The sequence below is a fragment of the Passer domesticus genome, chromosome 6 (assembly GCF_036417665.1).
Source record: "Passer domesticus isolate bPasDom1 chromosome 6, bPasDom1.hap1, whole genome shotgun sequence".
In the NCBI taxonomy this organism is placed as follows: domain Eukaryota; kingdom Metazoa; phylum Chordata; class Aves; order Passeriformes; family Passeridae; genus Passer; species Passer domesticus.
The window spans coordinates 39,565,545-39,808,511 of NC_087479.1; the positions used below are offsets into that span (position 1 = coordinate 39,565,545).

General features: G+C 41.6%; 9 protein-coding genes and 3 long non-coding RNA genes across 55 annotated transcripts; 7 read left to right on the forward strand and 5 right to left on the reverse strand.

Moving 5' to 3' along the window:
• Nucleotides 1-1,499: 1,499 nt before the first annotated feature.
• On the forward strand, nt 1,500-21,800 carry SLC39A13 (solute carrier family 39 member 13). Of its 8 annotated transcripts, XM_064424889.1 has the most exons (12): nt 1,584-1,651; nt 6,135-6,233; nt 6,586-6,694; nt 7,430-7,729; nt 8,171-8,284; nt 9,924-10,042; nt 11,300-11,443; nt 16,561-16,650; nt 17,193-17,243; nt 17,479-17,611; nt 17,746-17,845; nt 19,297-21,800. In XM_064424889.1, the coding sequence occupies exons 4-12, from the start codon at nt 7,462-7,464 to the stop codon at nt 19,370-19,372; spliced, it is 1,095 nt and encodes a 364-aa protein (XP_064280959.1). In that variant the 5' UTR covers nt 1,584-1,651; nt 6,135-6,233; nt 6,586-6,694; nt 7,430-7,461; the 3' UTR covers nt 19,373-21,800. The 8 variants fall into 8 exon arrangements, with proteins under 8 accessions (XP_064280962.1, XP_064280959.1, XP_064280958.1 ...); XM_064424888.1 differs by having other exon boundaries at nt 6,135-6,694; XM_064424893.1 differs by lacking the exon at nt 6,586-6,694.
• Nucleotides 21,801-23,616: 1,816 nt separating this feature from the next.
• On the forward strand, nt 23,617-35,573 carry LOC135303266 (transmembrane protein 178B-like). The gene is made up of 4 exons (XM_064424886.1): nt 23,617-24,524; nt 31,312-31,425; nt 32,653-32,790; nt 33,930-35,573. Exons 1-4 carry the CDS (start codon nt 23,648-23,650, stop codon nt 34,172-34,174), a joined length of 1,374 nt encoding a protein of 457 aa, XP_064280956.1. The 5' UTR covers nt 23,617-23,647; the 3' UTR covers nt 34,175-35,573.
• A 451-nt stretch (nt 35,574-36,024) lies between these two features.
• LOC135303260 (26S proteasome regulatory subunit 6A-B-like) lies at nt 36,025-44,236 on the reverse strand. Its single transcript, XM_064424845.1, is given in 16 exon segments — nt 36,025-36,244; nt 36,366-36,447; nt 36,615-36,760; nt 36,909-37,005; nt 37,488-37,636; nt 37,861-38,004; nt 38,125-38,262; nt 38,718-38,780; nt 38,875-38,979; nt 39,760-39,885; nt 42,590-42,670; nt 42,754-42,904; nt 42,906-43,074; nt 43,077-43,220; nt 43,223-43,343; nt 44,132-44,236. Coding segments are annotated over 16 exon segments (1,932 nt in total). The 3' UTR covers nt 36,025-36,133.
• Nucleotides 44,237-48,246: 4,010 nt separating this feature from the next.
• Nucleotides 48,247-58,361, forward strand: LOC135303272 (uncharacterized). Its single transcript, XR_010364721.1, has 2 exons — nt 48,247-54,500; nt 54,645-58,361. It is a non-coding gene; the product is annotated as an uncharacterized LOC135303272 (long non-coding RNA).
• Nucleotides 49,785-115,471, reverse strand: CELF1 (CUGBP Elav-like family member 1). 23 transcript variants are annotated; one of them, XR_010364720.1, is made up of 16 exons: nt 113,295-114,597; nt 98,929-98,969; nt 85,073-85,260; nt 84,375-84,457; nt 83,928-83,976; nt 80,803-80,937; nt 80,528-80,607; nt 79,970-80,131; nt 78,573-78,654; nt 75,442-75,570; nt 69,040-69,153; nt 68,674-68,859; nt 67,669-67,812; nt 65,852-66,019; nt 55,431-55,536; nt 49,786-49,924 (listed from the first exon to the last, which is right to left on the reverse strand). XR_010364720.1 is itself a non-coding variant. In XM_064424865.1 (15 exons), exons 1-14 carry the CDS (start codon nt 113,322-113,324, stop codon nt 65,892-65,894), a joined length of 1,551 nt encoding a protein of 516 aa, XP_064280935.1. In that variant the 5' UTR covers nt 113,325-114,597; the 3' UTR covers nt 49,785-49,924; nt 65,852-65,891. The 23 variants fall into 23 exon arrangements, 22 of the variants coding, with proteins under 22 accessions (XP_064280935.1, XP_064280949.1, XP_064280951.1 ...); XM_064424865.1 differs by lacking the exon at nt 55,431-55,536 and having other exon boundaries at nt 49,785-49,924; XM_064424879.1 differs by lacking the exons at nt 49,786-49,924; nt 55,431-55,536; nt 113,295-114,597 and adding exons at nt 103,755-103,839; nt 115,037-115,054 and having other exon boundaries at nt 57,166-66,019.
• Nucleotides 115,472-115,543: 72 nt separating this feature from the next.
• PTPMT1 (protein tyrosine phosphatase mitochondrial 1) lies at nt 115,544-117,808 on the forward strand. 2 transcript variants are annotated; one of them, XM_064424900.1, is made up of 4 exons: nt 115,544-115,847; nt 115,918-115,998; nt 116,488-116,679; nt 117,554-117,808. In XM_064424900.1, the coding sequence occupies exons 1-4, from the start codon at nt 115,677-115,679 to the stop codon at nt 117,683-117,685; spliced, it is 576 nt and encodes a 191-aa protein (XP_064280970.1). In that variant the 5' UTR covers nt 115,544-115,676; the 3' UTR covers nt 117,686-117,808. The 2 variants fall into 2 exon arrangements, with proteins under 2 accessions (XP_064280970.1, XP_064280971.1); XM_064424901.1 differs by lacking the exon at nt 115,918-115,998 and having other exon boundaries at nt 115,578-115,847.
• A 162-nt stretch (nt 117,809-117,970) lies between these two features.
• Nucleotides 117,971-137,372, reverse strand: KBTBD4 (kelch repeat and BTB domain containing 4). 10 transcript variants are annotated; one of them, XM_064424850.1, is made up of 5 exons: nt 137,233-137,372; nt 136,300-136,378; nt 122,715-123,335; nt 120,097-120,203; nt 117,971-119,604 (listed from the first exon to the last, which is right to left on the reverse strand). In XM_064424850.1, the coding sequence occupies exons 3-5, from the start codon at nt 123,304-123,306 to the stop codon at nt 118,744-118,746; spliced, it is 1,560 nt and encodes a 519-aa protein (XP_064280920.1). In that variant the 5' UTR covers nt 123,307-123,335; nt 136,300-136,378; nt 137,233-137,372; the 3' UTR covers nt 117,971-118,743. The 10 variants fall into 10 exon arrangements, with proteins under 10 accessions (XP_064280920.1, XP_064280919.1, XP_064280918.1 ...); XM_064424849.1 differs by having other exon boundaries at nt 136,219-136,378; XM_064424848.1 differs by lacking the exons at nt 136,300-136,378; nt 137,233-137,372 and adding an exon at nt 132,119-133,746 and having other exon boundaries at nt 122,715-122,775; nt 122,875-123,335.
• On the forward strand, nt 125,879-130,196 carry NDUFS3 (NADH:ubiquinone oxidoreductase core subunit S3). Its single transcript, XM_064424897.1, has 7 exons — nt 125,879-125,974; nt 126,069-126,131; nt 126,898-126,995; nt 127,261-127,410; nt 128,202-128,327; nt 128,616-128,735; nt 129,949-130,196. The coding sequence occupies exons 1-7, from the start codon at nt 125,929-125,931 to the stop codon at nt 130,114-130,116; spliced, it is 771 nt and encodes a 256-aa protein (XP_064280967.1). The 5' UTR covers nt 125,879-125,928; the 3' UTR covers nt 130,117-130,196.
• On the forward strand, nt 134,607-139,022 carry FAM180B (family with sequence similarity 180 member B). The gene is made up of 3 exons (XM_064424898.1): nt 134,607-135,219; nt 137,087-137,154; nt 137,684-139,022. Exons 1-3 carry the CDS (start codon nt 134,961-134,963, stop codon nt 138,125-138,127), a joined length of 771 nt encoding a protein of 256 aa, XP_064280968.1. The 5' UTR covers nt 134,607-134,960; the 3' UTR covers nt 138,128-139,022.
• Nucleotides 139,023-140,767: 1,745 nt separating this feature from the next.
• On the reverse strand, nt 140,768-161,592 carry C1QTNF4 (C1q and TNF related 4). 5 transcript variants are annotated; one of them, XM_064424858.1, is made up of 3 exons: nt 161,133-161,272; nt 150,324-150,516; nt 140,768-142,266 (listed from the first exon to the last, which is right to left on the reverse strand). In XM_064424858.1, the coding sequence occupies exon 3, from the start codon at nt 142,259-142,261 to the stop codon at nt 141,158-141,160; it is 1,104 nt and encodes a 367-aa protein (XP_064280928.1). In that variant the 5' UTR covers nt 142,262-142,266; nt 150,324-150,516; nt 161,133-161,272; the 3' UTR covers nt 140,768-141,157. The 5 variants fall into 5 exon arrangements, with proteins under 5 accessions (XP_064280928.1, XP_064280929.1, XP_064280927.1 ...); XM_064424859.1 differs by having other exon boundaries at nt 161,070-161,201; XM_064424857.1 differs by lacking the exon at nt 150,324-150,516 and having other exon boundaries at nt 161,133-161,592.
• Nucleotides 161,593-170,461: 8,869 nt separating this feature from the next.
• LOC135302133 (uncharacterized) lies at nt 170,462-178,905 on the reverse strand. The gene is made up of 4 exons (XR_010363832.1): nt 178,728-178,905; nt 178,020-178,125; nt 171,502-171,670; nt 170,462-171,109 (listed from the first exon to the last, which is right to left on the reverse strand). It is a non-coding gene; the product is annotated as an uncharacterized LOC135302133 (long non-coding RNA).
• Nucleotides 178,906-179,678: 773 nt separating this feature from the next.
• On the forward strand, nt 179,679-181,948 carry LOC135302134 (uncharacterized). Its single transcript, XR_010363833.1, has 2 exons — nt 179,679-180,620; nt 181,500-181,948. It is a non-coding gene; the product is annotated as an uncharacterized LOC135302134 (long non-coding RNA).
• Nucleotides 181,949-242,967: the final 61,019 nt, after the last annotated feature.

Sequence of the window (242,967 nt, forward strand, 5' to 3'; positions counted from 1 at the left end):
TTGAAGTGATTCTGTGGCTTGGGGGAGTCAGGAGAAGGTCCCAGATCCCTGATTTTTTCATATGGATGTCTAGACTATCACCGAAAATTTCACTGCACAGCCACCAAAGCTGTAAAAGCTCCATTTGATGCACAGCAGCTGGTACCTGATGACATGAGGTACAGAGTGAACATTAAATCCAGAATACTTCCTGTGTAGACTTACAGCAGCATTTCATAAAGACAGAGAGCCTTGGAGTGAATTCCTGCATCACTGGAGTCAAAAGCAAACTCCCACTCATTTCACTAAGACCATGGTACCCCTACTGCTTGCAATAGTTGAAATTCTTGGTTTTCCTGAGGGGTTGCCTGTTGTAACTGTGATAATCACAGCTATGATCCATCAGCACAGGGAACTGTGTCACTGGAGCAAGGCTCAGGAAGGCTGAGGATAGCAGTAGGAAGGCAGCTGTGGAACACAAACACTATAAATCGTACAATTTGAGAGCAAAATGCAAAATTCTTTATCTTAAAAGTTTGCTTTCAGAATTCAGCTTCCTGTATAAACGTTCTGCTTCTAAATAAGAAAGATACAGCTTATCTCTAACTGCATTTGCAGCGCAGTAGCCTCTAGGACTGTGCTGCTGTTACACGAATGCAGAAAGAGCAGCTAAACCATTGCAGGCGACTGCGGCTGACTTAATTCCTAACTCCTGCTCCAGGGCATGACAGTGGTATGATGTAATGAGATCGGGTGAAGCGAGAAGCACCAACATCAGCACTGCCTTCTTGGGAAATAGGATTCATTCTGAAATCTGGAACGAGAATCAAGTTCTGTGTCTCAGGGAAAATAGTAAGAGACGGAAGTTAAAGGTACATCAGTACATTTTGGAAAGTGTCTGTATTGGAAACAATACAGGTCCAGCCTAGCTTGGCTTGCATAAAGGTAAATCTTTATTCTCTTCTGACCTAGTTTCCTAAGCACATTGCAGTTTCTGCAGATCTCTGCAAGAACCGTGGGTAACCTTCACCACTAACAGGACACCAGTGCTTAAGGAGCTCTGGTGGTTCACAAGTTATCGTGAAGGTTGCAATGAACCCGTGAGGAGGAAACAAATTTGTTTGAAAGTCATCGTATCTTTCAAAAGCATTTCGAGGCTCAGTCCTCAGCCACACTTTCTTCTGCTCTAACAACTTCCAGAAATTCTGCTCAAACCCCGGTTTCACACTGTGCTTGTCTCTAGACATCTGTAGCCCAAAGAATTTATAATCCATTTAGGGAGATTAAAAAAATAAGATTAAAAAAAAAAATCTCAGCAAGCATGTTCCAGAAGTGCGGGTCTCGCCCGGCACGCGTGTCCCCGCAGCCCGCGTCGGGGATGTGCACAAACAGCGCGCCGCGAGGGGCCGTTTCCCGGGCTCTGTCCGGCTGTGCCCGCGGTCCCGGCCCCGCTCCCGCCCCGCCGGCCCGGCCGGACACAGCGGCGGCGGCCGGAAGCGCAGCGCGGCGGCGGCGGGTGCCCGGCGGGGCGGCGGCGCTGGAGCCGAGGAGGCCGGGACCGACGTGGCCGGCCGGGGGAGGCGGAGCCGAGGGGCCGCCGGGCGGGGCAGGCCCGCGCCGAGCCGCGGCTGGATGGCAGCGGCGGCCGGGGGCACGGCGGCGGTGGCGCACGGTAACTGCGGCCGGGGCCGGGGGCGGCCGGGGCACGGCCGGCCGCTGCTGCGGTGCGAGGGGGGACGGCGGGGCCGGCTGCGGCAGCGCAGCGCAGCCACGGGCGGCGGGACGGGGTGAGCGGGGGCGGGCAGCGCCACACGCAGGGCAGCCGAGTCCGGCTCTGGAGCGGTCCGGCCCGGCCGAGCGAGGCACAACTTTGGGAAAGATGTGGCGGGGAGCGCCTGGCGGGGCCGCTGCTGCCGGCAGCCGTGCCCCGGCCCGGCGGGACCGTGGGCTGCGCGCCGCCCGCCCCGGGGCCGGGCTGCCCCCGGGCTCCCGGGCCGCGTCCCCTCGCAGCCCGCCTGTGCCGCAGCCGCCGCGGGAGCGGCGCCGGGCGGCTGCCGCTGCGGACGTGCCCGGGGCTGCGAGCGCAGTCCCCGCGGGACGCAGCCGAGAAAGTTTTGGAAGTCCCTCCTCCGGCAGACGATGCCGCGAGGAGGTCTCGGCGCTGGGGCTGCCCGCGGGGGGGCCGGGGCTGCGCGGCCACAGCGGCACAGGGACCCGGGCGGCAGCTCATGTGCTGCTCCAGAAAGGTGCCGGAGCAGCGCTCGTTACTAATTCGCCCCGCGGCAAACGTGTCTCGCTTTGCATGGCTCAGCGTTCCTCCAATGGAAAACCCGCGCTGTCTGTCCCGTCCGCCGCGATGTGACAGACAGGGACACGAGCGGGCCCGCCGCGTTAATCGCCTGCGGTGACAGCGGGGCTGGGGCCCGGCCCGGGAGCGGGGCGGTCTGCCCGGCCTGGGCTTCGGGCTGCCGCGGAGAGAGGGCTGGGAGGAGAGACGTCCCAGCTAGCCCAGGGGAATGAAGGCCATTGCCTGGTCCTCAAACTTCCCTCTCATCCTAGGGATGAAAGGATGCAGAATGGGGAAGGAGTCGCAGTCTCCCAAACCCTGTTAGTGTTCAGTCGGTTTCAAATGCCTTCCTTGCCAGCTCGTAGGTTTCCCCTGAGCCTGTTCTAATCTGTTCTGATCTGCGACCCATTGTTTGTGATCCTGTGCATCCCCAGCTTTTAGCTGCGCACGCACGCTGTCATTTGCAGAAATGTGAGTCAGTGCAGAGTGGTTTTTATGAGAGTGATGGGGCAAAAGGGAAGGGTCCCACCAGAGCAGTGCATTCCTTAGAGATGGGCAGTGATTCAGAGAGAAGGGAGTGCTCAGGGAGTACTGGAGACCTTTTGTGCTTCTGCCGAGGTCAGGGTTTCCAGGAGGAATTCAAAACTCTCCACAGAGCTGATGGAGGGAGGTGGCTCATGCAGAGTTTTTTTGGCTGAAAATTATGCGTCCTCCCTGGAAAATAACTTTTTTCCATTCCATGCAGTACTCTTTTGCAACTGTAAGACCAGGCAACTGGCTTCCAGGGAAAACACTGGTAAAAAAAGCCTTTTATTTTTTTTTCCTTTCAACAACATCTAAAATGGTGTTATGTGGCAATGAGCAATTACATTGAGAGAAAAAACTGTATGGTTGGAGAAGGCAGAATATCTAGGAAGAGAGTAATAGAAGCACGGCCATCATGTCAATGTTTCATTTTCTCTTTTCTGGTAGATTTTGCCTTGGCATTTTAATTTTGTCCATGTTTTCTCAGTCACTGCCTGCTACAGAGGTGCTCAGTGAGCGCTGTGAGGTAGGGGAGGCGCTGGGAGCCTCACCGATCTCCTGGCTTGGTGTGCAGCTTCCTCTGCCCCTGCTCAGGAGCATGTAAATGGCAAATTCCCATTTATTTGTTCTTTCTGAGCTGGCAAAACCTAATGGTTATTCTGGTCCTGAGGCTGTTGCAGGAGGAGCTGAGCAGACCTGAGTCGTGCATGCTCAGACACGTGGTGCTCTGGAGAGCACTGCCATGGTGGTCATGGTCACCAGGCACAGCTGGGAGCTGTGATCCCACACAGAGAATTGTCAAAACTGATATGTAAATGACCCACTGGCTATTTTTCTCTCAGAGTTGCATGCTCTTAAGTATGTGATAAACCCTACTTGAGAAAACACATCTCTAAACCTGTTTGTGTCTCTGCCTTGTGACCACAGATGTCTCTGAGAGCCTGCAGTGCTTTCTGTAGAAATTTCTCAAGACATTCTCTGACTGGGTTCCTAAAACAGATGCTGTTGTCTAAAATTAAGGGTAGATGGAGACTTCCTCCATCCTTTGCAACTGTTTTAACAGGGTATTATTTTCCTCTTGAGCAGTTTTTTTCCTATGACTGCATCTTCACTGCTTATTTTCTTCCTCTTAAATATTTGCCATAGGGGTAACCAGTTTGAATGTTTGACTTCAGAGACTTTGCTAATGTTCTAATGAAATGGAGAAGCAAAGGGGCTGTAGAGATAAAAAGTGCTGCTTTTTTTTTTTTTTTTTTTTTTAGCAAGTGGTTATGATGCATTAGGAATAAGGAAATGCTGGGAATATGCTCTAAGCAATTAACTGGACACAAAGAGCAGTTCAGGTGTGTCCTGGACAATACACTGATTTTCTCATAGATGTTTTATAAACATGAGGAGTTTATTGCCTGAGATATGGGATTGTTCCTGAGGCATGATGTAATGATGGTCTGGCTGCACAGGAGTAAAGAAATGTGCTGCTTTTTCCTCATGTGAGTAACAGCAGAATAAAGACCTGTGTGCCACAGAAAGATGACCAACACTAATGTGAGTTAGGGAATCAGTTTTATGCTCTTTATACCCATTTGTTTTCCACCACCATCCTCTTTCTGAGGAACTTGATCCCATTTGTGGCTGAAAGAGAGACATGTAGCCAAGTATGCAAACCTTTTTCAGAGTCCTGGACATGACCTTTGTCCTGTGTGCTACTTCATCTCAGTCTCTAAGACCCTTTCAGGTGTCCCTTGGAGCTTTTGTGGGTTGTGAGTGTGGAGAATGAAATGCAAGAAATCGACCTGTTGAATCAATTGCAGTGTTTACTTTTCCAGATTGATTCTCAAAAGCTGTGACAATGTTACAGAAGAGATTTGTGCTGCTTCCCACTGCTGAGCTGTGGTGTGTGTGTTGCTTCTTCATAGGCATGTATAGTTGTATAAATTCTGATTTATACAACTTATTTTTGGTGTGTTCCTCACAAAGTTCTCAGTCATTTTATAGGTCTAATCCAGTCATAAAGGATGAGGACATCCATCAGGCCCACTGCAGGGTTGGAAGGGGTGTAGGCCTGAAGGACTTCAAAGAAGGGATCTAATCTTTACAATGAGATGGTTTCTGTTTCTCAAAGTTAAAAAAAAAAAAAGGAAAAAAAAAACAACAACAACAAAAAAACAACAACAACAAAACAAAAAAAACCAAAACCACCAAAAAGTAGTGCTGGAGATTCTGCATCCTGTATAATCTGTTTCAGTATGTCCCCAGTTTTGCACTATATATGTTAATTTTTTCATAGTCAGGCTAAATCTTGTTTACCATTTCAGCTGATGTGGAAGAAGAGTATTTTTCCCCTTTCTTGTGACTCTCAATGTATGCAGGCTGTTCTGTTCCTTTGGTGTTATCTTTTTAAGACTAAACACACCCAGGTCCTTTGGTTGTTTTGCCTGGTCCTGCTCTCTACACTCTAGTTTTCCTTTCTTTCCACTGCAGTGTCTCAGATTTTTGTGTGTGTTTCATGAGATGAATATGTGGGGCTGGATGTGGTCTGTTGGCTAAAGACTCAGCTGTGTGAGACCCACAGTGTGACTACTCCTACGTCCCAGGATGACTTTTACCCTTTTTGTAGCAACATAAGCCTGCTGGCTTGGAATTAATTTCTCAATCAATGTGTGCTTTTTCTTTGTGGCATGTTAGAATTACTGTTGTGTCATTTCCATTTGATTTCACACCTGCCTCCCCTGCCCTTAGTGTACTGTTTTGTACTGATCCTTACTGAGATTTGATAGTAGGTTGCCAGTAGGTGTGGGGTTCCTGCAGCCAGACCAAAACACTGCAATAAGATGCCCCAAAATCCTGAGCTGGTTTGAACTTGCTGTGTTGAGGGATTTTAGTTTATTTGTTGTAAGAGAAAAGTGATAGCTTTAGTGGTCCTTGCTCAACTACCCAAGCCAGTGTCTTCACTGATTCCTTCTTGCATCCCTGCTCCTGATGGTCACTGTGATTGGAGATTGGTGTTCCCCTTCAGAGAAGCCGTGGGACCCTGTCCCTTAATTTCTTTTTGATTGCAGCTTGGCCTTCCTCCTGCAGTGTTTTTGTTCAGGGACTGAAATTGGCAAAGGGCCATGAATTTAAAAAAGCAGTTTTTCCTGCTCGTTTGTTCTGATGCCGCTCACTGTGGAGTCTGGTGTGAGCATGGAGAGGCAATGCTTCATGGAGGAGGGGGGGATGCCCTTTTCATCCACAGCCTTAGATTGGCTCCAACATCCTGAATTTTGTCTTGAGAGTTTCTGGTCCCTTTCTGTCTGGCTGTCACTTAATGCTTTGATATCTTTATCAATTTCTTATCTTATAGGTAACTACCAACTGATCATTTAATTTGATCAAGAGTCCTTCAGAGGATTGAAGTTACTGGTGTGTAACTTCTCCCACCTTTTTTTTTCCTTTTATAAAGGTAGGTGAGGCATGATGCTTCTCCAGCCTTCTTGTGGCCTGCCCATACTCCTGTAAATTTTCAAAGATGGTCACTGATGCTTCAGAGATTAGACTGGTTTCTTACATGCTTTCTGGTGAATGCTGTTATTACCTGTCAAGAGCTGTTTTGTGAACATTTGTTAGGTCTATCTTTTTCTAACCCACCCTTTCCTTCCATTTCTAAATTAGTTTTGCTTGTCACATTTCACTTTTTCTTCTGGAGATTGAAGGAACATTGGTACTTCAGCCTTTACATAATTTGCTTTCTTTCCCTCTTTGTTAATGACTGTAATTATCTTTATTTTTCTCTTCTAACATGCCCTCTTCTCCAGTTTTCTTGTGATTGCAGAGCTCTTACTAACAGCTGTGCTGATTTTGACTAAGAGACCATCTAATCCAGTATCCTTCTACAAAAGGATGAAAACAGGACAAGTAGATATGGTATTTTTCAAGTACACTTCCATTCTCCATCTCCTCTCATATCAGGGAATTTCCTCTGTCTAATGTGAGCTGTTTAACCATTAACAATCAATAGATTTGTCTTTCTAGTACTTGTCCTGTCTTTAGATGAGTGCATGTAAAATTTTTCATCATTTTTGGAGAATCGCTATCACCCAAGTTACCTGCTGATGAAGGGCCATATTTGTTTGTTTTGAAGCTGACCCTTGCTGGCTCCATGTGGATGGGTGTCAGCACTTGTGTCTGATGAGATGGTGAATAATCTACCCTGTTCCTCATCTTTTCACCACTCATGAGTTTACAGACCTCTGGTATGTTGCCTGTCTTGCATCCTAATTTGTTACAGGGGTGCTGTTCCATGCCAAAGAGAAGACTTGCCTGGTAGCATCTCTGATCAATATCTTTTTCTGAAGCCTTGGGACAATGAAGGGCAAGAACAAGGATACTTGGAGTCCTTGTCCAGCCCATCTGAAGGGAAATAGTGAAAGCCTGATGCTTTCCCAAGATGTCTCAGTTTCATGCACGCATTGGTAAACAACCTCTCTGCCCTTCAGGGCTGTGTTGAAATCAAGAAGAGTTTCAGGTGTTCCTCATGGGTATTCATATCTGTGCTAAGACACTGATGGGGGGGCTTGGTGTGGTCAAGGCTTTTCCTCTGGGATGGTGGAACAGAGGGTTGAACATGTTTTCAGGACTTCTTTCCCCTTATCTTTTCAGAGATTGGCCAGCCCGGCTGAGACCACTTAGCAATGACAAAACAAAAACTCCTGCTTGATGGGACGCTCTCCTTGTTGCTGATCACGGCCTGTGAAGCTCAGCAGCTCCCGAAGAGTCATGCTGCTGCCAGTTCTGGTTCTCTGTGTGACAAGGAGGCAGCCTCCTGGGGACACCTGTTCAGCAGCGAGCGGCTGGATGCTTGGATCTGTTCCCTCATCGGTTCCTTCATGGTGGGGCTGAGCGGGGTCTTCCCCTTGCTGGTGATCCCCCTTGAGACGGGAGCTGCGCTGCGCTCTGAAGGTGAATCTGCCAGCTGCATTGGCCTTTCTGAAACCAAATGTCCTGGGATGTGACCAGCAGCACAGTGGTGAACATGACCTTGTCACAGAAATGTTGTTCTCCAAAATAGAAAGTCTGTTTTTGATCCTTTAATGGATTTAATGAACGTGTGAGTTTGAAAGGGAGTCCTTAGACAAATGTAAGCCCTGGATGGAGCTTGTACAAAGAGTACTGTTTTTCACCCTGCTTGGTTCAGGCACTTCACACACTACTGTCTCAGCCAAGTGCTGTCAGGGCTTTTTCTTGCACTCCATTTGGTTGTGCTCTCTCCTTTGAAAGCTTGCAGATGCTTCCAGTTTGGGGTTCTTTGTGTAATATCTCAGCTGGAGATGCCTTGGTTCCTGGCTGAGTAGTGATCAGGTTTTTTTTTTTCTTCTTGTTTCTTCTTTTTCTTTTTTTTAGCTGGGTCACAGCGTTTGAAGCAGTTGTTGAGTTTTGCAATTGGTGGACTACTGGGAAATGTGTTTCTCCACCTGCTTCCTGAAGCCTGGGCTTACACATGCAGTGCAACAACAGGTATGAGAGCCTTATGTGCCTGGAAGCAGCTTGTGCTGTGCCTGCTTTGAGTCTGTTCCACCTTGAAAGCCCGAGACCAGCCAGTCTGGGTCAGCCCAAAAACTGGTCTAGGCTACTATCCTTTTCCAAGTAATATGTAAAAGCAAATGCCTAGGGAGGGATGTGAGAATAAAAAACCACACATGTAGTACTTCATCTCTGCACTCCGTAGTCCTCCAAAGACTTTGAAATTAGTGGCTTTCTCAATTTGCCATGGTTTCTTTATGTTTAGTAACTTGGAGCAGTTTTCTTGTTTATTGACATTTCCTATTGTGCCTTGGACTCTGGTAAATCTCTGTTGATTTTCTTTTGTTCCTTCTGTAAGGAAAGGGAATGCTTCCTTAAGCTGATGGGAGGTTATGGTTGTGTATGTGGTCTGGTACATGGACATGTTCACCATCTTAGTTGGGGATCAGGTGCACCTTTTTTACAAATCTGTCCCTATAATAGTGTTACTCCTAAAACCTCTTTCCTGGCACTAACTTGGGCCCCTCTGTTGGATGCTTTGATTTTTGGGAGCTCATGTGTTGCAGTCTTTGGTTCATGAGAAATCATGGAACATTGTCTATAGAGCCACAAGATTGGAGGGTGGGGCAGGGGAAGAAAAAGGAAATGGAGGTGACGGAAACTTGTGTTTGCCAGCAAACTAAACACTGAATTGGTATAGACCTTTTGGTATCAGTGTAGCTCCTTCATCCCTCAAATAGCCAGGGTTACTGAAACCTGTAATGTTTGATCTATCTGCTTCAGCAAACTGATATCACAGAAGGCAGGTGCTGCTGCATCCCACCTGTTGAGAAACCAAGAAGTCATTTTCCTGCTGAAAATGCAAGAGAGGGAAGATGATGCCCTGGGTTTCCCAGACTTTTTTGCACTTATGTCCTGGGATTTCAAATCTGCCAGGCCTTTAGTCCTCTTCTTTATCACACCTCTAGCACTGTCAGCAAAACCTCCTGTACTTTTTTTCACCCTTTCTGCAATGGTTCCCAAATTACTCTGTCTTCATGCTCAAGCTTGTTTGCTTCTGCCAGACTGTCCTGAAGTGTAAAGGTTTCCTTGACCCATGTAAGTCCTGATACAGAGTCGTTCTGTTCTTCCATTGCAGTGCAGTTTCCATTTCTGGCAGTGAGGCTGAATGGATTATTATCTCAAAAGCTTGGCTGTAATTGAAAAGAAAGTTTATAGCTTTGGGCTTAATAACTTGCTGAGGTGTGGCAGAAAGGGGAAGGTGAGTTTGTAACTCCAGTAATGGCAGATTTCATGACAGGGCTTGCTGCTCAGTAGGTACAGCTGCTGTATTTTTGTTGATGTAATATTCACTTGCCTCTGGAGCTCAGGGAAATTCCCAATGTTGTCAGGAAATATTCTGGATTGAGCTGATGTGGAAAAAAGGATCATTTCGAGACACTCTCACTCTGAGTGTCTCGAGATGATGATATCTGTTAAATCAAGAATGGGCAAGTTAAACTAAACTGTTTTGATATGTGTTTGCTCCTCCTACCTTGCAGGGAGATATTCCACCTTTTTTTTTTTTTCCTTGGAACTGCGTGAAAAACTATGTATTTAATAGAGACATGAAGATTTCTCTTTTGTTCTTCAGGAGAAGGGCAGAGTTTTCAGCAGCAGAAGCTTCTGGGTCTCTGGGTGATCATTGGTTTCCTGACCTTCCTGGTGCTAGAGAAGATCTTCCTAGAGAAAGAGGAGGAGTATCCTGGTGTGGTAAGTTGGCAGCCTGAGGTGGGGGGGAAATACTCTTATATTTGAAGCTCTGTACTAAATACCTCATCTGCCCTATCTGACAGTGTCAGAGAATTATCCTGTAGCTGTGAGTACCTTGTCATCGCCCTTTGGGAGTTTTTTGCCACTTCTCTGCCACTGTTTTGTAGGAGTAGGTTTCATCTTCAGGCTTTTGTTTTGTGGTTTTAACTGAGATTTCTCACTTCTGGTTTGGTTTTGTTCTTTATGTGGTAAGTGTAAAAGAGAGCTCCTGTTCTGTGGGGGCTGGGAGTTGGAGCACTCTGCAAATCAGATTTCTGCTCAAGTAAGCTTTGAGGGGTGACAGCTAGCTGATGCATGTTCCATGGACCCATTGTGACTCATTCCCTTTCTGGGTCCTCAGCCAGGACAAAGGCCAACCTTCTTGAAGATGTTTCTTCTTGGTTATGTCCCAGATGTTTGTTTGGGTGACTTTGTGTGGTAGAAGGGATTTATGACTGGCCAGGTAATCCTAAATGCAAAGGAGTCACCCAGCTGCAAAGGGGAGAAGTAGATGAGGTAGCAGAAGGTACTTCCAAGACAGAGGAGAGCACCTAGTCTTCAGAGATCTGCATAATTCCCGAGTTGCAGCTCCTTTAGACTGTTCAGTCCTTGCTGTGACATGACTTTTGAGAGGGAAAACTGCAGGTCAGGCACTACATAAGAGCAATTAGGTGTTAACTTTGACTCAATGTGAGACTTTAATGCCCAGAAGGAACTTTATCTTCTCAAGTAGAGAGAGGCTGAAATTCTGGATAATATCTTGTTGTTTGGAAGGTGATGATCCCAGCTGTAGAATAAATAGACTTAGCTGTTCTAAGGGCGAGAGCACTGGGGAGAGCAAGACTCTTTTCCCCATCTCCTGCCCAGATGGAGTTGTATTTCTCTGGGCAGTAGCTGCTATCAGGAGGTGCAGGCTCAGTCCCTTATCTTTCTAGTGGAACTTTACTCATGCCAAGGGGCTGTGACTCCAGTTCCTCCCCTTTCTATTTCTCTTGAGGATTGGGAGGTCTTAGCTCTCGTTATCTTTCAGGGCAGATGTCACAATGCTCTCTGAATCTGTCTCATTTCTGGCAGTTGTTATTAAACTGGGGTGTCAAAGCTGCTGAGTCACATTGTAAGGACAAAAGGATTAAGGGTGAAGGTTGGATTTCTGATCCTGATTCCTGCTCATTCATCACTGAAAAAAAATCAGTGACAAGTTTGTTTCACCTAATTTAGGACTGTGATTCCAAAGCATCATCTGGAAAGATTCCCAATGGAAGTGGCTGCCCCCTGCCCAAGGGGTCCTCTCAGTCCCAAAGAGCACGAGCTCAGTGTAATGGCTCCTCTCTCCAGTCTGGTCCAAAAAACAACAGAATCAAGGTAAGAGGCCCACAAACTCACCTTCACTTTTTAGTCAGGAATTGTCTGAATTGTGGAAAGACTGTGCTTGAGTGGGGAACTCAGTGTTTGAGTTGTGCTTAATTTTGCTCTGTCAAAGTATGTCCTGGTCACAGCAGGGAAGAAATAGCAGACTTGGAGAAAATCTACACTGCAGCTTATGTGGAAGAGGAGGAGTCAATATTATAAAGACACAAGTGTGATGATGTGTGTTTTGGCTGAATTCTGGTACCAAAATACAGAATTTCATATTTTGTTACTTTGTATTTTATAGTAAATATGTCTTTATTTACTTTATTTTTTGCACCGTGATTTCTCTGTCTCTACTGCCTGCATTGTACCGATTCTGAGCTGCACTTTTCCTTTTAAGGCACCTTTTGGAAGTGTTTTGACACCTTTAGGAAGTGTGTTGAAGCTACTAGTGTAGAATTTAAAAGTTCTGTTTCTCAGATTATCAGTTTACCTGCTGCCAGAAAGGGCTTCTTGTCCAGTTCTGTCTCCAAACCTGTATTTCCCATTGCTTCCTTTGCACTGGATCTCATCTGACCTCACAGTGAGCCTATTCAGGGAGCTAAACAGGCAAAGAACTTGCTTGTCTACACCCACACACCCACCTCCCACCCCCTGGTCTATTTCTCTCCTAACTTAACTTCTTGAATCAGCTTGGCGTGCAGACAGGCAGCCTGTAGTGCTGGGATAAGGGAGATCAGCAGGCTCATAGGGCTGGAGGGGGAGGAAGAGTCCTGCACCATGGGGAAGTGGATAACCTCCACATTGGCTTTGCTTCCCGTTCCATGTTACTATCTTTGTACTGTGGAAAACCCTTTTCTGGATGAACATTACAAGAGAGAGAGTAAACAACCGCTTTGGTGAAGGAGGACCTGCAGTTTGAGTTTGAAATCCCATAAAAATGTGCAAGATTGTATGAGAGTAACTATGGGCAGAAAGTGTGCTTGCATGAACTATGTGGTCAGGCAGAGGCTCTTCAGTCTTTCTATTTTAAATCTGTTTTGCTGTAACTTTATAGCTCTTCCTACAGAACATGAAAGTTATGCTGAGGTCACTGAGTATTTTTGACATCTGTCACATTCATGTAATTTGTACATAACACTGCACAAACTGCAAGGTGCCATGTGGATGTTTCTAGAGGTGGTAGTAGTGGAGATACCAATATTACTGGGTTATGAAACGTTGTGCCCTAATTTTGGAAGGGTTTATATAAGGAACTATAGACTACTGATTTCAAGTAGAAATGAAACACAGGTTATACAATTGCTCAGGGCATGGTCCTAATTTAAAAAAATAATAATGTAATTAATGCTAATTGATATTATTTTATGTAAGATAAATTCTTATCAACCAGACATTTTTCCTGCCTCTTATTCAGGCATAAAATTGTTTAATAAAGGTCATGACAAATATATATAAAACATAACTTTCTCCCCCATTCTAATCAACTTTCCTAATATTAGCTGTATTAAAAACCTGTTATTCTGTGTTATCAAAAGGGACTGGTTTAATGCAGGCCCCCCCAAATCTGTTTGGGTTATTATTTTTCTAAGTTATTATTTATAAAAACAGTATATCTTCACATTTGCAGGTACTGTGTTACATAAATGGCACATTGTGACTGCATGAAGTCAGCGATAGCAGCTAAACTGAGTAACTTCATCAGAAAAATGTGCTGAATCTTTAATAGGTTTTGATACATCCAATTACCAGGAATAGATTAAGAGGGACCTCAGATCATATTTACAAGGTAGGGATAGTTTCTATTTAGTCAGTGCCTTGGAAAAACATATGATGGTTACAGTAGGAAATTGTCTGAACACATTCTTCCCTCATGGTGCTACAGCCAGGAGGATGGGTGAGTAGGAAATAATATGTAAGAGGAGAGGTGAGAGTTCCTCTTTCTGTATAGCAGTAGTGAAACAGCTATCTGGCTTTTTCCAGTAGTGCTATTCCAAATCTCCAAAATACTACTAATAATTTGTAAAGGAGCCCAGAAAGAGATGAAATAATATTTTAAGTTTGAAGTACATGACAAGTGGCTTTCTTTAGTTTAGCTCTGTAGTTATGGCAGATCAAGGGTGACTTAGAGTATACAAATACCCACAGAGGAATGGCTAAACTTGGATAGTTACAGCTATAGCAAACAGTAGTAGTCTAGAACTTAGAGACAACTCTGACTGAGGGTAACTTGCCAATGCGCCAACTTGCCTTAGAGATAGCAGATTTTTTGTCATTTGTGAGCTGTAAGCTGTGGTTTAAGCTGCTCTCTACAGAGTACATGATAGCTTAAGAAACAATGAAATATGTGCACAAATTAAATTAAGTTCTTTCAGTTGTTTTACTTGGAAGGTTTAGGCAACCTTCTAGCTTTAAAACCCTAACACATCTGTTCAATTTTTCAGACAATTGTTGATATGCATGAATTAGAAACATAAGACTTAATGGGTGTAGTTTTTCTACCTTCTGGTCTTCTAATCTGAATATTTTAATAGTCTTCCTGGTAGGGTGGAAATTATCAAACTTACCGAGATACTCCTGCGTTGTTAGCCTGTTTCCTTAGGCAACAACATAAGCAGTCATTCCATCTGTCTGTCCATCTGTTCTGCCCTTCATTTTCAATAACTTTTGAACCCATAATTAATTTTCCTTGAGTTCAAGAGAGGATAGGAGTCTTGAGGGTGATCAGATTTCTGCAAGTTCCATAAAAATCAGTGTGACAGTAGAGGGGGAAGGCAGAGGGATGCCCTGTTGAAAGCCCAGCTGGAGCTGGGGTGCCGCGTGCTGCCCAGCTGATGCCCCTGGCTGCAGCTGGGGACAGGGCTGCCACAGGGAAGTGCTGTTGCTGGGAGTGAACAGAGCAGGTACCCGTGAAGGAGGGAGTGAAATCCATGGTGTGGCAGATTTTTTTGGTTCTTCTATTCACTCAGAAACCCCCATTTCTTCAGCAAACAAAAAGGGAAAGATACTATTTAAATGAACAAAGTCACCCTTCAGGACTTGATTATTAGTAAGTTGTAGTGAGTTGACTGTTGTCCACATATATATATTAGAACTTCTGCTTTTTAGCTGCTGCTAGAATTTGTCCCAGCTTGAAAATGGCAGATGGGAGGTTTCCTTTGCATGCAGCCATAGATCTGTTCTGTCCCTCATTGCAGCCTTTATTCCCTCAACAGGTAAAAACATTGTGTACGCTACTTTTGCCTTGCTTATTCTTTCTTTCTTTCTCCCTGTGGCACATGGGGTCCTGGATGATTTGTGGAAGTATTTTTTATTACACAGTGACATTAATTCTGAAGCATGAAAGTAAACACTTCATCAGGCTGTGCTCTTTATCAGCAACGAGAACATCCTATTAGGGATTCGCAGAATGTAAATGTCAGAGGCTCATAACTGTCAATTCAACCCAATTTATTTCTGAGCACTCCAAAGCTTTGCTTCTTTCAGTGACAGCTTTTGCCCAAGCCACTGACAACAAAAAGTCATAATGTTTTAATCATGAAGCCTATTTTTTCTCTATACTGTGGTATGGGAAAGCATTTTTGTGTAAAACTTCTGTGAATAATTATTATTATCCTGTGGGGGAAACGCCATCACGTAAAAAAACAACATGAAAAGGAGAATTTTAGTCATATTTGACTGTCTAGGAATGAGAGTATGGAGAATGAGAAATAAAACTGTTCCATTTTTGTTTCTGCCTGCATGCATTTGTTTGGGTTTCCTGTCTTATGCAGGGATCTTCTTTTGCATTCATTGTGGAGATGTTACTTAGCTTATTACTTAAAAGTGGGGTAGGCTTTGCTTAGTTCTTAATTTTCCTATTTAATTGTCAGTGCACTTCAAAAAAATTAGAGGCTACAAAGGTGCCCCAAGATAGTGCAGTAAAAGTGCCCTGCAGAAAGGTGGTGCTTTGGAGAGAGAGATTTGACAGAACATTGCTGAGCTGTGGCATACAAATGACAGCAAGATGCCCCAAGAAGAGTTGACAGAAACAGGGAAGAGCACAAAACCAAAACGAGCTAATGAAGTCCATCAGCACTTGTGGCTGTCCAGATGAACATTGGCATCTGGTGCTGTGGTGAAGTAAGAGTTTCACAGTGTCCAGGCAGTGTCTCCACTCACTAGATACTGCCCTGTATCTGGAGTTCTTGCAGTCCAGAGACAGGCTGATGTATGGGCTAACTCCTGGTTTGATAATAATTTAAACTGAAGTCCCATATATTGAACTGCAGTATCTCAGGACCAACATGAAGTTGTTTTTGTTAAATATGATGGAAAAAAAACCCCCAAAAACCTGTGAGCTAAAGAGCTGGGGTGGTACCCTTGTAAAGTACTTTAGGTCAAATACTCAAATTTTGTCAGGAGATTACCCTAGTTAGAATGATAGGGAATTTTACCTTGGAGATGGACTCGTGAGGAAGACAGCTGCTTTATGCTTATAATTTTAAGAAATGTGTTTATATGCAAATGCTGATACATGCTATCCAGCCTTCTAGTAGGTGGTTTTTGGTGACTGTCATCACTATCTTCTCTTTTGATTCTTTGTTAAGGGAAAGCAAACCCACAAGCACGAACTTTTTTGGTACAATGTTTGAAGATTTATTTAGTTATAGAAAGCAATTCCAGCAGCATTTGTTCTGTTGCATTGTTCTTGCCAGCTCTTGAAGAGGAGATATTTAACAGTTGGATATTAAAGTACATGACTTGAAAACAAGATCAAGTCATATTTGAAGCCAGTTACCTCTGTAAATTAGTCAGTGTTACCTAAAATTGGTTTGACTTAGAATTAAATAGATTCTTGATTTTTGGCTTTCTTTTTTCTTTCTTTTTCTAGAGCTCTTCATAATTTGCATACAGTAATTATTCTAATCTCAGACAATACTTGCCTACCCTAAAACTTTGTTTACTCTAAAACCAAAAATTACATTTAATTTGTACTCAAGCACTGACATAGTTTAGGATTTTCAGCAGAAGCATTGTGCTTGGTCCTTTCCCATCTGATTGTGACTGCATAACCCATGTCTAAACCATGTGCTTTTTTATCTTGTTACATCTCTTCCCTTATCAAGGGCTCTTCCTTCTCTTTGCAGATTAGTGGATACCTCAATCTGCTGGCCAACACCATTGATAACTTCACACATGGCCTGGCAGTAGCAGCCAGTTTCCTGGTTAGCAGAAAGGTAAGGTTTCTGTCCCCACCTGTGTACTGAAGTGAAGAGGCCTTGTCTCAAGTATGATACAATATGCAAAACAGCCAAAAAATGCAATGAATTTCTTCCTATTTGCTGGAATTTTCTGAGAAAATGCAGGCTACAGTAAAACTCAGCCCTATCCTGATCCTCTGATGCAGAGCTTCTTTGAATTTGGGACACATTAGTCATTTGTACTGGCATTAGGGGATGGATTAGCTCATCTACCCTCATCTACTCAAAAGGCAGTCCAGAAATAACATGATGAGGATGGTCACCTCAGAAACTGGGACATAGACAAGGCAGAGATGCTTATTGCATTTTTGCTTTTGTCTTCCACACTGATGATGGGCTAAGGGGTCCCCATTGCCCTGAGCTGGAGCACCATGACTGTGAGAATTATAAACTCCCAGTCAACCCTGCACTGATGTGGTATCTGCTGCTCCGTCTGGATCCCTGTGGGTGTATGGGACCTGATGAGATTCATCCAAGAATACTGGAATTGTTTCCTAATCGCTTTCTCTCTGCTGCAGGTTGGGTTCCTAACCACAATGGCCATTCTCCTGCATGAAATCCCACACGAGGTGAGAGGCTTTGTATCCTGCCATTGAGAGGGGGAATACAATGTGCTTCATCTGCTAAGAGGAGGTCTGGGTCTGGTTAACATCTTCTTGTCTTCTTAAAGGCTGCTCCCTCTGGGGAGACTGACAGCATTGAAAACCAGGAACAGTCTTGAAGCACTGACCTTGTTGTGAATGACCTTTGTAACTCAGAATTTGGTATTCAAGTTCATTAACTGTCAGCTCTTGGTTTTCTTAGGTTGGAGACTTCGCAATCCTACTTCGGGCTGGCTTTGACCGCTGGAGTGCAGCCAAGATGCAGCTTTCCACAGCTCTGGGGGGAATTCTAGGAGCCTGCTTTGCAATATGTGCTCAGTCACCAAAAGGAGCAGGTAAAGTTCCCTGGGACCTCTGTAGAAATGGGGGAGGAGGCAGTGCTTGTCATTCTTCTGTATCTTCTTTCCCTTCTGTGTTGTGTCCCATGGCTGTGTCTCAGTAATAACTGAAGCTTTCTGTATTTGTGCAGGAGAAACAGTAGCTTGGATCCTCCCTTTCACTTCTGGAGGATTTCTGTACATTGCCTTGGTAAACGTTGTGCCTGATCTCCTGGAGGAAAAGAATCCTTGGTAAGTGCTCTCTCCTGTTCCTCCACAGCATTTTGTGTTGCCAGGGGGCAGGAATACAACCCTTCCCTGTGCCTCTTCTGGAAGTGTGTGAATGCCAGCTTTCTAAATCCTATGGACAAGGCTGCAATCAAAATAGACAGCTTGCTGTCTATTGCATTTGTGGGACTACAAAGACCCTCTGTAACATGAGAGCTTTCACCTGGGTGAGTCCCAGAGACTGCTGGCACAGTATGCAGCAGGGCCAGCTAGAGCAAGTTCCTGGGAAACATGTCCAATAAGGACACCACTGCCCAGTCTGAGTTTTCAGCTTCCAGTGCATACTGGTGTAGGGACTGTCTGAACCAGGGCCCCACAGAGGTGTGTATGTCTGATAACCACATGTGAATCTATCCTTCCATGCTTCTCCCATCCCTTTCTGACCCTGTCCATTAATTCATGCCTCTGCAACCTCCTTTTAGCAGCAGTTTGCAGAGTTTGACTCTACTATGTTAAGTGATGCTTCTTATTATTTGGTTTTTACACTCTTGCATATTGATTTTTTTATTAGGTATCACTGTGTTGCTGCGTGAGTTGAAAAATAATAGTTTTCTTCTCTTTACCACTCAGCATTTCATAATCTGTCATTGTATTCCACCTCAGACATCTCTCTTCTGCACTGGTGTATATATATGCCAATGTATTTGGGTTTCCCTTGTGTATTATTTTAGTTTCTTGCAGGCTGATTAAGGCTGTAGCAGGTCCCAATCCAGCTGTTCCGCAGTAAAGGCCCTCTCAGATCTGCTGCCAGAGATGCTCCTCTTTCAGTTGTAATAAGACAAGTAACTTTAGTAGCTTAATAAGATGCCTTGGTTCACCTAGTTAATTGTGACTGAAACAGTGCTCAAAAAACCAGCTCCACAGTTCTTTCTGAGGAGGTAGGAACTTTGTGGAGAAATGTTAATTTGGGTTGGTAACCTCTTGTGTTGGCAGAGGTTGTTGGCAGAATATGCAGAAGTGGGAGGCACACAGTCACTTCAATCCAACATAAACCTGAGACAGTGCTAAAAGAATGGCCAAATTTGTTGGGTTTTTTTTTTCTGTAACTGTAGTTGTTAGCTGGATGAGGTCCCTGAAGTGTCTGTGCACATGCCGCGTAAGTGCTGGTTTCCTCGTGAGTGAAAGGACATGAATATGTACCTGAATAGCTGCATGACTCAATCAGCTTGCATTGATTTGGAAGCCTGGAGTTGGGCCTTGCAGCTGGGTGGAACAAGTCCATGCCAGTTTATAGACAACTCCTTTGCTTGGGGTGCTGGGAATGTCTTCCTGTCTGTGTTCGTGACTTCATACAGCTGTTGTGTTCACCACATGGTAAATTTGGAAAGGCAAAGAACAAATCATTGGGGAGCTCAGTGCAGCTGCCCATGGGGATTGGTTTGTGGCTCCTCCTAATTTTGCTGTTTCTTTCCCAGGAATTCCCTGCAGCAAATTCTGCTCCTGTGTACGGGCATTACAGTCATGGTGCTACTCGCGCTCACAACTGAGTGACCTCTGCGCAGACCTCATGATGCCTCCCAGAGCCACCAGAGTGACTCTGAGCTTTACAAAGCAATAAGGAACACTAATGTTACTTCCCACGTGTGTGCGCGCAGATCTGGCTGCTAGTATGAGAAGCGGGTGACAGAGAGGTCTGGCTGTGCAAGACTTCGTTCCCTGGCTCTCCTATCCCTGTTCTGCTAAGCTCCACACATGAGGGCTTCTGTTCTTTTTTCATTTGGTTGGTTTTTATGGAGCAAAAGATACACTGGGCAGAAAGGAACTGAATAGCTGCTCCACTATGAGTGAACGATGTTTCATTCGGTTCATTCTGATGGAACTGCACCTCCCAAGCTCTTGTGTGAAAACAGCAGAGGTGATTCCTGTAGCTGATAAAGGATTTTTCCTACCACTTCAAGGGCTGGAGGCAGAACAGGCATGACAAAGCTTTAGCCAGAATCCCCTAGCCTTGAGAAGTTGATGGTGCTATGAGATAGAAGGGAAGAGACCCTTTCCAACTTGATTTCCAGCTGTTCATTGACACCACTTTTTCCTAAAGGTAGTATTGGCCTCAGCAGTCCAGCTCTTTTGGTCTGTTTTGTTTACATTGAAATTGAGCCAAAAGCTTGAGGCACTTTAGGGTAGGTCACTACAATTAAATGACACAGCTTGGAGATTACTTGCCTCAGCCCTAACCACTCCAGTAGCCAGCACAGCCCAACTGTTTTTCTGATAAATGATCAGTAAATGTTTCTTCAATTGCCAACTACCATGGAGGGAAAGCCATGTAACTGTTGTGACTGAGCTCCCTCTCCTCATACCCATTAGTTGAATACAATTCTGAGCCTGCTCATGAGACCTGATTCATTCATCTGAAGCAGGGTGTTTCAGAGCTTTCTTGAGGTGTAGCATGTTAGACCTGCACAGCATGCTACAGCACCCCATGGAAGAGGTGCTTGAACACTACAGCCTGGTCAGCAACTGATAACTCCTGGTTAGCTTTTCATCTGTTCAGTGTAGACTATTTAAGAGCATGCTGTAGATGGCAGCCTATTTCTGGGGTTCTTACCTCACAATGGAGTTCATCTGTTGAGGACGAATGAATAAGAAGTAATACTGACAGCTTTTAGATGGGAAGGTTGAAACTGCTGGTGAAAATATTTTTAAGTAAGGTGAGAAAGGGATATGAAAGGGTGACAATGAGTATGCTTTAAGAGGAGTTTTCTGTTATGTGATGCTTGGGATAAAATCTTTGGCAATTTGAAAATTTAAAACCACGTCTAATTGAACTAACAGAGTCACTGAGCACAAAACAGGTGCCACAGTGTGATTTACACCAACTTGGCTCAGTCTTAACAGCTTTTGTGAAACAGTACAGCTCTCCAGTCTGCCCAGGGCCTTACCAAGAGGACTCGTGCCTTGAGAGGGCGATTTAGGTCAGAGCAGCAAGGCAGGTATACTGCCCACAGGAGAGGCACTACTTCCCTAAGAGATTCCTGAACTGTTGACACAGTTCTTTTTTATGACAGCTCCTGTCCTACTTTTCAGTGAATGCTGGAGAGCTCATGCTTGCAGGTCTGTCTGCCCAGGAACTGCTGTCTGAAATTTTTTCAGCTTTCCTTTCCCTGGACTGACATTGGTAACTAGTTTCACTGCAACAAGGAGGGAGGCTTAGTGCAATTGTTTATTCCTCTTTACAAAGTTGCCTTCCTGTGCCAGCTACTCTCTCCATCATTCACTTGTCATGTGCTCTGAAGGTAGCATCCATTTCCTGCTTTCCTGGAAGGATGATTAATCCAGTTAGCCTGCAGGGACTGGGGGAGTATGCCAACCCTCTGGTTCTAGCTTTGGGGGTTCCTTCTGCCCAGGGACTGCAGCTAAGCAGACCCTGTAACAGAGCTCTGGAGGAAGCAAGCTTGCACAGAAAGTTGTGCCTGCTGTTTCTCAAGATGTCTTTCCCAAAATAAGGCTGGCATTTAAGTTGAGGCATTGCCAGGTGAGTGCCCATGAGTTGGCGTTGTTGCATCAGCACTGAGCCTTGCCAAGACTGAAAACCACAGTCAGGATTTTATACTCAGCGTTCAGGAATGTGAAGTGGATGACACTGAACAAAGAATTTCTGAGCTGTTTTTCTTGGCTGCTATCACAGGCATGGATAGTCTGTGTTTCTTGGGAAGATACCCTGGTAGGAGGTAGCATGGGGCTTGTGGGAGGGAGGGGTTCAATAGATTTCTACTGCGTCAGCCCTGGGGCTGTGGATTGAGAGCTTTGGGAGGAAATGGAGCTTCACTCCACCACATTTGTCACTTTTGGAAATGCAGAGAGAATTGTATTTTCTAGCTCTATTTTTTCAGCTGCTCTTATGCATTTTCTCCCTTCATCTGTATTGGTCTGCTCTGCATGGAGACAATAGAGATGAAATAAATAGTTTTCCATGTCAGTTTGTGTTGTTGGATTATTTTATTTGATTGGTCTAGGCTTTTTTGAAGTTCCTACTTTCCTTTGATTTAAAAATTCAATTTAAATTTAATTTGAATTACACAGACATATCTCTGGGTTAGTCTAGAGCAGTTTGGACTCTGGGTTGCTGTCAGACTTTCCCCAGACTTACACAGCTGAAAGAAAAATTTCTATTTCAGTTTCTTCTCTCTCATGCCATGGAACCGTTGTCCAGGAGCAGTGTAGTAGGATCATAATTCTTGAGTGCTTCTCTGGGTTCCCTGAAAAGCATCACCAAATTAGTTTCTCCTCTTTCAGGGGAAAGCTTGCATGGTAACTTTACTGTTCAGAGAGTTTTGTAATCATATTTGACTATAATCAGTAATTTTTTAAAGTAAAAAAACCTCAAGGCCTGTGGTTTCAGTTAACACTAAGCTGGATACCTGCCATGTTGGACAAAGGTGCCATCAAGAAAGGTTGTGTGTTCCAATTGCCCTGAAAGGACTAAGAAGAAATTCTCTACCCTGCAAAAACATGGCTTCAGAAAATGTCTTATCCCACCCTTCATTTGGAAGATTTTCAGCTATAAATGGTGCATTTGTATCTTTTCTTACCCAAAGTCTTCTGTAAAAAGAAGGAAAACCATAACCCAAGAGCTGGAAGAAGATAGAAGTAGGTAGGTGATCAAGGGCATGATGTCACAGTCTGGATTTTGCCAGTAATCTACATTTTCGAATCTCTGTCCTTGGATTTACCACACTGCACTCTTGGCCTGTGCTAGTACTCCTGCCCTATGAGCCTTTCTCCATCATCCCTTTTTCCTTCTCAAAAGTAATCAAAATTATCATGAATTAATCAGCTATCTGTTTCACAGGCTCTGGGAAGAATGGCTCTGACACAATTGCAGTAGCACAGAAAGGAGAACATTTTGAGTTTTATTCATGGGAACTTTCAAAGATGATGGTGTTGCTGAAGCCCCAGTCTTTTGAAAGTGTATCCTGAGGAGCTCGTATGGAGAGTAAGGTGACATAATAGGATTGCAGACTTAGGAAATGTGACTCTTTGGATCTTTTCGGGAAAGAGCTATTACAATTGAAGGATTTTTCCATGTTAGCTAGAGCAGTGATTGTATTTGAAAATTATTTTTCATTCTTGCTGTGGGAGACTTAATTTAGCTGGTATGTGTAAGAAAATTGTTTTGACAGCAGCCCTTTCAATTTGTGTGCCTTGAAGGCACCAGTGTGCAGCTGCATGGATGGTAATCCCATCTGTCCAGTGCAAACTGCGGAAGAGGATCATGCAGCAATGTGGTTAGAGCAAGCTTTAGCTGTGGCTGCTGCATGTTTCCAGCAGGCAGAGTGCTCAGGTGAGATAAGCAGTACTCTGTTCTGGGCAGTGTTGCTGGGAGAAGTGCTGGGGAGCGTATTTAGGTTGTGCTCAGTGTGGCCGAGAGCGAGAAGTGACAAGGGAGAGGTGGGGGCGACAGAAAGGATCAGAATCTCCTACAGTTGAGCATTTGCTCCTGGGAACCAATTAACTACTTCTAACAAAAAACCCCCAAAGCTAAGGATTTCAAAATTGGACATTAAATTAGTAGTTTAGGCATAGCAAATCACTAGATCATTTTATCTGGAGGCCAGAATTGATGAGATGATGCCCTAACAACTGGCTTCGGGGACTGACTGGTAGTGCTGCAGCTGGAGGAACAAGCCCTGTACAACAAGCAGGATCAGAAGGGATTTTGTGCCCCTATAACTGCTGCATTTAACTGATGGCTTGGATTTAATCTGCTCCTCATTGCACAAAATAGATGGACATTTTTCAGGCCTTATTTTCCATTAACTGATAATGAAGGATGGAGGGGAAGTCATAATCCAAAAGCCAACAAATCATGTTGCGGATGGTGTTTGCATTTCGTGTACATTTGAAAAACTGCTGGCTCCCGCGGCGTGGGCAGGGCTGCTCCCTGCCCTTCTGCCCTGGGCAGGCCAGCGGGACTGGCCAGAGCACTGCCAGGCCGGAGGAAGCCGCGGAAAGGCTCTGGGCGTCCGTTCACCCCTTCCTCCGCTCACCCATCCCCCGGCAGCCGCCCGCGGCCACCCCCGCACTGCCGGACACGGGCTCCGCCGAGGGAGGGGCCCTCGTTCCGCGGAGCAGGAGCCGGGCGCCGCGGCGGGGCGGCTCCGGGACCCCCGCGAGGCCGCGCCCGGGGCATGCCGCGGTACGGGACCGAGCCGGCGGGGCGGGGGCGCGGGCCCGGCCCTTCCGGGGGCGGTGCCGCGGGCGGCGGCCCCAGCCGGGCTGCAGGGAAGCGCCCGCCCCTGCCGCCCCCGGCGCGGTAAGATGGCGGCCGCGGCTCAGGCGCTGAGCGGCACCGGGCTGCTCCTGGCCGCCGCCGCCCTCGCCCTCCTGGCCGTGGCCATCGGCACCGACTCCTGGTACGAGACAGACGCGCGGCGGCACCGCGAGCGCTGCCGCGGCTTCGGCCACAAGCGCAGCGACCCGCCCGGCTCCATGTCGGCGCCCAGCTCGCACCTGCCGCTCCGCGCCCGACCCCCGCGAGCGCTCCTGCCCGGCCGCCCCCCGGCCCCCGCCCCGGCCGCCGCCGCTTCCGCCGCGCTGGACTCGCACTGCGGCCGCCGCTTCAACTCCACCGTCTCGGGGCTCTGGAGGCGCTGCCACCGCGCGGGCTACGAGCCGGACAGCGAGGAGCTCATCCGGAAAGGTGCGGGGGCGGGGGGCGGCGGCCCCGCCGCTGTCCGTGGTGCTGAGCGCGGTGCCGCCGCGGCCGCGCCGGGGCTTCGGGCGGGGCGGCGGCTGCCGCTGCCGCGGCGGGACCGGGCCGGCGGGCGGGCGCGGATGGAGCCCGGCGGAGCCGTGGCCCCGGTGTCCCTGGCGTGCGGGAAGCGGGAGCGCGGCCCTGACCCCGTCCCGGCGTCCTGCGCGCCTCCCTCTCCGCTAGAAATGCTGCAGTGCTGGGTGGGACCACGGCCTCAGGGAGCCCCCTCGGGGGCCCAGTGCAGGGCCTGACTCTCGGTGGGCGTCCTCCCAACCCCGACACTTTCTTCTAATTGAGTGCTGGGAAACACGCAGTGTTGGTGATAGCGCTGGGATTTTTGCGGCAAGGTGAAAGGGACCTGTTGTTCCCATTCTAGCATGAGAGAGTTCTCATTGCTGCAGTAGATTGCCAGGCTTTCATGGTGGCAGATGTCACTCAGGGCCCCCAGGGTGAAAGGGGAGAAAGCTATGGATCTTCTGCTGCTGTGGCACATGGTACAAAGCCAAGCAGGCCATGAAGTGTAAATAAAAGTCCTGCATTTGATGGTACAAATAACGTAGTGGGCTGACCCATGAAGTCAATGGGTTATGTATGGTTAATGATAAATAACAGGACTTAGTGTTCCAGCAGGTACATATTAGCACAGAGAGAGTAGGAGTTGGGAAAAGTGCTTCCATTGAGGCACAAAATGGAAATTCTATCTTAAGAAAGCGAGAGCAGTTCTTCAGCTTGGCTTCCAACTGTGACGCCAGTCCTGCACAGCAGAGGCTGGATAGACTGGCACTGTGAATCTCAGCTCGTCTTTGTCCCTGCTTTCCAATGCACAGCAGTGGCTCTTACTTCTCAAAACTCTAGTGCTGTGTGCTTAGCTTCTTTCTCTATTTATTCTCCTAGGATCCGTTTTATGTAATTTCATTTTTATTTCTGTGCTGAACTAATTTCACTAAAAGGGAACTCATTAATTTCTTTCTATTAATTGTGGCTCTCATGTAAAATATTTATCTATTTTTTTACTTCACATCAAGCAAAATGCTTTCAGCTCCCACTGAGATTAGCTAAGATGGGGGAACAGGTGGGAAGAATACTGGTTTGGTCCTCAATACTTCTGTTTCTGAGGCATTTTCTCAACACCACAGCAAGAGGCATAGGGAGGCTAGGGACCGCATTCCACATGCAGGCCATTACAGGGTGGTGGATGGTCTTTCTCAGCGTTTGATCAGTAAAACTGGAAGGACCCTAAATCCAAAATGTTTTCTGTTTACTTTATTTCCTTTCCCCCCCCCAGCTGTTCTAATAAAAGACCTTGCCTTTCTCTACAAAAAGCGTTGTCCCCCTTATATTCTTTGCCTATTAGATCTGCAGTTGCTACTGTAAAGATTTATGTGTCATCTTATAGAGGGAAATTATTAATAATAGTTCTTGTAGAATCAGATCTTTAAATAGATATGACTCTCTTATCCCTTCTCCTGACCTGCTTTACTAGCAGCCTTTCCTCATTCCCGCTGTGTCTGTCTTTTCTCTGACAGCTGTGATTAAGCAGCCTTTTCCGACTGATGGTCAGGTGTGGCTGCATCTGAGCTGTTCTCTGAAGCATGATACCAGATCTGGTACTTCTGAAAAAGAAAAGGTATTTTTTCCCCTTGCGTGACCTGAAGATTGCTCCTGTGCACTGCTGAAAGTCCTATTCCTCCTCAATTTGCATGAAGTTTTCAACTAGCTCTTTGGTGATGTGTGATGCCTTTCTTTATTCCTAGTATTCCTTAATCTAGATATTTTTATGGTCTTTTAGTGAAAGAGGAGTAAATTTGACTTTTTTTCTCACAGTTCTATGGTAATTTTGGTTTGGATTTATAGTCTCCATTTTTTTGTAGTCTCTCTAGAATAAGATTCCTTTCTGCATCTCTCCTGAATTCCGAATAAATTACTTAAGTCCATAAATACACTTACCCATATAGATAATTCCATGGATTTCTAGTCCTGTATTTATCTACTGCTATTAATACAGAGCAGTTTCATGGGAACTTGCATACTTGAGCATTGTAACTAATGATGCATATACATTTATATATCGGGGATATTAAAAAAAGCAAAATATATTCACTTCATATTTAAAAGGAAAAAACTAGTCAGAAAATGTAGTGCAAAACTGAGAGGTGGGAAATGTTTAAATGTAAGATGGGAATGATAAGTGAGATTTTTCTTAAAATGCAAAATGACTATTTTGGAACTGTGAAAAAATACAGTTTCATTTGAAAAATACAATTAAAAGGCAAAAGAAGGAATGACGTAAAAACCACAGGGGGAAAATGGAGATTAGCAATCTCTCAAGTAAGAGATAGAAGGCAAAGAACTGAACCATTTGGTGGGGAAACTGAGAGGATCTCTGTGCACATATGGGAGGTTCTCTGAGTGTAGGAACATGAGCACTACACGTCATCTTGTAGAGCCTGTGCTGTGTGGATTCCACATTCAACTGCTGCTACAACAAAAACCATCTGCAAGGACTTAAGCAGTAAAGTCCTGCAGGGGTTCATTGTATCTTGTTTAGGGGTCTTCTCTACCTATTAGTAGAGTAAAGAAGTGTTGCTTACAAAATGGTGACAGTAGAAGATGATGAATTGGGAAAAATCCATTCTAACAGGTTGCTTTGGATGACTTGGTGAGCTCATTGAACAATGTGGGCTTTAACATCCCTAAATTGAAGGAAATAAAAAATAAAAAGTTCATCACTGTTGATAAACCAGGGATTTTATTGCTTCTCAGGCTTGCTCTGAAAAGTCTCTGAGGTGGGACTGGTACATCTCTTATATACTGAAAAGATTTGGTACCATAATGTAGCTGAGAAAGTGAGGAGAACCACTGGATGCTTAAGCAGAGGAACACAACAGTTTGGGGCCACAGTGAGGCCCTTGAGAGAAACTGCTCAGTCCTGGTGTCTGTACTTCCCATTCTTTCTGACTGATGATAAGTGTAAAGAGTTACAGGATTGCCTGTGAGGTCTGTAGAGGATCTATTATAGTGGCATGTTTAATAAACTTGTTCTATTTGGTCATGGACCTTGGTAAGTGTGTTCTGCCAGTGGGATCTGTAAGAGTTCTTGTGGTATTTTAAAGGAAGGTTGATTCATTTGATCTGGTGGCCCTTGGGTGATGATGTGGACAGAGTGAATGCATGGTGCTCCTTACAGTCCTGGGCAGAAATGGTAGGAAAATGCCAGGAAGCTTCAATGGCCAGTTGGTTCTGGGGCATGAAGGAGGGCAGGGCCAAGCCTCATGTGGTATATAGTTGCTAACTGGCTGTGGCTGCTCATGTGCAGTAGGGGGTCTCTCCCAGCTGTGTGAGAGTCCAACTGCTCTGATATTGGGCCACGTAGCAGAATTGAAAATGAATCCCTCCATTTCTTCATAAACCTCTGGCATGTTGTGTAAAGACAGCCTGCATGTCTCAAAGTTGGAAACAAAAACTAAAGTGAAAATCAGGGTGTGCTAAGCCCAGGATTACAGACTGAATGTATCACAGCAGGGTTGATGTTTCCATGTTTCTGGCAGTTTAGGAACAAGGGGCCTGTGCTCTGCCTGGGTATCTGGCTAGTCTAGCAAGCATCCTTTGACCTTTCCCATCCTTTGTCTTCAATCAGGAGAAGAGACTCGTCCAGAGACAGTCACATGTGCTCTTCCAAGGGCTGTGTGAGTTCCAAGGGGAACCTGTCTGCAGCTGATATCCTGAGGGGTAAAAAAACCATGTTGAGGACAAGGTGTTAGAAACAGTGTTGGCTGTGAGAAGGCACAGGAATGTAGCTGGGCCATGAAAGTGTCAGAGTGACACTGCTGGATGCCGTTCATGTTTATTTTTTAATCAAGAAAATTGTACATGCAGTGTGACTCTCACAATGTTCTGTTAAAGCCCTTAGAAATGCTGGCATCAGGCTGTCCATCTGACCTTTTTGTTGGATATGTGCTTTATGGTTAACTATGTGCTTTATGGTTAACTAATGATCTGGAGGAGAAGGAGGCACCTGCCTCCTTCTGTCCTGTATTCCCAATGTACTTATGTGCCAAAACAGACAATACACACTTGTTGTTCACCACATGACTCTGTTCTATTCAAGCCTTTGCCTGAAGGCGAAAGTTTTAATTTGGCAGGCTTTCTTATGGTACTTGTCTGAGTGTGTTGTAAACAAAAAGGAAATCATTTTGCTAGCAGGTTTCTGAAATGGAGGGCAGGATGGTGTCCTTATTTTATAGACTGTGATTTCAAGTATGTAAGGCTCAGGTCCAAGGACTTACTGGAGTACCTTTGAAACACCCTTTACTTAACAATAACTTTGGGACTGCAAACCTGATTTTGATTTTTGCTTTTTTTTCTTGAGTACTAAGAGAACAAGGTGTTATATGACTTTAAACACAGTCCTGTGGAGGACCTGGCCATATCTGAGTGCATGGCATCTCTGCAAGTAAGACCTAGAGATTCACTTAAAAAATGGGAAACACAGACTAGTGATGGCAAATGCAAAATCGAGGTTCTGAAGGTTGCCTGGATGCGTGTTAAAATTTCCTGGGAGAAAGTAGCTTGGGTATTCAGCTGAGATCACAGTCACTGCTTCTCCAAGTCCCTGACTCTCTTGCCTGCCTATTTCAACTTTTCTTAGAAGATCTGCAGAGAGAGGCTTCCCTTCTTTTGCCTATAGTGGCTCACATTAGAGTGGGTCCAGCCTGTGCTCTCAGGAAAATGGAATCTTGTTGGAAAAACGGCTTGTGCTGGTGTAATCAAAGGCTGTTACCAAGCCTAGGGATTAGAGGTCAGCACTGAGCAAAAGCCCTGAAATCTGTGCACTCCTGAGCTTTTTTTTTTTTTTTTTTTTTTGCAAATGTGCTGTTTTAATATAATTGTTATGTGCCAACTATATAAAATTAGCACTTTGAATTCTGGGGAAAAAAAGGATTAGGAGTACAGTTTTTAAACCAGAGGCAGAATGAGTTGATATCAAAAAATTTCTAAATAACCACTTTTGTATGGTAAGGTGGAGAGGTTTTAGTTTTAGTTTACATGTTAAACTCTTGGAATTATAAAGAGCAAATATTTTTCTTAGTGACATCTTAGCTGAGAAGTCCATAGCTTTGATCATAAGGGATGTACATTTCTAGTTTTTGCTTTTTCTGTAATGAGCTATAAAAATAGTAATCCTTGCTCTTATTTAAAATGCTGCTTCATATGTGTTACTTGTATGATCAGGAAATGTAAGTGCATAAATAATACTTTTAATGAATGCAGTGCTTTGTAATCTGAAATCTGATGTAATTAGTTTGTTCTATATACATATTTCTCAAATATCATGTCCATATTGAAATTGAGTTCAGTCAGCAGTCACAGGTGAAATTTGACTAGATACTGTGGTGTGTTGTATATGGCCTAAGTTCTTAACTCGGATGTCTGCAGCCTTTGCAAATGAACCCTCTGACACTGGGTTGTCTTGCTGATCATTGGCTCAGGTGGCTGCACAGCCTTGTCCTGAGGTAGTGCAAGGAGGGAGCCCTGCTCAGCAGGAGAGGGCCACTGGCTGCAGGTGAAGGGCAGCACCTCTGTGGATTGTGTGCAGCTGGAAGTGCTCTGTGGTGCTGGGGAAGCAGCAGGGAGTCACAGCAAGGGAAGGGGTGGGGGGAAGCACAGCTGAGAATTGGAGCTCAGTTGAAAAGGGAGGAAATTCAGATCACCTTTCCCTCCCTTGCCTGATGGTTGGAATTGCCTGGGCCTCTCATAGGCAGCTTCTGATCTTGTGAAATGGGGGCTTCTTCTTTGCAGGTCCTTGCAGAAACCAGGTCAGTACAGTCCCAGCGAACATTGTTAGAGAACAAAATCAAGCTTCTCCTTGCTGTGGGAGCCACAGAAAGCTCAATTCTTCTGGGTTTTCTAGTGTCTTTTGCAAAGGTGATCACTGAATCTGCATCTCCCTGCTAGTGATTGTTCACCAGCTTAATTAGGTCACTGGCCAGTAGATTGTTTTTGAATGGTTCTTCTGCTCCAAAATTCAAGTGGTGGTTATGGCCCTGCAGCCATTGTTTAAGAGGAACTTTTTCTGCTATTTAACTCTTTTATCTTTCTGGTTGCTCTCTTCTACTCCACCATCCATGTTTATTCTCCCCCAATTTCTAAATTAAAAATCCCTTTTAAGAAAAGCATGCTTCTAAGTTCACATTTACATCTGGGGTACACTTTAAGCTATAATGGAAACATAGTATTCTACCTGGATACTACTGTTCATTGAAAGTAAAGCAAAGAGCCAATGACTATTGGAGTGTATTCAAAAGATTCTCCTATGCAGTTCACTTTCCAGTAATCATTCAAAATTTTCAAAGTGTTACAATTCTGTCTTCTTAGAGATGAAGCGGTCCTGTTGGTGCTTGGCCACATTCTTGTCTCCTTAGACATCCCAAAAAAGATCATAGCAGTTCCTCTAGAAAGCTTTTAGACATGTTTTTCCTGACTGTCATTACTGTTTAACTTCAGCTGTTGCTTCTTGGAGAGACACCTGGCTCCTGCTTTGCTGGTGTTTCTTAGTAGGTTCTCTTCCCTCCTAATCCCAAAGCCTTTGAATTAAACAGCTCTTTTTTGGCTACATTTACCCTGTTACTGAATGAAGGCGTCCCCTGTGCGAGCTCTGCTGGGCTAGCCAACCCAGCAGCAAGTGCAAGGCCTGGGGGATTTCATGCTATTTCACACTGATGTGTCTTTACAGGAGTCATTCAGCGCTGCACTGCTGTGAAGTACCACTACACCTCCAGCTCCCTGCCTCGCAACTTGCCCATCAACATCACCAACACCATCCGGCAGGATGAGTGGCACGCGCTCCGTAAGTAGCCCAGAGCAGGGCTCAGGAATGTTTGCAGCACTAAATGCCAGCTGAGGGCTCAGGATCACCTCATCTAAGCACGGCACTGGGCTCTAAGCATAGATGCAGATTGATTAGTGAGGAAGTGCAAGCAGCCAACTGTATGGTTGGAGGGGGACATGGGATTTGGAGGGGCTTAAAGCTGGGAATTCAGGAATACGTGTGTGTAGTGAATTGCAAGGTGTCATCATATTCTGGATCTGGGCACAGACAGTTCCTAGCTGGCTTACAGCAAAGGTGCTGCATCACTGTATAGATCCTGTTGCAATTTTCTGTGTGCACACCAGTGACCTGATGCAACCCCCTGGTGACCAGTTCTTTTAGGGAATATCTCAATTTGTCTTTGCACCAGCACCTGGCCCACAAGCTGCCTCATGCTCAAGTCCTTCCCACACAGGTAACTGACCTGTAGCCTGTGGCTGAGAATGATTTAATCAGGTTTTTTTTTTTTTTGCTCCTGCTTCTCTCTGTTTTTTTTTGTTCTGTTGCTCACATAATTCAACATTGCCCCTGTCATGTGAGAGTCAGTGCCAAGGAAATCCTAGATCAGCTGGAGACTGAACTAGGACAGCAATTTTACTATGAGTAGCAAAGTGCTGTTCATGACACTGGTACCCCAAGCTTTTTTTTTTTTAGAGCTTGTTACTGGAGTTGTTCCCATAATACTGTATTGATCTGCTGTCTGCTTCTGTCCTCCCACTATTCCTCTTTTCAGTTCACACTGTGTGCTTCCCATGCACTAATCCTTTTGTACTCTCAAGTGTCCTTTCTTGCTTCTTTTGTTTCTATTTTTAGCAGAAATTTTTCTCTCCCAAAAAGTTCTATCCCAAAGAAAGATGCCACAGAAAAAAAAAAAAAAAAGCCCTTGCAGTACTGACATGAGTTTGTGATCAGCTCCCCTTTCTGTCTCATTCCCTTGCTGGGGAGTATTTGGCTGGTACTTTGGATCAGGACAGAAATGCTCTCCAGTTGCACAGTGTGCAGCACAATGGAACCATTTTAGATGGATTCCTTTAATTTCAGTGTAATGGGCAAACTATCTGCCTCAAAGAAGCTACAGGAGAAGTCCATGCTTGCTTGAAGTATAAATTTTAGAACCAGTAAATCCACATCTGGCCCCTGCACTGGCTGTTTTCTCTAGGTACTGCCATCTTCATGTCTTGTCTTGCTTTTCTCCTTTTCCTCCAGATCTGCGGAGGATGACGGCTGGCTTCATTGGCATGGCAGTCTCCATCATCCTGTTTGGGTGGATCATTGGTGTGCTGGGCTGCTGCAAACAGCAGGAGCTCATGCAGTACGTGGCTGGGCTGCTCTTCCTAATGGGAGGTGAGAGCCTTTTGCTTCTGCTCCTCCAGTCACCACATTTCAGTATTGCTGCCTTGCAAAAATAAAAGTAGTCAGGACACAGCAATTACATGAAGCAATTACTGAGTGCAGCAAACTGTCAGGACAGTGCAGTTACTGCTTCCAGCACTGGGCAGGATCTGTGCTTGTGTGGGTAGTGCATGTTTCTCAGTAGACCCTGATGTGTGTGTATGAGCCTTCTGCTCTAGAGAGCTGGTGTGTACCCACGGAGACCATGTGCACAATGAGCACAGTCCTCTGGCTTGCTCCAAGTGTGCAGCCTGTGGCTGCTGTTAGACAGCTCAGCCCAGCTGAGAAATCATAACAAACAAACCTAAGTTATGTAGAGCATCTTTCTGGTACTCAGAGATACTTAGATCTTCATGTAATGATGAAGTCCAAACCAGCCAAGTCTAGGAGGGCATTGGCCCAGTGATAAGGATGTGAGCTCAGTGCTTGCCTGGGGTGTTACATCTGTTTGTCCTGGGTGGGAGCAGACTTTCTGAATGGTCAAAGGTTTTTCTGAACTTTGATTTTTGGGCAGAAAATGGGCAGTATAGACCTGGAGTCTAGTGCACTAGTGTATATTAAATATACTTCTTAGGCTTTTTTCTCCTCTATATAGGTGTTCAGTGAATGTGTAGCAGATGACAAAAATCTGGGCACGCTTTGTGGGCCTAGGGTACAGCTGGCAGAAGTGTGGGTGTTCCTAGTGGAAACCAAAAAGTGCTGCACTTTGCAGCCCTGGTATTCAGTGAGCTAATTACCTTTCATAGGAGAAACTGGCCAAGTGCTGTCTGGAACCTGATGACATTAGATACTGGAAATAGTCTCAGGAAAATCAAAGCATGATGAACTCTGACTGAGTTCAAAATTGCAATGAAAGGTGCTAAGGTAGTACTGGTTATTTGTGAAGCAAAGTATCCTGTAGTCCTACATATTTTCCCTTTTTTTTTTCTTCTCTGCCTTATAAGGAGAATGGTTAGTAGGACTGCAGAAAAAACCCTAAGGGTAATTCTTGATTTTGAAAATTAACGACTTTGAAAATACTGAGAGAAAAAAACAGAGCATAATTAACCTGTCTGAGGGCAGTGTAGAACCCTCTTGCTTTTGTCCTGCAGGTACTTGCTGTATCATCTCACTCTGCACTTGCGTAGCTGGGATCAATTTTGAGTTATCCCGCTATCCTCGCTACGTCTATGGGCTGCCAGAGGACATCAGTCATGGCTATGGCTGGTCCATGTTCTGTGCCTGGGGGGGCTTGGGCCTCACCCTGCTGGCTGGGTTCCTCTGCACTTTGGCCCCATCACTCAACACCTCCCGGGCATCCGTACAAAAACCCAGACAAGAAAACGGGGCCGTGTGACCCCAGAGAGAGCGAGGAGAGACTCTGGAAAGCGCAGCCTGGGCAGAGCTGTGGGTTAACACCAGGAAGAGGTGGCATGTCGGCGTGTGGAGAGCAGTGCCAGAGCTGTCGAAATGCCAGCCCATGGGACGCTGCTACAGCCTCCAGTCGCAGACACGGACATTGCAAGTAACTCCAGGTTTGAATTATTGGCAACTTGATCATTGATGGTTTAAGGGGGACAGTTCTTTCAATTTGTTTTTCTTCTGTTTACAAGGGATTAAGTCCAAGATTGTGTCTTTTTTTGTGCTGTTTTTTGAACTGTACCTCCATGGTCCTGTTATTGTCCAGTTGTAAGGGATGTTTACGCACCAACTCTATTGCTGCAGGTCTGTGTAGTTCAGACCCAATTTAGGGCAAGGAGCTAAGTGAAGTTGGCTTGAACACTTTTGCAACAGGCATGTCTCGTGTTGGCTCAGGCCATCCTTTCCCAAAAGAACCTTGATCTAAGCCGAGGTTTAGGCCAAAGAATTAGCCCATTCTTAGTATTAATTTATTTAAATCAGAAACCTGTGCTATTCCATGCTGTGGATTCAGCTACTTACTCACTACTCCAACTGTTTCCGAAAGGAGCTAGCTGTAACTGAGCAGCAAGACTCCAAGAAAACTCTTATGGACTCTGGGAAAACAGAGGAAAGTTTTTCTCAGCTTCTTACACAGCGAAGGTTACTCATCTGGCTAACTAACATACCCTTGTTTTAATGGGGAGCTGTATGCAACATGCAGCTTTTAACTATTCCACCAGAAGTACATTTTTCAAAATGTGTCATAGTTTGAGCTGCCAGGATCAACTTTCACTTCTGAACTAACTTATGGGTACAACTCCTGTTCTGTGAAAGGAGATGAGTAATTCTCCCTGAGCTCAAGTAACAGTACTGCTAAAATAGCAGATGTACAGCCCCCTCTAATATTTTAGTCCAAAGGAACCACAGTGTATTTTCCTCAGGAACATGTGGCTTCTGCCCCTTCCAATGTCAAATGCCCTGAGCGCAGCGTGTCAAGAGCATGCGTGTTCTGCTGGAACAAGATCCCTCTCCAAAATGAGCACTAAGGACCTTGGTACCAGCACAAGTACTAGGGCTAACTCAGGAACATCAGCCAAAGTACTTTGGAGTGCATTTTTCTTTCATCCATCTATTCTTTTTTTTCCTTCTCACATCCCCGCCCCTCTCCCAAGTGTCCAAAAACTGCACAGGTAAAGATGAGATGGCCAGCATTTGGAGATGTTTACATTGTATTTAAAATACAATACAGTGGCATGTAAGATAATTAATGCTAAAGTCAGTGTATTTATGAAAAGTGTAATTTTTAAATGGAAGTTGTAATTCTCAACTGGCATTAAAAGTACTGAAAGACTTGCTCAGTGAATGAAACTTTGAATTCTTTATGACTAATGACCTGACTGGTTCCCCAGAGAGCTCACATACACATACCAGCAACAGTGTTAGAGCTTCCAAGAGTTAAGTTCAAGTGACAAAGTTAAAACATCATTCATGTGTGAATTATGTTCACCCTTGCAAAGTGAGTGTTTCAAAATTTCAAACTCTAGCCAGGCTGTAGGCTGTTCACTGGCTGGGCAAGCAAGAACCAGGGATGCTGTCTGAGCTGCAGGTCATCAATGTCACAGTGCACTTACTGCAGTATAGCCTCTTGGTCCTCATGAGGAAGTATCAGAGCAGGGTTTAATCCAATGCTAGTTGGAGGAGGGTCCAAAGGCAGCATGGTGAGCACAGTGCACAGGAGGCTTTTAGCCTGCCTTTACATGGATGCAGACCCACCGAGCAAGGGCGACAGCCCCAACACATCATGGATTTGTTTTTAAAGGGAAAAAATGCTTTATTTTTTCCAGACAAAAAGTAAGTGATATAGTCCAGTCTATTCCTGTGCTCTGCCAAGGCCACAACCTTGACTGGGCAAGGATCAGGCATAGTACTGCAGGTTGGCTTTTTTCTTTGCTTGAACCTCCAGGATTCCTTCCATGTAGTCCTCGTGGGTGAGCTCTGTAGCTCCACGGCGGAGGGCAATCATCCCCTGCCCAACGAGACAGCATTTAGAGAGGGAATGTGAGCACCACACCAGTTCCAAAGAACTGCTCCATTCTAGCTTTCACATTTCCCTCCCATCAGTGCTATTCCTATGGAGGAATACTTACCGCTTCGACACACACAGCCTTGCACTGGGCTCCATTGAAATCATCTGTGCAGCGAGCCAGTTCCTCATAGTTCACGTCAGGGCTGATGTAAGCAAATGGGAAAAAAAGTCTGAGAACATGTACCAAATAGGAAAAGCAATATAGGAAGTTTCCTCAGCCCCACAGTGAGCTCCCAACAAGTGATTACCAATCACTTCTCAGCACTGAGGTACCATTGTGAGTGACAAAAAGAACCCCAGAAGACCATACCTGACATTCATTTTGCGTGAATGAATCTGCATAATTCTGGCTCTGGCTTCTTCATTAGGCATTGGGAACTCAATCTTCCGATCTAATCGTCCAGAGCGGAGCAAAGCTGGGTCCAAGATATCAACACGGTTGGTTGCAGCAATCACCTAAGCAGAAGTAGGATCATCAATGTGAGGCACCTGGAAGACAGGCTTCTTCTCCCCAAAGATTCACCAAGCTTCTTCCCTGGACATTGTTTTCCATCCCCTGCTAGAGCACCCTGGACCTCAGCAGCACTCCCTGCTAGCTCCCAACCTTGACTTGTGTGTTGGGCTGGAAACCATCAAGTTGGTTAAGTAGCTCCAGCATGGTCCTCTGCACCTCCCGGTCACCGGCCTTCTCACTGTCAAACCTGAGGGGAAACAAGGATAAAACTGTCAGTATGAACCTGACCACCCTGTTCCTCTGTTTTTAATCACATCAAAATACTGAATGACTGCAGTTCATGCTCCTTGGCTGAGGTGTTCCAGATTTTTCCTTGAAACTACAGTCCTACCATGATGAGGACTGCAGCTAGACTAACTGTCAGCAGCACCTAAGACTATTTTAGTCCTTACAGCTGAATGGGGCTTATGTTGTCCAGGCCCATGTAGTAAATGAGGGTGAACTTCTCCAGATGCCTGCTGCTGTAAGAAAACAGTTACATAAAGCAGGAGGCTATCTCAAGATCTGACAAACTTTGCTCCTGAGCCCAAGGATTTTAACTGTTATCTATCTGTGACTGTGTTCACACTCTCTGAGCAAGCCATGCTTTAAAAGGCTCTGCTTACATACACAGGCAAAGGAGGCTGCGAGGCAGCTCCCAAGAACTTTACAACTTGGACTAGAGCTCACCTTTTAGTGCCAATGGCATCCAGTTCATCAATAAAGATGATGGAAGGAGCTTTTTCCTTTGCAAGAGCAAAAGCATCGCGTACCAGCTTCGCTCCATCGCCAATGAACATCTGCACAAGTTGTGGACCTGCCAGCTTCAGGAACGTGGCCTGGGAAGTGAAAGAGAATCAATCCTAGGCCTCATTTCACAATAGGGTCACTTCTGAGTACTATAAGAAACCCTTAATTAAAACAAGCAAGCAAGCAAATAGACAGGAAAATCCCAGCCTTTGTAACACCAATTTGTGTGTATGACCTTTTTCCCCTGGAGGTGTTCTTACTCTTTGTCAGGTACTATTCTATAGCTGCACACACTTTCACGGGTTCCTTTTACCTTGGTCTGGGCAGCACATGCTCGAGCTAGAAGGGTCTTCCCTGTTCCTGGAGGCCCATACATAAGGACTCCTTTGGGTGGCTGTATACCCAAATTTTCAAATTTCTCCTTATGATTCATCGGCAGGACAATCGCCTCCACGAGCTACAACAAAAGAAAAATATTAATACATAAACCCATGTTGGTTGTAGGTTGTCTGCTTTAGAGTTGAAGTTCAAAGACTGTTGTCTACAGTCACACCAGAAACTATACATAAAGTATCACCTCTTGGATTTGTTTATCCAGCCCGCCAATGTCACTGTACTGCTCGGTGGGCCTCTCATCCACCTCCATGGCCTTCACCCGTGAATCATACTCCGTAGGCAGAGTCTCCAGGATCAAGTAAGAGTCTTTGTTCACCCCCTGTAAACACAAGTCCTTTGCTTTTAACAGGTTCTCTCAGATAGCACTTAATAAACATGCAATCAAAGCTGATTTACTAGACCTCAAGGATGCAAGAATAACCAGCTTTGACACTGGCATTCATCAAATCACCCCAGCTTGGCAGACTGGACAATGCCACAGTCACATTTTAAACAAGTGGTCCAGTTTATTCACAATAAAAAGACAGGTTTAAAAAACTTACTAAATGGTCTCTAAACTTTCAGCACCTAATTGTATGTATTAAAGGCACACACCCCAAACTGCTTTTCTTTACTACAAACACTAGTAACTGAACCCATAATATCTATCTATGAAAATTTTAGTAGAGAAATGGTCTTGGGGAAACTGGATAGATTTGTCTTCTTTCTTAAAGGCAAGACATATGCAATTTTCTGGCCACCATCATATCCAACTCTCACAATAGAATCACTCACCACCAGATCTCCAGGCTTCAACTTCTCAGCATCCACCAACCCAATAACAGGCAGGAAATATGTCTGTAAAAAAGAAACCAAAGTGAGCAAAACCAGATGTACCAGGAGAAGATCCTTCGCATCATTCCTCACACCTGGTTGGGCACATGGGTCTTACCTGACGTGTAGAGGTCTTGATCACAGCACACTTGCCCTTTCTCTGGGAATCCAGGTCAATGTTTGCTCCATCCTCCTCCTGGTCATTTGGGTCAACATCCAGCAGCTGAAAACCAGGGTGAAAGAGTTCCTAACAATGTAACCAGGCTAGCAGGATGATCCCAGGATTAATGCTTAGAAGCACTAATCATATGCTTCATATACATGCATCATATACAGGCATTAGAAGAAATAAAACTTTCCATCATCCATCAGCAGTAGAATCCTGAAGGCATTAAAGCCATCCTGTAAAAATTGATTTCTTCCTTTCCTTATAAAGCAGCAGGCAGTAGTGCATAGAAAGACAAAAAAATCCAGAACAAAGTAGTAGCTGATGGCACTGATTCCTTCTCCCATAGAGCAGCTCACATTAAGGCTTAAGCTTATTAATTTTTTAACAGTAGTACAAAGCAATCCCATTTTTAATAGCAAACTATCAGCATTCTTCTTCCTGTCATCAGAATTACTGAATTACAAAAAGAATGTGATGGAGTAACAGAGCCATGGCCTTTCATTTGCTGTTTCACAAGTTACAGAGAGCATGTGTCCTATTTCAGATGCTCAAGTTTACACTCAGAAGGGCTGTGCCACCCTCTGATGGTTTTTAAGTACAGATGAACAGTACCCAAAGCTTAAGGAATGACCCAGAGAACAAGTGGGCAAGAGATGTGCACTTCCAGGTCACAAATAAAAACAACAGAAAAACCTGAAAGTTCTGGCTCCGGCAGCATTGGAAGTCTGAGAATACTCCAGGTCTTGAATCCCTGGTGAGTTCCCTGCCTTTCTCCCTGCCACTGTAAATTGCACACACTTCTCATGTCACTGTGCAAAAACCCACCACCCTCACCTCAATAACATTGGAGACAAGGTATGGCAGGGTTTTGTTCACTTTGATCTTTTCACTGTTTTCTTTGATCTTGTCTTTCATGGCCTGGAGCTCGTGGGTCACTCTCAGTACCTCACTCTTCATGATCTGCAATTGGTACACAGAAGAAAGAAAAAGTAATCATGTCAGAAAACTGAGGCAAGATAAAATTAATAGATTTTTCCAAGAGCAAACAGTTACAGAAATGTAAGTCTGAGGAATAAAGAGAAATGTAATACATAAAAAAGCAAAGCCAGCAAATTAGCCAGAATTTGTTAGGAATCAAGGCTGCACAGTCCATTTGGTCTCTAACTAATCAATAACCCCAAATAATTGCTTCCCAGTGTCACTTGGTAGCCTCAGCCTAATCAGTGCAACAGCTTACAGGGCTGCAATGTAACCTACATAACAATACGGCCCAGATATGGCAACTGTGCCTTGGTTTGGATGTGATCTTTTAATATGTACAGATACTCAAGTAACTACAGATACACACCTATTTTAGTTATGTTTTGCAAGGTGGTTGGAACTAGATCATCTTTAAAGCCCTTTGCAACACAGAGCATTCTATGATTCAGCCTGGAGAAGAGAGGGCTCCTGGAAGACCTCATGGTGGCCTTTCTGTATTTAAAGCTGCCTTGTAAGAAAGATGGGGACAGACTTTTTAGTAAGACCTGTTACAACAGGACAAGGGGTATGGGCTTTAAATTTCAAGAGGGTAAATTTACACTAGATATAAGAAATTTTACAGTAAGGACAGCAAAACACTGCAACAGGTTGCCCAGAAACAGGGTGGATGCCCCATTCCTGGAAACATTCAAGACCAGGTTGGACAGGCTCTGAGCAACCTGGTCTAGTTAAAGATGTCCCTGCTTATGGCAGGAATCCATCAAAGGTCCCTTCCAACCCAAACTATTCTATGATTCTATGACCACACTAACTGTAAGGGAAAAAAACCTCTAAGAAAAACAGTTCAGTACTCCCCATCCAACAGTGAGTACATTTACACCCAACACAGATGTCTGCAGTGCTGTCTGGCTGGCACTGACAGGCCTTTTCCTCCCTTTCCTGGTTAATCACACAGTGTGCAAATGCACACTTTGTGATCCCCACTGAAGTGACTGCAGCACCAAGAGATCTCAGGAGAACTGGTCACACCTGAATTGGGTGTGTGTGATTCTGTTCAATGGGGAAATCCACTCTTCACCAAGAAACTATCTTTTTAGAAGTCTTTATGCCTAAGCATAATACTGTGCTGTAACACATTCACAGGACAGAACTGTTACAGGAGCCAATACAGAATCTGTTAAATAAAAATGCAAAAAACTTAACAAATTTGATTAGATTTGATTAAATAAAACAGCCCAGAAAACATTCAAGGAAAACTGCCTGAAGGGAGGTTCTTACAAACATTTTGCAATTATAATGCTCTTACTATAAAATGAAGGCTACTTCTACTCCTTACTGTATTCTGCAGTTTAAAAATAAGACACATATTTACCTTTACTGCCTTTAAAGAATAGTGAGGTACATTAGTTAAGTCAGAATTACTTGTGGAGCCTGAAGCAGTATAGGATGAAGTTACTCTGCAGAATTTATGAAATATTTTATCCCAATACTGGTAACACTGGGCAGAAAACATTCTAAATTTGTAAGTGCTCTTTTATGCAAAACCTATCTGCTTTACATCTTCATGAATGAACAAGCAAGAGGATGGAATGTTTTCTCCTCGTGTTGGCAGATGACACCAATTTGGGGGGCATAGTCTCGGCGTTCAAAGGCAGAGCTGCCACACAGAAACCTTACAAAAAACAAGGACACATGTAAAGCCCCGCAGCAGGGAGGGAAGTGCACACATGCTGGTGACTGTCTGGCTAAGGAATGCACCGGGGGGTCTCCATAAGACAATGAACTGAACAGGAGCCAGCAATGTGCCCTGACAGCAAGGGTGAAAAATGGCATCCTGGGCTGTACTATCAGGACTGCAGGCAGTAGATGGAGAGAAGTGTTCAGTCCCCTTTATTCAATACTTTAGATCCTACCTAGAGCACTCAGTCCAGCTTTGGTGTACCCCCTACAGCAAAGACATTGATAAAATGGACTGAGTTGAGCTGGGGCCACCAAGACGGCTGGGGGCTGGAACATGAGCCCTCCTGAGGGAGGTGGGTTTGTTCAGCTGGAGAACAGAACTGGGGAAGGAGGTATCAAAGACACTGAACCAGACACTTCGCAGCAGTCCACGACGGGCAGATGAAATAAAAAAGACTGAAACAGGTGCAGCTCAGACTGTAGCAAAGCAAATCTTTATCCTCCTGAGGTCAAGCAGCAGCACTGAACACCCTGCGAAGTGGTGCAGTATGTGTCTTTAAAGGCTTTCAAGATCCAACCGGATAAAGCTCTGAGCAGCCTGGGTTATGGCTGACCCTGCTTTGAGAAGGAGTTTGGCCTGGAGATCTGCTCAAGTCCCTTCCAACCTAAATTACCCAAAGATCCTACCTGACTCAGGCCACAGAACAGACTTCTCCCTCCCCTCTGCCTACGAGGCAGGGAGGGCCTGTGTACCTTTAGCCAAAGCATCCATGGCTGCGTCGAACAGCCGCCCCCTCGGGTCGACGCTCTTCCAGTAATTCTCCCCTACCTTCGCAGTTCAGTATTCCTCAATCTGCCGTTCTCGAGTCAATTAACCGGGTTTAATTTTTGCTGGCCCGGGGCTGTGCTAACCCGCCCGCCCCGAACAACAGCAGCACAGAGCCCCCGGGAGGGCGGCCCGGCCCGGCTCCGCTCCCCGGCCCGGCGCGGCCCCGGCCGCTACCTTGATCTCGCTGTCGAGGAGGCGGGTGCGCTGCACGATCTCCTCCGTGGACATCTTCAGCACCTCCTCGCCGACGCCGTCCTGCGGGGGCACAACGGCAGCGTTACCTTCAGCCCGGCCCGCGGCTGGCCCCGGCCCCACCGCCCCCGGCCCCGGCCGCTCACCTCCGACTCATCCCACACCGACGCCATCTTTCCGCCGGCCCGCGGACACGCGCACGGCGCGGCGGGTTCGGCGCGGCAGATTCCGCACTGCGGCTCCCGGCGGCGCAGGGCGGGCGCGGCGCCACGGGCGGGACGGGGGTTCCACGCACCCTCCCCTTCCCTCCCCTCCCCCGGCGCTGCCGCCGCCGCCCCGATCGCGGGCCCCGGCACCCGCGGCCGTGCCGAATCTGCCGGCGGGGCGGGGAGCGGCCGGCGGGTCACGTGCCGCCCCCAAACCTGCTGAGTGATGGCGGCGGCGCCATGGCGGGGCGGGGCGGGGCGCGGCGCTGGAGGCAGACGGGGCGGACTCCCGGAGAAACCCTTTATTACAGCCAGTGCCCGTACACAGCGGAGCGGGGGAAGGGAACGGGGCCGAGCCGCGGGCCGGTCCCGCGCAGGGCGGGCCGAGGCGGCCCCGCCAGGCACAGCCTTGGGGCCCGGGAGCGGCTCCGTCAGTCCCGGCCGAGCCCGCGGGCGGTCAGACGTAGCCGGGCTTCACCGACAAGCGGCGGCAGTTGGGGCAGCCGCGGGTCCCGTTGGTCTGGAGGCACCTGCAACGGGAGGAGGTCGGGTCGGGGGCGTCTCCGCGGCCGGAGGCTCCCCCAGGGCGGCTCCACGGCTGCTGCACGCCACAGAGCTGCTCCCCCCGACCCTCCCGCCGCGGGCAGAGACCGCATCTCTTTCCCATCCCTTCCAGGGAGGCACTTGGGCAAATGCCTGCACAAGGTTTGTTCCTGTACTGCTGGAGACAAGTCCACAGAGGTCATCGGGCGTCTCTCACTGCACTGTAGTTTGATGCTAATTCTGGTGTCAGTGTGAAACTTTGTTATTAAATTCTGAGTTTCCAGATTAGTTTTTAGAGTGTTTTGTAACACTCGTGTTTTTTCTAAAATAAAATGTGGTTCAGCTAACTTCTTTCATGGCAGTGGCATGATAACAGTCTGAACAACTTCACCTCTGTGTGCTACTAGCCAAGGGGGAAAGTGAGGGGACTCGGGAAAAACCCACGTTGCCCCTGGGAGCGAAGAACTGATTCCCCACAAGGAGTCAAGTAAGAATCTGTGAACCGGGCTGACCACCTACGAAGTGAGGACATCAGTGAATAATTATTTAGAGGACAAGTGGGAGTGTGATGAATATGATGGCTAAATCTCACCCTCCAAGGCTGTGAGACTCATAGCACTGCAATGGGATCCTGCAAGGCAGGATCAAGACCAAGGTAAGCAGGTGATCAAGACAAAGACTTGGGGAACAGCACGCATAGGACTGCTGTGGGCATAAGCAGCTCTTTCCTATGACTAATGCCATGACAATAATTTTAGTGCTTCCAGCTAATTACTTCAAGTGGAAGAAGTGGGAGCAAGGTAGTGCCTGGAGCTGGTTGTTCTTCTCCCCAATGGACTCTCCACACATGCCACAGTACAGCTCCATCTCCTCCACACATTCATGGAACTTCACCACGTGGTCACGCAATTCTTGCTGCTGCTCCTTCGTGCGATAGATCCTTTCACACAGGCAGTGGAGCTTCAGCAGCCCGAGCTGCACGTGAAGGACAGAAACATAAGATGAGTGAACAACAGGGTGAACACAGACCAGAAACAGGAGTGGGAATCCACAGCCCCATCACCAGCTGGAGAAACATCAGCAGGCCTCAACAATTCCTGTCATTAACCCTTCTTCTTTGTGTCACAAAAGGTAGCACCAGGTTTGAGACACTCAGCAGCTCTTCCACTCATGGTTTCCCTCAGCTACCCATGACATGACCCATACATCACTTTCCTTTGCTTCCAGCCAGCACACAGTTCAGCAGCTGCTCAGGGCAAAAATGTTTTTCAGGAAGGACCTCTAATCCTGCAGTTCTCTGTCTGTTTCATACCCCATTTTCACTGCTTCCCATTCTGCTTTGCCTATCCCATTCTGACTCCTCACCCACTTTTCAGACTTGCATACTGATGATTATCTGTGCAACTGCTCACAACCAAACACTTCATGACAAAGCAAATCCCAAACACTCAGTACTTAATGGGAATGCTAATGAGCAACAACAAGCCTGAATACTTCAATGTTTGACATCTTATATTGCCTGACAGAAGACTATGAAGAGCACTGAAAAGAAGCTGTAGGATCCTACCTTGTTCCCTAGTCCCTCTGCCAGCTCCTGTGCCTTTTCAATGCTTTCCAGAGCCTGTGAATTGAGAGCACTGGTTGTTAGTTCTCAGCCAAATATATGAAAAACAGGCTTTTATTAATGTCCTATGAAAATTATTTTAAAAAAGAGGTGAAGAAGTACAGAGTAAAATTTGGATTAACAAGTATCCCTGCAACACTGGAGAATAAAAAAAAACTTTTTTTGGGAGGCTAGATTTCCCTCCCCTCCCAAAAGTTAATCCATGAGAAAAGGTTGGTTTCTGAAGCACCACAAGTAATGCAAGAGCTACATTTCTGTTGCAGACACTCAGAGTCAGTGTTGGCAGAGGCTGGTCCCCAAGCAGAGAGAATACAGACTTTTTTAAACTCAGTCCCACATGCTCATTTGGGGCTGGGACGGAGCACTAGCAAAGCAAGCCTTGTCCCCATCCTACCTTGCAGGCTCAATAATTGTTGGGCAACTTCAATTTCGCTTGTACCAGAGGTGAGGAAAGGGATCACCAGCACCAATACACCACACTCATCCATTTTTCCTTACTTTTCATGTATCCACCTTGCCTTACTTACACATGGTGTGATGTAGGAGTGTTCTGCTATCCATTTTTAAAATCTGAAGGAAATATTTAGCATAGCAGCTGTCATACCAAATGACTCCCTACTTTCACCTAGATGTCACAGTGTTCCTTGCTGTTTTGGTAATAATTAGTATCTCTTTTCCAGAGCTATTGAGATCTGCTTCCTATTTGTCCAAGGGGAAGAAGAGGTCTCCCTTGTGATGCAGTAGTTTTCAGGAGGAACATTATAACATTTCTACCCTATAATTTGGCATTACTGCTATTGTAGGAGGAGAGGACCAGATGAGATGCAAAAATGTGCTGTGAATGCAGAGGAGATGGCATTAGACTTGTGGTGGCAGCAACAGCCTAGGATAAGGAAATGTAGGAGAGGGAAGCAGGAACTAGAGGCCAGCAGGGAGAACATAACTGAGAACTGTGCTTAGGAAAACTGAGTGTGTACTGGAAACTCCTGAACTTAATGACTGTGACCAAGAATCAAAGTGAAATGTGTGGGGTAGGGGAAAAGATGTTGAAGAGTCTAGGGGACAGTTTGTCTTGGACAGGATTATGAGGCTGCACAAGAATGAGGTCAAGCAAGCTGTGAGCAGCCTGGAGCATTGATTACATTACATGCAAATGAAATGGACTAACTGGCCAAAGATACTGGAAAGATGGAGGAAGCTTGAACAAAACCAGGGAATCTGCAAGTGGAAAGTTAGCAAATTGCTTTATTAAGTAACTGATGCAGGGATGAATAGCATGAGAAATGGAAACTGGGCCTGGCAAGTTGAAGAACAGGCTTGCGTGAATATTCAGGGATGTGACATCTAAGGAGGTCACATTTGGCCAACAGACGTAAGGTCCCTGACCCAGCAGGGCAGACTTCCCTCTAATGCCTGGAACAGAATACAAGATTCCTCCACTTTCTTCTTCTGTGGGATTTGGTGAGATTAGAATTCTGTGCAAAGCCCTCATCATGTTCTCACAAGTGAGAGCTGCTTGAAATCAGACGGTGGCTTGAGATAGAATCAGTGAATGGAAGAGTTTGATGAGTGCTCTGAATATTCTCTCCTGCAGAGGCCTACCTGCTGTGTCCTGTCCCATTCTTTTGATACTGAGCTACCTTTTCAAGTCCATAGTTTCTTCTCCCATTGCTGACAAACACTGTGTTCACTTACTGAGATTGCACAGTGTGTCTCACCCAACTGATTGATTCCCTGATGGAGGCACTCAGATGTTGACAGCACCCTGAACTGGTCTATTCTGACATATACTGGACATACTGATGTCTGGGATGCTTCATTTGAGCTAAAATTCTTGGTGTCTCAACAGGAGTGATAGGAGCAAATTTTCATCATTTTTAGACCCACCCAGCATCTCGATGTGTCACTTTGCACAGTTGTTCAGAGCTAGTTCAGGGCTAACCTTTGAGCATTTCATTCTGCGGCTGAGTAATGTTCCTGCCGTGCAATGTGCTGCATCTAGTGCAGTCTGGATTTTAACACACATACACACTGTCTATGCATTTTCAAAATAACTAACTTCATCCCCTTGTTCTATATTGACTGGTTGTTTATCCCCAAATAAAATAAAAATAAATATCTCATTCCTCTGTTTCACATCAGAGTTTACAGACTGCCAGTTTCTCCAGGAATTTTATGCCATATTTGCCTGCAAAGCACATGGTGGAGCTGTAGAGCTGTCTAAACTTCATTAGCACATCAATGAGCTTAGTCATAGAACTAAAAAGTAGGCAGGGGAATCTATTTCAGAGCATAAGGCTTCCTTCCTCCAGCGCTGGTTTCTCAGCGTAGAGCTTAAAAGTCATCAGGATTGACTAATGAGGCAATTCTGTAATTTAGCAGTCTGACTCAGAATGGATGCTCCTACCATTAGTTACAAATTCCTGGCTCAGAGAGACCATTCAGAGAAATATAACTCTACAAGCAACAGACCCTGTTGGTAGAACCAAGGGGGTACAGGTCTCTTCTGAACTGTACCCTCACCACACTGCAGTACAAGACTGTGCTCTGATCTTGTCCTACAAACCTCTGTAGGAACAAGTTTGTAACTAACCTTGTCCAGCTCCTTTTGAATCATCCAGCACTTAGTCACTCCTAGCAGCACCTGGATCAGGCCCAGGCGGTTCCCAATCTCTGTCATGATGCTCATGGAAGAATCGTACCGAGGGAAGGCTGTCTGCAGAAGCAGGGAGGAAAACACATGTTTTGCTATGAGCTGGTTTTCATGCCCTCTTGCTATTCCCCCTATCCTTCCTGGAGGGAGGAGCTGTACCTGCACGTCCCTGCGGCTGCGATGGATATCTGCAAAGCAGAGCAGACACAGTGCTTGCAGCGGCCGGTCACCATGCTGCAGGGCAATCTTCATGGACTCCTGAAAGAAATTGCCTCTGGTCAGTAGAACAGCTTGTTCCTGGTTCAAAACAGCAAGGCTGGGACTTTGGAATCCAGCCACTAAAAGCTCAGCTCCAAAGAAGTGGCACCATCTTTTAAAGCAAGGAAAATATTTTTCACATGTTCCTAACCAAAGGCCGTTCAGAGACCTACATTTTGAAGCCCTCTTGGCTACAGAAACCACAGCTTTAGGACTGGAAGATCTACAGTCAAGTGTGCATGGCAGGGTATCTCTCTTTCTCCAGTGGCGTGGCAGGATGCCCTGGCAGAGCCCCCCGAGCTCTGCCCTGCCCGTACCTCACAGCAATCCATGGCATCTGCCAGGCGCCCCAGCTTCCGATAGGCCACGGCCATGTGGTACTGGCTCATGGCACGGTACTTCAGGCTCCAGCCCTTCCCGTAGTCATTCACCAGCTCAGCAGCTTTACACGGGAAAAACAAGGCTTTCTCGTAGTCCTGTAAGGCATACAAGCACACAGACAGCAGTCACAGCAAAAATAAAGCAAAAAGGAGAGAAGGAAAAAGAGCAGCTATTTTTTATTTACTAATACTGCAACAGTTACCAGATTTCTGTACATCTTTAAACTTGTGCTGCTCGTCTTCCACGTGCAGTATTTTGGTGGATATCAAATTGTGAAAGATGGAATAGCCACATACTGAATTCTTATTTTTCTCTGGGTTCAGGACACTGGAGCAATGACCCAGCAAACGAATTTGATGTAGTATGCCATTAACTTTATTCTGCAGGAACCATTTGCCCTCCTCTATAAGCAGAGGCTGAAAACTTTCTCTGCTCTTACATCATCTCTACTTGTAACATCTACATGGAGCCTTCATTTTCTCTAAATGGTGAGTTTGGATCTCCAAGAGGCTCATTATCCATCACTGCAGGAAATGGGAACTAAGACTCATGGCCTCCTCAAATTCACAAAAAGTAATAATACATTTTAAACTTTTTTTTTTTGCATTAAAAGCATGTTAGAAATAAATCTTATTTTACAATAATTATGTAAAACTTATCTTAATATCTAAAACCATTCTCAAGTAAGTTATATGAGATCTCAGAAGTGAAAAAGTCCTCATATTTCTTTTCATTCTCCACAATGCAGAGAGGAAACCACAGCTTTTCAAATTTCCTTTCTCCCTTCTTTTTTCACACCTGAAAAGTATTCAGCACAATGTTATTTTCTTTATATTTGGTCACCACACTTCATGTGATTATCTTCTATGAGTGAAGAAATCACTCCTTGTGAGAAGAACCTATTATTTGCTGTTTGTACCTGAAGTTAGAGCTGGCAAATCACCTCTGTGCTCAATCCCTGCCTGGTTTTACCTACAGCTTGCTGGCAGCTATTTGCCTACAATGGTGGTAGAAATAGAGAATCCCTGAGTTTTGGCTGCCAGCCGTGTGTCTCTGATGTGATCTTCTTTGAAGCTAAGTTTGATCTCTTCCACACGCATATTCACAGCTGCTTCTGCTGTGCTGTGTAAACATGACACTAATCCTCCCATCCTTACTGTGGAGGAGAGTACTCCATTTGGATTTTACAAAGGGATTTTAGCTTACAATGCTCTTCACTTCCTATAGGGAAGACAAAGGCTGAAATCCACGTGATTTCAATGCTTCCCTGAATCTGTGGGACAATCACCCTCCTGTCCCTTAGGTTAGTGTACCTTTATCTGGGTGTAGAAGTTCCCCAGGCTGCAGCAGACTCGACACTCCAGCATCTTGTCATCGTTGTTGTGTGCGTAGCGTAAAGCTTTCTCAAAGCACTCCAAAGCCTTCTGGAAAATGCTGAGGCCCAAGAAGGCGTTGCCCATGCTGAGGCTCACCTGGCCATTCAGCTGCATGCTCACAGTGGTACCCTGCATGTTCAGGCATGTCTTACAGTAAGAGATGGTTTTCTGGAATTCACAAAGTTTCTCATTGCTGCGAGCCAGGTTTAGGTAGCTCTCTGTAAGGAAATCTGGGTTTTCCAGCTCCCGTGCTGTGTCAATCTGGACCACTGCAAACTTAGAGTAGAGAAGATAGTGTTTACAAAAGTGTGTAGTTTATTTAAATACAGCTCAAGCACCCACAGAGTAGCAGCCTGTGCTGGAGAAAGAGGCTCATCTCTGAGCAGGGCAGACAAGGCCATCAGCACATGGAGAAGCATTGTAAGCACTGAGCAGTTATCTGGGGGTTTAAAAGGCCTGTGAAGACTCAGAAGAAACGTCTCCCTCTCTTCACACAGTCTCTGGGCAGGGAAGATGAACTAGACTGGCTGTAAGGGGAAAACAGCTGTTAAATGGCCCGAAAGGGAAGCTGGTGAAGCAGGAAACATCTGACACAATGCAGTTCTGTTTTCTTCCACTCATTGTAATGTATCCCACTTTCTCTGGAATTCCTAAGCTATTAAAATAATCTATTAATAGAAAAAAGTAAGCTACTTCTTTAAGGAATTTTCTACTAATAAATTGCAGTCTTGATTTTGACAGTCTTGGTTCTATAACCTCCAGAATTTGTTGCATACTGTTCTCTTAAATGAAGTCTCTTTCAAGCTGCAAACTCTTCTAAGCAGTAACTCTTATGCTCTGTGATGAAGCAAGCACAAGCATTCAAGCTGGCTTGAATTAGTATCAGTAGCAAAGGTGAATAGTTAACAATTTTCATTAGACATTATCAGTTAGGATTATGGATTGCAAATTCCAAAGGAATCAATTACTTCCTTTTTATATTGTGGCTACACATAATAATTTAGGCTACTAGAACATTTTACATTATTTGGAAATAAAAACAAAACCAAACAAAAAACCCACACCCCCCCCCAAAAAAAAAACCCCAACAAAACAAAACAAAACAAAAACTCACAAAAAACCCCAAACAAAATCTCGAAACATCACCAACCATAAATTGTATATGTTGGGTTTGTAATTATCTTCTCAGTTTCCATTCCAGTTTAGGAAAGCTTCTATGTGGACTCAGTGATGTACACTAGCTCACGCTTCCTCACATTCCCTTAACTTTGCACAAGTTCTTCAGTATTTCCTGATTGCCACAGCCTCTTTGTGCAAAGTACGTTTTCCTCTCCAGAACAGGTTGAGCATCACAACCCTTCTTAAATCACTTTTCATTTCATGGCTTTAATTCTGACCATTTTTCTCCTGATATTTCCTCTCTCAATGGCTTATTGCTAAAGTTCTCCTTTCGCTATCCTTTCACCAGTTGCTCTGTAAAATCTTTAGTCTGACTGAAGTAATTTTTCCTTCCTAATACTGTGGAGAACTAAAATTTACGTACTCTGATCCCACTTTCTTTTCTCTTCTCAGGTAAGGAATTATGTTTGGGTATACTAAGCTCACTCTTTTGCCTTTTTTTTCCCATGAAATCTTCAGTATTTCCTTCTTGCCCTTTTTTCTTCTTTCCTCCCCAGTCAGTTTGTTGTTTTTGCCAGCAACTAATTTCACACCACTTAACAGAATTGTCTTCAAATGTTTTCCAAGTGTATTAATACCTCTCCCTTCTTCTTCATCCTAAGTACTTGGTTTCAATATAGGGCTTTGACACGTGCATGGCTTTACCAGTAAGGTGTGCTCCTCTCCCCGCTCCAATTCCAAACAGAGCTACCAAAAACTTTTCAATGAGATGTAGACACTTCTTTCACCTTTTGTTCTAAATGCTGAATGATAGGCAGTCTAGTAAGAGGCAACCCAAAACATCAGGACAAGAATATCAAAGCCCTTTAGTAAGACCCTATTTCAGGCTGGGATAGTTTCTTAAGACTATTACAACACTCTCTTGCCTTGTCCTACAGATCCTTGAGTTGCCCTCCCAAATGCTGCCTGCTGCTCTCTGTATACATCCTCTTACTTCTCAGATCCATACCCCAGCTTCTTTTTTTTTCATTTAATTAAACTCTTTATCCTTGTGTGCTGGCAATGTAACTTCAGCTGTTTTTTACCACTCTTCCATCAAGCCTCACATCCTTCCTTCTTTCTTCTATACTGTCCTGACAACTGGAAGCTGCTCTCTGAGCTCAACTGTGAGACATCTGGGATGTCTCAATTACCTCACCAAAACAGCATCTTCTTTTCCTCTCTAAATCAGCCCCCTGGCAAACAAATAATTGTAATTAGAAACCCCCAATATAAGATATATACTAGATATCAGCCAGAAGCTGAACAAGATAACAGACATGTCTCTACAAGAGAGATACTTATTCTACAGAATCCACTTGGAATTCTCCTTTTATGCTGACATACAGACTGTAAACAGCTTGTAGTTGACAAAGGCCCTGCTCTCATACCTTTTCTTGAAGCCTGATAACGTGGTGTGCCTGTATGTGGGAAATAATCAAGACAGCTTCCCATGAATAACTGAAGAACTTCAATAACCCAGGAATCCTGATGAACCAGATCCAGTGAAAAATCAGATTCTGTCTATCTTGTGAGCTGGAGCTCTTGGTGAGCACCGTGATCACAGCAGTCCAGAACATGCACTCAATAGCTGGTATTTTCTGTTACACACAAAACACCCCCCACTTCAGGTTCTGATCTCCAGCCACGTTCCATCGTGGGTGCGACACAATGGCATGCATTCATCTCCAGTTCACCTTACCTTCAGCATGTCTTTGTATCTGCCCATCTCTGCGTGAGCAGTGATGAGGCAACCCAAAACCCGAAACCTGCCAGCAGGATCCGCAGACTTCTCCAAAACCCTCATCCAGACTCGCAGGGCCTTTTCGGTCTGATTAGATTGGTAAAGATGGAGTCCTTTCTCTATCTGCTGCTTTGTCTGGTCCTGACCCATCTCCCATGGATTAAAAAGCCTCATACACTAACCTCTAAGGATAGCAAAAAGGACGTGCTTACAAGAGAACACAACGTAAAATGCCCCACTAGAAGAGGGCAGGTTGTGTGCTCAGAGGGCCCAGAGCCGTAAGAGCCCAGCCATGTCAGGGGGCTGGAGCTGTGGTAGGCAATGGCAAGAAGTGGTTGCTCAGCACTGAAGGCAGAATCCCAAATCCACTAGGCAAACATCTTGCTTGCTAGGGCTCCATCAGTGCATTCGTCTGTCCAATCCCGTAAACAAAGAGCAAAAGCACGACAGAGAGAGAAAGAGAAAAATCTCAAGCCTCAGGAGTGAAACTCAATCTGGACAGCCAGTGCTGGTCTCCTCCCTATTGGCTGCAGCTGCTCCTGCCAGTCCAGCTCACGTGGCTCCCAGGAATTCTAGTCAGGCTCCCCAGCTCCCAAGGTCACGGTGCCAACTGCCCACCCCTGCCCGCCAGTATGCAGCTTATAAATACCCCAGGGAGAGACAATTGGCTGCAGTCACAGCCGCAGGATGCCGCGGCTGTCTCTTTCCTCTCTGGCCATCCCCTTAGACAAGCACTGCTGGTGGTGGGCTAGCTTGGGAGGAAGCAGACTCAGCTGGAATACTAGCTTTAGAAAAAATATATGCCTTAGAAGTCAGGTGTGAACAAGGCAACTTCAGTGTGTGCACACGTGCAGTGTTACACTTGAAAAAATGTACTTGATATTTTGCTAGGCACAAATCAGCCTCCCTTTTGAGGACCTCATTTGGCATCATGGACTTTTTTTATGGACATAGGTCAGCTCTGTCACAGATTTGCTGCAAACACACCTCTGACTTCCTAATTTTAGGGACAAGGAGCTAACCATCCTGGAAACCTTTATTCTTGACTGAATGTCGCTCCCTGTCATCAGATGAAAGTGGCAGTCCTCCAAAAGTTTCCAACAGAAGTCAACAGCACTGTTTAAATTCTGCAGCCAGAATTTGACAATCTTTTATGATGAATAACAATAAAGACACAGAACAAGAGGTATCTGCACTTTTTGGTTGCAGGAGAGAAGTATTAGCCCCATTAAAAGATACGTTTATGTCTCCCACACTGCAGACTGGCTCCTCCATGAGTCACATTTAATACTCTCACCAGTGTGCTGCAGCCTTGTTGGTCCAGAGATTTATTCAGTCCTTCTTAAGAAGACAGAGCAAACCCAGGGGGAGGGGAGCAGGTGGAGAATACTACAGGGATATTGAATGTTTTTCAGATGTAGAAGTTCCAAGAACCAGTTTTGTGATCCTTTTACTGGGCAAAGAGAAGCAATTTGAAGTTTTAACAGACCTGCCTGCAATACCAGTCATGTTTCCAGCTGCCTCCCTGATTCTTGGTGAATTTGGTAGCCGTTCTTCCCCAAGCAAAGGTCAATACCTACAGAATCACCTCAAAGGGTACCAATAGAACTATCTTGGTCTGTCAACAAAAACCCAAGGGAGCCTTCCTCAGGTAATATCCTTAAGAAAAGCAGGATGCAAAATAAGGAATGATTGTCTACCGAGAGACTTTACATCATAGCAGTTACAATCTTAAAGGATTACATCTGCCTTTATCCAAAATTCCCTCAAAAAAGTATTTCAAAATACTTTTGGGAGCTCATATACACTATGATATTTGCATTATTTAACTTAGCTTTGTCTTTCAGAGATGTAATGTGCTAGATGGTAGTTCAGCAGAGACTGTATGTAGTCTCAAACTCTGGAAGTAGAAACTATGGAAAAATCTACAGAAGCTGAAGAAAACTAATGGTGAGGCACTGCTGGTTAATGTGTGAAAATCACTTCAGCAGCAGTTAAAATTATTAGCTAGGTACTTTATAGATTTTAGGACTTGCATAAAAGTCTGATTCAGAATATTAAAAAATCTCTCCTCCTTCTTTTATGTCTCTCTAGATGTAGGTGATGGGATGGAAACAAGATGCAGAAGATCAGACCCCATGGAAAGCATTGACAATAGTGAGGCCATTCAGATTTCTAGACTTGGAGAAGTTAAGAGGCCACAAAAGCAGCCACTTGGAGCCTGCTCCGTAACAGAATCAAGCCAGGACTCAGGTATGGGGAAAACAAAAATTATATCATTCTTGGTAGGTCAGACTATTTTGCAACATTAACCTTCCACAAGTGAGCTGTCTGTAACTCAAACTCATCCCAAGATTGTTTTGGACCATGTCAGTAAAGCACTGCTCCCTTCCTCACACAGCACAGCCAAAATGAAGAGGGTGCCTTGCAGCCTGACAAAACCCATCTAACAGGACATGATCTACACTGCATTTTGTTAACCTCACTTTGCCTCCTTGCTTTTGAGCACTATGACAGTGCTCAGTTTCTCAGGAATCAATTCGCAACTCACCTGTTGAGATAAAAACACCCTAGTAAAATAAGGGCTAAATCCATCAAGTTCAAATGGGTCATTTTCAAAAAACCACAACATGCTCTAATATGGAACACACCACTCTGAGCCCAGCTGCAGCTGCCTAAATAAGGAGGGATAACAGATCAACACTGCCTGCCTGTGCTACTTCAAAAAAAGCAATGGCATCTGTTTGTGGCTCAAGATAGCTGTAATTCATTCAAGATTCAGGTACAGCTTCTACAGTTAATAATCCACAGTTTCTCCTCAGGAAGTGCAAATAAATGAGCCTGAATGGTGCTTGGCAACATCAAATAAGGGAACCTTACCTGTCATATATGCAGTGTGGCTCATCAGGCACTCACTTCTTCAGAGAGACCTCACTGACCTGCTTCTCCTCCTCCCCCCTGCTCTCCATAATGCCCCCGGTGACTCCTGGATGTATGAAGAGAGCAGAACGTGGCAGGTGAAGTGAGCAAGACTGGAGTAAAAACACATAGTGAAAGGTGGAGGTGGATATGAGAGGAAAAAGGTTTCTCCTAGAACATTCAGCATCAGGATTTCATCTGCAACTTTGTGCATTTCCTACAAATGCTGTTAAATGTAACCACTCGTGTGAAAATGCTGATTATTTTCAGAGATTAATGTACTGGCTCTTAGGTGCAGTTTGATTGTGTACAGATTGGTGGTGGCCTTTTAAGTTGAAGAAAAAGCCTTAAAAAATAAAAAAAACTCCTGCGACCCAAGAGTGATCTGGTGTCAGTTCTGTAAGATGTAGCTGGCAGAGCTTTGATTGTGTAAGACAAGGTGAGTGAAATTTGTGCACAAGCTGGAATCTTCCATTCAGCCTAAACAAACTCTTTTTCTCATTCAATTGTTTCTCTCCATCCTTGGCCTCAAGTTGTATATAAACTGAAATCCCTCCAGCCTCTCTCCTCAACAGCTGCAAATTAACTGCGGGGATCCCAGCACAGTCTGTAACAGGTGGCTCTGTGCCTCGTGCCGCAATTGGTGCGCTCAGGGCAAGGAATGCAGCACTGAATCCTGATGCTTTGCAAGGGCTCTCGGATTTACAATCATGTAGGAAGTGATGGGGTGAAACAGAGTATCCCAGATAACACAGGAAAATTACATGGAGGAGAAACATAGTGGTGCTAAAAACACTTGCAAGTCTCCAAGATGCAAGACAGCAGAAGGAAGGAATAACATCAGGGAATTTTAGGAGCTTTCAGAAATGCAGCAAAATCAAGGCCATTGTGATACTTTCCTTCTGAGAGAGGCAATATTCGTGTCAAGCTTGTGGCAGGCTTCTAAATGCTTTGGCTATGCCGAATACTTTTTATTAATTTGAAGTGAGTCATCATAAAAGATCTCAGTTCTAAGAGCAAAGCAGGTAGCCTTTGCTTATCACTAGCAAGTAATCCAAATCCATTTGCAGTTTCCCTGTGCAGCACTTCCAGGATGAGGAGCACTGAGGGCTGCCTTGATGGTACCTTGATGCTGCAGAACCAGGACAGATTCAGGCAGCTTGACTGTGGGGGAAGCTGGAAGGGGAAGGAGGCGATGGCAAGTGTGCAGCTTGTGAGTGGCATAAGCTGGTGCCTCTCTAATCCCACACAGCACCACCACTGGTGCTGCTCCTGCAGAGCTGAGGGCTGCTGCTCTGCCCAAGCTACTGAGCCCCTGAAACAGCCTGAAGCACAAGTGCATGGACAGGCAAGAGGCCGCATGGCACCAGTTCTGTGAGGCTGCATATGCCTACTCCTCACCCCCAAGTGTTGCACATATTTGCATTATCCAAGATCCTCAGCTCTTCCGTATCTAAAGGGGACTTGACTGTCAAATGATCAAAATGGATGTATATCAACCAGAAAACCTCTTCAATTTCTACTCAGAGTAGCCATTTACACAGAAGTAAAAGTCAAGTGGTATTGGGCCATGAATATCTTTGTGTCTCACAACTAAGAAACTGTAAAATAGTTCTCTCATCTTTCTCTTCATGTTCTCACACTTGGACCCCAAAAAGAACCTCAAGTTTAAGACACAAATACAACACACAAGGACTCTTCTCAAACAGTTTAATAGCAAATAAACAAAGGAAGGTACCACACTTGGCATATACAAAATGACTTGTTGTCGGTGTGTCTGTGCAATTAAAACAGCTTTAAGTTGCCCTTTGGGACAAAAAGAAAAAAAACACACACACAAAAGGAAGAAAATTCCTTTAACACATACTCGCTTGTTCCAAACTTGTAACAAATCTTTTCATTTTTAAATCCACTACACAAACTCTGTGATCAGATCAGAAAAGCAACATGCGCTCCTCTGCTTTTTAAACCATTAAAGTAAAATCTGTAATTCTCTACAGAGTACAACACAATTTCACACAAAAAGACATTTTGTTTTGCAAATCAAAACAAGAAAAAAAAAGAACAGCTCAAACAAGGTAAAGAAAAGCATTTCTACGACTGAACCACGACTTCGAGTTGATTAAATCCCGTTAACTGCAGAACAGACTCTACATTTGGTCATAGTGGCAATTTGTTTTCTCGTCACATTGTGAATCACTTTACATTGTTTTCTAGTAGAAAAGGCAAAAAACTGTACAAAACCCCTAGTGTTAAATACAATGTTTGTACCAATAAAAAAGCCCACAGGTTTGTCTCCAAAATGTAAATTTTCTTTTTAAATTATTCACAAAAAGCAGCCAAAAATCAGAAAGGCAGCTGCTGCTCCACTGTCTCAAATCCATTAAAACCACCACAGAACAATTAAAACAACCAAAGGAAGAAAAGGAAGGAAGAAAGGAAAGAAACACCCAACATTTGGCATTTTGGTTTTCTTCAGATATTTTTCCACAGGTTTCCCCAAGGTTCCTTACGGAACCAAACGCACACGTACAGAAACGTACTGGCAGCTCCTCCACACACTGCAGGCCATCAGTGCCCCCTGGCACACAGCCCTGTGCATTCAGACTGTGGGACTAACAGCAGCCAGCCCCCAACCCTACTTCCCAAATAAATGAGTCTCTACCCTTTTTCATTCAGCCTCACGATTCACTCCCAAGGTACATGTATCATATTCAAATTGTTCTCTTTTGTAAGCAGATTAAGGACTGTCTACACAAGTCTGGTCAACACCTAGTGAGAATACAGTATCCTCAACCAACTCAGGAGTAGGACAGAAAACAATCTTTGCATCTTTACATTATCCCAAACACTGGACAAAATGAAGATTTCTATCCAGTCAAACTCTACTTGTTTTCTCAGCAAAAACTCTTCTCCTGGAATTCCATTTCACATTATTTCAACTGTTAAGATACTTACACTAGCTTGCTGCTGCTTCTGACTGAAACTTCATCACAGCACACACTCTTCAGGTGCCTTCATTTAGAAGCTACCTCCCAGTTTCTACCTGTGCAGATGGTACGTAGGGCAGGGGAAGCCTGCTGCCCAGAGAGCAGTAACCTGTTCATCCTGCAAGCCATCAGAACTGCTCAGCTCATTACCCAATTAAAAATGAAACAAAAACTAAAAAAAGAATCTCCGCAGAGATTCCCCAGCTAAGGCCCTTGAAAAGAGAGCTGGGGATGGTACCCTGTTCAGGTAACAGCTTCAGAGGCTGTTGTATTGTGCTTGTCATTTGGGAAAAGAGCCAGCAGTTGTAGGACCAGTGTTACAAATGCTTTCTCTGGGAAATTTAAAACACTTTATTTCATGAGCTAACCTAGATCCTTCCAGAATCCTGCCACCAAACTCTGACTGATGGTATTAGACTGGGGCTGGACTTCACAGAAATGTGCCCTGAGTTGTGCAAAATTCTCAGTGTTTGAAATGAGCCCTAGCTTCAGACAGCTTTGGAAACAGAAATGTTGTGAGTTCCCCCACCTTCCTGCTCCCAGCTATCCCCTTCCACCAAAACTTCCACTAGGGGAACAGCGTAACCAAGCACCCTCAGAGCTTCTGACAGCGCTGGAGATGGAGCAAGGTCCAGGTGCTCTGTCAGGCAGACAGTCTAAGTGCACAGGTAGATGCCCTCAGGTGGCTTCCGATCAGATATTTGTCATACCAAAACCACCAATTTAAAGGATACCTTTGAAACCCATTAAATTGCTCAGTTTTTGCACAAACTATAGAAAACAGAGAGGTGAAGGTGATATATAGGAGGGTGTGAAGAAAACAGCAGGAAACATGCACAACATTTCTGGGCACTATCTTAGTTTGAAAGATTAAAACAAAAACATCACATTTTGCTGAGGAGATTGTAGTTACAAAAAAAACCCAAGCATGCCAGAGCTTAACAAAATACAACATCAATTTTGATCAAATTTTCACTGCAGACTGATAATCACACAGGGAAGCAGGGGAAAAAATAAAAATAATAATTAAAAAAAACCCCAGTAAATGTCAGGGCAAAACTGTAGCTACAATCAGAGGAAAACGTAGTTCAAGTGTTTTCTGTTGATGCCACTTCAAGTCACAAGTTTGAACTCATAAAAACACATGCTGTCTCCTCAAGCACAGAAACCAGATCAGCAAAATGTGACTAGGAAGTCTCCTGAAAGATTGAGTCACACCATATAATTGACTTTTTCTTTGAACTGTTTTTAAAACTAAGCACACAGAAAAAACTAAGCCTAGAAAGTGATTGGCTGTATGTTCACAGAAATACAAATACTCCACAAGGTATGCTAGCAAGGCTGCTCTGAAGACAAATTACAAAGAATCAGATTCACAAAATCAAGTGGTTATCTTACGAAGGTCTAGAAAAATAGAAATTCTTTTATATTCAAATGCAAGTTTAAATATTCCCCTTCAGCAGTCTTTCTAGCAAAACCAATTTGGCAGCACAAAAAAAAAAAAGAAAAAAAAAAGAAAAGAAACAAACATAATAAAAATACACATCAGCATCAAAGGTCAACACAAGGTCAAAGGTGAGAGTTCAAGCATCAGAGAAGCTGAAGAGACAAGGATTTGGACGATGTACTTGAACGCCACATCGACATGCTTTAGGCACAACGATGAACAAACGGCAGGAATCTAGAAAAAAAAACAAACCAGAAAGAGGGAGACCCACTGAGTTACACAGAGCAGTACATCCAAACACGGAGAGAGAGAACAAGAATGGGCACTGTACAATGAGATCTCCTGGGGAAGGGAGTTGACAGGGAAGGGCAGCACATGCCAACGATGGACAAGTAAAAGTCAAAGTACATGAAAGACACCAAGTAAACATCAAACTGCCAGAAACCAAATGGAAGCAGAGGCCTGGATTTCCCTCTCAGCACCCAGTCTGGGGAGCATTCCACAGCCTAGTGACACACTGGTTAGAATGCCCCGTGCCCAGTGTGTCTTCTACCTCTGTTTAGAACAGAGTACACTCCCTCCCCAGGAGACCGATTCCAAAAAATATGGCTCCAGGGCAAACATTTGCCCACAGAGACTGAGACCATGAGACACAAGATAGAGGACACAAGGGATTCACAGGTGGTTTGATGTTTGAGACTTTTCTTGCACTCTAACATGGCAAGTTCTTAGGCAGTAGTAGCCCAGCAAATCCACGTTTTTTCCTTTAGCTACAGTCTCTTCTCATTCCCTAGGAGCCCATGTAACTGGGGGTGAGTGATTTGGAAAAGGGAAAAAAAAAAGATTATACAAGACAAAAAGCTCACACATCAGAGAAGAATTCCTTAAGACTTGACTGCAAGTTAAGACTTGTCCTAGCTGAGCACTTGTCATACCATTAGACCTGCACAGGGATTTTCCATTCCCAACCTTTTATGTAACAGCCCTCAGCTCCCTGGTTCATGAGGAGGAGATTGTGGGCTCTGAGAAGCTCTACAGTCACTGTTGCCAGTTTGATGAGCAGAAAAAATGTGTTTCCTGAAATTTTCTTGAAGAGTTTATTAAAAAATAATCCTTATATTAAGTGACCTCTTATATAAATACCTCTGTTCCCTCTCCTCAGCTTGTGAACTGCAAGAGACAAGGAACAGTTTGGGATGAGAGTGGGAGGCAGAAGAGAGAGGAAATGGTTTGTTTTCTTATTCTGCCTCCCCACTCTGCCTCCCCCAACTCCCCTTTAGCTCCTGTTTGTGGCCTTAATCTTCAGCACATCTCAAAGCTTCTGGTTACAGACTAGAACAAGGTGAGATTTGCATATTATCTAACATAATTTGAGAATAGCAAGTGTTGCATTCTCATTCCAAAGCAACAAGAAACACATTGTCTACTAAATCAGCAACACTCCTCTTATTAGAACTGCTTAGATTAATTTGCTTTTCATGCTTTCCAATAAAGGGAAAGGACTTTAGTACAGATTTTAAACCAACACCAGCAAACAGAGTACAATGCAACTTTTGCACTTGTTTCTATATTTCAAGAAATACTCTAGGTAATTTGCAGATAGGTGCAAGATTTCACTTTTAAACCAGAAAAGCAAATTCATCATGAACTGAGGCATGAGAAACAACAAGAAGCATGAAATCAAGTGACATCTTAGCATGCACCACTGATACCCTCTGTGTGATTTATCTGGGGATTTTCTTGATATGGATTTTTCAAATACTTCTCCCAGCTATGTTGAGTTTTATCAAAGCCCTATGGAAAGACTGGCCTATAAAAACAGAACCATGAGATGCTGGATGAGGTCTTAATGACTTGAAGAAAGTTTTTCCAGTTTGTCCTTGTTTTATTCTCACAATCATGATAATTCTGCCTTCTGTGTTTTATATTTTGTGGCAGGTATGCTGGGGATATCAATCATCTTTATGTTTAAATGTCTGCACCAAGAAGCTTTCAAAGCATTGTACCTATTCATAGTTGCACCCTTCATTTGCAATTTCATTTATCCAAGTTGGTTTTATGCATTTCCAAATAAAACAGGAACAAATTCATTCTGCTTTGTTGTTCTTCCCTAATCCACAGCCATTACCACAGTTCAGTTAGATTCAGCTTGCATGATAGAATTATCATAATATGTGACTTTCAGTATTCAGGTGAAATGTCCTGGTAGATGCATTTGCCAGTGAGATTCTTCTGGGCTGGAATTTTTTAAAAATGCCAGCTTTGTATTATAAAAAAGCTAAACTACAAGGAGCTATCCTATTTGGAACTGTTGATTATCTAGGGGACTGAAGAAATTATGATTTCACTTACTATACTACTGACACTAAGCAGTATCAGGCTAAGTTCATAATTCTTTCACCTTGCTATGTCAGTAAAATCAAGTATCTCCTGAGAAAAAGAACAAATCTATGAAGTAGACAATTTCCACCCTGTAAACTAAAAATATTTTAAGTATTTCCTGGTGGCACACGTAATAAGGAATTCTATTTCATCAGAATTTCTTTTAGCTTTTCCTGTAGAAAATAAGGTTCTTTGGTTTTAAGCGATAGCATACTTTGTCCATGTGGCTGCTTCAGCCAACTTTCTGCAGTTTATTTGAACTCCCCCAACTCTTATCTTACTATCCAGGAAATAAGAGTATTTGACACTGATTTCATTTGCACTTGAATGAGAGCATGATATGAACTAAAAATTTAAAAGCCCCAAGTCCCCAGAATCCCAGACTTTCCTGCTAATAAGTGAGGAAGAAAACTGGCTTAAGACTGAAAGGCAAGAGCAGCCTAAATCCCCACAATCAGCAGCAGCCACCAAACAGACACAGAGAAATGTTGACTTTATCTGATCAGCTTTGTTATCAGAAAAAAAAATCTGCCCAAGTCACAAACTTGATACATTTATTAACTTTGGCAACATACACATTGATACACCAAGAAAGGGAAATCTGAAACAAATACACAAAAAGGGCAACATCTTCAGCTGGTGAAAACTGATGCAGCTCTACTGCATTCAGAGAGCTGAACTGCATTGATTCAAACCATCTGAGGATCACATCTTTTAAAATTTAACCTGCATAGATTTATTTTCTTTTTCTTTTTGGCAATACTTATAGTTACGCCAGTAAGGCACAAGAGCTAGCCCAAGTTAGGTGTCTTAAGGTGATTATGTCTGGGAGGAGTCACTGATCAAACTAAGCCACAGTGTAAACTGGTGAATCTCCTCAAATTAACAGGAGTTGCACCTATTTGCAACAATGCCAAGCTTGATCTGTAAGTTACAGTATTAAGGACACAGTATAGATTGAAGAAGCTAAAATATCTAATTTTGGGCAACTGAAATGACTAGTAAACAGGCTAGAGCATCAGGTTAAAAGAAAAACAGGACAAAGGTCTTGGACAGAACAGTGGGGTAGGATGCAAAGAAGGTAAGAGTGACTGTAGAGACCCCAGAGCACAGTGCTCTCCTCCACTGGTTCACAGCATTCATCTTCCTCGTTTAGCAGTTGTTGGGCTGCAAACAGGCCACTGAAAATCAGTAGTTTCAATCATGCACATCATTATGTGTGTAAAACAATCACATTCAGGATTCTACAAAACCCTGGCCTTTTTTTCCAGTGAAATAATTTAGGTAATAAATATTCTCCACCCTGGAGCGGTATAAAACTTCTATAAAAATAGAAACAACATTCTTGGTTACAGCAGGTTGCACTTGGAGCAGTTGCTCCCACCTATGGTTTTTTATGTTTTTTTTTTTTTTCCTTTTTTTGAAAAGTATATAATTTATATATATATATATATATATAAAAATCCCATTATCACCCTGGAGGCCTTCACACTTCAACACTCTTTTCTCAGAAAACCAGGACACATCTTTCCTATGGTGCAGAATTCAAGTGTACATGGTTCACTTCAGTGTATGTTTACGTTTCTAGAGAGATTCAAATAATTAACACAGAAAGGTACCACATGCCAGCATAACTGGGAAATTTGGCAATCTGGCCTTTGAAATTTTGCCACCACAAAATTATTTAAATAATACTGACAGATTTATCTGTCTGCCATCAATATGGACAGACTGACATTAACTGCTTGATTTTCAATCTAAGAACTGGAAAGGGCTCCCCTCAGATGTTACCTATCAGGCCTTGTGATTCTGAGGTTTGAGATCCTAGGGGGCCCAGTCCCTAGAAATGCCCAAGATTCCCAACAGATCATGGCACACAAGTGGGGATTCGCACCCGAGATCTCAGGTTTGATGGGTTTAGTGCTCCTCCTGCTGGAGCAGAACACGAAGTCCTGACCCCATGTCTGACCCACACACATCATTTAGCAGCTGGATCCCAGAAGTGTTAGCTGGAGCCCTGGGAAACAGCCTTACTACTCAGGGATACAAAGAAAACAAGGAAAAAGAGATATTATGAGGTAAATTGAATTTCTGTTATAGATACAGAAATTGTAAACTTCCTCTTGTGACAGAGGTGGATTTTGGTGGTTATAAAATGGAACTCTACACAGATGTCTTGAAACAGCTCAGGCCAGAGTGTCAAAAGTCCTTTGAGCCCCCTAAACCAGTGAATATCAAAGGCCCATAGCAATGCACTAGCAATTTCACTGGTGTGCAGAAAAAGTGTGTGTTCAGTTAAGGGGTGCGTTCCATTTTCCTTCAATATAAAAGATAACAGCTTGTACCAAAAGGCAGAAAAAGACTGAATGGCTCAGTACTCTGGTTCCACAGCTCCTGGTTTAGCCTGTTTTGCACTGGTACACACCACCTTAAAGGAAAACTGCAGCAGAGAGATACACCTAATTACTAGACCAAGTCACTGCATGAATTTTGTTCATTTAAAAAAAAAAAAAAAAAACCAACAAAAAACCCCAACAAAACAGGAAGTTATCATTTCAATAAACAATCAGCACTTACATTATGCTTATGAAAAGGAATTCATAGCAATCTCTGCAAAAAAAGGACATTATTCCACAGAAATGGGCAATGTGATCAACTGTTAAGAAGAAAAATTGTCAAAAATTTCTGCAGGTCACCAGGGATCTAAAGTTTATTGTGTCCAGACCCAGATGTATTCATCCACACTAAGCTGCCTCTACCTTTCCACAAAACCTAGATGAAGTACATAGGTTAAGTTTTCTTATACAAGGAGAAATTCACTGCATCTCATTAATATTCCACTGTAGATAGAGTGTGAAATTTTCTGGGCAGAGACATTATTTAATAGTTTTATAAAGTGCTGTGTACATTCACACTGCTATACAGACCCTAGTTTATATACAGCAAAGAAAAAAAAAATCACTGCAGTTTTCCTTTGGCTTGTTAATGTGTTCACCCTTTTAGCCCGTCTCCTGCTTTAGAGATGATTTATTAAATCCCCACTGTGGCATACAGTTAAGGAAATTTCAAAGAGCAGATGGGGCATGACAAAGGCTACATGGAGTCAGTTCTTTCTCACCCAGGACTCTGTTCTCCTTGCCCATCTTTGTTTTCATCAGCTGTTCTGCGTTATTTCTGCTTTCCCTTCTCCTCTCTACCCCAAGGCAGTGTGGTGTCAGTTTCTGCTGCTCCCTTTAACCTTCTCTCCCCACCCCCAAGGAGCTGGCATTGGTCCTTCTCAACACACACTGGTTACAAACACAGCAAACTTCAAATAAGGGAGGAAAAAAAAAAAAACAAAACTAAACAAAAAAACCTCAGCGATATGGCACCTAAACTCCAAAGTAAAACACTGGAAACAAAAGCACAAACTTGTCCTCCATCCGAAGCAGGATTCTCAGCAGAGGCTGCAGCAGAGTCTTCGAGGGAAGATGTGCCAGATAGAAGGCATGGATCAGCTTCCAGGACTGTAAAAACACAGCCTTAGGGCTTCGAATCACTAAGTGCGCTCCTCTCCAACTTACCAGAAGATCCTTCTCACTCCAGTCCCGGAGGGGAGGGTGCTCAGTATGGCTTGCTGTCGTTCTTGGAGCGCTTGAGCTGTACTTTCAGCCGCTTCATGCCGATCTGGAAGCCGTTCATTGACTGAATGGCAGCCTGCGCAGAGACAGGATTGTCGTAACTTACAAAACCTGAGGAGAGGAAAACACACAATTACCCCGGGCCAGAGCTGCCTGTAATGGCTACTCACAAATGGAAACGCAGGCACTCACAAGGTCGGAGAGGACTGCATGAAGTGCCACTTTCAGAAGCTCACAACTGTTTCAGACTCCTCATAATAACTTCTAAAGCTCTCAAACAATGCATTGCTTTCTGACATATGGAACTTGGGCACTTTGGCCAGAAGATATACACAGCTTGGGAAATCAACATGTTTCAGTGTATCAACAAAATAAGTACTGCTGTTTACAAGAACTCATACCTGTGAGAAAACCAAACCTGGAAAATGTTCATCCAGATGCAAAAGCTCATTAAAGATACAAAAAGCTCATTAAAGATACAAGACAGGAACCACCCTCATGACATTATGGGAGAAGATTTGTTTGGAGTGAAATAGCTGCCAAGGAAGGGTAGCACTGGCACCACTATTGTTTAGGTTGCTCTCAGATGGAAGGTTGCACATCATTCCTGGAAAGATTATCCTGAAAATAAACTTCTCCAGTGTTTTGAAGGAGCCTATTTTAAATAACTCCATTCAATGTCTGAAGTGAAAATAACTCCCACTTCAGGCAATGGCAATGTGTCCATATATAAGTGTTATAGCTGAATGATCAGCATATTTCTGTGCTCTCACAAAGCATCAGATTGTCCAAACTTTTGGCTGAAATAAGAAAAAATTCAGGATTTTATGTAGACACAAAGCTATCAAAACCATAGAGAAAGGTGTGCCTCTCCCATTCCATCACAAGAAATCTCCATATAACAGTCATGAGAGGTTACAGCACCACAAAAATGCAATATGGTAACCACAATAGTTATATCTATAAAGAGAAATAATTCATAATCATAATGTGCTAAGTAATATGTACAAATTATTATTGAAACTATTGAAAAGATAGGAAGAGGCAAGAGGAAGAACTCTCTCAAGATTCCAGTCTGCAAACACAAATAACAATCACATATCATTCTGAGTTAGAAGGGATCCACAAGGATCAAGGAATCCAACTCTTAAGTGAATGGCCCAAAAGGGGATTGAAGCCACAGCCTTGGCATTATTAGCACAGTGGTCCAACCAACTGAACTAATCTCAGTGAGAAATATCTAGGGTCAGAACACTATAATAGGGCACAATAGTATGAAACTGTGAAAAGCAAAAAGTCACATTGAAAATCAGGAAAATACAGTTTATTGGTGGAAGCATTTGGTTTATTTATTTATTAGGAATATATAGATTCCCTACTTAGCTAGACTAGACAATATACTGAAAAAGAGATTACTATGAAAGTCACCTTTTTACAGGTAATGATTTATTAGAATAACAAAATATCCTGAGTTGGAATGGATCCACTAAGATCACTAAAGTCCCTGAGAATCACACTGTTCACCTGAGAGCACTTTCCAAACACTCCTTAAACTCTGTCAGGCTGGTGCTGTGACCAGTTCCCTGGGGAGCCTGTTCCAGTGCCCATGCACCCTCTGGGTGAAAAACCTTTTTCTAATATCCAACCTAAACCTCCCCATACCCAGCTTTTATCCTGGGTCCTGTCACTGGTCACCAGAAGGAAGAGATCAATGTCTGCCCCACTGCTTCCCCTCAAAGGAAGCTGTAGATCCAACATACCAAAACACTTGCTTAGATTGGTCTGCTTGTCAATGAAAACCTTGGCAGAGACGACATTTCCAAATGGCATGAACATCTGCAGCAGATCCTGATCCCCAAACTCCTGGGGAAGATGGTAGATAAACAGATTGGCTCCCTCTGGACCTTCAAACAAGTAAGAAAATAAATTCAGAAAGAGCATGGATATCACATACCCACTGCACAAAAAAGGTGGAAGAGACAGTCAAGACAAATTTTCTAGATAAAACAATGAAATTACTGTTTACAGTCCTGCAGACTTGATTCCAGAATAACCTTTGCTGGGATTGATCACTCAAATAATTCTAGCTCTTTCTGACCACTTTTGTTTGTACTTTACACATTGTGTCAAAACTGGTTCACAGATATTTGCTGTAATGACAGCTGAACAGTAAAGTTTGAGTGCTTTGTTCAGATGTTGACTGAACAAAAAAAAATGGATATGCAAAACCTGTGGTCCCAAAGCAATTAAGTAAATTTCCAAACAAAATACAAATAATCACATTGCTTGCAATCTGACAGATTCTCTTCTAAACACGCTACATTTTGCTGAAAACTTACTCCTACATTGTACATTACATTACATATTAAATTTAACCTGAATCTGAAGAGTGAAAAAACTGGCATTAAGTAGCTGTTGGAAGAGGTGAAGGACCCAGAAAACAACATTAACAAAACCACATCTGATTCTCTGACAGTGGGATCTGTCAGGCTGTGAACTCATATTCTGCTTCCCTCTGAGAACATTCAGGAGTATAATTAAGGAAGCACTTAAGACCAGACAAATCCCATGAGAAACATCCTGTATAAAAACTACTTTGAGCAGCCCTTAGTAGAAAGATCCCATAGACCTTTTTAATCTTCAGTAACTCCTGGATTCTAAGAAATGACACCAAATAAAAAAAATCTGCAGGCAAGGAAGGTGCAAGGGCTAAGCTTGCCCTTTTGAAAACCCGTCTCAAGTAGCTTCTATAACTTTCTGCCTACCTTCTTTTTGACTTCCTGCTGCACCAATACTCTGCTGTGTTAAGAGACTCTGGTTATAGAGTGTGGGCAGTGCAGCAGCAGCATATTGCTGGATTCCAGAATAAGCCTGTGTGAGGGCTTCCATTGTGCTACCTGTCCCATTTGAGAGACCACCACTGCCAAGTCCTCCATTTAAGGCTGCCATTCCTGTATAAGAAAAAGGAAATAAAAGATGACTGCGTGCTTCCACTGAGCCAGATCAATAACCTTTCAAATGCTCTGCACAATTACAAAAAGCAGGGAGCAAAAAAATCACCCCAGAGACCTATCACAGGCTGAGGAATGAGAATCAGCTATTCCCCCAAGCCAGCACTACACATAACTTACCTGCTAAAGAGCTAACGTTGAGGCCTGCTGTAGCACCTGCCAGTGTCTGCAAAGCTCCAAGAGAAGCCATTGGATTAACAGAGGAGCTGCTACTGGAACTAGGTGAGGAACCTGCTATTAAAATAAAACAATTAAACTTCAACCAATATTTTTTAGTCCTGATAATTCAACTTCTTCATTAAGTTATTCCAGTAGGAAAAACTAGTAAGGAAAAGATTCAGGCAACACAGGATATTTTATGTAAAAAAAAAACCACCCCAAACCCACACAACTTACTTGGTCATACTGCTTATATGTTCTAAGCCCTTCCTACATTTAAAAAAAATTCTACTTCATCATAACATCTACTCTTTGTAGCAATAACAATGTCAGTAAGACAACTAAGATTGAGACATTAAACAAATACTGGCTAAACTGTATCTCAACATAAGGTAACCAGCAGTGATGCCCTGTTTCCTGCTGTCTAAAGTAAGAGTCACTTGCTATGTATTAACACATATCCTTGAAACATCACTCAAGGTGAAAAAGACCTGCAACACAGGTAGTAGGGACATTAAAAAAGGCTGAACATACGGTTTTCCCATACTGCCAGAACAGGAACACCACATGCCCAGATTATTTTGACACATTAAATAATTTTCTATTAAAAATCCTGCTGCCGCAGCTGGGGCTAGGACTGAGAGACATCTTGAAATGTACATCCAAAAATAAACAGCTCGTCCTCTATTCCAGCAACATCTTCAACTACATTGATTCAGCTAGAGAAGTCTATCAATATAGTACCTAGGACAGTAACAGCTTACATGGCTCACCAAATTCTACACCAGGTAGGGTTAGTTCTACGGAAGCCAACATCAAAATCATGAGAAAAAAAAAGCTGGTATGTCAAAAGAAAAAGAAGTTCACACTGAGATCATCTACAAAGATTTTGGAGATGATAAAATAAGAAATGCATAGTATTTTCTGCAGAAGAAAAGCTATATGTATTGCTATTAACCAAGATATTTATATTTACTGCATAAAATGCACTAGAAAATATTTATGGATGCTAAAAATTAAAAGATATTGAAGACTGATGCTGTAGAGGCATCTTGTAATCTGTTTGCAAGAGGAATTTAACAGTTTGACCAAGGAGATAAGAGAATTGAATTGGAGGAGTTTCCAATTTTCCTCATGTTTTTGTGATTCTCAATTATGCTGCATACATCCATTAAAACTTTTAAAAGAATTGTCAGCATCTTTCAAGTAGTTTCACACACACTTAATATTTACCATTTCATCTTTGTGGCATAAAGTGTCTACTGGGGTGGGATATTGCAACTATTTAAATGGAATACAGCCTAACAACCCCCCCAACTAAAGTAGCTGTACCTAACCAAAGCTGCATGAGAACCAGAGCTGCACTTCATACCACTTTCTGTAATAACAGATGGAATGACAAACCTCCTCTAGTACATGTTAAGACAAACTGTTCTAATAAATAAAAAACTGAAAGTCCATGTCCCAAACTATTTTAAGATGCTTACTCTAATGAAAAGGAGACACTTCCTGTCTTACTGTCAGTAGCATGTTAAATGTTGGGAAAACACAGGGAACAAGTTACAGTATAACCCTCAAGCTGGAAGAAAAATTAGCACAGCTGGCTGAATAAAAACCAGAGTTCAGAAATCATACAGTTACCTGGATTTTAGAATACCACTTGTTTCTGCAACATTTCACTGCTGATCTTTATAATTCAAATAGACACTATATTTGACAGATGAGAACACCATTTAAAAACCCTTCCAAACCTATCCCAAATAAAATAGCAGCAGCTAAGGAAAATAATGGCTAGAGAACAAAGTGAGAGGGAAAATGGATACTTTCCCTACTTTAAAAGACTGATTTTAAATAAGTTAAGTTAAACCACTATAAAAAGCTGATCACAGTTATTTTAGTTTAGCTGCCTTTATGAGAAATTTCTTTAGGCAAAACAAGAAATGTTTTAGTACCGAAAATGCCGAGAAAACTAAAGACTTGTCTGTATTTTGTTTATCCTGTGTGCACAGGAATTGAAGATAGCATCCGATTTCTGATGATGACAAAAGGTAGATAAGTAACAGTAGAGCAGAAATACAGGGCAATTACAAAGGAATGCTTCCTGTGTATAGCCTATATGCCAACAGAGCCATCTGTGAATGTAGGATTTTTTCAGCCAAAGGCAATGCCTTTATTACAGTTATAATTTTCATTCATTAATTTTAGTGCAATGTGAAAACCAAATTGTTGGACTCTACTCTGTTCAAAGGCACAACTTCTGCAATTTAATCATGCACTATGCTAAGAAAAATATGGCTTTTATTTTTAAATGATCAGGTGGCAACTTGACCTGATATCCTGCAATTCTGTTGTTAAAATATCTAATGTCTGTTTTTTCCCTATTCATCTTCATCACAACAATAATGTATTTGTACGCTGCAATCATATCCTTCTCACATGTCAGTCTTCTATTTTTCAGACTATTCCTAAAAGCAAAGGAGTTTCATGGTTTTAGTCATAATTTCTGTTCTTCTGTTTCTCCTGTGTTATATTTTAGATCAGGATATAGAACAAAGCAACGGGAATGGGAAATCCATATTGTTTTATACATTTTCTTTACTCTATCCCTAATTCTTAATGTTGTTTCTGTGCAGTTTTTGGTGCACTGTTGGGATTTTTTCTTGCTGCTAAGGTTATGTTTTCTTAGATCTACATACTGAGGTATATCTAGTAAAAAAGGCGAACTCTAACAGAAGTAGCTGAAAATGCTTAAGAAGATTTTAAGAAAATTTGAAAATGTAATAAAGAACAGCTTTGTAGAAAGATACTGAAAGACATTATTAGAAAGAAGATGAAACTCAGATAAGGACATCAAGTAGCAACTTGTGGAGGTAGGTAAACTGAGAGAACAGTAAGTCTGTCCTAATTTAGTCATGTAGCATCTGAGCAATGACCTAAAGAAAAGTTAAATTCAGGTGATGAATCTGACTGAACTGTACGTGAATTAGTTCCAGTAAAACCAGAAATATTCTGCTATCTCTGAAAACAATCTTCTTGTTGTCACATCAAGGCTAGGAAAATCATGTAAGCTTTGACGTTGCCTTTGGAAGGAAGAGAAACTGAAACATACCTCAGTGTTTGCAACCATTCTATTTTCCTCTGAAGTAGATAATTATTATTGGTGCTCACGTCAAAAAGATGGCAGACAGGACACTCTTAACCTGAGATACTTCTATAGTACTTCCTTGGATGTTCCTTTCACAAGCTAGCAGTTTGAGTTTATTTACAGCCATGGTCTCTGCAACGACGACTACATAACAGCAGCAGACTGTTCAGTTCCAAGAGCTGACCTTCAGCAAGGCTGAAGGTTTTACTTCACTCCATTCAAAATACACAACTTGGACAGTGCTTAGAACTATCTAAAGAAAATTGTCTGAAATGGGTAGGAAGGCAGCACAACAACAGTACTTAAACCCCTCTGAGTTCCACCATTCCAACATGTAACCCATCCATAAGTCCATGGAGTGCACTGTGTAGACTTCCAAGCTCCCCAGATACAAATTATATCAGTGCAGATGAAAGAAAATCAAGAAGGCAACTGTGCAGAAGACTGTCTGGATTTTTCCACCAATTATGCAATTTGAGTAGAGATGTCCAAATAAGCATCAGGTGAACATTTGGATGACAGATGGAGAGAAGTCAAGGAGTTAGTCATCTCATCTGCAGTTAGGTTTAAGAGGTTATCACAGAAGATGTTGCCATATGTCCCTCAGACAAGGCAGGCACTTACTAACACATGGTACTGAACTGCTATATACTGAATTTCTTCAAGGTCTGTGTGTGGTTCAGGAGGGATAGATGTTTTCTGTGTGGAGCCCAACAGCCTTCTATGTGAACATATACAGAGTGAATGCACATATGAGTATTAATCAAAACAGAATCTCAAGTTTACTTGAAGACTAAAGAGTCAAAAAGCTGTATAATTACAGGAAGTATCATAGGATTGAATGTGTCTGTACACATTGAGGCTTCCAGTCATCCCAGTTTGAGTGTAGTCCTAAAAGGTGAAGTGCATTTATACCTCTAACAAAAAGCACTAGAACTGTTTCAGAATTTGATGTTAGTGACTACTTATAGACAACACACCCTTCAAAACTTTTTATTTCTTTTGAACAAAGCTAATTTTTACTACTTAAAATGATATTTGAAATTAGGTTTAAAGAGCAATACAATAGTGCCTGCTTCATGTTACAGGCCTGTGAAGAGTTAACTGATAAATTTGTAAAGGATATTAATACAAATGATCCACCATGATAACTGAATTGTTGACAAACAACCATTTAGTGATATGACTGATGATCAGAAGGTTATTTGAATTGAGCACAGAAAGCACTGGCTACTTCCTACCCCTAAGCCCCTCCAAGAGCATGATAAAAAATGGAACAGAATCCTGAAATATGTCCCTCATCAAGGAAAAAGGAACCTGCATAGTTCTGTGGAACAGCCAAAATTCACAGAGGGGAAGCAAACTCCAAAGAATCACTGAATAGTAGCATAACTTCATTTGAAAGAGACCTCTGTAGATTATCCTAACAGTCTGCTCAGAGCTGATCTAACCTCTGAACTTGAAAATGTCCTTTCCAACTGAATTCTCAGTCTCTGAAATGATGGAGATTTCACAGCCCCTCTGGCACCTTGTTCCTGAGCTTGAACACTCTTGCCAATAATTTTATTTTTCTATCTAATCAGAATTTTCTTGGCTACAACTTGTGTCCATTGCCCTTGTCTTTTCACTGCACACTTCTGAGAAGGGGCTGTGTCTGCTTTTTCTAGCACATCTGACGTTTGAACTTCACAACCTGCCAGCCCTTCTCCATCTCAACAAAACAGAGAATAAACTTGCTGCAGTCATCAGACTAGACAGCCAATAAGGAAATCTTAGTTTTAAATGCCAATCTCAACAAATTGTAACCTGACAAAGCATGAGGAAATATAGGAGAAACTGTCAGATATATTCACCTTCATGCTTGCTTTATGATGAAGAAGCATTAGTTGGCTATGAATGCAGCTTTTCTGTAGTCTGAATTCTTCATAGTTTTTTGTTTGTTTTCTTTTGGTTTTTAATTATAGAATACGATACATAGCTATGAGTCAAGACAAATTTTAAAATTTCAATCTTTTAAGGATTGCAGACCATGAAATTTTTATGCAAAAAATGTCCTGCACTCTTTGAGTGAACACTCTTTGAGTGTTGAGAGAACACTCTGGACTAATTATTTCTTGGGAATTTCTTTAAGTAGAAAACTGTGCAAAGCACCCATGGTTTAACTCCCAGTCATGTGACAGAAGGTTTTCTAAACAGCTTTTCCTTGTAATCTCTTTATAATCTCTTAGCCGGGCTCCTTGGTCCTCCTACGCAACTCAAAATCTACCTGTGGAAATTTAAAACCCCCTCCTTCCAACCCTCTTTGGTCTCTCACAATCACAGGTGAGGATGTCAACTCTCTAGGACAGAAGCCAGAGATGCTGGAAAACTGTCACTCTGAAAATACAGGGTCTCCCTTCCCATGCTAGGATTTAGTAATAACTCAAAATAGGATAGAAATAACTGAGCAGAATACTGACCCTCATTTGTGATAAAAGCTTAGTATGTCTGCCATAAGCACAATTGAATTTATTTTTAGTTTTTTGCTTGTTGCATTTAATGATGAAATTTAACAACAAGGCAGCAAAAGAACACTATTTGGACATTCTAGTATCTCTTGTTAATGTACATAACCTAAAGTTTAAAAAACCCAACTCAAAAAAAACCAAAACACAAAAAAGCCACACAAAAAGAAGATACTGATTTTTATGTGCAACTCATACACTAAATTCTAGACAACTACTTTCCAGTGAAGTGCTAGGTGTCTGTTTATTCTACTTTTATGAGGAAGTTATAATATTCTTCTCTTCATTAATGGAATATAAATTATACTGTTGTAGTGCACAGAACGCATTACCTCATACTAAAGGCATTTTCTCTTTCCATATTGAAAGTAACAGGGTGCATTTACCAGTACCTGCCTAAAATCACACATAAAGCAAGTATATGATGAGATTGTAATAATACGACTTGAAGGAGATCACCTACCTTTCTGCTTCATGATGACCTCAAAAATTCTTTTTACTCTAAATTAATCTGACCATTTGGAGGAAGAGACACAGCAGGTAAAAAAGCTTTTGCTAGTGGCAAAGATATCTATCCTAAACAGAGGCCAGTGAATCCACTAGTAAACTGTTTCTCTATTAAAAATCAACATGAAAGTGACAAAAAGGGATAGACAAAACAGGTGACATCTATCCTGAAAGGACTTCCAGGGCAATGCAGGGGCAGTCTCTTACCTGAGCTGGTGAGCACGCTCAGGGGGCTGCTGGAGGAGGTGAGCGCAGCCGTGCCGCTCGGTGTGTTCTGAGCCGCGCTGGCCGCGGCTGCCAAGGCGGCCAGGTTCTGTAACTGCATCGCGTTCAGTCCTGCAACACAGGGAGGAATGCCCAGTGTCTCCTGTCACAGCCACGTCACCCACGTGTAACACAAACAGCAAGCTCATCACGAGGCACCAGTGGGAAGGAGCTTAAAAGCAACAGGCTTAATACTAGTTTTACTGATCTTTCCTACATCGCAGTTCCTTGCTATATTTTTCTTCGCCCAGACAGATGTGATTCTGAGAAAGGCCAGGTAGTCATTATGCCAGATGGAGACTACAAAGGACAGAAATTTTTGAGCAGTGATCTCTCCAGTCAACAAAACATAGGAGTGAAGCCAGGGTCTGAGTGAGAGCTCATGTGCAAGCTACTGAACTTGCCCAGACACCAGGCCAACAACTTCTCCCACTCTTATGTCCCTCCATACTCTTTGTATGTGGACAGCAGTAACTGAAAAATTCTTTCATGAAGGCCTCACACCTCACACACAGAGGCCACAAAGTCGTGGCTTCAACCCATCATCAGATGAGAATCAGCATGTTTTGTTTGGTCCCCCTGGCAGCCAAGAAGCAACAGTCAATTGTGAGACAGTTGTTAAGTGGCAGCTTGTGGCCGCAGGATCAACCAATATATGTGTAAGCTGGTCAAACCCACTGGAAAGGAAAACAGGAAACCTCAGGCATGCTGTGTGCTGGTAGCAAGGAATACTGCAGGGGGAGGAAGGGACCCCTGTGTTTATGAGTTTTGCTAGCCAATTTATTCATCTGACACACCTTCATTTTGAGCCACCATTTTTGAATGAAACCATTTGCTCAGTACTGACTGTATTTTGCTCTCTTTTTCTGCCAGAGGATCCATTAGAACGGATCTCCTCCTGAATTGTAACCATCCTTTGGTAGACTAGCTCCATTCTTCCAATTCTGCCTCCCTTCACCTTTCTCTTATTTTCAATTTTTTGTCTCTAACTTTGATTATTTAAACAATTCCTCCTCTCTATCTGACTTCAGACAATCCCTAATACTTATTCCCAACATAATTAGAAACAAAACTAAATTAATCACCCTTCATTTAAAAACATCAGAACATCCTAAGCAGAGGTGGTATCTCATCCTTTGGATACTCAGTAAGACCTTGGGAGAAAAGCACACATCTCAAATAATTAAAACATCAGTTTTGTAATTTAAGCAGCCAACAGACAACATAATGCATTACAAATGAATTATTTTCTAAAGTACTTCTAATACCTTTAGTATAGTTTCTTTGTTTTTTTTAAACTCTTTTTCAGTGGTTTTCTGTTTGTGGCAGGATGTGTTTCCTTTGGCAAATGTAATTCCCAAAACAAGTGAATTCTGCCTTCATTTAGATTCTCAAGATTCCATTGTAACATAAAAGCATGAATTAAAATCAAGAAGTTTTCTACTTTGCTTTTATTGTGCTACAGAGGGTTAAAAGTGCAAGTGTTGGAGCTAATGAAGAACAGAGCAGCTTGTTCCTCACTGAAGCAGTTTGTCATGTGCACGCTGCACCTGTCCTCTTGTCATCATACTGTTTTCCCGTCTGCTTTCAAGCAGTGTCGAGATTAAATTCTGTCTGCAAAGTCTGATCAAGTGTGGGATCTAATAACCTACTTAATTTTTCTTTCTATGAATTTCAAGAAAGGACATCAGCTGAGATATTATCAAGATCTTAAAACTACAACTTTTTTGGTAGGGAATCACAGACAGAGATGCAATATACTATTTATATGTCTGGATTTTCAGTTTTTAAGGTGTGGCGGTTTTTTTGTTTGTTTGGTTTTTTTTGTTGTTTTGTTTTTGTTTTTTTTTTTTAATAGTGAAGAAAGAATTACCCTGGAAACTTCTCAATCTCAGACAGTTATCCCCTTCCCTCTGCCCCAGTCCTTACTGCTGTACTTTCTTCTTTATTACATCTTGTTTTTAAGCAGACACAAGAAGCGGGAAAGGCAGGATCATGTGCACAACAAAATCATTTATAGATCACCCCCCCCCATGATATTAGTGAAATGGTTTTTTTAAAAAAGTTAGTTTTTGCACGAGTCTTAGATCTAAGAGCTCTGAAGAGGTCTAACATGAAAGAAATCCATGTAGCAAGCTGAATTTGGAATCAACTTCCAGTATAAATCAAAATTCTTACAAATTAAAATCTAACACTTTGCAAACACTTGTAATTGTTACTGATGGGTGCACCAGCCAACAGAAGTCAGATCTACAAAGACACTTTTGGATGAACTTCTGCACAGAAAGGGCACGTGATATTGGCAACTACCATTAAACTCCAGGAGGCAATTTGAAAAGTTATAAGTCTTCAGTATTAAAATCAAAACTATAGATTTCTCTGCCAGCAGAAGAATTTAGAGAATGTGGTGAATGGAGTTGCTAACATGTGTTTTATTATTCCCAACTGTGTGAAGACAAAAGTGACAACCTATTTACAGCTCCAAGACTGCTATACTCAATGAATGTTCTGACTAGCAGTCCACAGCAAGGAATTTGGCTCTTATCTCTGAAGCTGATTTTCCATAACAGTAATGGCATAATGAACTGTAATTCAAATAAATGAATAAAAGAATCTGAATGAAGCATTAGCTTACATTCCTAAAAACAATGTACTTCCAACTTAAATGCTTTGTTCTTAAATGTATTGAAAATGGGAAAACTAAGAATCCAGAATCACTGAAAACACGTGCATTAGTGAGTGCCTATTTAAAAAACACAGTTCTTCACATATGCACCTTTTGGATGAAAGCAAATATAGAGAGCATTCTTTTTGCTACCCATAAGGTAAGACAATTTTAAATGCCAGAGGTTGGAGAGATACCACCACTTACCTTGGGGACAATAGTTAAGTAAGATTAAGAAGGAACATCCACACTTGTAGCAGAGAATTCTTGTCATTTCAAAGGAGTAGGCAAACAGGACTACTCATTTCAAATGAGATTAAAATGCCTACAACAGCCTTTTGGCTACTTCGTCTACCCTTGTTCGCTTTTGTTTGGCCCTGAATTTGTCTTCTGGTGGAAGAAAACTCACCTCCCATTGGGTGGAGGCTGCTCAGTGTGTTCAGGTTCCCAGATGAAGCAGCTGCTGTCTGCTGAAGGAGCTGCAAATAAAGCTAGACATTACACCAAAAAACAAAACAAGAGTGAGAGTGAGGGCTGGCTCTGCTTCTGGGAGAAACTGCATCACACCACAGCCAGAGCGCCGTCACAAATTAATTCCTGCAGCCCATGCACCACACCACAGCAAAGTGTAAACACAGCCAGAGCACCACCACAGTGAAGCTCCACGTAGCCCATGCAGCACTTTGCAGCCAAAGCAACAGCACAATGCTTTTCTCACTCAACATCAGCAATGCTGAGAGAAAATGATAGCCAACACACCAAGACAAAACCAGCAGAATCACAAGTGAGAGACAATTCCTATTCAAAGCACCTAAGGCAGGACTGTCACACCTAAGGATATGCTACCTCAAAACAGACTGCACAGCTGACACTGCCAGCATGGGACAAATGGCAATGCCATACCAAAACCAAGGAGCCACAAGAAGAGGGAACCTCCTCTACTCTCCTTATGCACAGCAGACATAAAAGACACTTCAACCTTCAGCTCAGAAGGTTTTTAGAGATTTCCAAATCCTTCTTCTATTAACTAGCTGTTATTAAAAAAATTCCAATCTACCAAAACTAAAAAAGTAGTAAGAGAATTGTCCCATTTCAACTATACACCATACCAAGAATGAGATGAAATTTTCTTTTTCTGTTCCTCAAACTTAATATTACATGAATACAGTTGTCAGAGCTACACTGGCAACTCTCATGAGTCACAGCACATCAGTTTTTAAAAAGTTCATCCTTTAGGAACCCAGTAAAATCAACTGAAATGACACTGCAGTCTACCCTCTGTTATATCATTTTTGCTAAACAGAATAGCTTCTCTCTGTTTTCTGTAGGGTTTGCTTTTATTTGGTTGGTTGTTGCTTGGGTTTATTTACTTTGCTTCCAATCTGATCATCCTTTCTATATGGACAGTACCACGTACTGTTCCAGGTTTCACTGGAAAAGGATGACAGAAATAAAGGAAAATGATAAAGGAATACAAGAACTATCAGACATGAAAAGGGCATTTATAAGGTAAACGTTGAGGCAGTACTATATAAAGAAAAAGCACATTCTACAGAATGCAGGAGAAAAACCCAAGGTTTCAGTAAATTAGGGCTACTGTGACTGGGGTTGAAATGTTCCCATAAAAGTACCCCAACTAGATGAGAGCACATAACACGATTTCAGCCTTCCCATCCACGAAATGGGGATTTAGAACCCAGCTCCTATATTGCAGGAGCCTTCTAAAAATTAATATATCAAACACTGCAAGACAGTCAGACACTCCAATGCTTGAAGAGATGAAAAGAACCCAAATCAGAAACTCACTGCTAAGTACTGGGGTCCAAGTGTGTTGAGACCAGCCAGGTTTCCCCATATTGAGGCAGCACTGATCTGTTGCATTTGTTGCTGAAGTTGCTGAGCAATTCGTTTCTGCTCTTTGTCCTTCTGCGTGTCTGCAAATTTTACAACAATGGGAGAAGAGCAACCCTGCAAACAGCAATTCAAACAATTACATACTTGCTATCCCCAGCAGTCACAAAAATACTGAATTAAGTCCCAGTCATTGGAATCATTCCTCTCCTCCTCTATGCATACATACAGACATATATATATATTTTTTTTCCCAAACAGAACATTTCATCGAAGGCTCAAAATCTTGTTTGCTTTTAATTCTATTTTGTATTTTGGTATTTTCTCTGCCGATAAAGTTTCCATCTCCAACTCGTTTAAAAATAGAGCAAAACAAACACAAGGATCCAGGAGCAGTTTTTGTGAAGGAACACACAACTGCACTTGTCCTTCTCTCTGCTCTCTAGTCCCTGAAACTCCACAGTGACTGCCTGACAATTACATCTGCTCCTGACACCCACTAACGTGTTTTACCTCCATGGTTTGTGCTTGGTGCATTGCTTTGATTGCTGTTTGTGCCATGGCTCTTGTTGTAAAAGTCACAAATGCACAACCTGGGGAAAGAACAAAAAAGAATCAAGTTGTTCACTACCTCCACAATTATTGAGATGAATACAGGAAGGAAAATGCTTATTGGGCAGGAGGCAGTGTAGGTGGGAATCACAGAACAAGCTCAAATGCCAGGTTGAGTTGCAAAAGGCAGCGTCCAGCATCCTCAAACTGCCAAAAAAGCTTATTGCTTTGCTTACCTCGGCTCAGGCCATCCGGGCCCCGTAGTATCCTGCATTCTTCAATCTGCCCAAAGGGGGAGAACATCACTCGAATGTCATTTTCATTGCACTTCTTGGATATCATTCCAATAAACAACTTCCTATCTTCTACTGCTAAGGAATCAAAAGATAAAGAGTATTAACAGCAAATATGTGCTTACTAGATCTTAGGTCTTCTTTGTTAACTGCAGTTATTTCCCTTGTATTTAGGATATGGGCTTATCAAAACCAGATTCCCAGTAATAGACTGTGTCTTCAATTTAAGAGTATGCATATGAGGTATTTCAATGAACGTGACATATGTCTGTTTTATGATTTTATGTTTATGTTTTGCTGACTATTTTTAACCTGTGAAGTCTGTGAACAACAGGAATGTAAAAAAAAAAAAAGGAAAAAAGTATGTCAAATTCAGCACTTCCCTGTATCTCTTCAGTTCTAGGTGAGAGAAGGCTTGAATGTGGTTTATTGGACTACTTCCATTGTCTTCCCTCTGCTTATTCTGTCTTTAGACTACCAATATATACCTAAATGCATATAAACAAGCAAATAAACTGCAGAAAGTGTCTTTTTAGCCTCATGTCAATCACCTAAATTTAGATATGCCCATATCCTCATGCTCCTCTCTCAACAGTGAAAGCAACAGCAGTTGCTAAAACCGAACACTTCTGTTAGTGATCCGCCCATTCTGATCTGCACCAAAAGCACAAAAATAACACCTCAAATCAAACCACGGACTGTGGGCTGCCTCTAAATACCGATGCTATTAGACATATTAGAGTTGAAGAATACCTTTCAGAGTGTAGACTCTTTTAAAATAAACAGTTCAGAAAGGCATTTCCCTTAACTTTTCAGTTAGTTGTTACTAATGTCAGCTAAAGGTCACCTGAGCGGGCTAAATCTAAATTCAGATTTTTATACTCTCGATTTACTTATTTAAGGATGCTGATCACCTCTGAAACACTTTCTTTTACAGGATGAAGTGATTTATTCACAATATCACTTGAAAATATAAAACAGTTATACAACATTCATCACAATATAAAATGATGAAAACTCTACCACATTTTGAAGCTTCAAAAAAGTCTTCTTCTATTTAATGCTATAGTGAGGGGAAATCAACTTATCTGTTGAGTCTTCTATGATGCTGGAAAGGAAGACACCAAACTTTTCCAGCAGACACGACTTTAACTGGACATTAAATCTTAATGCTGTACATAATTCAATTTCTGGTCTTAGAGCAGAAAGCTGCTTTCAAATCCTTTTAGCAGTACATTTTAGTTCAAGAGATCCAGAATCCCTTGTTTTGGTGGCAAAAGTAATGTTTCCTTATTTATTGTTGTCACCTTCACTTTTTATTAACACTCAGAGTTAAATAATAGCCTCAAAAATAACATCCTAAAATTCCATTGGATACTTTTTCAACTTTCCATTATTTTCCAGGATATTTCTATGTGTGTTTCTATGTAATGCAGGGTCAGTTTTAGTTTAGAGAACCTATTCTGTTCTCCTCCCAAAAAGACTTCAAAAGAATGACTCCTTTCTAGATATATTTACACAGGTACATGTCCTATATACCCATGGAGGAATCTGCAGATGGAATTACTCCTACTACATGTTACCCATACATCCCATCTTCTATTTTCTATTATATTAAGGGGTAAGCTTTCTCAAACCAGGACTATCTTCTCCATGATGCAACACAAACTACTGCAAATGAAGAAAATAAAATTCGGCTGAGCCTAGAAAGGCTGAAACTACAGGATGCTAAATGCTTTTTTGCTTAGGTTGCAGCAATACAGATACATACATATTTGAACATGCATATGTACTATGTACATAAAGGAAAGGCATTTCTCATAAGGAAATGAATGGTAGATGATAAATTCTTAATCCATCTGAAATGGCCAACATGCAGAAATATTCAGTTTTTCTTCTCTACTGAACCGCTGTTAATTCTCAACCTCTCTTGTCTGCTACACAAGTATTTTTGACTCCTATCCTAGCTGCAACAGGGACATTGGACAAACACTTGAAAAAACATTTCTATATTTCATAAAATCATAGAATAGATTGGTGCAGAAAGGACCTTAAAGATCACCTAGTTCCTTTGACTGCTTAAAGCCCCACCCAGACAGGTCTTGAACAGTTCCAAGGATGGGGCACCCACAGTTCCTCTGGGTAATGTGTTCCAGTCTCTCACCATCCTCACAGTAAAGAATTTCTTCATAAAATCCAATGTAAATCTCTTTCAGTTTAATACTGTTATCCCCTGTGCTATCGCTATACTCCTAGATAAGCAATCCCTCCACATCCTCCTTATAGGCTCCCTTCAGGTACTTGGAAAGCTGCTAGAAGGTCTCCCTGGAGCCTCCTCTTTTTCAGGCAGAACAACCCCAACTCTCTCAGCCTGTCGTCACAGAGGAGGTGTCCATCCCTATGATTATCTCGATGGCCCTTCCCTGAACATGCTTCCCAGGTCCATGTCTTATGCTGGGGGCCTCAGAGCTGGACGCAGTACAAAACAGCAGAGGGAGACTCACCCCCTCAACTAGCTAAGCCTCCTTTAGATATAGCCCAGCATATGACTGGCTTTCTGGGCTGCTTTCAATCCACTCATCACTCAGTCTGTATCCATGTTTGCAGCACCTTGGCCTTGCTGAACTTCATGAGGTTGGCACAGGCCCACCTCTCCAGCCTGTCAAGGCTCCTCTGGACTTCTTTCCCTCTAGGGTACCAACCACAGTACTCAGCTTGACATCACCCATAAGCTTGCTGAGGATGCATTCAATCTCACTGTCCATGTCCCCAACAAAGATTTAAACCACCTTAGTACAAAGAAGAACTCACTGGATGTTTCCCTAACTGACAACATGGTTCTACCACAAGCAGCAGTGGGAGAGATACTCTGAGTCATGGAATTTGAGAGACAACACTCACACTACCTATTATTGAAAACACACCTTTCTGCTTTCACTTTTTTTTCTTTTAAAAAACCAGGCCTCCAATTAAAGACTTCATCAAAAGCTGTTAAGCAAAAGGGAAATCCTCAAGCTGCCTGACTAGCACAAATGATGACACCAAACTGGGACTTTACTAAAGCTTACCATTACTCTTTTCACTGTCAGCTGGTTTCATCTGGATAGGATGGTGCATCTGAAATGTAAAAAGATTATTTCATCCCAGATACATCCACTTCATATGATATGAAATACATCTCATAAGCATTGTGAAAGAAATTATAGCCTAAATTGCCTCAAGAGAGGTGTATATGTAACGCTACAAAAATTCCAAGAAAAGGCTTTCCTAATTATATGCCATCACTCCTCCTCAGAGTATTATAAAAACCATTCCCACCCACTTCACTGCCATATCATTCTTTGAAATACTTCAAAATTCCCATAAAATTTGTTATTATATACATCTCATAACACTGATCTTTTGAATAGTTTTTTACAGCATTACTTTAGGGCAACATAATGTGTTTGTGCTTCAGTGGTGCTGGAGCTCAGAGAAACAAGACAGTTGTGAAGAAAGCAGGGCTCTGCTCTTACCCCTGGGAGGATCTTCATGTTGTGAAGAGCATTCTGTGCTTCTAGTGCAGCTTTACGGGTATAAAATGTAACAAAACAGCACCCTGCAATTGAAACAAAATGTTAGCCAGAAAAGATCCCAACATCTCCACTACACCATTAAAATAAACACTTAGATACATCTGTCAGATACTTCATTTTCAAACTCAATTATTTCCTTGTACCAAAACCCTACCTACCTTCACAGGAAATACTGCATGTAACTGAACTGCAATCCAGGCACAAAATTTAGCAAGAATTTCATGTTTACAAGTATTAGATTAACACAAACTACTAAAACCCCAATTTCATATTTATCTGAAACTGTGTCCCCATACAGCCACATGTTGATCATATCACAGCATCACAGTGATGCTCTGGAGCAACACAGTGTTATTGGACATTCTGTTTTGCAATTATAATTCATACTCTGCAAGCACCTCTCTCACTGCTGAGCTCTAAAAACATTACGATTTTTCTAAGCTCAGCTAATGACTGAATCACAGTTCAAGTATAGTTAGATGAACACACTTAAAGACTTTATAAAGTCTGGGCTTGCATGCACACCTGGTCACACAGAGCTCCTACAGGGCTGTTTGAATAAGCATACAGCTAAGACTGCAACTATGTGAAAGTGGCTGAAACCTCAAGTCTCACAAGAGAAGTACAGAAGTTCTCACCTTTGCTTTGAGGAGGGTTTTGGCTCCTGTCCCGCAAGACATTGATTTCATAGACAGCACCATACTGTTCAAAAAGTTCTCTTAGATCCTTCTCACACCAGCTCCGTGGGACTTGACCCACAAACATTTTGATAGCATCTAGATCAGGTTGGTCTGGGTGATCCAGTGTGCCATTCATTTTCTTTGCACTAAGAAAAACAAAAAGGAATGTCTGGTTTACATCTTCCTACAAATTCTAAACAAAAGCATGCCTATGGCAAAATTGGAGAAAAATGAATTTTCCACACATATATAAATGTGTATGACGAAAATATACATATAAAAAGGAACTCTTGCCCATTCTCAGTATGCATATCAGAGTACATTCACATTTACTGGCAAGCTATGCACTTGGAAATGAAACACACTCTACACAGCTGTTTAAAACTCTTCCATAATGTAGTCAACATCTGGGATTCAGGTTATAAATCTGCTGAGATAACTGAAAAATAACACTAGTTCAGCCATATAAAATTTTACAGAAAAAGAAACCAGAACTGAAAGGAACCTATGCTCGGTCTACCTATAATGTACCAAAGTTATCAGTAACCAATGAAAATGAGAGAATGTAATTACTACATTTTTAAATGAGACTAATTGTAACTGTTTCCCAGGGTGAGGATCCATCTTAAAACAGAGAAACAGAATAAACTGATTCAATGGTAACTTTATTTAAAGGTTTACAAGGCTTTCTTTGTGAAACTAGGGGGATTTCAACAATAATTGGCAAAAAACAGGCTTAAATTGTACATGAAAAGGCTGGGATTAGACAATCCAGTCACAGACTGAATCAGGTTCAATAATGTCAGGATTCTAACACAGAAAAAAAAGTCAGATTACAACAACACCGAAGTTTTGAGTATGAGAATCCTCAATATGTTCCAAGGCATTCTGTCTAGCCATATAGCAGTTTACACCCTATTAATAAAAGTTGTGTTATGCTCCACCCAGCCAGTTGACAAGTCCTACACTGCTCCCTCTATTGACTCATTATTTGTTAGGTGCAGTGTGATGTCTGTTATCAGTACTCCCAGCCTGGTACACCAGAGCACCTAGTCTGACTGTAATGCCACCCTATTGTAGCTATAGTGATTAGCTCGTTAAAATTGCTGACCAATCCCTGCATAATCTAGAAAGGACATGGGGAGTGGAACAGCAACTATACAATTATTCTGCCCCCACCCCCCCAACTCTTTGCTGAAGGTGGTCTTCTTCCAGAGCAGTCCTCTTCATCTCTGCTTTGTTCCTTTGAAGATAGTTTGAATGGCTTATTAACTGCACATACGTAAACAGTATTCCTCACTGTCCATCTGAAATCGCATTTCCCCCTGAAAAGAAGTTTTAAAAAATCCAAGCCCAGTACTGTTTAGTACTTTTCCCTATCAATACACTGCTGTTCACAGCCTAAGGAAAAAGTGATGTTAGGGAAAGTTCATAATTTTATAGCTGTATGAACAGACCTTAAAAACAACAAAGTTTCTTACTAGAAGGGAAGAGAATCATCATAAATCCTTTCACTCCTCTCCACCTTTCCACCCAGAAAGGGTCAGCACCTCTCCAAATAACCAAGGGAAACAACACCCTTTGCAAACATATAAACTGCCTCTTTTCATTTCAGTTAAGAACAATTGGAAATTGTTTACCCTCTCCAATAATAATTTTCAGCCCTGACTTCCATGGGTAGCTTGAAGAGCACAACATGGCTCCTGTTAACTGGGCAACTCTTAATATGACCTCAACATTATTCAAGGAATATTTTACTCCTAATTAAAAGGTTTAGTCTGGAGTCATTAATAGGGAAGAACAAAAACAGTTCTTCCCACAAGGGATTTCAACAATCCATTTTATAATATCAGCACCTGTAGCATATTATAAACAATATAATGAAACAGCTTTATTCCTCCTTAGTCATCACCACTATTATCAGACCATTTTCCCCCATCTCAAAACCATCATCAATCTTCCATGACCACTAGGATTTCTCCTAGAAAACAAACTGCAGGCTGTCCTATCTCTCCTTCCTGTCCCAAGAGACAGCAGGGGCTTGAGACAGCAATTCCAGCTATCATTTTAGTTTTAACTTAGACATGAAGAGAAAATACTTACACAGGGCTTGCATTCAAGGAGCAATGGTCCACCATCATCTCTGGGAGGAAATCCAACTTGAACGCAGCCATCACCTCAGTCTCTGACAAACCACTAACACTAAATCAATGTACTGCCTAACCCCCAACAACACCACTTCCAAAAGTCCTGCAGGTCTTAACACTCAGCCACACAAAAAACACTCAAACCACAGAAACAGAAGCTCAGGGAGACCAGCAATAGACACCACAGAAACAGGCTGGACTGGGAAAGGGACATGGAATCCCAGATTAAAAAGGGGATGTGACCATGTGAAGGGAGGCTCAGCTTAATACACAATGAAAATGCTGATGCACTAGGCTTGTTTTGTGCAGTTTTCCCTGGCGAAGCAGTACTGAGTGCACTGTCAGATAAACAGAGTGTCAGATCCATGAAGATAGCAATGGGTAACAGAGCAGAAAGAATACAAACTCCAGTCTTTCCATCCCCAACTAACTCCTTGTCTCCCAAAATGGCAGACCAAGGCCTTGAAGTTCAGACAAGCACTTTCCAAATCAGCAATACTAAGGTGTGAAATCAAAAGGTTCCTTCACCATAAACATTTTTAATAGCTGATTTAACTTTCTTCACCTTGTGCTCTACTATTGACACTCTCAACTTCTATGGCACAAAATGCCAACTACAATTTTTCTCCAAACCTGCCAAAAAAAATCAAAGCTTTGACTATTCAAAAATTCCTTAACAACCACAGAACACCAAAACCGATTCCTTTTATAGAAGCAAAACATACATTGTTCTGGAAACAATACTTTGTCTAAAAATCCAGATATACAGAGTCTATAAAAGGCCAAGAAAGGGAAAAAAGCCAGTGATTCATAGAAAACCATTTTATAATCTTTGAAAACACTGATCACAACACCTCAGCTGCTTCATCATTAAAACAGACATAGCATGTTGATCAAGGAACTGTGAGATGCATTTATATACCTAATGCAGGCTTCTTAAATTGCCAATACCCAAACTAATGGGGAGATAATGTGGATAAAACTGGATACACTGTGACATGCAGAAATATTTGACTGAGTGGAGTGAGTGCTGCAGAGGCAGCTGGAGGCATTGGAGCACTCCAGGAGGAATGGTTAATTGGAGTCTAACATGAGACCAGAAACCCTTATATACAGCCATTATAACCACAAAATAACCTCTCAGAGCATCAAGGACTGTATGCTGGAGCAGCTGTGATCACATCTTTCTCCTCTCTCAATGACTGCAATATGTACTTGCAGTTATTTTGACTGGCCAGTATACACAGCTTTATTTAAGCTTGCACAATTACAGTTTGTCAATTGTTTTTTCATAAATAATGTTTCCAACCACTGAAAAAAATTTAAAGAGAACATTTTATTTTTATTTTTTGCCAGCAGTGAGGTTAATTAAATGGAGCTAGGCCTTGTAATACAAAGAGATATGCATACACTGCAAAATAAGAGAGGACATGAATTTCTCACACATCAGATATTCAACAGAAACTACTCCATGCATGCTCCTACTATTGTGATAAATACAAGAAAGCTTCCCCTTTAAAGGAAAAGGTGTAAGCTATCTGCTAAGCAGCATTGCTAAGAACAGTCAAATAGGCATTAGGAAGCACAGGTCAATTTTTCACTTTCAGCAAATGAAATTGTCCCATCTACCTTTAGACACATATTATAGGCTTCCCACTTGATAAATGCTATGTTGAGTAAAGCCCATCATATTCATCATATTCAAATGTTAAATTGATCCTAGAACCCATTTCATACATTTGTATAAAACGAGACTGCAGAGAAAAACTTTTCAGATTTATATGATTAGAATAACAGATTACAAGCTGTGATTCCTAGATGAGATGCATCTATAGATCAACACTGTAAATTTTGGCCCTATCCAGGAAGACCAGAACTCATTCCTTCTGGTCTTTCACTCATCTTTAGCTTTTTTTCCAGCAGCCAGTAAAATGCCCCAGCAGCCATGCTCACTGTAGGTTCGATGAAAGACAATGCTGGCAACACATTGTCTAGAAAATGGGTTTTAAAAATGTTACTGAGATTGATTACTTTTCTGAAGAAAATCACTACACCATTACAATTTGATCCTATGCCCACACTTTCCCCCACCTCTCTGCTCCTCAAAATCAAAGTCCTATCTTCTTGTTCCATTAAGACAAAACTGCAACACTATAGGCACAATTTGTTGGAAAGGAAGAATCAATACTATAATGGTGAATAAATACCTGAAGATATGTTAGCCAAGACTCAGTGCCTGTGGTAGCCATACTTCTGAAATAATGATGGCAACTTCAGTGACAAAACAGTGTAAAAATGGGTTTGGTTTAGTGTTATTTAGCTGAAGGCTTCAAGCTAGTGAAATTAAGTCTTAGAGACTTCACTTGTGAAAATATCAGGAAAAAATTGTTATTTCACTACTGCACAGAAATAAGAATTAAATGAAGAAAAACTGTAAAATTAGAAAAAAACCAAAAGTAATCCTAACCATTTGTCACAAAGAAAGAAAAATAAGGCGGCTAAACACACTTATTTTTTGCTCAGATGTCAAATTCCTACTGGCTTCCAGATCCGTTCTTTGACTGTTTCTATTCAAAGGATAACAGAAGCAATGTCTGAAATTCCAAGCTACATGGACTGTAGCTACACATTTAAATGCAGTGCTCATCTGACAAAACGAACATGAAAAAACTTCTACCTACTAAACATAAGATCTCAATTTTTACACTTCTGAAGCCCTAGATGATGCTGCAGAATGTGTGATTATACATGCTCCTCAGAGACTGCAGAGTACAAATGTTGAAAGTTTTTTGCTTTTAAAGTTTACAGAATTACATCACATCCTAAATCAAAAAAATCCCGAAAATTCACCACAAAACCAAAAGTCCTGTATCATATTTTCTTTCCTAAGAAAGCCTAGTTTTAATGAGCAATTAACTCTGAAAGCTGAAGATAATACCATATTTTATTTTGTCCATTCTGTACTCAGACAGCATACACAAATCTGAAGCTGAGGGACTACTGGAATGGTGAGAGCAAGCTATGGGAAAGGATGTAGGGTATGGGGAAATCAGACACTGTGAAGCTCTGAAGGAGACAGGTCCTAGAATAAACTTCCCCTTGTATTATCTGTGCATATCCAGATTCTTACAGTGCTGCTGAATTGCAGTTTTGTTTTTAAACTGATAGCCTCTAGGTTACATGTATCAAAATACAGTAGTTGCTTGTCAATATTTTGTTGTTTCATTGTTGGTCATGTAAGCATGTGGTCAGAATGTTTTCTGCTTGTGTTGAAATCCAAACTGTCGCCCCATGCCTCAATGGGTACAAAAAGCCCGAGTTACCTAGTTGCCAAAACTGCAGTTTCTTCCTCTGCCAATCTCTTTGACTGTTATGCACTGTGGGTACACAAATCTGACACATTGAGAATATTGAATTTATCATCAAAATACGTGATGTTTTTGGGCTGCCTACAATTCAGATTAAATCAACTGAAAAACATTAATTTATTTGAACTTTGGTAGAAGTTCCCAGAAGGTGGAGAAAAGGGATAGGAGGGGAAGACAACCGCCTTTACCTTGGAAATACCAAGGTTTTGCAGTGCTCCCTCTTACGCATTTATCTGAGAGCAGATAAATGAAATGTAGATGTAGATGAATTGTTACAAATCAGGTAAATAAATTTAATCCTAAAAATAGATCCTACTATAAGCTTTTTTTCCCTTGTCTCTTCCTCAAAATATTTCTGGGGAAAAATTTTTGAGGTACAATTGATACATTCCTGATCTACTTCTCTGCCTTGTGAATGAAGTCTTGTAGCTTCTGCTTCAATTAATTCTGTGAAAGCTCAAAAGGAATGAATTATGAACTTTCATCTGACTGAAGAATCCTCAGGACTCCCAACTCTCTGCCAGCAGATGAAACAGCAAGTCACCAGCCTTCTGGCTTACGACGAGGCTTTCTCTGCCTAAGTACTCTTAGAAAGAGAAAAATGAAACAGCAGCTAAACATACCTTTTTTTGATAGCAAAGACAAATTGTAGCAGTAAATTATATAAAATTTATTTTTAAAAGTTAGGGATTTTTTTTTTAAAGGAGATGAAAGTTTGCACTGAAGTGAGGAAATTTGTTATTCTAATTAATTCTAAACAGTGAAGCTTATGAAAAGACAGACAAGAAACACATACAGATACATTTTTGTCTCAAATTGTTTATGGGTCTCCTCAAATACATATGATTATCTGTTCTTCCTGCTATACAACATACACTTCATACAGAATCTCTGTGAATGGCAATGATAGGCCTAGAACATGCCAAAGAGCAGGAATTTGCCTATGCATTTATGTTAGGACGAAACAAACCACACTATGTACAAACAAACAAACAAAAAAAAAAGGAAGAGTTGTTCTGTTAAAGCTACTCAAGAACTGAACTGTACATATATGATGTAAATGCTCATTAAAAACATCTGTACTATATTCAATTGCTTTAGTAAGTAACGCTAAATCTTCCCCAAGAGCTACCCCAACACCAAACTACACAACCAAAAAACCCAATCCCCACACCTCTGGACTTCAGGAAATGTGACAGCACAGACAGCAACCAGTATATACACTTTCCCTTCTTTTTATAATGCCTTGCAATTGCTTTCACTATGCCACCACCCAGCTGATGAACAAATTCAATCTGTGATATACTCAATATCTGGCTCACTCCTGAGGACAACTTACACCAAATGGCAGACAGCAGCTCTGCAATATGAGAGCTTATCTACCAGGAAACAGGTTACAATATCTGTTCAAATCTGAGAAGTCAAAAAAAACCCCACCCCAAACTGCAACTAAGTCCTATTCTGCCAGTAACTGCAACTGACAGCACGTCTAATGAGAGCTTGGAAGAAGGTGAATTACCAGTCTTATAACACATGTATGAAATCCATAAAGTTTAAGGCAGTGGCCTACAGACTTTTCCTCTCATCTTCTGATACATTGCCTTTTCATCTGCTTGCCTGCAAGAGGACACAGGATTGTGCTGTGAATATCCTGATGGGGCTGTGGCTATTAGAATTCTGTGATGTGAGCAGCCCACAGCTCTGCAGACAATGATCTGCTTCTCTAGGACAGAACAGCTGCACGATGCTGCCCGGAGTGCTACTTTCTTAGTGCACAGTTGTCAGCTAACACAGCAGCATGAGGCTGCTAACCCAGTGCTTGACCCACTGCAGCTGTGTCTGCTGCTTCAGTGATGATGCTACAAAGGCCTGCACAGGCATTACCAAAGAGAGAAAAGTGGAATGGCCTGGCCATGAGACCACCTCCTGACAGGGACCTAAAACATCCATCTCTGACCATAAAATTTCTCATTAGCCTATTGTCAATATGGAGTATGAAAGCTGATAGCCTTCATAGCATTACCTTGGGGTATATTCCTTCCAGAACCTGTATTTATTTTTTTTAATATAAAAAAACCTCTGAAGAATTTCAAATATCTCGGTCTGCTATAGTGCTACGTACAGAGTGACAAAAAAAACTTCAGTTAGTATATGTGGATTTTTCCAAAGGCATACAGTATGCACTCACCTTGTTTTCAAGGAGAGAACTTGTGCAGCACTAGGACAGTGGACTACTACATTAGCACAGTGATATAAGGAAAAAAATATGACTATATGTAAGTAAAATCTTCAAATTCAGACAGTTTCCTAGAAACTTCATATTCTCTTTGATATTTAATTATCTCCATATACCCGTTCCCCAATGATATATTTCATACTTACATTCATCTTCATAGAAATATAAGAAGAGGTACCTGAATTGTTTTCTTTATCTTATATTGTAATATATTTTCTTTTGCTAGATTAAATTTTGTAATTAAAGTTCTCAATTGTTACCTTCAGAACAGTGATCTGGAATTTATGTTACATTTCTGTCTTTCTCTGATACTTTTTTTTATTTTGCAGATTTGCATGTCTTTTTCAGACTACACGAATGCAGAGGGAGTTGTGAATGCAAATCGTAGTTGTGAACTTAAAACTAAGGCACAGGACACAGAAAAACTTACTGTGATGCAAAGAAGACAACAAAAGTCTGGCTGAGAAGACACTGTACTAAAGGTACCAGACACAAAGCATATAAGCAAACAAAGTGCTAAAAGACCAAATAATAAATCTGAAGCAATTAATGCAGGACAGCTCCTTAGAGCACCAATACCTGTAGAAGAGTTAACAACAAGCCTTAACGCAGGTTCCTAGAAAAATTAATTTTGTCAAATCACAGACAAGAAGTAAACATCACATGCTTAACCCACTTTGCAAGACATTTTATAATTAACAATTGATATTATGAAAAAGCATTGATGTATCCCAGGGCAATTGCTTTGAAAGCAGACATGTACACGTTTCTTCCCCTCAATCTAGTATACTAAAGACAACAATAACAGAAAGAATTAAAAAAATTAAAGCTCTTTGTCCTTACCTCTAGGTTCTGGTTTGTTTTGTTTTGAGGTTTTTTTGGTAAATAGATAAGAAATGTCTATTTCAGATACTGCTTAAGCCCTAAAATAAGGTATGTAAAGAAAATATCACTTTAAATTTGTATTTTTTTAACATACACTAACATTTCAGTAGTTTGATTTTGAGAAGCATTTTGAATTCTTATAATCTCATTGCTAGAACATAAAAATGCTTGCACTTTGCAGGAGACAAAAACTATGGAAACCTTAAATACCTAAGAGAGATCGGAAAGACCTGTAGACACTTGGGCACTGCAGACAGAAAAAACTTCTTGAGAAAGTAGGAAAAGTGGCTTGGTCACAACAATAGTAAGAGGAAATGAAGGCAGCTGTATGACACAGGAGACAAAGCAGGAAATGAGTATAAGAAGAGAGGACACACATTTCTACCCTGTGGAAGGACAGGGGACAGGATGAAACATTTCAGGCAGCAGCAAGGTTTGAGTTTTCACCTGGCACAATTTCTTTCTGTTTACTGACTGAATTCAGACCCCGAGACACAGAAATACAGACAGCAAATCACACTTGCACTTCAATGCTGAAATCTTTACTGCAAGAGAACAAAAATATAATGCTTGCAAGCAATCTTGTGCTGAAGGCAAGGTACAGCTTCCACTTAAGTGTGTCTTTGCCCTCTTTCTCTCTCCTAAATGTTGCCTCTGAGTTTGGTTTGTTTTGTTTTTTTTCTCTTTAAGATGGATATAGTTGAAGACAAACTTCTGGCCAACTTTCTGTGCAAGAAACAATCCTGCAAGCAATTCTATGGAACAGAAAACTTTATTTCAACTTTTTTTACCTTGTCAATACAAACGCAGTACCTATAAATCTGGTTTCAGATATTCCTGTATTTTTCTGTCCTTTCCTATATGACATGAATCTGAATTTCTGTACTTAGTCAAAAAGATACATTGGAAAAAACCATTTTGCAATCTCTACAATATTCGCCAGATTTTTAAGGACTCATCTACACGTTTTAGGACAGTCTTCTGACACTGAAACAGAGCCAGAAGTTATTCCTCTAGTAAGGACCTGGAAATCCAGTCATTCTTGGAAAGCTCTCAACAGTCTGCTTGTCCTCAAGCCAAACATACCATAAAGCATTACAGCAGGCAAAGCAACTACATTTACACAGAGAAGGCTGTGTGGTTGCATATTGGACCAAGCGGAACAACAGAATCAGCTATACAATTCCAAGACAATACCATATACAAAGATAGTTATATTTTTATATTATTTATATTAACCTGTAGGAGGAGAACCTATGAATCAAAAAATGCTTTTAAGTTTATGGCAATCAACACATATTGTGCAAATGTAAACTAAAAGATTAAAGTAAGAACAGGCCAGAGTAACTTTTTTTTTACTTAAGAAATGTAATATGCTATCTTAACTCAAAGGAACAAACTACAAATTATTATTTGCCTTACTGAAATGTCTTAGAATAGCACTTAGACACATATAAATTTTTTCTGATAGCCTTTTTTTTTTTTCTGAGTTTCAAGAGACATTTTGGACTAGATGCAACAAGTCTCAAGTTTCACTGTCCTTTGTGGCCATCAGAACAGCTGGACAAGCCATTTTGAGAAGTCCTTTCATCTCAAACTTTTTATGAATAGTAGCAGATACTGATAAACAAGAATCTGTTAATATTATATTGCAAAAAGTGTCACTATTTCTCTCTCATTTCATTTTATCCAAAGGAAAGCTTTTTGTTGCACATTACCCAAAGAAAGTTGAAATGTAGCTTGGACAGGGGCTCTCAGTTGACTGGGAGGGTCCCAGTTGACTGGAAGTTAGCAAATGTTACACTCCATTTACATGAAGGGTTGAAAGGAGGAACTGGGGAACCACAGGCCTGTGAGCCTGACCTCTGGGTTGGGAAGGTCATGGAGCTGATCATCCTGAGTGCCATTACACAACACACACAGAGCAAGAAGGGGATCAGGCCCAGCCAGCAGGGGTTTCTGAAAGGCAGGTCCTGCTTGACCAACGTGATCTCCTATGTCAAGGTGACCTGCTGAATGGATGAGGGAAAGACTTTGATGTTTTCTACTTAAACTCCAATAAACCCTTTGATTCTGTTTCCCACAGCACCCTCCTGGACAGGGTGATTTTCCATGATGTGAATGGGTGTACTCCTTGCTGGGTAAAAGCTGGCTGGAGTGCTGGGCCCAGAGAGTGGTGCAGAATGCTGCTACATCCAGCTGATGGCTGGTCACGAATGGTGATCCCCAGAGCTCCACACTGGGGCCAGTCCTGTTTAATCTCGTTACCAACGATCTGAATGAAGGGATCAAGTGCATCCTCAGCAAGTGTGCAGGCATCACCAAGCTGTGTGGGAGTGTTGATCGAGGGAGGACAGGAAAGCCCCGCAGAGAGATCAGGGTAGGCTGGATCCACAGACTGAGGCCAACTGTGCAGCTCAACAAGGTGAAGTGTCAGGTCCTGCACTTGGGTCACAACAACCCCACGTGGCACTACAGGCTGGGGGAAGCAGGCTGGAAAGCTGCCCAGCAGAGTAGGACTTAGGAAGGTTGGTCAACAGCAGCTGAACATGAGCCAGCATGTTGGTGGCCAAGAAGGCCAATGGCATCCTGGCCTGGATCAGCAGCAGTGTGGCCAGCAGGACCAGGATTGTCCCCCTGTACTTGGCACTGGTGAGGCCACACCTCAAGAGTTGTGCCCAGTTTTAGGCTCCTCACTACAAAAAGGACACAGAAGTGCTGGAGCACATCCAGAGAAGAGCAATGGAGCTGGGGAAGGCTCTAGAGCACAAGTCTTACAGGGGGAAGTTGAATGAGCTGGGGATGTTCAGCCTGGAGAAAAGGAGGATGAAGGGAGACTTTATTCTCTTTACAACTACTAAAAGGATGTTGTGCTGAGGTGTGGGTCAGACTTTTCTCCCAAGTAACAAGACCAGACAAAATGGCCTCAAGTCACACCAGAAGAAGTTTAGGTTGGATATTAGGAACAATTTTTTTACTGAAAGGCTTGTCAAGCATTGGAACAGGCTGCCCAGAGAAGTGTTAAAATCTCCATCCCTGGAGGTACTTGAAAAACGTGTAGGGACAGGTTTAGAGACAGACTTGGCAGTGTTAGGTAAATGGTTGAACTCTGTCATGACATCATGTCAAGAGCCTAGTCTCTCTCTAGACTCTAGTCATGGAACCTTTAAGGATGGAGAGGGCTCTTAAGATCACAATCTACAATCTTTTAATGCCCATTTTTATCTCCATGCCAAAGACTTCCATTTTGGAAGGGGTTCATATATGCAGAAATTTTATTTGAACGCAGACATGTTTCAGCATGGTAAATGTGTATATGACAAAAGTCAACACAGAGGTAGGATTGACTCCTTATCGCAAAGCTGACTACTCCTCATTTTTATTCTCTGTATCAGACCAGAAGTAGAATGCCATCAGTTTTATTCTGATGTATATCTCTGTACATCCTGATATATTTCTCTGTAGTGTTAACCATGATGAGACATTTCATACTGGAATATATACAAACAATTTTATATACCATTATTGGATGTTCAAGAAAAGACTCCATCCTCTTCCATTTGGTCACCTTTCTTACTCACATTTACGCAGATGAATTCAACTTTACATTGCTCTTAAGATGAGAAACCACGAATCTTGGACCAAAACAAAGCAACTTCTTTTCATCAACCAGAAACTTGGTGATTATCTTGCTATTTAAATATCTGATTGGTTTTTTATTTAAGTAATCCAAATATATTGGTTCTGGACCTGGGTTTTGCAATTGGAGAACCCCATGAGTTTGAAAAACTAGGCCAAATCAGTTTAGTCTGTCTCAAAAGATGCAAATTCTTCAGAAAAAAGCCACAAACCTAATAATTAGTATTCTCTCTTTCAGTCTTCTGTATCGTCCTAATGGACAGCAAAGGAGCAGGAAGAGCAGAGCACCACTCATTAGAAAAGAAATTGAGTGTTTTGAAACCCACACAATGCTTGAAGACAAATGTCCTCAAAGTGGTACTTCCAAACACAGGGGTCAATCACCAATTCTCTAAAAAATCACTTGAAAATGAAGGTATTCCTGGATTTCTTAAACCAGCTTTAGATCTTTCTACCCTGATGAGTAACATATGGAGAGACAGGATATCCTGCACTTTAAAGACAAATTTGTTTTTCTTTCTGATATAGACATAACCAAATCCTTCCCAACATTTATGAAAACTGTAGCAAATGTCTGTCCATAGCAGAAAACAACTCTTTCCTCAAGATAATATAAAAACTCAATTCTCTGTGGTTGTCTACAGACCAAAACACACCTTAAGTATTTCTGCCACAGCAGAGGTAATTCACTGGAAGAAAAAAAATCACCAAACTTTGGTTGTGGTGATACTGATAGTGTTACTTAACACAGTAGTTACAGGTCAATTGTCTCAGAAATTAACTGAAATTCTTGAGGTGCACAGTACAAACAGTCTGATACGTTCTTTTGTACTCCTCTGACCACACAGTAAATCATTCCAACTTCCTAAACCAGAGAAACAACTTGATCACAGAAGAGCTTTTTACTGGGTTGTCAAGCTGACTCCATCTATAATGCAAGCTACCATGAGAACCAAACATAACCAAAGGACACAGCACTAAACTCTGAGCTGGAAACTGAGAAGGGGCAATTGTCTCAGCTGTCACATGAAACTACACCCTTACTGGACTTCTAGCATGAAGAAAATTGCACCAAAAGATCCTCACATTAGACTCATGCATTTTCATAATGGACTATGTTCCTGTTCTACTGCACATAATCCTAGAAGAAGTTGTTCTACTAATAGTCACCTTTCGGGTTTCATGTATTACAGAATACTGCAGATTTGTTCTGGTCAAGAAATTACTATTTCTTAACCAGAACAAATGCATGCAAGACATGCATTTCTACTTTGCAGTTATGTTTCTAAAATTATTAAATTACAGATGGAGTTAAAGACATCTATTGACTCAGTACTCACGGCCCTGAACTGTTAACACTCCCAACCCCCTTTGGCAGTACAAAGGCAGGAAACTGCAGAGTTTAAGGTTCAGGGAGCACTGCTCATTGCAGTGGAAAATGACTGCTTTCATCACTGAATGTAAAACAACATCTCTCTAAACCTTAACAAGGAAGCTCCACTATGCAACTGAGGGATACAAACTTTAGCTGGTTCATACCTGCAGCTACGCACCTCCGTCCAGCCGTTCCAGTCTTCACTCTAAAAGATTAAAAAAAACACACATTGAGGGCTCCAGAGTTAACATCAGATAATAATGAGTATTATGTGAACTCCTCCTGGTAAAGCACTGAGGACTGAGAAAGTGAGCATATTTCTAATAACAGAAGCCATTGTGAGCTGGCAACAACCCTCAATAGCATCAAAACTGAAGCTGTGTATTTCAAATATACATGGTAAATGAAAGGGTGCACAAAAATGGACTGCAAACACAACATGGCTGAAAACAGAAGTCTTAGAGTTTCCTAGCAATGCTCAGGGGACTTATGCCACCTATTTGGTCTTTTGGCTGTCACTACACTAGCAGCTACCAATAGCAGTAGCCACAATCCTAAACTGCTGTATGATGTTATTTTGACAGCTGCAGCACTAACAGATGACCATGAACCTGCAGAGGGGAACTCTAGTGTATGACTGCATAAATGGAAATGTCTCCAAAAGTGCTGAATTAGGAAACACAGAATTGAACAACACAAGGGAAAAAATGTTATTTCTACATCTTGAGCAAATCATCAGCCAGGAACCATACAACATAAGCTGGTCTGTATTTAAAAACAAACTTGGGATTTTTTTATTTGTGAGGTTTCTTGACTTTTTTCTCCCCCCCACCAATAATTTCTTCTCTGCATCCTCCTGGGTTATTTTGCAGAACTACACTCATGTCAGTCTAGCAGTATTTTACAGAAAATCTGAATCTATTTACTTATTTATAGTTACCAAGCTAATAACTGCATCTACCAGCAAGCAGAATTATACAAGGCTATCTGAGCTCCCACATTTTGACTGCTTTGTAGTCCCCTACTTAACCTTTGCTCTACATTTTTTTTTAGTAAGTGAGAATAAGCGAGCCACATCCTCTTCTAACTTGCCATGCAATATACTTGGTTATTTATCACACGTACTCATGCCCTCTTTTTCAAAGGGAGATCTCTTGAGAAGTTTCAATTCTTCTAAATTCTAGTTGTTCAATTTATTTAATAAAGTACTAAAGCCTCTAAAGGAATAAAGAATCCTAAACACAAGAACAAAACACATTTTCTTCTAATATTTGTTGAAAACAAAACCCAAACTATGAATCCTGACAAACATAATACAGTTATCTGAAATGTGTATTTTCAAAATTATGAATTTTTCTTTCCTAGAATATTACTCAGAACTGACTACTGTTCAGAGAACACATCACATATTTATTTTTGTTCTGTTTCACAATAACATTCTGGACTACGAAGCTCCAATTCGTGACTGAGGCAAACATTACTTTAAGACAGTTCTTTCACCTCAACCACATTCCTCTGCTTTTCTGAAGTCTAATTACAAAACATCTGTTTATGGCCAAAAAAAGGGTCTTAGATTCCTGCTAACAGACCTTCTTCATACCTAACTTCTAATGTCTTCAAAACAACATGTAACATAAATTTTTTTGCTCATATGCTAAGTTATATTCCTTAGATAATCAGCTTTCAGATAAAATGAAATATACAGTTACTTGATCTTGTGAATGGTTAAGAATATCTATAAAAACAACTTTTTTATGTTAAAAAGAAAATCTCCACTTTGCACATGTAACTGCAACACTCTAGCAAATTAATTTAAAAACTTCAAAGAAACCAAAAGTGCAGCTAACTTACCCAGAGGAACCCATAACTCTTGGATACCTTTGGAAAAATATACACTTCACTGAATCAAAGGCAAAATCCAAGACAATAAAAACTTCAAAAAACAAGCAGCAAATCTGACAACCACCTGTAGAAAGCCTGGGAGAGTGCTATGAAATCACAAATTATTTTAGTATGGTTTATTTAATTGCAAGCAGAACATAAATACACTGAATAATTTATCCAAGTTTATACATCAGAAAAACCTGGCCCAAAGGCCAAAGAAACTGACAACTGTGTTTGTTCTCAGGAAAAACTGGATCTTGGATCCCTCAGACTAAGGTATATAGACACACATACATACAGCTGGGTGCTGCTAGCCATGTGTGCAGCGTGGTCACTTCTGTAATTAACTGATGGGGCAGTAAACTCTTGTACCAAAGTAGGTTTCCCCCAGCCAGCATTTGATGCTGAGAGCCAACTGCTTTCATAGGTGCCTGAGTGTGCTTAGTGCGGTCAGCAAAACAATTAATGGGGTAAATTCAGATCTCTCACCACAGCTTTTATAAAAATTTTCCTGAAGTTGTCCCCTGACTAAGGTGCTGCAGCTGAGTAAAAAGTTGAAAGTTGTCACTTTCAACTACTGCACAAAGCTGGGAGGAACTACCGACACTACCTGAGTACTCCATGTAGAAAAACAAAGCTTTCATGCTTAGATTTAACAGCCCTGCCAGATCTAAAGGTGACAAAATATACTCTTGCTGATGAATAGCTGCAACTTTTGATATGCAATAAAATATAAATAGAACTACAGCCGGTAATGAAAACAAGTGGCTCTATCCACTAAGTACTAGACAATGGATATGAGCCCAATAAATCTAGTAATATTGTTTTTCTACTAAGTGGTAAAACTTTTGTCTCACCAGCACCTGGGACCATCTAAGAGAATACCAGATCATTTAATGGATTCTGATCAATGAAATTACTGTCATAGTCAGCACTTTGTCTAGACCAGTTAGTTCTGATTTCTCATTATGCTTTCCAGGAACTAATGTTTATGGGATTGTCAAGGTTACCATTGGCAATTAAAGAGGCCAACAGATCAAACAGGCCACATAGGTCAGCCTCAGATACATCCTGGCGTCAACAGTCTCTCACATAAATCAGTGCTCAGTCTGGGCTCACTGCAGATTTACATACTTTTAGGAACCCATGTGACCAATAATGAAAATTTGAGAATACAGAAAGAACTATTTCTTTGGAAGAAGTACAGGAGGGAGATAAGGATGCATCAAAGAGCGATGGAACAAGTACACTACACGGATTACAAACTGAGAGTCCTACAGAAACCAGAGGAAGTTTCAATCACTGAAGTTGCAATCACAGCCCAAGCCACAACCCACAAAAATATCACTTTGTAGCAGCCCTTACCAATGAGGCAACACACAACAAAGACACCAAGGGGAACTCCTAAGGTACAAAAACCTCACCAGCGAAGGAACTTTTTTATCTGAGAAGTGCCCTTCTACTTGCAATCTTTACACCACCCAAACCTCTCAGCACCAGAAGCTACTTGTTCAATGGGAGGCCACAGATCAGTCTCTGCGCCTGCTCAGTTTATTTTGGCAGACAGAGCTGTCAAATACTGTTTTTCTCAGCGCTGCCAGCACAAACACTTAAGGGTAACAGGGTAGCAGACAAACTATACAGTTAGAAGTTGAATTACTCATAACAGTATGTTCTACTATAAGAAAGTAAGTTTTTTCAATTTCAGATGTAACAGGAAGAACAGAATGAAGAATAGAAGAGGTGCACATTTTGGGACCACTGCAGATAAAGATGAAAAGACAGGAAAACTTTTAAAATGCTATGTTTCAAGTTACTCTAACAAGGACATCATAAGATACTCAAGATTTGGGATTTGATCATATTTGCAATGTCTGTTCCATGTCTAGTCAGCATTTACAACACAAACAGCTCCAAGATTGGTCATTAAATCTTACAACCCAAAATGAAAGCATCAAACACACACTTTAACAATACAAACCAATCCTATGATCTACTGTTGAAAACATGGGATTGAGGCTTAGAAGACACAACTTGTATTATTAACTATGTGGCGGAATAGCAACTTTTTGGTCCTAAGAGTTTCCATTTGTACAATATGGACAAACATGTACGAAGAAATAATAATCTTATTCCTTTGTGAAAAGGTATTTTGAAAACTAGAGACAGAATGTATTTAATCAGAGTCAGGGGTATGATCACATTGTTACAGTTGCATCTCAGCTGAAAACCTTCTGAACAACTTCACAAAAAAAAAATTTCAAAAAACATCTGTCTGTTAATAAAATCCAAAGAATCTCACCAACAAAAGACTTTAGTTTGTTATCTCTCTCCAGATTATGGTGTTAAGGGCCTCTCATAATATACCAGGAGTTGCAAATAGAGAAGGTACAAACTAAAGCAACATTTCATTTACTTTTTGAATGAAGGTCAGAAAGCTTGCATTCATGTTTTGCTTTATGGAGACTCTACATGCCACAGGAAGACCTATCACATACAGCAGAGTTTGGTCTTCTTTTGGGTAAAGATTGAGTTTTAGTGAACACAATATTTTCAGCTTAACCACTAAATCTACCCCTAGAAGCAACTGAACTTTAGCTGAACTTTAACAACATCATCCATCTCAGCCACAAGATTCGAACACTAATACTTTGAACTTACCTATCTTTAAAGGCAAGATAAAAAAATAATCTCAATGGGGAAACCACCCCTGTGCAATGTTTAGACAGACACAACTTGCATAGCTCTGCGTTAAAAATTCAAGATACTAACACACCTTTTTTCTGATTGTACAAAAGGGAATAGATTCAAAAGCAAATAGAGAATAAAGATGTACTGCAGGTCTCCCACCAAGATCCTCACATGCAATCACTATTCTGTATTACCACACCTAAAATGCCAAAGGAGGACACAGTGTACATGGCTGTTTCCAGCATCTACTGTAGCTTCAGGAGGAAAATAATTTTGAGGTGTCCCAGTTTTGAAAGATCAGAACTGAACATATACAAAATTCTGAGTAGATCTGAATTTCTGTATTTGAAAAATGTTGAAGAATAAATATTTATATTTTATTTCAAAGAAGCACAACTAAGAAAGACTGATTTACCTGAAGCTTGTATGTGTCTTGCTTGGCTTATATTAGACAAATAATTGCCATGAACTCTACTGTGCAGAATCTGCCATTGCCACGCCTGCAAACCAAAGAGTAAAAATATGCTCAATCATTTTTATCTTTATTTTGTAACAGGCACATGGTAAATCCTTTGCAGAAGTAAATGGATACAAATTACACTCATTTACATCTGCAAAGAATTGGAGTTACTGCTCTATTATAACCAATGAACCCTGATTCAAATCACTTTTAACAGCAAATTATTTTTTTTTTACACTTGAAGAAATTTAATACTGGGTGTATAGAGCTGAAGCTCTAAAAAATATTTCATACTATTTATTTTTCTCCATCAGAGTCAAATGCTGGCATTGCTGTGGGAACATCAACTTAGGAATGTTCCACTTTTGCTCTAAAATACAAATTTAATAAAATGTAGCCATTTCACTGCAAAGCAGTTCTTACTAAGCTTCTAGTCCAGATCTCTGAAGGTTTCTCATTTGTCATCATTTGAAACATCATTTGTATATATTTAATTTCTTTTTGCAACATTTACTCCCCTCTTCAGTATCTTTATCTAGTATCTGAAACATACAAGTGTAAATAATACAGAAAAACTTATTTTAAAAAAATGCTTTCATTTACAATCTGCTGAAAACACGTGAATACACTAACACATGCCATGAAGCACCATTTTTGTGTGACTACCAATCACAGATGTAATGCCACACCTCAGATGAATTTTCCTCTGTCCGAAGAAGTTTTCCTTCCTCATTACAAACGAGTGAATACAACTAATAGAATGCCTTTCCTGCTGATATCAGCAGCTTTTTACTCCACAAACTATCCTCCTGGTCCATCTGTGACCCTGACACACCCTCTCCAGGCCGCTCATCTCCAGTGGTTGATGCTCACTGACTCTTGTGTCAGCACAGCAAACTCTGCTTGCTCCTCTCTCTTCCCAAAGCTTCAGAAACTCTCCCTGCTGTACAAGGCTGAATCCATAATTTGATCTTAGATTTTAGCTGGATGGGTGAAGAAGGCTCAAGAGTGTCAATGTACTTTGCCAAGAGCTAGAGGTTCAGTCCTTGCTTGAAGTCTTATTCATGTATTTTCAGATGTTCTTCACTTACACACTCATCCATCAATTCATTTCCATCACTTTTACTGGAAGGCACACTATGACACCTGCTAGCAGTTTTCCAGTACTAGCAGGAAGAGACTCCATAAACTTTATGGCAAAAACAACTGCTCTAATACAGCTTTGGCTGCATAAGCATGCAGAATGGACATAAAATAAATATCTTTCTGAATTCTCCATACCTTCTGCCTAGATTCTGGAGGCACCTTATACTTCCAAAACCTTACATGCAGCACTCTATGTGGCACATAATTTTCTCTCTGCCCTCACATCAGAAAAGCTCACCAATTTCTTCCCAAATGAACAGCAGGCTTTCTTAGAGCAGCATCAAACACTGTGTACCAAATACTGCAGTCATTAAGAAGTATGTTAAAACAACATTTAGGACTTCCCTGTCTAGAACCAAATTATAAGTGCCCCAGCAGGCAACACAGGCAAACAATTCTCACTTAGTATTTTCAGGTTTTACAACTGAGAAGACTAGATATGAGCTCTTCATAACATTCAATAGAAACGGGGAAGAAATACAGAGGAATAGATTGAGATACTCCTGCTGTAGATCCAGTTTAAGCTGGTGCTGTTGCCAAAAGAACAGTTTTGGCACAACTCTTTCCTCACCAGCTGTCCATCCCGCCTCTGTGTAACAAGCCTGAGAGAGGAAATGGTCAAGGTGTGATCTTGTCCACGACCAACAACAGGAAATTAACAGTTTTAACCCAGACATGCTCCTAGATTCAATTCACTACACAACCACACAGATGTTCTTGGCAGCACCAAGGAAAGGAAAAATGCATGAGAAATGGCACAAACCTCTTTCAGAGCAATACTGGCAGATGCTCATTTAAATTACTCATGGAACTAGATCATCAGATTTAGGTACTGAATTTCACACAATTAAATTTCTACTGATTGATGCTTTTTAAAGGCCTCAAGTGATAAACAAGGTGTCCACTGCTTCTGTTAAGAAAACACTATGTTTGTAAGAACTATATACATGTCCTTCCATGTAATCATCTTCTCTGCTCCAATTCTTTTGTCAGTGGACTGCCTCAGATATTAGAGACATGTCACTCCATATTCTTGATTAAACAATATGATTTAACTTCTTAAAATCACAAGTAAATGTCTTTCAATTTTCATTCACTCTTCCTGGAGTTGTAAATACTTCACAATAGCAGTTTTAAGTTCCATCAATTTGAAATGCACACTGGACTTAAGTTAAAATTCCTGTAATCTTCCCATATGCCCACCCTTAACCTAACTTTATTATGCACCTGTGTAATTATAATATTTATAAAGGGCTTATTTTTGTAAAAAAAAAAAAAAGAAAAGAAAAAAGCAAGCAATAGGGCAAGAAGAAAATAAAAAATTATGCCTTCTTGTGGAATTTCAGTATCTTCAAAGGACATAAGACAAAAGTTAATTTTTCATTTGTCTCATACCCTGATTAAATCTTTTCTGCAGACTGGGTAACAGTCAAGAGACAATGGATTATTGGGTATTCTCCCTTAAAAACAAAAGTATATACAGCACACAAGATTTCCTGTCTTGACAGTTTGGCTTAGCTCTGACCAATGTAATTTTCTCATAGATTGCCTTTGGGAAGATTAAAACAAAACGGTATGACTGAAATTCCCCAGTGCCATTCTATTACTCAAATCCCTTTGGTGCACATATATTTGTTATTTATTCCGAGTTCTATCCATTATCATGGCACCTTTCACAGAACACACACACAGTAGTTTTAAACATGCAATAGTGCACCTCCAAGGGGCCTTTGAAACTGCCTAGTTATAGTCCTGCTCCAAGACTACTTGGAGGAAATGGTGAGTATGCTACAAGAAAACACCTGAAAGCTGAGGAAACACAAAACTCCAATCACTGGCCTCAAACAGTACCAAGAATTTATTTTAACTGGTAACTCATTTATATGAAAGCTTGTCAGCTAGAGAGTCAGCAAGTGGAAAAGTGGGAAGACAGGTGGGCAGAGGACCTAATTCTAGCAGAGGATGCCAGAATTAGGCAAAATACCAAGATACTTCAGGCAACAAGCTTAACATGCCACAGGCTGCATATTTACAACAAATTCTGCAGGATTTCCACAAGAAGAAGGCAAAAAACTACTGCAGCGTAGTAAACAAACAGTGATCAGAAAACAGCCACACAACTAATTTGCTTGAGTTCAATCAGTTCTAGAAGATGACCCTCTGTCACACATCAATGACAGGTCCCTGCCTGCAGCCATCAGTACAATCCTGACACTGCCAGGCAGCTGAGACCCACCAATTTGCCTACAAAATGTCCTTCTTCCAAATCCAAGAGACACACAGCTCTCTCAGGAGGAAATACATTGAAGACACTGCAGTGGTAGGAAAGAAAAATAATTCAAACTGAGTTCATAGAAGATGGTCCTCAACAGAAAAGGCAGACTCTTGCTAAAATCAATTTCACAACTGAAACAATATTTTCTTCTCTCAAATTCCAAAAACAAAAGGCTGATGCCTATTTGCAAAGATATTCAAAAGACAGCAGAATTTTTAAGGGGACAGTATTTCTTAAAATTTAGAAAAAGTACCCTATAAACAATTGCCTTCTTTCTCCCTCTCAAAAACTTATTGCCACAGTTAATGGTGTATTCAATTGCTGCCACTATTTTGAGCACCTTTCTGCTACTCAAAGATTGTATCAACAGTTTACTACAGTGTAGCAGCTAACAGACATTCTGCACTATTTGTTCAACTGATTTACTATTTTAAAAAGCAATTGTGAATAGTAATCCCAATGTGTGCAGTGTCTTAACACAAAGTTTACGCAAGCACACAGGGAAGTCTTAGCTGCAAGTTTCCAGCCCTTCCTAACAAGGTATTTCCTACAGGCCCCAGCCCTGAACACCAAGTCCTGATTCCAAACTAGGCAGGCCAGGGTCTAGCTCCTCATTAATCCCCATTGCCCATAACAAGCAAACACAGCACTCAGATCTTCCAGGACAGGATCTAGCTTTCATTAATCTTCAAGGCAGACAGTGACAACAGACCTTTTATGGAAGGATATGGGCCTTGGCTAATCACTCCCCAAAGCAGGAAGGGAGATTAAAATCCCCCACCCCAGAAGACAGCAGGTCTTTTGGAGGTTAAATCTGGGTCTTTCTGATGCCACTGGCACCCACTACAAATTGCCCCTGCAAGACAACTCCTCCATTTCCAGTCCCTAGACTCCCAAGTTTGGATGAACTGCAGTTTAAAAAAAACAACAACCACAAACAGATTGCCTTTCACTTGGAACACCAGTCATATCCAGAGAGGTGGAGACAGACAGACAGATGGACATAACAGAGACTGTAAGCCCTGGCTCTCAATTCTGCTTAGCAAATGCCCACCAGGCCAGCCACACTGCCTGGTGAGCCAGTGTGCTCTGCTGGACAAATATAGAAAGCAGAAAGTGGAACAACCCTTTCAGCAGAAGAGATTCTGCTCAGCTCCCAGAGAGGGAGGAGCAGGAGCTGAACCAGCCGAACTGCTTTACCCATACATGGTCTCTGAAACAGACCAGTGCTAAGACAAGTTCCTTTACACACACACACCCTCATTCACTGTCACATCGTGCAAGGAGAGAAAAGAATTAAAGCGTACAAACCTAAAGGAGTTCCTGTTTTGAAATGAGTTCCAACTCCACTTTGCTTGCACTCACCTTAATAATGCACAAACGTCTAATGCTATTCACCAACAAAATCTGGGCAGCAACTCAGAAACATGACAAAAATCTTCCTCCCAGGGAATCCACACATCCACCAGCATTTCAATAACAACTGAACTAGTGAAGTCTTCCTTGTTGCTTTTGGACACACACAACCACATATTAAGTTCTTGGTTTGACCTTCTCCCCCGTCCAGCCCAAATTGAATTACAGAAATCTTTTTAAACCCTTCTCCCTTTTCAAGTATTGTCCTAAACCAGGAAGCATGACCTTTCTCATTGGTTGATACTAATTACTATGGTGACCTGCCATATCTTGTCTGCTATCCCTGTAGTCCTTTTTGCCAGTGTTTAAACACTAACTAAACCTTTTCCTATGCATTCTTCTTAAAACCAGAAGAAATGCACTTCTGTGCAGCATCCTCTTCTCTGTCCACCCACCCCACCCCTTTCACATTCTGGCACAGAAAAAGCAGAGTAAGTGTAACTGAAGACCCAAATCCATAGATCTTCACAGAAAAAAACTACAGATCTATAGAAGTGGCACAGTCTATTTTTGTTTTTAGTACACAAGTAAGACAGTTTGCAAACTCAAAAGCAGCTTCATCCATATAAAAAAGCATCATTATTTATAAGCAATTTATTACTGCATGCTGTTGTCTATTGCTTCTCCTTGGTGTATCCCACATTTATGTAGTGATACCAAACTGCCTTACAGGAGCTACCAGAAAGGTTCTTTCATACAAGTAAGTGGAAGCTGCAACTTCCAGCCGTATCAGGAATGCAGCAGCCAATTCAGAACTCAGAGAAGCACACTAGTCAGGGAGTTCTGTTAACGTCACGTCCAAGTAGCCACAAAAGTGCTGGCATTAAAACAAACGATCCCAATATTTTTTCAAATTTCTCATTACTGAGATAATGGTTTATGTTCCCTGCAAATTCAGGAAGATAACAGCATATGCAGAATTAGCTCTACACCTAAGCACAGCCTAAATTATTTTTCCTTACAAATAAGGATCAAGAATATGTGTCCTAATCTTGCTCCCCAAGAATTGCCTATTAAACTTAATCTTGAATTAAATGACAAAATAATTTAAAACCCAAAGAAATTCCAAAGCAAATTCTGCAGCAGACAATTAGTGTCATAGCAGTTTCCACACTGTGAAATACAGACAGTACCACCTACAGCCAGTCTCTGATAGTGATCAGATTCTGGCACTGAATGCATAATCCAGAGTGTAACATGGGTGGCTTTAGTCCATAAATATCAGAAAATACTCACTCAACTTTTCCTAAGTCTCCAATGCCTATAATCATGGCTTTCTGAGCAGTGAAAACTGCTCTAGAGAAGTAAATATACAATCCTTTTTCTTCCCCAAAAAGATTTTGCATATTGATATTTTCAAGGGTATCACTTCTAATGTCACTTAGGACCGTGCAAGGAATTTTTACTGCTTCAACTTGTGCTCAATTTTGCTCCACATTGTAGTCATCAAACAATCATGTGCAAAAAAAAAAAACAACGAACAAAAACCCAAGAAGAAATACAACTCATCACTAAGTTGACCTGTCATCCAAGTATTTTTTAAATCAGAATTTTAAAAGGAGAACAGAAATTTTTTGAAGACAAATAACAAGGAAATACAGGTAAGTAGGCAAAAAATATTTTCAGATGGTGCTTTGCTTTGGAATACAAAACTATAAATTAGGGAATTACTTTTACACTGTATTGTGCCAACACAAAATGCAAAAGCTAGATGTGACGTTCAAAATACATTCGTTTTTCCTGAAAGATCAATATTTCATTGCCTTCTGAAGAAACATTTATCAAAACTCTATCTTGTAAGATTTTACAGAGATAAGAAGATGCCTGGTGTCCATCCTGCAAATCTCTACATATATTAAGAAAGATGCTACTGTTTTTGTATGTAGACTTGGACATTGTCTGCTAAGTGCTTGATTTGAATTACAAACTCCTCTGCTTTGGAAAAAGCAGACATGAATATTCCCTTTCCAACAGAGTCTAAAAAATTTGTGGATTGCATGCCTACATTGGAATATCTTTTGAACTGCATAGTTTGGGACAAAAATAGCAGAGAATATGCATGGGTTCAGTGAAAGCCTGAATTTTAAGTGATGTTTGAAGGACAACAGTTTTACTTTGACATGCGAAATACTGAAGTCTAGTGGATAACAACTACATTATTTTTGTGAAAGATGCAGTACAAAACAGCCAGCAGACAGAATTGAAAGCTACCCAAAAGAACAGTTTTGATAGTGGTGAAAAAAAGAAGCCATGGTCCTGAAAAACTCAAATTATTTTAAAGTAAAAACAATGTAAGACAGTCACCTGCGTTCTTATATGAATTGGGAGAGCATCCAGTGCTGAGAGAACACAGAGCATGCAAGCATTAAAAAAATGCTCTGCGAAGGAAAGCCTGCCAGTTACCACACCAGCATGACACCAGATATTCAACAAACACTGTCCTCTCATCCACATGCTCATTCAAGATCTCCTTGAGGTGTGCTGCTGAAAAGGACAAAGAACCCAAACTGCCTGCTCATTTGCATGGATTTCAGCAATACTCAAGCTGGTTGTTCCATGCTGTATTACAAGCAATTTAGTCAAACCAATGTAAAAATCCCAGAGCAATATGGTTTTAAGTCCAGTTTACATAATCTTAAATCTACTTGGGACTTTACCACTGCAAGCCAAGCCATTAAATCAGTTACAAATCTATTCTAAATTGGTAAAAACTCATTATCAAAACCTGCAGTTTGTCAGTTTGCCACTAATACTCTGCTTCTAACAGAGCAGCCAGAAAGCCAGCACACCTTTTCTACAAACAAAACAAAAAGACAGCCCATGCTATACTAAGTATGCTGAAGATACAAAGCTAGCATGCATACATGGGATAGACAAGACAGCTTGTGGACAAGGATTCCTCTTCTGGCATAAGGCTTACATATACCTGTGACACAAACCACATCATCTAAACTGAAATCCTCCACTAAAAGTTGGAAACTACTGAAGATTTCTGTTCAGCTATCTAGCTGCTCATTGTTCATCCTGAACTCAGCTAGCAATGATGCATTTTCTTTAGCACAGAGCTGAGACAGCTGGAAGTTTGAAGCTACTCGAGATGTCTTCCTTTCCTTGGGATGATGACTGTGCTCCACTCTATTGCTGTCACACAAATAAGCCTGCTCTGTCCATCACTGTTCAGACTCCTGAGTTATTCCTCCCTACAGCAAAGCTCTTGTAGACTAAGTGGCACTGCAGCTTTGACCCAATGTATATTTTAGTTCTACTTGCTTGAGTCTCACATCTGGTGCAAACAAGATGATGTTCAGTTGATATTTGGGAAACGTCTTGAAACATGAATGCTAAAGCTCTCTCTTTTCATTCTTACATCCCAAACATAAAGTGTCTTGGCATCTTCATAAAATATGTTGTAGAGAACAATAGTAGAAAATGTGGTATCTTGTATTTATTTATATAACACGTATCTCTGGTGACTGGATGAAGGGCAGTAAAACTACTGGTTACTTTTTCCAATCAAGATGATCTCTCTTGCCTCAAGAAATCTTGTAACAGGATCCCCACTCAAGATCCTGCTCTGTGATACTTTCAGAAATACCCATTAGAGGCCCTCGATAACTTTCCTCCATTTACAACCCCCATTCTAATAAATACTGAAATATATTAGTCTCCTTTTCTTCTATACTATTTTTCCTCCTGCCAAATACCTGATCATTGGATAAAAATCATACCTTCTTGCCTGAAGGCATTGAATAACTCTGCACATAGTCTTGAAGGACAACCAATACTAAACATGCCCAGATTGAAATAAAACATTTCAGACATTCATAGCAAGACTGAAAAATAAGAAAGCAGGCATATAGATTAAGTGCATTTAACTACTTCAGCTGTCACAGTAACCAGCTCACATTATGACATGGAAAACTGGACATACTAACTTAAGAACAGTCTCCAGTTCAACAGCGAGAACAGTGGGTTCTTGGATCTCCGTGCTAAAGACTAAAAACCAGGAAATCTCAGAAACTATGACAATTTGTCTCACTTCCCACCTATTCTAAAACAGGCACTAAAGGAAAAATCAGAGTGGGCACTCTGAAGAGACTGTGGCAGATGACTCAGTAACTGATAATCAATAGCCACATTCCAGAAAAGTATAAAAGAAATAGTTAAGGAGCAACCTGCTCAGAGCAAAGTTTCCCAATAAGTTAAATTAGATACTGGATTTCAGGTAGAATTTTACTTAACTCAAAGTGAATCTAAATATTTAGGAATCACATAAGCATCCACTTTTAAGAAATTCAACCAACACAGGATACTGTTAGTGATTTTAGAAGAAAATTTACACAACATTATAAATATTTCCGTTATTTCAAAGCATCATATTTTGTTTCAAGCAATGATTCTTCAACTGATGTACAGGTTATTTGGCAAGGCATGGATTTATTATTAATGAGACAGACAACTATTGTCTATTGACACATTTCCTGCTTTCCCCTTTAGAGAAGCGGTGCCTGTTTTCAGAACCCCTGCTTGTAGCAGAAGAACTAAAAGAACCTTCCCCCTGCCATGCAAAGATAATCCTACAAGTGCATCAAGTTTTGGAGGCCTAGCAGAAACATGGATACACAAGTACACAATAATATGACCATGGATTTCTTTACCTTGTCTCCCATAGTGAAAGATGGGTACATTCTTCTCACTTCATAGGCAATTCACTTTCAAAACAAAACTACCAAACACATAAATCTTCATGTTTTAGTGTTCATGACTTCAGAACAGTCACTTTTCAAACGTCATCTTTTCTACAGATGCTGTGTTCCAGCTTTCTATTGCATTTAAACAGAATGTCCTAGGCTTGCATCAATTATTTTGCTCCCTATTAAAAAAAACCCCAAACAGATACAAAAAGGGAAAACATGTAACAGATCAGTTAGGATCGGGCATTGATTTTCCCCCATGTAACAACAGAAACTTAGGGAAAGGAAAACCAGAATAAAAACAGCCATGCAAGAATGGTCATTCAGAAATGGGGAATACACTCCTCAGAACAGCATACACCTTCCCAACGTAAGTATCAGCAATAATTTTCAATGTGAGCAGAGGCTGAAAGAGAACAGTAACCACCTAAAGAAAAAATAATTCTTTACATCACCGTATTTAAAAATTCCTATTTAGGAATTTTAGAAGTGTATACATTTGCACCCACGACTCTGAGCAGCTATAAGATTTGTGCTCCTGTCTTGGGGGCTCTTCAACAGCAGGAATGCAAATGAACATATTAAGCTGCTAGATACAAGCTGTACCCACCCTAATATTTCCTGGCTCACTCTAAAGACGTATGGATTAATTTTAAACATCTGCCACAGCAGCAGTATTTCCAACAATGCTGCTTCTTCAAGACTTAGGTCCAGACACAACTCTAGGAAGATACAGTATCTCATGTTATGCAGAGATCCCAAGAACACAGCCGAGCGGAATGGAAAAAAGAATAAAAATGTGATGGGTTTATTATGGCTGTGCAATGCCAAGTCAGTGCAGTAAAACCCATCTGATGAACTAACCTAGTGAAAAACAATAGAGGAAACAACGAAAGACACTAGGAGAGGGTTCAGCAATTTTTGTGATCACTGGTACAAAGACTGAAAGGACAGACATACACAAAAAATAAAAACACAAATTCGAGATAGTCAGAAAACACAAGCTCTTGCAAGCCAGAAGTCAAGTGTGCTTCATTATATAAATCCCCACCAAATACTTTTCTAAATCCAGCGAACTGGTGAAACACACCCAACGACCACACTCAAGCAAGACGTACAAGAAAGCTGCAATGTTTGAAAAATGTTCCCCGACAACTTCTGGCAGAAGAGAATGCCTGTGCCTTAAAGGTAAAAATGTCTGGGCCACAATTCCTCAGGAATTTAAAGGAGTGTATTCTAAGGTTGCCTCTCAACTTCCTTCTCCTAACAGTCCTATTACAAAAGCATGCTGTTATCAACCTTTACTGCTTCTTCACGTATTTATCACCCATTTTACGCTCCATCTCTCCTGGTTTTTATACTCCTCTTCCTGCTTCATTCCAGCAGTGCCTGTCACGCCTTCTCATACTTGAGGACTGCAAATCCTCACACTGCGCCGAACTCCAGTTTCCCTGACCGTGCTTCTCGTACGCCTGGCTCGCCTCCACCCCTGGTGCACCAGCACACATTTCACCGGCGGACGGACCCGCACCATACCGACCACAACGGCAACCGCACCCCGGTTCCTCTAAGCGCCCGGGGCGCCCAGGCCGGCAGGCGGACGGCGGCCGAGCCCGGGCCGGCCGCTCCCGCGCCCCGGGGTCCGCCCGGCCTCGCCGCAGCCCCCCCGCCCCCAATGGCGCCGCCGCCGCGGGCCGAGCTCGCACCCGCAGCGCCACCGCCCGCGGCGCTGTCAGCTCGGATCAGATACGGCACCCGGCAGCCTCCGGCTCCGGGCCCCGGAGGGGCTCCCGCCGGGGCGGCACCGCCCCGGGATGGCGCGCACGGGGCGGCGGCGGCGGCTCCCCGGCGGGCGGGAGCGGGGCGGCCCCTGGGCCCGGCCCCGGCGGCCTCGCGGCGGGAGCGCCGGGGAACGGGGGAGAAGGGGCAAGCAGCCGTTACCTGCGCGAGACGGATCGCGCTTCCCGCCGGCTCGGCCCGGCTCGGCCCCGCGCCGCGCCGTTCCTGCCGTGCCGTCCCTGCCGTGCCGTGCCGTGCCGTGCGCGGCCCGAGCTCCTCCCGGCGGCGCCGCCCTCACCTGCCCCGGGATCCGCCCGCGCCCCGCTCCGCTCCCTGCGCCGCCTCGGGCCGGCTCCGCAAGATGGCGGCGCTTCCGGGAGAAACCACGGCGGGCGCGGCGTGGGGGGGCCCGGCGGTGAGCCCGCCCCCCCCCGCTCCGCCGGTGCCGCCGCGCCCCGCCCGGCCCCGCCCCGCCCCCCGCCGCGAGTGTCCCCTGTGGTGGCGCTCGGTGCGCGCGCCCGCGGCGCTGCCCCGCCCGTCGGCCCGGCCCGGCCCGGCGCGGCGCTCATGGGGGTGCTGGAGGCGCTGGGCGCCGGCGCGGCGCGGCTTCTCTTCTACCCGTCGCTGCTCTACACCGTGGCGCGGGCGCGGCTGCCCGGGTCCCGCCGGCCCTGGTTCCACCGCATCGACCAGGTCGTGCTGCTCGGGGCGCTGCCGCTGCGGGGGCGCATCCGCAGGGTAAGGCGGGCGCGGCGGGGCGGGCCGGGCCGGGAGGAACGGAGGTCCCTTACGGTGCCTGTGCCCGCAGCTGGTGGCGGAGGAGAACGTGCGCGGCGTGGTCACCCTCACCGAGGACTACGAGACCCGGTTCCTCTGTTTTTCTCCCCAGGTGAGCCCCGGGACTGCTGGTGTGTGCCCCCGCCCAGGTCTCTCGCCGGTCTGTCCCGGCACAGGTGAGGCTTTGGCCGCCTCCTGCCGGCATCCCGGCAGCCAGCGCAAGTCCTGGGGCAGCAACGCCGGGACTACTCGTACCTAAACCGATTGCAAAAACGATGGGACAAACCAGTAAAGCGTGAGCATGCGAGTGAACTGCAGCTGCAGTGGCAGGGAAAGACAGGGAGCGCTATACAGGAATGCCTTTGGGTTGGGAAGAGATCCCAACCTCCCTCTTTTCCTTTAGCTGAAACACATTTTTCAGTCCCCTTTAACTACCACCTTCTGATGACCAGGACTGATGTTTTCATACATCTGATTTGAAGGATTGATGTTCAAAGTCTGTTTACAGCCTCTCTGAATTTCCCAGCTGTCTCAACAGGTTCTGAGTTTCAGTAAGAGAAACAACCCAAAAGTTCACTGACCAAATCTATGTCTGTTACAGGAATGGGAGGCAATGGGAGTGGAGCAACTGCGTCTTAGCACTGTGGATCTAACTGGAGTCCCCACCTTGGAAAACCTGCACAAGGGCGTGGAGTTCATCCTGAGACACCGAGCCCGTGGTAACAGTGTCTATGTGCATTGCAAGGCAGGACGCTCCCGCAGTGCCACCATGGTGGCAGCATACTTAATTCAGGTCAGGAGTCTCTGCTAAATGGGGTCAAATTTCATTAAAAAATGGAAATAAAATGCAGACAGCCTTTATAGTTTACACTTGCTCAGGACACCTGAGCATGTACAGGTTAATATTCCATGATTTTACAGAACTTGGTCACCCATTTTAAGAGAGGCCTCAAACTTACCTTGTTTTGAATGCAAATGCAAATTTTGAATTATTCTGCTTTTCTTAATTCTTTCTGTGGAGAAACAGATTGCGGTGGGAATAACAAGTCACTCATGACCACAGGTTCACTTAGCAGATAAACATACATTTTTGTTGTTCTTATTTTCTCCTTGGTTCACTGGAGTGGTGAGCCTTCCTTAGCTTTTCCATAAATACAATTCAGGATCAAGAGAACTGACTTGTTTTCTCAGTTCCTCTACCAACCCAACTGGGGAAGCCAACAGTAAGAACAAAATCCCACCTGTGGATTCTTCCATTGGTGTTACTAAGCGCTCCCTGGAAAATTTGCCATTACTGTTGAAAAGAAAACTTTCTCACTAAGTACTGAAATGCAATGAGAGTACCAGTAGAATTAAAAAAAAAAAATTAAAAGCAAGCTGCTCTTTTGCTTTGGTCTAGGACAGGAAACTGTTCACAACATGAAGGAGCAGGGAGCGAGATGGAAAGTGGAGGGCCCAGGCAGCAACCAGTCCTCTGTAACTGAGGGACACATTTCATGAATGTGTGACTTGCAGGCCTCTCTGAGAGCAACAGCAAGTAAACCTGAGGGGCAAAGCTGCACCAAGCTTTCTAACACCTCTAATACTGCCCGTGGCCTCCAGGAGGGTTCCATTAAATGGTGCAAAGATGGAATGGATTTTCACTTGCTGGGTTTCTGCCTTTTCAGCTGCATCACTGGAGCCCTCAGGAAGCAATAGGAGCCATTGCCAAGATTCGTCCCCACATCCTCATTCGACACAAGCAAGTCCAGGTCCTGGAGAAATTTCACAAGAACATGATCAATGGGAGAACTGCATAACTTAGTAAAAACTAATCACAGTCAAAATCCTCATTTCAGCTGCTATAAAAAAAGTTTTTATGATCTAACAAAAGCTTAAGGGTTTTCATTCTTGACAATCAATAAAGAACATTTTACAGTAAAGGGGAAATAGGGCTGTTTCATTAAAGCTTTCTTTCCTTATGGCTAATATCCTGCATCTCTTGGAGTCCCACAGTTCTTTTCCATGCATCAGTGCTGAGCAGAAATGCAATCCACAGAAAGTTCAAAAATATTTGTATTTGAAGCAAAGAGAAAAAACCAAAATACTTTGTCTCAGTAGAGACTTTATTCAGATTCTTACCCAAAGGGTTACAGTGCCAACAGAGAGGGGTAGGAGGAAGTTCTGTCTTTTCACCAACACTATGTTATAATTACAGGTGGGGATTTCCTGTACAGTAAAGGAAGCTAATGCTCTAAAAATTATCTCCCTCTTCTCTTTATGCTAGGTGATGACAGAGCATTAAGCAAGCACTCATTTGGTTACCACTCCTCTAGGAGAAGTGCTGAATGTAACCTAAGGGTCCTGGGATCAGTTCTGGAATCTGTCTGCCAGGCCCTCCTTCTGCAATAGGACACAGGAATGTTTAAATGGGGGCATCCCTGGGGGACACAGTGCACGTCTAACTCTGTGACAGACACAGCAGCAACACGCAGTCTCCTAGGCAGTTAAAACTAGCAGTCTGGGCCAAGGAGAATGTTCTCCATATGCCACAGCATTTTTTAGTGGTGGATTGGTTCCAGGCTAAAAGAGCCACTTGCTGCTGTTTGGGCCTCAAATGCAAGCAGCTTACCATCAAGGAATCAAAGTAATAGTATTTAGTCCATCTGAAATCTAAGATACAACAGTTCAATACAGTTTTGATAGTGCTATGTAAAAGAATAGGCTCACAGTCAGAAAGCCTGTACTTCCTCTGCACAGGTACAGAGGATGGGGTCTTTACTGGATGTTGTGAGCTTGTAGTAATTGGGACTGGTGCTGAGAGTCGAGGATGTAGCACAGCAAGACACTGTTGCTGTCTTACTATCACTGAGCCTGTTTAGGCCAGGACAAACTGCAGGTTAGTGAGCAGCACTTTGATGCCACTTGTGACTGTTACAACAGAGGTGGCTGGGTTAAGTTTAAAAGTATTTGCATCACCCTTTTTATAGCGGTCGCGAAAGACATAGATGCTGCCATTGCAGCTGGCAATTTTCCAGAGGGATGGTACTGAGCTCCAGGCATCTGGGAGGCACAGCCGGGTGAAGCTATCCAACAGGGGATTGTAGCAGAGCAGTGAATCCCCCTCGGCCACAATGAACACCACATCCTTGTGCACAGCAGCGTGCATGCAGCCTGCGAAAGGCAGTACGTACGGCTTCACGTGGCATTTCTCTGTGTTGGTATCATAGCACTGAATGAGCCGAGAGGGCTTGGTGAAGAAGTCTAAGTCATTTTCCTCCCCACCCAGCAGGTAAATGACACCATTAAGGTTCACCCCTGCAGCTCCAGAGACTGCCACTTCCAACTGGCTGGTCTCTGTCCAGACGTTGTCTCGTACTCTGTAATATATGACAGCATTAGAGAGAGTGTCCTGTAGAGTTTTCCCCCCCAGTGAATATATTGCATCTTTGCTTGGCACAGAGACGAGGGTGTGCTGGAGCCGGTCACGGGGCAGAGGAGCACACCATTCCCAGTCTATAGTTGCATTGTTGCATTTCCACATGCGCCGTGGAATGGAGCCACCAACGACATACAGGTCACTGCCATGCTTGCAGGCCGCGGTGATCTGGTGACACAGGCTGTTCTGGCCACTCACACTGATGGAGTCATCGTCAGCACAGTGCAGAGAGACAGCAAGGGAATGTGTACGTGATGACTCCTTTCCAATCAGGTAGATGTGAACATTTTCTCCAATCACCTGAGCGAAAGTAGAAGTGTGTCAGCAGAATCTGATCTAGGTCCTGCCACCCTAGAACATTCAGGATTCAGAGCCTCAAGGCCTTTTCAAGATACCTTTCATATCTGACACAGTAAAATAGCCAGATGTCACTGGAACACAAGTGTTCACGGTTCAGGTAAGGGCCAGTTACATCACTGACAGAGTACAGTTCTTACAAGGGGAATGCCAAATATAGATTTCTGAACAGTTGATTTGGTAAATGAGGTGAAATAAGTTATATGTGGCACTGCACCTATCACGAGTGAAAGCAGCCTCAGGTTAAATGAAAAAAAGTTGTCAGTGGGGTTGCTATTTATGACACTGAAAGTATCCTCTCACAAGCACCATGAATTTCAATGACATTTGTGTTTTGTGATTTTCATGTCACACCTGTAAGCAGAATACCCTGCCCTGAGAAGTGTGAAGCCAGAAAGTGCCACATCAGCCCCAGAACATAAGGTCTTTTTATACCTTCAGACTCGATCGCAGAGTCTCCGAAAAGCCTGCTCGCTCCTCCTTGTTGAAGTTTATCCAGGTTTCTATGGCAACTGTTGGATTCTGAGAACATGGAACGCCATCTGCAGTTTGGGGACAGAAAGGCATTTATGATATCTAGACGAAGGTGTATCTACTCAGGAACACCCTTTTCCTGTGGCTGCCTCCCCCCACTCCCATCACAAAACCTACTGTCGAGAGACGAAAAATAGACAGAGGTGTTTATAGATTTTGTCAGGCAAGATCAGCACTGCCAGCCAGCCAAATACTTGAAATTAATTTGGGTAACTATAAGAAGACCGCTGCAGATCTTAAGCACTTTGGATGAGTTTCAGCAATCTATTCAGGAATCTATGTCCAAGAGAAATAGGACAGGAAAGAGAACTTACATGCTGTGTGATGATGACAAATACTTTCTTATTTAATCATTTAGGCAAAAAGATTCTGTTATTGAGAATCTCAGCACCTGCCTTTCTTTCTGGCTGGTCCTAGAAACCTGTCTAGCAAAAGTCATCTACAAAATACGTCTGAGCACCGTCAGGCAGCTGACCCTCATGACTGAACATCTGGTGTTGCTGCTATCCTCTTAACATTTGGAAATCCCCAATGAGCTACTAGAGCTTTTCTTAGCTGTGTGACAGTAGCAAACACTCCAGAGACTGCATCAGATTTAAATCTCTTTTCAGACATAACTGGAAGTTTTGGTTAAACCACAAATTATCATCCTCATCAGTACATTACCTAAAAGATTTTAGGTATTTCCTTCCAGTTTGAAAGCCAGCAATTATGCCTGTGTTCACTGAGAAGCTTCCCTATGAAGACTCTCTTTTTGTAGTCTTTTCTCATAACAAACTCTGAATTCAATGATGCTGAAGGCACCAGACAAATTCCAATGCTTTTCTCTATAGTGGAAGGGAGCAGAAAAAGTGTGGCACAAAAGCAGGTGTTTCAACTCTGTTTAAAAGGATTCCCACAAGCTGTCACATGAAGTGCCTAAATGGAAACATTTTTTTAAAATTGGTTCTAGAGTGCAACAGAAGGTAAAATTAATAAATTACTATTTCATTAAATTAATTTCAATTCTTGCCACTAAAAGTTTGCTCTATTTAATTACCCATTAACTACATGAAGATTCAGGAAAGGCAAAATAAAAGAAATTTTCCTACCAACAGTAGAGAAGTATTTCAGATTTTAATCCATTTTATGAGCTAAGTTGTGGCAAAAATGCTGGGTACGTGATTCTACATATGAAAATAGATGATGCATGGAAAAAAGATACTGAGCAGTTGTTTTAATTTAGGACCACAAGTGCTAAAGTCCATAGTCCTAAAACTGTTTTTTAAGTAGAATCCCTAGAAAAAAAATTAAAGGTGACTGACCTCTACCGTTTTGTTTCATGATTTTAGAGGTTTTTTAAATGAACTTGTAACTTACTTTAAAAACTTTGGCTAGATAGTTATCAAAATTACTTTAAGTTTACTACAGTTTTTGAGCTATCAGTACATATACTCAATAGGTTTTTGACTGTAAATTTCTTTAGATACAATAGAGATAACTTAATGCAATATCTATAAATACTCTCATATGCATAACATCAACTCTAAAGGCTAGTTTAGTTCTTATGGATAGATTTGCCAGTGTTCCAATGAAGCTTGTCATGATAGGTTTATTTTTGCAACTGCATATAAAACACATGACACACAAAGTCTAGCTAGTTACTCAGTTACAAAGAGTAATTAAAAGCAAGAAAAGAGGCACATTTGGATGTATGAGCTGCTTCTACGTTCTTGCTTCCTCTAGCAATGATGCATAACTGCAGAAGAATGGACTTGTGACTGCAGCTTCCTGGAGAGTTAACAAGTACTGACCGTACCTACTAGAGCAGCAGATCTTTAAGGATTGGTGGAAACTGGACTAAGCTGTTTATGCGTTGACATGTCCTTCACAACTCTGAGTCATGGCATCCATTACTGGGGAAGGCTATTACCTTTAGAAGAAGGGCAATTACTGTACTACTCAAGATGTTAGAATGCCTCTATTTCAGTCAGTTGAGTGCCTAAGTAATCCTAACAATTATATGCAATGTAAATAACACTAAAATAGTCTAAAACATGTGCTCAAGCCTTCTTACAGATGTTGAGTTATTGCACTACCATGTTAAATGGTTATGAGCTAAAATACTTTCATCAGATGTGTATTTTTGGAGTGGTGAGCCTTCATCACTCCAATGGTGAAGCCAATGCTTCTTTGTTTTACTTTCAATGCAAACAAAACTACAACAAATTGTTGGAAACTGGGTTTAAAAAACGTGTGACACTTCTAACCTGTTGATTCAGGAACTGCTGTGAATTTCTGGCATCCTGTATGTTCCTTTTCTATAGTTTAGATGTTTCATGTCCAGCAACAATTAACAGTTTGGGGCTTTTTCTGGTAAAGGTATCCAGAATGTTTTGCTCTGCCTTGCTTAGCTAAGTCTCTCAATAGACAGTGATTACGAGAATTTGTATCTTTCCATCTGTTTCATTCACTACCTGACGAGACTCTGAAAGTCTCTTTCTACATCTACATCCTAGGTAGTTTCAAGAACTCCTTACCTGTAAGGATGTCTGTCAGCAGGCGGAGAGGCAGGTGTAGGAACTCCTCTGTCTCCTGCAGCTGAGACAAATGTGACTTTGCACAGTGTTTGGCAGCTGTGTAGAGCTCCATGTCACTGTGTTGATCTGCCAACCACATGACCTGCAGACAGTTTCTCACCTGCACCGTACGGGCCAGAAAACGGGAGCACTCTTCAAAAAGGGCAGTCAGCTGGTACATGTCTGCCACTTCATAGGTTTCCTGCAACTCCTCTGCCCTCAGCTTTACAGTTCCATGGTAAATATAGTCCACAAGGAGCTGAAAGACACTCTCACTAACATCCTGCAGCTCTATCACCCGGTTGTGGGCCTCCTTTAGGTTGGAAGTGAACATAGAACGAAAAAAGCAGCTCTGAGCTGAGAGGACCAAACGGTGCAGCTGGAATTCTTTGCCTTCCACTGATATTGTAACATCAGCAAAGAGCTCATCCTCCAAGCATAATTTCATAATACCCTGGGCCACGCGGCCCGAGTGGGAGCGGTCAGTGAAGGTGTAGTTCACAAAGTAGTTTTCTTCTGCAGAGGAGCCTCCAGTCTCTTCTGACGAGTCCATGGTGCTGCACAAATCAGACCTCCAGCAATCTGTAAAATCACAATAATTATACGGCATTCTCTCACCACTAACAAGATTATGCAGTACTTCAGGGTACAGGGAAAAATCAAACATATTGGTAAGAGTCCAGCATATTTAGACTTAACATAAATAGCACAGCTTGAGCTTCAGAATCTCAACCAGCAAATGAGAAGTTGGCAGAATTAAAATTATAATATATACCAAACTTCCAGTACAGTGAACATCACACCCCAGCAGGGCTGGGAGACGTGCATATCTTTTCACCACTCATTTCACTGACACAAAGAAGTGCAGCAAGTTATTCAAGTGGAAAGTCCAGCAACTGCCCTAGGAAACTTGCAAAGCCAAAAAAAGCAGCAGCAGCATAGCTGGACTAGATGTGAAAAGGATTACAGCATCATACTAAAAAAGAGCACTGGCAGTTCATATCATCAAGAGGTGTTAATTAATGTCAAAACCCAATGATGAATCTGTATCAAGATGAACTTGTTTTTACCAAAAAGATGCACAAGATGTTGGCCTGACATAACCACTAGTCCTTCAAACTAACCAAATGAGATAGCTGATAGTTATGCTGTTTGTTAATATGCCAGTCAACTTCAGCATGCAAAACAACATTTTAGATGTTATTAGAGACTGCTTCCCACATGGAAAGGGGATCAAAATTTAAAAGAAAACACCTCTTAGCAGGTACCATGGATGTCTGCAGTGCCCCAGGTAGTTTGTGGGTCAGAAAAGCTTCTGAAACACAGAAGGACCACTACAGCAAGGAGCTCTTTTTCACCATGGTTCTTGTCAGCATTAGGAACAGTTGCCTACCTGCATTCATTTTAGACTTATTTTTACAAGTGAACTACCAGCTATGAACTGTGTGTAATATCAGAAATTTCTTCAATTAATAATGCACATTATTTCAAGAACAATGTTTCACAAAGATGTGATTTTTTTTTCTCTAGCACATTCATAAATACTTTTCCATGGTTTATCTTGTCAAACATGCATTTTCTTACAATTAGTCTGCTTGATCAGGCAGGCTCCTAAGTTCTTTGCTCAAATTCTTTTCATGGGAAGTAGTGTCTACATCCCTAATTGGCTGGACAAGTCCATCTCATCTCTGGTGATAGCCTGCCTTAATTATATTCTAATCTCTATTTTACAGTAGTTCTGGTCTGTCTGAAAAGTACCTATATATTAGTCTATAAGAGACAGAGGAACTGCAGTCAGCATATCAGTACTATTTTTCCAGCTTTACGAAGTATGAGCCTATCCTGCAAATTGGCTTCCACTTTGGTCGAAGCTCTCTATCCATACAGACAAGGTGTTTAGGAGCTTCAGCCCAGAATGCAGAAGAGAGCACACAGAGCACCAGGATATGGACAGATGAACTACTCTGCCCCCTTGGCATGGAAGAACCAGCTGCCCACACTGGCCTGCACAACTCCCAGATGACTGATGCCAAGTCACAAAAGAAATGCCAAGAAGCAGCAAAAACTATACAAATCTCACGCCCTCCTTGCAGACACCCAGACAGAGGTCCCCTCTGCACCCATGGTGTCTCTGCTATAAAGAAAGAGGCATGCAGGAGAGTTAACTGCTTCATAAAGCCAAATCGTATGCTCCATGCATTCCACAGGACTAGCTACCAGTGACAGTGGTTTAACCCACAGCTAGTACACCTCCTTCACAGAATCACAGAATCACTTAAGTTGGAAAAACCCTCTGAGAGCATCGATGCCAACCTATGGCCAAACACCACCATGTCAACTAGATCATGGCGCTGAGTGCCACATCCAGTGTGAAACACCTCCAGGGACAGCAACACCACCATCTCCCTGGGCCGTCCATTCCAGTCTCTAATCATCCTCCCTGTGAAGAAATTCTTCCTAATGTCTAAACCTCGGCTGCAGCTTAAGCCTGCGTTCTCTCACCCTGTCGCTGGCTGCCTGGGAGAAGAGACCAAGCCCCAGCTGGATACACCCTCCTTTCAGGCAGCTGGAGAGGGTGATAAGGTCATCTTTGAGCCTTCTCTTCTCCGGGCTAAACTAACACAGCTCCTCATCCGCTTCTCATAAGACCTGTGCTCCAGCTTCCTTCTTTCCTGGCTCCTGACAGGGTCGCAGATGCCACGGCGGCGCCCGGGATGGGGGAACCCCTAAGCACAATTGACAGCGACCCCGCGGTCCGGGGCGGGGAGAAGGCAGGAAGGGAGGCTGACCCTCGGAGAAACGCAGACTCCCACCAGGGCTGCGCTGACGCTCTGCAAGGCTCAGCCCGGGGCTGCCGGGGTCCGCCGCCCGCCGCGCCCGCACCTCCCGGCGCTGGCTGCTCCGTCCCCGGGCCGGCGGCCGCGCCGCTCCCCCGGCCGCGCCGCGCGGCACCCACCTGCGGCGCCTCCCTTCATGCCGCCGCCCCGGGCTGCCCCAGCGGCTGCTCCCGGCCCTCACCCTGCGCCAGGCGCCGCCGGGCACTCGCCGATTCCGCCCACCGACCCGGAGCCGTCCCCGGGAAGCTCTTCGCGCGCTTCCGCCCCCGGGGGAAGCGCGGCGGCGGCGGCGCTTTCCGCTTCCGCCCCGTGCCCTTGCCCGTCCGTGTCCCGGCGGGATGTGGGCGGCGGCGGCGCGGGGCCTGGCGCGGGCCGCGCTGCGAGGTGAGGCTCGGGCGCTGTGCCGGGGGCTGGGGCCGGGCCGGGCCGGGCGGTTGGCGGTGGTCGATGAGACAGACGTGTCCGTTTCTCTCCGCAGCTGGCGCGGCACCGGCGGCGGCACGGGCCCGGCTGGCGGGGAGCTCCGCCGCGGACACTCGCCGTAAGTGCGGGCCCGGTTTGGGGGCGCGGGGGGGCGGAGGGGGCCCGAGGCGTGCAGTTGTGCCGCTGCCGGCCGGCGGGAGGGCCCCGCACCGGCCCACGGCCGTTCCTGGGCGGTGGAACCGCGTTAGTGAGCCTTCGGGAAGGAGTTGGTCCGGTCACCCGAAAACCCCAATTGCGCAGAAAAGCGGCTGTGTTGGTAACCGTGCTTGCTCTGGGTTCCTGTCTGCATCCTCTCTGCAGGGCCAAGCTTGCTTTTTCTGCGTAAAGCTGTGCCTGGGCAGCAGCTTCATATCCCCTCGTCTCCCTGACCCCTAAGGGATTTTGTTGTATCAGTGAAGAAACCCATCCCAACAACGTGAGCTGCAAGAGTGTTTTGATTACGGAGGGGCTTGCTTAGATGTTGACACATCCAGCAAAGCCAGAAAACAAGGCCTTTTCTAGACCCAGGTTGAATGACATGAGCGGTTCCTAAGTTCAGATTGTTCTGTCATCCCTGCTGCTCTGTTTTTCATCTGGCTATTCACTTCCTCATCATCTTGTTCAACAATTCATGTTGCACTTTAGAGCTGACACAATTTTAGCACTGACACAAATTTCCTTCATTGTTAAAGTGTGTAGTTCCACCTTCTGTGTAACACAAGTATGTTGCTATAGCATAGATTCTGACAGACAGCTAGACTGGTTAAAGGGAGGTACTACTCTCTTATTTCTGTAGCTTTCTGTATTCCCTGTCATAATCTTAGAAGCTTTATTTTTCTCCTTAGCTACTGTCAGACCAAAAAATGAAGCAGAACAGAAGCAGCTATGTGCTTTTGGGGAGTACGTGGCTGAGATTCTGCCCAAGTATATACAACAAGTACAGGTAGGTGCTGTTCAAGAAATTGTTCTTGTGGCGGGACGGGATCCAGCGAACACATCACTTTTTTGTTACCTGTTCAGTGAAGTTGTTCTGGGGAAGCAAAATGGTCAGAATTCCATGAAAAGTACTGCTGGTTTTAAGCCCCTTGATCTGATGCCTTTTTGTGTGTGCTGTGTATCTTTGTTTGAGTGTTCTGCTGAAATCAGCATCGCGTTTGGTCCTGTTGGTGTTTGTACTCATGCCCTTCCCCCTGTTCTGCTTTCATCAGGTGACCTGTTTCAATGAGCTGGAACTTCTGATCCATCCAGATGGGATCATTCCTGTCCTGACCTTCCTTCGTGATCACACCAATGCCCAGTTCAAATCCTTGGCAGACCTGACTGCTGTTGATGTCCCGTCTCGGCAGTACCGCTTTGAGGTAGGAACTGCTCACAGGTGCAGCACTTGGAGGGCTTCACAGGTGCTGATAGCTGTTGCAGCTCTAACCACTTTCTTTGGTTTCTGGCTGTCAGAAGAAACTTTTGAGAGTGGATAGAATTCTTTAAGTCAAAGGCCTCCAGTTGCTGAAGAAGAGGAATATTTTTTTATTTCAGTATTTTTCTTTAAAAAGTCAAGGTAGTAGATTCATAGAAATAATAGAAATATAGACCCTAATTTATTAATCTTTTCCGGTCACCAAGGCAGTATCAAACAGGGCTTTAAAACTCCTTACACATTTTTGGGATCTTCTTTTCAGTCTGCTTGTAGTATGTCATAAACAGCCTTTGTACTAGAGTTCATCACCATAGATGTTGGAAATGTTCCCTGGTATCCAACTCACTTATTGAAAATTAAATGTATTTTTTTTTAGTTTGCTCCCACAGATAGTAATTGCAAGAGTGATTGATGGCCATTTTCTTTGAGACAGACCATTCATTGTCAAGTGTTTCCATCCCTCCAGTAGTCTCTCTCTTTAAGATTTAGTATCTCTCTTTACTTCTTTGTCATCAGTCATGATGTCTAAGTCTCTCATAGCTTTCGTCACACTTCTAAGGACAAAAGTGATAAGCTTTGGAACCTCAGTTGTAGGAGTGTCTTTTAGTGGCCAGCTCTGAAGTGCTGAATGCGATCCGGCTCATAAAGAATATATGAAATAATCCTTGTGTGGCTTTGCTTAGGCAGTGGTGTACTGCAGGGAGGTCCATAACTGCTGCCTGTTCTCTGCCTCAGATTGTGTACAACCTCTTGTCGCTGCGCTTCAACAGCCGGATCCGTGTGAAGACGTACACCGATGAGCTGACACCTGTCGACTCAGCAGTGCCTGTGCACAAGGCAGCAAACTGGTATGAAAGAGAGGTGAGTGCTGGTGTGCTTGGGAACAGAGTCTTTGTGGGGAGAGGCTGTATTTTCCCAATTTAAGTGATTCCCCAGCACCCTCAGGAAGAAAGAGAAATGTTTCCCTGGCTGCCTTTTCAGAGTAGGTGATAAAATGGTGTTTGATTTGCTTTTGAATGAATTCCTGCATCAGTTTTGCTGGCACTGTACAAAGCCAGGCATGTAACTGAAATTTTATGGACATAACACATGCAGGTTTTTGGGTTTTTTTCAAATACAATTCAACTAACTTGGCTCCTTTTCATTTAGGTTTGGGACATGTATGGTGTTTTCTTTGCCAACCACCCTGATCTAAGGCGAATCCTCACAGATTATGGGTTTGAGGGCCATCCTTTCCGGAAGGACTTCCCACTCTCTGGTTATGTGGAGGTAGGAGATACAGTCATGTCTAAAGTCACCAGGTCTCTCCAATGCTCTTTTCTGAGTTCCAGTACAAGTATGGGATTGCTTTACAATCACGTGTCTGTATTCCAGAGGAGTTGTGTAAATCTGCATAGAAATTTGAATTATCACACAAAATATCCACAATAAGGCAGCCTAAGGCTGGAGAAGTTGAGCAAATATTATGTGCTGTATACCAAAGATACTTTGTCAGGCAGAGAAAGTGCTTCAGCTTTCAGCATGTTTTCTGGAAGATTAAAATTTCCACTGCAAAACTGAGATTTCTAGAAGGATAAAAAGGACTGAACCCTTCTTGATTCAGTTGGAACTTCATTTTTTTGAATGTTTGTAGGCCCAGATTATAAAACTGATTAAACTGACTCTTGCTGTTTGCCATTTACCTCTGTATGCCAACCACAGGTGAAATGAGAGTGTTTGGTATCCGTATAGTTTCGAATGACTGCCCTGTAGAAGCAGGTGTATTTGGTGCAGTGTTAAGACTGAACTGAGTCTCAGAAGGAAACAGTGCAAAGTTCTGCAAAAAAGAGGCTGTTTTAAGAAATGTAGAAAAAACAGAATCCTGCACACGAGGATAAGGCAGCATCTCCTCAGCTGGTGTTTAGAGATCTGGACTGGCACAGTGAGGGTAAAGCAAGCCATGAGAAGTGTCTGGTACTCACCTGCATTCCATCCTGATGGTCTTCTTTTTCTCCCATTTTTTTGAGTGTTATGCAAAAAATTAGAACAACTAAAACCACACAAATGCCATTTATAAAGATTCATGAGTATAGTCCTCAATCGTGCAGACCCAGGATGGGCCATCATATTTCAGTGACTCGGGAGGAATTCCTTTGTCAAATGACATATTAAATATGCTACTTCATGTGCACTTCATGTGGACTGTGAGGGTGGGTGCTCCTAATTCTGGGTGCTTTGTCATGACACCTGAGGGGCATGGCAGCAAAGCAAAGAGGAGGGTTTTCTTGGACACTCCAGAGATCTCAGTAGCATCTGGAGAGCTCTTGTGAAGTAATGAGGAGAGCTGAAGCTGTGGCAGAGGCCTGTGTGCCTGTGTTTTCCCCGTGGGTAAGTAGAGTTGTCTGCACAGAGGGTGGTCTGGGTCATTACTGGCTCACTGCACAGCAGCCATGCTGCAGGAGCAGGGTGCAGATGATGGCCTGTGTCCTTTGTGCTGTCCCAGGTGCGGTATGATGATGAAGTCAAACGAGTGGTGGCAGAGCCTGTGGAGCTAGCTCAGGAATTTCGCAAGTTCGATCTGAATAGCCCGTGGGAGGCATTTCCTGCCTATCGTCCAGCTCCTGAACCCCTGAAAATAGAAGCAGGAGCCAAGAAAGAAGATGCCAAATAGCAGCAGAAGGAAGCAGATGTGCAGCACCATCCTTTCTGTTCCAATATAGTATTTATAATAATAAAAATTGATATGAGATACTTGCCTATTGTGATCTTGTGAATAATATTTTCAAACTAGATGAAAAGCACAAGGCCCTGGAATGCTGATTTACAGTCCTTATGATCTAACTGGTAGATGTTTAGCTGGTGCTTTGAATTGTAAATCAGGGGATTTGTCTTTTTGGTTTGCAAATGGAACAGAGTGCAGGCATTGCCTGTGGCCCAGTGTTTCCTGAACACTACTACTGCCAGCAGTCCCTAAGCAGGTAAAAATCAGAAGCTGAGCCCTCCCTAGAGACTGCATGGAAGCAGCTGTGGAGTTTGGGCAATGGGACAGCAGTTTCTTAGCTCCAGAATGAGTGTTAGGAAGATGGTAATAATATGGCAAAAAGGCAAAGCCTGTAAATGCTACTAATACAGTTCCTGTCAGGACAACACAAATGTATGTGGGTCCAGACCAAAACAATTATGGAAATCTCTATTGTTTCCATGGGAATTAGGTCAGTGCCTTTTTTCCCAACAGAAGGAGCTGCAGGTGACTTCTATACTCTCTCAGTCTTTTTCTTCACAATCAAGCAGTCTTTATTTTCTCCAGCATCTTCAGTGTGTTTGCTTTTTCCTGCAGCCAAAAATATACCCCTCCCTTGTTTCATGGACAAGACTCTGTTTCTTTTTGTCAGTATTGCAATTATTTTGAGCTCTATGATACAATAGCATTACCACTTTCTTTGCGCTTATGGAAAATCTTTTTTTTACAAAAAAGCTGGAAGAATGCTGTAGTTCCAGTTCACCCACCACCTGTTTGAATAGGATTACATTACAGCAGTCATCAATTAATAATGTCCCTTGTCCTTGGTCCAGAAAATGCATAATGCTGTTCTGCACCAGAAAGCTGACAGACTTCCTTAAGATCTGAAAACTGTTGTATAAGAGACTTCATACAATAATTCACAAATGGTTTGTAGAGATTTCCTGAATTGATACTTAAGATTTTAAATTCTAAAAGCACTAATTAAAATAGGGGTTTGGGGGAGGTTAGGAAGGAATACAACAAGAGTAAATTCAATTAAGAAAAAACCCTACTTGCTGTGACTAGAATGTGATCTCTTTCCAAGAATAAAGACTGAACTGTATTCTAAGAATTGGGTTTCATATTTGTTTCTGCCCCAGCCTTGTAAGCATGGGCTAGTTAATTTTTTTTAAAATTTTATTTATTTTTAAAGTTTTGTTTCAGCTGCTGTAGCCAGCAGTGTTTGGGATGTGACTCAACGGTGTTCTCTGGTTAAAATAAATAGCATTTGCCACTCACCTTAAAAGTTACAGCTCTACATGGGAAGGAGAAGTGAACACAGATCAGCAGAAGTTTGGGGTTTTATGGAATTCTTAGCTCTGTTTTGGATCTGTCTTCAGATCCTATTGAGCAGATTAAATAGGAAACAAGCTTTAAGTTCTTCCTATGAGATCTTCCACAGTTTGTTGTTTTCTTTGTAGTGGCTCTCACAGCAGGCTGATGCCTATTGGGCAAGAGAAAAGTTCCTGGTGCCACTTCTATCACCATGAAAATTCATTATAAATCACATTTCCTCTCCGTGTGCTCCTTTATCTCAGGTTGCTTGAGATACCACACCAAGACTTATGGTCTATATATTATAAAAATTCACATTTCCCAGTATGATAAGTCAGACTGATGGTAACAGGAACACTAGGAAATTCGCCTTTTAAAATTAATGTTTGTGCAGAGGGAGAATTTGGTCGAGATCAAGAAATGTCAGGCATGATGCCTGTCAAGTTAGACAATATGCAAGGTTTGTCCAAGAATGTGTGTACTGGAAAAATAGCCAGCCCTGTGAGATCAGGCATTGGCTCCAGCACACCTTCAATATGTGGAATAGTTGCAAGTAGACCTGAATCTCTTCTCATTAGTGAAGCCTGGGAGATCAGGAAGGCTGCAATTTACTCACCTAGGCTCATTATCCCAGGGCACAAGGGTTGCACAGCCTCACAGAATACTTGTGCACTCTGCTTCCTCCACTGCTCCTGAGCTCCAGAGGCCATTTTCCTCATGGAGCCTGCTCACTCTGGGATCCTTGTGGCTGGTGGACACTTGCTTTGTGCTGGACAGGGCAGTGGTCAACTTGGCCAAGGACAAAGCTGTCTTCCAAATCCTCTGTCCCTGCCTGTTGCATACTGCCAGCTTCTGTGGGGTTTGTTTGCCTGGGTTGGATTTCTCAACTGCAGGAGGATGTGGGATGAGATGTAAGTCAGATGTAGCTGACTTATAGACACACTATAGAGAAGAGAGATTTTCTGGTACTGAAGGGATAGATAGACTTAAGGCAATGACTCACAGTCACTGTGTTGAGCTTCTCCAGCTGAGTAGGTTTTACTGGTGTTTTCCAGAACTCTGGCATTTCTCCCTACAGCCAGGCAAGCAGACTGTCCTCCCTGAGGATATGGCAGTGTCTGGGTGTCCACCTACCACATGTGCAGTAGGTGCAGTGGGAAGGGGCCCTCCCTGTCACTTTTATGCAGCTCATTACTCTTTCAAGCAGTAGATGCTGCTCACAAACTGAAACAAAAAGACAAAGAAAGGATCCTTGTAAGGACTGGCAGCACCATACCTGGAAAATACCAGTGTTACAGAGGTCCTGTCTGGTAACAGTCAGTGCTTCACTCCTGCTTCCCTCAAGCTTTTCTTACTTCTTCCACTTCAGCAACTCAAACATCACCTTTTCTGGGAGCGACATATGTCCTTCTTCCTTACCCTCTTTCTGCAATCTTCTTCCTTCCCTGAGCCAGACAAGCCCAGGCTGAGGAGCAATCTTCCCAAGTTCGGGGTGAGATGATGGGAGCAAGCAGTTTCTTCAATTCCATAAGCAGAATTTCTCTTTTGTGAACATGCTATTTCCCTGAAGTCCTACTTCCCTCCTAAAGAGGCTCTTCTGGTACCACACCTTGTGCCTCAATCAGCATCCAACCAGTTCCTGCAGTTTTTGACCCCTCTTCTCTTATTCTTATTTGCCATGTTCCTGCTTCAGGAGGCCATGGTGAGAAAGTTGTCCCTGCATAAACCTGGCTTGTGATGTTTTGAAACTGCTCCAACAACAGACGGTATGGCCAGGGGAATGCAGAGTGGCAGGGCTGAGATCGGCTGTGAGTACCTGGCAAGGACAAAATCCTTCAGGAGGAGCAGGTGCACTGCCTAACATTGCAGTCGTACATGCAGGGACTTTGTGCATCTCAGAAATTCAGCCTTGTTTTTGTGCAAGTATTGCTGTTGTACAGACAGCTAAGGAATATGTTTATCACACTGAAATTGCCTTTCTTTGTGGGATAGTGAGGTAATTATACAAAATTCCCCTAGCTCAAGGCAGCATCCACACTGATGCTTGTCCCTCATCTGCCACTGTGTCAGTCACCTGAGCACAGCCCCAAGCCTCCTTTCTCTCCCTCCCACCGACGTGGCTGTCCTCCTCTAGGCACTTCAGCTGCAAGCTGATCCTAGGAAATTCTCCAGTTGACAAAATCATGTGCAGCTCTCACAGATGTTGGCCAAAATCCTGTTGGGCAATCCTCTTCATGTCATGTGCTGCAAGTTAAAAGGAGGCTGTTTCATGGCCCATGAAACACAGGGGTTTTTCCATAGTGGCTTCTAGACAACATGCATACACTGTGGCCTAAAAGGGACTCTGGCACAAAGCAGAAGGCACATCAGTCCCACTGCACAGGTGGGCTATAAGTGTCTGCCTCTTGGGAAGCTTGTGATTCAGCTTAATAAAAGAAGAAAGGAATGCAACTGAAGAGTAAGCAGCAGAAAATAATGAAAAACAAAAGCAGCATAGCATGACATGATATCTAAGATACCTAAGCCTATGACAGAAAACACAGGTCTTGCTTTGAATCCGAACTGAGGGGAAGAGTGGCTCTGGATATTGTGGGCCCTTCTGTGGCTCTTCCATTATGTGTAGGAGAGGTAGTACCAACTAGGACATCATCCCAGCCAGTACACTATCTGGTGACAGTATGCAACGACTGATGTCCTGTGACTTGCTGAGCAAGAGATGCACTTCAGCTTTACCTTCTCTCTTTTCTAGGCAGACTTCTTTCTCTCTTTAACCTGAGAGAGATGGTATTAGTACTCATTTATACATATTACTGCATATTTGTATAACCCTGGCATTACATTCTGTGCCATACAGAGTAGAAATACAGAACAGTTTGACTGGGGACTTGGCACTAATAAATATGTAAAGATGTGTAGACAACAGATACCTGCTGTAAAGTGAATCAAATTAAGTTTTGTCTATATAATTTAGAACATCTAAGGCAGACTGTGCTCACTGTAACCCAGATGTCCACTCACAGGAGAGGACAATAAGGTGCTAAAGCCTGAGCCACTTTGATACTTGGTGTTTGTTAGGTCACTGTACTGAGTTCTCCCTCTGGGGGGTTTGAAACAGAACTGATAAAGTGACATTTCTTCTGCCTGTTTGTATGTTTTGGCTGCTACTGCCCTTCCATGAATCTGCAGACTGCTAGCTTTATCTGTTTGTGACATTCCAGGATTGTTTTCAGATTTTTGAACCCCGGAAAAAGGAAAACTGAAATGTGACAGAGGCACTGTGCAGAGATGGAAGGGACTAGGGGGTCCTCACTTCTTAAGAGGCAAACAAACATGTGTAGTGGAATTTCTTGCAACTAACAGCTTCCTATAATCATTGCAGTGGAAAGTCAATCTTTGAAAAGGAAGCTTAAACAATTCTGCCAAAAACATCACAACAAAGTTTTCCAAGTTTCCAAAATATGACGGAAAATATCCTTCGGGGTCAACAAGTTGAACTACAAGCCCTTCCCAGGGCTGTGACCAGAAACACAGAAAGATGGATCCTTTCCAAGAGAGGCTGCTGGGATCCGAAGCAGCACGGGAAGACGCCCCAGGCGAGCTGCTGTGGCTTGGGGCGCGGAGCGGGTGGCAGCTGCTGGGACAGTGCTGCCATGGCCCAGGCACAGCTCAGCTCCTGGCTGCTCCTGTGTGTGTTTGCTGCATCCCAGAGGCTGACAGGTAGGCAGCACATCTGTTAGCGACACGGCTGCATGGCTTGGCAAACCTTTGTGCAATGCCGGTTGTGTGATGCTTTGCCGCTCCTTCAAATGTGGCCCGAGGCCTCAGGCAGCTGCACTGGCACGGGATAGAGCTGGAGTCAGCTGGGGGGGCTTGCCGGTGGGGGCACTGCTACCTCCTTGCAGGTTGAAGACCTGCTGCTGTGTTTGGTGGCAAGGGGAGGATTTTCTTGGGTCTCCACTGAAAAAATAATCTGCAATACTGTTTGTGGGTTTTTTATATGCTTTTTGGGATAAAAAACCCCACCCAACCCTGCTGAGTGATAAAATAAGTAAGGATTTTCCCTTCCCCAGAGGATAGTTATGTTAATATTTCAATACATTATTTGTTATGCTTTGTTAAATTTTTCTCTACTCAAAAATCCACCACTGTATATTTATGAGGCAGTTACTAATAACGGCAGTTTGGCATCTCTTCAACAAAAGCACTGACTTTGCAGCCAGTCAGACATCTCTCAGGAGAGGGATCTGTGAGCCGAGAGCATCGGTACTAGAGACAGTACCACCAAAGAAATTTTCACAAGATATAATGCTTTCACCTGAGCTAAAAGCCTTGCTGGTACATCTGTGGAGGAGTAGGAAAAAGAAGCTACATCCCTGCTCACATTCCAAAGCCACAGCTGGCTTGGATCACAGAGCCTGCAGCTGTGCAGAGAAACAAACCTCTGCAGCCTGCTGGCTGGCAATGCACTTTTCCAGGCAGCCTGTGCATCTCTCTGAAAAGGTCTAATCAAAAATGGAGATTTGGAAGTATCTTTTGGTAGCAGTCATCACACATCTATAGTACTAAATAATTTTTCTACTTTTTATATGCACTTGCTGACTTTAACTCTGGAGTATTCAATGTAAATACTCACTTTTTAAAAATATATATATGAAAAAGCCTTCATCCATTTAAAATTTAAAAAAACCAACCCCATAAATATATCAGAGAGCTTACTATTTTATATGAGATTTTTCCATTTCATGTTTCTTAACCTGAAGGATGAGTCTGTAAGAAGTAGAAGAGAGTCTTGGCTACCTCATGACACTGATAACAGAGAGGAGGGAAGGGATGCAGCCTCTTCCTCAGAGTCCTGGACCAAGACTGCTTGTGTCTCCTTTTTCATACATGCAAAAAAAGAAATAAAATAAATGCAGACAGTTAAAGCACTGTAAGCATCAGGAAATGAAAATCAAACAATTCTTAGGATTAACGTGACCTTCATATTAAAAAACTGCCATTCCTCTGGCCTCATATCCATTTTTCCCAGATTACATGATGTCATGCGTCCCAGCAAGTAATTAGCTGGACATCAAATCAGCCATAATGGATCTGACAAGGTTTCTTTTACCCTCACACTCTTCCAGCCGCAGAAGCTTCGGGAAGAAGTAGAAAACCAGGATAAGATCAGTTTATATTTCTAGCAGCAGCGTGAGGAGCCTGCCAGCATGCTCCTTTCATTGGGCAGCATTATTTTCTCCAGCAAAAACTGCTAACCAGCCAAACCCATCGGCTCAAACCCCATCCATTCTCGGTGTGAGAGGCTTCCTTGCTGCCTGTCAAAGCAGTGCCTTTGCTCCTTTGCTGCTGTATGCTTTAGCTCTGCTGGCAGCACTAAAGGCTGTGATATCCAAAACCTCGCCCCAACCACTGCTGCTTCTCTTAAAAAGCTTGTTTTGCTTATCAAAATCCCGTGGTCAGCATCTGTCATATTTGGCAAGCTGAGTGGTGGCTCAGGAATGCTGAAGACGTTATTGACAATCAAACGGCAAAAACAGTAAACAGGAAGGTCTTGTGCTACCAAGCTCTGTCTGCTGTCTTCCAGATGAACATCCTCACAGCGGCACCAACAGAGCCCGTCGTGGCCCAGAGGACGCTGCCATCATGTTAGAGGTCTCCTGAGCACTGGGGGCCCTGGGCCGAGGCACTGTCAGGGCCCATGCTCCCACCTGCCCGCACGTAAAAACTCACCCGTTCTGTTTGTTCTCATCCCTGACGGATTTCAGGGGCCCCCGGAGAACGCCTCGGCGATGCCTAATGGCATTTGTGCTCCCTCCCAAGGCGGCCGTGCCGCCCGCCGTGGCACCTCACGGGCTGTCCGCGGGGGGACAAGGGGCCATGCCCGCTGGGCTTGGTGACGGCCGAGGCGGCCGCACCGGGGAGCTGCTGCAGGCGGGACTGCGGGGGGACAGCAGGGAGGGAGGCGAGAGCTGCACGGGTCCCACGGGGAAACGAGGTGTGGAGCGGTCAGACCCGGGGCGTGGGGCTGGCAAAGGGACATGGAGCGGGGCCAGGCCGGCCGTGAGGGAGCGGCCGCCTCGGGGCCCGCCCGAGGGCCGTTGGGCAGCGCCGGGAGGGCTTTGCTCGCGAGGGACGGGGGCTGTGCTGGGCTTTCCGTGACAGCGCTGCTCCTCTCTTCCAGATGCTCTGGGGAAGGCTGGATATTCAGGCCAACGGGACAATCCATCTGCGGGATGAAGAGCTGGCCTCCCTACGCCCGGCACGGCGCTTCCTGCAGATTTTAGAGGAGGAAGTTCCTAAAACACCGGCGGAGATTGAGCAGCATCTGAGATATTATTCACTGACTGACACTCCCTTGCCTCCGACGGAGTTTGACCGTCTCCTTTTCACCAGTGTTTACAGTGCCTATCAGGTTCGCTCCACACAGGGTCTGGATAAAAACCCCTGGATTGGCTTTTTCTCTCAGCTGGTTGATGAAATCTTTCGTGACCTGTGCAAGGGGCTCTGCCCTGCAAATACCACCCTCCTCCAGGCTTCCTGGCCTTGGAAGGAGAAGCATTCACATTTAGCATCCCTGAAACATTTCTATCGCTCTAACCTGGCCAGGACCAAGAGAGACACCTAATGAGGGCACCCGCCGTAGGAAAGGGCACGCGTGGCTGCAGCTGCCTTCTTGGTTATTTTCAATGTTTTCCACGGTATGCAGGACTTCAAATAAACATGCCACACCTTTTTGTCCTGCTTTCTGCACTGTGCTGTTAACCCTCTCAGGATTTATGCACCAGCTTTTATTTTTAAATGAAAAAAGACAAAACTGTAAAGTGCATTTCTTCCTTTTCTTATTTTTTCCTAAGTGAACTGTGCTGAAGGGGGCAGTGCTATTTAGATGTCTTATGTATCTTGATCACTGATGCTCTGGAGACATGGCTTGGAAGTATTTTTCCAGGTTATTATGCTGGTGTCACGGCTGACTTAATTTCAGATAATTCAGTTCACTTTCCTTATATTCTCCCTGTGGTTTCAGACAAATACAAGATCTTTTCTCCAGTAGCAGCTAAGCAGGTTTTGTTGTGTTCCATGATATAGTTCACATATTTAATTTAATTTTTCTCCTCATGTGGCATCATATTTTATGTGTAAACAGCAATTTGTCATCCCATGTATTCATTTTTCTTTAAAAAGCAACCTGAAAATGTATGTATTCCACGAAGCTTTCTAGTATTTGCATATCATATTTACACATATACACAGCTTTGTTTCAGTTATCATTTTGGAATATACTTCCTGAAATCTCATTTAAATTCTGAAAGATCCTGACCTAGTTATTTCTTCAGCAGATTTTGCCTCTCTTCTATAAAGTTGTTTTTTGTACAGCCATGGCATTTTACAAGCCAAACATAATAAATACATAGTCTCTATCCTCAAATCAGAAATATAATTATTTTACAGAAAGACATCAATAACATTTGTCTGTCTTAAACACTGTGGTGTGGAATGAAATAAATATAATTATCTCCTCAGGAGGGTTTTGATTTTAGTTCTTGTTTGATTTCCTGCTACCACTATAGGAACATCAATTTTGAACATTCATTGCATGTGCTTAATGGGATGGGATCCATAATTCCCTTTCTATCAATATAATGTTTCCATGTTTGACAAAAGAGGCATGTGTGACCTTCAAAGTGGGAACTGCAGCTTCTGACCTAGTTAATCTTATTCCAAGCCATTGTAGCCCAACAGATGGAGAGGAGAAATAGTAAGGCAGGAACACAAAGCCTGGAAGCAAGATGCTACAGATAATGGTTTTAGAAGTCAGCTTAGGGTTATGACAGAAGGAGATACATTTAAAGCAGGTTGTTTGTTGCTGGATTTTTGTTTTGTGTGTTTGTTTTATTTTGGTTTTTGCTTTGGGGTTCTTTTTTGTTTGTTTCTTTGTTTGTTTTTCACCCCAAAGGATATAGGAATTAAAATTAGAATTTTATTTGAAGTAAAACTTCCTGTCTCACCTAATGTTCTATTATTCTTATGCTGTTTTTTTTACATACTTCCAATCTTTACCCTTCACCCTTTTGCCAAATATGCCCCCAGTCTTTAATGTCTAGGATATGTATGGAGTGACAGAGGCAGTGAGTGGCTGCATTCAAGTCTAGTGTATCATCAAAAAGCTGAGCTGGGATGGCACTAGTGCATTAAAGTACTGTCTTGCTGGAGAATGTACAGCCCGAGCCATGCAAATATATGGAAAAAGGCTGAGTGGGTTGGCTTGTGACTCGGATGCCAACACACTGCTTTGAACTCAGGATTTTGTTAGGAGCAGTTTCAGAGCATTGCTGCCTGTTGAACGGATTGTAAAGCACACCGAAGTGATGTCATGAAGCTTTGTACATGCTTAAGATTATGCACTTTTGCAGTTTATGTATTTTGGGATACAAACCAGGGTTTAGCTCAAGTGAAACAGCACCAGTGGTGCTACGATGCAGCCTCCTGTGCTCCCACTACCTCCTCAGCGGATCCCGGATCCCGCCGGGCGCCCGTCTGTTTGTCGGACTGTAGGAACACAGCAGCGTCCTCTACAGCCACAGCAGCCTCTCCACAGGGAAAACTCTCGGTGGAACTCGGCACGTACGAAGCCACTGGAACATGGATGCTGAAAACATCACCCACGGCTCCTCTGAGCCCGCCTGCAGGAGGCTGTCGGTGCAGCACGTGGTGGGCTGGCAGCACCCTTGGTTCAAGGGACCCGTTTTTGGGGAAGGCAACGCCCCTGCGATCAGCAGTGCCACTGCTGGCCTGGTACTACTCACACTTGGTGCTATGAGCCTGCTCCTGATCCAAATCTTTGGAGATTTAAAAACGCATTTCTTATTCTTCTTACTTACCTTGCTTCTGAGCTTTCAGAGCATGGTCCATTCACAGATTTGAGCCCTTATCTCTCACTACAAGAAGCCTGCAGGTTGTTTGTTTGTTTCTAAATGTATTCTTTACATTAAATGGAAGCTGAGATTCTCAACCACAGCTTTTTGACTTCATCTACATCAGATAAAGAAAAGCACAAACCGCTGTGAAACGTGCAGTAAAATCATAAGAGGTACCAACCCTTCACACACACAAATGATTAAAGAGTGTACACAGACAGACTGGCTCAGTAACACAGCTCACACAATTACCATGCATCTCTCTCACCTGAGCTCAGAACCGGCTGGTACCTCAGCCCATGACAAGCACACAAATCTCACAAAGTAGCAAAAATTCCAAACTGAGACCATTCTCATATTTTGTATTTTTATTACATTCATTTTCATTACATTTATTCCCTCCCTGGATAAACAAGGAAAGTCACCATACCCTTTTCTCTCTGGATGCTGGAGATTTGCAGTAACATGACTGCAGTAGTTCTCTGATCCTCAGCATCTCACTACAGTGCCCCACCCCTGCCCCAAAACTACCTCATGCTTTATGTTAAATCAAACACCAACACGGGACACACGGCTACAACCTGAAAGGCCTCTCTACGGATGAATGGCACACACGAGCGTGCAGCTAAGGAAAGCACTGGACACATGACAGCATGCTCAAAGTAGAGGATGATATTCAGAGAAGCTGTACCCAAGTTCATGGCACCTTGGCTCTTCTTATGCTCCTTTCACAGCTGCATTTAATTGTTTGACCCTTGAGGTGAGCTGGCACCTGGCAGCCACTTTGGCTGAGCCTCTGAATAGATGAGGAAGCCTGTGAAGGTGATGTACTTGCCATGGTTGCTGTAGGCACCATAGCCATCATGCTGATGGCTGTAGAGCCAAACGGTGTCCCCGTATTGCAGAGGCAGCATGATGCTCTGGCTCTGCATCTCCCGCCGCTTGGAGTGGTTGTCGTCATAGATCATGGCCTGCACCTCATTGTGGTTCTTCATCAGTTTCACTGACATAGTCTTAAAGGGCATTTTGCCAATGGTGAAGGAGAAATAGTATGCACCAGGTATACGGCACGTGAAGACGCCAGTGGAGGAATTGAAATCTTTTCCGATATTCACGAACTCTGTATCAAATGTGATTGGCTCGTGCTGGGTTTGCTTCTCATCTGTCCCCAGGAGACTTTGTGAGCGGGCAACAGAAAACGCAGAGCGAGGGTCTTGTACCCTTTTTGGCTGGTCAGACAACACGCGTCGCTGTGAAGCTTCATTCTGCTCTCTGGGAAGTTGCTGAATTGTGTGAGGGTGTGGCCCGAGCTCTCGAGAGTCAAGAGCATTCTGGAAGAAGGCAGAAGTGTCTGGATAGATCAGATAGCCATTGAAAGTTGTATAGGGCCCCACATTGCTGTAAAGAGCGTACTTAGGATCTCCATGTAAACGCAGCCACACTGTGTCCCCGTAGTCAAGCTGCAGCATGGCACTCTGGCTGGCCACCTTGCGTTCCTTGCGGTGATGTTCGTCATACACGATTACCTGCACCTCATTCTTGTTTCTCATCAGCATGACAGACAAGTTTTTCTTGGGGTATTTCCCAACGGTGAAGGAGAAGTAGTAGGCTCCTGGGATCCGGCAGCGGAACAATCCAGTCTTGGGGTCAAAATCATTGCCAATATTCACATACACTTTGTCAAAGGTAATCACCATCTCAGAGCTCCCTTCCATGCTGCTGGTTCTGGCCACAGAGAAAGCAGAGCGAAATTCAGTACTGGTGTCTGCTGGGAAGCCATCTGTAGGAAGAAAAGTCATGCAGCAAAGGAGGCCAAAGATGATCTGAATGTTCAGTGTCATCATTGTATCTGGAAGGAAAAAAACCCATATTTTAGCAGGAATAGCATTAATTTACAGCTCACACATGAGTTGAAGTCCAAACCTGAATCCTGTTAAATAAACATGAAAATCTATGTCCAAATATTGAGAAATTTCCAGTGTGTTCTCTGAGCAGTGTATGGGAACACACTGTAGTTCAGATCCCAGCACCACTTTTATATTTTCCTAGTGAGAGCTGGACCTTTTTAAACCTGTACTCATGGAAAGAAGCAGCATCTTCTCCTTTGAAAGCCTGACTATCCTACAACTTGTCTGCAAAACACCATGTTGCTCATACTGCAGAGGGATCTCAGAGCTCGCTGGGGATTTGCCAGACCTCCCTTTTGTTGTGCCTTTTTATATTCATAAGACCATGGATGAAACAAAGCCCTACACAAACCCTGTATTATACAACTGAGACACAGCTGAAGGGCAGGGAGAAGAGGACATATGCTCTAGAGATTCCCATGCAGATGCCATTGCCTTGCAGTGCAGTAGTTGTTTCACAGGATATGGAAGCTGGAAGCCAAGTAAGCTGGTAGATTCCAATATTCCAACATGAATCTGTGAAAAGTATAAAGAAATATGAAGAAGAAGGAATGTTTAAGGAAGGAAGACAATGGATAAAATTGCTGAAATAATAAAATAAAAGAAGGAAAAGAAAATGGTAAGTAAAAAGAAAGTCTCCTAAAGTGTACAGTTTCTGAGAGAGAACTGAAATACCAAAAATGGAAAATCAACTCTCTAAATGGATAATGGACTAGACATAAAAACTCTGACCCCCTAAAAAAGTTAGGAGCTAATAGGATTTTCTGCTAATTTTTTTTTTTGAACTGAGGCCAAAAATTATCTATTAGTGCTTTCAGGCTGCAAACAAAACTGCCAGTCATTCCAGTGAGAAGCGTCTCTTTCTGTCACCTCTCTGTGCTTATTAAAATATCATTCAGGCTAGGAGGCAACTGCCTGGTTTGCAGTCTGCTCCATCTGTCACCCCAAAACTGGTGCCTTGCCAGCCTGCAAACAATGAATTCACAGACCAGCAGAACAGAAGCAAAACATGCAACTCATCGAGGGGGGGAGGGTTGAAGACAAATCCTGCATTAAAAAGGATAAAGGGGTAAATATTTGAATCATCTGAGATGGCCTAGTAATAGAAGTAAAAGAGACAGAATGCACATAGACTGTGAGGTGGCAATGGGATCCTGCTTTGGCAAGATGTGATACCTAGAATCACTCAACAGCAGGAATTCAGCTTGAACCCTGCTCTTTCACACTTGAGAATAAAACTGAAATCTGAGGTGCAGCTTTAATACATAAGAACCCAGGAATAAATTAGATTCTCAATTACATGAAAGTGGCACACTAGCAAAGACTAAAAGAAATATCCATCCATGTCCCAATTTTACCTTAGATCACTTCTCTCACAGACATCTGTAGCAGGGCTCTCAGCCTAATCAGGCTGGTAAGTTTGTCAGTGAAGGGCTGAGCAAGGAGAGTTTGCTGTTCAGTGGAGCAAGGATGGGCTGCTGATCAGTGAAAACACTGAGCAAGGATAACACTGCTGTTCCTAATGCTCAAGAATGCTGAGACCAGCTTGACTGAACTCTCCCCCACACCACAAGGACACGCAAGACTGAGGCTCCCTGACCAAGGCTGGGAGCAGCAAGGATGTGCAGGTCCTGATTTGGAAGTTGAAGAGAAGAAACTAAAAAGCTGCCAACACATTTTTCAGCAGAAAGCATATTTTGCTGAGTGAGCCTGAGAACACATAATCTAAAAAATGCCTGTTTTGAACACATATAAAAGTCAATCACTTTATACTATAAAAGGCCAGTGTCACTTTTGCACAGCAAAGATTTCTAGCCTACCTCCCTAAGGTGTGTGAAGATCTTTCCCTTCAGTGGGGATGCTTCTCAAGGTTATTCCTTGAGGCTGAATGACAGAGATTTTCCCAGTTGTTGGTGTGGGTAAGTAACATCAATCTCTGCTTAACAATTATTCTGCTATCTTGAATATAATTGCTTTAATATAATTGCTTCAAAAACAGTGCACTAAATCAGTAGTAACAGCGATCCATACTGTGTTGTAAATGATTCTGATTTTTCCCCCAATCATTACTGCAATAAATTAAAATAAATAATTACTTTTATTTATATAAATATATCTGGTTTGCCATCCTTAATTCTGCAGGACGAAGTTGTATAAAAGCTCAATTAAACCTGTGTAACTCTTTAGATATAAACCACAGACTAAGTCTGGGGCTAAGATTGTGTCCAACTGTACCTCAGCTCCTCTCAGAAAGAATTTAGAAAGGGAGTCCTTTCTGTACCTTGTGGCTTCTGTTTGTGAAGGGAGGGCTTCTCTAATAAACTTTGTCTGAAGTTCCCATTCTGCCTGTGACATCTCAGAATTTTCCTCCATGTCCCTGAATTCAGAATGTTTTCCCTGACCCAGCCTGCTCCTCCAGGCCTCCATGGGCTGCACTAAAGGTTGTTGAGAGAGCCGAGTGATGTCAATTTGAGGCCACTCTCTGTCATCTTTGAAATGTGATGGGAGATCAGAGGAGGTCCCTGGTGACTGGAGATAGGCAAATATGGCACCCGTCTTCAGAAAGGACAAATGACACTACCTGCAAAATTACAGGGTGGTTGACCAGTTAGCCCGTCACTTTGGTCCCTGGGAAAATCATGGAATGTTCTTCTTAGAACACATTTCTAGTCAAAGGACATGCAATTTAGCACACGTTATTTAATTGAGCATAGATTAATCAAACTGCTTCCTGTCTTGTGGGAAGAGATCAGTGGATGTCACCTGCATTTCAGCAAGGCTTTTGTTTCAGTCTCCCAGAGCATTCCTCTATCCAAATTGTGATGTTAGATAAGTGGACTACTAGAAAAGTGAAAAACCGACTGGATTATCAGGCTTGAGAACTAGTGTTTAATGTTTAATTTCAGATGTCCTCTTCAATATTATTTATCAATGTCCTGAGAAGGAGAAAGAATGCCCACTGATCAGTCTGCAGATGACACCAAAACAGATGGTTGACCAATATACTTGGAGGCACAGCTGCTATTCAGAGGGACCCACACAGACTGGTGGGATGCACTGAAAAGAAATTCAGTGACAATAAATGTGAAGTACTGTACCTGGATGGACTAATCTGTGTGTTGGTACATACTGGTGACTGACTGGTTGGAGGTTTGTCTGAAAAGGATCTGAAAAGGATCTAGGGCTCCAGGAGAGCAGTAATTTGTAGTTGAGATAGTGCTGTGCTCTGCAGGTACTGAAGTTTTACAGCACTCTGGGGTGAATAACAGAACCCAGCCAGGAACCAGACTGTGATTATCTCGCTTCAGTTGGCACTTGAGTGACTCCAGAAGAGGGCAGCCAAGATTGCTGAGGTCTGAAGCATCTGCCTGACAAGGAGAGGCTGATTGAACTGGGTTTGTTTAGCATGGAAAAGAGAAGACTTTGGGGGGTTTAGTAGCAGCCTTCCAGTGCCTTTAGTGGCTCCAGACAGTGTGAGGTACTGCACTGATGAGCATGGTGGAAGAATAACAAACAATGGTTATAAAATCCAAAAGGGAAGACTCAGACCAGATATAAGCAAAATAATTCCATAACTAAGAATGTAACAATTTGCCCAAGGAGGTTGTGAGATCTCCATCCTTGGAAGTTTACAAACAAGACTGGATTAAACTGTGAGCAACCCAGTCTGCACTCAGAGCTGGCCCTGCTTTCAGCAGGAACTTGGACTAGAGACTTCCTAAGTCATGATTCCTGATTTTGTAACTGAATCCCATAGCTACTACTTCTTGCATTTAAAATTCACTCCCTAATAACCATAGCCATGGCACTTACATGGAATTAATCAGCTAACAGCAGGTCTAACAGACCGATTATTTTCAATCCAGCAAATTGAAGCATATTCAATGAAACAATAAATCCATACCTAAGTGTCATGCATCTGTTTCCATGGTGTCTTTATTTTTCCTTACTTTGTAGTTTGTGTATTCCTCAGGGCAATGACTGTCTCTCTTCCCATGTCTGTACAGTATTTGGCTACTGCTGCCATTTAAACAATACTGGTAGACCCTAATATTCCACCAAGAACTAAATCTCAAACTGTCACACTCGTGAGCCCAGCTGCTGGTTCAGCAGTATTATTTTTGCAGAGTGCTACATCTAGCATGGCAGGCTCATTCCAGCTTCCAGCTTAGAAAACCAAGCCCTAAAGGCAACCTTATAAGGGCTATTAGATGTTCCAGATTCATACTCATTCATTATTCCAGTGATCACCATGGTGTGGCTGCATGGAGAACCAGGATGAATGTGACATGGCTGCGTGCTCTTGAGACAACAAATGACAGGAAAGGATTTGGCATTTGCATTTTTAGTGACAAGCCTGCTTCTCTGAAATGCTGTCTGTGCTCCAGACCTTGTTCAGCATATCCAAGAGTCAGGGGGGATGCTGAAAGCACATCAGTGCTGTCCAAAAAGACAAAACAGACCAAGTTTAATAAAGTGTGTAGTCAATCTGACCTTATGAGCCTTCAAATGACCATTATCCTTGTTTCTGTTTGAAAACTAATTTCTCTGTAATAAAGTAATTTATTAAATGTTGGATCACTCTGTACAGTTGCAAAGACCCTCTGCTGCTGCTGTCCCTTATTTATCAGCTCCTTCCAAAAGCGAGTAATTTAAATAAAGCAGTTAATTATGCTGCGCTTCTATTAGCAAGTTGTTTCCTTGACAGCTCCTACTCACCACTTTCAGCACTATTTAGGTTCTTTTAAAAATAATGTGGAAAGTATCTAATAACTGACTCTCTAAACCAGTCTAAGAATAAATTGCCAATCATTAGGAAGACACATCCAGCTAAAGGACTTCTATAAACAGAGGCAACCCATGACAGCTTTTGGACTTGAGTATTGTCATAGTAATTCTGAAAGATAAAGCTGCCAAAATGCCCTGTTCGTCCCACAAAAATTGTTTATGGTGCCCAAGTCTCTTTTACTGGTATAGTTTTCTTCTGGCAGGGAAGAGATAGCACCAGGGATGTGAAGCTGGCCATGGACACTGTGGCATCAGCCCTGAGTTCATGCTATGATCGAAGTTTTAAAACTGAAGAGTAAGGTAAAAGACCCAGGGTAGAGATTGAAAATGGGTCTTCAGCATGTGGCAGCTGTGTTAGTCTCATTACATTTATACACAAATCAGGGCCCTTTGTCCCCTACCCTGCTATTCCTTATTGTCCCACCACCACAGAAGCATGGAATGAAGCTAAGCAGACCCAAGGGACAAACTAGGTAAGCTACTGCTTTTACTTTAGGCAGTACCAGCAGGGAGAGCAGCCCACAGAGAAGAAGGCAAGAAACTAATTTTGGAATAGGAGGCACAAAACACATGATGCAGCTAAACAATCCTCAAAGACATTGGCATTAAATTAGTGACCTGAAAAGAAGGGGCCAAAGCGGTACTGACTCACACAGTAGAACAAGAGCTTCAAAAATTTCTTGAAAAGAAAGTCAGAATTCACCATTTGCATGACCCAGGAAATTTTAATAGGTTTGAGTTTGCTGGAGGTGATTTTTCTGTCCTGGAACAGAATCAATCCACCAGTGAAAAGACAATTAGTTTTACTCTTCTACTGAGACACATGGATTTACAAAAGGACATTCAACAATAGAAAGGTCACCCCATTTTTACACTTGCAGGACAGACCTACTTGTGAAACCCACAAGGGTTTTCTTTTTATTCCAAAATATTAATTATCCAGATTCCCTAGTCCTACCTTATGCAAGAGTCCTTTAATTTCAGTGGGAGTTTTGCCAGGAATATCACTGAAGAATGTGATATGAAACAAAATTGAAGCAGCACAATTGGATCCGCTGTTACTAAAAGGTTTTTTAAATCCTGTAAGCTGCAAGAGCAAAGCCCTGTTCTGCCTAGCTCTCACCCTAATATTTAAGGACAGCTGCAAATGTTTCAATTATTTGGATCAGTGAAAGCCTGTGTAATGAACATCCTTCTTGGACTATAGTTAGCAAGATTTCTTTTCCCAAGATACCACATACTGTCTGTTCCACTCATCCAACACAGATTAAGAGCATCAGATAATGATGCAAATGCATCAGTTCTTCCAACATCAAAGAGAAATTAATTGTAGCACATCCTCAAAAGCAAAATCTGTATACGAGTACATGAGTAACAAAATCAGTGATTCACTTACGGCTCTGACCTTTCTCAGCTTTTGATGAATCTGGGTTTTTTTTTTAATTCTGGCACAATCCTGGGAGGTAAAACACTGTCTGAAGCATTCAGGATGACTTTTGGAAACTATATGTCATGCCTTGAATGATAGACATGTATGGCATTAGTATAGAAAGTGCTTAATTTTGAATGTTTCCCTGAGTCAAGGGAGAGTCCTTTAACATAATAAACCAACTTCTGTGTACTCAAAAATCTGTGGAGAGGCAAAAATTATTTTCAAGTGCCTCAACTCCAGCCATACTCAGGAAAAGGAAATGGAGAGACGTTTTTCGTAGAAGCCACCACTGTCACCCTGCATTTCAGAATACGATGAAACCTGCTATTTCAACTGAAGTCCTAACAATTCTGGTTAAGCTAAAATGATGTCATATGAAATGATGTAAATTCACTGACCAAAATGAAAACATGATAGTTCTGACATTAAGATTTTTCTTTTTTAACATAATTTAAGAAAATTTGTCATACACATTTGAAGAGCCAGGGTGATACACTGCATCTGCCTTTTTGGCTACCATTAAATTTCAAAATATATTAATTTAAACAAAATGGTGTTTTAGTAGAGAAGATGGCTGAATAAATTCCAGGGGGGAGCATGGAGTTATTCCAGCAAACTAATGCTTTAAGATGTAATAATTTTTTCCATCCTTTTCTAAATGAACACATTACACAAGTACAACTCTCCACCACATACACACTAATCAAGAAAACAGGACTAAAACTTCAAAGCAAAGAAATGTACTCTAACACTGGCCAGAAGTGGAAGAACAGAAAACACTGCTAGAACATTTAAGTTTAAACTGTAGTTCATAAAACGTGTTGAATACTGTAAAGTTGTTTGGCACATGCAGTTAAACCAACAGTTGAAAAGCAATCATTGAAATTACACCAGCAATAAACAGTGAAAAAAACTGAAAAAGCCATTGATGGGAAGCAGTTCAGTGACAAACTGCTCCTGTGAAAGCAGAGGCCAGAGGAGACTGGAAACCACATCTTGAGAAAACCAAAGGTCTGTTGCTGTGCAGTGTTTATTTAACACTGCTACCTTTAGACATAAAACACTGAGACCATTTCAACAGTTGGAATTTTCACATGGATCCCACTACAGTTATAGTATTGCCAAAGTTAAACCATCTCTTTTCTCAGCCCCAAACATAATTTCCATTTTTAACCTGGTTTATGTGTGCATTTCTTTTTCTTGGTGTGCCCAAGAGATGCTGAGACTGTGGAATAAGGTGCTATTGGAGCATTTCATCTCCTCAAGCAGGAATCCTACTGCTGCACCAGAAGGCAGATCACACTGGAATAAAGGATTAACAAAGAGCCTGGCCTGGAATACCAGAAGGTATTTTGAGAGGCAAAAGAAAGTATCTGACATTTTGACAGTGAATACCATAAAGATCTAAGATAAGAGAGTGATAGAGGAAGGCCCCAAAGGCAGACTGCACACTGCAATCAAGTTCTAGAGAGAGAACTCAGGGAACACAGAGGATGGAGTAGAGGGCAATTTCCTTGTTCCAGGTGGCTGGGCTAGAAGCCATGTAGCAAGAGGACTTTCTCACAAAAGTCCTGGGTGTTTTTGCCTGTGAAGGTAAAACCATATGAAGCAAAAAGACACTGCCAGAGACTGTGCCAGCAACAGACCTACTGGGATGACAGATACTTTATGAGAAAGAATGCTGAGTACAAGCAGTGCAATTCAGGCTATTCCAATGCAAAATTAGTCTTTAAAAATGGACAAAACTTATTTACAGGGTTTTTATTTTAAACTTCTCACCTGGCTTAAAATACTTAATGTGATGGATGTAGATATTAATGATGCTTGTGTGAGTCCAGAAGAAGGCTTCAAAGATAACCAGAGGGCTGGAGCACCTCTTCTATGAAGATTGGCTGAGAGAGTTGGATTTGTTCAGTTTAGAGAAGAGAAGGCCTCAGGGTGACCTTACTGCAGCCTTCCGGTACCTAAAGGGCTAAGAAAAAGCAGAAGACAGACTTGTCACAAGGGCATGTAGTGATAGAACAAGGGGGAATGGCTTTAAACTGAAAGAGGGTAGGTTTAGATTAGATATTTAGAAAAAGATCTTTCCTGTGAGGGTTAAGCACTGGAACAGGTTGCCCAGAGAGTTGTGGATGTCTCATCCCTGGAAGTGTTCAAGGCCAGACTGGAGGGGGCTTGGAGCAGCCTGGTCTAGTGGAATGTGTCCTTGCCTATGAGGGGGGGTTGGAACTAAATGGTCTTTAAGGTCCCTTCCAACATAAACCATTACATGATTTTATGAAATAAAATGGTTTTATTTAATCATCTGACAGAACTGGAATGAACAAGCAAGACCCAGTTAGTAGCACAGCAGTGCTAAAGAAGAAGGTGAAGAAGAAGGCAATGACTATACAAATGAGACACTCTTAAGAGGTAATGAGGTAGAAAACTTAGAAGTGTTTACCAAATACTCTTCTAGGTTGGAGAAAAAACTGGGAACCTAACTAAAATGCAAATGGGCTCAGCATCCCAGACTACTGCTGTATTTTTTCTCTTTTAGTAAGAGTTTGTACAGGAAAAAGAGAAATAATTTTCCCCAATAATGTAAGAAGCATAGGGACTTTAAAGGGTTCATACAGAAAGAAAATCTGTTTGGACAGCCCCACTGATCACAAGCTTATTAAGACTTTCCTGAAGTGGCAGGATAGCTCAAATCCTTAGGGACATTTGAAAAAAAAACCAAACTCTGCTTTAAACTCAACTGTGGAAACTGAGCTGTGAGTGACAAAGTGAAAACACTGAGTAGGCAGAATGACACTGGAATCAGTACTCTGGAATCAACTTGAATTCTAGTCCCTTTATTATTTCTGTTTTATTGTTACACATCATAGCTTTTTCTAGCAGTTTTTCTACACTACTTCCTTCCAGTGAAGTAAGGTTTAGATCTCAGGAAAATCTCCACTCCCTCTGCTAACAAATGAAAGTCCAGCAACAGTTCAGAGAATATCAGTAGGTGTTTAGTATAGGTAAATACACCTACAGTACAGGCAGACTTTTTTTGAACCACACTTTCCTCTGTGGACCTAAGCAACAGTTTGTTTCAGTGCAGCTGAATGAATATTTTCATCCTCCACTCATGCTCACAAGAAGAGGAGGTTCCTGGGCTGTTCTCAGAGTTAATACTGTATTTGTCAATTTTCTTTAAATCCTTAGTTGCAACAAATACTTAGAGACATTAATGGTCATCAAGATGAGAGTAAATATTCCAGTTAAACACAGGCTGTACAGGCTTTCCTTCCTTTTCCCTCTTGCCTTCCACTTTCATTCACATTCCCATTCATCCAGCAGCACACTATGGCACCATCCGTTGGGCAAAATCTTGCAGTGATTCCTTCATGTTCTTTCATTTTCTCACTAAGAATGAAAACAACTGTTAATAGTAGGTTTATTTGTCCAGGAAGTAACAGGAACCTGTGGGACCTGAGCCCTACAAAGATGTAGCAAAAGGAAAGCAAGTGACATTACAGGAATTGCAACTTTTGTGTTACACCTTCCTGTTGAAGACGTTGTCCTAGAAATTGTAATGATATTACAAGAGATACTGGAACCTGTGGCGTGCTCTCAAGGCTTGTTCATTGTCTTCTCTATAATGGTCTTATGTCCTCATTTTTCCTTCTGTGAGTTTGTGCTCCTGCGCTTCGTATCAGCCCATATATATTTTAATTTAATTGCAATGCAAGATCCTAATGAAACAAAACCAAGTTTTAGAATTTTCTTTTCTGTTTTCTTTTATAGCTGCATAGCCGCACCTCTCTCTCTTTCTCACTTCACTGGGCAAATAATAATAATTTTTTCCTGGAATTCTGCACCTGCAGAAGCTGTTTTCAAACCCTTCCTCCACTCACTGGAATGCTGTCCTCCAGTCATTTCTCTAAGACCTGCCACATCACCCACCTGAGTGAAAGCTAGAGGGAATATGCTGGTTCTTGCTGGTTAATCATCAAACCTCAAATTAGGATAAACCTGTGGAGTCCAGCAGTGGTGCCCTATGGGGATTAATGGACAGCTGAGTGTCAGCTGGGATTACATGCCATGACTACAAAAAACATTTTTGTTTCATCGTTATGTCTGAACTCACTCTCTGCTATGAGCTGATTTAGCAGTCCAAAAATTTTCATAAGGTGGGTAAATCTGGTCTCCATCCTGACAACTTGCAGTTAACAGAAAACTGTCAGAAAGAATGAGATTAGTTTTACTTTCTTGAAAAGTAAAGCTATTTAACTAAACTAAAATTAACTTCTAATGCTATGTTTTATACTGACTACTGTTTTCTGACACTAGGCTTTGCAAATCTATCTGAAAAAACTCCCAATGTACTGGGGCAATTTCCTACAGGAATGCTGCTTTCTTTGTGAGTTTTTTAGCGTGTCTTGACAGGTAAGTCAGGAAAACATGCTGTCTTTTAATATCTGCCATCACACTCAGCCAAAAACCCACATTCATTTCTTTTCACGTCCTGCTGTTTCATTACTGTAAAGAAACTCAGAGAACACTGAATTGCACTGCAGTGCTGCTCTACACTGTCAACATGCAGCAACATCTCAATTTGGAAATTCAGTGAGCTCTAGTTTAGTGAAGAAGGTGATAAAAGGCATTAAGTTCCATTTATCTTTAATCTCTGCTCTGGCACTTTGATTTCTGCCCCTCCTCCTCCTGGGTCAGGACACAGATCTGAATGAAAACTCTAGTGTGGGGTAAAAGGGGTGTCAGTCAAAGTCTGCACATAAGCCTTATTTCTGGTCCCATTCTCCAACCGTCTAACTGGATCATAGGACTGCAGGATGATTTGGATTACAAGAGAACTTAAAGAAACTTAAAGATCACCCAGTTCCAACCCTCTTCCATGGGCAGGGACAACTTCCACGAGACCAGGATGCTCAGAGTCCCATCCAACCTGGCCCTGAGCGCTTCCAAAGATGGACATTCACAACTACTCTGGGCAAAGTGTTCCACTGCTTCATCACCCTCATAAGAAAGAATTTCTTCCTATTATCCATGACAATCCTGTTGCTTTTGTACCCAGTGAATTGGTAGACAGATCAAGAAACAATCATTAAAAGAATAATCACTGCCTGGGACTACCCCCATTTTTGTCACCAGACAGTTGAGACCCCTTGAGACAGAGACTTCCCCTGGTATGGAACAGAAGTTCTTGATGAACACTGAAATTCTTCAATACATATGGTGACCTATAGTGACAATTAAAAGCATCAAAGTAAATCAGCAGGGTTAGTAATTGTCATGCTTATTAATACTGACACTTCACAACCAGCAATGTGTAGTTCCCCATTTTCAGTCTTACCTGCCAAGTCCCTTGTGACCAGACCTCTCTGAGGAAGATCTATAGAAAACTGGAACCTGAGCTCTTTCAATTTTTTAGCCATTTTATTAGCAATTATTTCTCAGAAGGCTATAGCTGTTGCAAATGAGACAACCCAAGGCTGTGAATTGATATTTGATATCTTCAGGAAAACCACAGTTTTTGATTCCACTTTTAAAACATTTAGTGTATTTTGGTCCATTGATTTAATCAGCTTGTCATCTTTTTCAACAGGGAACTGTGAAGTTCCTCCCCAACACCCTGCATAAGTCAAGCTTTCACTTCACAAGTTTTTGAACCTGGATTTTTCTGTGACAATCTGACACAGAGGTGCTGCCGCCCACAAGACAGAATCTACGGCCCTGGATGGAGGGACAGAGAGAAGCAATGCCCTCAATACACACATCCCTTTACAAGGTTTTTCCAGTATCTGCTTTCTGGCTTTATATTGCTTCCAGTATTTAAAAAACATCAGTCCCTCATCATGGCAGCAGAAATGTTTGTGTGACTATTTCAGTGAAACTCCATCTGCACTGGGGAGCTGCTGGCAAAAGGCTGTGGCATTGCCCTCAGAAAGCGCTGCTGGACACTGCTGCTCACTCATCAGCTCCTCATTCACAGGGAGGAAGCTCTCAGTGCCTGTCAAGTGCTCACAGATTCCAGGCTCATCTCTGTGACCAGCCAGGTTCCTCCCAGGCAAAATTGCCTTTGACAGCTTGAAGCTGATGGCTCTGATTTTGCTCATAGGAAAAGAATTTTGTTAAAATACTGAAATAACAACTGCAGCAATGCATTGGCAGGTTTTACCTGACTTTAGACTCTAGTTGGACATAATATACAGAACATGAAGGATATGGCTGCTCTGAACCTGGCTATGCAGATGCTTCATTCAAAGCAGGCTTGGATATCATTACTTTGCATTAAATACACAGCTCATTCTGAAAGAAGGGCCATTTGCAACAGCCTACACAATTTCCTTAGAGCCACACTGAGAAATTCCAGTCATGCACCCTAAACCCAAACATTCATATTCAGTTCATATTTCAAGACAGTGCTTCCTCTATTCAAATTCTTTCAGTCCCCTACCTTCCTTTTAGCTACATCTGTCTAACACGTCTCCTTTTCAAGATAATTATCAACATTTTCCACCAGGAGAAACATTTACCATCTGCAGAACCCCCTCCAGCATGTTCAGTATTTTTCTGCACAGCCTGTCTCAGATTTTCTCACAAGTTTCCTGGAGAATAACCCCTTCACCTTGTTGTCTCCTCCTAATAGTAAAAATAGGATTTTTTTTTTTTTTTTTACATTAGCTATATTTGCTTTATCTCCTTCCACAACCACTTTGTTCCAAAGCTAAATTTCCTTTAGCTTTGGATCACAGTAAGACTTCTTCTGGATACCCCTTCTGTCTATAAAATAAGGACTGGTTCATACACTCATCTGAGAAGTAAAGACAGTAAAAGCAAGGACAGGAAGAGGAATGATGAAATAAACCCAGGCAAAGCAGTATAAGCTGATGTCAAGCACTGCTCAGTCCTTGGGTGGAAGGGATGTGAATTCACTTTGAAATATCTGGGGCATCAAGTGACTGGCTTTCTAAGCATATAATTATTTTTCCCAAGGTGTTCCAGCAGTAATGGAAGATGCGGGGAGGGGGAAAATCCATCACAGCTTATATAGTGTCACAGTTTGTGCTCATGTGTCTCAGACTAAATAAAAAATCAGGATTTCCATCAATTTATGGATAATTCCAGTGTAACAGTGTTTAAATTCCAAGAGGTTATTATGCTAATATGTTCACTCAGAAACAGTTCTAGGAAAACAGGCTACTAAAAAGCACAGCCTAACTCTTAATTTCCTCCTTGTCTTGTTCATTCAACACAGATTCTTTCCAGCAGTTGCTTTGCAGCCTTTCAGTCCTAGAGAGTACCTGTTTTCACAGAAAAAATTCCCTATTGCCTGATTGCTATAAAAATACTTCTACTGCTCCCAGTACGTCTTCAACTTCTCTAAGTGTTTTTCTTTTTGTCTGAGTGAAAAGGTCCAAAGCCTGAGGAGAGAGAAAAATCCCTCTCCCTTTAGAGGATTAAAATATTATTTGGTTGGACTCAGAATGTGTTTTATTCAGGATCTCATGTGCAGCCCACCACTTCAGCATCCCAAAGTGTTGATCATTGCTCTCTTTTTTCTTTCTACCTGTCTCCTCACAGAGTTCCAGGATTTTTCACCGTGCACAGGGGACTGTCTGTTCCATTTATATTAAACAATATATGTTAAACCATGAGTACTACAGGACCTAGATTTTCCCTCCCTGGATAAATGCCTAAAAATATAAATCATAAGACTACAATTTATTTTATTCTTATTCTGAATTCCATTATTTTATTTCTTTTTACCTCTAAAAACAGTTTTGGACTACAGCCTTTCATTCAAGGAATAAAATACTAGAAGAGTTTGTATTTTCAGTTCAGATAATATTACTAACTGCTAATCTTGATTAATTTTTCTTCTTCCATAGCATTGTTTTCAGCATTCATAAACTCAATCAATCATCTGCTCATGGGAAATCAGAATGTTCCATTCCTTCCCCTTTCTTCTAAAAAGAAAGACCTCTTCTAACTCTCTTCCAGAAAGCTCTTACTCTTCTTTCAGGCTCTTTTCAGAAAGAGCTGGTCTGTGGTCTTAGTGCTGTGCTACCCCTGGATATCAGACAAACATCAGAACAGGGCCAGAAGACTTCTTTTATTTCATTGACATGAAATGATCATGAAATGATCTACAAATGCTAGAAGAATGGTCTAGAGGAAAACTTAAGACACTGAACAGTCCGAGGTGCTTCCCCATTATAGAATCACTAGCCTTATTTGACAGATGATTGTCAGGTTAACCTGTTCTTAAAATGTCTCCAGAACCTCCCTATATCAAATATCCAACCGTTTTTATTATCCTAGGTCCTAGAAAATTATTATTGTAGTTTAAAATCATTTTACTTTCTGCTGCTTCTTGCTTTCTGCTCCATCCAACATGTGCCTGAAGAAAAGATCATTCCCCCCCTCTATTTTTTATCTGAAGACTGTTATATTCTCCTGTGAAATTTCTGGTCCAAAAATTACAGTTATTTCAAATCATCTTGCAGGTCCCATTTTTCTGACCTGTGATGAATCCTACCGCCCTCCTCTGGACTCCCTCTGATTGAATTATACCTGTCTCAAAGTGCAAAAAACAAAACTTTGCACAGCCCCCAAGCTGAAGCTTTGGCCTCAGAGCAAAAGGATTGCTTCACGTCTTCCAGACTTCCATGTCTTTTACATATCCTAGCAAGATATTTGCCTTTATTTGCAACAGCATGACATTGACTCATATTCAGCTTGTGATCTATCATAACATATTCTTTTCTGCAGAGTTGCAACCTAGTCATTTACTTCTGCCTTGTGCTTATTTAATCAATAATTTCTGCCTTATTGTAGTACCTTGTATTTATCCCTACTGAATTTAATTCAGGTCTTTTCCTAGAAGATCTTCCAAATTATTGGAAAATTTTTGAATTCTAGTATTTTCCTCCTGCATAGGTCAAGTGTCACAGTTTTATATCCCTGGAAAATGTGATATACCCACTCCTTATATTACCATCTAGGTCCTCTAAGCAAACACTGAATAAAAGCAGATCCAGGTCACCCCAATGCAGCTTGTGGCCTCTCTGAAGGACTGGCACATACTAAAAGCATACATATTTTGAGCTCTGAATCTTCTGATATTTAAAGAAGATCTGTCTGTTCAGATAATCATGTTTACCCAGTTTATAGCCTCCTTTACCTGCTATGCTCCATGCCTCACCAAAACAAATATTTGCATTAATGTGCTAACCATAGTCAAGAATCTCAACTTTTACATTAAAAATACCCAAAACCCAAATGAAATCTCTCACTCTTGTTCCACAAATAGCCTTTAATACGTAAACTGAACAGAAGCCAGTTCTGTGAGAACCGGCTGGAATACTGACAAAATAATTGGGAAAGATGTGACTGTTTCTCTTAATAGATTTAGGACTATGACAGAAATGCCCTAATTTATTACATTCACTGTAGTTACAACAGCAGCATACACTTCAAGGGCAGAACCAAGGCAGCTGCTTGATTTCAATGGACTGAACATTTCCTTAGCATCTGCTCTTGACCAATGATTGCAGGATCTTTTCCTCGGAGCTTAAACACCAGCCATGACAGTCACAAGCAGGCACAATCGCAGACAGTGAGCCTTTGTGTACATTGGAATAAAGATGATCTGGTATTCCTCCTGACAACAGAGGCTTAACTCTCTCGTCTGACTCTTATTCCAGCAGTCATTACCCCAGTGCCCCCAAATTCCTTAATCCAACATGGACAGTTTTCCTTCCACCGTGGCTGAGGCCCTGGCACAGCAGAAAACATGCATGGTGTAAATTAACCAGCTGGAGGGTAAAGAGGGAGAAATAGGGCTTTATAAATTTTCCCTGTTTCTCAGTGGGGTTCTAGTAATCAATTATTAGCCCCTGGAGTAGTCCCTTACTGCTTGCTCTGTGATCATCTGATTCTGGCAGTGTTACCTCTGCTGGAAACCTCAGACCTTTCATTAGATGCAGCAGGAATTCCTCCTTTGTTCTCTAACCTGTCTGGAGGAAACGTGCAACTAGAGAGAAGCTTTACAGGGACAAGAACCCAGGGGTACACTTGGTATTCACAGAACACCAGCAGCACAGCACTTGTGTAGTACTGGCTTGTCTAATTTGAACACCACACAAATTTCCTTATCTAGGAAAGCAAAAGGTACAGAAAAGCTGAAAGGAAAAACAAAGTCCTGACTTTACTTGGACTGGATGGCCAATGGGATTTACACTAAATTTCTGAGTGCCAAATGAGAAGTAAGAGGCTTTTAATTCCTACTGGGTGAAAATCTGAGCCAGCATTTAAAACATTGTAAGATGAACTATCAAATTGCCAAGCCTTAATGTGTCTCCCAAGACAGTACAAAGAACCTCACCCCTATAGATTAGTCAGTAAACTGTAATTCAGTGAAACATTATTTTCCTTAACTGTGTACCTTGGAGTAAAATGCATGCTTCATACTTTGGTGATTTAAAAAAGATAGCTGCATGGAAGAGTTCAGGAGTAAAACCCACCAAATCCTAACATCTGACCTCAGATGCTGATAACAAAGCCCTACACTTCAGCATCTATAAAACCATAGCAATTTTAAACCCTATTTTTTTTCTCTATTCTTTTGCTTAAAAGTCAATGCAGAATTGAGTATCTCTTGGAGGGAGATATTTCTCAGCTGAAAATATTATATTCTCAGAGGTACTCAACTCCTTAGAAATCTTCTGTCACTACCAGTATCAGTTCATTTCAATGCTTTCTGCCTATAACTAACCATAAGAATGGGTGAAATTCTGGCACAATGACAGTAATCACTCAGAGGCTCACTGCCTGTCCATTTTCTGCTAGCACTGGCCTCTTTTTCTTTTGGTCTTTGTATTACAGGGTGCTCTGCACAGAAGGTTCAAACTATCTTGTCTCTTTACACCTTTGACATATAATTTTTCTCTGTGTGCCTGTGTTCATCTAGGTTACTTTACACAAAAGGTTATAGGTTATTTTATACTAGTCTTCAAAGAGCTGGTGATGAACAGGCAGCCTTGCTGCTCTTCCGAAATACAGCTTTTATTAAAATGGGGACTATAAAAGCTATCATGCACTACATGACTACAGGTCACAGGATAGTTATCCTGTTTTTTCACAAATATAGCTGCTGCCATTGTGGGCCCACCCAGCCTTCTGTACTTGGAGAACATGAATAGTTCACAGTTTATGAATGGAGAGCGCAGCACAATGGATAGATGATTACACAAGTACAATATAAATAACATCAACAATACAACTAAAACAAAAATAACAACAGGGTTCTGAGTTTTGGCGCCAAATCTTAGGTTCCAATGTATTTTATTTCTGCATCTGTTTATTCACCTACAAAAGAGCAAATGTCTATAACACCAACAAATTGTCAGATTTAAACCAATTCTATATCGAACCCATAGGTTCTCCGTTATGGTAACCAAATGGCCTCTAAAGGCATTGCTTCTTCATATGAAAAATACAAAAACCCATAGAGCCTTGTCCATGAACCATTCAGCACTTTGAATTATAGCTTTTTAGAGGGAAACAGAAGGAATGCACAGGGTAATGCTGCTCTATTGGGAATCCTCATTTTTCCTTGACATACTACAAATTAACCCTTAAAAATGGCCCTTAAAAACAGCTGCCATATGCCAAGATAGGATTGCAGCCTCACTGGTGTGTTTCAAACTCTTGTTACACATCGTGTCCCTGGAGAAGAGAAACTGCAGAAGGTTGCAATAGCATCAGAATGAATAATTGAAGCTCGGCTCATTCAGAATGTGCATAAACGGAAGGGTCACAATGCTGCCTTCTAGTCAGCCAGCAGCGCAGAAACTCACCAGTGTCTAATAGAAACATCATCTGGAGATACTGACCTACTTCTCTGGGAGCTTTTACAGAGTGGGTTGAGGAGACCGACAGCGGGATGGCCAAGCACACAGAGGATTAAATGGTATTATCTAATAGAAAATCATAAATTACAGACTCAGTTGTATATGCTGCTCTTGGAAAAACCCTTGTGACTTTGTTCAAAAGAGAAAACAGAGATCCATGCAAGATTAATGCTATTTCCCACCTGAGAAACTGTCCCTGTGGGAATTTGCCAGGATGCTCTTCCCCATGGCGAGTCCCTGGAAGGTTTTCTTACCGCATCTCCATGAAAAGTGGGGCCAAAATTTTATACCTTTTCCCATAAAAACTCTACAGCCATTTAATATTGTGAGGGAGGGTAACTCGGGCATTTCCCGCTATTGTCCAGCCGCTCGGTGGGAACGGAGGGAGCGCAGCCCGCCCGGGCGGCCGCCCGCGCCCTGCCCCTCGCCCCGAGGGCCAGGGGCTGGGACTCCGCAGGGTGCCCCGAGCGCAGCCCCCCTTCTCCAGCACCGCGGCGGCCGCAGCCAGAGCCCCGACGGTCCCTCCGCTCCGCACCGGCGGCCGCCCCTCAGCAGCCGCCGGGGCCAGGCCCGCCCGCGGCCCCGCTCCCATGGCCCCTGTCCGAGCGGGGGATCCCACCTCAGCGCCCGGCCCCGCAGGTGCAGCCCGGCCCCGGCGGCGGCGGCTCCCCCGGCACGGTACCTGCTGCGCCCCGCGGCGGCGGCTCCGGGCGGCGGGCTCTGAGCGCGGTGCGGAGCGCGGTGCGGAGCGGGGCCGCGGCGCTGCCTGCGCACTGACAGCTCGGGAGCCGCGGCGGCGGCGGGGGCCGGGGCTGGGAGGGGGGCTCGGGCACCCGGGGCTCCGGCGCCGAATCAGTGACGGGAGGAGGGCCCGGGGGCGGGCGGGAGCGGGGAAGGGGAGGGGGCGGCGGGGCGAGGGGCTCGGAGCCCCCGTCAGCGCCGCAGCCCGGGCGGCCTCCGGGAGGCGCCGGCGCCCGCGGGCGCTGCGGGCCGGGGAGGCGTGTGAGCGCCACACGGACAGGGGGCACCGAGCGGTGCGGCGCTGTGACACAGCCGGGCCGGGCTCCCGCCGCCTTCCCGGGAGGAGCGGGCGCTGGGGACGGGCGCCGCGGGATGATGCCCTTCATTCTGCACAGCGGCGGGAGCGCGGCGGGCGGGCTCCCCGCGCCGCTCCCCGCCCGGGCGCAGGGCAGCGGTGTGGCACCGGTGTGGCACCGGCCGGGCCGCCGTGGGGCGGCAGCGCAGCGCCCTCCAGTCCCGGGCTGAGCCACCCGGGACGGGGCTCCCACCCCGGCCGTGCTCGGTCAGGCCGATGAGGGAGAGGAAAGAGCCTTAGCTAGACCAAAGGATGTGACTGGGGGAAGCGACAGGCTTTTGGCTATCCAAGATCATGTCCATGTCTGACCTTCTGCTCTGGAGATCTCTGTGAGTCCCAAAGCATGTCTATGGACTGTGTTATTTGGTTTATCAAAAGCTTGTATCTCTCTCTAGAAAGCTTGGCTTGCCTTAGATCATCACCTAACAACAAGGCTACTGCTTGTTCCTTTGAAGGCTGGCATTGATTTTTGCTGACAGCAAAATAGGCTTTTCACATTCCTGATCTCAGTTGAAGAGCAAATTTAGGGTTTTGTAAAGCATGTTTATTATTAACCCTGTAAAATCTATGTTGGCTTCCAAAAAGAAGATTTAAAGATGTGGATGTTTAAAAAATGTTCTGGTTCTCCAACACTAAAGGTCTTTTACCCTTCAACACCCACTTGCTATGGGAGGAATTTAAATGCCAGTGTACTCACCCACAGTACAGATGGGGCACCTAGTAATGTTTCCCCTTGTGCATTGTCCAGCCGTTGTTGCCCTGTGCTGCCATGCTCTGCTATCCAATCTCCATCTCCGCTTACCCTCTTGTGGCAGACAGCAGGACTTTCTCCTGTTTCAGCAACAGACACGTTGGAATCAATTTTCACATAAGACATGTACCAGTCACAAGACTGATTCTTACAATAGACAAAGAATGGGAAAAAAAAAGAAAACAAAAAGTTTTCTTCTGAGAGGAAGAGGACTGACAGATGGAATGACCAGAAAGTAATTTACTCTTTGGGGAGAGGATGCAATTTATGGCATAACAAGAACTTCCTACTGCTTGTCTAATGTGGTGTGCATATCATATTAAATACCTGCCACCCTGCAAATCCCCCCTATCTCTGTACCCACCAAGTGCTGCATTGTCCCCGTGTTTTGTCTTTTTCCTTCCCTCCTGCAGAGTGAAACAAAGGGGTTGATGACAGGCAGAATGAGGCATGAGAGAGTTAGAGACTAACCCTCATGTGGGTCTGGTAACAAATGTCAGCTGAGCAGAGTATATCCTGGATGGGCTCACATCCAGTTGGTATTGCTGGCTAAACATATTTGGTGCTCTCTTAACAGCTTCTTTGCATGTTTCAAAGGACAGATTACTCAACACTCAATTCACTGCTTCTGGAGGAATGAATGGACCACTGACTCCCAGGATGTGAGAATGCTCGTCTTGGGCATAAACTAGACAAATGTATTCCTTTTAATCATCTAGCAATGATGGCAGTGATGAGTAATTATCAACAGTATGATAAACTATCCCTCTAAATACCATGTTGCCACTGGGGTCAAAGTGATTGAGTACTAAGATACTACAGTATTATAAAATAGATGTATATTTTGCATTATCCTATGTAGTCCAAATGAGCTGTGCTCTGTTCTGCCTCTGCCAGCCAGTGTTTCTTTCTCCGTGGGGCAAGGCTAGTACACGCCTCCCATGCCCCAGCTGAGGAAAGGCAGAGGGCTGAGAAGACAACTGTGCTTCCACCCAGTAGCAGCTAGTGGATTTACTACATCTCCCTGGAAAAGTGCTAAAACAGAGCAGAGCTGCCATATCTGTGGGTTCCCAGGAAAGAGGCAGGAGAAAGTAGAGGTTTTGTGGGGTGAAAGGAATACGCTTCCCAAAAACAGAGAGCAGAAAAAGACCTTCTAGTCCCACCTTGTACTGTTGCCTTCACTGCAGTTGATAGTCCTCCCCACAAGGACATGAAACCCCATGGAATGCTTTTTCTGTGTTAGTATTCTGAAAATTCTCATGGCATAACTCATTAATAAATGGCAGCCTTGGAAGTATAAGAATCAGTGTTATAAAGTTCAAGACTGTGGAAGAGGATGCTTATATTTATTTTAAATGAAACTGATTTCAGTCACTTGCACTTATTCGCTCCTATTTCACATGTTCACTCATGGTCACAAGCACCAAGATATGTGTGTGTGTGTGGTCTGCTCATGGCTCTGTGTGTATGGATGTGTGTGACACAGAGCACAGAGGACAGAAGCTCCTGAGTTCATGGGATGCCTTTTAGGTTTGTCTTGATCAGGCATAACAAACCATAATTTTGACAAGCTATTTTATGACCCCTGGGAGTCAAGATGTCATGGCATGACTATGACCTCAGTTTTGCAGTTTTCATCCTCCCTAATTCTTAGGCAAGGCTGCTGCCCATTATCTTTGTTTTCTCATTCTGGGTATCTTTATTGCTGCCTTCCTGTTGAGAGAAAACGGATGGGCCATCTTTGATGTGACTGTATGGGAACACAGACCTTCTGGTCTTGATGTATGCATATTCCTTATTACCTGCTTTATTGTTTGCTTGTACTCTTGTTAAAAAATATGTGCCACATTTTTAAGCCTTGATTTTTATTGTATTGCTATAAAGATACAAAATGTCAGAGTAAGCAGTGATTCTAACAAGCCTAAGGATTAAAAAGAATACCTCAAGAATATATAAAGATACTAATACATAAACCAACTTAGAGTGGGACAGTATAAGGCTAAAAGAAATAAACCTCTGTGGCCCATGTGTCAAAAATCCTGCATTAGGCTGCTGCTGTTTACTTATTTATTACAAACCTGGAAATGGCATGATCAGGTCTTAGCAGATGTTATTACTTGACTTACAGTGAAGTCTCTCAACAGCAAAGGACATAATTAATGACTATGATGGGTGAATAGCTAAAATGATTTTTTGAGACCCTACCTGCAATTACTGTTCTTGGAAATTAAGGGATTTGGAGAGTTTCGTTTTGGTTTGTTTCTTTTCATGTTCTGGGTTTCTATGACTCTGAATAGCCTACTTAAGAGAGATGTGTACCATTTCCCTTAGAAGAATTTAAAGCATGAGCCTTGAGGGCCATTGATCATATCAGTTGTCTGAAGTGTGTTGTAATGGCAGAAAAACAAGTGTAGAGAAATTTTATGTTGAAATTTGGAGTATTTCTATCTAGAAAGGTAGATCAGAGGGCAGCTACGATCACGTCTCTAGAGCAGAAGTTGTGTGCCACGTGTGTGAATGAGGAGGGAACACACTGGTCAGTGCTGGGTGTGCTGTGTTTTCCTTTTCTTGTCAGTTGAAAGAGATGCTGGGTGCATGTGGTGCATTCCAGCAGAAATGCAGCATATTCACATTATATTCATGTGATTGAAATGCAATTCTGTGTACAGTGAGACCAGATTAATATTTATTGAAAGACTACTTTGGGAGGCACTGGTAGGAACCACAGAGAAAATAGCACCAGGAAAAAATAGAAAACCTTTGTGACTGACTGGAAAAAAATCTGGTAAACACTCAACTTACTGAATAGGTATTAGACTCCCAGCAAGACACCTACTGAGGAATTTGTCTGGCAATATGTAACAGAAAAATTCAGGAGATATCTGATAGAAGTTCTTGCAAGAAGGTGAGCAGTAGCTGCTGGTGACTACATAAAAAAAGGACAGATGAAGCCAACAGCACAGTGATAACAAGGCAGAGTGCTGCAATTTTGATGCACATGACAGACACAAATGCTGATCTTTCCACCAGAGAAGCAGCCAGAAACACAAAAAATTGACAATAAAAGAATGTAGAAAAATATATTTTGAATTCAGTGTATGGAACACAATAAGGTGTCAGAGAATTTAGAGAAATATTTCACTTGTTTGTTTTCTAGATCCTGAGAAGAGAAATAATCAAATACAATTCTTGATGATAAAGAGAATCTTGATATAACTGACAAGACAGGAATTCCAGAATGTTGATGGTTCACATAACCTCTGTGGGATGGAAGGTGTGGTATATTTCCATGAAACTTAAAACCCTGACAAGCATTTCACAATGACCAAACATGAAAAGAATGTCAAAATTCTCCTTGAAGAAAGAAAATATTTTCCTTTGTATTTGAAGAAGCTGACATATGTCAGAGAGATGTACAACTCTGAATTCCAGTGGGACACCTGCAGACACAGATACAGGTCTTGTATAAACTCAGCAAGGGATTGCCTGACACCACAATCAAATCTATCTCACCCAGTTAGGAGAAACAAGCAAGCAAGCAAGCAGCCAAAAAGAAACCCAAAGAAAAATCACTTTAAAACAGTTTTTCTAACAACAAGTTAGTTCCTATCCAACTACCAAAGAAGAAAACCATCATTACAGGTATAGGCTTTCTCCTTTCCTCATGCAGTCTTTGCCCTTTTTCCTTACAAATATTCTGGAAAATTTATTCCTTTCACATATCACTAGGATACAAGTTAAATATCATAACCAATACAGTAATGTCTATATTCAATAATATTTACCCAGTATCAGCTTCTAAAGATGACAGTCAGTTAGCATATGCAAGCAGGAACCTTAACAATACCAATGTATTTGGATCAATTCAGAATCCCAAATAAGTCCCTAAAATTTGTAAGTGGTAGCTGCATAAGCACAGAAGGAACTATTTCCTCAATGCATAAATACTTTCACTAAAATGGTATCCACTGACAGCTAAGTTCAAAGTTTTTTAGTGATAATAAAATTTGCCTATTAAAACTGGCTGATTTTTTTACAAAACTATCTTTCATATCCAAATGAGGACAATATAATTCTCTATTTTAGGTTAATAATAAAACCATTTTGAAATCTTCCTTTCCACAGTGTGCACCTATATCTATGTATACCTGGTTTTCCTCCATGTCCCTTGAATTAAATTCTGAATTATTTGGGCATTTACCCACAACAGCTAAAATTACTTTTAATCTCTGAGCTGTGTTCCTAAAAATCTGATTATTAAACCCTCATCCTCACTCTAAGAGACTAATCAGAACATGTGTCAAAGAAGCTGAGAAAAATCTTTACAGGGTTGATCAATCTTTTAAGTAACTAAGTTCTTCAATATTTCAGTTTGAAAATGTGCATTTTTTCAGAAATCCAACATATTCCTCATTTCTATGTGCATCTGAGTTTTCACATTTTTTAAAATTCTGTAAATGGACACATTTTTATTACTATCAGCTCTCCTTCAGGCATCCTTGGGATTTAAGAACTCTCCTTATTAGTTGAAATTATGGAACAAACACGTTGCCAAGCTTTTACCCATAACAACATGCTTGGACATTCTGAACCTCTGTGAATATAACGGAACAAATATAAACAGCAGTAGTCTGAGTAGTAGCCTCTAACCTTCTGCATTTTTTTCTTGCCCCTCAACTGTGTTCTTAAATCTTTCTGAATGAGTACATAGAATGCCATGTGGTAAATCCACATTAGGAAATGGATATAACTGAAAAAATAGTCAAAGAAGAAAAGAAAATGCAATTCATCACCTGGATGAGGTTCCTGGTCCTGTTCATTGTGCATTTCCACAAATGATTGCCCTGGCACCTGTGAGAAATTGGACATGGGCAAGGATAGCCTAAGGCAGTAGAAGAAATGTTTGTCAACCAGCATCCTCAAGCACATCCGCAGCCTGCTGCAAACACTGTGTTAGGTTTCTTCACAGGGCTTATATAAACCTGGCTGTGCTTAGGTAGTTCCTTCAACTGTCTTAAATGTCAGGAAAATCCCCCTTTCTCGAAATCTGAGCACAGCCAATAATCATATATAAACACCCCAGCTCTCTGAGATAGCCTTTTTCACTTCCATGGCTCTCAATTTAGCACTTAACTCTGTCTGTTGAAATAAGCTACCAGTCTGCATGTGTGATAAGTCACATTATTTTGAGTGAATTATGACACAACAGAAGTGTCTGCAATAAATCACCCATCTACACTACCCTGCCCACTCAACAGAACACAGCTATAAAGTCTCATTTCTTGAGTGATGATTTCTTCAGTATTTTTTATTTCAAACAGTGTTGGAAAATAGCAGCCTCCTATTTTCATTCCCTGTTAAAGCCAACTTTGATTGAAGCCCAGATCTTCATAACAAAGTTCAAGCCATTTACTTTATGTATGTTTCTGAAAGGAATCAGTGATCAGAGAGCAGCAGTGTCCTCAACTCATTTTAAAAAAAGATATGAACAGCATATATTTTGAAGACAACTTCTACATTTGGAAACCACCTTCTCTGTCACTCTTGAGACAGGTGCTATGGAAGATGGCTCCAAGTTGGTTTTATCACTCAAAAAGTAATTTTCCATCAAAAAAATTCCTTCCCAACTGCCATCTGTGTTAAATTATACATATATAACTCAATAGACAGAAGAAGGTACTTTTGTTTTCCATCTGTGCCATGTCCTTTGTTTGCAAACACTGAGCTTTGCTGTTTGAATAAAAATATTTTCCTGATATTCACGTATCTAATTGAAATTACAGTTTGAACCCAACGCACATTCAATTCATTATAATATATGAGTAATTTTCTTTTCTTGTTACTCCTTGGAGCAGAAATATTCCATTCCTGTATTCCATTTTCTTCTAAATACCATACATAACCTGACAGAAACTCTCATCATGCCCTACATTCTTTGCAACTCTGCACCCATTCCCTACTTCTCTATAGGAAAAGTAAATTTGATCAGATTTCTACTATTTGGTAGTTTCTAACTCTGTAAATTCTCTTTCCTTACATTAAGCTGTTTAGAAAATTTACAGTTATTCTTGAGATCCCAAATGTTCACATTGTAACATGTAACTTCTTACCCAGTATGTTCCAGTCCCCCTGAAGTCTCACAAGTGAATCATGCAGTCTTGGATTACCAGCTGTACAATTTGCTAAGTAATTTAGGCATGCAGAGATTGCATACAAAAGGAAGTGATAGAAATTAAAGTTTTTGTACTTTTATTGTGCACTGTTCAAAGTGACAAGGAACCTGGTATTCCTTCAGAATGCTAAATACTTAATATTGAATGCAAGCCTTGTAAACATTTTTCTCAGTAAAAATTCAGTTTCTCCTAAAGCAATAACTACTACCTTGAAAGAAAATCCTTTCACATTATGGCCATTCTAGATAACACCTCTTGGATGTCTTCACTACTGATAATTGTTTGGAAATTAATTTCATTTCCCACTATCTGCCTTTTTTGGATGCATCTTTGTTATACCTAAAGGTTTCTCCAGATGCAGGAATTCAGCCCAAAAATTCATGTTTGTATACCCTAAAGCTAAATAATTTAAAGGCAAAATTGTTCTACTAAACTCAAAAATACCCAGCTTAATGCATACAATGCAGTGCACATGCAAAGCTATGCCTACTACTCCAACCACAACTTTATGGAGGCTGACTACAACACTTCTTCCTGATTATCAACACACTCTAAACCTAGCTTCCCCTGTAATACTTCAGGTTATTGTTGCAAATTACCTTAATATGATGGCCCATAAAGCTCATCCTTTTAACCCAAATGTATCCAGTGAATTAAAAACAGTCCCCACAGTAGCAATCAAATGTCTCCTGTGCCTACTCATCACAGGAAGCAAAGTCATCCTTGATGAATTCTATCAAGCTAAGCTACAGCAACCAGCAGCTTCTTTCCCATCATCCAGCTGTACTTCTATGTTAAAATCCCTGTCAGTTATACAAAAAGTCTGCCCCTCTCCAGGGTGTAGGTGTATCAAAATTCAAATTAAAAGAAAACACATCTAGCTCTTTAATATTTGTCTCCCCAGTTCTATGGCTGAAGGCAAGCTCCCTCTGTGTTTTCTCATTCCCCTTTCTTTCAGATTTCAATAAAATGGTTTTTACGTCTCTTGCTTCAGAGAGGCAGTTGCTGAACAGCAGAACCCAAATACTTCTATTAAGCCCTCTAGCTCTCTACCTAACAGGATATTGTGGTAGGACCTTAGCTTGTTAGAGATAAGTGTTCAACACTTATTCTGTACTTCAGTGATTTACCTCTAACATTAATATAGTGTCTTTGCTACACTTGCATGAGGCTCAGGACTCACACATCACAAAACCAGATCTCAGGTAGGTTTCTGGCCATGTAAGTGGTTCTTATTGTTATTGTAGTGTTATCGGCTGAAGTGTTATTCTTTCTCTTTTCGTCTCTCACTTCCTCCTCTTCTCCTTGCACATGGTGCTGAAAGTGTGTTTATTGGTGACTGATGCCAGGGAAACAGAAAAAGCTCGTGTGACTCCTGTGTGGTCTTTGTTCTGTTTGCCTGCCCACTGATTTCATGTTTTCCTTTGCTTTAATGACTGTACAAGAATAAACCACATAATTATGCCTCTATGATTTACAGGAATAAATAGGCTTCTGATGAAGGGTTTTGTCCTGATTTACTTGTAACAACTTTCCCCCAGTTGTTACCCTAAGACACACAAGCCCTAAGGCCTACACCTTGAATGTCCTGTCTGCTTCATGCCCCAGATGACTGTTGGGCAGCCTATTCTTAGATCTCCTCTATGCTGCCAAACTCTTGCAATACAGTTATCAGCAATGGGTTTTGCCTGACCTTGAGCCTGCTGCAGAGTGACATGAGAAGCTTCAGTTTTCTCATATAACCCAGCCCTCCTGGGGGGAAAAAAGTATAAGAAAAGCCAAATGGTCTAATTAGTCTCAGACTCACAGTCTGGAAAGGACAGACATCAGCCCTCTGCACTGCAGGAAGCAAGATGGTTCTTTTTCCTTCTCCTCAGGGGCCCATACTTTTCCCAAAGGAGCAGAGTTAAAAAAATAAAGAGACAGAAAAAGAAATAAAGGCTAAAGAAAGACAGCTCAATTTCCTCTTTTCTAGTTTTTATTTTCTCCTCAGAAGTTGAGATGTGGTCCTCTTGGCCCATCTCTGAGTAGTGCAGCAATTCAGCAGGAAGGTAACAGGATACCATGGCTGGAAGGACCACAAGTGCTGGTCTGCTGGTCACTGGTGCCTAGCTTCTGGAGAGGGCTGGCTGTGATCCCACCACTTCAGAGAATGAGGACAAGACTGAGCAAACAAAAAAATTCCATTTTTTCCCCCTGCAACCTCTTTAGAAAACCTATTCTTTCTACCCTATGTTCCTTTTAGCAGCAAAACAGAAACAATATCTATAAATGCTATGCAGGCACTGTCACTCTGAAAAATCTTGGGCTCTGATATATATGATTAATAGCATTTCCATGCCTCTGTGGAGGCTTCATGTGAAATTAGGAGCAAGTTTCATTGAGTAAGAAAATCAGAATGCATCACAAGATAGAAATTATTATAAAGCTTCCTTTTATAGTCTATAATTAAAGTTTTAGATTAGAAAGCTGAGTACCTGGAAGATTCCTGGAAACTCAGTTCTGCCTTTCTCATTCATATACATGAATGGTGTATTTCCCCTTCTAGTTTTTGTCTCTTTAGTGCAAGGATTTGACTTCACTTATTTACTGCAGTCTGAAACCAGGACTAAATGCTTGACACAGCAGAAAACCTTGTGCTGTATGTCACAAAAAATGAGTAAAGAGATAGTAAATATAGCCAGAGGACTTCTGAAAATGGTCAAACATATATCAAACACACTGGAATGTCAGAGGGCTCTGAAAGATTGGTAGGCTGCTACTTGAAAAGGTCAACCTTTAGTAATAAAAAGTTTTCAAAAAGCAACCCATCTTGACACACAGGCTCACACATTTTAGGAAAGAGAAGAATTAAAGGGGACAATTGAAAATTTTTAAGAATGCCTGGTGTGTGACAGGACTACCTCTTGTAGCTGGTCATGTTTCCTCTGACTAAAATTGAACAAAGAACAGTTTGTAATACATTAGCATCATCTGCTGGATAGTGCAAGGAATACAGTTTGGAAACTGCCATACTAAGTACGATACATACCATTATTGTATTTGGCAAGCCAAGCAGAACAGGAAGAACAGTTCAGACTCCTTCTTTTTTAGAACATTTCACATTTTCTTTTATTTCTGGAATGTTTTCCTCTGGTAAAACCTGGGGATTTCTGCCTAAAATGTCCTAGCTTCATGTAGAAGAAAGTGCTGTGTGATAACTGTAGGAACAGGATATTAGTATACAATATTCGGATTTAATTACAAATGTAACATTTAAAAAAAGGGGCTTAATTATTTTAGCCATATAAATATTTGAACATCTTTACAATGAAACCCATAAAAGACCTTACAGTCCACAGGCAGCAGTCCAAGTCACCTTAAGGAGGAAATACGAATCAGGGTGGTGCCAGAAAAACATACAGCACTGTGGGAAATCAAAGTCTTGAATGTCTTGGCTGTAAGAGATGCCAGACATTAATTTGGCAGAATGGGATACACCTCATATGCATGGAAAAGGCTGTGCAAAAATTACATCAGCAGTACTCTACAGTAATTGTTCTAAATCTCTCCAAAACCGAACAGACGCTTAGAATCGTGAACAGCCATGATGACACAGATGAGTTACTGTTTAATTTACTCCTGGCTCTGTTTTTTTGCAAGGGTGGTGCTGTGCTCTCAGCAGAAGGCCGGGTGCCTGCAGCAGGGCAGCTGGACAAGAGCTCCCACCCCGGGTGCCACCTGCCCCTCTGGAGCACAGCAGACACTGCACGGGCTGAGCCTGCTGCACCATGAGCGTCTGCTGATACTGCAGAGGAGCCCCAGCACTGCTGATTCTTTGCATTAAACACCTGTCTAAAATCAGGAAATTCCGAAGGATGCAGCATTTCCCAAGAGCTGCTTAGGACTGAGAAACTTTTCCTTTGACTTCTCCTCATACACATATTGTGAGGGCTTGTGGATGTTCAGAGAAAGACATACATCATGTCAGGAACACAAGGTTGTTGCCACGGAACAGATATTTTTAGTCTACTATCCTCTGTGACAGAAGACAATCAGAATTGCTGTATTTTGTACTGGAATTGCATCTAATATGTTCTACATGATGTAAAAAAAACCCTACAAAGCAAGTACTTCTTTGAAATACTCTGCTTTCTAAACAGAGAAAAAAGGAAACCCATAAATTCTGGAAAGGCAAATGATGTCTTACAAAGTCAAAAAGTTGCATTACATAACACTGCACCACAGCCTCAGCTACTGATCAGCTGTGTCTTGAAAAAAAGCACTGTGGTCCTTTTAAATGCTCATGAATATACATGAACAAACCCACTGCCTTTTTCTCAATCTTGCATCAGGAAGTTTGAATATACAAATATATTATGCTGTAATAAATGATTTTTGATATTATTTTAACTTTTATTTTGAGTAATGTTTTCTTATTGTTGATGTGTTTATTTGTATTTATGTATGCAGCTATTTTCAGCTAAAACTATAATATATAGGAGCTGAGAATGGTAGTTATCCAGGTTCTGGCCCTTTAAGTCCAACACAGATCCTTGTAAGCCTCCCCAGTCTTGACTGGTCAAAAGAATTGCTCTTTTTCAGCATTTTTGCTGCTCCTTCCATTTATCCCTTCCTTGCAAAATTCATAGACGCTTCACAGAGCTTCTTATATTCAGCAATATAGCAGGCACACAGTCCCAGTCTTGAAACACTTAGAGGCTGCAATGTTCCACCCTTAAGGGTAAGGGAGCACCCAAGATTGGTAGCTGCTCATGGTCAAAACGAACAACAAAAGTTAGGGCGTCTAACCTAACCCTAATGCTAAACCAAACCCTAATGTTAGTCCCTGACATAAGCACATGGCAGTGGGGTTTTGGGTAAGGGGTGAGGTGAAAGGGAGGAGGAAAGGTTGTTGATTTCTCTTCAAATTAGTTGTCTTGCACAGTCTGTTCTTTCAGACCTTTCTGGAAATGAGTCACAGGGCTTCAGAAATCTTTGGTGGTCTTGACCTCTGCCCCCCCCCCCCCCCCCCCCAGTCCATTCCAGCTTCTCAGCCTCAATCCTGTGCTTGTGCTGTACTGTGCTGTGCTTATCTCCAGTAACAAGAACAAGGACTTTTGTCACAGAAATTGCTACTCTGCTTCTGCATGGCCACCTTTTCCAACCACAGCATGTTATTACCAACAATCCCCAGTTATTGCCAACAATCTTTGTCTGTTATTGCCAGTCACCCAGCGATTAGTGTTTGAGACATACATATTTTCTTCTGGGATTCTGCGGAGTACTTTTGATAATGCAAATTGACAATCCAAAAGTGACCTCTACTAAAAATTGGTCAGAGGTGAAGAGCAAGGAAAGTCAAGTAACAGTAGCATGAGCACATTCTGGTAATTGACTGGGATTGTGTGTAGATTTCTATTTGCCTAAATGTATTTGGATTCTGACACGTAGGGTGTGTCCTGATTTCATCTGGGATAGAGATAATTTTCTTCCTGGTAGCTGGTGCAGTGCTATGTTTTGGTTTTCATATGAGAACAATGTTGATGTTTTAGTTGTTGTTGAGTAGTGCTTACCCTAAGGCAAGGACCTTTCAGTTTCCCAGGCTCTGTTGTTAAGGAGCTGCACAAGAAACTGGGAGAGAGCAGCTGACCTGCACTAAGGAAAATTCCACACCATGGAACATCATAGTCAGTATATAAACTGAGGGGAGTTTTCTGGGGTCCTGCAGACTGATACTCAGGGATGGGCTGGGCATCAGTCAGTAGGTGATGTGCAATTGGATTGTGAGGACATGGGAGATTTTTGAGACCCTGTGATAAAAAACATGTGACAATGAAAAGAGGTGTTATTCAAGAAAAGAATAGATTTGGATAATAGCTGAAAAAAAAAATGGAAGGAGAAAAATTATTCATGTGATTCAGACTGTGAACTAGAAGGAAGAATCATTAGAGAAGTAAATTAAGGTGAACAAGGGATGGCAAGATTTCAAAAAAGCAGGGAACAGAAGTCTTAAAGGTTCAAGATAAGATGAATGGGGTAGGAGTTGAGACCCCAAGATTTCCTTAGGACAGCTGATCATTTGAGGCTAGAACACAAGAGGTTCACTTAAGCATCAACTGACACCTTTCTATCTTTTCTGAGGGCATGACCTAACCATTCAGTCCTTCCTTTTCTTCTGAGTGGAAATCAGCCTGAGAGAACAAAAAGAAAAATTGCTAAAAATATACAGTGAATCATGGAAAATTATATCTACTAAATTTCACAGTGTACTGCTATTGCCATAGTAACCCTGGTTGGTAGATTACTGCAAGCTGTTTCTTTGCTAAATTTTCCTGGAAGCTTTGCCAATTCTCAGTTTGGTTTCAACATGGAGTTTAATAAAAAGTAACTCTGAGACCTCACATTTTCTCCTCCTATCTCTCTTTTGCCATCTTCCCCTTTTATTCCTCTTTGTAAGAGACAAGTCCTTTAGGGAAGAGTTTTCAAAGGCATCTTTTACCAAAGTTGTAAATGGATTTATAGTAGGATTTGTGTATGTCATGTTTTTGGTTCTTGATTTCCAATTCAGTGAAATGCAATTCTTTGTTGGAAACTTATTGCTGCTTTCTTTGGTTGTTTTTCTCATTCCACCTAACAGAAAAGTCCAGCTGATCAGTGATACTATGCCATATATCACAAAACAAGAAAGTAAAAAACAGCATGAGAAGGAAAACATGAAAGGGGACTTTATCTCTTTGTTCTACTTTCTGAAAGTAACAGCTTCCAACTGTGATAACAATCCCTAACCCGACAGAAGGGTAGGAACTATAAAGAAGGCATCTCAACCAATGGATTTATTTGGTGAGAGCTTCTTTCTCAGATATTGCAGAGGTGCATTTCATGTGTGCTTTGAGAAGCAGAGTTTTGCATTCTGCCTCCAGGTATGTATAGTTAGTCCCCTTTTTCTCTCTTGTGTAATTTCAGAAAACTAGGATAGGTAATGTACAATGCCACAATAGAAGATGAGCTGACTAAAATTGTTGGGAAAAAAGCTGTGAGTTAAGTTCATCATTGCTTTTGATGACCACTTGGTAATGCAGAATGAAACACACACAATGTCATTCTTGCAGAGCAATGCTGTTGGCCTTTTCCATACAGAAGTGGAAACATGTCCAAAAGAGTGGTATCCTCCTGGCAGATGTATAGGATCGTTAGCATGTGGTGTCCTATAACTGCCATTCTTTGGCCAATGAGTCATGAAACCATGATGAGCAGAACAGATAACATTTTAGATTTTGGAAGCACACAGATGATCACTTTCTCCAATTGATATAGCTCAATAAAATGTAAAAAAATCCTTCTTTTAATAAGAAAAATAGTATAATTGTGGACATCTAGAAGGCTGAATTGTATACTGGAAGAATAAAACCAATTAGGGGAAAAGTCTTGTGACAATTGAAATACCAACTTGTTAGAGACAAGGGGAAAAAAACTTTGGTGTGTAAACAGGAAGTTCCTGTTTGGCTTGATTCTTGAGCATTTCAAGCCAAAGGCTGAGTAGTCAAAGAAACAACTTTATGAGTCATCAGATGCAGAAAGAAACTTTCATGTTTGCCATCAGCAAACACAGAAATGTGAGAAGGATGCACAAGGGATATGCAACCTCCTTTGCTTTGAGAGAAAAAAAAATACTAAGTTAAAAATAAAGCTTAAGGCAATAGTTCTGGTACAAAAAGCTTTTAGAGTCAAAGCCCTTAACCTCTTAAAATATGACTCAGTCATCTACATAAACTTATCTTGGGCAATACAAATTTAATTCTTGCTGCTAGATCAGTCCTTAGAAGACCCTGTGGTTAAGTTATAAATTACTGTGTTTCATCAACAAAACAGGTCAGTAATTTCCTTTTGTTGGTGCTCCCTCCTTCTGGATGGCTAAGAGGACCTTAGTAAGTTCTCTGAAAATGGAGATGTATTTCCTTTTTAATAAAACACAAAGACCTATACCAGAAATTAATATCAGGGAAGACTGGCAGAATCAAAGAGTATAAAATAAAACAGGAAGGGAGAGCAGCTGTACAAAACAAATGTATAGTGTCCCTTGAAATATTCTCTATATAGTGCTTCTTTTGGTGAAAGAATTGTTATCACCATGCAGGTGTACAATTGTAGACTGAGAGAAACAATAGAGGGTAGGAGTGTGATTGGAGACTGACAGAGTTCTGGGACATTAATAAAACACTGAAAAGATTTTTAAAAAGTCAAAAGAAGTCAAAAGTTGTAACCAAAAAGCATATTCAAGTGAACTCTTTTGAAGGGAAAGCACGGTACACAGACCCAAGTAGGTCAGCTCTGATTCACTAAATTAATAGTCAGTACTGGTAAGGAAAAATGTTTCACATCTTTTATTTTTACAAATCTCTGGCTTAATATACACAAGTCAGTTTGGGATGAGCTATCTCAAATTTATCAAAGAAAGTTCAATTACCCTTGAGCAGTTGATACATAATGGTTAATTGTTCCAGTGCCCACACACTGATTCTCTCCTAGGAATAAAGCCTAAGAAACAACATAAAAATCTGAAATGAACCATCTTTACTTCATATAAGGAAATTGGAGAAACCTGTCAGATGCTAGTATTTCAAACGCTATTAGAAGTGAAAGACCAAGATTCTCTCACACTTTGATAATCGGTGCCTTCTTCCTGCCCTGTGCAGACACATAAAATTGTTGCAATCCATCACACATATTGATAAATATTTCTCATCAAACTATGTGGCCAGATGACACACAGTGTGCTGTAAAAGAAAAGGGAGGTTTTCAAGAGAATTATCAGGGTGATAGATTGACACTCCTCCTTTGTATTTTAGAATTGTGGTGATCCTGAAAGGGAAATTCTGTTTATGCAAAAGATAGCATAATAACATTTCTCAAATCACACATTGTGAGTGTTATGAAGGACAGAAATGAGGGCTGACCTTATTGGAATTATCCCCAACAAATTTAAAAGAGTGTGGTGACTTTCCCCACAAGTTACAGGAAAGGGACAAAATAGAGGACCAGTAGTGTTTCTCCATTTGACACAACAAGGCCAAACTTCAAAGAGCAGTAATTAAAACAGAAGCCCCCAGCTTAGTGACTGCTTCGGGTTTTTTAATCTGGTTTTCTTATGCAACAAAGATCATGTGGTTGTGAAGAGAGACACATTTAAGAGATGTTAGCTGGTCAGGAAGAGAGCCTGGAGGTCCTGAGCAGAGAATCGGCACAAATGTAATTGCAAACAGCAAACCATGCTGCCCTTTGTTCAGCCAAGCAAGTAAAACTGGGGGAGCAATTGATCTGGAGCTACTGACACAGAGGAAGAAAGGAGCAACATCTAGGGACACAGTTCTGTAGGTCACTAAGGCTCATTATTTCTGCTACTGATTAAACAACCAATTTGCTAAAAAGGGATTTTCTTGGCTCTTCACCCACATTTTAGAGTTTTTTGTTGCAGAGGAGAGAGTAGAATTGCAAAGCATGTCCTGTGCTTAATTGATGGCTCTTACTGAGATCCAAAACCATGTAGAAATCCCAAAGCAGCCAGATTACCTCTTGAACTGCAGGACAAATACCATGATCTACCTCTGACTTGCAACTTGTGTTTTTTTCTTCTCAGTCCTCCTGCTCCTTGGGTTGCAAATATATAAGACTTGACCTGTTTCAAAATGCTTCCATCATTAGAGGACAAAATTACTTTCATGCAGACAGATCTGCACAGACTTACACTCACTATTGCAGGATTAAAAAATATTTACTGTTTTAATAGTGATTAACAAACATTGTTCATGTTTGAATTTCATCCACCAAAACAAACCAGCTGATGACTTCTGAGTTGTATTACATTTTTTATCATGCTGGTGGGTTTTAAATTGATTTTCCTAGTAGTGACCACTTCCCAATTAAATAAAATTAGTGAGTAGGTCTTAAGATGTTTCAACAATGTTTCTTGAATTGCTATTAGTTTCAAGCAGTTACAGAATTTACAGTCTGATTAAATGCTTGAAATGCTGACATTTTAAGAACAATATGGAAAAGGGAGCCTATAATTACTAAAATTTCATCTAAGATACTTTAACCTGGAAAGGTACGTGCAAGCTTAGATGTTAGAAATTATTCAGAATTCAATTTCTCACTTAGTAACTCATTTAATTAGCAAAAGTCTGCTGTTAACCTACTATCTAAATTTTTTTTGAAATGCCATTTCATGGTGAAGAGAATTCAAAATAGAGAGGAAACTGGGGCATAAGAAATTCTAACCTTTCTGTCTTTCCTACTCTTGAAAGAACTGTAGTTTGTTCTTTGGATTTCCTGATGAGGCCATGAGCAAAGACTTGATGAACCTTAGTCCTTTTGTGTCCTATGCACATAAAAATCCCATTTTGCTAGAGCCAGGGAAAAACATGGAGCCTTTAACAGAGTCTAGCCTCAACCCAGGGAGAACCACATGTGTAGCTGTAGCCACCTTTTCACTGAGTTGGTTCTTTAGGAATGTAGTCAGTCAAAATATAACAAAATTTCACCCACAAAACTTAGGGCAAGTTTTTAGAGGAGGCTCTTGCAGCAGAACAACTGATGCCAATAGGTATCACTGAATATTTTGGTCACATTTAGTGCAATGCAATTTAACAAAAGGCTAGGGGAGAATTTCCTGTTCTCTGAGTTGAAGACTGTCAAGTTGAAGGAAGAATCATAGAATGGTTTGGATTGGAAGGCACCTCAATCTTTATTTCTTTCTTTAAACTTCGAAAGGGAGATGCTGATTCCCCTCACTCCCTGTCTGGAAGGGGCAGCGGGGATTTGACACAGCAGTTTCAGGGGACTTGTGCACCTTGTGCATGACCCAGAGGTTGGCCAGGGCTGCTTGGTCCCCAGGGGACAGGGGACAAGGCTCTGAGGCACATGTAGCCTAAGGCCACCAGGGCAGAGCCAGCAGAACAGCCAGGGAGAGGGGCAGGCCCGGCTGGGAGTGCAGGCACCGGCAGAGCTCTAAGACAGGCCAGGCCCAGAGCTGGGCTGGAAACCCGCCCGAGCTGGGCCTGGCACCAGCGCCCGCAGGCACAGCCGTGACACACGGGAATAGACAGGGCTGTGACACACGGGAATAGGCACGGCTGTGACCCAGCCCGGGCCAGGGTGTAGTTAAAATTCAGAGCCCGGCCCCACAGGGCTGCAGGCCCCGGGTGAAGCCGGTCAGAGCCGTGAGGGCTATCGGCGTTACTGCCAACTGTGCCCCAGCCCTGACAGACAGAGACACCTGGGTCACACTGTGTACTTCCCTGGACACAAGTGTCCTGCCATCTGCACCTGGCATACCAGCGAGAGGATTCTGGTGTTTTTGTGCCCCTTTGGGTGGTTGTCAGCCTACCAGCATTGGAAACCGTCCTCTGACTTTCACAATAACCATCAATTAAAGCTGGTTGAAGATGGGCAGAAGTCACATAAGGACAGCTACCCACAAGGATGTGAAAATCTCCTGAAGGGTGGCATATTTAGGCTGGATCCCATTAACTGGATTACAAAAAGTTGTTGAAATGAATCTTGTTGCCTAAGGCAAACACCCTTTTTTAAAAATAGTGTGAGTCTAAATAATACACAGATGTTGCCTTCTTTAGTAAAAATAAAATTCACTGGGACAATGGTTTCTGAACTAAACAGTGCTAAGTGATCTTGCAGGTGCTTCCCTTAGTAGCTGATACTTTTCTAAGACTGATAGCATGCAACTGAAGCTTGCTTTGAGCAATATTTCTGAAATTAAACTTTGTCAGCTTGCTGAACAAAAGAGGCAGACTCCACCTGTGTGCTCTCTGCCTTCAGTGCCGAAAAGAAGAGACGTGGCTGTAAGCAGCCTCACTACACCAAAGGCTCTCTGTGTTCTGCCTTCAGGACAACTTTGTCCAGACTTCATCACTAATCACAGTGGGGTGCAGATCAGGCGCAATCAATCTGCAAAGCTTTGATGCATGAGCATAATCCAAGGTGACTGCTGTTCTCCCCAGGACTTGTGCAGCCTTAGGGGCTGTGGGCAGTTTTTTTACCCTTTTTCAGGCCTTACACGGTTTCACTCAGCTGCACCTTGCATCAGAGTAGCACAGTGACTCTGATGCACTGAATGGAGCATATGCTGGAAAATGTTTTTCTGAATACAAAGAGGTGAGGAAAACGTGTCATGCAGGATATTTAAGCTTTGAAAGTGTTAGAAATTTGGGACTATATTTATTACATGGAACTGTCAGCAAATTGCAAGGTTTTCACATTTTTATGCTGCATTCCCTGTACCTTGCAGTAGATGGCAGGAGCCAATAAAAATTTCAATGCAATTTTTCTAGAAGTAACGAAGTTGATCAGACTTATCTTTGTTAGATTCTCATGTTTAATTTAAAAGAATTTTAGAGCAGCCTTTTTACATTTATGGACATTATTAATACACATAATATTTCTCCTATTATAGGGTTTATTTCTTTATAATATAGCTTGTATTATTAAACTATCAGTCTTTCAAAATTGTGTTGATATTTCAGGGGTTTTTTTTATAAGCTCTGAGATTTACTAGACAACTTCCATAAGTTTCCAAACTTAAATTACACTTTAGGTTCTGGTTTTGTGACAGGTGAAATACTTACTTCCATGTTATTTGCTTTTGAATACATCAGTCATACTACAAACAACAGAAGAGGAACATGCTCTAGGCATTAAAGAACAAAAAAAAACCAAAAAACCAAAACCAAACCAAAAACCAATGAAATAAAACCCATATCAGAATTAATCAAATATTCAGTTGCAAGGATGACCCCTCCTCCCTAAATTACTCCTCCCAAGTTTAATAAAAACCAAAATATTTTGCTTTGACTATCGATCAAGTTTCCCTATGAAATATTTAATAACTTTTTTTTAAAGTGCTGAGCTAAATTGTAACTATGAGGGACATAACATTCTGTTGTCAGAATCAGTTGCTCACTACATCTTACGATCCAAAGGGACTTAGCAGAGAAACATAAGCAAGCATTATGAGAATTTCTTCTTTGATTTCAGCATGGTCCAGCCCATCTCTGCTTCCTGAGAGGAGACAATTATCTGTTAGATAGTGTACATCTCAGCTTGTGTTTGCGGAAGTTGGGAGTTTAAGATTGAATTTACATGGGAGAAGAAAGACAGACTGCAGCCATGCCTTCTCTCCTGTAGGAGTGTGTCTCAGCACTTACAACCCCTCTGTGTAACTGCTGCCTGTCCTGTGTTGCTGGAGGAAATGAAGCATATGGCTTTAAGATATCAGAGAACAGACAGTTAATTGTGCATATGTGGAACCAAGCAAGTATTGTCACTTTAACTTGATCTGAAATTCCTGTAACACCACTATTTCCAGATATCAGTGTCTGGATTATCACTTATCTCAGGTATGACTCATAAACATCTGGCTATAAGGAAGAGCTACCACCACAATTTTTGTTCTGTGATTAAATAAACATTCCCACCAAAATGGATTACTTGGAGATAGACTGTTACTGTAAATTTGTCAATGCAAGTTTAACTGATAAATCTGGTTTAATGTGAATGAGCCACTCAAAACAATTTTGACCTCTATTAAACATACTTGCAACTTGTAGATAAGGAAACCCTCTCTATCAGCCCTCCTGTGTAGGGACACAGTTTGTGGTGATTGGGGTGGGGCTGCAGCCGAGCCTCATCCCTATGGCTACAGCTGTGAGCAGCACTGACAGCAATGAGCCATGGAGTGCCCAGGGGTGCTGAGCAACCCCCAAAGGGAGCAGAGGGCACACAGGTGCAATGCATGAACATGAGGGGTATAAAGGGCTGGGCTAAAGGACAAGAAGGGCAGATGCTTACAGCTTTCTGAAGTGGTATGGTGTTGCTCTCTATGGGCAGGTGTCTGAAGCCTTCAGATATTGTATGGTGATACTCTGTAGGGGGGAAGGCTTAGGCCTTCTGAAAATGTGTGGTGATACTCTTTGTATCATGGCTGTCTGGACTGAGGCATGTGCTGTGACATATGCTGTGACGCTCCTGAGCTTCACTTGTCAGAGCCCTGGGCACAGTCTTTCCCTGCTGTCAGGATTTTGGCTGCCTGTGCCATGGTCAGCACTGATTCCTGCATCTGTAACCAGGAGCGAGCCTGCTGGGAGCCTCCCTTGAGGCATCTTCTTAGGCTCAAGCCTTTCTGTAGTCCTGCCTGAGCTGTGTTGCTGTTTTATAGTCTGGCCATGTTCCTTCCTGAGCCAGATCTCCTGATCTCGGTGTCTGGGTTGCCTTTGATCTGTTACATCCCTGAAGACTTGTCTGGCAAACACTGGATTGTCCTCTGACCCTGTGTAGTGTCACTAGACCTGCTCAGGTAGGGTGGGACTTCACCCTTGTTGGTGAGGGCATTGCCCTGCTGTCACCCTTGGCTCCCAGCTCACCTTGCCTTGCAGAGCAGCTCTCCTCTGCTCTCTCACACCAGGTCACTGGAGCCACTTCTTAAGTAAGGATCTTTTCTAGTGAGCCAATGAAAAGTAAATATGATCCCAAACACACAGGAAAATGTAGTTAATTATATCTGATAGCTGGCATATTTTCAACAGTGCACCAGAGCAAACTAGTGTTAGTAAGGCTAATTTGTGGAGCTAACAGTGCTCACAGTAGGCTGAGTCTGCTAAATCCCCATGATAAACTGAAAAACCCTGGACTGCATTGTTTTCCAACCAGAATCTCAGTACTGTTTTGGTTGTTTTGTATTTCATCTGCTGAAGGGAGAAGTAGAATTCATTAACATTCTCTCTGGCATACAAAGGCACTTGTTCTCATTCATATCCTATAAAGAAGCAACATATTTCAAGGCATAGGACAATAAAATATAACTATTTGAAGCCATGATTGCTCCTCTTCTAACCTTACTGGGTGTGGAAAGAGGTTTTTTTAAATTCCTTATGATAAATTTATTCCTTCTGTAATGTATTATTTGCAGAGTTAGCTTTAGCAAGAGAATTTAGGCAAATTTGGAAGAGAAGAGAGTGATTTGAGGAAGAGTTGATAACAACATGGTTCAGTGGAGTAGAACTGAAGGCAGACCTCAAAGGGCTATGGGACAGTGATGGTATTTCCTCTGGGATATGTAATCAGTGGCAGTCATGTTTTACTGTTCTATTGAACTTTGATTAATTTTTGAATGACTTGTCAGCTCAGGAAGCTACTGGCCACTGCCTGGTACACTGAGTTGTACAGACAGGCACTGGTTAGAAGGGACTTCTCTGAGCTGTTCAGCTTTTCAAAGATCTTAGCATCCCTAAGCCCTAGTGGAAGTGATGCAAACTGTTTTTAATGAGTCCTGAAGACAGCCTAGAGGCTACACTGGCTGAAATATCAGATTTTAAATGGAACTTCCTTAGTACAGCTGTGATCTCTCTCTCCATCCTAAACCTTCCTCACCTATACTCAGTCATTCTTTCTTTCTCCCCACCTTAATCTACCTTCTTAGCTCCATCACTTTCAGTTGCAAAACAGTAGTTACTAAGTTAGCCTGATAGCTACCATTTTCTATTGAACAGCCTGTTTTAACAGTTTTATGTCAGACTGACAGCATTTCTTGCCTTACATCATAAGTTATACTGGAAAATCCTAAAAAACTTAGGAAGATACTATTTTGGGGGTCTATGAGTCATTAAGTGTGGCTTAAGTCCTGTGAGCATTCAGAAAAAGAAAAAAAAGAAGAAAGCAGGGCCATGTGCAATGTGTTGGTATCACTGATTGTACACAGAACTTTATAGAAGCAAAACTAAAACACTACACTATTTTCAGACAAAAGTATTTGATTTAAAATAATTACTTAAATCTCTTTCTACAAAACTGCAAGTCTAGAGGATAAATTTTACCTTATGCTTCCATCAGGTGACTGCTATTCACACAGAAAGAGAATGAATAGAGGACTGACTATCTCCACTTCAGACATTTTTGATTTCTAAACTATCATTAAAATGTCACAATCCTGCTGCAGTCCTGTTCACTTCAGGATTTTCTCTCTTATCACAGCAGTCAGTCGGTTCGGGCTCTTTGCTTTTCTTGCCATTGTGCACAATTTAATACCACCATCAGAGGAGGATAATGATGGAACATCACAAAAAGTTTTTGTGTTTTCTGCTCCATATGCTGGGCTATAAGTGAACCTGTTGATAATTTAAATTGTTCCTGTAACTTTTTGAGGGTTCAAAATGTTTCCTGCTCTTCCTCCAATAATTACATGCTATGGCAAATCAGTTCACTTTCTCTGTGTGGGCCAGAAAAACCATATTGACAGACAAATTCAAGAGAGAAAGGACTGATAAATTTGTTATATGTTCACACCTCAGTACTCAGAAAAGTCACTGCCCGAATTCTAAATTTAAATTCATCCCCAAAGTTAGCATTAATAACTCAAATACCAGCCCCTGACAGAGGCCAGAAGCTTAACAGATCTTGGAGAACAAACTTCTTTGATGCTCCTACAGGTGGTCTCTCCAGATCAGTGCAAAAGCTGAGTATGACTGATGTGGGGACTTCCCACCCCAAGGGCCAAAGAGAATAACCTGGGGGAGACCTGGGCAGGCATATTCAGTGAACTACATGCACCAATCTGAGACTGAAGTAGGAGCATCCAGAATAATTTTAGGGAGCTAGGAGATACTTGCTTAAAATTTCCTTATGCCATTATCATGCCTTGAAACTCAGAAGACATTGGACACCTCAATACCAAGGTGGCAGGGTCCGTTCAGAAGACTTCAGTGCTTATTTCCAGATTTGTAGGTGCTGTTTTCACATGGTGAGACAGGAATCTCCTGGATACTTCTCTGCCTTTTGGAGGAAATGGGAAGTCCATCCTATACCATGCCATAGACTTCCTTACAAGCAGAGAAGGGCTGGTGGCAGGTATAGTGGTTGGAGGCTGTCTGGGGTACAGTGACTGAAATAACAGAGTTTTTGATATTTAATGAAAGAAGGAGGGGTGTAAACAACACTTCTGCACTGGACTTCTGGAGAACTCATCACCAGTTCTGCTATGATAAAGAAATTAATCACCAGTTCTGTTTTGATACTTTCATTTATGTTTTCTTTCCAATTCAAAGATCTAACTGATCTCTCACAAGACCTTTGGATACCTAGTTAGATGCAAACCACCTCTGATGCTCTCTGATGCAAAGCTCTGTACTGTCAATTAGATTACTCTTGGAATTCTGGTTAATGGAAGGACCCCTCTGTTCCTTTACAGCAGTCACTGTCTACAGCTTAGACTGTGACTCCTCCATGATGAATGCCTGTTGTATGAAGGTGAAGTGACCTCTAGCAAGTTGACATTTGTTTCCTGTAAGCTGATTACTAAAACCCTGATTACTCAAAGCACTCTTTTATTCTTTCCATCCTCGTCAAACACTCTTCTCACATCAAATGAGTTTATTTACTTCCACCGAGCCCCAGCTTTACAAGGATCTGGTTCAACAAACTCTTTTACAAGTATTATTTATCCAAGGGTTTGATATAAATGCATGCACTACAATGGACACCATCCCCTTTCCTTTTCTTCAACCAAGTAGCAACTTAAAAAATGGCACAGATTAACCTCTTGTTATACATTGTTTTCTTCTTACTTCCTGCTCACACAAAAGTATGAGGCCATTTAATATTTTCTGCATATATTTATGTACAAATGGACTTCCTTAGTTAAGCTATTATTTTATTTTAAGAGGATGCCATCACTATAAAAGATAATAATAAAATATTAAAGTTACCATCTATTACTGAAAGAATGAAAATTATTTATTGCTCATCATTAGCAGTGTTTGGCACTCATTTTGGGGCATGCATACTGACAACAGACAAATAAGTTTAACTTCTGCTTATGACTTTTTTGCATTAGAACAAGACCACTTTGAACCGGCTGCAAACACAGCAGAAAATTACATTCACATTAGATTTTCCATGGAATTACAGAGTAAGGGTTAGTTCCCAAAGACTGTTCCATGTATTTTGGATTTTACAGAACCAAAGACTTGGCGTTCTACCAGAAAATCGAGGTTTAAATTATCATCCAAATAGTGCAACCAGCTGCCTGTAGCTACTTTTTTTTATTTTACACAAGGAAAGAAAACAAAGGTAAAGTGAAAGATATTATAAAATTCTCTTTGATTTCTTGTATGTGCCTGAATCATGAGATTGAGTGTCTATATAAGAAGTTCCTGTTTCTTTAGATACTACTAAATACAAGTTTGTACCTCATTTAGAATAATCTTTGCCTTAATCCATGTTGGTATTAATTATACTTTTAATCTGGCTTGCAGATGTTAAACCTTGGGTGGTGTCTTGGCTGTATAGTAGGGGTTTATCCAGACAAGTAAACAGAGTGGCAATAACACCTCTGTGTTTTGGGCTGTTACAAATGGCTCATTAAATGTTGCAATATATTTCTGATCTTAGAAAAGGATGGGACAAAGACTGCTGTTACAAATATAGATTTGATCTAAGGCTGACTGTACTAGGGGCTGCCTGGAGCAGCATCTCTTCTCTTATGTCTGCTGGCTGATCTTTGCTTGCTCTGAAGGAAAAATAACAGAGCGCTGCAGATAAGAGAAATCTTTTCCTCTGATTTGTTAAATTTGTAAATTTGCTCACTTTCTACCTTGCCTGTCCTGCAGCTGGCCTTGATGTCTTTGTTACTGAGTTGCTTCCCACCACAAGGAGAGCACCACAGAAACTGCTTTGAATCACCACTTCCATTCAAGGATAGTCACTTCAGTGCCCATGGAATCCAGGGAACCAAAGTAGCTTAAAAAAATCCACGTAGTTGGTCAGCAACTAAACCCCCTGGTGCTCAAAAACTTCTGCTTGTGAAAATAAAAGTCCCCTCGCAATAGAAAAATTGAAACAGGTTTGTCTGTACAGGGCTTTCTGTGATCTTAGCAAAAGCAACAATCTCACACGGCATTTAAACCAATGGTGGAAGTGCTGAACAACTCTTCCTTCACTTTTTTTTTCCCTGTTAAGAATATGTGTTTGCCCTCCCATTGGCTACTGACCCATCTTATGAAATATATTTTCAAAGGAACATTTATTAAATCTTCATTTCCTCATATAGAATGGAGTAATCAAATAATGTGTTAGGGGCTCTGTTGATACTGAGAATCAAATGTAAGACCTACTTAACACAGGCAAGAAGCAAATGCAAAGGATCTGCTCCTGACGTGTTAATTTTCAGCACAAGCAGAAATACAGAACTGAGTGTCCTCAAAAATGGACACTTGCATGTTCCCTGAGATCTTCTTTGCTGTGGCAGCAAATACTTCATATTTAAAGAGGAATTAGTTAGAACTGGTTCCACTAAGGGTGTTTGAAGTGTACCTATAATGCCTGCAAGAATTCCAGATTTGCTCACATTGTAGAAACTTTTCTGTTTACTACCAGCTAAAGTTGTGCATCTGATCCTGAAGCTATGGGGACAAGAATTTTCTGTAGAATATAAATAAGGGAGGAAATATGGATTTCTTGTGCAGGGTGATAAACAGATCAATACTACATGAAAGAGATATCGATGGGTATGAAACTTATGTAGTGAAGCATGCTCCTTTTATAATTTCAAAATTAACAGAATTTTACACTGGAACTTACATGGTTGTGGTTTGTGGTTTTTTTTTTTTTTTTTTTTTTTTTTTTTTTTTTTTTTTTTTTTTTAGCATAAACCAAAATTGTACAAGGATGGTTGGAAAAAAGCACAGACTTAGAGCACAATGTCAGCACTTTAGGAAAGAATTTATTAGATGGGCATTTTACTAATAGGAGAGTGACTTATTATCCCAGTAGCACAGAGAAAGAAGTATCTGCTGACATATAAACTAGCCATCTAGGAAAAGAAAAATGTAACCAAATGAGAAGGAATATTTTGTTCCACTTGGGAGGAACATTTAGATAAGATACAGGGCAATTCAATATGATACACATAATTGCTTCTGAAGAGAATAAACAAAGAACTGATCTATAGTAACGAATACCTGAACAAATCAAAACAAATTGGGGGGGGGGGGAGTGGGAGGAGGAGCTTTATTTTTAGTATGACAAAGAAAAGTGTTCATGGTTAATCAAATTATATTCAAAAGTCATGAAACTGTCAAAGCTACTGGATGCTGACTTCTGAGGTAAAATCAAAGTTTGCAATGCAGAAAAACTGGGAAGTTCTGAGGACTGACAATGTGTACCAACTCTCAGGCCAACTTTTAGACATTCAGTAAAACCTGCCAGTTCCAACACAGGCTTTCCTTGTTGAGGTAACCTAATAATAATAATGAGAAATCTGAGAGAAATGCCACTGAAAGAAACTAGACATGACAATATAAAATTCAGATTTACTACTGTGTAGCTCTGCAAGATGAAGGAAGGTTTTACTTTGCAAGAGGCCTCCAAATACTAAATGTGAACATAAAAATTAAACTAAGAAGACACAAAAATCTTGTCTGGCAGATACACTAAACCTTTAGTAAAACACAGAATTAGAATGAGTTTTTCCAAGAGCAACAGAATAAATAGAGTAAATTTAATTTCTCATGTATCTGTATGACTTGTACCCCTAAGTGCTATCTATCTCCTCCCAGCAATAGGTCTAGATGTCTCCAAGGTCTGTGTCTGTTCAGAGACTGGCTGACTTTGAGTCATTTGCTGACAAGCAGCAAATGTACAATGGTTCCTGCCTCTCCTGTGGGTTTTGCCTGCCTAGCACAAAACACATAGAAAGGTAATTATCCTTAATACTTCCCCCATATTTTAAAATTTAGACGGTACCAAACCTTAGTCCCACCTTTTGTAATAATTGGTGGGAGATGGGTTAAAAGGCAAAAAAACAGCTTAGGGAAGGAGTTGAAAAAAATCTTGGATCATCATAAATATTGTAATGTCAGCTATTGTTCCTGTTGTTAATTGAGAATGTCAAGGATTATTAGGTACCCAGGGAATAAGAATTGATTCCTCAGATTCCTGACTGTAGGAAAAACCCAACAACCCACTTTGCAAATTTCTGAGATTCTTGGAACAGAGTGTAGGAACAGCAGTGAAAATGCTTACTTTATAACTGCGTAACAATATGAAAAGCTGGAAATGCCAATGGCTTGTGTTTGTCTTTTTGCATGCTTGCCAAAGATCATTTTTCACTTCAAGGACATTACTGAAAAATGTTGACTATGAATCTTAAGTCCCTACAGGTATTGCTCAGAGGAGCAGACAGAGTAGGAAAGAAGAAGTTTAACAGAATCAGTTAATGTCTTGGCTGTTACTCCTACAGAAATTTAAGGAATTTTGTTGTGGGATGCATGTATCATCTTATCACCCTTTCATAACATTGCCAGACTGACCAAGAACTTGTTCCAATAAATAGATTTTATGTTGCTTAACTTTCAGTTATGTTGTGGGCTGTTTCAACTTAAATGAATTTTCAGGATGTCAAATATCATGTTAATAAATTACAGTTCTTCTGCCCACAGATCAGGAGTTGTGAATCTCTTACAGCTGATTCAGTTTCTTGTTTTATTTATTGAAGAAGTCTTTTCTACTGCCCCTGAGTTCCCCTATCAGGAGAAAAAAAAAAAAATCAGGATTTACCAGGTGTGTCACCACTGAACATAAAGAAGTTCACAACTGGTTAACATTGTACAGTGGAGAAACATTGGTATTAAAATCTGCAGACAGTAGTAGTTTGCATTAATGAAGCACTCTGATACCTGAGTTGATAAAGGACTGGCCCAGGCAGATTTTGTAGTGCTGATGTGTGTACCTTTGGATGTCTTGCCATATATCACAGAGCTAAGCTTTGTATTTCAGGAGCTGGATTTTGATGTTGCAATTGCACAGGTGTTAGTAAATCATTGCCTGTCTTCTCCAGAGAGACATACAGATGACAGGCACCATGGGATGAGGAAAAGCTACTCTTTGTAGGCTTTTCCTCATCCTACATGTAGTGAATGCAAACGGCTTTGAAAGCTGCTTGAGTGATGCAGGTACTTTTCATTCCCATGTTTTACAAAGAATGGTAAATCTATAAATGAACTATCATGAGATGTTAAAATCTAAAATCGTAGAATCACTGAGCTTGGAAAACACCTCCAAGAATATCAAGTCCAATCATTGAATGAACACCACCATGCCAACCAATCCATATCTCAAGGTGCCACATTCATTCATTTTATGAATACTTCTAGGGATGGTGACACCAATACTTCCCTGGGGAGCTTGTTCCAATGCTTAACAACTCTTTCAGTGAAGAATCTTTTCCCTAATACCCAACCTGAACATCCCTTGGCACAGCTTGAGGCCATTTTCCTCTTGTCCTGCTGCTGGTTGCCTGAGACAAGACACCAATCCCAACCTGGCTAAAAACTCCTTTCAGGTTGGAGAGACCAGTGAGGTCCCTCCTGAGCCTCCTTTTTTCCAGACTAAAGAACCTGAGCTCACTCAGCCATCCATTCCCCTCCTCTGGACCCACTCCAGCACCTCCATTGTCTTTATTTTAGTGAGGCCCCCAAAACTGAACATAGGATTTGATGTGTGGCCTCACCAGTGCCAAGTACAGAGGGACAGTCACTGTCCTGACCCTGCTGGCCACCATTCCTCATGGTCTTCTTGGCCACTTGTTCACTGCTGGGTCATATTCAGTTGCTGTTGACCAGCACCCTCAGGTTCTTTTCTGCTGGGCAGCTTTCCAGCCACTCTTCCCCCAGCCTGCAGCACTGCACGGAGTTGTTGTGACCCAAGGGCAGGACATTCACTTTATTGAACCTCCTGCAATTGGCCTCAGCCCATGGTCCAGCTCCTCCAGATCATTCTTCAGAGCCTTGCTGTCCTCCAGCAGATCAACACTCCCAGCCAATTTGTAGTCTGCAAACAACAATAAAATGACCAATTAGAGCAGGGTGCCTATGCACCCCATAAAACAAAGTTAAAAAGTCATTTGGAGCTTCCTCAGTCTGCAAAGGATACCCATCTGACGTGACACAGCTAGGCCTGGCTGCGAGAGAGAATCTCCTTGCAAATGAAGGCCATTGTGTTGCTCAGAGCCTGAAAATGGGATTCCCCATACTTGGAAAATACATAGTTAAGAAAAACTCCAACAATGAATGTTAAATACTGGTAAAGAGTTCCTATTGTATATATATTCATTAGAACAGTGTAATCCAGGGCATGGTGGTGGGAGATGAGGGTGGCAGGGTGCTACTTACAGATGAGCACTGCAGCTAACATAGTGTAAGCCCTTGCCATGTACTCATATGAGACCAAGCCATACCAATCTGTTTATGACACTTCCTCGTAGTGAACCTTTTATATTCCTCCCAACTCTCCAAATTTGTTGAGCTTATGCTGTGCTGGTCCCACATTCTCTTGTCTCATTGGGCACAGTGATTCACAATGTGCTGACAACTCAAACCATTTTTGCCTCTCCCCTTCCCATTGTCTGCTTAATGCCCATGGTGCATCTGGTGTGCCCTGTTCCACTTACTTGCCACCACTGTGATGAGGCTTCATTCTTCTCAGGCTCATCTGTAGGGCTTGCTGGGTGGGAGTGAGGTAGGAGAGTGAACATGCTCCCTCTTGGTGGTGTGGCATTGTGAGGGAAGGAAGAGGCATGGATGAAAAGGCAATGAGACAGAGAGAAGAGCCAACTCCTTTTTACCAGAGGAGAGAGAGGGAAGCACTCCACCAAGCAACATGGCAGTTTCTGCTCCCCTTCTCTCACCACTTTGTCAGGAAATACTCCTCTGCCATGTGGAGAGGGAGACTGGGCAGGTCTAGAGCAAGGTGAGATCGCTGCAGAAATGGTAAGAGCTCTGTCTTGTTCATGGGGACATCTGATGAAGCTGGTGTGTGCACACTGTGCCCCTTCTCTCAGGAGGCTGGGGTGGCAGGAGGGGAGAAGTCACCTCCTGGACCTCCATGAAGCTCCCTACCTCATGTAACCTCCTGATCCATTCCCAGCAGAGCTGAAACCCTTTCCTCTGCAAAGATCACAGAGAAAGAAAGAGATTTACATAATTAAACCAGACACAATTTTATTGTTGTTTCTCCTCTCTCTTCCTAGAGCAGCTGTCTGAGGAAAGCCTGAAACCAGACATTCCTGGCCACACTACTGCCTTTGATGAGTGGCTTGCAGGTTACTTCAGGGAACCAGGATTTTCACTTCAGAAATTTTGAGGACATTACTTTTCATTGCTAGCCCTGAGACAATGTGACCAAAATAGTGTCCTTGCTCCTGCAGCTCCTGTAGCAGGCAAGCTGTGTCTGGCTGAAACAGGTCCCCCTCTCCCAGCTGCTGCTGAGTGCACTGGGTCAGCGTTAAATGAGCTCTGTTAAATCAATGTGGCAGGCACTTCTCCCCAGCTATGAAGAAAATAGAAGTGTGCTGTAATAAGTTGTGCAAAGAAAGAAGTTCTCTGAAAGGCCAAAAATGGGTAGAGATTTTGGACTTGATTGGGTTATTGCAAATCTGTGAATAAAATGAGGCCCAGTGAGAGAGTAGTTCCAGATAATGTGAGTTTAGGAGAGGTGGTTACTTTTTACTAAATGAGTTTCTGTAAAAAAATAATTGTCATCTATTTTCTGCTGTTTCCTACTGAGAGGGAAATGTGGCAGTGTTATGCTACAAAGCAAAAAAATGTTTCCTGACTGAGTTGCAGGTTTGATTGCCAGCTCTGTGCAGCTGATTGGTGCAGACAAGCATGCTTAGCACTGTGGTGGCAAAAATCGGGCAATTGATGATTTACAACACAGATCCAGCCTGTCAGCACAATTTACTTTGCTTGCAACTTCATCCCTAATATTTCTTTCCTGAGGACTCCTTTCCCCACCTTAAGGAGATGTGCACCCACTTGGCACAAACACATAAGGACATGGATGTGAGTGCTGGTCATGTGAATGGGTAATGTCTGGACTGTGTTCAGTGTGCTGTAGACATCCACGCTGTGGGAAGATTGGCTTTTAGCCAAAGATGGAGGAGCTTTATATTGATGCCCATTGGTAGAGGCTAGTAATTTCACTATCTGTTCCAGCAAACAGACATGAATCACTTAAATCATCTTTGTCTGTGTGTGTAGTATAAGTCTACGTTTGTTCTTGGATTTCAGCTTTCCTTTCAGTTGAGCTGCAGGCACATATTTAGTTACTTGTGGGGAGAAGGGGAAATCAAAGGTGATTGGACAAGCTGGTAACTAAAACTGTCCCTTCTGTGCTATTGGCTGTAAAAACTAGTGTGTCTCCACTATTGCACTGCTTGGGCACAAAATGTTCCTCCAAAAATGACAAACAAGTAGATTATGACCTCATTTGAGCCTACACTGATGAACATTCATGTCTTACACATATGACAATTTAGTTCAATTTTTAGAATTATCTCGAAAAATGCAAAGTCTGTGAGGCACTGTGGAGAGCAAATTACTTTCTTGCCTCTGAAACTACTTATGTCAAATGACAGGTGAGGTTCTCTGAGGGGGGCAAATTTAGCCTCCTGTACTTCCTGCTGTGACTAGAAGCCTGAAATCTCAATTATTTTATTCTGTACTGTTGATTGCAATGAGCTTGCTCTGTGTGGGCACAGGAAGACTTTACCTTCTGGTTTACGTGCTGGTTTAGGCTGGGATAGAGTTAATTTTCTTCCCAGTAGCTGGTATGGGGCTGTGTTTGAATTTGTGCTGCACAGTGTTGATAACAGGGATGGCTTCCTTACTGCTGAGCAGTGCTCCCACAGAGCCAAGGCCTTTTCTGCTCCTCACCCCACCTCAGCAGTGAGGAGGGCAGGGTGTGTGAGTTAGGTGGGAGGGGACACAGCTGGGACAGCTGAGAGCTGAGCCCAGCTGACCAAAGGGATATCCCACGCCATATGGCAGCAGGATCAGCACATAAAAGTGGGTGAAGAGGAAGAAATACAGGGATGTTTGGAGTCATGGCATTTTGTCTCCTGAGTAACTGTTACGTGTGATGGAGCCCTGCTTTGCTGGAGATGGCTGAACCCCTGACTGGGGATGGGAAGCAGTGAACGATTTCCTTGTTTGACTTTGCTGGTGTGCCTGGCTCTTGCTTTACCTGTTGAACTGTCTTTATCTCAACCTACCAGTTTTCTCACTTCTACTGTGATTCTCTCTCCCATCCCACTGAGGTGGGTGTGTGTGAACAAGTGGCTCCGTGGGGACTGGTTCCTGGCTGGGGTTAAACCACACACTTCCATAGATGTAAATAAGCTCTGTTTTGGGGCTACTGTCCCCCACACTAAACTCCCTGTGGGCCTGTAGGAACAGGAATTACTGTAACACTATATTCTCCCCCCTTGGACACATTCTGCCTGCCAAATTATGTCAAGGATTTTAGAGGAGATTTATCAAGCCAGGCTTACACTGATTGAGGAGACTTTTTACACAGAAAGCATTTTTGTGTTTTCCTTTTCTACCCATCATTGTGGTCCCACCCAAGATAAACTGCAGCCGTTAGCAGATCCCAAAGATGTACGAGTAAACTTTTCATCCATTCCAAGTTTCGGGATAGAAAAGTTTAGAGAAGCATGATAACATAACATCTAAGAGACACAGATTAATTTGCTGCCCTTGTTCTCAATCAGGACAAAAGCCTGTCTGTGAGATTTTGAACCTACTCCATGTCTCAAACACTGCATGTCTCAAAGGCAGTATGTACAGTGAAAAGGTTGCCCATGGCACCCTTCTGATGCAGGGATTTAATGCACTGAAGAAACATGGCAAAATTTTGCAAAATATTTACTGTCCATTAGGTGAATCAAGGAACAGGAGTGTGATCATTTGTTTCCCTGACATTTTCTTATGTCCATGTGTCAGCAGCATGTCTTTTACCCATTTTGACAAAAATGGTGTCATTATTTACAGAACTTTATGAAATATGTTTCTGAAGGGTGGAAAACTAGCTGTCATACACCCTTCTGACACCTGACTGTTGCATGATTAAAACCAAAAATTTCCAGACATTTCTGCAAGAAAATAGTAATTTGAGCAGACCACATGGACAGACACATATTCTTGGGAAATCTCTGCTGATGGAGATTTCCATAGATTGGGCATTTAAGCTTTCCATCACATACTGATCAGTCCCTTGCCCTGACTTTTACAAGCTAAAGGTCTTAGGAGCTTCTTAGAAGAAGCAGTCTATATTAGAAGGTAGAGTAGTCTAGAATTGCTAACCAAGTAATTCTAAAAAAAATCCTCAATGTATTTTATAGAAAATCCACATTAAATTCATATTTCCCGTCCTTGCTTTCAAGGCTGTAAACAACTCTACCCACACAACTTTCTGCCCACAAATTCACATGCGGTTTTTGGCAATATTGTCTCTCAACTGCTCCTTTTGTGTCTCTCCCACACAGAACTTTTTGCTGGGATTCCTCTCCACCTCCAGGCTTCCAAACATCTGTGATAAATATCAGTGTATATATTACACATTATTTTGTTTTATATATTTATGTATTATCATATGCATATATAAAATATGATCTCTCTTTAAGTTATTCCTTAAATTGACTTCTTGCCCCAAAGGTGAAAGCTCCACTAGTCCCTTCACTTCCTTTGTAATATATGAATTTATCCCTGAACAATAATTTCACATGTGTTTTGTAACTCTGGAGAAAGGATTGCATTGATTTTTTCTAAACTGTCATGTATGCTTAAAGTGACATGTACAGGATAAGGCATAATTACAGATGCAAGTGAGCTGCCCACAGTCCCTGAACTTGAAAGAATAACTAGCAGTAGCCTGGAGCTAAAAACCAAACTGCTTAGGTTACCTGTCAGAGAAAGTCCTAAACAGATGTATGTATGTATATAGCATTTTGGTCATATGGAGAATACGATGGCAAATGCTCCAGGAGGAATCTATGGAGTAAGAAACTTGAGTGCAAGAATCTGTGGAGTGTTTTGTCAGGGACATGCTGGTGCTGCCAGTCCTGATGGGGCGTGCTGGCAGGGAGACTACCAAGGTGTTATCTGTATGATATTGCCCCACATACACATCTTGTATGAAACTGAAAGGGCTGCTGCCTGCTCATAAGGATTCTTTTTTCCTATTTTATGGAAGAAAGTGATCTGCAGTTTCCCCCTGCAAGACCATTTGGTTGTACAATTCTACCTGAAAGCGTTCACCTGATGCTAAAATAATGAACCAACTGACTGACAGACTACTAGTAAAAAGTATCTCCTCTCACTAGCCTTTTCCTCTTCTAGTGTGGTAACACTTAAAATAGAATTATCTTTACTCTTTGACCTCTACAGTCATTTGTCTTTATGACTCAAAAAGCAATTGCTTTTTAATTTGTTTGTCTTCTCAAAGGTAGTGAAGAAATGACACTAAAGTCAGAAGTTAGAGAAGGAGACTGAGAAACCAGTGAAATAGCTGAAATGTTCTGATCTTGCCACATGAAGTTCACTGGAGGCTAGGATGATAGTTTCCCTTTCAAGGCATTGAGAAATGTTAGAAAAGCTTTGTGTTAGAGAGGATATTGTGGGTTTGGCTTTGGCAGAACTAAAATTGGTTTTATTTTTCTTGTGAAATGAAAACCATATGAAAATTTGAAGCTGGGTTCTTTTGCATCAGTGTCCTCAAAATTTTTTGTAGACTATTTTAAAATTACAGTTTGGTTTTGGTCCCTTTAATTTACAATTCTTCCCCTGCCATCATTTCTATGGTATCATGAGGAGGTCTGTTCATATGCAGTCATTGTTTTGATGTCAATTTTCAATGAAAAATAATTTTAGAGTTGCAAAGCAAAGCAGAATTAAAAAGTGTAAGATTAAATCAACAAATCATTTTTCCAGAATATGAGTCTCCTAGCACTGTCCCTATTTATTCTTAAGATCTCTTCCTTTTAAATTATGTGTGAAATATGCTCTGACTCTGTGGGGAAAAATGTGCATCCCTGTAGAGGTGCAGTGAGTCACTGTCAAGAAAAAATGCATGGGTCTCCTAAAAACATGACATCTATATTTTTATAGGGTAGAGAAATCACAAGGACCTGAGAATGTTAATGTGAGAAAGTACATAATGGAAAGTGTGTCATTCTCTTTGGGAAATTAGAGGAAATTCTGGTGAAGGTGACATGATCCTCTGCAGTGTTTGCAGAGGATGTTAAGCAGCAGTGCATGCTGCATTTCTGGCACAGGGTGGTTCCTGGAGCAATGCAGGGTGCTGCAGCCTGGCCCAGTCCACACAGAGGTGCACATTGCAGTGGCTCCGTTGTCTCAAAGACAAAGGCTTGGTTGTGTATCTGTTGGTTCTCTGCCTCCTGCGATCAAGTGGGATGTTTCATGTTCCGCTGTGGCTTAAGAAGAGTTTCACTTCAGAAGCTGTCATGAGTACCAGAGGCAGTGAGACAGGAAATGTAAAAGATAGGTGTCTGACAGCAGTCAAGCTGCTAAACTGGCAGAAGGGAAGGTTGGTTCCCTTACACGTGCCAAAAAGATTAATAGATAATCCTACAAAGTACTAAACATTATTATTAAATTATCCGAAAGGGCTTAAATTTCCTGCAGAGCCAGGAAAAAGTAAAAAGGAAACCCACAATCCACCTCATCAGAATCATCAGGGCTATCATTTTCTGCAAGGGTAGTCAGAAGAGATTGAAATTTGACTTCTTCCTGGAGGTTTCTGCTGTCTCTTATTGTGTAAATTTATCACAAACTGGCAGGTGGAAACAGTCTGGTAGATCTGAGTTTCAGTCCTCTCACCAAGAGTTCGTAAAGCTGATATTATAGAAGCTGGTAGTAATGTACTTCTTTCACTGTGGTGCTAAACAAAAAGCAGTCTGCCAAAGGATGCATGGCTTGTCAAACTCCTCTGAAAATAACAAAGGCAAAATATACAGGTTCCTCTAGGAGCATTCATTTTCTTTGTGTCTTGTAATCAAGGACTGAAGAAAAATGAGGGGACTACCACAACAGTCGTTAAGGAAAACTGTGAATAATTAGAGATCTTCTTACCTATGAAATGCTGAAACATTTTGTGCCTTTAAACTGGAAACCCCAGAGTTATAGCTAAACTGATGGCGTAATTAGGAGCATGTTGAGGGTGTTTACACACCAGAGTGGTATGTATCTACAGCTCAAAACACTGGAACTATTTCCAGAGTGGGAGAGACATACAGGAGACTCAATTAAGAAGAATAATACTTTGGCTGGCTGTCTTCCCTGATGAGCTGTACTGTGTTGTAAGGAGCCTTCGAAGGGAGGCATGGCTTCTTACATCTAGGACTTAAAAAGCTTTAGTGGCCTGGAGGGATCAATTGGAAATGTACAATAGAGAACAAACTCACAGTAGCAGGAGGGTGGAATGCATCAGCTAATGACTGTTTTCTCCCTTTCTGAAATTGTAAACTGCCCACAAATTTTGAATGGGACTGTTAAACGATCCTTAATAGAGTGGTTGCCTCTGTAGCTAGTCAGTTTGCTCACTTAATTATGATAAAGGCATACAAAAATTAAATTCTCCATTACATGTCTGATATTTGTCAGCTAGCACAAAGCAACATAGGTTTTTGCCACAGAACTACAAGAACTGTAGTGACAGGGAGAGGAGTAACACTTGGGGTACTAATCCCCAAATATTTAAGTGGATTTTTTAAAAAGGAATATATCTAAAATACCTAATTTCTTCTTGCTTCCAAATCAAAGCATTTTTTTTCTGTAATTGCAAAGAAACACTTGAAATTCGACATAATGCTTAAACAACTAATTGACCTGACATTGTGGACTTCCCGTGTGCTTTGCCAAGCTATGCCTTTGAATAATTTACCAAAAGAATGGTAATAAACCATAAAATATTAAACAGGCTTTCTACAGAACATAAGTTGGAGGGTTTTATTTAAGTTGTAAGTCTGTTAATTTCTCAGACAATCAGTGTAACTCTGTCAACATGACCAAATGTGGTTTGCGAGTCCACAGTCTTTCATCTCACAGAGGCTTTTTGCTGATGTAGTACATTACAATATTTGAGCATTAATGTTACTCCTGCTCCACTGGGATAGAGCCTGCTGTGTCTGAAAATAAAGTGTTGAGTCTAATAGTGTAAATCTAATAATATAAACTCAGTCATACCTGATTAGACCAATAGACAATATAAATCAATATCTTGTCTTCAACAGTGGTCACAAACAAGTGTTACTTGGGCCAAAACTCAAGATAAATGAGCTTGGAGGCAGTAGGCAACTGAATAAAACAAATAAATTACAGTGATAAATTTTAAAAAATAAATCTTTAAATCTTTCCTCTATTTAGAGAACTATGTTTCATACAATAGCTGAGCATCTTTTTGTGTTTTTGTATTATGGAAAACACTGTTTTATTGTGAGCACAAATGAATGGATCATTGAAAACCTGCACCAATGGGAGTTTGTTGGAATGTTTGTCTTTAATTCTTGAATGCATGTAGAACTCCCCATTTTTAGTAATAGTAGCCACTTTCTGTGGTTTGCTAAATAGAGGCTGGATGCTAAGAGAATTTTTGGAGATAATGGTGGATACTGACTTTTGGAAAAAGGTGTCTTGCAATTCCAGTCTCCAAAAGTAATAAAAATGTTTCTTTAAGAATTTACTTTTTGTGTGAATTCCCAAAAACCATAATGAGAGGAGAATAATAGAATCATAGAATATCCTCAGCTGGAAGGGACTCACAAGGATCATCAAGTCTAACACCTGGCCCTGCACAGGACAGCCCCAAGAAGCACACCATGTGCCTGAGAGTGGCCCCCCTCTCAGTGAGAAACTTTTTCCTGATGTGCAACCCAAACTTCCCCTGACTCAGCTTCATGCTGTTTCCTTTAGTTTTGTCCCTGGTCATGAGATGAAGAGATTGGTGCTTACCCCTCCTCTTCCCCTCAGGAGGAAGTTGCAGCCTGCAATGAGGTTTCCCCTCAGTCTCCTCTTCTCCAGGCTGAACAGACCAAGTGACCTCAGTTGCTCCTCATTTGGCTTCCCCTCCAGACCCTCCACAGTCCTCGTGGCCCTCCTTTGGATGCTCTCTAATAGCTTGTATGTGTTTGGTTAAAAGATAATGCTATCAAAATAAGTCTGCCCCTTATCCCTTATCTTGGGAAATTTTGATAAGGGCAGCTGCTTTCTCAGCAAGATATTATGATCTTATGGATGGAAGGCATCATAACCTCAAAAATTACTATTATGTTTAAGAGGCTGAATCAACAATCAGTAGTAGGCCTCTCCAAACTGAATTGTATTGGAGAAGGTTTAAAGTAATGCTCTTTTAATTTATTTGGTTTATAATTCCTGTCCCTTGCATATATTCGAGTTCACATTTGATTTCTTGGACAGTCAGATACGTTGCCTATATTCTGTTCCTTGCCCATTCTTTCTCAGACCCCACAGGAACAGAGCTGTGCTACTGACTGAACTTCTAACCAGTGAACATTTTCTCTTTTCATACATGTAACCTGGTAACTTCTCTACCAGAGTGTGCATGGGGACATCGGGACAGGTGGTGAGAATCTGAAGCCCAGTATTCTGTGGATGCCCCTCCATTCTAGGCTGTCTAATATTAATTGAAACCATTATGATCTCACAGCTTTCAGTTGCCTTGAAGAGATGGCTGGAAGTTAGATAAGACAGTAATGAAACCATGGAGAAAAAATGGTCAGATGGAAATGCTCCTCCCCAATAGCAATTACTCCATGCAAGCCTTAGGGTCCACTTCACCTGTACTGCACAATCAGTAGCTGTGGAGGTGAAAAACATTAATTATCACCTGTGGCTGGCAAGAAGATTGTGCTGGGTCCTATTAATGTTAAACTGGACAGTGTGAGTGATGTAGGTCCAAGATACTGACTGGAATTATTGTAAATGTTAATATATAGGAGTAATTTGTCATGGAATGAAATGGAAAGTCTGAAAAGGGCACAAATTGTTGAATATGCAAAAATTTTCAAGATGAGGAGACTGATTAACTGAACTATTTCCATTAAAATTGTGATAGAAAATTATTGTGATGAAAGAACCATTTTAGAGGGAATTTAGTGATGAGGCTTCTGAAGGATCTGTTCTGAGACCAATCCAATTTATGGTTTTTCTTAAAATATTGACACAAAACCAAAATTATACTGATAAAATTATGTCTGGCCCAAAGTAGGAAGATACCATCAGATGACAAACTGGGATGTGGTACAGAAAGAGCCAAATGACCTTAAGAATCTGAGTCTGAGGGACAGGTTGATTTTTAATATTTAAAGTATTAGGATCATGCATGGAATTAATAACCAGAAATTTTGGGACTACTCTGAGTTCATGAGTTGAAAATTACAAAAGAGGAAAAAGATGCAGGATATCTATGAGATGTCAGTGCAATACAATAATAAAAAAGTAAGTGCAATCTTAGAACTTTTCTCAAGCAAGTGAAAGTAGAAATAAAGTACTAACATCAAGATAACAAGATATAGCTCTTAGGCATCTGAATAAGCATATTTGGGAAATAAGAACTAAAGCAAAACAGATGATGATGGGAATGGAGTGTTTTTAATACAAAGGAAATTAAATTAATTTGGCTGGTTTAGCCTTGGTAATCCAAGGGTAAGAGGGCAGAGGTTCTGGAAATTCACACTGGAGTCTGGGGAAGGGAGGTGGGAGAGAAGAAGAAGTCTTCCAGTTGAAGGGCAATGTTGGCTTTAGAGTAGAACCAAGAAATACTGAACTTCTTTCTAATTTTCAGACTTCTGGCAGTCAGATCTGACATTCTGAGACAGGCTTTTAAATAAAATTGTGGAAAAAGAAACACAAGTGGTTTTACAATGGACACTTTAAAATAAGGCTATATTATAGGTTTCTTGCAATAACAGGAATCATTAACAGCATTTTCCCCTCTCACTTGACATTAAAAACTCTAATAAATGTTTCCATCAGCAGCTGAGCAAATAAAACCTGGTTTCCCAGAGGATTTTTTCTCGGGGTAGGACTCTCTTGTAGATCCTTTGATGTTTGAAGAGAGGCTACTTACTGCCCATACCCTGGCAAGGGCATTCCTGCCTTTTCCTACCTATCTGCCTAGTTCCACAACATTAGTGAGGAATCTACCCCCTCTGATGAATTTAGTTCAAACTGCCTAACAGGTTTTCAGAAGAGATGTGTAACATTATGAAAGTATTGACTCTTTTCCTTCAAAAAACTGACCAAAACCCCAAAGCTGTTGTGGGAATACATTTCTTATGTTAGAGGTGATTCAGCTACAAGGCTTAAACAACATCATACCCAACTTGCTTTCCAGTAGAATAAACACCTCACTGCTCTGACAGACTCTCTGGTAATGGGAAATTGTGTAAGCAGCCTACTGCTCCCTGCTGAAGTCCTTGTTCTGTCAACCTGGTTGCTCTTCAGATACACAAGAAGAAGCAAACTATTCCATAACAAAGCTGAATAGATTACTTTCTTGACAGAGGAGGAGTGGTACTGTTTGTTCACTGGCTCATGTTTTATCTTTAGGCCTAAGAAAGACAAAATCCAGGAAATACAAGAAGAAGAAGAAGAAGAAGAAGAAGAAGAAGAAGAAGAAGAAGAAGAAATGATTAAGTTTCTTAATTCACTTGATTTATTACTTACAGGCAAAGGCTTGTGAATGAAGCTGCCCAAAATCTGGTTGTATTTTCAGTCTGAATGAAAAATAACTCCTTTAAAAAATGATTTTGTTATTTTCCTTATCTTTATCCCCTGTAATTTACATAGGACTGATTGCAATTTACATTTATGTAGTCCTAGTCTAAACCCCATATTTTCCTTTTTATGCTGTTACATGGAGCCTCTGTTATTTTTCAAATCTCCTGGACTATACACCAAGGGAAGCAGATGGATAAAACATTACTTCAGAAGTACTGACATCCAGCACAGACACTGAAATGTTGAATCCTAAAGACATTCACATTTGTGGTTTTTCAGTTTGCTGCCCAACCTGTCTTCCTGCCTCATTATTTATCCCTGTGGTGAGCACTTTCAACCATAAACTCATAAATGTATGACTGTCATATGTGAGAGAGAGTATGGAAGGAAGGAGTGGTTAAGGGAAGTGTTTGAAGGGACCTAAATTTATTCTTTTGTTGGTGTAACTGTGGAACTGTAGGAACTGTAGATGAATTTCAAATTATAACAGAAAGAATGTAGGTGGGAAACCAAATGGGCTTGGTAGGAATGGTTGAGAATACAGCCTGCATGTTCGTGGCTTGTGGATTACCAAGCATCCTGAAGTCTTGCTCAGTCAGGTGTTTGTGATCTGGGAATGCTACCAACCTCCTGTGTCCTGGGCAGGTGAAGACACCAGGCACAGTGCACAGAAATGCTGCCTGCACCATAACCAGGGGAACTTTTGGTGCTGCTTGTGAGCAAAAGCAACAGAAACATTTCTGCTCACACAGCAAGGGTGCTACATGGATGGAGATGATACTCCGGTTTCTAAGCCTCTATGCATAAGACCTCTTCCTGTTCCCAGTATAATTGTGGTAAAAACTCCACTGATTTCATTGTGGTAGGAGCAAGGAATAATGCTTTCTGAGAACAAAAAGCATTAATTGTGAATTTGCACTCAATACAAGCAGATATTATGTTTGATTCTACACGTTCTGTTTACACAGCAGTCCAAAAAATTTTGAGATGGGAATAAGTAACAACAAGCCTTGTAATTATTTTTTTCTGTCATTAATTTGGAATCTTGTTGGATCACAGTAATCTAGTTGTGGAAGACCTGTGAGATACTGCAAAATCATTTAGAGCCACAACAAAATATACTGATTCCAGCTGGTGTGAGAGTCTGACATTGCCTGAATGTCCCTTGCTAAGGCCTCCTCAAGCCCCTTAATTCCTTACCTTTAGTAACAGCTCCAGATCCTGTATCCACATTCTGTCCTTGCATATCAGCTCCCCAAGAAAAGAGATAATTGTCTACATGTAGGCCATGAAATGTCACATTACCATACAAAAACCCTTTAAGAAAACACTGAGCCCTGTTGAAAGCACATTTGTTAAGGAATTCAAGTGTCTTCTGTGTTTAATAACATTTAAACCTTGTTCCATGAATTTGAAAATATTTTAGCAGTGCCCAACTTGCAAGCCCTGTTTTGAGATGGAAACTGAACCCTTGGTCAAAATGCTGTGACAGTGCTGGGTAGACAGATTTGGGGTACTGCCTGCAAATTCTGTGGTTTTATTGGAAAGACATCCCTTCCTACTGATTTCTCAGCATTCCTCTGTCTTTCTCAAAGGACTCTTCATGAAAATAAGCTAATCTTTTCAAATTCATTCATTCCTGCCACTGGGTGCTACCCGCTGCCAGAACCTTCCTGGTCACATAATTATCCCTGCAACTGCCAGCAGTATGCTGCAGAGGATTATGCAGCAGGAGCAGATGAACTGCTAAATAAATCCTGTTTTCTTATAGATAGTATCAGAAAGGAAGGACAAACAGTAAAACAGGGGAATATTACAGAAAGAGACTTAGGTGCTCTTGAGCTCAGATATCTTTTGATGGTTTTGGGCTGGTGGCTGCAATGCTGTATATGCAGCTCAGAATTGGAATTAACTCCCCGGAGCTGTAAATGAACATTCATTAGGACTCCTTTGCAATAAAATAGTATCTCCTCATCCATTTTAAAACTGGATGAGTCAAAGAAAATAATCCCTTCTTTGGCAGAGAGATAGGCAGGTTGTTAATTAATAGGGCTTGTAATTTTTATGATTCTTTGACATTGTCCTTCAAACCTCTGCAGGTTTAATGGGCCTGTAGTCTTATTGCTTGGGAGTGTTAGAGAACACTTTTTCTGTGTATGCAGGAGGGAATATCCAGATGTGAATGCTTCATCAGCAAGTTGTGAATGCTGCACTCTTGCTTTTGATTCTGCCTCTGAGTTTTCAATCTGAGGTCAATATTTTTCAAGCCAGAAACTAATGTTGAGCACCTTACATTCAAATTTTGAGGATTCTGCTTCATGGAAATGTGGCTATTTTTATGTAGAAATCTTTCAAATAGATTTAATGTCTGACACTATGTACCTAGGTGTTGGCACAATTTTTTCCCACAGTCCACTCAGTTTAATGATGGCATTACTTGAATATTTGCCATTGCACATATTTAGGGTTGGAGAAATAACCTTCTACCTTGGCTTGGAGAAATGAAGGGCATTAGGAGCTTCCAGGCATTAAGGGTTTCTTAATGATGACTCTCCTTGAACAAATAAACTCTCCAAAAATATTACCCTGTGTGTTATGTGAGATACCCTTTAATAAGCTTGTAAGGGTACGTACATACCCCTCAACAGATTGTAATGCAGAGATCCCCAGCTATAACAAAATCTGTACTAGCCCTAGAACTGGAAGAGATACAGGTTTGTTCTTCACCTAATAAAATGTGCCAAGATTAAAAAAAAAAAAAAAAGCAACATACAAGGCTCCACATTTCCAGAGAAACTTTTCTGGAAAGAAAAGAATATTTTAGTCCTACTTCTGCCAGAACTCTACCTTGTGGGACAAGTGGTGTGGATTGCCCCAAGAGGAGCTGTGGAAGGAAGATGGAAATTTGTCCAATCACATGTGCATCTGTGAATGAGAGGGGGAGGGGGTGAAGTCTCTTTGTCCATTGGGTGTACCTCAGCCAGAATATTTCTACACTGCCCTCAAAGTTGTGGCATGTTCAGATTTGAACTTGAACAATTTCAGTTGTGGCCTAGTTAGATTTGAACTGCCTCATTCTGCCACTGGTTTAGTGCAGCACAGAGCCCAGCATAAGCTCATTTTCTTCAGCTCCTTAGCTGGATTTTGCTCCCATTCCGACCTTCACTCTGTGAGATCAATATGGCACACTGTACCCAGTGTAGCTAATTTTAAACATGGACACATCTCTGTGTTGTACAGTAGTCAGTGGGATGGCTGTATACCCAGCATGGCAAGAGTACCTTCCCGTTGTCACTCATCATGCTCAAATCTCTCCACAAGAACAGGATCTTCCACAAACAGGAGGCAAACCTGAGCTCTGTTGTGGTTCATTAGGAACAACAAGCCCTGCTGTGCCCACATCCCATCTGATGTGTTGCTCTTGGATTCCTATTCTTTCTTGTTTTATTTTCCCCCACTGCTTCCTGCCTCTTTACTGTACCTGATGTGGTGAGCAGCTGAAGCCTCTGGGGCACTGCTGTGAGGTGTCCAGCATGGTTTGGCATGATCAGATACTGTGCTTGAGCTAAGCCCTTCTTATGATAAGAAGCTCTGCTGATTCTTGCTTGTTTGCTGCCAGTAGGATGAAGGTTGATCTAGGTAAGAAATTTTTCCACTGGGAAATACTGTATTTCAAAAGTGAATTACACCTGAAAATAAAGGGCCAGATTTTCAGTCTCCAACAAGATCCCTTTGAAGGTGAGGAGTGACATGGATATATGCCCTCCACACCAGCCTCACAGCCAGTTCTTGTGCTGTCACTGCTTGAATGAACACAATGGACTTATTTTCTGATTGCTGCCTTTGGCTTTAGGGATATGTTGAAGATAGTAGTGGGGGGAGCTAGGACCCAATGCAGTCCATCAGGCCCAGGTTAGAAGAATGGCTTGAAAGGAATCGGGGGACAGAATGCCCTGAAGCTTTTTGAACAGGAGCTGACCCCTGTTCACTCCAGATTTAAAAGCTAGAAAAGGCATTATCTCCCTTTGATTCCTCTAACAAAGTAAAAGCTCATGCACCAGACAGAGTCTTTAATTTCAGATCCAGGCCCTATTTTGTGCAGAGCAGCACCTGCAGAGACAATATTTTGACTAAAACGGCAAAGGCTCTCATTGCCTGTACTTGGCTATAAATGTATCCTCAGCTAGAGGTGTGTTGCTTCCTAAATTACATTTTCCCATGATGGGATTTGACGTAATTGTTTAAAAATTATTCTGATAGGGGTAGCTTGTTGTTTCAAAACATCAGGTTGAATGACAACTGGCATCTGCTACCAATGAAACAAACCCACAATCCTCTTTTTCAGATCTCTTTCTTCCTAATAGAAGTCAGTGTATTCTTTGGAGTACAGCATTTCTGCAGTGAGGTAGTTCCTAGTTGTTTTCCTTTCTTTGAACCTAGAATGAGAGCTGAGATAAAGTATATGACTAAGTTACACTGAAAGAGAAGGGAAATCCCTCTAAGTTGGTGGTAAAAGATGAAGATCAACTAAGACTTTTTCCATAAAAAACTAGATTTGTTTTCAAAATGTTGTGCTAGTGTCTCCTACAAACCAGATTCAGCAATGAATGGGAATATCAGCCTGAAGATAACAGTTCTTTCAGAAACAGCATATCTGTTACAGTGTTATCAGGAAGCTGCAAAAAGCTTGGATTTTCGTTACAGTAAACGCTGGAGCTGGTTTTGCCAACAGCTTAAATAATGGAAATCTTTGTCTCACTTTATAGGTGAAGATCATTCAGATGTCTCTGAAGATGAATGCAGATATCATCTCTCTTTGCAGGATAGTATTAGTCATTTAAAGACTCGAAAAGATGATGGTGTGGGAAGCTATTATCAAAGAACTTCCCTCTTCTCTGCCTTTTCCCAGACTGGTGGATAGAAGGTGCACTAATACTTTACTTTACTTTTAAATAATAGATTTAATACTTTTAGATAATAAAGCAGATGGCAACATTGACAGTGTTGATGAAGGGCAGTTTGCAAAGATTGCAGTTCCCAGTTTGTGATATCACACACATGTTTGAGTGGAGGATCTTTGGAGTATAGCGGAGGAGGAGGAGGAGCAGCCACATGTACCAGGCGTTAAGCACGGAAGCATTTTTTCCATAACCCCAGTGGAAGCTGACAAATTGGTTTCCAAACTAGGAAGGGAGATCTAAGTATTCTGTGTGAAAATAGCTTGATGCATTGGTAAAGCAGAATTCCCTTTCTTTCCTGTCCTGTCCTATTCTGTTCCCCAGGTGTTATGACACCTTAGCAGTAAAGGCCCATATCTAAATAAGATAGAGATTAAAAAAACCCAACAAACTAAACTAAAACCAAAAAAATAAATTTAGGGCTCACCTACAAAATATAAAGGAAACACCTGATGGAAAAAAAAGGTTTCACCTGAACAGATTTTTCTTTTTGCAGACAGCTTTCATTGAGGGGAAAAAATCAAAGGGTTGAACATTTTTTCAAGACATAAAATGGATTTAGAGAGCTATTTTCAGTCCCTGGATTTGTCTGTCAAACTTGATGATACCTGCACTACGAAAAAGAGCAAGGAGAGAGGTCACTGTGCCTCACAGAAGGTGTAAGCTGAAGGAGAGCTCAGCCTCCAGGGGAGAGTGTGGGCATGAAGCATATGCCAGTCTAGGGAGTTGTGGTTTGACATTGTGCTGAGACAGAGCAAAATACTCTGCTTCAACTTCATGTATTGGAACCTAAGATTTCTCTCTTGGAACACTGAAACATTTAATATTTTCATATTTAAAGGGAGGAAAAAAAGCAGAAATCATTAGTTTGACAATTCTGATAGTCCCAGTTACCCAAGAAAAAACCCCAAACCCCAGTATGTTTGTAGAAAATGACCCAATGAGAAAAGAATGCTTTGTCCAGCCTTTATTCCAGGAGGAGACTGTTATGTTACATTGTGGATAAAAGAGGAGACCTTCAGTTCCTCTGAACTTCAGAAAGTGTTTCAACCACTTGGACAGAAGCACCTTGGGAAAATACCTAGAACTAATAGCCAAATCTTAGAAAAGAATCTGGCAACTTTGCACCCTCTCTCCCACCCAAAAAAAAGGAAAAAGGTGAAGCGGTACAAGGAAAAAGAAAGCTAGTAATCAGGTTTTGTCTGCATGGGATGAAATCTTGCAGACACTGATGGAACACCAGCATCACAACCAAAACCCAGTGGGGCTGTTTTTCTGAGAACAAAGCTGCTTTCAGAGGGCTATTTTTTCCATTAGAGAATATTGTGCTCTGGCAATGAAATCTTCATGTGTTTTATGCATTCTGCTGTTTGTCAGTGAAAGTGCTTTATCACATGTTTGTCACCCGGCAGGATTCAGGCCCAGATCTCTTCTAAGTGACTAATGCTATCACCTTTCAGCCTGCCACTGACAAGCTCACAATCCCCTATTACTGTCAGCATTGTGGGCATGCTGAAGTATTAAAAGCTCTTTCTTGTTCCATCAAAGGAAGAATTAACCTTTTGATCTACTTTGCAGCATTCTGAACCTTGGGTTGTTTGTTTCATGTTAATGAAATTCAATCTTTGTGCAACAGCAGAGGCTTCTTAAGTCTTCAGTGGAGGCTGGGAATGGAAACCTGATCTCACAAGTATGATCTGAAGTCTTGCTGTCAAGGTCATTCAGCCTTTTCTGAACAGAAAGGAACTGCAGGGAAAAAAGAATATAAAATGTTTTCTGCTTTATTTTTGACCATTTATTGGACAAAATATATTTTTCGCCTTCATCTTTAATATTAGGTCTAATAACAGTCCTATAAACAGCCTCCTGTCAAACAATTGTCTCAAAGCAGTGCTGTGAAAATGTCTTCTATTCTTAACTCTGTATCAGAGAATAGCTGGGATGTCAGTGCTGAATTAATTATATTAAAGATTATTCTAGATACTTCTAAGACTTTGGTTCATCTCTGTATATCCAGAACATGTGTAGAACAGTATAGGTTTTTTGAAGGATACTGATGGATAGTCATTAGTGCAAGAGCTGAGGATGACACAGTGGAAGAGTGGTAATGATGCTAGATTGTGTCATTGATCATTAAAATAGTAGAGCTGGGCAGGAAAGATGCTGGCACTGGAGGGGCAGATTTGTTCTTCAAGGCATAGTTTGCAGTGTTATTCCATGTCATACAGCATATGAGGAAAAGAGGCTGCCTTGCTGTTTGCAGCAATTTTCCACAGCCTTTTTTCTTGTTTGGATCCCTTGCATGGAAGATAAGCAATTTCCATGACTTCGGAGCATGTTTTTCATTGCTTGAAGTAAATCAGTTCTGTGCTCAGGTGGGGAATGCACTACAACTGCAGAACAGTGATGCCATAAACCTTTCTAATTCCTTTTTTGTTTGTTTGTTTTTGAGAAGCTGTAGGGTAGGCAACTTGCAGCTCATGCACTCGTAACTCCTTGCACTTGTAATAAAATTATTGAAACGAATCTTTCACGAGATATGGTTCAGATAATACCACAAGAATTTCTCAGCAGCTTTTTTGGAACTTCCTTTGACTGCCAGACAAGTGCAGACAGGTGGCTTAGTGTGCGTGTGTGTGAGAGGGGCAGAGCTTTTTCATATAATTGTGGCTATCACCTGGTTCTATCCAGCTGCGAGATCACCTGATATATCGGCCCTTGCACTGTGAGCTCTAAGCACAAATACAGAGACACAGCAACAACAAAACCCTTTGAATAGGTGCAAGACAAAAATAGGATTGGTTTTGTGTCTACATGAACAAGCAGCAAGATCCACTGTCTGCCTTACAATTTAAAATGTAATGAACTGTATGAAGTATGACTGTCCTACTACCCCTTGTGTACCAACAGAAATTGAGGCCACAAAGAGAGAAAAAGCCTGGCTTGAGATGATACAGCTGTCCTTCAGCAGAGGCTGGGAATGGAAACTTGATCTCACAAATATAGTTTGGAGTCTTAATGTCAAGGTTATTTAGCCTTGTCTGTACAGAATGAAACTGCAAAACAGAGAACAATCTATTCACCATTTAAATCTGAACTGTTTATTGGACAGAACTACAAATATCTGTCTTACCATTAATACTGCTTCTTCATCTTTGCTTTGAAACAAAAAATACTTCAAGACATGGAAACTGTCTGAAATTGGTAAATGTTTTGCTATCTAATCCTACACTGTATCACTATTCTTTTTTTCTTCTTGGTTTCTTTAGGAGTGAAAGGAGACATCTAAAAGCTGGCATTGATGCTTAATTTGTAGACTGTAAAAAGAGGAGATGTTTGGAAAGGTACATCACTATTGATTGGAATTGTGTCATTTCCAGTGCAGTTCATTCTGTGTAGAAGACTAAACTCTAAATTCCCTGTTTCACTGATGACAAGATTTTGCAGTAATCCTAATAGCATGGCATTTAGCCTGTAAGGACCAGAGCTGCAGTGCAAGGGTGCCTCCCTCACCTCTTTTAATTCCTCTTCAACCCTCTGCAAAGCAAATTTACAGGTAGAAAGTCTGGATGTACAAAGACCTTCTGTTCATGTCTGCTCTTATTCCAGTGACAGAAACTGGAGTCCTCTTTTTCCTGACACATGTCTAGCTTTCTGACCAGGCTGTATTTGCTTCCTTATTTTCATCTATCATCTCCATTTCTTACATAATAAAAGAGCTTTCACTGACTTGATCTGCACTTTAATGCTTTGAATTCATATATGCAGCTGCAATTTTCACCCTCAAGCATCAGGATAAATAAGGATGTTGTGCCTCTGAACTGTTCCATCCTTGTGGTAACAGTCCTAAAGTAATCTGAGTAGCCAAGATGCTGAAGGAAAGAAATTGGTTTTGATCTGTCCCACTAAACTCATTTTCCTTTGCATGCATTTGCAGATTCGTTATTTGTCCTCTGTAAGTTAAAGCACTTGAGTAAGAAAAAGAAACAGAGAAAGCAAGAAAAGAGTGTTTTTGTAAAAAAAATTAAAAATGTCTTCACAATTAAGAATATTTATTTTTATCCATTTGCGATAAAAACATTTCCATTGCAGTTACTGTGGTAGACATTAGAACAGCTTTCTATGTGACTAAGAATATATAATTGCATATTGAGTGTAGCTGTCCTCTGTTTTTAAATTTTATGGATAGTTAACCTTTTCCAGTAACTTTTATTATGGAGTTGAATATTTGCTAGGATGGAGGAGGTGAAAATGCTTTGGAAGGAAGGCAATATAGGAGATTAGAGAAGGAGAAATACCCAGTTCAATTATTTTTTCCTTGGGATATTCTTTGCTTCTTTTCTTTTTACAAGATTGCACTATCTGTATCGAAGCTTCTCCATAAGCTCAGTTCTTCTGCTGTGTCATCTTTTCTCTGCAAGGTACACCACCCCTTTTGTTCAATTTTGAGAATTTTTGTGGCACCACTCTCACAGAATATGTCAAATCTTCCAATATTAGATACTGCACTGACCATTTTTTCCCCAGTGATATATAATGGGAGCTGTTCCTTGGGTCCATGGTTTTTAGATTGCTTTTTTGTTTTTGCCTACAAAGAGGAGCAGCAAGAGTAGCTTCCTCATGCCCATCTTAAATCTTCTGAATGGACCAAATCCCAATACACATGTCTATAAGTCCTGTTCAAGTTCTGTCTCTAACAATTTTTTATTGCTTTCAAGATGGATTTTCAAAATATTTTTACCATCTAGTATTCCCATATTGTATGTATGATGGAAAACCAGACTGGTTTGCATTTCATACAGACATCTGGGGCAATATTACGTATTTTGTGAGATAACAATAGGGAAATACACATTCTGTAAACTAAATTGTACTGAATCCTGCCTGACAGTTAGTTTTGGAGCAAGTATTTATCATGGGCATGATCTCATCTCAGTCTTCTGCTGTTATTTCATATTTACAGTCCAGACTAAATAACTTAATAGTTTTTATGCAGTTTGTCTTTTAAAACCAGCTATGAATCATATATTCTAGACATAATCTTGATCATGGAAACTTCAGCCTTTGCATTATACTTTCTAATGAAGCTAGCCTAGTTTGTCTCTTGTCCAGAAATATTATAAATAACATAAGAAAGCAGTATACATTTATATTGAAAAGTCCTTTCTCTTTCCCTAGCTTTCCCCCTTCCTTCTGGTAAGAAATCATCTATTTGCTACAGTTTATTTTAATGAAGATATGAAAGAACTTTTATTTCTCTTCTGATTAAGAGAAATTTCTGAGTTCTTATATTTTTCTTTCCTTCCTTGTCTCTTATGCGACCAATTAGTAAATATAGTTTTAATTACCAGGTGATATTTCATGGGTGCCAGAGTTTTTTGGGGAAAATCTTGTAACTGCTATAATGAGAGTTAGTTTGCCATTTTATGATTGAGTCATAATTGCTTTCTAATGCCTCATCCTCCATAAATTCTCATACACATGACCCTAACATGTTTTAAAAATGTTCTCAGTCACTGTGTTTTAATCTTGGGCATTGGAATCTCTTCTGAAATGTTTCTTTGCGCTTTTGGCTTTGTTTGCTTGTTTTGGTGAAAGAGAGGCAAGAAGTTCCTGAAATTTAGCAGATAATTTCACCTGCTTGAACTACCAAACAGGGCTCTAATTAATGTCTTAATTTATACACAATTATTTTTGTTTAGTTTTACAACTTTTTTCCCTTCCAGGATAAGGCAGATTATTTTTGTAGATAATTTTGATCCATTTGAAAATTAAGCACAAAATAAATTATCCAAAATATGATGCACTTACCATTGATAGCTAAAATATTAAAGTTTTCTTCTTCATATTCTGGGTGTGCTATTCCATATGGAGAAATCCTCTTCTATATTTTTATATTTATATATACCAAATGGCTCTTTTTTTAATAAAGCCTTTTGGGTGCTGCTTCACCCTTGTAAATATTTCTGTGCACAATCCTCAATAGCCACATTTTAAACTCTTTCATTTACATTCAAGAAGGAGGTCTATAAGACTCTGGATTAAGAAAAATTTCCATATTTGGTTTAAGTTTTAAAATTGCCTCTTTGTGACAAGCTGATGATCAGCAACATTCTGTCACCGGAGTGAAGTGTTCTTATAATCAGGGAGATGACTGTATCTCAAACACTATGCAGCATTTATGAGTACATCCATTTGTTCAAGTCTCCTTCATTTTTAAGAATTTCATTGTCTTGCTGAGTTCACCAGGCTCTTTCCTTATATTAGAATCAGACATTTTTAAACCTGTTTCATACTAGCTCTTGCAGCAAAACAAATTGTCTTGATTTTCTTGTTCACTAGAGCTTATTTTCTAAAATGCTCTGAAGTTGTAAACAGCCTTGCTCTTTAAATGTACCATTTTTGTCTTTAAAGTGTAGTGTGGCTGGCTGGACACATTCATTTGAAATCACTCAAATTCCTAACCCCTGTGACTTCCCCACTTAGAGAGTCTGTCTTTGCCAAATAGATGAGCTGTCTGGGATTTTCATGATATCAGTGTTTTAGATGCCATTTGCATGTTTTTAATCTCTTGGAGAAAGTCTGCATCATTCTGCAGTCATCATGCATTTTCAGGCAACTCATAGTGAGGTACTGGGAGGTTCTTAGAGAGCACCTCACCCCCAGTTAGAGAAAAAAATGGGACAAGACCAACCAAAGCCATGAAAAATGCTAGTGTATGGGAGGTTTAACTGAAGCCTACTGTTTATCTGTGAAATTACTGAGCTTTCTTGCATGCAGACAGATAATTTTTGAGAATCTTTATGTCTGGTGTAGTGGTGAAGCTTTATTTAAGTAGGATTTGTGAACGCTGACAGAGAAGAAAGGTGTTTATGAACAGGAAGCACTTGAGTTCATTGGTATCTGGTATTTTGGAGCAAATATCTGATTAATCACAATTGACAAGGATGATAAAAATAATCCAGAAGGCTGAAATTGAAATATTTAGCATTAATCAGTAATCACTGTCGTGATAATTAAGTGATTCTGTCTTCAAGTGACAGTTAAATGGATATGTGGCAAAAGCTACCCATGAGTTTCTTTGTATTATCTTCTCTCTGCCTCTGTTGGATAGCTCACATGAATGGAGAATTTGCTTTTCTTAACTAAATATGATTGCAAACGAAAAGTGCAAGCTGCTTTGTTATGCAGCTGTGGGCTTGTCAGTCAGTTACTGTCAGATTTCTTTGGGAAGTTCAAACATGAAGCACATTAAGCTTTGAGTAAAGACCAATTGGGGTAATCAGTTTGGGTAAATCAGAAGAGCTTATTTGACTTCAGCTAAAAATCTTGCTGTCTAGGTCTGATTCTCAGCGATACCCTTGTATTTACATATTTAAAAACTGGGAGTTGCAGAAACCTAACTGGTGATAGCAGCATTTTTTCCCTGTTAAATGCAAAGCAGCAGAGAATTAGGTCCCAGCTTCCAGTCAAATTTGGAAAAAGAGAACAGCAGTGGGAGATAGCTTTTAAATATATTACAAAGTAAAAAAAACTATAATACACTCTTCATTTATTTTTCATCACCTTCCTTGTATGTGTGAATAGTCACACTGAAGCACAACTATATTTAATCCTTGTTTAAGTCAGCTCCTGTCAACATAGCTGTAATTCAAGTCAGCACAACCTCACCCAGGAGCGGAAGTGATTGTAGCATGGATTCCATCAGCTCCCTGCCTCTCAGGGCACAAAAACACAACCAGTGCTGCAGTGCCTGGGACCTGACCAGGGCCAGGGCTAGAGACGCCAAGGAGAGCATTCTTTAGCAGACTTTTGGTTCCTCAGACAATGCTGTCTCCCAGCAGGAAGTCAGGTAACAAAGCCAGCTCTCACTGTTGTGAGGGCAAATTCTCATGGATGACCAATGCACTGTTGACTGCAGGAGGTATGACTCACACTTTGGGTTTGGTTAACTGGAATAACAACAGGGTGACTCTGGAGTTGTGTTACTGTTGGTCCTACCACAGCAAAGACTCAAAGTGTCAGGAACTGTCTAGGTCTCAGTACTGTTTTCATCTTTTTACACTGGTAAGTGCAGTAGAGATGTTGTAAACTGCAAGTCAATGATTCTTGACCCAAATAGGTAAGTGGTAAATTATGTAGGTATGGAAGCAGTGTAATAGATCCTCAATTCAATGTACAATTATTATGAGATATACAAAGAATAACTGGCTGTCTTAAATTTGCACCTTTGCTTTTCATGTTTTCCTGTGTGAAGTAACATGAAAATATGATTAGCCAGTGAATGAGAAATTAACTGAAAGAAAATTTCATAGATCTGAGCAAGGTGTTTGGATTCTGCTGCATTTACACAGAGCCTCTCACATCCTGACTGATGTCATTAAGTGACGTCATAGTGGAACATGACACAATGCTCTTTTAAGTGTCATCAAGTCCAAAACTAGTGGTACACTAGGTGACAATAAAACCCCAGGGCATCTAGTCATATTTTCTTCCACAGACTTCTTACAGAAAAGATCCTTTCAGCTCTTTTTGTGATTCTCTTCCTAGTTTCCTTTTCTCATAGTGGGGATAATATGCACCATGAATTGGTGAAAATGTTATTTAATGTATTTACATGGTCCTGAGGATTCAGATGGGTGAATGCTATTGTGCTAATATTACTTTGCATCATCTTCCTCTTTTATGTTTCAGATTGGTGAGTTTGTCTCTTGCACAACTCTCCCAAAATGGTTAAGGGTCTGAGTGCCTCTGTGCCTTTGTGAAATCCTGCCATTGTTTCTCTAAAGGTCATTACATGAAATAGAAGCTGCAGTGATCTTTATGAAGGCAAGAAAACCTGCCCAAAAATGATAAAAGAGCAGCCACACACAAAGCCTTTGGTAACTCTGTTATTGAGTGAATGAGTTCCTTGACCTCTTGGGATTACTTCAGTATATTTTTGATTTAGACTGAGTTTTGTTTTAAACCATAAACTAGTTTTGTCAGCACAGTTACTCAAAATGTAGAAAAAAAAATTCAGAGACATAATCCAGTCAAAGAAACAAGGCTACTGAAAACCTTCACAGCAGTACACTTCTCTCTATGGGGAAGGATGCCAGCTTTCTTCAGGGGCTGCTAGGGCTGATGAGACTGGTTGCCTTCCCTGAAAACAGCCCAAGGCATAAAGCCACTGGTCTCCCCTACTCCTTGGATGTGCAGACAGACCAGGAGTCCACAGAACTGGGTATCTCTGGCCTTTCCTGTGAGACTGCTTTCAAACTGTGGGCTCTGATCCATGGCTTCAGGCTTTTCAGGCTATGACAAGCAATGGCACAGCTTTCTGCTTCCATGCCTATGAATCTGGGACCACTGAGGCCACTTGAAGGCCTCCAGGAGTACAGACATTGATTGCTGTATAGCCTAAAATATTTATAAGCAACTATTAGTGGATCAACAAATGACAATGTTTCAATTTGAATGTTGTTCTGTAATGAAAATGCTGCCCTGCTGAAGTCAGCTAGACTGCCCATGTGGGTTGTCTCAAGCTGGAGACAGTCCCTCAGAGCTCAGATATACTGGAGCTTGTTTGCTTTCCTGACACCCCACACTGACCAGGTGTTAAGGAGCAGAAGATAGACACAAGTAGGCAAGAGTAGGTCTTCTGAATTCCATCTTGTCTGCCATGTGTCCTGACATCCAGACTCCTGTGTACTGTTTGATCACCTTGTGTGCACTTTTTAGAGAAGATATTAAGACAGCCTCTCCAGTGCAGCTGCAAGCCATAGCAAATTCTGAACTGTCTTCCAAAGAGGACACTCAGACTTTAGACTTCTGTAATTTCAGGGTAATGTTTACCACATTGTTTACCACCGAAGGTAATTACTTCATGCCTCAGTTCACCTCCAGTACAAGCCATCCCCCTCTTGGATTTGTGCTAATGGATACTTCAAACGGTACAGAACAGAGCTGCTCTAGAAGCAAGGGCAGGGAGCTTCACCATCTCCAGGGCAGTGTCCATAGGCAGTAGAGGCTCCCCAGCACCTGGATTTGAACTTGGCACGAGACAAGGCTGCTACTGATCGTTTGCCTTTCGGAGACAGAAATACTGTTGAGCTGCTAGCAACATGCCTGACCTAAGATTGGAACAACTGATTTCACTGCAAATATAAAGCTGAATGAGGATTTCTCCTCTTCCATGCAGAATGGGACACTTCACATAAGAATCTGTAAAACAAAATTCCAGAAGTGTAACACTGGCCAAAAAGTGTAATCAAAATAGCTTGGCAGTTACATGTCTCAAAAGAATGGTTTTTTTTTTGTTTGTTTGTTTTTTTTTTTTTGGGTTTTTTTTTTTTTTTTGGGGGGGGGGGGTTTTTTTTTGGTTTTTTTTTTTAACTTCCAAATTTCAGTAAATATTCCCCAGGAAAATGTAATAAAATGAAAACTAGTTTTGTAAAAATTTATTTCAGAATTCTGCTATTTCAATTTAGCATAGGATGTTTTACTTTAGCGTATTTGTTCCCTAAGTTTTAACTACTAGTGAATGTTTTATGTTACTTCTGCCATATTTGATTGTAAAAGAGCTGTGTTTATTTCAAAATAATGAATTGAGTTTGCTATTTTGTAATGGTTGAGAAATTTTATCTGTTTGCTAGATCAGAGTATCTTCTGTTTGTATCATAATGAAACTATTAATATAAACAGACAGCACTTTGATCTAGAAAAAGTACTAGTTTCAACTTACTGTTGAGTAACAACTTATTGTTCTTTCAAATTTTTAAAATGAAGGAGTGTCTATGTTTCTTCAGGAAGCTCTTCCTGGCTTCCTTTAGAATTGCACTGTAAAATAAATATATTTTTCTAGCACTGCATAATGCCAATGAAACAAAAGTTAGGGAGAATTTTACACTGGTACAAACACATTTGTAACTCCTTTCAGCACTCCTGCAGAAAGCAGACAGAGAGATGGAACTCCAATGTCTTTTCCTGGTCAGATGCATGTGACCAAAGCCCAGGTGTCTTGAACTTTGACATCCTGCCTGCTGTTGTGGCAGAAGGGATGTGCTGCATGTGTGACTGAACCATGCTGCCCAGCTTCCCTTGGCCCAAGGCAGGGGTGGGGAGGGATGGGGATTGCTTCTGATTATGAATGAGCACAGCCTGGCTGACCATGGTGTTGGGTACAAAAGGCTCTCTTCTATGACTGCTTCTGGCCAGGGGCTGCTTACCTTGTTCTACTGGACTCTGAATGCAGCCTTCTGTAACGTGGGAAAGGGAGCAAGGAGATTGAACAGCGTAGGAAGGAGGAAGGGAGGATGGACTTCTGAATTGCTTCACATGGAGGAAAAGGCAAATGTTACTTTTGTTTTGGTGAAGGAGAAGGTTTCTGAAGCATGAAATGCAAGCTGAGACTATTGTATCATTCTGGGAAAGCAAATAAATTGCTTGGAAGAAACTTAGCTTTAAAGAGGTTCTTGATTTTTGACGATTATGGCTATCAGAGAATGATGACAGGATTTTGTGTACAGAGGACTATGAGACCCAACTAAGCAGAAAAATCACAGAAAGTGCTGATAGAAAAGATATGTGCAAGATTAAAAATAAACACTTCTTTTTTCTGGATGATTTTTGCCAACTGCTGGAAGTAACTATTCCTGCTGGAAAATATCTCACTGTGTTCTCAACTACTTCATTTTTTTCCAGCAGGTTTGATTACTTAAGGGCATACATTTGTCTTGGTATATGATTATGCAATGCATTTTCTAGTGGCTAGAAACTAGAAGTAGTATCAAGGTCACACTTAGTAACCAAGGAAATAAGATGCCAAGGTTTATAGATATATCTTGCACCTGCAGAGTTATCTCATGTGGATCAGCATAAAATAACAATAATGGCAAAGTCTGGAAGAAGTTTGTACCATTGCTGTTGCAGGTTTGTGGCTGCATGGAAGATTTCAGCTTCAGCAGCCATCATCACCAGCATCTTCTCCACCATTACAACACATCTTTCCTTTTGCTCAGAGCAGCCTGAGCAAGGTGCTTTGGGAAGAACTGTGTGTGCTATTTGTAGGTAAAGGACTTGCACAGTCTGGTCTATTTATAGATAATACAGTTAATCTTATCTTGAAAACAAGGAGAAAAGCGATATAGACAGTGGCAGCTGTGACACTAATGTATTATATTTAGCCATCACATCCTCTTCTAACCTGCTGTTTATTGAATGTCACGACTGCACACAATTAGTCACTGTTTTGTCGTTGCTGGTTGTCTCCTGCTGATCTCCTCCATTCAGCTTTACAGACTCGTTAATAGTTAACTTGTGATTTTCTTCAGGGAGCTTAACCCAGTTTATTCAAATGTTCAAACCGTATTTAGCTGGGAGTTTTATATTGTTCCAGCTTCATTTCCCACACAGCTGTACGTGCTTCTTGCAGACAAAAGATCTGTACGGTCCTATTTATTTATTGATTACAAGATTCACACTGCTTGGGAACAGGAAGAAAACAGCAGCCAGTGGCAGGTGGAACACTTTTTTCCAATTATAGTTGAGAGGTCTTTATTATTAGTCCAGTTATACCCATCAGAGCATTCTGGACTGACCTGCCAGTGTATCTTCATTGGAAATTACCCCATCCCAGGTTGTGTACTGAACGAGATGGTCAAGGCTGCATCAAGCATTGTGTGTTTCCTTGAGCTAACCACTGGTTAATACTGATTTTTTTTATTTTTTATTTTTTTGGTATGTTAAACACTTCTCTCCTATATATAAGAAATCCAGAGCTACAGATTAAAATTGACCGTGAGACCCATGGGAGAAAACAAATGTGGTTATATCAGCAAATGATCTCTTCCAGATGGCCATGATTCTACAGCTCCTTGCTCAGAAAGGGCTTGGTCATTATTTTGGTTTTGTAATAGACCAGAAACTTGTTATAAAATCCTTGCCCCAAAGCTCATCTATGTATAACACTAAACACATAAATAATAGAGGGAAAATGTTTCTATCTAGAAGGATGATTCTACCTTATAAATACTTGAAATGTGAGACAGTAGTGGTACTAGTAAAGATAACCTTGCAGTTACATAGTACACACAGTTGAGGGCTAAATATTTTTCTCTATATTTTCCATTTTATACTTACATCCTACAACCAGATAAAGAAGGCTATTTTTTCTTGTAATAGAAATATTTCTTTCTAAACTACAACATGTGACATGATAAGGTGACATTTTAGACTTGGTCTATGTCTGAATGATACCGAAAAACAGGTAAGACAGCAGCAAGCAGAGATCATGTTAAAGGCAGCTAACTTCTTCCTGATAAGTAACAAGGAGAGTCGCTCCTGCCAGCTTGTCACTGCAAGAAACAAACCCTATGATCTTAACCAGTTTCCAATGTCTGTGTTTCAGCAGTGGCTGACAGAGAAGCAAATCTGCTTTTTATCGGCCTTGTGCAGGCTGCTGTAACGTCACTGTGGCTAACCTCTGACTGTGTGAAGTACAGGACATTGCAGCAACCTCAGAGAACATGATAGAGAAACCAAGAAATGCGATACCATAAATAGCGAGAGGGAGGAATAATTAGCTGAAGAAACCTTTTGGAAGAAAAGTAACTCTTTTTAGTTTGGTGTCTTCTTTTGTGTGCTTAGAAAACTTGGGTTTTAGTGAAGCTGTATCCAAACAACAACAAAAGAATTCTCCTCCATGCTGTCCCTGAGATCCACAGGCATCTTCTGGCCTATGTATACACTAAAATTATGGGATTGCATCTCAGAGTATAGAAGCCTGTTTCCAATTTACAGATGGTGAAATACAAGTGCAGTAAATCATAGGTTGAAATTTTTGAAACTTCTCTTGAGTTGAGGAACAAATACTCCCTCAGAAAACATCAATGATGAACGTTTACAGTTCATTGACTCAGTCTGTATTTGTCTGTTCTGCACCTTTGCTGATCTGGAACAGCGTCAGCTGAGGGTCTCTTCCCCTTTGCATGAACTGCATTTGAGAAGACTCAAGTCATGCCAGAAAGATTTTATGTCCATTATTAAATCAGTGATGTGTGTTGAAGAATGATGCACAAATTTCCAAGTACAAAAAATGTTTAATGATTCACCATGACTCAGAAACCTATGATCCTGCAAATAGCAAATATATGTTGCAAACAAAGTTGGCCAAATCTTAGAAATACAGATATATTTTATTTAGACTGGGAAAGACACCATTTCCTGTAAGATGGAATTTCTGTTGAAAAGATAGTCTGCAAATACCAACACATGGGATTTCTGAAATGAAGTATGACCCCTGGCAGCTGCTGGCTGAAATTGGTGTGGTGCTCACTGGGCTCAGTGCTGCCCACCTCCTGAACAGCAGCTGTGACTTTCATGATTGTGTTAATTTTGCTCAGTGTCTGCTCCCTTCCCAGGTCTGGATTGCTGTGATGTGTCTGCCCTCTGGAAGCAGTTTCAGAGTTTCTAGGCCCCCAAGCCAGTTGGCTGCCTTGCTTGTAGGGGCTGGATGCCTGGCAGTCTCTTGGAATCCCACTCCATGATTCATCAAAGATGCAGATCCCATCCCAGTGCTGATACCAGCCTGCTCTGATGAAGCCATGTTTTGTTGGAGAGTTCATCTTTGACTGGTAAAAATTATTAATTGGTACTCCCAGAGACACTGATACACAGGCACATCATTATGATTAGTTTCCTTGCTGTATAATTACCAGACATAATTCAATATTTCTCCCATGAGCAAAGCATTTACCAGTTATGCTCCACCTGCCCCTTTGGCAATGTCCACAGCACAGAGTAGCTGAGCAGGCCTGCCAGCCCTTTCCAGCCACATCCTCATGCCCTGGCACACAGTTGCAAGGCAGAAATGATCTAATGGCCATTACCCAATTGTCTTCACACAGTTCATCCTTATGTCAGGCTATCTTTTCCCCATCTCTGCCCTTGGCTGCCTGGGCCCACTGCCTTCTGTCACTTCAGTAAGGTGGCACTAGTGTATTTTCCACTGCTGCATATGCTCACTTTTCTTCTCATTATCTCCTCCTTCAGTTTACTGAGCTCTCTCCTGCCTTCAAACCTTTTTTTTCCATATTGCGTATCACTGGGGAGCCTGAGCTTCCTCTTTGCTTCCTACTTCAGAAGCAGTCAGACACAGCCTTTTCAGATCCCATCCATTCCCCTCCTGCTTTTCAATAAATCAGTCTCTTCTGCCTTCTTCTCAGGTCTCTATTAAACACTGTCTTAATATGTTTTACCTCCTCTTTCACCATTTTTCCTGGAGCCATGACAAAGTCAGTTTTCTCTTTGTCTTGCCTCATTCATCTCCTTTCCACTCCATAACCCCAGCTCTTCCTCCACTGGGATTTGTTCCACCCAATTTGTCTTATTTCTTAAGGCTTATTTGATTCAGCTATGTGTGTGTTTATGTGAGCATCTAAATCTAATGACCCATTCTTTAACCCATTGGTAACCTGAAGCCTCAGCAATAACAGTGAAGATCTTAAAAATACCAACTTCCTGCATTTTTCATAAAGATTTATGACTGGGTGAACAAAAAAGATTTGCACTTGTCTTTCTTGCTGGAAAGGCTACAGCACATGCTCCTTCTTCCAGTGAATGTACAATTATTATTAATTGTCAACCCCAGAAAAAACTTCACTCAGAGTTTGCATTTTCCTTGACAAAGGAATGTGAGGTCATAAGAAACAAATTTTTAAGAAATCAGACAACAGGAGTTCTGTTGCTCACAGAACTGCTCCTTTTTCACTCTTTAACTCAGTGTTTCATTATTTAACTTTGAAGTTTTACTTTTCTATTTCATATCTACTTTTAGCTACTTTGATCTTGGTTTTACCAAAATGTCTCATACAAATTTTTAGTCGCTCAGGTTTCTGGTTTGACCTCCGTTTGTGAATCTCTTCTTTCTGCATCTTGACTTCTTCTTCAAGGTATCCCTCTTCATGTCTCCTTTCACCTTTATGCATTGTCTTCTCCCTCAATGCTTCTATTTCTCTTATTTTCTGTCTGAGGACTCTTCTCACGAATGTCAGTTCCTTAGTTTTGTAGCTGCTGGTGACTGCCACCATCCCTGAACACCTTCTTTATAGTCTTTGCCTCTGTAAGGAGAAAATTGCCTTTTAAATGCAGAACTTAAAAAAAAAAAAAAGAAAGAAAAAAGGCACTGATTCATGTGGAAGAGAAGGGAAGAATATAGAACCTTTTTGAAACCTTGTAAATTAAATCATAGCCACAGTGAAAACTGATCTGCCCTCTTATCAGACTTGATACATTTTCATATAAATGTTCACAGTTCTGTCATGTGCAGAAGAAATCTTTCTCTTATTATGCAGATCTGTTTCTGAGACATGTAAAATTATTCTGCAGTGTAATTCATGCAATGAGAACGCTGTATGGCTTTCAAGTCATACAAGTCTTATTTTGCTTATTTTACTCTCAATGACCTCTCAACAGTATTTAAAAAATAGTGGGAATGAAGTTGGGATCTTCTGAATAGAAGAGTATCAATACTTTGCATGGAAATGTATTAAAAAACAATGAGACATGAAAAAAAAGAGCAAGACAAATTGTTCCTTCATCATGGAATACCATCTGAATTGTTTCATAAATACCAACAATGAGTTAAATTCAACATTTCAGAGGTAAGATCCTAAATCATATATTGCAGAGAAAAATTCTTACAACCTGAAATAAAAATGTAACTGATACAAAAAAAATCAAGGATAGAAGTATTTTATAATTGAGTGACAGATAATGAAAAGCAGCAGATAATAGATGCTCTCTAGTGGGCCTTGTTATGAGGGATGCTCCTCATTTTCAGTCCAGGAGCACACAGAGCAATCTCTCCAGCAGAATTTTCAATCACTGTATTTCATAAATCCAGAGACCACACACAACTGCCTGCATAGGAGTGAAATTAAGATCCTGTACTAAGTGAGAATTTGATTTTGCCCTGAGCAATTTCTGCAGAAAATTCTCTTAGTACTTCAGCCTGTGAAGTATTACAGGTACAGAGTTACGACAGATAGCTTCATTTCCACAACCAGTAAGAGCTCCTGAGTGACAGTAGGTTCAGCTCCCAGTTTCCTACCTAAACTGACCAAAAGGAAATCAAGTAAATAGGAGCAAGGAAATTATAGGTTGCTTGTGTACCATCAGATCAGACCACAGCTCGTACACTAACATGAGATAAATGGGCACATCATAATTGACAGGCAATAACCTCAGTTCTGACCAATAGGTGGAGAGTTTTGAAATATTGTTTTTTACCTGGATTTTAGTCTTTATGTCAGGCTAGAAAAAGAAAGCTTCTCAAAATATTATTTAATATATGTGTCAAAACCTATTGTGTGGAGAGCAGTTTATGCTTAAATTTGTAATAGCTGGCTGCCTTGTAATGTACTACCATTCATGTAATTGCCATCAAATTTTAGTGTTTTGGTCGAATAGTTATTTGCTGTTAAGTCACAATCTGCTTCTTATGCACTGCTTGTAGGGAACCATGAAATTATCCGTCTATGATAAAATAGCTTGTGGGAGTGGGTAGCAGTTGAGGCTAATAGTAATGGTTATGTAATTGCAGTGAAATGTGGAGAGATTCTTCAGGTCACTGTTTTTCTACAGTCTGTGCAGGCAAGTAGTTAAAAAGTGCCTACTTTAGTTACAGGAAACATTGACTGTATGAAACACGCATGAGAAAGGGGAAGCAATTATGGGTCCATATAAACATAGTTAAACAAAAATAAAAGGCCTACATATTTTGTCAAAGAGAATCTTCTTCATATGAACATTTCAAGGGGAATCCAGCAGACATTGCAGACACAATGAATCAGCTGCTGGAAGAAAAGGGTAATTTGATTAATATCATCTCAATAGCACTGATTTTGTACCTCAGATATCACAATGTTCATTCTCTGCTCCAGACTATTTTAGTGAAAACTGTAAAGACGCATACTTGCCTTATTGCCTTATATTCTTAAGTCTTCTCAAAATCTCCCTTACCCCTAGACTGAATGCCAAACCTTTCCTCACTTGATTTATTTTGTTTTTCTTCAGTTTTCTGTTTGTTGTTGATTTCAATTTTCTGGCATTTCCTTTTAAATTTGTAGGATTTTATTCAATAAAATTTATCCAGGAAATTGAGTGAAATGCAACCACTTTGGTGGAATATTTTCCCCAGATCTTCCATAGCAGAAAATAAAAGCAGTATAAACCTCTGCCATTATCTCATTTAAATCTGTTTCTGCTTTCAGATTATAGCCTCACTAAATTAGCATTAGAGAAACAGACCTTTATGTTAAATTCATTGCAGGGTTGTGCCAGCAAGACTAGTTGCATTTTAGTGGTCCCTCATTGCCTGTTTGCACAAAATTATAGCAAAGCCTTGAATAGTAAATTAAAATGGAACACAACCTTTTTATGTTGTACTTCGAGTAGTTGAAAGCTTAAGCTTCTGTAGAACCCCATTACTATTGCATAAAGCATGTTTCCCATATTTAAAATTCTGATTAATTAAAAACAGTGGCAATAATTAACATGCATGCTAGAGGAAGCTAGAAATTATCTACACAAAATTGCTTGTGGTTTATTTTGGTGTACATACAAGAAAACTTGATATACAAACTCTTTTCCTGGACTTCTGACTCCATGAAGTAACACTGTCTGGGTGTCTGGTTTTTTGTTATTCCTTACAGTAGGTTTTTCTCTTACAAGCAGCTCTGTCTCTTTGAGCAGAGTGCTGCCTTGCGTGTATTTCGTGCCCCCAGTTTGTGACCCAGCAGTTTGTGAACAGTTCTCCTCTTGCTTAGTACCCACTATCTTTTTTTGGCCAATGAACCCTTCTTTGTCATCTTCACATGTATTACTGTATTAATATAAGACACTGTAGGAAATGTAATAGCTAATAACTATAGCTACAAACTGCAGTGCAACCAGGGTTGCTGAAAAATGTTGCCAAATGAGGTGAACTCAACAGCTCTTAACAGTATTTAAGCCAGGATTTTGCCTTACCTCTCTGCCATATATTCCTTTCAAAGCAAGGGTTCTCTGGGTCATAATCCTACAAAGATCCATAATAAGATGAAGTGTCTATACATAATTTAGGACTAAAAATTGCTAAAAGGATGTAGTAAATGCCCCAGTTTTATAGCACTGCATCCCAGTAAGCTCCTGTTTTATTTTACAGTCTGAGCAAGAACAAGAGTAAGCCAAACCCATCTAAAGAGTAAAGATATAGTGCTGGTTTTCATGGAGGCTTTTAACAAAATCTACTCTGAAAACCAGATTTTACCTGATAGCTAACCTGCAAATGCATAGTGAATGAAATGTGGCATTACTGAGATGACTTTAATTCTTTCATAAATACAAATAAGATCCATATCAGCTTGTACCAGAAGATGGGCAAAATATTTAATCCACAGTTTGTTTTGTTCTTGTTTGGGTCTGGGCTGTTTGGGAATACGTGACCACTATACGTGGGCCAGACAGACCACTGAACCAGCTTCAGTATCATCACAACATCTTTTTGATTAATCTCCATTTTGAGATTTTGAGTTGATTTTGATGATACTTGTAAAAGATACTGTAGAGTCTGTGGGTGATCTGTTTATTCAGGGTGCATACGTGTCCAAGTACACCCACTGAATGGAAATTGTTCATTTCATAAAGCTGGCAGAAGACAGATACCAAGTCTGCAGCTTCCCTGAAAACTCTCCCAGAGTTGCAAAGGTGAGTTCACGTACCAAGACTGACTTTGAGGATCTGTTTTTTCTACCTATTCCTAAGGCTGAGAATTCAGTGTGGTGGTGTTGGTAGATGTTCTTCTTCTCCCCTGGTTTACAAACCAAGGAGCCACTGTGCTTCTTCACGGATATGCCACTTGTGTATGAACAGTCTGTAGAAGACAAGCTGAATGACTTTCAAAGACGTGGGCTTTCTTCCAGTCAAACCCAACACAGCCCCCCCACTTTGAAAGTGTATTTCAAAGAAAAATGTTTTTTCTGTATATGCAAAATTTCCTTATTAAAATAACCTCTGTGCAGTGCCTCATATGAGCAACTACAATGTTGTCTGTACGTGAAGGTGGAAAGACTTCAGGTGACTAAAGATGATTTTTAGACAACAGAGAGAAGGTTTTTAGCAGTTAGAGACCATGATACTTCTCACAGTGTCTGTCACTTACTTATGACTTTGTGTAAGTCTAAGTTGTCAGGTATAAGATACTGTGACATTAATTTTTTCCTGCATGTGGAAATAGACTATAATAGTTATTGCAAGCTGGCTGAGATGCTGTGGATTTATCTCCTGCTTTATTGTGCACTGATTACTCATTTCGGGCAAGCTCATTAGTCTCTGTTAGTGTGTTAATGGTTTCCCCAGACCACTCTGCAGCAGGACTTGTGATGATGGAGTCACCTCACTTTACAAGTAAAGCAATTTGAATGCAAATCAAATTTGAATCAAAGCTTTCCTAATTGTTTAGGAAACGGTTTCCTAATTATTTATCCTTTTTCTCTCTTTCTCCTGTTAGTACATGAAGACGATTTTACACCACACCACCATGTAAGTTTTTGTCATTGTTTGAGTAATTGCATAACTCAGTCAAGAAAAACATAACCAATATAAATTCAAGGTGGTGACACCTTTGAATACCAACAGTTATGTATTCTGTGTATCATATAAAGTATAATTAACTCTTTGGGGTTACATAGAAATCAATTAGCCAGAGTGTAAGGATGTCAGACTACTAGGCTACGTATTTGCTGGTATTTCAAATTTGCACTTGTTGGTAATTTATTTGATTAAAAATAAGCATATCCAGATTTTGCCATGCTGTGATTATGAGGGCTCATTTTGCAACAAATTGTAAAACAGGCTTATTTGGTAGCATGCTGCTCTAGAATAGGAAGAGATGCTTAAGCTTACTATTACATGGGGCTGAGGAGGTAACGCTTCATTTACTCTGAAACCCATCACTGATGTTTTCACCCAAGAACCTGAATCATCTAAGAACCTGTACTGGATGTACTGGGTCAGACAAGAGGCCCAGCTAGCCCAGTGCCCCATGTCAGCACTGGCCATACAGAGAGGCCCAGGAAAAAAGCACAAGGCAGGCAGGAATGACCTTTCTCCTAACACATTCCTGAACTCCAGCTGTTTCCAGCCATCTTTCCTTCGGCTGAATGTTGTTTGGCAGTCTTAATTAACCCTTAGAAGACCTCTCTTTGTGCCCCTGTGAGCTTTACTATGTGCAATTGTGGCAAGATATTCCACAGGTCCACCATCTGTCACATGAAAAATTACCATTCTTGTTTGCTTTGAACCTGGCTGCTGCTAGACTCTTCTCTAGATGACCAGTAAGGTCCCCTCCAATCCAGTCCAACCCAGTCCAATCCAATCCAATCCAATCCAATCCAATCCAATCCAATCCAATCCAATCCAATCCAACCCAATCCATTCTTTTCCAGACATGGGAGCCCTAACTAATTTAAATCGTGATCTAAATGGAAATATTTCCTTTTTCCTTTCAGCATTACTGCTAGATTAGACCTTTCTGCCCTTTCATAACAGAAATTGTTTGGTAGCTTTTAGAACAGCTGACTCTACAGCTTCTATTGCATGGAAATATTTAAATTCTGTATATTTTGTGTACATGTATGTCTGATTCTGGAATGGTGCAAATCCGTAAATTTGTTGTTTTCAAAGCAGCTCTGTTTAGACCAAATGAAGCTGTCACTGGGGATTTGCCTTTCTGTTTATTGATGATGATATAAATTTAATAGGTGTTTGAAGATTTTTACAACTTTTGTAGCCTACCTTAAAGATAATCAATAACCTGAATCTTCAATATAATCTCTGTACAGAATTAAATTATAAAGAGAACTTTGTAAAACAAAGCAGAGCTGTGTTTTCTCCTTTTTGGACTTTGGCCTATTGCCAATTGATTTTGGTCTGATATTACTGATCAGGTGAGAATTTGGATTATGGAAACAGGAGTGCCTCATGTAATTTATTACATGGGTAGTATCAGAACACAGCATATTTCAACAGTGATTGGCATGGACAAGTAGCCTCTATAAATGAAAAGTCCTTTACATTGTGTACATTTGGAAGAACTGTTCAGTAGCATTCAAATTAAATGTGAACTGTAATGAAACAAAGGAAGATCATAAAATAAGCAAAGTGAAGCTGACTAAATGCTTTATTCAAGGAGCCTGTGGAAGAAACAGGAAAAGGTGTAGGCACAGTCTGCCTTTTTAATTACCATGTTAAAAATCAACATGCAAATTGTTTATGCAGAAGTCAAAACCAAACCAAGCAAACTACCTCAGAGCTGGGCAGCATTCCACTCGCAGAAGATTTGTTACATCATGCCTTAAAACTGCCAGCAAGAGCTTTGGGGAATATTAGCACTGCAATGTTGCAACAGTGCAAGCACCACCCAAGGAACTGGCGCACAGAGTGCACAGCTGGGCTATGCTTTGTAGGTCTGGTCACAGTTCTATTGCACGAATTCAGTGCATAAATATTAACTTTGAGCCACACATATGCCCCTTTTCAGTAGTTTGAACAATCACCTAAGACAATAATGCAATAAAGATCTTGTTTGCAATTTCTGAACAAGATAACATTAAACAGGAAGCAAGTCAGATAACTGACTTCTGCATTCAAACCTGTCACATGACAAACTGTATTTCACATTTACGATATAAAACAACTCTGTCATTCCTTGTTGCCTTTTGAGCCAAATTGTATGCCTTTATGAGAACGGATTTTAGCTTCCTTTTGGCTTAGTAAACTTTGGGTAGAATGTGAGAGCCTGGAGAATTTGCTGTCATATCATAGTTTCCACTCTTTCAGAGATACAGATGTCCAGTTTTAACCAGCAGATTTTGCTAAGGCAGTGAAATTAAAGGTTGACCAGGGATATAGACTCACATTTAACTAATTAAATGCCTTTTATTACTGAATAGAGTATGGAGACATTTGCTATGGCAGACAGCTTGTTTGTTTCTTTGGCTAGTTGCAAATCTTTCTTTGCCACTGCTCTGTTAGTCTCAGCTTACAGGGAACATTCAGCAGTGTCTTCAGAAGACACAGGGAATGCTGAGAGGCTACAGCAACTCACAGCAGAGGCAGGGCCCTGAATGCTGAAGGATGTTTCAGCTACCAAATCCTCCGAAACTGTCAGGGCAAATAAGACTCTCTAACACTGTCTTTTTAGTGTCAGTGAGTGAGGCATTACTTTATTCTTAGCCTGGAGGCGTGTGTGTGACCAACAAAATTCCAGCCTCTATGCACATGCAGATACAAAACTCATTCACTTATTTATGTTTTTAGCAAACAAAGAAATCAGTGTTCATTGGTCCTAAATTACATAATTGTCCTTCATTAATCAGTATTATGATTTCTATTGGTTATTGATTTCTCATTTCTCATGCTAATTAGTTTATATTTTTCAGTCTTTTAATATTTTTTCCAGGTAGGGACTTTTCAGCACGCATATACTGAGTCTTTATTAGCTTCTTCTCTATCTTTTGCTTTCTGCAAAATGTCCTTGTAGTCCATGAATTCTGTGCTTTTTGTATCCAATTTCAATAATACATCATTCTCTACCAGGCCTTGTTCATTGCAGCATATCAAGGTTAGCTTAGCAAAACTTAAAGTTTCATTAATTTTCCCAAGTTCTATTCCCACACTAGCTGCTTATGACAACTATATATATATAATATAGGTTACAAGCAAACAATTAATTTAGAAGTTAATTAAGACCACTAATTAAAATTACTATGAGGTTCTATTGTTTCCAACACTTCCGGAATAAATTCACTACTTCTGTGCTATTTCATAGTGCCAGCTTGGGACATCAGTGCCTATGCTGCTGTCTCTTAGTTACTTACACAATCAGATGAGTTATCAAATAATAAGTTTCTACCAATTTCCCTAAATTATGCATGGCATAGGATGTAAACCTTTTCCAAACTATTTGTCACTCACACCCCTCAGTGTGGATTCTGGGCCATATCTTCCTCTTGATGTCAAGGAAAAGGACCAATTCCTTATGAAATTACTGCCAAAACCATACCATTAGCTGGAATTAAGCTGGTTAGCCTCCTGCAATGAACTGCCTTCTGTGCTACATGATCGTCTAATTTGTGAAGCCTTATTTAAAAATGCACACAGTGTGTCAGGTGGAAAAAAGCTGCACGGAGCTTGATACAGGAACACAGGGATTATACTTATATTGTTCTATGTCCACATTTCTGACATTTTCCTTTAGAAAACTGGTAGCCATGGAGCATTCCCCAGGTGTGCACGCAGCAGCATTTTGGGAAGTGTGGCCTTGTATTCTCTTTTGGCTTCTAAACTGACTCTGTAGTTCCTGAGGTCCATTATGCAAAGCCATCTATGTAACAGGGAGTATTTTCAACTCCTCACCCTGCAGGATCTCAGAGCATTTTCCAAAACAATATACATGTGTCATTTACTGAGCACTGTATGGGGCTTATTACTGCTCAGTAAATATTTCACCTGTTCAATAAAACCTACATTCAAGAGCCTACACAGGGTGCATGTCTGTAAGAGTTCAAGAGTTGAAAAGAGGTGGCAATACCAGAGAATATAAAATCTACTGAAATAAAATTTGAACCAATAGGACTATTAACAGCCAAAAAGTCCCCCAGGAACAGGGTGTGTGATGAAATCTTATGATAAAAAAGCAGCTTGCCTGCATTCACTGAAGGTTTGAACTTTAAAACAAAACACTCCAATGCAATTAACCTCCCCAAGATACCAATAAAAGAACATCTTTGTCATGCCAACAGAGAAATAAAACTTTCCAATAAATTCTGATGAAAATCCAGTGTCCAATGCTATTTAAAAAGAAACTGTAGCATCGATATTTGATACATCCCATTGCTGTCCTGTGAGAGCCACCTTCTATCTGATGATTTCAGATCTCTTCAGCACACGTTGGCTCGCTGCCTTTAGGAGAGTTGTTATCTCACCATTCTTCAGATGAGAACAGGAAAAGTAATGATAAGTAAGTTATAAAGTGATCAAAGTTCACACAAAAAACCAACAGCAGAGCTGACAGGAGAAACATCTTCATTCCAGTTCATCTACTGTAACCATATTTGTCTACATTTGCAAGGTATATCTAACAGCGGGGTTATGCTGCCAGGTTATTGTATACAAAATGTGTCAGGGTTTGTGCGGCTGCCCTGCCGGAGGTATGGGTTAACAGCGAAAGTGGGTATTTGGGTTATAGTGGTATATGGGTTATAGTGTAGCACAGCTACACTATAGCCACGCACTCCAGCACACCACTTCCACACCGGCCCATCAGAGTGATGGAGTCGAGTTTTACCATTTACTTGGCACAAAATTTCAAAAGTAGACAAAAACCAAATTTAAAATCTGGGCAGAATAAGTTGGAGAAGAATGGATTGGAAAAAAAAATAAGATTTAGACAGGAAATCCAGATCAGTTTTACAGTGCTGGTGAAGCTCATAGGTACTTCAGCCCAAGGAGGCAGTTGGTCTTGGTGAAAGGCAGATTGCATGAATTGCATGATTATCCAGCAAAACTAGCAAAAGACACTTCACATGTTTATCTTCCAGCCACTTCACATATTTCTCTTTCTTTGGAAAAAGACTACCCACACTCAGAGTAACAGAATAGCACGAAAGTTTCTCTTCACTAGGGACCAATAATAATTTCTGGCAATGGCAGCTACTTTGTTCATGCCAGTGGATATTTTGAAACATTTCAAACTATTACAGTAGAGATTTAAAATGTTCTTTTACATGTGCATATTCTGATTCAGAATATTTAGAAATTTGTTAACAAGAACAGCTCTACTATTTTAAGATGTGCAATGGTCAAAGGTTTTGTACATATTTTTACAGCTGTATTGATGATGAGTGAGGTATGGCTGACTGCCACACAGAACTCAGAGAAGTCATTGGCAGATGCAACATGACCTGTATCATTTGTTTAGGTGGGAACAGAAGCTGCTTTTTTTACCCTGGTTATGTAAAATATAATGTCAGTCAAATGGGCACACACAGGCCTTTCCACGAGCCGCTGCGGGTCACCCTCTGGGACTCTGCCTATAGAAAGTACTCCTAAGTTGCTTATGCATCCAAATCCTTTTTGCGTTTTGACTGACTGACTGACACATTTGCAGTGATTGGGAATACATGTGCAGGTACTTTATAACAATACAATTTATTATTTAATTCTCTAATTGCATTATTTTAGCTATGTAAAGTTTTGTGTTACTCAAGTGTGAAAGAGAAAATAATAAAAAACAATCTTATAATAATTACCACAGGTCTGAAGGCTTTCTGGATTGTGACCATCCTTTATGGCATTGCTATAGAGGCACACTGGAATGATTGAACCCTGTTACATAAATCTTTCTGCTCCAAGATCTGTGCTGCCATTAATGTGTTTTTGACTCCTCAGTGTTTAAGCTGTATTTACTTTTGTCAATTTTTACCAGTTCTCTCTCATGGCATTCCTATTTCTCTTATCAAATATGAACTTGGCTGTAGGATCAAGAGGAAATAGAAACATCAAAAGGAAGTAATAATTTGTATTAAAACATGTTTGTAAAAGATTATGTAAAGTTTTCACCCTTGATGTCTCCAATGACACAGGAGCTAAGCTTTCTTCAACTCTTCCCTGGAGGCAACTCTCTGAGTTCAGACAAATAGCAAGCCTTATTTGAACACAATATAAATGTAGACCATGTTGGCTTTATAAGATTGCTTTGCTTCACTAGCCATCATAGAGGGTGGAGTAAAATGCTGCAATTTATCGGTTGTTCTGTGGCCACCCTGCAAAGATAAATTCAGTTAGGCGGAATTAGGAAAGAATTTTAGTTTACCTCTCCTAAGATAAGACTAGATAGATTATATATGTGTTCCTAGCTCAGTCTATCTACCATCTGCAGCATACAGGGGAAGGAAAGAGCACAAAAAGAGGCTCACCCATTTTGAGTCCTTTTGAGGTAGGAATTCTTACTTATGTACTGCAGACTTTTGGGCATAATTCCCAAATTAGTTTGGGCATAATTCCCAAACCGCTTATCTCTTGATTCCCTGTGCAAATTAAAGTTTCGTGCTACCAGTTTAGATAAAATAAATTTTAATCTCACACAGGTACCATATTTATGTCCAAATTTTACCTCAGAACTGGAAAAAGCTTGCAAACAGTAGATTGCTTACGATTAGTGCAAATTAACACTACTACAGTAGCCAAACACATATTTGCTTAGAGAGCAAAAGTACGTCTTTTAATCCTCTTTCAGCCCTGGCCAGATCAGTAGCTGCCTTTGACAGTAACCAGGTCCTAACCTGGGCCTTGCTCTGCTGCTTTCTGTGTTGCTAAAAGGCGTTGCAACAACTCAGCTTAATCTGGCACAACTGAGGAGGGAGAAGGCTGCCTTAGGCAATGCTTACATACTTAATCTAAGAACTATCAGACTTCACAAAAAGTGTACCTGTATATTACTGGAATCTAACCCCCCTGGCTGATTGCTAGAGATGCTCTGAAGAAATCACTTGAATGTTAATTCAAGAAAGGGGAAAGGTTAGCAAGGAAAACAGTTTCAATTCTTCATATAATGCAATATAATGTTTTTCAAAATTACTAGAGAAGCCTTAATTATTTGGCTTTTCTAACTATATTGAATCATTTTCCTTCTTAAAGGTTAGAAGTAAATTGATTATCAAAGGAATCCAGAGAAAACTACAAAATGAGATAGCCAGTTCTAAAGCCTGGTAACAGTGCAGTGCCTCTGAGCATTACTGACAAAAGCTTTGTTTCTCTCCACTAGCTGACAGTTTTGTGATTACAGTGGGACACTAAGGGAGCTGCCACCAAGCGGGAATGCTGGATGTTAGAAGCAGAACCTTAAACAACCTCGGCATTTGGTGGAGAAACAACACAGACGGGCATACCAGAGTAGCTTGCTAACAACAGCCCTTCATTCCCTACAGCCTTTCATTCCCAGCAAAGAGCCTGGTATGTTTTTAACCATCTGGAGGTTGGGGGTTTTTTTTGTCTGTTTGGTTTTGGTTTTGTGGTTTTTTTGGTTTTTTTTCTTTCCCCCGGAGTTAATGCAGTTTAATAAGTTAGAAATAAAGTCTTGAGCACATCTATCACTGTAGCAGGACCCTCTTCCAGATCAACTTGCAAGTAGATCTTTTGCTTCGACTGTAGAAGAGCTGGTGGAAGTGAAGGCTTTATTTATTTTTTGTTGTTTGTTTGTTTTTGGTTTTTTGGTTTTTTTTTTAATGAGATACAAAGCCGTATTTAATTGTTAGCCACTGTCTTTGTGTCAATGCTGCTACAAACAGGAATGAGACTCTAGTGAAGGCCCTGCATATGACTTTTAAATTTCCAGGTGGGGTACAGTATCTGGCTTATCTGGTGCTTGCTGGGAGGCAGATCCTTTTTCTTAATCTACTTGCTAATGGAAGGAAAAACTGGTCGTTCGAGTTACATGTGGGACATGTGATGTGAGAATGGGCTGATAAGTAAATTGCACCCAGAAATTGATTTGCTTGCTTATTAGCTGTTTTTCCATTTGCGCCAAATGCTGATAGACGCAATAACAATGAAATGCCCTTGGGAAATTTAAGAACTATTTCAATTGCAGCTACTGATGTAATAATAAATTCACATAAATTAGTCAAAAGGAAAACAAAATAATTGAGTCTAATGAAAGCTTAATTGAATAAAATGTGTTGGTCTTGCCTAGTTTTAGTTTACAGAAGTATTTATGTCCAGAATGCAGCAGAGCTCCACGTGACATGCCAGGCCAGTGCAGCAGACTGTCCTTCTCCAGCACATCATTTATTGGCTGCTCATTCTTTGAAACTCTGTGCACAAACCTCTTGCAAAGGCCGTGCTCAGAAAGAGGACAGCTGGGGTTATTATTTGAAAAGCCGATAGTATTCTCTCTAGAAGCCACAGATAAAATGTTTCACATTTCTATTTCAGGCTGTAAACCAGACCGGGCTGTTCTTGAGTGTAAGTTTACCTTCACAGGAAATCCATTGTTTGGAAAGCTAATGGAATCACCACACCCTGTGAGCACACAGATGAGGCTCTCAGATAAATTCTTGTTCTCCATGAATACCTAGAAATTATCTGATAATGCTATTGTTAAATCCCAATATTGAAAATCTTGCAAGAAATGATACTTTTATTTACACAAATCTGTTGGGGTTGGGAACTTGATCTGAGAAAGGAAGCAAATTAGCAAGTAGGAATTTTAATGTCCAGTCCAATGCAAAGATAAATCATCATTCTGGAATAAATCACAACAAGTTATCAAGAACCTAAATTCAAGGGCTAAGATCCTAAAGCAAGAGAGCTTGACCTGTTGTATAAAATTATTGGCAACCCAGTAGCTTTATTTATTCACCTCTGGATGTATACAAACCAAAAACTACTCTGAAGCAACATTATTGCAGAGTCAAGCATTCAAAAAAAATTAGCACTTTCCCCTTCCCTCTTGCTGCAGAAATAGCAGCTGAGTAAAGATAGGAAATTTTCACGTGAAAATGTGTTGGTGATGAACAAGTGCATTTTCTCCGTAGATGAAAGAAGTCCAGAAGAGAGAATTAATACAGCTGTAAAGTACTATGAGAATAGTGTAGACACCAGCACTCTTTTGAATGTCTTGCATTCAGTTCTTATAAAATAAATCTGAGCAAGGAAACCTTGAAATATTGAGGCAATTAGCATCTTAGCAACACCACAATGACATATTTAGAAGTTTGTAATTACTACTCAGCTCCAGAAATGCTGCTGCTTCTAGTATTTTACAGTAGAAAAAGTGATGAGTTTGTCTGTCTGTAAGGATATCCTAGCTCCTCCAGACAAGAAATGCATGGAAATGATGTGAAACATGAGAGAGAGAACTTCCTTCTTTTTGTCTCCATATACAGCTAGACGAGAAATTCAGTTTCATATTAGGTCCCATAAAAAGAGAAGGCCATATCTATTAGCATATTTGGAAAATTCAATAAGAAAATCTAGTTGCAAAACTTGATTTGTTTATATGGTAGTTCTGAGGGTGTGAAATATCTGATTTTTAATGTCATATCTCCCCCTTCCTCCTTATAAAACTAGTCTGGCTAAATACACATAGATTCTTAAAGGAAAAACTAAGGCACATTTTTTTACCTGCATAATCCTGACAAATTTGAAACTGTCACTCTGAAACTTAAGACACTTGAGAAAAAAGGGACAGAGCTTTAAAAATGCTGGTCCAAAGGGCTGAGAGTTTATGAAAACAAGTATTTCTGCTGTCAGCAACTGAAATGAGATCTTAAAGTGGGAAGTGCTGGGCCACCTTCAGGTGTTAGTGTCTACATTGCAGCTCATCCAACTTGTAATGCAAGTTACATTGTTGGACATCAATCCTGAAGTAGCTTTTACTGTGCACAGTTTTGGATAATCCAAATCACAGGTTTTGGATAATCTGTATTTTACTCACTCATCTGCAGGGACAAATGACTGTGTTTACACAGCTGTACTACTTGAGGCTCAATTTAAAGAAAGAATGTACACATGGAGAAGATCCTTTTGCCTTTGCATTTACATTACTGTCTTTCCAATATAACACAAGAATGGTCTCTGTTCTGCTGAGACATACAGACTGCTGCTGTTAGTGAAGCTGTCCCTGCTTCCCTGCTTCATTTCCCCAGAATAGATACCACTGTGCACTGTATTTTCCACATAACCATAGGCATTTCTGATATTTGATGAACATCCACAATATGATTTTTTGATTACACAACATACCCAGCACATTTTAATTGTGTTTGCCCTTTGTTCCTTTTGACCTTTAAGCCTTTGCTTGCAATAAAACCAGTAAATAGACAGAAACAAGCTGCTGTGCCACATCAAATCAGACTACAATTCAAGGAGAAAAATTGTAAATGTGGAAGTGTCAAGCAAGAATACGTTTATCCTGATTCATATAAACACTTTAGTCAAATGCTTTGGGCACAGATAAACAGTCCTTGTGCAATGTTTGTTATGGCTTCACCTGCTCAAGCTGGAAACTGAAAGTGTTTTGGTTAATGGGACAGAAAAGTTTCTTGTAGTTGCTCTCCAGCTGCAAGTACTTCTGTAAGTTATGATGAAGTACTATCTCACATCTTGTAACCACAATGCATTTCAGTGATTCAGTTTTTTAATTTTTTCCCCCACAGAGGAGGAACCATTGCTTGGTAGTGCACTCAGAGTGACTGGCTGTACCTGCTGACATTTCCTGGAAAAGCAGAAATAAATTTTCATGATATCCTTTAATGGACACAGATATAAGTCTTAGTAAAAATGTTTTAAAACTTTTCTTAGAACACTACTAACTTGGGAGGGGTGTTTCAAGTACTTGAAGTTCTTTTCTACATGAAGCTGAGACCTAACAGGTATGAGATCTGATTTCAAGATAGTGGAAAAAGCAGGACAAATTCTGAGGGCTACAACAGAAACATTTGATAGATCCTTTAAAATGTTCTTTAGAACTTAAAAAAAAATTGTTTTATATTAAATGATTGGTAATAGTCCTAGATTTTTTTTTTAAGTTTTATTAGCAGTTTCTGTAATCTCATTCCTATTGTGTCTTGAACTACCTTTAACCCTTGTGACACGTTTTCTGTAATTCTTATGTTACAGCTGCATTTCTGCAGTTTCCTGACTGGTGCAGTGTCTGGGTACTCATAACATGTAGACTTCTACATGGAGGAAAAATTAACTGATTTAGATTTTTGGGTTTTTTTTCCCCAACTCATCCTCCTCAGTATATACAGTCTTTATTTAAGAGGGACAAAGGCATAACACCCTTCCACTCCAGTTGCATTTTTTTTCAAATGTAATTTCTACATTTCTTTCTTGAATATATTGGTTTTTGATCTGTTCCTACCCATGTCTTCCTACTTCATATGACAAAACAAAGCTTGGATAAATGATGCTAGAAACTGTATTATTCTTTGTAGCAAACAAAGAGAAAAATACCTGTAACACTCTCCTGTTCTGAATTAAGTTTTAGTGATCCTTGAGTATTTCCATTTTACAGTGGTCTGCAACATATAATATAGAATAGTTGATAGGAAATAAAGCAAATTTGCAGCACCAAGCTGCATATGGGAGGATTCAGATAAGTGTGTGTTTTAACTCTGGTGTCACCTAGAGAATTGGATGTCTTTATAAGTGAAGTATTTCCAAGGTACAGTTATACTGCAATAAATAAAAAATGTCCACAAAACCTAAGGTAGCCAAAGCCCCTAAGTGATGCTTAATTAAAAAAAAATTGAGAAGTACTTTTTAACATCCCTTCTAGCTCTGCTGATTCTTTCTTTTAAGATTATTTTTACTATTGCAATAGCTAAAAATGTGCTTCTAATAATTTAATATAAAGGGACAAGGATTGAAGGTATTTTTGGAGGAGTTGTTGTTATCCATTAAGAGTGCTTTATGGCACTGGGGTTCAGAGATAGTGAAGAATAGACAACTTGTTAACATTGCACAGAAAAAGTTCAAAAGTAGAATTTTGTTTCTAGGGAAGTTTAAATGTGGACTTCAGTGTGTGTTCATGTATTTATGGGAAAAAGTCAAAATACCTTCACATTCCATTTTAACTCATTTTGCTAATCAGAAGAACTTCTGAGACAGGTGGCAGGATGTCTCATCAAAGTGAAACTAGAGTTGCCCTGCTGAGATTCCACCTGCTATGTAAAAGTGCTACCACCTTCTTGCCAAGTGGAAAGAATTAGCTGACTCCAGCAGATTTTGGGTTTGTATCAGGTAAAAGTGATTCATTAGGCTGCGAGATTGAGCACTAGAAACTGTACACTCCACAGCTAACTAGAACTAGAAACCTCCACCTTAAAATTGTTTAAGAAAATTAATTTCCTAACCATGGTAGTGAAAAAGTGTCCCATATTGTAGTGTGAATTTCCCTCCCCAAGTGTTTCAAACTAAGTCTCTGCCCCTTGGTCACGGGATGAAGAAGCTGTTGGAGTCACAAGAGGCATTCTACACCTAGAAATGAGCTTTTTGTGGTGAAAATAAAATTAGCTGCTGGCATTTCAGTATAATTTGGGAAATGTACTTCAATTTGTACGTACCTGCTGCATTTAGCATTTGTAAAAAGTTAGCACTCTGTGACAGCACTCCCCTCGCTAGCTTTTCATCTCTCTCCCTTGTAATTTTATTTTCTTTCTCCCATTATGTCATGGCTTAGCACAGCTCAGATTAAAAATTTCCCAAAATAAAAATGAGGCTGATAGCAGTAGGTACTATAACATGGTTAGAACTGCAATATAAATAAAAATACCTCCTAACTGTACAAGTTATGTGCAGATTGATCACATTTTACCCACTGGTATCTCCAGTGGATACTGGGCATGGTACTGTGTAATTTTCTTCAATTTAAGATCATATGCCTGTAGCACAAAATATCATGGGCTTGAAAGCAAGTAAACCAGCAGTAGTTTCCTCGTTGCACTAAACTATCACTTGAAATGAACTTAATTTCACACCACAGTAAGTACCACTGAAATCACCATGAGTGTATCAATGAAAGAGCCCATCTATTTTGGCCTGATTTTTGTCCAGTTTGCAAACATTGTGTCTAAGAACTGTTGGCATTGAAAGTGCCCTAATATTTTGAGGGTTAGTAATCAGATTTATGTCTAGAAAATAGTATTTTCCTACCAGACAGAAAAGACCCACCACAAGATCTCCATTTTTCAGAAGTCTCCTGAACAATTTTATTTTAGAATCCTTCTTTAGGTGACATCCTCCAAGCAAAGGCAACATACAGTTAAATGTATCATTTGGAAAGCCATGCCCTGGTTTCTGGATCATCACCTTTGAGTCACAGAATGATTTGTGTTGGAAAGGGGCCTTTAAAGGTCATCTAGTCCAAACCCCTGCAATAAGCAGGGACATCTTCAGCCAGATCAGGTTGCTCAAAGACCCATTTAACCTGACATTGAATATTTCTAGGCATGAAGGCTTCCTTCCCTTCCCTGAACTGCACACACTTGTGGCCTTTTTGCATATATCTTAACTTTTAAAATGTTTTTGATTTATGGAACTGGATTTTGGAATATAAATCCTTGACTAAATTTGTAAGCAATATAATTGTTAGTAAGTATAACAACTGTCACAGTCACAGGAGCTAGCAACTGCACTCTGCACTTGACAACCATCAGCAATCTGCTTATCAACTCAATTTCTCAACTCATCTTTATTATTGTCAGTTAGGAATCAAAACCTTAGGGAAAAAAGATATATTAATTATTTCTGCGTTTCCAGATTGCTCTGGAAGGTTGCTATGGGCACAGAATATTGTAACTCTTCTTGGCATCCCCCAGACAATGCTGGTGGTGGTTGTGCCCCAAGCTCCATGTTAGCACACAGCTGACCCAGAATGCATCAAGTCAAAAAAGAAAAAACAACAGACACTGGCATAATGTCTCACACCTTGCGAGCACATTTGTGAATGTTTACTAGTTCTGGGGAAGAAAAACCAAACAAAAAACCAGCAAAACAAAAACCAACAAGAGGGCTAGTGAAATAAACCAGGGAAGACAAGTGTGACGGAATACAGGACAGAACACCAATATGCAGGACAGCTCTTCTGAGCTCTGGGAGGGGGTGCAAAAAGGATGTGATAGTTACAAAGTATCTATCCTTACAAGCTCTGGCTTTTACGGAAATCACAGCGTCCTCGAACATACTCCTACTACAATTTCTACTTCACATGCTGCCTTCCCCTCCCTGCCGTTTTGTCTCCAAGCACACTGAAGCATTACCAGTGCACATTGCAAACTTTTCAAGTATACGTTGCTTTCCCAGATG

What these genes read in the sequence shown, in the direction of transcription:
- C1QTNF4 (XM_064424857.1), bottom strand. Translation starts at nt 161,577, where the DNA reads ATGAAGGGCATCATCCCGCGGCGCCCGTCCCCAGCGCCCGCTCCTCCC. An exon ending in GCCGCCGCGGGGCGCAGCAG is followed by an intron (nt 142,267 to 161,132) that starts GTACCGTGCCGG and finishes TTTTCCTTCCAG; the next exon opens with ATACAATGATGACACTGAAC.
- CELF1 (XM_064424865.1), bottom strand. Translation starts at nt 113,324, where the DNA reads ATGTACCCATCTTTCACTATGGGAGACAAG. An exon ending in ACCAAGCACAAACCATGGAG is followed by an intron (nt 80,132 to 80,527) that starts GTAAAACACGTT and finishes TGCTGTTTGCAG; the next exon opens with GGTTGCTCTTCTCCCATTGT. An exon ending in GAGCGTGCTCACCAGCTCAG is followed by an intron (nt 69,154 to 75,441) that starts GTAAGAGACTGC and finishes TTATTTTAATAG; the next exon opens with CAGGTTCCTCACCTAGTTCC.
- KBTBD4 (XM_064424846.1), bottom strand. Translation starts at nt 132,221, where the DNA reads ATGAGGAAAATGGCCTCTGGAGCTCAGGAGCAGTGGAGGAAGCAGAGT. An exon ending in CCCTGGGATAATGAGCCTAG is followed by an intron (nt 123,336 to 132,118) that starts GTGAGTAAATTG and finishes GTGATTTTACAG; the next exon opens with ATTGCTGGAGGTCTGATTTG. An exon ending in GCTGACAGACATCCTTACAG is followed by an intron (nt 120,204 to 122,714) that starts GTAAGGAGTTCT and finishes CCCAAACTGCAG; the next exon opens with ATGGCGTTCCATGTTCTCAG.
- SLC39A13 (XM_064424892.1), top strand. Translation starts at nt 7,462, where the DNA reads ATGACAAAACAAAAACTCCTGCTTGATGGGACGCTCTCCTTGTTGCTG. An exon ending in CAAAAAACAACAGAATCAAG is followed by an intron (nt 11,444 to 16,560) that starts GTAAGAGGCCCA and finishes TTCTCTTTGCAG; the next exon opens with ATTAGTGGATACCTCAATCT. An exon ending in TGCATGAAATCCCACACGAG is followed by an intron (nt 17,244 to 17,478) that starts GTGAGAGGCTTT and finishes TGGTTTTCTTAG; the next exon opens with GTTGGAGACTTCGCAATCCT.
- FAM180B (XM_064424898.1), top strand. Translation starts at nt 134,961, where the DNA reads ATGACGGAAAATATCCTTCGGGGTCAACAAGTTGAACTACAAGCCCTT. An exon ending in TGCATCCCAGAGGCTGACAG is followed by an intron (nt 135,220 to 137,086) that starts GTAGGCAGCACA and finishes GCTGTCTTCCAG; the next exon opens with ATGAACATCCTCACAGCGGC. An exon ending in ACGCTGCCATCATGTTAGAG is followed by an intron (nt 137,155 to 137,683) that starts GTCTCCTGAGCA and finishes CCTCTCTTCCAG; the next exon opens with ATGCTCTGGGGAAGGCTGGA.
- PTPMT1 (XM_064424900.1), top strand. Translation starts at nt 115,677, where the DNA reads ATGGGGGTGCTGGAGGCGCTGGGCGCCGGCGCGGCGCGGCTTCTCTTC. An exon ending in TCCTCTGTTTTTCTCCCCAG is followed by an intron (nt 115,999 to 116,487) that starts GTGAGCCCCGGG and finishes TGTCTGTTACAG; the next exon opens with GAATGGGAGGCAATGGGAGT. An exon ending in TGGCAGCATACTTAATTCAG is followed by an intron (nt 116,680 to 117,553) that starts GTCAGGAGTCTC and finishes CTGCCTTTTCAG; the next exon opens with CTGCATCACTGGAGCCCTCA.
- NDUFS3 (XM_064424897.1), top strand. Translation starts at nt 125,929, where the DNA reads ATGTGGGCGGCGGCGGCGCGGGGCCTGGCGCGGGCCGCGCTGCGAG. An exon ending in GGCGCGGGCCGCGCTGCGAG is followed by an intron (nt 125,975 to 126,068) that starts GTGAGGCTCGGG and finishes TTCTCTCCGCAG; the next exon opens with CTGGCGCGGCACCGGCGGCG. An exon ending in CTCCGCCGCGGACACTCGCC is followed by an intron (nt 126,132 to 126,897) that starts GTAAGTGCGGGC and finishes TTTTCTCCTTAG; the next exon opens with CTACTGTCAGACCAAAAAAT.
- LOC135303266 (XM_064424886.1), top strand. Translation starts at nt 23,648, where the DNA reads ATGAAGGATGGAGGGGAAGTCATAATCCAAAAGCCAACAAATCATGTT. An exon ending in CGAGGAGCTCATCCGGAAAG is followed by an intron (nt 24,525 to 31,311) that starts GTGCGGGGGCGG and finishes GTGTCTTTACAG; the next exon opens with GAGTCATTCAGCGCTGCACT. An exon ending in GCTGCTCTTCCTAATGGGAG is followed by an intron (nt 32,791 to 33,929) that starts GTGAGAGCCTTT and finishes TTTGTCCTGCAG; the next exon opens with GTACTTGCTGTATCATCTCA.